We start from the raw sequence: 283,666 nt of genomic DNA, 5'->3' as shown, positions 1-283,666 counted from the left end.
ATAAAAAAAATTCTCGTTTTGAATATTAACACTCACCTGATAATCGCAATAACTCCACATAAGATGTTTACAATCAGTGTGTGTATAATAAAAGTTCAGGATCGATAGTAACTCGTCAGAGTCTTTCCAGAAGCGAGGAGATACGCAGTTTGGTATTTAATCAGTTGTGTGTAAGAGTGTGTGTAGTTCGAGTGTAATCAGGCTCTCACTTTGAGAGCTTCAGAGGCTCATTATCTTCTCCAGCACTGTGGCTTTTGGAGTGGACAGGGTGCTTCGATTTCTTGTCCTCAATCATTTTTTTGCCTTTGACTTTAAGGGCCTGTTCAGCTGAACTGATGTACATGTCCTCTTCGAGACCAGAAGGATTGCTGCTCTTTTAAACAGTGGCCCTCATTTCACGATGGGCTTCTAATGAGAAAATCTCCTGATTAAACTTGGAGGACGGCAGACATGGAACAGTGCAAAACTTCATGATTACCGCACTAGTTTGATGACACGAGAGGTTCGGTTCGGTTTCAAAATTAGCAAGAGATTCTGTTTGTTTAGCATTGCTGGGTCATGAAGAAAGCAGAATTTGGGAAAGTCATGGAAATTAAATGATCGAGATAAATAGTTCATTGGATTTGCCCACAAGCATTACTGATGATCAATTAGTGAGTTGATAGTTCATGAAAGTGTACTCACCCTCAGGCCTCTGAAGATGTAGATGGGTTTGTTTCTTAAATCAGAAAAGAACTGGAGATATGTAGAATTGCATCTCTTGTTCGGCAATGGATCCACTGCGGTGGATGGGTGCCATCAGAATGAGAGTCCAAACAGCTGATAATATATGGAGTTTATAATCCATAATAGTGCTTCCACTGATGAAAAAGTCCAGTTCTCACATCACAATATGCACACATATTTGTATAGAACTGTTTTGGACTGTCTGTCTTGTATATGGTGCTGGCTTTGTGCATATTTCATGACTCTGACAGTGGTAATATTATGGATAAAGGACTGTTGCTGGAAGCAATAGTTTAAGTTTTTTTAGTTTAGTTTAAGCTTTTTTAATAGTTTAATGCAGCTTTTTGCTTCATAAGACATTAATTGATGGACTGGAGTGATGTGGATTATTGTGATGTTTTTATCAGCTGTTTGTACACTCAATCTGACGGCACCCATTCACTGCAGAGGATCCGTTGGTGAGCAAGTGATGTGATTCTACATATCTATTTTGATGAAGAAATAAACTAATCTAACTTGAAATGGCCTGAGGCTGAGAAAATTTCAGTTCTGGGAAAACTATGTATTTATTTAGCAAAAAAATAAATAACTAATAAAAATAATAATCAGTTCTTATGATTAAGGTTAATTTTTATGATTATTTTATGTTGTTTTTGGGGGCTTTTTTAAAGTTTAAAACCAGTGTTGTTATCAAACCAAAACTATTATGCATGTTTTTCATTTATTAAAATAGACTTGAAATAAACTCTAAATATTAGCAGAAATACTTTCTTTGACAAATAATTGATACAGAAGTTGAAGCTGAAGTAAAACCTCAAAACTAATAGAAATCCTAAATTATATATGTTTATATTAATTAAATAGAATCTCTAAAACTGATAATTGTAATAAATACAACAAATACAATAAAGCCATTTTAAAAACTCAAGTACTGATAATATAGATTTTGTGAGGTTTTCTCTGTGTGTGTGTGTGTGTGTGTGTGTGTGTGTGTGTGTGTGTGTGTGTGTGAAAGAGAGAGAGAGAGAGAGAGAGATAGATTGGTGAGAATTACCCTTTTAACTTTACAGTATTGTCACACAGTAAGCACTTACACACTGCCAAGAGCGCAACATCTGGAAAGTACTGCATATTTGTATCATATTAGCATGCAAACATCTGATAAACACCTCAAGAGCCAATTCACGTACCATGTAGATCATGAATGCCACGAAAAAAAGCTGCTGAATGTTGTTCTCGCGTCCAAACGAGAACTTTTTGGCAAAGTATTTCAGATGTGCAGGCTAAAAAGTTACAAGAATGCAAATCCAACATGTACACAGCGTGCTTTCAGGATGGATTCATCCTTTCTGCGTTTGCCAGAGAAGATATTTTCATTGAATTATCAAAAACACCTAGAAATGGATGCTGGGCCCTTAGGGAACAACTGGTGAATGTAATATCGCTGCCTATTTACATGTTCACTGTTCCGTTACATGTAATGCATAATTTCTTTTCAGAAAAAAAAAAGAAATCGCATCTTCTTCTCTGTCCGTCTGCTGTCTCGGTTTCTGGCCTTGGTTTTTACAATAACATCTGCATTTCCCACCATGCTGTCCATTTAGATTATTTGTCCTCACTGGAATGTATTTAAAAATGCACCAAGCATAGTTGTAGTTTTAGCACTCGCCCGTATTATTCATTATCTCTTTTGAGATATTCATGAGTTTGATCTAATCGAGCACACGAGGCAGACGAGGACATGTTTGCTGATGTGTTGTGGTTTGCAGGTGGTCTCCTCCATCTAATCCATCTTTATCTCCTGCAGTAATTGCGTGTGTTTTGTCGTTTATGTCACTGGCTGTCAAAGAACTCACTGCTGTTTGGTTGCAGGAGGTTTTGAGCTTCATGAAGGGACTCCAAGGCTCATGTGTGACAAACTATTAGCATCCCATGTTGAGTCCTGCCATACAGCTGTAGGAAAGTCCTGTGGTTGCCAGATATTCACTTATATTTTATCTTACTATACTTTTAAGGTACACCCGCATCACTTGCAAAGCAAAGAAATCTTGTAGTCTATTTTACCGTTCATGGCTGTATAAATAAATTAGTGCTGTCAAATGAGAAATTGCAATTAATCATATATAAATTCTTTATTTGGATTTAAAAGATAAGCATATATCATGGCTTAATCCAAATTTGACAGAAAGATGTACAGCAGCAACCAATATCTCAGTCCATTTTGCACATTAAGGGTAAAGGTGGCACCTGCGCCTCCATATGTAGAGGATACCGATTACTGCTGATACAGAGCAATATCTCGTCAGTTTTTTGGCCTTGTTCTTATGTAGTCCACAGATCTGCAGGCCTCTTACACACAACTTGTGCACATGGCCTAAACTACCAAAAATGAGGGCAATAACTTTACAAGAGTAGCCAGAGTTATTAAAAACATTGTACCATGGTTGGTATTTCAACAGTTTTGAAGCATAGCAGGTGTCCATGTAGGCATCAAAAGAGCAACCGATTTCTATTATTGTAACAGCTTTGGTGTGTTCATTAATTACAATTATATCCGGTGTATTTGGTAAGTGATTTATGGCAGTTTCCAATGTAACGCACTGTTCATGTGGGAGGGGGAACCAGTCTGTCTTGATCTTTTCGTTACAGTGGATTGTGGTATGGCTGACATTGTCTCTGAGCTCCTTCGCTGAGAGTGCAACAATACGGTCGTGGCGCGCGATGTACAGTCCTTTATAGGCAGAGCAGCCGTTAAGGATGTGCGCGATCGTCTCTCTTTGCCGGCTGTGATGTTGCAGGCAGAACGGCTCATGTGCAGATGGAAACCAGGTTGCTAAGTTGGACTTTGTTGGTAGTACCTGAAGACGAGCTTTAATTGTGAATCTGTAGATGTCATCTTGTAGGGCTGTGTTTTTCAAAACTGTGTGTGATAGGTTCTGGTCAGCACAGGGCAGGCAGGCCAGTTGTCCTTGTAGGCGTAAGCCTGTCCAGTGTTGTATCATACGCAAGTGAAAGTGGTCGATTATTGTCCTTCTGATGTTTTGAGTATCAAGAAGTTGAATGTTGTCATCAGTTGTAATGGTTGCCTCTGCCATGATGGTTGGATCTGTGCAGATGTTCTCATTGGCTTCCACCGACTGTCCTGCTGTGTTCCTCCAGCGCAGTTGGATGTTTGCACGGTTACAGAGGTCATTCAGGTCCAGCCAGTCCGAGCGCACACCAAAGCCTGGTGTGTTGGTGTCCAATTTTCCACTGGGTTTTCTTCTGAACCCAAGGAAGCTGGCGTCATCTAATATACAAAGAGGGACCTTGCGTTTCCCTAGATGTAGTAAAAGTGAGGCTCGGGCAAGCTCACGCACGGCTGCGTCATCATTATTTAGCATCCTTAACAGGTTGCTTATTCTGGCGGCAGTATACACCCACTCTATGTGAGGGACGCCCAGCCCTCCCTCTCTGGACCTGTGGAACAGCACGTCTCTTGTCGAGTGTGTATTTAGTCCTATCCAGCGTCTTACCAAGCTTACAGTCTTATTATTCAGCTCGTTTAAGATGCATTTAGGAATATGTATGTTTGCGAAGAGATGCTGTATTTTGGAAAGGGCAATCTCTCTTATGGCCTGTAGCTTCATTGCAACAGGGAGGGGGGATGAGTCCACCATGTCCAGTCTTGTGCAGTATTCACTGCTAAGTTCGTGTATTTGCTCTTCCCATTCACCCGCGATGTTAAACCGGTGTCCGAGATAGCAGTAAGTGTCATGGCGCGCATACACTTTAATTTCATTGCCCATGATGGAAAAGGAGGGTGGCTTGTCTTTCTTGGCTTGATACCACCTGTTACCTCCACTGCGTCTCTCGTAAAACACAGCACACTTGGTGTTTTTCACCTCTAGTCCGGACCACCGCATGAATTTATCAGTATGAGAGAGCATGGTTTTAATCACTTTCTCATCCCTGGATGACACCTGAACATCGTCTGCATAGGCCTGGACAGGGTTTGGCGATCTGATATGCGAGGAGGAGCAGAGGCACAGCCATTTGAGCCACTGGTTAAGGGCTAGGATAAAGTTTACTGCGCTCCATGGGCAGCCTGTCTTGATGCCAGTTCTTAATTGAATTGGTCTAGTCAGTTGGTCTCCACAGATCACCTGGATAAAGGAGTTTCTGTAGATATCCTTAATTATGTTGATATACGGTGTAGGTATGTTAATTTCATCTAAAGATTTAATCATAACGCTGTGTGGCAATGAGCCGAATGCATCACGGAAGTCTAGAAAAACTGCATAAAACTTGGTGGATTCATGCTTAAAATCATTGATTGCTGTTTTCAGGCAGAAAACATGCTCGTTCATGCCTTGACGATTGATATAAGCTTTATACATGTTTTCTTAAATATATACATGTGTGTGTATTTATATATAACAAATATACACAGTACACACACATATATTTTATGTAAACAAAACTTTTATTTTGGATGCGATTAATCGTTTGACAGCGTTAATATGAATGACTTAATTCATATTAATTCATATAGTTAATTCATAATGATTAACTACTATAATGTTAATATACCAACCCAATTGACAGGGTTATTTTAGTAAACTCAAACCATCAAAAAGGTTTCTGTCACCTGAAATAAAGTAAATTTTAAATGAAATTTAAAAAAAAAAAAACTCTAAGCAACATTTCTCCTTTTAAGTTTGTTTAATTTGATGCACTAAAAATAAGTCAAACTAAAAAGAAAAACATGACAATAGCATGACAAAACACAATAATTGAAAATGTCCAAATTAATGTTATATATGTTTACTATACTGGTATTTACTATTAATCCTGAAAAAAAAATGTATGAGTTTCCAAAAACTCACTGTTTCAGAATTGATAATAAGAAATGTTTCTTGAGCAGCAAATCAGCAAATTAGAATGATTTCTGAAGGTTTGTGTGATACTTTCTATTATTTACAATACTGTACATGACAATGAACAGAAGAAAAAAAAACTTTTCATTGTGACAATGAAATATAACCAGAATCCTATTTTTTTAAGCACAAATATATAAACTTAAATAAATGTCCATGCTTGAAATATTGAATAAATTTTTTGAAAGCAGAGTGATGTTATTAATTTTTGATCTGATAGGAGCCATATGGATGAGTGGCCAGCTGTGTCCCGGAATTCCTTTGGAGCATAAGGTGGCTGATGAAATTAATCACACACATTGATTTGACCTTGCAAACACACACACACACACACACACACACGCACGCACAGAGTGCTGTCATTAGGAAGAATGATGGAGATGAAGTGAGATGAGATATGAAGAGATGCCGGTGTGTGTGTGTGTGTGTGTGTGTGAGCACAGATCTGCTTCTGTTTGACTTTCTGCCTGTTTGTTTGTGAGTCTCTAAAGATTTAAAAGTTACTTTTGAAGTGTGTGTGTGAGAGAGAGTGTGTGCAGTGTTCTTCATTCTCTCTCTCTCTCATTTTCTTTAAGAGAGTCTTTAAGCTTCTCAGAAAATGTTTTTGGCTTTTGGCAGAAAAACAGAGAGAAATCAAACAAAAGCCTGCTGAAGAGGAAGGTGAGGGGTATTTAGGAGAAGAACAAAGCAGCGATGGCTCGTGTGAAGGGCTGTTTTATCAAGGAGATAAATCCAGCCCTGAGCTCTCAAACAGCTCAATAGCTTCATATCCACGGCTGGATGGGCGTCCTGCTTCTTGTTCCTCTTCAAGGCATTTTTTGTTCAGGCAGGTGACAGGTCAGTTTTAGTATGCACACCTCAGTCTCTTTGTCTTTGTCTCGACAGCAAGCTTTTACTTTAATTCTTGCAGCTTTTTTAGTGCAGAGCAGGTCTGTATCTATATAATGATGTAGTCCTGCGCTTCTCATGTGCTTTTACTTCATATCCTAGTTCTTACGTCAGTGTTATTTTAGTATCCTTCAGATATATATACTTTTTAATTGTATTGATTTATTTGTTTGTTTTAATCATGTTATTGTTAAAATATGTAACATATTTATTAAATAAAATAATAACTAATATATTTTATATCAAATTAATATAAACTAATATTCATGGTCCTTCAATGTTGATGATTTAATGCTTTTGGCAGCTACAGCAATAATTAGTCTCACATATAACACTGAATATATATTTAATAAACATAAAACAACTTTTAAGATTTTCGAAAGTTATAGCCAAGCTCAAAATATGAATATATATTTATGATTCTACACAATTTCTGTTAATAATCAAAAGAAGCAAGTTATGCTGGGATAACATGAAACTGTTTCCAACTGTGAGTTTTTCATTTGAATTTTTATGAACTTTTATGAATGGTTGCTTTGATTGGATGCATGATCTTTGACCTCAAAAACAAAAGATACATAAAGTGTTTTTCTTCTCTACGAGGTTGATATGAATATCAATTTTGCTGTCCTAACTATGTATGATTATATAATCAGTCTCCTTTTATTATTAGCATTTTGCATTGTTTTTCCCTGTTGTCCGTGACTCAGAACAGACCTGTGGTTCACCGCTATGTTACTCTGTGATGTTTGCATCCTCATTTTCTCATAGACTGACATAGCACTGGGATGTTTTTTTTTTTTCATTACCCAATTAATGTGTGTGTGTGTGTGTGTGTGTGTGTGCGCATGCGCATGTGTTTGTGAATGTACAGAGGACTATATGCTGTCCTGGTTATGTCGAATTGTGTGTGCATGTTCTCTCAATAGCTCTTTGTAAATTGTGAATGAAGCAATAGATCACAGTTGTGTTTTCCAGGACAGCGAGAAGAAAGTGCATTGCTTTGCCGTCCTCGTTCTCTCTCCTGCAAGTCACAATTTTCCCTTTCTTTTTCCTTCTTTTCTTTTTTTTTTTTACTTTGCTGTGTAATATTTGCTTTTGTTCTTTCTCTCCGCCTTTCTCTTGCCCCCTCAATCTATCTCCTCCTCTGATTAACGGAGTGGCAGGCGGAAAGAGAACTGGAGCATGAACTGACTTCAGATCAGCTCCAGCTCAGCTTTACTGAGCACACGGATGCTTGGACTGACTGAAGATAAATAGAGATCAGTATAATAAGTGTAAAAAATAAGTAAAAACACTACATCATATAAGGATAAAGACAGACAAAGGTGTGTCATTTAGACGTGAACGAAGCTTTCCAAAGTTTACTTACATCATTCTTAAGTGAATTCATCTTGGGATACAGATTGTACCCTTGTGCTATCAAAATCAGTGGAGCGTCACAGAGAGATTGATGTTACATTAAAGATTGATGTAAATTAAACCTGATAATGCAGACAACATGTCAGCGGGAAGCAAAGCAAACTGATGACAGATCAGTGGACATATTGTGACGCATGAAGACATGATCAGGGTGAAGCTTTTAGATCCAGTGACCTTAAAATGAATTTGGACAATAAAGTCACACTCAAAATGTCTGTTGTTATGTTAAATATAAAATATCAATGTCAGCCTACAAATTATATGAGTTCTCACAACATCAAGAAAGATAAATGTAACAATAAAGATCTTAAAGTAAAAAAAAAATGCTTCTTGGATGCCATACTGAATTGAACGCTTATGAAATCGAGGCTATGATTGAATAGACTTTTGGTTTTTACAATGGCACGCACTGTATAAAAGTGCCACATCGTGCAATTTCAAAACCGAGTTTCGGTCAGCTGAAAGTTTTTCCGGAAAGATGTTTCATTATTTGAACAATCGGCGTGTTATTAAATAAACCATCATATAAATTACTGGACGCATTGTACTTTTATCCCTCACAGACTGAACATTAAATATGACACTATTGTGACTAAGAACTATAGCAAGTCCACACCACAACTATAATGATAAAGACACAGAAGAACATAATCACTGGATTCCGTTTCACAACAGTTTTTGTCCGGCTGATGAAGGATAAAACATTTAAGGCACGTGTCATATAAAACTTAGATCTGATATTCAGGCTATTTCTTCAGAATAAGTACCATGTCCACATGAACTGATATTTTAATGAAATTCAGATGTTTTGAAATGTCAGGTCACAAGCATATACCTAGTGCTCTACGCCAGTATGAATGGGTATAGTTGGACATACCTGTGTCCAACTTTATATAACAAGCTGTGCAATAATATTAGTAATATTTTGTGACAAAAAAAAAATCTGACTATTGAGACTTGCTGTTAAGTAGCCTAGCTTTAGCTTTAGCTACGCTTTTTGTATTAGGCTACTTTTGAAGCCACTTTGCTCTTCCAAAGTGAGGAAGGGTAGACAGGGTGAAGCCAATCATTATACTCATTAACCAGACTTACAACTGCACAAACCCAAACTCACCCACACACAGCACTCTTGCACAGACACGGGTGTGAATACTTTCACATGCCGTACGAATTAAACTAAAACACACAGACGGTGACAAGCACCGCCGGTCTCGCGAGGGTTTCCTGCAGTTTGACATCAAAGAAAGAAAGGCCCCTCTCTCTCTCTTTCTCTGTCCCAGAGAAACCAGACGCCCGCTTACATAACTCGATTCTCCTAACGAGCTGAGCGCGCTCAATCAGTCCGTGTACCCACGCACACACCCGACCGAAAGGCGCAGCCAGCCAGGTTTCCGTGCACGCGGTAAACGCCTCCTTTATTCCCAGCGGTGGTGTCGTGGGTGTAAAAGAAATAATCATTCAAACACCTCGCATTGGGCTGATTTGAGTAGGCATGGCTGTTATCTGTTGTTGTTGAACCGTGTGGATGTGTTGAATAAAAAAAAAAAAAAACGTCTGATTTAGCGCGCGCGCCGGTTGGCATTGCTGGCTCGCGGAGATAAAGGCGCACGCGCGCCAGCAAAAATCACTACATTTCTGTGCTGTATCTGTATTAGAAAACAGAAGAAAAAAAGATGTGCAACTTGTACCTATATGTAAATACTGCTCTGTTGTTGGTGTTCTCATTCTGAAAAAAAAAGTGCAAAGGAAAGCGTATTTTTTGCATATCTATCTATCTATCTATCTATCTATCTATCTATCTATCTATCTATCTATCTATCTATCTATCTATCTATCTATCTGTCTTGCTGTCTGTCTGTCTGTTCCCTATCTATCTATCTATCTATCTATCTATCTATCTATCTATCTATCTATCTATCTATCTATCTATCTATCTATCTATCTATCCAACTTCCATTCATCCACCCATCTCTACCCATTCATTCATCTATCATTTTAAGATTCTATTGTTCATTGCTCTATCTGTCTGTCTGTCTATCTATTATTTGTCTTTAAATTTTAAACACAAAATGCAAATGTATGCATGTCCAATTTGTAATTATGACAATCCATAATACAGAGTATTGCTTTTTCATCCTGAGTGCAAAGGTTTGATGTAGGCCTATTTCTAATGCTGTGGACAGATGAACTCAAGCCTCACAGGGGTAAATTTATTTCAGTGTATCCATGATATGGTTTAATTGAGTAATAGTTAATGATTTGCTGGAACCTTTTTCCCCAAGCTGCAAGGAAACTCACAAGGTGAAAGCAGGGCTGTGTTAAGCTTGGATAATCTTCCCTGACTGTGTGAGTTTGAGTGTGTGTGTGTGTGTCTGTGGCATAGGAGATATAGGCAGCCGAATCAGGTGATAGCGTCCTCAGGGTTGTCTTGGGACCCCGCCCCATCACGCTGCTGTCAGACATGCACTCTCTGCACTGGTTGTGCCCTTAAATGAATCGTGACCTAGCGGGTAACTTTTCTTTGGAGTAGCTCCCTGTGCTATACTTCTCCGCCCTCTCTCATTTCAGCTGCTATCCATCTGCACCATAGAAATAGGACAAGCTCAATGAAAAAAAAATGTCTCTTTATTAACTGCTAGAAGCCAGGAAAAGGTCGGGTTAATCAAATCCAGTGGTGTAGGTTTCATCTGAACACTGGGAAGAATGCATTTCCTCTTAAAAATCATTTGAAACCATAGGAAGTAAACATTGTATTTTTTTGAAAATAGGATTTTAACTATAGCCTTCACTGGCAAGTTGTTATGAACTCTTCATGAACCATAGCTGTTTTACACAGGCCTGACTCCAGCTCTAAGCAAGGTCTTTGGACTCTCAGGGTAGGACAGACAGTTTGGAGAAGTGAACCGTGAAGTGCTTTCTTTTCTGAAGTGCAAGCTTTTGATTAAGTTGCTTCATGAATAGTATATCTAGTGTTGTTTAAAAGTATTTGTAGTCTCAGTTCTAAACTATGTTGAGCTGGTCCTAGCTTCAGGCAGTATGCCCACGAACCACCTACAGTCCTTCACCATCCACCTTCACCACCGTCTGATGCATATCGCAAACAAAACTGGATGTTTTTTTTTTTTCTCGACCTCATAAACTCTAATCTGATTGGCTGACTTCTGCGAGAACAAGCACAAGTCCATCTTGAAACGAAGTCTACACGGTGTCATGCAAGATACACAAGTGTTTTTGAGAAAAAGAAATAAGAACTGAACTGAACTGAATATTGCTTAATTTTTGAATTGTAATTGGTGTATTTTCTGTACTGTACTTAGTCTCTAGACATTTTCTGCTTGTGTTTTTGTACAATCTGAGATTGCAATAGGCTATTATTTATTTTTCCCACACAAGTCTATTATTGACATATTAATTTGTTTTAGATAAACCCACCCTGTAACTGTGACTGATCACTTTGTATATCACTTACATTCTTCATCCTGTCTAATTGAATGATTTATGGCTAGAAAAAGCTGCAAAGTGTGATGTAAAGCACTGGGGGCAGGGCTTTAGCTCCCAGCGTGCACTTCTGTTTGGGTAGAATATTGGAACAAAAAAAAAATCATGTTTTATTACCCTAAGTTTAGTTAGACTGTAAATGTGTTGTATTTTAATTTAGTCTCAATGCATTGCATAAAGCTATTTATAGGCTATGTTTTAATTAAGTTAGACCCAGCATCCTGTAATTAGGCTATAGGTCATAAATGACTTTCTTGTTGATTTTCACATCTTGAGTTCACTGCTTCTTACAATGTTTTTTTTTTAGTATTATTTAAAAGATATGATAAAAATACGTTTTATTCGTTGTGAATTAATTTTAGTACAGGTTGTTTTATTCGATATAATTTATTTAAATAAAAAGATTCGTGATGGTTGTGAAAACTGACTTTAAACTGGTTATCCTGTCGCTCGGTACCAAGCAATCAGTGAGAAAACGCTCCAAGGCCTTTTAATTCAAACCCGTTATTTGTGGCAGGACGCCCTCACGTGCACCTGCTGCGCGCTCTCAGTACAAGTTTAGACGCACGCGGAGGCTCCCAGAGCGTGTGAACGGGGCAGCTGTAAACAGCGGTGGCGCGCGCTCACCGATTTTTTGGTCCACAACGAGGAGAGCGCAAGAGACCGGCGGCGCGGAGCTGGTCGAGGGCGACGTCTCTCCAGCTGTCGTGTAACTGGACTTGTCCGAGAACTGGACCGGAAACTCCGTTCACGTGTAGCTGGCGGGAACAGCGCTGAGGGACTCGCTTTGAGGCGGGAAAACACGGAATTCTCAGAAATTCTAAGTTGGATTCTTTAATTTAACAACAGTCTTGCTCCTTCAACGCGAAGACCGTTGTAGTAAACAAAAAGAAGCGTTTTAACGACACACACCGGAGTCACATAAGGTTTGGCACTCCTAAAAGGCGGGAATTAAACCGACACGGGAGCACATCATCCGATATCACGCATCGGTTTCCGTCACCACCGAGTGAATTAATAAATAAATAAAGTCTGACTGACTGGACATACCGGAGAGCTGACGTGTCTCACGTTTGACAGCTTTTTTTTTTTGGAAGCGTCTCAGTTTACCTCAGCTCAAACGTCACTGTAAATAAACTGAACGGCAAGAGGAAGAATAATTGGGTGAGGAGGAGGAAGAGGGGTGAACCCACGCCAATGTGATCCCTCAGTCATCAATGGGAAATACCGGAGTGCACGCGACTGGGGCGAGATGCTCGGAGAAGCTCGAGGTGCGTCGCCGCGCTTTCACCGTGAATGAGTTTTAAAAGAGCGCGCGAGGAGGGAGAAAGAGCACTGTGAAGTTGAACATATTCGTCAAACGCGAGAAGAAGAACCAGTTGGAAAATTTATCCATGTGGCACATGCATGAGAAAACAAAACGCGTCACCGAGCTTCCCAATGCTTGGTGAGAATGTTGACATGTTTAATTGTTGACGAAGGGGAAGATGACAGAGGCTTCGTGAGAAAGATTCCGAGCGTGTTTTTGTGAGAGAGGGTGAAGTTCATTCGACATGCCCGAGAATGTCTCCCTCATCAGGAACCGGACGGAAGTCGCGCAGGGTCGCGCTTGGGGTAGCGGAGCGGGCGCGCGGCCAGCATGGGTCGTCATGGTGCTGGCGGGTGTGCTGATCTTCACGAGCGTGGTGGACGTGCTCGGTAACGTGCTGGTGATCATCTCGGTGCTCAGAAATAGAAAACTGAGAAACGCGGGTAAGTAAGCGAGTGAGCGCGCGCGTTTAGTCCACATTCATTAACGGAGAGATGAGGGGATTCTCACACATTACCCGTTCTTGCATTCAAAACAGCTTAACGCATTCCAAAGTTACACTACAGTGCAAAACGATTAAGAAAAAAGAACGCAAGAACGCGTCTTTTGTGAATGGCCCTTAAGAGTGGATGATAATCATTCACTGGCTCATGACAAGGAGTTATTAGGATAATACTCGTATGACTCATTTACAGTTTCAGAGGGTCATTATGATACTGCCATCATCTGTCGTGTGTTCCCGTGCCACACGGAGAAATTCAAGAATAAACCTAGTGCTTCATTCACACGTTAACCAGCCATTCACGTGCGCTGTATGCCTGAGCATGAATGACAGTACAAATCTCATACAAAAAGATGGGAGTTTTGTCTAAAATCATTTTGAGATAGATGTTCATCATCTGTTCTGCAGTCATACAGCATATGAAGCACCGCATCTGATTATTGAAATAATTTCAGTAGATTTAAATGATTCTATTTAACCTAATTTGCCTTTTAGAATTGTTTCTTAAACTTATACTAATGCATTGTCTGTTATTTAATTATTTTTGTATTTTAGTTTTGAATGTCAGTTATAGAATTAGCCTAGATTAACCTGCTAATTAGTCGTTTCCATATGCCTAATGATTCATTTTGCCAAGTAAAACAAGCTTCTGTTAAGACACTGAACATTATTTTTACACATTTGTTTATTCATTCATTTGTTTGTCATTCATTCCTCATTAATTCATTCCTTGTTTAGTTTGTTTATTCATGTTTATGCTAATTATCACCAAACAAAATCTGAAACTATATGTTTAATGGACACGAGACGGTTTGACGTTACATAACACACAGATATCAAAGACGGTCAGAGCCTGAGAATCACACTGTGCACTCAAGGCTGTCTGACAGTGATACTTTAACGGATATTTGAAGACCATGTGAATGTGAGCCAGAGAGTGGCAGTGTGCTTGTGAAGGTGACAAATGTATGTTTGGATACTTCCTTTTAAAATTCAGAGATAAATCAAAATCCTTTGGCGTGAATCAATTATTTATACACACATATGTGTGTACTGGAGAATGAGTGCAGGGGTGTGAACTGCATGTCTGAAACAGCAATAGCTCAGATTTACCACCAGCATCTATCACTTATGTGCTGGCTGTGTTGGAGTAAGTGTGAGAGAAAATGCAAAGCAATTTCAATTAATTCCACTCAGAAAAAGCATTTTATTGGAGTACCTCATTCATTAATATGAAGTACCATATGGTTTCAAATTATGGATCTTCATTTGCATTTTTTTCATTATTATCTGGCAATGCTTTCCAGTTTCAAATAGATGTCTAAGATGTCTGATGTTTTTCTATTGTGAAGTGTTCGGGACAAAACACAGGCATGCAAATCTTTTGAAAACATGTTCCTACTCTGCAAGAATGATTATTTTTTTAAATCACAAAAGGAGATGTGAGAGAAAATGAATGGATAAGCAAAGAACAGTGTCAGAAAGAAAAACAGCACAATGAAACTACCAGGGTTGTTTTAAAATATTCTTATGTTCTCTTCATAATTTGCATGATCTGACCTCAGAATGCCAGAGTTCTTTTCCACTTTGATGTCTTAAGGACCGGTGGGAGTTTAAAATGCAATTTTTAAGATTTCAGCTTTTCACTGCTTACCAGAGCGCAGAAAAACCTGCAAATGGGAACAGAAAAAAAGACGACGAGAAAGAGAGAGTAGGTAAACACAGATTTGAACTGCAATATCTCCAAACAGACAGTTCGTCAAACCATTCGACAGCGCTGTGTTATTAGGTCAGAGTTTGATATGTCGGCTGTGTTCTGTAATAGTCATCAGTAATATGGAGTGTGTGAGAACAGACAAAGCGCGAGCGAGCAGCAAAGGAAGAGAGAGCTTTTCTATGCATGTCATTGTGTCTTTGGAGATTTTTGACATTTTCTTATCTTGAAATGTGCAGGTGGCATCATCCCATCACTGTCTTAACAAAGCTACGGTAACCACGGCAATGTACCCGTTTACCAGCACAGCCCTGCACTCCAGCTTTCAAATAAAACATGTTGTCTACAAAGGGATGAAGAGAGAGACCGAAATGACAGAAATGTTGCTGTCATTCCTACTCCTTTTCACTCTTATTCTTCATCTCTATCTTGCTTTCAATCCAGTCCTTCGCTCTTAAAGTTGTGTCTGTGGTTCTGGTATTTATTGAGACGGTTAGATTTGGTCCTTGACCTCATGTTATGGGCTTTTGCTTGGGTTTGGTAGAGGCGGTGCAGGACTTAGGGGGCTAGAACATCATCATAGAGCAACACAAAATACTCAAAAATTTAAATATACTTTGAGGTTCATATATAGTACAAATATGCAACATGTCTAACCTATAGTCAATAGTATATATATATATATATATATATATATATATATATATATATATATATATATATATATATATATATATATATATATATATATATATATATAAGGTTATTTTTAATCACATAATTTAGTCGAATATTTATATAATATAGAATCATCATCTGACATTAAATGAGGCGTGAACATTTCATGAATTTATCATTATCTTTTTATACATGTGGTGTAGGCTAAAGGCTTAATGGAGCTGTTCAAAGTGCCATGTGATAACAAACCAATTGGTGCAGATGCGATCAATAAGTGTCCTAAGTGAAATAGAAGTTAATGCTGTTTGATTATGACCTTGGAGGTCACGGCTGGCCTGGTTAGCCCTTGCGTGTACATGTGGCTAATCATGTCTGACTGTCATCAGTCAAATCAAACAAATTTAAATAGGCAAAAGCAGGGCCCCCTACAAGGTAGGGCCCATGGGCTGCAGCCCAGTGGTAAGTCCTGCTATGGGTAGAGGTGTATTTGTGTACCACAAGGTGACATTGAGTGTCTGATTAGCATTGAGTGATGAGCTTGCTGGTGATCTGTATAGATACTCAAAGGGCATGTGATAAATGTTGTGTGTCTGTCACCCTTGACTGCATCCTTCACTTTGACCTGTTATGATTAGGGAAACACTAATATTGGAGTACCTTTTTGTGCTTTTCGTTCTTCTACATGCTCGACTTTGTGCTGTGTCCAGTTGAACCGCAGGAGCAGGTAGTATTGATTAATACATCAGATGTGTTTAGTTTTTCCTAAAGGTTCAATTTGCTGTGCAGTGCCAGACTGAATGAAATCCTGTTGGGTCTGGCGAAACTGTATGCAAATGAGATGACTAAACCACGCCCATACTTCTGTCCGGCAGCGTTCCATCACGCCCTTGCAGTTGTTCCCTAGAGTAAAGGAAAGTGATGTGTTTAAGACATTTTTTTTCTCTTAAAATTGAGGGTCATATCCCTGGAGAGCAATAAAGCATCTTTTCAGATGATTGATGACTATGTTCCCCGATGCATTGAACTTTGATGAGTGAAGCATTACAGGGATGGTTTAAATGGAAACCTTTTTTCTTTAGAGGAACACAAAAGAAGATATTTTTGATATTTTTTGTCGATACAATAACAGTAAACACTTGTCAAAAATCATTTGGCAAGTCTTTTTCTTTGAGCAATTGTTAGGACTGTTCTGTTTGCTTAACAGAAGCTTTTGCGTGACACACCAAACAACAACAACGAAATAGCTGCGACAAAAGCTGAACATGGTATTTCCAGAGACAAAAATGGTCTTTGGTGGTGGCTGACGAACACAGTCATCTATACATACAGTACCCTTGTGCAATGTGTGCCCAATACTGACAATAAATCCAAAATAAATGCAAAGAAACAGTTTGTCATATCCAATTAGCATGCAGTCTTATTCTTTTATGTCTTACAGTGTAAGTATTTTTACTTATTTCAACATGATTGATTGATTTGGGGCACACTAATTCTAATTTCAAAAACAATTTAGGATGATAAGTATGCGATTTGGGATGCAATGATAAACTCTGCTCCAGAAAAAGCCCTAATATGGACAAATACATCCAGCTATCTGTAGCTAAGTCTCACATAGGCAGACCTTCAGACTGACAGCAGAAGGTCTGGAAAACTTGCTTTGAATGGCCAAAGCCCACCCAAGAGGCCATATGACTGACAGGTAAATCAACCAATCATATTTCGTTTTGTGCCGCATCATGTTTAGGGTCGTGGAAAAGTCCCCACAATAACAATAACCGGTGGATAAAATTCTTGGACGTATTTTAAAAAGTATATTCCGTGAACTTTACATATTTCACATACTTTTGAAAATCCACCATTTAGTTGATCCTGATAAGCGCTCGTCATCAAAGTAGTAAAAACAACACCTCGTTCTTCCATGAGGTGGTTTGGCGTCATGGCATTATTGTTTCCAGGAAAATGTTAAAAAGTGCTACACACGTCTCCCAGAAATTCTGTAGAATTCAGCCAATCAGATGATGACTTTGAGTGTTTACATTTTTGTGTGCCATATGCATCAGATGTTCAGCTGTGGGCGTGAATAAAATATCTGCATAAAATATTTTTAGCTGAATAAAATAAAGATAAAGAGGATAATGATAAAGATGTTTTGAATGATGAAACATGAAGGCAATAAACATGTTTTTTAAACATTGCAATTGTTTATTGCAATGATTCATCTGTGCTCAAGCCATCTTGGGTATTTTACTAGGAATATGCTATATGCATAATGCAGTGCTAATCAACATTACTTGTATTACAGTATAGAATTCTATAAAATTCTAGATTTTCTGTCACATTCTATAATAATTAGTCGCATTGGACCACAGAAGGATGTTATTTTAAACACTAGACTGAGTTCATTTTGGGGCAAAAAAAGTTTTGATACTATGTTAAGCTAACTAGCCCTTATTCACCTGTTGCCAGAATGTGATTTATGTTTTATGATTCACTTGAAAAGCTTCTTTTTTAAGAAGGGCATCTCATACAAAGACAAAGAAGGTGAAGTGAGAAGTTTGATCAAAGTAATGAGGTAATAAAACAGTGTGACTAGAAAGGCGTTCTCTCAGCAGTCATCAACATGCACTGCATACTGCCATCACAAGTACAGCAGTCCTCTACATCACCAAGTAATCACATTAAATGATCAAATAAAACTTTGGCGGGACAAAGATTCATTTTGGCAGCTGCCAAAATATTTTGAATTGGGCTAAAACAGTGCTAAGACGATACAGTCAATGGCCAACTGCAACGTACGGTTATCTTAGTCATAAGGTGGTAATAGTCTAAATTCATTATTCAAAAAGAGTAACTAAATCTAGAAGTGTGGATATACATAACATTACTAAAGACGCACTTGCTGACCATTTTTAATATTAGTCATGTTAATCACTGTCTTCATTCCAGACAGCCTTGTCATTATGAAAATAGACATGTATTGAAACGTGCAGATGAAATTATGTAACATCAAAACAACTTTTTTTGGTTTTGTGTGTCCTCTTGACTTTGTCATTTGCTCGCTTTCACCACTTTCCCTTCTCATCTCACGCACTGGTTTGCTAAGTTGAATAGCCAATCAAAGAAATCTTTCTCACCGACTGCATGACGCCAATTCATCGTTATCAACTGGCCAAAAATGCCACCAACACGGTCCAACTAGTGCCGATGGCACAGAACACACCCTAAAACTGAGCTGACAGATGCTCAACGACGGCCTGGCATTTTCTACCGGCTGACAGTCGAATTGGCATGTCGCAACCTCTTGTCACTTTTTGCTGTACACACTTGCACACAACCTAGCAATCTTGTAAAATCTGCAGTTAGAGGTGGCCTTTTTGTCATTTGGGTGAAAAAGCAAGAGGTCAGAGTTTAAAGCAGTAAAAGTGATTGGTGCGTCTGAAAACATAGAGGTCGAAGTGTAAAAGTTGGGAATGGAACACAGGCTGCAGAGGTCAGTCAAACGCAGCATTAGTGTCAATGGAGACCGGCCGCATCAGCGACATGCAGTGAAACGCGATCCGTAGCTGACAAAGAAAAATGAAGCATTTTCTACGTGAACGTGTGTGTGTGGCCATTTTATACAAAGCCATTTGATCATCCAACAAAACCGCTCCTTTATACACACACCCACTAAAATTTTCTCAGATACAGGGTTATTGGTGCCAAGAGAGATTACAAAGTCCCCGAGGACATTGCTTGCATAGCTGCTACGAGGAAGCACTTTAGGCCCACGTTCATTTATCTCATGCACACACAGTTATAGGCAAAAGAGAGATGCATACCATGGTAGAACCCTTCATTTGTGTTTTTACCCTATGAAATAGTGATCGTGTTAGTGAAGTCCTTGTTAGTTTGGGGTCATTAGAGATTTAATTAGCATTCATGTTGACTAAGCACTACCTTCCGTTGCCATCATTAATGGTTGTGTGTGTGAGCATTCTCTGTTATGCTGTTTTTTAATTAAAGCTTTGTGTGTGCTTATGTGTATAAGAGAGACACCCGGAAGAAAGGTGGCTCAAAAGACCGAATGGAGTTCTCATGTGTGTCTCTTTTAAATATCCCCTTCTTCTTAAAATGTTCTGCATGATGGATGGAAAAAAATAGCTGTTACTTGGCAAATCTGACTACAGTTTGAGACATTGTTGAGCTCTTTTCTGAAACGAGATGAGATGGTCATTTGCTCAAGAGGAAAAACCTCATTTTTAATCTCAGTGGTGCCTAGTAGAAACAGCTGAAGCATTAATGAGACCCATTGGTGTAGTTTGACATTTAGGCTATTTGTGAGCCAGACCATGATACTGGGTTTCTAGATTTCATATTGTACATTTGTGAGACCTGTTTAAAAAATGAACTCTTGTGCAACAGTTGTGCTTTTATTTAGCTGACTGTACCTTCAACACCCTTTGGACCATATAACGCAATTATAATTAATTTGAATACAGTGCCTTCTTTACTCCATTTAACCTATTTTCCATGTTCGCTGTTTGACATTTAGAGTTTTATAGCTTCTGTGACTTGAATAGTTAAAGGAATACTCCACACAAAAATGAAAAGTCTCTCATCGATTACTTACCCTCATTCTATCCCTGTTGTATATGACTTTCTTTTCTTCTATGAAACAAAAAGATTTTTAGAAAAATAACACTGGCCTGCATCATACTTGCTGTATGAAATCCAATACTTGTTTCTTACCAATTTTGGGGTGTGAATCCCCACAAAAATGAGCCTGTTTTGCTCGAGCATGTCACACTTTCTCACAAAATATGATGTGCTTTTTTATAGATTTTTTGCTTTCGTCAAGGTGAAGAAATCTATTGCGCCCTAATCAGCAAAAAAAGACATGATCACTGTCTTCATATGAGCGACAGGGTAACATTCGTAGCCTATTTTTCACATGTATAAATGAATCTGAAGACTTTTTCCAATCCTTGTAAATTACTGTAGATTTTGAATTCTTCTTTTCGTCATTAAAACTTTTATGTGCTTATATGTATGAGAGATGGATTATTGTAAAATATTATAAAGCTTGTGACATTGATATCATAGGAGCTTCTGCTGTAAAAGCTTTAGCTGCATGCTGGGTTTTTTCATTTTGTTCTGCTCCTGCAATGTAAAACACTCCACAGACAGGTCACCCAATTTAATTTAACAAAATCCCATAAATTTTTCCACTGGAATACACTTGGAATCTCTTGTTTCTCTTACCAATTCACTTGCATTTTACTCTATGTTTCATGGGGTGATTTAAAACATTGTCTGTCACTTCTGATCCCTATTAGGATCCTTTACTGGGAATATTTCTGAAGTTGTGAAATGCAACAGATAGATATTTTTTGTTTGTCAAGTCACGGAAAACATTTTACTGTACGTTTCATTCATGCATTCAGTATAAAGCTTTTATCCAAAGCGACTTTGGATAGTCCTAAATTAATCTGGAAGCATCTGTGAATCTGGCACACTATTCATCTCCTGAACACTTATTCCTCACATCTCAGAACGAGAGTTTAGACCAGATTTCTCTCTCAGAAAGCCTTTCGACGTTTCAATTAAAACATTTAAAATCCAACTGCTGTTTTCCTCTTGCCTCTTAATCTTCTTGTGAGAAAGGACGAACGTGAGGGAAGACGAATTGAGTTGAAATAAGTGAGAGGAAAAGAAATGGATTAGAAATCAGATACGGTGAGAGATATTGACACAGAGCGAGAGAAAGATAGCAGACATTGATGGATCCAAATGAGAAAGACAAAATGGAGAAGAAGGGGGGAATTAGATAAGAGGAAATGGGCGGCTGTGAAAGTTGACAGCAATTTGCGGTGACCCTAAATCATTCAATTTCTGGAGACATGAGCAACAGTGATCATGCAGTGCATTGTGGGCGTGTCCTGTGTTGCAACAGTTTACATTTAGGCAAATGTGCATCAATGGAATTTAAAGAGTGTCAGAAAGCGCCATTCCAAGAATGCTTGATTCATGCATTGATAGTCATTCATCTTGTTCATTTTATAATGCATCGCTGCAGTATCTATACCGATGTATTAGAGGAAGAGGAATGGCTAGTGACCTGCTGACCTCTAGCAATAAAATCAGTATGAGATATGAAATAGAATATTAACCTAAAATGATCACTTTTTTATATAGACTCTTTTTCCCAGATGCATTCGATCGATATTCATTGAATGCATGTATCCATTAAAAAACCTATCTGAGTCCTGTAACGCATTGGTTTAGGAGCACAGGTGTGTGTTCAGTACTGTGTTGAACTTCTTATGAACTCCATCTGTGGTAAAAATGCTAAAACAACCTGATCTGAGGAGAAAACCTCAACTCCCAGCCACCGGCGGCGCCAGGGGGGGTCTTGGGGGGTCTCAAGACCCTGCCAAAAAATGCCTTGACCCCCCATTTGACCCCCCAGCCTCTTCCTGATTAAAAAATATATATATTCGGGATAAAGATCCAAAAATGTTTCTCTTCAAACTACGCAGAACAATAATAAAAAATATTTCGACATTTATTCATACACTGAACCGAGAACCGTTTCTGTCGGACGCGTCCGATTCGAGAACCGATGAGCTGATAACTGCGCATGCGTGATTCAGCGTGAAGCAGACTGACACAGAGCGCATCTGAACCGAACTGATTCTTTTGGTGATTGATTCTGAACTGATTCTTTGCTAATGTTATAAGCGCGGGTAAACCAAAGGCTTGAATGAAGGGCAATCATCGCCAATGACGGCATTACATCGAGCGCAAAAGAACCGGTGAACCATTTTTTTTTTCAGCTGGTTTATTTGATCGAATTGTCCGAAAGAACCGGTTCACTTGAGCACACTGCTCCTTTGCCCCTTAAGTGCCCTTTTGTCAAAGCAAAATTTCCTCAATTTTTTTTTGTAATAACATAAACTTTTGTGAATGCCTGCCCACGCCCAATCATAATATTAGTACAATTTATTAATAATAATTTAGCCGTAAATAAAATTACCAACATGATGACAGTTCACCTGACTACGACCTCATCCAACCGGGAAGATTCCTCATGCTGCACGCGCATTTTTTAATTGCTAGAGGATATTTTCAACATCGTGGCAGCTGGTAAGTGGTGTTTCATTCTCAGCGAAGTGATTTTGGTGTTTATTTACTTATTATTATTTTACAAGAACGATGTGATGTGAGAACATGCAGATACGTTGTTTATATTGCTGTGTGTAGCCTGTAGTGTAGAAGTAACACTAGCGTGCTGTTTGAGGGAGAAAAGTTTCACAGGCATCGAGGGGTCTGGTCTTTTTTATGTTATTTGAATAAACTTTTATTATATTACAGTACTTATTTATTTTTAACACGTAAAAATAATTATCACAACACTGGTAAGGTTTATTCAGATTTTCTCATTCTCTGAATTATCATTATAAAAATAAAAACAATTCAGAAATGAATTAAAATATAATTATATTTTAAATGTGATGCAAATATTTTTTCTACAAAAGCAACAGTGTTTACAACAGCAAGACCACTTTAGCCTGTAAACTCAATAATATCTATCTGGAAATAAATGTAAAAATATCAATGTCAATAAAAATGCATAATATACCTGACATGAAAGTGCAGTGTGAAGGATATGAATAACAAATGTAGCCTGTCATTTGATACATTGCAAAGGTGTTTTTGTTGTTTAGTAGCAGAAATATGCAGTTATTAGCCATGTCCACTGTATTTTTTGTTGGTTTTCATGAGACCCCCCTTGAAAAGACCAGGGCCCCCCCATTGCCCCCCCAATCAAAATTGTCTGGAGCCGCCACTGCTCCCAGCAAACCAGCACACAACACATGCATGCGAGAGACTGACTGAAAAACCAATGCAACATGCACAAACAAGCACTGCAGAGGAGAACTCTGTCACACACACCGCACTTAATCTAATGGATATGAACTTTGTGTGAACCTCACAGTCAAAATACTACAGCACCTGAGCCAGTCCTACACATTACACACACACACTCCCACACTCCCAGACACGCAATATATCGACTACAGTTCAGGTGCTGTTATCAAGTTTCCTTTCTGGCGTTTGTGTTTTCTACTCTACGAACCTTGGTAAACGTATAAAATACATTCATTTTATTTTCTAGTGGAAAGTAACTCACCAGTGTCATGATTTCATGGAAAAAAAATTTAAATCTGAAGAAACTCTTGAGAGTCTGTTTTTCACATGTACTTAACAAGAAAGATACATTTTTATTTGTTGTTCAAAAAACTGTGTCCTAACCTGTGTCCTAATGTGATAAAGTGTCAGAAATGATCATTTCTGTATTAAACGGTTTCCTCTCATTGGTTTAAAATCTTGCTCCACACAGTTGTGTCTTAAAGATCATGTTGGTTCATTCATTCATTCATTCATTTCTGACTGGCTTTGCTGCATTACATTTTGATAACGCTAAACAGGAAAATACTTATAAATTATTCGCCATTACGTTTTCTTGCAAAATATTTGAGAACCGACAAAGTTAGGAATAATAAAGTACTAACAACTAAAAATATAATGATATAAATTTTTTAATAATTATATTACATTTAAAGTGGTAATATGTGTACAGCAACAATACAGCTGGTGTCGGGTAGATTTAGACTTTTATTCAACAAGGATGTAATACTTGTGTCAAATGTGACAGTGAAGACATTAACATAGTTACAAATTTTTATATTCAACACTGATAATAATAATGAGAAATGTTCCTTAAGGTGCAAATCAGCTTATTAGAATGATTCCTGAAGGATCTTATGACACTGGAGTAGTGATGCTGAAAATTTAGCTTTGATCACAGAAATAAATGCTTTAAAAACATATTAAAATAGAAATTTTATTTTAATCATGTTTTACAATAGAACTGTTTTTACTGTATTTTTGATCAAATAAATGCAGTCCTGGTTAGCATAAGAGAGGGGGAAAAACATAAACAGTAGCAGAACACGAAAGCAAGCACCCGTTCATAATTTTGGGGGATTTATGGCCTGACATAAACAATTGTGCTCACAAATATCCTATTGCATTACCATGAAGTAATCATATTGTTGAAAATGAAAAATAAATAACAACATTTCAAAATCCACCAAGTCAAAAACACGATATATAAAAATAAATTCAACAGTAAATGTTTCTGAGTATCACTAAATAATACAAGTGGTTCTATTAATATTACATATGCTATTAGGATGGTGTAAATCACGTTTTAGTGCAAGTTTAAGAGCAACAAAAACAGATTTTCCTAACAATAGAAAGGAATATAAAAACATCAAAGCACTGAAACTGGATCAGTTTTGAAGACAATGTTTGATTTTCTGTTATGAACAGAGGTGGGAATATCTGTAATCACCAAGAACACACTATCAACCACATACTCTAGCAAGAGCATAGAAACCACCCAGAATATTCTAGCAACCAACTAGCAAACACCTAGCACATAAAACTATTTAAGTAAAAAAAAAAAAAAAAGACTTTACTCTCATTGGGATTCAGGAATTACTTTGCAGCCCAGTGTCTATTACAGTATAAAACATAAATTAAATTACAGATACAGGTGTTTAAAGCTATGACCTTTTGGGGAAAAAAAATATTTTCACTAATCTTGCAATAGATTAAGTTTACTAGAAAAGTTCAAATACCAAAAAGAATTGTATATGAACTTGGTATGCACCACAAGAAAAAAAGAAAATTAAACATCCCCTGCACATTTGGCCAAATGTCATTACAGTACTGTAGCAGTTTCTTGGTTTCCTGGCACAAGACTATATCTTTAGGCAATCATTTCTAAGTTCTGCAAAAGTGCAGTACATGGTTACAAAAAAGGTTGAAAAATCACACGTTTTTGAGGATGTACAACATGTGCTACACTTTACTTTACAAAAACTGCGATATGTTAAGATTCTTATCTAAATCTGCTGCTATTAGATGCCATGATCTGCATCTTCTTATTGATTTCATGGTACCGTTTCGTCGGATGGCAAAAAAGTCCTTTATCCATGATGAAAGTAGAGCGGGTGGTAAGAGAATCATATCACCAAACAATTACAATCAGACTTATCCGGATGGGATTAGGTTTCTCAGAAGACTTCTAGTTAGCTGAGAAGCAGTCATTTTACCCAACGGATGTAAAAACAATTTGTTTTCTGAACTGGGCCTCGCTCTGTGTTTCTGACTCACAAAGAAGTAGTAGCATGAGCATGCAACCATCATGCACAGTTTACTAAAAGACTTGTTTTCTTGCCATTATTTTGCTGAAAAGTAGCATATGAAATACTGCTTAAATGACAACATTTATATTTTATTCTGGGGTGGCACAGCATTTTCATGGGATCCGCCCCTGAAGAAGTGTAGTTCCCTGATTACATCTTACTGTTGTCATCATTTCTAATTTACAGTTTTTTATATAACATAATGGTTGATCTTTTTTTTTTTAGATTGAATAATTATGTCATCATGATCTGAATGTAATAAAACAATTCATTTTAATGTCATAACTAAGGCCTTGTATTTGAATTCTGTCTGTGTGTGCTTTAGGAAATGCGTTTGTAGTGAGCCTGGCTTTCGCCGATCTCCTGGTGGTTTGCTATCCCTACCCTCTGGTCTTGCACGCCATGCTGCACGCGGGCTGGTTGCCGGGCGAGATGGAGTGTAAGGTCAGCGGCTTCCTGATGGGAGCGAGCGTCATCGGCTCCATCTTCAACATCACTGCCATCGCCATCAACCGCTACTGTTTCATCTGCCAGGCCAACACCTACGAGAAAATCTACGGCCGCACCGGAACCCTGGTGCTACTGATGTTAGTCTGGGTGCTTACCGCCATTGCTATTCTCCCGAATCTGGCGTTGGGGTCATTGACGTACGACCCTCGCGTTTACTCATGCACCTTTAGTCAGACAACAAGTGCAGGCTACACCATCGCCGTGGTGACTGTGCACTTCCTGCTTCCTATAGCGGTAGTTACATTCTGCTATCTGAGGATTTGGGTGCTGGTGCTCCGCGTGAGGAGGCGGGTCAAAACCGACGTCAGGCCACGCCTCCGTCCAAGTGAACTGCGTCACTTCTTGACCATGTTCGTCGTCTTTGTGCTGTTCGCCGTCTGCTGGGCGCCGCTGAATCTGATTGGCTTGGCTGTAGCGGTGGACCCACCCCGCGTAGGGCCCTTGGTCCCTGATTGGCTATTTGTGGTGAGTTATTTCATGGCATATTTTAACTCCTGCCTGAACGCCGTAGTGTACGGACTGCTCAATCAGAACTTCCGCAGAGAATATCGAAGAATACTTCTGTCACTTTGTAAGCCACGCCTCTTCCTGCAGGAGACGTCAAAGGGCGGGACTGAGCGCAGCAACAAACATTCACCTGGCAACAACAATAACGATGATCAGCCCAAAGCGAACACAATATAACTTACCAACAATACATTCAATTTGTCACAGATATCAAACAGAGAATGCTGCAAAACGGTTTTAAATCGCAATCACAAATGTTTTGAAAATACCATTTTTATGTCTCACTTTAGATACCACACTCTGCCAAAAAACAAAACAAAAAAACAATACCTCATTTGCTGGAAACTTGCAATTATAATAATCCTCAGTATTAAGAAAATTAATTACATCTCACACAAGTGTTACAATCACATTCAATGAATGCATGCTAATGATTGAGAACAGTGCAATAAGTCATTACCAGACAAAAGGTGCAAACTCGAGGAAGACAAAGACTGCAGAACATTGTGATCTTCTTCCAATCACACGCCCCTAGAAAATAACTTATTTTTCCTCACTGTTAGCTGGAGGCTGTTTCCTCCAACCACCCATAAATTCTCACCAAACAGATCTCTCAGACATTTCACAAGTGCTTCCCTAATGATATAACAGAATTAAAAAAAATGCTACCCAAATGCTCACACATTTGTGACCTCTCAGCATCTTGACATATGTTTTCTCAGTGCTCCAATAGCGTTAACACTTTTGGCGCTGCAAGTAAACAAGAGCCTCCCCTTGTGCTATGCAACCAATTAATTTAAAACTCAATGGAGAAAGTGTAAAACTAGGGCTCCCTTTGGTTTGCAGCAGAGGTTATCCAAACGTTCCCCAAAACACTGCAGCAACATTCTTGTAAAACTCCCCTATTGCTATGCAAACTCAACTTGAGCAACTCCCACAGCTGCTTTCATGCAAACACTGTGGAAATCTTCCGGTAACCTTCCCACAACATTCCTCTAGGTCTGCGGATGTCGTCCTGTGGGAATATGCCAAAATGCTGCAAGAACACGTTCTTATATTCTCCATAGATTAAAAAAACAAAACATCACACGCTCCCTATGTCTGTGCACCAGCAGAACGCATCTGCACATACTGCACGTTATGGCATACTTACATTAAAACTTTTACTCAACTGAGCAAAGTTTAGCATTGAATCCATTAACAGGGTTCAAATAATCAAGAACAAAAAATAATAATGATGAGCATAGGGCTTCTTATTTATGTGACACAAATATACTATTTGTCAACGTCTTAAATATAAAATAGTAATATAACAAAAGTTAAAATAATCTTTATTAATATACCTACTTTAATATACCAGCATGTCATTCTGTGTCAACTGACATTTAAACATACACACTTCTTCAAGGTGCCAGTCAATCAAACACCAACTGTAAAGAAGGACCTAATTCTTAATCAAATACATTAACCTTTATTATTTTTATCAAATTATTATTTTTTTTATTTAAACAGACATCTTTGATAGTAGTTAAATTGTTGTGTTGCGTTCATTCAGCCCCCAACATTTATATAGCCATCTGCTGAAATTACCCATTTCAACCGGTAAGTGGCATTGTCAGTTGGCAGGTTTCAGTAAAACGTCATTTATTGCAGAGTTGGATGAGGTAATAATGAAACTTGTGTCTAACAATTTACAGATTTGTAATGTTTTTTTCTTCTCAAGTAATTTATTTTTACCTTTGCCCATCTCAGATATCTTTTAAGTAGCCTATTTTGTCATTATTATGGCAAGGATATTGCTAAAATATATTTTTTTTTTACTTCAAGGATCCTGCTACAGATGTATAGTATTCATTGTATTCAGAATTTAAACTGTGTGTAAATTGTTTGTATGTACAGTATGTGAACTGTTAAAGCCTCAAAAATTTAATAACTAGAATCTGCCAAAAAAAAGAAAAATTGACGGGTGAATTCACTTAACAGTGACTCGGAACATTTCAACAAAAAATCCCTCGCTATAAGCACCCGTAATTCAGTTTAACCACACGTCTAACACTCATGATCAGGAATTGCATTGTGGAAATTTCATTCAGCACTAATTTTGTGGATGTTTTTGCATCATGAAAACAATGCAGACAGTTTGCAAATAAACAAGTCATAGACATCGGATGAAAAGTCACATTAATCAGTGTATCTTCCAGTTCAGGTAATTTAAGCCTCAAATTTTAGGTACTTAAAATTATGAACACCAGTAGCAGTAACATTTTAGTGATTTATTGTGAAGAGTTTTTGACTAATTTTCAAAGGGGCTTCTGATCGCAGTGAGAAATAATGCTAAATGAAAGGCATCAATGCACTTATTGAAATTTTAAGTATACTACACTCTTTTAAATATTGTACTTTATAATCTGTTGAACCATGGTGCACTTTGACAGTCTGTAAAATGATTTTCATTTCACCTGGTTAAAAATAGATTGATAAATTTTGCATCCCAGTAAATTTAGAAAAATGTTCGTGAAACCCAAACACCATATGGTATGGAAGCCCGTTTCTGCCAGTGAATAAAAAAATAAAACAAAGTAATTGCGACTTTTTATGTACTTTTTATATATTCTCAGAATTCAAGTTTATATCTTGCAATTCTGACTTTATTATATAATTGCGAGTTATAAAGTCAGAATTGTGAGATATAAACTCACGATGGCAAGTTATAAAGTCAGAATTGACAGATATCAACTTGAAATTCTGACTCGCAATTCTGAGAAACAAAGTTAGAATTGTGGCATATAAACTTGCAATTCTGAGTTTTTTCTTACAATAGCAAGTTAATATCTCACAATTCTAATTTATTTTTCTCGCAATGGCGAGGTCATATCTTGAATTTCTGACTTTTTCTTTCTCAGAATTCTGAGTTCTAAAGTCCGAATTGCAAGTTATCTCGCTATTCCAAGACAAAATTCAGAATTGCTAGTTTATATCTCGCAATTCTGACATTATAACTCGCAATTTTGACTTCATAACTCGCAATTGCGAGTTTATATCACACAAGTCAATTCTAAGAAAAAAAGTCAGTATTGTGAGATAAAAAAAAGTCACAGCAATTTTTTTTTTTTTAGTTGAGTAAATGGGCTTCCATAATATAGTCCCAAGAGTGCTCAGGGTGTTAAAAAAAAAAAAAGTTTACCTGACTGCATTTCAAGTTCTTAGTAACAATGATCTATTTTAGCTGTGAGTTCATATCAGACAACGTGAGATGAGGGTTTCGACATCTTAACCTATTATGAACACAATAGGCTACAGTCGCCCTTGAGGGTGATTCGAAAGCACAATGAAGATGTCACGAGAAAGAGAGCGGCGTATTTATTCCGTTTACAGTTCCAGTGTTATCTTAGTAATGGAGTTTGTCGCAGAATGACTCGTGTCTATGCATTTAAAACACATCGCGCCATCAGTCACCGATATCTTAGTATTCCAACCGAGTGCCCAAACGCTCGCATATCGTACTGTTTATATGGGTATTCCTTCTTTTGATTCTGAGTATTTTATATCAGTTTCTCTCATGGGTAACCTGATCTTAGTATTTATGATGAGAGTAGACTAATCTTAGTAACTTCAATGAGTATCGCGCACTTCTTACTGCGGCGAGATCACATGCTCATTTCTTAGTACCTTTGATGACTATGTTGATGAATAATCTCTGTATTTATGACAAATGCTCGTTAAGTAATCTCTTTGTCTTGGCCAACCTGATGAGTGCTGGCATCTTTGTATCTGCAGTTAGTATTGTTGTCTTGGAATTAAAAAATCGAAGAAAGCTTTTATCCAGCACCTGTAAAGCGATATTCGCATTGGTGGAATAATTATGATGTGCTTTGCTCAGAAGGAATAAATATATTTATTATTGTATGTATTTGTTATTTTTATGAATTATTTTAAATCGTTTTGGTTGTTATTGCTACCTTCTGTACTTTGATACCATTTCCCAGTCTGTAAGAATCCATTTTGATCTACGGTTATTCACTGTAATTGTACTGTACTTTGCAAATTTCATTTTTCTATGGTACAGAGACTGAGTACTCATCTTTGTTTCCAAGTACTAAACAGTCTTAACTGAGTTTACTTAAATGGTTTATGCAAAATGATTATCTCATTTATTTCCAATTTTATTTAAATGTGAATCCCCAGAAGAAGAAGAAAACACTGTGCAGATTGTTACCCCTCTGGATAAGGAACTAAATTAAGTTGAGGTCAATAAATGAATAAACCCTTGAAGTAATCTCAACCAACAGGTACATCTTATCAATGTGTCTTAGTACTTGAGTAGGTTCTCTCATTTTAGTAATTCTGCTGTATTGGTGAATATGAACTGATGTATGACGTTTGTAAAACTAAACTTAGTAAATCCAAGCATTAATCGGGTCAAACTGTTGAAGCCCCAAACACTTGTGATATTTCATACTGCAAAATGAATGTGCATGAACGTTGATTGTTTTATTTGAATCTTTTGAATTTGTGCTCTTAAGGAACAAGACAGCGGTTACTTTTGGACAAAAAGAGTGATCAATTGCTAAGGACAGATGGACAGATGGGAAAAAAGGCCCAAGAGGCTTTAAAAATAATGTGACATGGTCTACAATGATTCCACGATGGCCGGTGGTGTAAGATTTTACATGTTAATAAAATTTTTATTTTTAAGAAGTGTCTAGTTTGTGTTTCTTCTGACTCTTTGCACCGCTGAAGGACTCACATGAGGTGAAGGAGTAAACACACCATCACATCAGATTTTCACATTTTTCTATTTCTTTGTCAGATTCTATACTTATTTGCTTGTTAAGCCAAACATCAGTGTAACTTAAGAGCTTGTGATTTAAACACCTAAAAGCCCGTTCACGCCAAGAACGATAAAGATAATGACACACCAACATCGTCCACAAGAACATTCTGTTTATTATAAGAACATGCTCCAATTACATCATTTGCCGCTTTAAATGTTCAAGCTCTTTAAAGCGGCATGGAATTTAGAACTATATTTTTATCGTTATGATTATAGCCCTTGGCGTGAACCCTAGATTAAACATTGGTGCATGACTTGTCCCAGGCCATTTGCACTTCAGAGAGATACCTAAAATAGTGTGGTTTGTTGAGGAGAGGTGTGCTATTACTTTTCACAGTAATCAGATTTTCATTATAAATGGACAAAAAAAGTCACCAAGGTTAAGGACGGCCATGAATATCAAAGAAACTTTAGGAAAATTTTGAGAAACTTACTTTAAAACTATTAAAATAGTTTACAAAGCTAAAATCTGATAATTATGCAATTTATAAAAATGGTAGCTACAAGCTAAAGTGGCTAAATAAGTTTTTTTATTTAAAGGGACAGTATATTTTTAAATATAACTATCGTATGATAGCTATAATTTATACAGGGACTCGAATTGGTGAATCATCATTTTAATCTTTTAATTCATATGAACAGTCAATATGAACCGGATTTCCCAAAATATATACATACTGTATAGTACTGTTTCAGAACGAACTTATTTGATAGAATGATTCAAAATACTACATATAAATCTAGATATCTGTTTAAAAGAATCTGTTTGCTGAAATTAATCAAGTATACCGACACTACAACTACGAAAGATGACCGCTGAGGAGAACTCATTTCTTCGTCTACTTTGGCAGTATATGTATTCAGACCAGCATGGCCTATTAAAAAACTACTGAAACTATTGTTTAGCTAGCTAATTTTTGGCCGTGAGTTTATGAGCACCCGGAACACTGTATAAACAAGAACTAGCAAAACCCTGACATTCAGTCACCACATCAAGGTGGAGCTGCAAATATGATTGGCCTCCTGCTGGCTGCATATTAACTATCCGAAGTTTCTTCCAAATTCAATCCATTTTCTATGTGGGAGAGAAAAGCGCATTCAATCACAGGGAGGCAGAGGGAGAAACAGAGGCGGGATGTGATAACCGAGGTGTACTGACAGACGGACAGATTTTGATTCGGAAATAAAGCTCTTGATTTTCCTCACTCTGATTTAAATGCAAATGAAATCTGTCAACAGTTGATATCTTCCAATTGAGAACCGCGCATGTTTGTGTGCTTATGCATGAAAGAGTGAATGTGACTGAGAGGGACTCGCTGCAATTATATGAAAAATGAATCTCAGATCTATAAAACGAACGGATAAAGCTCTTTATTTCCCTCTGAGCTTTCCTGTAGGTCACCTTCAGAAGTTTTAAACTGTGTGAACTTTCCTGAGTCAGACTGACTTCCTCAAAGCAGACGCTGACAGGAAGTGATTCTGTTAATCTCAAATAGTTACTTTGAAATTATAGCTCATACTTAGGGTTAGGGATTTAAACAAACCTCTAATCCGAAGTATTAAACTTTGGTGTGTAACTCATTTCCCATCATTTGTGCTAGCTACTGACATGAATGATAGCCTCCTACAAATTGTGTGGCTTGTCATGGAGAGGTGTGCTGTTAAGTGCAATTTATGGCTGGCAGATGTATTTAAAAAACCCAATTTTTCAAAGACGTGTATATTATGGAGGTCTATGTTTTTTATTTTTTTATTTTTTGACATAATAAGCAAGCACAGAAGCATGCTAACCCAGCTAAGTTAACAGAACATTCTCAGAACTTTGGCTAAGCATTGTGTTTTTTGTACCTTAACTGCAAAAACATATTTCAATACACCTTATACACATTAAATGTTATTACATGTTTCATAACGTTCAGAGAAAGTAACTTTCCCTTAACTTGCAAAATAATTAAATGGAACATTGCCTTAACATTCATATAACCAAGAAAACACATTTCCATTATGTGTGCAAAATGCTAAAATGGAATGTTCCCTTAACATTCATATATATCCAAGAAACACATTCAGTGAACATTAGCAAAAATATTTTTCTTATCTGGTAAAATACTCCAAGCACGTATGTAAAGAAAAATGTAGAAATGCAAATAATCTTAACATACTCTGATGAGCTGATTAACTGAAATGTCATGAGATTAATCAGCTCTACCCACAGTATAATTTACAATAATGAACATTTGGGTACAACTTTATTTTACAGTCCTGTTCCTCATGTACATACTATGTACTTAATATGGTAATTACAATAACTATGTAATAACTAGATACTAACCCTGAACCTACCCCTAAACCTAACCCTACCCCATGTAGTTACCCTGTATTACCAGAACTTTCTTAGATAAATGCACCGTAAGTACACTATAAGTACATGTAAGTACACGTACTGTAAAATAAAGTGCAACCAACATTTGCACAAACAGTAAAACGTATGCACGTGTAATCTTGGAAGTTGCCTGATCACATTAAAACATATATTTTTTATCCACAACACCACTACCATTTTTGTGTCTGCAGTGTTTAGCAATTTCCCCGACCTGTAGATTCTTGATTTAAGTGTTATCTTCTGTAATCATAATTTCAGCTCCAGCTCTTTGCATGTGGCCATTTGTTGTATGTCAGGCGAATGAGTTATGAGTGTTTGTCTCTCTCTCTCTCTGTGCCACACAGAACTTCAGCTCTTACTGCAGACCATTATGAGGGTGAAAAATGACAGTCTTCCAGACTTCTATCTGTTTAACGCATTGTCTCCTGCCCTAGGTCTCGTCTCAGACTCCTTGCACGTATGTGTGTGTGTCTTCTTATAGGACCAATCCACGGTGACCTCTGTGTCATCATCAGCAGTCACGCGGTTATTATGGGCTGTCTGCTGCCTGTGCTGTGAATGATGATGCCTTTGCTGTGAAAGCAAAAATGTCTCCTTCGGTCATATATTCTGATGTAACATTTCAGCAGGGTCATCCTTGCCCTCATCTAACAATTTGGCAATGTTTGCAAGTGGGCCTATGTTTTACTGGCTCTAGTGTCGTCTCCTAACCAGATGTGATAGAGCGATAAAACTCTTTCACGTAAATTTAATTTTGTCCTAAACAGTCGTGACAAATGGCATTTTGACATCTGTTTTTTTTTTTCAATCTTTGAATCTCTTTGGTCAGCAATACTGTTCCACATAAATAAACTTCAAATGTCATCTGGAGTCTGACTGATCCAATTTATGAGTTTACCCCAATGATCTCTGCTGTTCTTTGGTGAGTAACAAAAGTGTTATTTTAAACATTGAATGCATCTGATCAGGCATAGGTCCATAAATTATGATGGTTTTGTGTGTTATGGTTAGTGTTGAAGATGGTGACTACCAGTGACTGGTTTTGAGTGAATCACTTGTTTATTAACTGATGCACTCAAAATGTGCTTCATGAATTAAAAAAAGTTCAAGCAAGTGTTTGTAAATTAGTGATTGAATCATGCACCAATTTGTTTAAAAAATCTGACTCAATAATTTAGATACTTAAAAATGTTCTAATGATGTAACAGTATGGAAGTTCACACTAAAGCTGTAACAATGATGTCATAGAAGAACAATAGCGTTCGAATCACTTGCAGAACGATTCTTATAATGAAAAGTACTTTATTGATATCTCTGGTCATCTATACGTCCATGGAACCTTTCCATTGGACAAAAGGATTTTTAAAGTGAAAAGAGTTCTTTAAATTATTAAAATGAAATAATTGAATTAAAGTGAAAAGTTCTACATCACTCGTCAACGTAGTCCATAGTTAGTTACAATAAAAATTGATCTTGGCTTTATCTTACTCTAATGGTTCTTCAATTGCATTGCTTCTAAGAACCTATTTTTTTGGAACCTTTATTTTTAAGAGTGCAGCTGATTAATGAAAAACACTAACAGCCAATCAGAATCAAGCTAAATTCAAAGAGCTCCTGCTTTTAAAGTGACAGACCACAACACAACACTCATATTACGCAGAGAACAATATCATCCATTGATATGGATTCTGATATACAATAGTTGTTATTTTATTTATCTGGGTTTGTTGCTATTTTTTGTTAGTGGAACTATAGACACATATTTTATATATGGGAAGTATGGGAAGATACACAAACCTTGCATATCTTTTGAATTTCTCAATGTCTCTGTCTATTGTACAATCTGTATGGATGGCAAGTTAAAAACCTAATTTATGTTTTAAGATTTTTCATTATTTCCCACTGTGCAACTCTGCAAATGCCCCGCCCATTCTCTAATGAGTTTTCTCGAGGTAACAAACCTCCTGTGAAATTCCGAGAAATTGTTGAACATGCACTTTATCGACAAAACACCTCAGGAAAAAAGCCGAATATTGCTTTCAAGTAGGAAAATGCATAAAACATCAGGCGTTCTCCTGTTGTTGCTCTTCAAAGCTTTGAAGGATTCACACCGGCTTCAGGTTTGAATGGAAGCTCAGGTGAAGTGATTAGCTGAACACACAATGGCTGGGATCTCAAAGGGCTCGATGCGCTCTACTCGATTCACCGCCAAAGTCCCTGCAACAGCGCTACGGTGGCTGCTGGGATTTTATCCTCTCATTGACTTTTGACTTAAGAGCTGGGATTTTAGCCTCCTGGTAAACTAACATTTAATAATCAATGACAAAACAATCACATTCTCATGCACACACATGCACGTGCAACCTCGTGTTGTTGTTTTTTTTCAGTAGAGTCCCTATGCATTAGTCACTGTCAACAAACGTTTAAGAACTCAACACAGTATGTTCTAATCTAGTCCTTGAATGTAGTAAAGACAAACAGATTTGGAAAGCGTAAACAAATTTACCTTGCTGTCCACAAAGGAGGATCTCGAACGTAAGATTCAACTCAAGCTTCCCTCCAGATTACTTAATTAAAGATAGTTAAGATTAAAAATGAAGGCGGTATTTCGGGATGCCGGAGGAATTGTCACAGGAGTGAGGTAAGAGCGCGCTTATGCATTTGTGTTTTGATTGACACATGCTAAATTAACAGGCTTCTCATGAGCTTTCGTTCTGAACTCCATTATGATTTATTACAGATAGGGGGAGAGTTAATTATATGCAAAACTAGCTGCCATGAAGCTAGAGGGTTCTAGTGAATGGAAGTTTAAGGGGCAGTTTAGAAAACTTTTTTGGCGAAAATTTCTTTGGCGATTAATTTTTTCTTTTGTGTGTGTGTGTGTGTGTGTGTGTGTTTTGTTAATGATAATTAAATGATATCTTGTTGAGTGTGTTTTTGAGCTGGTACTTTGATTGGTATAGGCGCTACTTGTATAAATAAATATGACACTATAACCGCCAATAGGTGGCAACAAGTCGTTGTCTTAATAAGTGGTTAACTGAGTCATTCATTCAAATGATTTGTTCAGAAAAGCTGATTTATTTAGAAATGAAGCAAGTGACCATCTTTATCAATGGATCATTGAATCATTGACTTAAATGATTCATTTAAAAAAAGATTAATTCAGCTATGCTACAAAAGTTTTTAAAAAAAATGACAATTCTACTGTTCCCTAAAATAAAACTTCTTTTTCGTTGTTTAAAATCAATAAAACATTTGTAATACAACATTTGCTCATGTCCTCATATCGTGAAAATGACAATCTTGCATGTGTGAAATTGCTTAACTATATCTTATCATATAAATATAAAAACAAAAACCCATACATGGATATTTTATAGATATTAGAGGAACATTATAATTATATTCTATAAGACTTCACTGAATGCTCTTGGACTCTCAACAAGTATTTTTGTCATACATATTCGATAATGTCAGCTGGCACATTGTTAAAACTGTAATTACGATATTATTATAGACAATAGATATATCACACACCTAATGCAAATTTGCAAGGATATCAAAGTAACATTTTTTTGCAAATAAAATCATTTTCATTATTGTAATCTACAAAAATACAAATTTGTGGAAATGGTCGGTGACGTCATGCAAAATTGTTTCTATCACCAGCATTATGCAGCAGCTTTAGTCGTTTTTGAATATTTGCGTAAAAAAAAAAAAACCTTTCCGTCATTAATAGTTGCTGTGTGAACTTACCCTAAATATCAGCTGATATCTTCAGTTTTCTGATTCACCCTGTACAGCACCAGTTCTTGATTAATAGTTGGGCAGTGATTTCATTGGGAACATCTTCCTGAAAGGGCATAGGATGTGCTCTCGCGGTGTGGTGTGATTACAAACAGATTCTGATAGTGGAAAAATCTCGGACATGTCTGATTAAATCAGTGATTGTGATCAGCCTTAAATTTAACCAAGGCTTTGACCTCTGTGACAGATGCCATTGTTGGCACGAAATGGCACAGCCGTGATCAAAGCTCTAATGAAAAAGTGGTCAGAAGAAAGTCATATTAGAAGTTCTTCCCTAAGTTGCAGTAACTTTGAGGAACGTGATGACATTGCAGCTCTTAAGTTCAGCTCCCTGCAGGCAGCCTTTGGGAAAACCTGGCACTTCACCTAAATAACACCGGTTTGTTTGAGAAGAACAGATAGTGTTTTATTATAGAATGCGCATACAAGCATATGCATGTGATAGAAATAGAGCGACTTTGAATGTGCATGCATATCACTCTCCTTCTTTCTCTGCGTTCGTCTTGTCCTTTGAGACACCAGTTATAGAAATACTGTTACATAAATAAATACTGGACTCATACAGAGCCACAACAACAAGGATGTTAGCACTTTCAAATATCACATCTTGCAGTCATTTTTGTTTATTTAGGTTGTAAAGAATATAATATTTTAGTATATTAAAGCATATTTTAAATAGTATGCATTAAATATGCAACACTGCATGGTTTAAACAAATAATGAGTAAAGAAAGAAAAAGATATAACAAAATTATGGGACTATTGGAGGTTAAGATGCAATAATCTTTATTATATGCAGTGTTGTTGTATACAGTAATGCACAATTTGGCAGATGTTATAGATTTTCCAGAAATATGCACATTATAGATACTGCTTACTGCTCAAGTTAGTCGTAGTATGGATGTATTGGATGTAATTAAAATTCATTTTAACATGCTGATGGTTACAAATCAATGCAAACAGTGTCTGCATCTGTGACAGTTTTGTGTTCCAAATCTTGTATAGGCCTGGTATACTACAAACTCTAAGGCACTTTCCCAAACTTTCCCATCATGCACAAAATACAAAAGTGCATGGATGAACAGTAAGTTCCAGAAGTCTGAAACTACAGGTGAAAATGTGTAAAGTTTGTAAAAAGAGCATTTTTGTAAAAAGAGTCAAATGGTCAGTGTCACTTATTTCCTTTTTGCATTTAAGTAGTGAAATGGAAATAGTTTTAAAGTATCATTTGATATCATGTCTTTTTTTCAAATCCAGAAAATTTGAAATAACTAAATAAATAATAAAAGGTCAGCAGCTGTGGATATATAGAGAACAACCTGTACATTTTATCGTTTAAAACTGCAATTTACAAAACAATACAACAAAAAAGCCATGCTGACAACCACAGTACAAATCAAAGTTCATCACAAGTAGCTTTTCCACAGACTGAAGTACTAGAAGTGTCATGGTGACACACATGACAATAAAATAATGCAATGAACATGAATTAAACAGCATAAGTTGTAACACAGAAAAATACCCTAATATACATATATGGATAACAAAAACTATTAAAAAAAAAACACAACTCTGGAAATGTCAGTTTAAAGTGCTGTAAATTCTAAGATGACTTGTTACTTGTTTTATGGTAAGTGTGCATTAAATCTAAGGTTGGATCTATTACACTTTTCCCTGTATAGTGAGAGAAATTACTGTTGACCAAGTAACAATCAAATGAGACAGCTTTTAATGTGGCATCATTATTTTGGAGCCCCTTGCCAATGTGTTTTGATATTCAGAATTTAATGCTCTTAGTTCACTACAGAGAGCATGATGGGATGTTGGCAGGAAGAGAAAAAGCAGTGCTCGAAATGGCCAAGGCCATGAGAGATTATAGACGGAGAGAGACTTTATATGTGTGTGTGTGTGTGTGTGTTTGGATGTGTTGGGGGTATCATCACAAAAGTGGTCTGAGGTCTTTTTAATGAAAGTTATGTAATAGGTCTTTTGGTATGACTCATCCTTATACACACACACACTCTTAAGGAGTGAATGTGCTTTTTTTTTCTCAAACCAGTTTACACATTCACGGCATTTGAAAAAATCACACATGGCACAATTACACACTGATAACAATGATGCTTCCCAAACAGGATTTTATACACTGAGATTTCCCTCCATCTAAGCGATGGGTCAGTGTGTAGGGAGGTTTCTGGGGCACGGGTTTTGTCATCGTGGTAACAGTGGTTGTTACCAGGGTTCCTTTGAAAGCTTAGTGGGTTTGTGGGACCATGGGTGAGAAAATGGGTCAGTGGTGTCAAAATTGAAAAACCACTGCAAACATAATGAATTAAATATGAAATAAGTAAATAAATAAATAAATAGCATAATCTGTCATTTAAATATTTCGATTTTTTAATTAATCACTGAATTAATAGGAGATCATATGCATTTTTATGTAATGCAATGTTATCAAAAAGCTTATATATATATATATATATATATATATAGTGTTGGGGGGGGGGGTGAATGAATAAAAATGTAAAAGTACAAATATTCAATGTAGTTTCTCAATTAATGTGAGGTTATACGGACTGCACCATAAATATAAAGTGAATAAAGCTTTAAATGTACATGTCACTTTATGTGTATAAATATTTATGTGATGCAACATGATCAATTGTCAACAAAAAGTAGGCCAGAAAATTTATTGTGTTAGAAAATTTGTTAAAATTAGGTATGCCAATGTGGACAAAAAATAAATAAATAAATAAAATAAATAATATACCTATAGTTCACCAAAACATTTTTTAGCTGATTCCTGACTCATTTTCTGTGTTTCTGTCATAGGTGATGATTCTCGAGCTAGGCATGAATGTGTGGATAATGATACTGGGATAGATGCACCACTTGAGTTCCCATTAATGTGCCTCGGCATGAATAAATGGTCTAATTTACTGTGGTTAAGTAAAGATGAACTCTGATAAATCACCACATGACGAATCAGTGACAAAAACCTGCGTCTTTTTTTAGATGCTCACAATATTGTGGTTTGTGTATTAAATGCTGAGGCTCATTTGAGCGCTATCTAGTACTGCCAGATTTCAACAGGACCAGTCACTGAAATAACGAGTTGGACCGAGTTTTGGTGACCGTTCTGCTCGCTGGTGTCCTGGTGGAGGAGGTCATGACTTGATCTTTTATTATAAACTGTTTATGTCATGAGGAGGGCGCACTGTACAGGAAGGTGCAGATGGATGTAGAAAATATGATAACTAGAGTTCAATTTTGAGCAGGTTGAAAGCATCATCATCATTGGGCGTTTGTATGGTGATTTCTGTGCTATTCTATACGTCTGTAGGAGTGTTTTACTGATGTCGATAGTAGACAAAAAAGCATCTCCACAGCACAGGGAGACATTAGGTACCACACAGATTAATAATGTAGTAAAGAGATTCACTGGTTTATTCATAGTTACAGGAAGGAAGGGTATGTGTACAAAAGTAAAGGTTCATCTATTACTTTTAGTGTTGATTCCTTTTTAAAACATTTATGTTTAGAAGATTCAATGCAAGTTCTTGCTGTTGATTTGCACACAGAAAATGATTTATCCTTCAGTTTACAAAGAGCAATATGCTATTTACAGTTATGCTCTTGGAATGGAAGTTAACAGAGCAACAAATATTAAACAGTCAACAAGATTGATGTGTTAAAAGAAATTAGGTCTAATATTTTGATTTAGCAAGCATGCATTAAATTGATCAAAAATGAAAGTAAAGACCTTTACATTGAGTTAAGTTTTAATTTCGAACTTTTGATTGATGCAAAAAAAGAAAAACTTCCAGATCTGTTGTTTTGTGTTTTTACAGTTTATTAACCTCCAAATACCTTTTGCAGTCTGAAATCTGCAACGTTGGTATTGTGTGTGTGTGTGTGTGTGTCAGGCACTTCTCTAATTGGTTAGCAGTAGTGATGATTTAAACGGCTCCATCTGTTTGAATGCTGTAATGTGTGAGTGTGCAGGTGCACAAGGGTCATGCGAGGGCAGACACACACTTAACAGGGTAACGACAGTGGATTTGTGCAAATTGACTTTTTTTCATCTAGGTGAGATTACACTCTTTACACCAAAATGTCCAAAACCTCATATCTAGAAACCGGAAAAATCACAGACCCTTGCTAAATTCGGATCTGTACGCTACCGTGCAGTACTATTAAAATTTATGCCATTTTACAATATGGTAAAAATTCTTACAATGTAATCAGTGCTGTGAGTAATGCATTACTAAGTAATTAATTACTGTTGTTTTCATTAACTTTTTACCTTAAAAAAAAATGTAAAGTAAGGGATTACGCTTAATGTCTCTGAAATTTAATTACAGTTACTTCTGATGTAATTGCATTCAATATTGTGTAGACTAGAACAATTCTATATAAATAGTGTTTTTTTTTTTACATCAACATTTGGTATGGTAAAATGCTTGTAATTAATGTTACTTTTTACCTAAGGGAAATACAAATATTATGCAAAATCCACTTTTGCATGCTGTTTGGACAAAATTGTGTGTTTGCAGTGTGTGTACACAACCACCATATAATGATAAAAATTCACCACCTCCTTTTTAAATCCCAAGAAATCATAAGCAGTGTCTCCCAACTACCTGACTTTGTGCTAATGTGATGTCACATTAGCCACATGCCTGCCCACAAATGTTGACAGATACTGCCGTTTTAATTAGGGTTGGGTACCAAAACCCGGTACCTATGGAACCGGTGTGCACCGAACCGAATCAGAACAGATTTTGGTGCCTTTTAAATGCCTGAGCGATCGATTTAAATATTTGTGGTTCTCCGAAATGTAAACAAGAGGCATGGGTGTCGCTTAACACATATGAACACATACTTTAATTACACTTAATTTAATTATACATGAACTACTGGGCAAAAATCTTAGGCACGTTAGTATTTTCACCCCAAAGACAGTTATTTATATATTTTGCTGTAGTGTGTCAGTAGAAAATATCAGTTAACATACCAAACATCCAAACAGCCGGTGCTCCACAAGTAGATCTGATCTCACCATCATTGAATCTGTCTGTGATTACATGAAGAAACAGATGAAACTGAGACAAACTAAATCTACTAATATTAAAACCATGTGGGTCATTCTTGAATAGCTTATTCTGCAGTGGTCCCATTGATTTGGAAGCATGTTTCTTCTCCCAACATTTAGACTGATTTATTTTAGTTTGTTCATGGTGTTTAAATCTCTGTTTGCCATTTGTTGTTCATATAGGAATTTACTTTAACAATGTATTTAATAATTTACTTACAACAGAAATCTTAAAAACATGTGCTTGCTCGTGTTGATCAGTAGGCCGATCCCTAAACACATTTTAAAACTAAATTTATTTTATTATATATCGCATTTTTATCTACTACATTTCAAATTTTTGGGGCAAATAAAAAAAAAAAATAATACAGAGATTAAGAATATTTATATTCCAGTTCATGTGTGCATAAAAAAAAAGAAAAAAAAAAAAAAGATATTTGAATGATTGAGCAAAAGATTAGGAATGGCACAGAATAATCATGATACATTTTATTATGGCACAACAGATACATTTTGGCAAAGTCATTAAAGGACACATGTTATGTCAAATAAGAATATTATAAAACTGCTTCATTGTGGGCTCATTTGGAGCATAGCCTAGCTCAGGTAATCATTACGAAAATCACTAACCCTGACACAATCTATAAAGTATAAAAGTATTTAGCATATTATGAATAGTAGTAAAAACAGCAATAAACTAAAGAGATCAGATGTGCTAAAACACTAGTCACATTTAAATCTAGACTCAAAACGCATCTGTTTAGCTGTGCATTTGTTGAATGAGCACTGTGCAATGTCCGAACTGATTGCACTATATTTTCACTGTTTTATTATTATTCATTTTTTTTTTAATGTAAAATCATTTTCTAACTGTTTTAATCATTTTAAAAGTTTTAAAATTGCTTGTTTTATTTTTGTTATTATTTTTCTTCATGATTATTTTACTTTCTTTTATGTAAAGCACTTTGAATTACCATTGTGTACGAAATGTGCTATATAAATAAACTACCTTGCCTTGACTTGCCTAAGCATAACGTCATAATGTCTCAAACATACCTTTTTGAAAATCGTTTATGTTTCAGTGACAACGTACTAATATTTTTTCTGAGTCGCTTTAACGCGAAACAGGAAACTCATGAATATTATTGTGTGCTCCGCCCAGCGTCAGCGAAAATCTCAGAGTAACCGAATAATTCAGAACACCGGGCGGGACGATGATTCACTCACGCCGCACGCGCATTTTTTAAATGCCAGATGATATTTTCAAAACTGCGGCAGCTGGTAAGTGGTTTTTCATTCTCAGCGAAGTGATTTTGATGTTTATTTACTTATTATTATTTTACAAGTGATGTGATGTGATGTGAGAACATGCAGATATGTTGTCGCTGTGTGTAGCCTGTAGTGTAGAAGTAACACTAGCGTGCTGAGGGAGAAAAGTTTCACAGGCATCGAGAGGTCTCGTCTTTTTTATTTTTTTTTGACTGGACTTTTATTATATTACACTACTTATTTATTTTTTAACACGTAGAGTGCCTTAAACATAATTATCACAACGCTGGTAAGGCTTATTCAGATTTTTTCATTCTCTGAGTTATCATTATAAAAATAAAAACAATTCAGAAATCAATTAAAATATAATTATATTTTAAATGTGAAACAATTTTTTTTTATAATAGAAACAGTGTTTACAACAGCAAGACCACTTTGTGGTCAAATGTAAAAAATATCAATGTCAGTTAAAAATGCATAATATACCTGACATCAAAGTGCAGTGAGAAGGATATTAATAAAAATGTAGCCTGTCATTTGTTTACATTGCAAAAGTGTTACATTTTATTCAACTACAACAGTAATAATAATATTAATCACTATATTCCAGTATATATATTTTTGTTACGTTTTGTATTAATATTTAAGGTGGACTTATTGATTAGGTGCAAAAGTAGTAGTGATGGTTAAAATAATAAATTAATGCTGAAATAGTAAATTGAGCCTTGTTCCTAGATGGACAGAGAGTGGAAAGTAATAGATCAGATGAGGAGATGGCGATAGAGGAAGAAAAAGAGGGAAATCTAGAGGCACAAGTGCCAGAAATATAGCAGGGAACAGCAAGCCATGAGACAGAGGCTGGTGAGAAAGAGGAAAATGTAGAGGCACAAGCGTTTTCTATAGTTTTTACTATAACCACTGTTCTTAATTATTCTGTAGAACAGAGGAGAAAAAGCCATCAGGTTGGGACAATTTAAGACATTTCAGTTTCTAATCCCAGAGCTATTATTATTTTAAACTTAAAATTGTCTTCTCTATTGTTTCTTTTTCAAAACTGCATCAAAGCATTTGCTGCTGTATCAATACATAATCATCCATATCGATACACAAATCAGCAAGGAATGCATCACAATATATTGCTGTATTGATATTTTGAGCACCTGCCCCTCCAAAGGTCTCTGCACGGCCCTGTTCAGAGGGAGTGTACGCCACGTTAAAAAAGTTAACCGTTTAATTGATTATGTTTTTATTACCTTCCTTATTACCGTGCACACATTTTCAATGGAGGGACTGAGAGCTCTCAGACTAAATCTAAAATATCTTAAACCGTGTTCTGAAGATGAACGGAGGTCTTACGAGTCATTAATGACATAATTGCAATTTTTGGGTGAACCAACCATTTAAAGTTTGAGCAGATTGTTTGCAAACTGCAATGGATTAATTAATTAAAAACAAAGTAGTTGATATGCTGTGTTGTTTTTGTTGTTTAGTAGCAGTAATATGCAGTTATTAACCGTGTCCACTGTATTTTTTTTTGGTTTTCATGAGACCCCCCTTGAAATGACCAGGACCCCCATTGCCCCCCCAATCAAAATTGTCTGGAGCCGCTACTGATTAAATCTGTAACAGATACGAAGAGAGAAAGTGTTTGGCATTGCAAGAATGGTCAGATAAGTAGAGGACACTGTCTGTATGTGCAAAATAAATTATGATTTAGAGCATCTTTACGAATTAATATGATCCAAATGTCATTATGCGAAGGACGGGGAAACTGCTAATAACTTTTCAAGGCTTTGCACCACAATAATCAGAAAATAATTGTGTCCACAACAGGGACCGTCTGCTATGATAAAGCTCCTGGTGAGTGTGTGCGAGTATCTCTTCCGAGCTAGTGGTCTGTGTTTATATCCCACCCTCCTGTAGTTCCCCTGTTCTGTGCTTAATTAAATATGTTTAATATTTTAGTTCAAAAGGTTCCGGTCATTTGAAATATATTGATATTAATGTTGCTGAAGACGGTAATTACTTCAGCAGACGTGTGCCGTGCGCATGTGTGTTTGTGTATGACTTTGAAGTGGACTGTTTTAATTAATTAGCTTAATTATATTTCAAAGCTTCTAATGAAGTACGGCAGATTAACATACACAATAAATCCATCAGTGGAAGCAGTGACAGCTCCTCACACGCGCGCGCGCACAGTGATATTAAAGCTGGACGTCCTCTCTCGTCTCTCTGTTACGACCTCCTGCATGCGCTCTGTGTAATTAGCTTTTATCTGAAAGGACACCAAGGCTTCTTCAGTCACCCGTCACTGCCGATACTGTCGTGAAGCTCTTCTGAACATCTGCACGCCCCTCGAGACGCCCGGACGTCAGTGAGCTCCCCAGATACTACGCACGCATTTTCATTGCTCTAGATGGCGGTGGCCTGTCCTTCATACTTGGGTTTATTTATCATCCTAAAAATATCCAAATTAAAAGTACAATAGAAGTAACTTGCTGTTGGACAACACAAAATGAAGCAAAATTATGGGAAGATTTTAAGATTTGTTTAGTGTTTTAATGCCATGTTAATTTATTAAGAAAGCTGTTACTGTTGTTATATAGAACTATAGTGATTTGAACATCACCCTCTTTAGTTTGAGAACTGGCAATCAGACAGTTGTTTTTGCCTGGAAAATAATAAAATTGACTAAAAATTGGACATCACAGAGACATGGATGTGGGTGTTTTTCTTGGGTCAGTTAGCTGCTGCCTCGTAACAATGCAGAAAACCAGAGCATAATACTGGGACCACTCAGAACACTTTAGGTACTAATCAGAGCATTGTAGTAACCACCCAGAACCTAGAACACTCTAGAAACCAACATCTTGTAACCACCAATAACGCTTCCATAGTAGTCACCTTTATTTATATAGCGCTTTAAACAAAATACATTGCGTCAAAGCAACTGAACAACATTCATTAGGAAAACAGTGTGTCAATGATGCAAAATGATAGTTAAAGTCAGTTCATCATTGAATTCAGTTATGCCATCTCTGTTCAGTTAAATAGTGTGTGTGCATTTATTTGCAATCAAGTCAACGATATCGCTGTAGATGAAGTGACCCCAACTAAGCAAGTCAGAGGCGATAGCGGCAAGGAACCGAAACTCCATCGGTGACAGAAAACCTTTGGAGAAACAATAGAGGGCAATAGAGGTCCTTTCTAGGTGCTGATCCACCATCTGGTCTGGATACGTACTGGATCCGGGTGACTGCAGTGACCCTCTGATCTGGACACAGACTGGATCTGGTGGCCACGGTGACCTCGGAACAAGAGAGAAACTGACAAATATTAGATTTTTAAGACATAAGTGTTCATTGAATCAATTGTAAAATCGATTTTCCATGTCAAAAAAAAAAAAAGAAGTTTCCTTTTTCAACATCAAATAACGGACAAACGTAAAGAGAGCGCTGGAAATGCACAAGTCAGCAATATTTTTTATTTATTGGCATGAAGTTATGTGCAGAATAACAAACAGCAACAGGAGTGCAACATCCTTGAAAAAATATATATGCAGAGGGGACAGCTGCCATAGCAAAAGAAAAACATCACTGCAGGCTTCAACCCGGCTGCATTTATATGATTTAGTCAATTCAATAATCTCCAAGATTAATTTAAATAATGATTCAATCCATTGCAAACAACTGTTCAAAAAATGAAACTTTAAATGGACTTAAAAGTCCAAGCTGGTCGCTGTCTGCTTGCAATGTTCCTTTTCCTAACTCAGAATCTCCTGTAACTAGATGCGCGAATGAGGTGAATTCGCGTCTACCGTGCCGCGAGAGCTCCAGGCACGCTTAAACGCGTCTTTAGATTGACTTAACATTGAAATCATTTGCGCGTAAAATTGCTGGTATTTTCTGTCTAGCTTTCACAATGCATAGGCTACTGCACTTTCGGAATTCTTTATTTTCTTTTTCGCCTTTTTTGTGAGTTTTGTTACATCTATATATTTTTTAATTGTTTAATTCTTTTAAAATTAATAGTGTACATATTTGGTTAAAATCGATTCCATAGTTTCATTTTCGAAACTTTTTTTTGGTTGGTCCGATCAATTGTGCAATCGATTTTTGACTAAAAATTACAGCACTAATATTAACCACCTAGAACATCTTAGCAACTGCTTAGTAATCTCTAGCTGCCAAAGTCCCTTAAAGACAAGTCATTTCACTCGGTGGCCATCTTTGAAATGCCTTTAGGGCATGCAAAGTGCACTTCCTATCTCTTTTAATGGGAAAACATTAACAAGATTACGATTAGATTTCATATTTGAAATCACCAATGAAATCTAATGACAACTGCCTCATAAATGCTGTTCCTTATTGCTCCATTTGCATTAAAAAGATGATTTTTCAGGCTAGATCAACCACTGTCCATGAGCAGTCCTAGTGTTGTCACGGTACCAAAATTTCAGTAATCGGTACCGATAATTTTCATTTTTTTAGTACCAAAATACCAGGTCTTTTGACAACACTAGTCCTAAGTGCACGTTTTTAGAATGATGGCTGTTTCTATAGCAACTGGGATTTCTAACAGCAGCTGCAGTGACACACTGACTTTCCCAATTAGTGATTGGCTCTTTTATTCAGAGGGCGGGGCTTCTTTCAATAGAGCAGCCATGTCGTGCGATGCATTTTTTCTCATTCAAGACTATATGAGTGACACATCTTGGGTATTCTATAGCCTCGTTAGCCGCTAATAATCACCCAGAACCACCCACAACACTGTAGCAACAATCTGAAAATCCCTAGTGACCACATAAAGTGGCCTGGCTTTCAGCTAAGTATGATGACACATACTCAGAATTCGTACTCTGCATTTAACCCATCCAAAGTGCACACACACACAGCAGTGAACACACACCTGGAGCAGCCATTTATGCTGCGGTGCCCGGGGAGCAGTTGGGGGTTTGGTCCCTTGCTCAAGGGCATCTAAGTCATGGTATTGCCAGCCCGAGGCTTGAACCCACAACCCTAGGGTTAGGAGTCAAACTCTACTTCAAAACACCATTGGAGCCACTTAGTAGCCACTCATAATTCCATAGCAAACACATTAGTAAACCCCAGAACAACTTAGCAACCACCTGGTAACTAATCAGAACACCGTAGTAACCACCCAGAACATCCAAGCAGGTGATGTGTCATTATAAGCAATGGACTAAAAAAGAAACCTACAGAAACAGTGTAAAAGTAGCAAAATTCAAAATGAACATTAGCTTGAAAACCACATAAATATCTGAAAAGCACTGAGAGGATTTCCTGAGACAGACAGTGTTGCTATAAATTGCAGCCTGCTTGGTAAACAGCTAAACTAGCTAGCATCTGTACTCAGTCATGAATTTTTCAAAATACACTTCAACATGTGAAGCTATTAATTGCCATTAAGTACCAACTGACATGCTAAACACAAGCTGCTCCATGAATATTTTAGGAGAGTGTGGAGTATCTAGAGAACTATAATGACGTGATCTGGAACGAGCTGATACGACTTTAGACTTAGCAGGTGATGTATGAAGGAGCACATTGTGGAGAACAGGCTTAGCATACTTACTGAGCACTATTTTGTTGGATATTTGTTTTGGATGTGTGTTATACACGCAGAGCGGTACAGATACAGTGGACTTTCATTGATTGGTCCTAGCAGCGCAGCACTGAGGACTCCTGGGAGATAAGGACGGTTGTAGATGAGTGTAGCTTGTTGTTTTGTTCCGACAACGACTCTCCACTGAATGCTAACAACAGGCCCCGCGACAGAAGATGAAACCCAAACACTCTTTCAGCCGAGACTGACTATAACACAAATCACTGCACGGTTACTCCTGGAACTCATCGACGAACAAATAACAAGAACACCAAAAAAGAAGCGGTCTGATGTCAAGGGAGTTGTTTTTTTATCTATCAGTCGTGTGAAAGTGAGAGAAACAGAGCAAGATGGATAAACAGTCATACTGACAAACAGAAATCAGTAGATTTAAGTGTACAATAATATAATGTTAGGTTTTGTTAATCTTGGCAGGACCGAAAAGTTCCCTTCAAGGAAAACATGTAAAGGATTTTTACGTAGTCAAATATGATTATTTCTTGCCTATACAAAATTTGTCACAATCGTGTTAGTGTCTTATCCAGTGTGTTGGTATGCAGTTGCTACGTTAAACTGGTTGGTTGCTTACTGGCACAGGTTAAAGCTTATAGCTTCAAGTCTCAATGCAGATTGTCATCTGTATGTAAAAAAATTCAAATTTGCAAAGGAAAACATTTCCGTTTCTAGTGCAATCATTGTTGTGTAAACGTACTATACGATTCAGGTGTTTTGAACAAATCCCTAACCCTAAGTCTGGACAATAAAAGCAATGCTATTGTTACCAAATGGCAGTAATTGGCTTAATTTAAGAACAAAGTCAATGGGAAGTTCCCATCTAGAAGTGCACATTACCCATAATACGCTCATCTTTCCAGAGCGAGTGACTCATTAGAGGTGTGTTTGCTAATGAGGACACTCGACGAGCTCTCCGCACCGAATGACGTCAGGACTGCGACCCACATGCTGACCTGCTCATGTCAACCTGTGCATGAGTGCATGAGAACCAAAGGATGAGTAAATGAGTTGGGCTGTGTAACAGACTCCTCAGCTTAAAGGACTTAAACAGGGAGAATGGCTTAACAATTGAAAAGTGTTTCACACACGTTTGTGTGTTTATTAGTAAAGAAGTGTACAATCTGCACACCAGCCGATCTGAAGGTCACAGGCTCGTGTAGTGATGTATTAAATTCGCAGCTGACTGTACTCAGTTTTTCATGTTTGTTACAATTGCTTAGACACAAACTATTTTTCTATGTAATGCTAAAACAAGAAAGAATAGTTAAATCGAAATAAACATCTGTAATAATTTACTCACTCTCATGTCCTTCAAATGTTCAAATGCATTTTTAAATATATTTGAAAATTTAAAAAAAAATGGCCAAAAATATATTTGCTAAAATATGCAAATATTTACATTTAAAGAAAAACTTTGTGAAAATTAATTATCACTAATTGTATTTATGTTTGTATAAAATCTAGGCTACTGTAAAATTGGAAATGTTTTTCTTGTCCTTGAAATAGGTTTTAAAATATACTTTCTGAGGTTTAAACGAAATATATATATTCTCAATTTCTAGAATATATTTAATTGAAATGTACCGATTTCAACATATATTTAAAATATATTTTGGAGCTGTCTGGGACTGTATACATACAATGAAAACAGTCCACATGACTCCTTGCACTATATTCCAAGTGCAAAGGCAGAGGGGGAGATTTTCAGCAAATAAACACCTTGAATATTTCCTGAAGGGAAACGGAAAAGAGCAGAAGATAAGGATTTGAGCAAGAACAGAGCTCCCTAGGTACTTTATTGATTACTTCATGCAATAAAATGTTAAAACATTTTCTCACAAAGAGGTCAGTCCTCTCATGATTGAAATGGCACATGGATTGCTTGAGGAAAGAAAAAACCTGTTGCAAATGCAATATTGCCCAGTAAAGAATATATAAAAGACCTTTTCCATTAACTTATCAGTTTTTTTCTTCAACCATATAGAGCCATATTTTTTGCATGCATATAGTTCAACAAAATATTGATCTGTTGTCTAGTAAACCTGTTCATAAACATTGGTGGTTCAATAAAATTATAAAATAAAAAACACTCCCAGCCGGTCACATCCTCAATTTAGTATATTTAACAATGAAATCGATATCCAATGACAAAAATAAATAAATAAAATTTATAATACAGGAACTTCACAAATAATACAAATCATTCTCAAAAAGTAGTGTTATTTGTCTGATTTTGTCTTTTTTTTTTGTGTAATACAGAATAAATTATTATATGTGTGTGTGTGTGTGTGTATGAAAGAAATTATTACTTTGATTCAGCAAGAAGACATTTGACATTTGTAATTGTATAATTTCTATTAATTTAAACATTTTAAAATAATGCTTTCTATTCATCAATCAATCTTAAAAAGATTTTTTTTTAAATATCAGCACAACTGTTGTCAATAATAATAAAAATGTTTCTTGAGCAGCAAATCAGCATATTAAAAAGATTTCTGAAGGATCATGTGACACTGAAGACTGGAGGAATGATGCTGTAAATCCAGCTTTGATCACAGGAATAAATTAGTTTAAAATAGATGTTTTGACACTTTTGAATAGCAGTGGATGTTAAACAAAAAATGTAATAAATTATTATGTGCAATTTAACTACCAGAATTATGTTAGCAATGTCTTGTTTTTATATTTTGGGCCTGAAATCTAAATATCTGAAATGATAAAAAGGCTTTTTATGCACACCAAACAGCATTGAAACTGAGCCCCACACACACTAGTATGGTTCCCAGCTGTGCCATGTGTCTGTCTCTAGCTATTACACCATACACACATCTGTCACTGCAGGCCACCAGTCCTTTCTCATTGGAGGATTTTGACAAGGTCTGCCACATGCCTTTACCACTGTCCATCACTCCAGAGTGTGATGGTGCAATAGCACACCCCAAAAATGAAAACTCTGTCATCATATTTTTCTTCAGTGGAACATGGAAAGCAAATTCATGAATGTTCTTGTCCATTTAATGAAAGTGAAAAAAAAATTCTAAGCTGCAAAATTATGCAAAAACTATCATAAAAGTTTTGTGAAAGACTCACATGCTTTATGTATGAAAGCTTGTTTCCACCAATGGATAGAAAAATTAAAGGTAATAGAAACGTATCACACAATTCTGACTTTTCTCCCAGTTCTAAGTTTTTATTTGATTATTCCAACTTTTTTGTCTCAATGAAGAAAAAACTGAGAAAAAGTCAAAATTGACAGTCACAATTCCGCATTTATATCTCTCAATTAATTTTTTTTTTAATTGTAAGATAAGAAGTCACAATTATCATTTCTCTTTTCATTTTCTTTGGCAGAAAAAAATTAATTGTAAACTCAAAATTGCGAGAAAAGGTCAAAGTTATGAGTTTATATCTCACAATTATTCATTTATAGCTTTCAAAAAAGGTCTGAATTGCAAAATAAAAAGGTCACAAATTCTTTTATTAATTTATTCAAGATGTGCTATAGTCTGTTCCTCTCACCAAACTAAAGTTATCTGAGTATCCACTCGAAATGAACCAAATTTGGATCTTACATAGCTTTATTTCAAGTCACTGAGAAACAAACATATCAAAGTTTTGTAACAAAGCTCGATACATTTATGAAACTTTTTTTTTTTTTTTTTTTTTTTTATATATTTCCAGAACATTCACTTCTTATGTCCTGCAGAAGTAAGACAGTCATTTGGAACGATGTGAATGTGAATAAACATTGACAGACTTGGCTGAGTAAACCATTTTTCCCAAAGTAAACGCCCTGCTTTCATTCTGCCACGTTCCAGCAGGATCTTTAACTTTTGGCTCTGGAAGGAAACCAGGCGTCTTTATCTTCAACTGGAAGATAGAATTTATGTGTTAGAAAAAAAAAAAAAAGAGCGAGAGAGAGAGAACCAGAGGATAGCTGAAGTCAAAGAGGTCAATCATTCAACTGTCTGAGACTGTAGCTCCAGCTGGCGTTTGTGTCTCACTTTCTCACACACACACACACACACGGTGTCACTAGGGTTCAGTAAGCCAAGACTGATAAAGACATATCATCCAAACAAATATTACATCTCTGGCTGGCTGGCTGTCCTGTCCACCAGTGCACACACAACAACAAACAACTGCTAAACACTGATGACAGTTTACGTAAAATACATTTGCAATAATGTCTCCAAATTGGAAGTAACAATCTTCTTTGCCAGCGTAACCGTACTGAATGAAAAATAGAAACACCAGCGTCATGCGGCTTCAGCAGGTTCATGCATTTGATGCACTGCTTTACTGCAGATAAACAACATTACGCAAGAATAATGATGGACAAAACCTAGAATGGCTCTGAAGAATTAACGTTTTTTGTAATACAAACTATGTTTATTTACTGCTGTGAGGTCCGCTAAACGGAAAATCAATACATGAAACGAAAGCAATTCTCTAGTTGCCGTTTTAAAGGCAGATGTGCAGCTTAGTGCGGTTCCTGAATCTGTAGATCAGGCAATCCTCTCTGACCACGCGCAGTGTTATGCAGTCCATGCTGGCACGGTTCCTAATTGGCTGCGGATTTACCTGATGAACTGAGAAATTTCACAGCATGTTGGTAGCTGCTTGAAGAATGAGACGTTGAGGTGTTTCCTGAGGCAGCGTTCGGTCTGTGCTGAACCTCTTTTATGTGACTGTTGGTGGTACAACAGAGACTGAGCTTATCAAATATTTATTCTTGTGGATCAAGTTAAGTGATAAATGTATCTAATGTTTTAGTCAGTTTACTTAGTAAACAGCTGTACTTTTTATTTTATTTCATGCACAAAAGCCCAGGTTAGTTTATGATGGATGGATTTAGGATGGATGGATGGATGGATGAATCCATCAGAAATTATCAAGACTAATGTGAATAATAATGTATAAGAATGGGACTGAATTGTCTCAATTGACAATTATCTAAAGTGGACACTCTCCTTTGATTGAATTCTCCTTATATGTTGGATGTGATGCCAACAGTACTTGACCCACCAGCTGTTATTTTACCATAATGTTTTCAAAAAAGCTTTAAATCCATAATGAAGTTTCATCATGCAGCGTGATGAGAAATGTAGCTTTAGTTAATGTATTCGACAAAGGTCAAAGTAATTCAAGGGGAAGCGTTGTGAAAAAAAAAACAATAATAAATTAGAACTTTTCCAAAACCAATCTATTAATTCTTTGAAATACACTTATAATTCCACAATCTGACCCTGACTCATTAAAAACTAAAAAGAAAAAACCATAGCCCGTCCTTTTCATAAGGTTCACATATGCTTTAATTACCAGCTGGCAGGAGTGCTAAAGCTCTTCTCAACCCTAAACGTTACGCTTAATGCAGAAGTTAATACTCGCACCAGGGGCAGAAGAGCACATCACACCAAATTTACTGGATTTCAAACTCCAAAAACACTCATTAGCTCTTCGTCCCTGTACGACCTCGGTCTCTAAATTTTTTGGATGCAATATGGAGATACTTTCCCACAAGGTGTTCAAATCATCCATGTTTTCCTAAAACCAGAAGAAATCATAGGGTGAGGCAGAATTTCATTTTCAGCTCAAGACTGCAAAAAGCCTCATAGATCACCCGAGGACAGCAGAATTTTTGAACACAGTGAATTTAGGTGAAAAGTAAAAGTCTAAGAGAGAAATTTCAAAAGCAGAAAAGATCTTTAGTTAAATGTTCTTAGTAAAATGTCTCATACCTGGAGGGACTCGTTTTGAGCAACGTAAACATAAGTGTCTTTAAAAGACATGATTTGAAGTTTAATGTAATGGTTGGATGGATGATGGATGGATGCAACATTGGATGGAAATATGGATCATCTGAGGACACCAGAATTATTGAACACAGTGAATTGAAGAGAAAAGTAAAAGTCACAAAGGAATATTTCACAAATACTTTAAATGCAGAAATTATTCTCTCTCTTTTTTTTTTTTTAAAGACTCTATCTATAGGGATTCTTTCAGAGCAGTGTAATAGTAACATCGTTTAGAAGTGTCTTTAGAAGACATGATTAGAAGTTTAATGTGTTTTGGTTGCTCCTTGCATTTTAACATGCATGCATTGTGTACTGTCAGCAACTTCTCTTGGTAATAAACATGATCCATGTGATTTTAAAGACACTTTGTTAAGAAAAGCATCAGCTAGAAACAAATTATCATGTAAAATTGAAACGCATGACCTTGACTTAAAGATTTAGTTCTTTCAAATTTTACTCCCTAGAGGCAGCATTTCTAAGCATTTTAAATACAACCTCCTAAAACAAACGATTTGTATCTTTAAAAGTTAAATTGCATGATTTGCACAACACAATGCAACTTACAAAGCAAATAGTATACTTAGTGTATATTAAACAATACAACTGCATAACATCCACAAGACAATGCATGGATGGATAGTGCTTGGGACTGATTTGAACAAATTTGGAAAAAAACAGCCACTTTTGACAAACTGCATGACTTCAGTCAACTTTGATTAGCCCCAAGCATCACGATTTATAAGAACGGTGCAGATACAAGCGCTATCAGAGAAATCTATAAGCAAGCTCATCCGTTTTGGACCTGTTAGTGACAACAAAACCGATATGTTATGAGATTTGAATCCCAGATGCACTGCACATTTTGGTCACGTGAAAAGGCACGCTTAATCCACTGAATAACATTAAATGACTCACGTTTGCGAAACAATTCCTGTTGTTCACACTATTTAGCAAGCCGGCGATCTTGAATGCTTTATTCAGTGGATCATTGAATTTGTGGATATTTTTAAAAAATGTAATTGTTTGCTCAGATTAAGCTTGTTTTTCTCTGTTTCTGGCAACAATCTTGACATAAAGCTGAGGCTAACAGCAATGTCCCCTGTAGCTTTCATTTTAGATAGGATACTGTCAGTTTTGAGCTTATATTTCAGGTTTGTCATCACTTTGTGACAAGCGAATCTCTGCATAATGTTTTATTAGCCTCAGTGGTCTGGAATTGTTGTTCACAAATCAAAATCCAGTCTTGTAATTTAATACGTGACTCAAATTCCGAAGTCTTTCTATCATCGTCTCAGATTTGACTTGCAAAACAAGCACTTGATGCCTGATAGGACGACACTTTACTCATCCCTGCAGGGCAATTCACGCATTTTTCCCTCAATGTTTCTGCATTCGGATTTACAGAATGGTAAACAATAGTATTTTGTTACCTCTGCACAAATGTATAAAGATTATGAATTGCAGTGATTTTTGTGCGAGGATGTGGAACAATGACACATGGTCTGCTCCGGGAGCCACAGATGACCTGTCAGTCATCACAGACGGGCTCTGTGTGCATTTAGACAGACTTGACTCTTCCCATCCATTACTCTGAACGTTTAGCCAAGCCTGGATCAGCTCATCCATTACTGATCACTGCAGGTAGACACATCCGTCTCACTCCATCTTCTGTAGACACCCACGCTCTGGTTCACAAACCACAAAGCCATGCATTCCATTGTGCGCATACACACAGGACTGTAGCAGTCATTATCATATATACGTTCTACTGCTTTTTGCAAGATCTTTATATCAGTGCATACATAAAAGGACCAAAAAATTGTATGGCATGGACATTTTTTTGGATGTATACCATCATTTCTCGCATGCAAAAAGTTGGTACTTTTTCATTGGATACTTTTGCATGCACACTTTCTAGTAAAAAAAAAAAAAAAAAAGGTATATGAATGCTAATGTTTCCAGCTGTTTAATAGTCATGAGATCCCACAGCTTTAGAGTAATTAGTCACACTGCGTTTACATGCTCAAACATAATAACGCCAGTGTGAAATCATTCATCTTAATGCACGTTACCAATCTATTCTGATATACTTTGTTCTAGTACAGAACACCAATCCAATCCAGTTCTGTTGGTTAAAGTCAAGTGCTGCCATACTATATTCTCATTTTCTGCTTCACCTGAAAATATGGGAGCTCTAATAACATATACACTTCCTTTTTTAAAATAATAATAATAAACTAATACTTTTATTCAGCAAGGGTGCATTCAATTCCAAAAAGATTCTAAAGATTATTTTGAACTTTCAATTTAAAATCCTTTATCAGTTTCAACAAAAATAGTAAGTAGAATGATCAGAAATGTTTCTTGAGCAGCAAATCATATTAGAATGATTTCTGAAGGATCATGTGACACTGAAGACTGTAGCAATGATGCTGAAAATTCAGCTTTGCATCACTTGAATAAATAACATTTTAAGATCTAGAAAACAGTTATTTTAAATTGTAGCAATATTTCACAATATTACTGTTTTTACTGTATTTTTAATCAAATAAAGGCATCACTTCTTTCCAAAACATTTCAGTGGTTTAGAAGCAAAAGTAAACTGTTTACAATGCATAGCCACAATGGCTTGCAATTGCAGTTGACTTGAAGCATGTTCACGGGGACGAGCGCTCGTGCAATGCTTTAGTCGAGCGTGCATGTGTTCCAGTACTTAAAGACGAACGCATACGTGCCAAAGACCCCCAGACGTGTCTGATCGACAACAGAAACTCTAAATATACTTTCTCGTAGGCTGGGCCTATAAATACACATCACGTTGAGAGCCTTCCCTCTGAATTATGCACGCTTTTAAAGTGAGTCCTACTGCTCTCATTTGAATGATAGATGTTAAATTTCGTGCACGTCGAAAATAGATTTCCGAAACGGAGCCGGTGGATGGAGGAGGGTGCGCTCCTTCAGAAATCATTTCCAAAAGTGCGGGCGAGTCCTTTCTTACTCTCTCCATCTCGCTCGTGCTGTGATCTGCGCTATATTTAGCTCGCAGAAGTCTATTTTTGTCCTCACGTGCCAGACAGACTCCCCTCACGCACTCGGTGCTCTCGTGCAAATTCTCCCCCGTTCTTTCTTCCTCCCTCCCTCCATCAACGCCTCGCTCTCTCCCTTTATTTTACAGCTTCTAATTTGCTCCATCTCTCACTGATCCGAGCGTTTTACCTCTCGCTTTTCATATTCTATCAGCCTCTCTCTCTCTCTCTCTCTCTCTCTCTCTCTCTCTCTCTCTCTCTCTCTCTCTCTCTCTCTCTCTCTCTCTCTCTGTCGCGTGCCAGTTGTCAGGTGTCCAGCTTTCAACAGAGAGAAGCAAACATGAGGAGAATATAAACAAGACCCGACTAATGAGCCAAAACCAGAGAGAGAGAGAGTGTGTGTAAGAAAAGGCTGTCTGGTGTCACTTTGGAGCTTTTTCAGATCTATTTAATTAATCAGAAATAGGCGGACACGTGCAGACCTTAGGCGACTGGACAGATCCGTATTTCTATTTAAAGTAATCTTAATTAAACGTGACAATCGGCAGGCATGTTTCAGTTCTGACACCGATGACCGTTATGATATAGACAACGAGCAATTATTATGACATTTAATTTAATGCAGCTGCCGTTCATTCTTGCTGAATAGCCTATTGCAGGTTTCATTGTTAAATTGACCCTATTTGCATTCTTAACGCACGCTTCGATCTTACTGTGAAGGATTCATCAGTGCACGTTAGTTCAAAGACTAAAACATATCGTCTTCATAATCTTGCATCAAAATCTAATCACTTCCTCTGGCAATGAAACAAATTTCCTTTCGGTTGACATCACCAAAACCTCTTAATTTTTTTCTAGCAGGCTCTATTCTGGCCATAATTCACTATCCAATCAATTCCTGATGTTTAAAATCTAACGGCCTTGATTTATCCTCAGTGGTAACTTGGAAGCACAGCAGCTCAGATAATGTTTTTGTACAGAAGAACTTCTATAAAGGCTTTAACAATATAAGTGGATGAAAACAGGGTAGCATAAATGTGGAAGAGTTCAGAATAAAATAAGGTCGATATCTTTTGGTGCTAGAGAAAATTGACTCATCCCTCAATTTGTAAATGGCCAAAAATAGCTTTTATGGTAACAGACTAACAGTTTGCCCTGCACTTGAATTTTAAATGTTAAAATCACACTGTTGAGAAAGGATAGCCACAACACATTAAATTACACACTAAACTGTTATTTGGTTAGCACTAGTTTTTAAATATATATTTTATTTTAATTGTACATTTTTAGTTACTTTGTTGTAAATTTTTAGTAGTCTGTATAGTTTTTATTTTATTTTAATTTAAATTTCATTAAAAATTTTATTTCAAGTAAATCTAATCTTTTTAATTTTGTATCTATTTATTTTAAATCCAGTTAACTTTAAGTAACTTTTTTTTATGGTTTTAGTTTTATAACCCTACTTACTAACATTGCTTTCAAAATTAAAAACAATTCTTTCACTCAGGAACACATAAAGAAAAAATAATTTTAGTTTGGGATACATGGTACATTATAAAATTTGAAACCTTCACAACCCATAAGCAATTATACTGGGAAATTGAATGCTGATAAACATTTTTAAGTAACACCAGTTAACTTTAGAAGCCCAGAAAATAATAAAAATAAAGTTAAACACTAAATAATAGAAAGAAAAAAAAATAGTAACAGTTAGCTTTAGCACCCCCAAAACTACTAAAATAAAGTTAAACTCTAAAAACAAAACAAAAAAATGAGTCTAAGTGTCTTAAATGACAAGAAATTACAGATACGGTTGAAACAGCTTGTTTTGAACCCTGAATAGTTCTGAAAAATACAGATTTGCAGAGTGGATTTTTACTTAACAGCTTAATAGCCTGTAATACATTGAACGTTCAAAGTTTGTCATTAAATAAAAGACTCATTATTCCCCCTGAATACCGCAGCAGTCAAAAAAAGCACAAAGAAAAAAAATTAATATCACAAGCCTCAGGAGAAACGATTGGTTTATTAATAATACCGCTAGTCAGCGAGAATGTACATTCTTTACAGTGTGCAATATTTCTCTGGCGCTCTCCTGCAGTTTTAAATGCTGACGGCCTGTCATGCTATACGCTCCACCGACCTGATGGAGTCCAAGCCTTTCCATCTAGAACAGGGTGGAGTCATGGGAAGTCCATGAGGCCGGACGGAGGAAATATTTCCAATGCACACCATCACTCACTCACACATGCACACAATCCTCACTACAGCCGCGCACCTGTGCCTGTGGAATTAAAAACAAATTGAGCTATAAAATAACACCTCGAGCCTTATAAGACAAGCTCTCAATTTCAGCAAAAAAAAAAAAAAAAAAGTGTCTTTGCCATTACAGTATTTAAAATGACACTGTGGCCTTTAAATATGGAACTGTGCCTTGATTGGTCCTTCGTTTGTGGGCGTGGTCTTCAGGGCGGTGAGGTAGTGGGTGTGGTCCAGTTCCTGTCATCATGGAGACAGGTCTGTCCTTGGTCGACCTGATGAATGATCTCCTCCAGCGTCACGTAGCTCCCGGTCAGGAAGCCGATGAAGGCGATGGAGAGGTCTTTGAGGAGCAGGAGAGGAGGAGGTTGACTGGGAAACGCCACCAGCTCCACCAGCGGCGGGAAGATGAGCGCCAGCGCCGAGCTGCTAACCGCACCGACCAGTGAGATCACCAGATCTAACCGCGGTATCAAGACTGCTTTCATGCCTGAGATGAAGAAAAGAAGGAAGAGAGAAATTTTTGCAGGAAAACATGAAAAAATATTTTAGTTTTTTAGATCAAAAACTTAAATTAAATGTTGCCTTGGAAAAATTTTTTAATAAGTACTAAAATTACTCAAATATAATTGTAATAATACAATTACAATTAAGGGGTTTTGGGTTTGCTAGAATGTGTGTTGGCAGTGTAGTAGGCCAAATTTGTGGAGGACTTCGCGATATTGAAACCATTCAAACCATGAAGACGAGCCAATGGTTATTAGACAAACAACGTGAAAACTTTGCGCAAGACATATGGCGATGAAAAAATTTCAACAGTGAAAGTAAAAACTGATGGCGCTTTCGGCAACAACGCATAATAGTTGTGGCTAAAAAGGATACAGCTAAAACTGGAAGCTTACAATAAATTTAAATTTAAATGTTTTATTAACATCTACACCAGCTCCAACCCTAAACCTACCCCTTACAAAAATCCAAAAATAGAGTGTGACAAAAATATTACGCTATATTGATGTGCGCATACCTAGTAGTTTTCGCTGTATCCCTTCTGGCCTTAACCGCGCAATATTCTCTCAGAGAAGAGATGAGCTACGAATCTACTTCATATGCTGATAACGGTATATAACGGTTTTAATTTAATCCCTGAATATTTCTCTTGTGGCCTGAACAGGATAAAAATGAGAAGAAACATATTTCGTGTTACAGGTTGTTTTTGAAAGTCGGTGCTTAAAATAAAAGTACTCGACATACAAAGTCAATGAAAAGATGCAAATTCCTGGCAGGCTACGTGATTGCTGCGCACACGCAATATATAGTACATCTCCATGCAAGTTAAACAATTTAAACTCCAGCAGAAAATCTGCATGATGCATTGTTGTGCGAACCAATCAGCGAATAGCTTATTGACACATCCAGGTTGACATGTCCAGTTGTATCAGAAAATGAAGGAGCGCATTACGCAAATTTTATTCAAACCAGTGACTCCAAAAACATCCCGCTAGTAATCTAGAATGATAACGCTATACGAATAGTTGATTCGCTTTTGGTGCGTACACACCATTACAATGCAGTTGCCAACATTTTGGTCAATTTTGCTTGTTTGCACTATAAGGCATGTTGCATATCAAAGTTTTATATTCATGGTCAACACTAATTATAATAAAGAAAAAAAAAGATGCAGATAAAGACATGTATTTTCTGCGCAGTTTGTGCAAAAAGCAAGCCACTTCACAATTTAACAGGCTGTAGTTTTGATCTGCAGTGTGTGTGTTTAACTCTTGATTGGTTTTGTGGTTTGTGGACGGGTGTATGCAGAGGATCATGGCTGAAGGCCTAAATCAAAAATCAATATTCATCTTTCTGCTGATGTGGAAGACAAAACCCCTTCTATTTTCGCTGAATACACAGGCACAACAACATATATCCACATACACACACAGCTTTTAGTGGAATGATTGCAAACATTCCCTGCAGCCTTTTATAAAAAGCACACACACACACACACACATATGTTTAATTCATGAGACTCAAGTGTGAAGTGTCACACACCTGCTCTCAAAGCTACATCTTCTCCCAGTCTCTTTCTCTCTCCTTCTCTCTGTTGCAGAAGAAACCAATAACATGTAACACACACTGGGTTCTCGCTTTCACTCATGCATTCTGAACACTATCTCACAAACATGCATGAACGCTTCACTTTCTCCTCTCTGTGTGCTACTGCCACCCTCAGGATAAATGTTTGACAGTTTGGTACATGATATGAGAGATAAACCAACACCAACACATGGAACCATGTTCAAAATAGAAATCTAAAAATGAACAAACAAGAATGCAAATAACCAAATATGAATAATAATTAAGAAATGTGATGTTTTATGGGTACTGATGACGCAAGCATAACTATTGCTACTTCATACAGCGACAATATGAAATAGTTTTTGTTTAAGAGACAATCTAAGTCAGCATTATAGAGTTTAAAGATAAATATAAAATACTTAAATATGAATACAATTTATTTAATATTTTAATATTATTTTATATATTTATTATTTTATATTAATTTATTATGAATTAATTTTACACTTTAAACTATCCATACATTCTATCAGTATTAGAAATAATAATAATAATAATAATAATATCAAAATATATATTCAACCTTGTTAACTAAAACCGAAATAAAATATTTGTAAAAAAAATAATAAAAAGTATTTTTATTTATATTTCAGTAATTTTTTTGTTAAATTATTCTTATTTTATTTTTTTAGTTTGTTATAGTATTAAAATAAAACAAGATAATAATAATAATAATAATATTAAAAATAGTAAATAAATCAATAAAAAAATGCACAAAAGAATTGCTAAGGAAAATGCAAAAATAAAACCAAATTCAAAATATTAATACAAAGACTATAATAACAACAATGAAAACCACATAATTCATAGCTTGCTCATTGAACTGATTGAATCGGCAATCTTTGGGTTACCGCTGAGCCTTAACCACTGAACTTCCTAAACAAACACCTCAAAGCCAGAGCTTCTTGAAGAATGTCTCAGAACAAAGGGCCTTAGCATGCAGGAGCATGATAAGCCCTATCACGGAGCTCTGCAACAGGCCTCAGCGGAGAGCTCCATGATGGGCCTGTCTCCGTAGGCAGGCAGGTAATAATTCACAGAGCCTCAGGAAGACGGAGATAAATGAGAAGACACTGAATGAGTCCCTCAACTCTGCCCCAGCTCTCACACACACCATAAAAGACATACACGGCCACAAACACTCTATATAAAACACAGCACACACACACACACACGTATACCCATACACGCAACACGCCCACCAATCTATCACAGCACTCAGAGGGGTGACGGCCTTGGGCCAGGGAAAGAGGGAGGAAGCACATCAGGCAGAAAGAACACAGAGAGAGATAAAAGACAGCATGAACAGGTGACAGAATGAGAACTTCATCTTTTTATCTACCAACACGGGCCACAGACCTGCAACCTTCAGAGCTCATTACCACCGATCAACAGCACTTCCACGGGCCTCTTCTAGAACTTCCTCAGAAGAGCTGCATACAACATATAATGCTCCAGCAGACCTACATGATGCATGTAATATTTAAAGATAAATGTTAAATAATTAAATTAGTAGTTTTTGTATTTATTTATTTTACTTTATTTTACAATTTCAAACTCTGTATTCAAATATTATATATAATTATTAGAATCATCTCTCTAAAAAATATATTTAAAGAAACACACACCTTTTGACCTATGAAATTTTTTGAAGATAAAAAAAAATAATAATAATTCCATATTTCAATTATATATATATACACATGAAGCATGAAGGAATTCAAAATTGCATTTATTCTCATGACTTTTCCCAGCCTTTTAAAAATATATTTGACTTTTGTTTCAATTTCTAATTTAAACAATTTCTGTGTTTTCAGAATTGGGGAACCCTGATATTTTCCTTCATTATAAATAATAATACATTTCCCTGGTTTTATTGTACACAACTCACCAGCAGATTTTATTGTGCATGTTTTTCATAATCTTTCATCAGAATGTAATGACATTCTCTGCCTCTGTAATGACTTTTCTACTGTGTGGGCAGAGACAATGATATTAACCAATAATATCTTGGCCAATAAACCAATCACTCCATGGTATTAAATCGAGTTCCACTCAACACTATTTCCCACCAACTATCGTTTTACTCAGAAATGAATCATTCTGCGGTTTAGCGATGAATGAACATGAATATGTTTCTAACCCTACCAAGCTCTTTTCTTTTAATAATGGTGTCCATGTTTCATTCATGTCGCCATGCTGCAACTTGAAACTTTGAAGAGAGAGACGGAGAAGCCAGTGACCGTGAGCTCAGGACAAAAGAGAGAAAGAAAATCATGAAAGAAATCTTATAAGTGGAGAAAGTGATATGTTCAAGGAGACCAGAGAGATGGAGAGAACAAAAGACCAACAAATGAATAGAGAGCAGGGCCACTGGGGAGGAAAAGAAGCAAGAACGATTGTATCTACATAGAATGATAGATCGCTACAACATCAATTGCTGGAATGGTAGATTGCTAGAAAGATAGTTTGCTAAAAAAAAAAAAATAGCGACAATGATAAATAGCAAAAACAATACATGGAACAATAGGTGGTTAGAACAAGAAGAAGAATGATAGTTACTATTAATAACAGCTAAAACAATAGCTTTAATAATAGACTAATAGCTGATATGATGTCTCAAACTAAAGCTAGAACAATGGATTGAATGATAAATTAGCTACAATGACTGAAACGATAGACTGTTAGACTGATAGTGAGCTCAAAGAATAATTTGAACCGTAGGAAAGTTAGATTGCTAGAGCGATGGAATGAAAGATAGCCAGAGTGATAAAATAAACGATGGTTGGACAGAATGGATGGATGAAGGAATAAAAGATGGACATAATGGATGAGTGGATGGATGAAGGAATGTAAAATGGATGAATAGATGGATAAAGGAATAAAAGATGGATAGAATGGATGAGTGGATGGATGGATGAAGGAATGAACAAAGGATGGATGAAGGAATAAAAGATGGATAGAATGGATGAGTGGATGGATGGGTGAAGGAATGAACAAAGGATGGATGAAGGAATAAAGGATGGACAGAATGGACGAGTAGATGGATTGATGGATGGATTAATGAACGAAGGTATAAACAATGGATGGATGGATGGATAGAATGAATGAGTGGATGGATGGAAAAAAGGAATGAACATTGGATGGACATGGATGGACAAAATGAAAAATGGATGATTGATTGAATAAACAATGGCTGGATAGATGGATGGATGGATGGATGAATGAATGAACTGGCAGAATAAATGATGGATGGATGAAGGAGTGAATGACTGATGAATAGATGGACAGAATTAACAATGGATGGATGGATCAATAAATGAACAATGGATAGATGGATGGAACAAATGATGAATGATAGACTGACAGAATGAACAACGGATGAAGAGATGTGAACAGATGGAGAGAATGGAATGGAGAATAGATGGACTGAACGGTGGATGGATAATGAATGAACAATGGATGGATGGACAGACTGATAGAATGAATGGTAGATGGATGTATAGATAACAATGAATGATGAACAGATGGATGAAATGAAAATGAAGGAATGCCAGATGAATGGATGAAGGAATGATAATTGAATGGAATAATAAACAGATCAACAGACAGAACAATGAATAGCTAGAATGATTACTTGGATGGATGGATAAATAATGAAAATGAAAACTGAAATATAAAAATTGAAAATATTAATAAATACTATAATTGTATAGAAGTAACATTAAAATAGCGCTGATAGGTAGATCCTGTTTTAACAGTTTGCGTCTCAGTCTCGCTCCATTTTTAAAACAAAAACACACTCACTTTTTCATTCACTCTCCGGCGTGTGCACACCATTCCTGCAACATTCTCTCTTCCTCATTCTCTTTCTTCATATCAAACGCCCTTTCACTCGTACCTGCATGACTGACGGTGTTAAACAAATATTTATTTTCATAATTTAGGTCTCTGGGTGGTTCACGCTTCAGTGGCCGACTCAATTTTTCCAAAGATAAAAAACATATATCAAACTAATCCAAGAGCCTTCAGGTTTACAATGGTTCACAGCATCCATCCGTCATTTTGGGAGGAGAACAAACCTCCACTATCTCTCCTCTCATCACCAATGAATACTGGAGGCAGGATTAGGATGAGGAGAAGATAGGAATAGGGAGAAAATGAGGGAAGAAAGGAACAGAACGTCTGGATGGATGGGTGGGTGGAAGAAGTGCAAAGAAAACAGCAAGAAAACAAAGAGTACGATGAAGAAGGAGCATACCAAGATGAACCACCTACATACTAAACTAATGGTGCAAATCAATTATTAAATGGAATTTATTGAATAAAATACCAGCATGCTTGCAATACAACTTTCCACTTCTTTTGATTCACCAGTTTTTGTTTTCACTGATATTAAGACAGTGCATTCTGGGATTGCTTTCAGTTTAAAAGACATGACTATGATGCTTTAAAATGCTGTTTATCGAGGCGGTTCAGAGTGTTTTGGATGAGAGCATGTGCATGTGTGTGTGTGTGTGTGTGTGTGTGTGCGTTCACTCACAGGTGAGGCAGACGAGCATCGCTCGCAGGCTGAGATCAGCCGCCCGTCTCCATCTCTTCCTGACAAACTCGCACACGGGCGGAACCAGAATCTCCGCCGGCACGAAAAACTGCACCGCAAAACTCACAAACACACCAAACGAGTACAAGACCTTCACCAACTGATTAGACCTGCAACACACACACACATACACACACACACGAATGCTGCAGAGAAGCGGGGAACAGATCCAGTCAGAAAGCCCAGAATGTGCAATTAAGGGTTGAAAAACGTCAATGATGCAATGCAGGATTTCAACACGACTTCAAAGGAAACTCAACGCACAGAGTTTGTTGAAAAATCATTAACTCGCACTATGCTGATTTCAACACTAGAGATGGGAAAAATAAGAGCTAGATTACAACTCCATAAAAAAAATATTTTGTAACTTAATGATAGCAAGTAATAAAATAATGACACTGATGTTCAAAAGTTAGGAGTGCATAAAATGTTTTATTGTTTATCAAGAAGTCTCTTATGCTCACTAAGGTTGAATATATTTGATAAAAAATGAATGAAAACTAATATCATAAATCATTATTAATTTTAAATAACTTTCTATTTGAATATATTATTAAAATGTAGTTTTATTTCTGAGATCAAAGCTGTACTCCAGTCTTCAGTGTCACATGATCTTCAGAAATCATTCTAATTTGATAATAATCAGAAATGTTTCTTGAGCAGCAAATCATCAATGTTTAAAACAGTTTTTCTGTCTCATATTTTTGTGGAAACTGATTCTTTTGATGAATACAAAGTTTTTAAGAACTAAATTTATTTTACTTTTTTTTTTTTACATTACAAAAGTCTTTATTGTCTGAGCTCAAACTCAGACTTCAAACTTTCATTAATTCCAATGAAATAATATATGTAAAATGGCATAAAGATTTAAAGAAATACACAATAAATGTTTATTAATGCAAGATGAAAAATAATATTAAATACAACGAGCTTACAGCATGATCAGTAAAGTCTGATTCATGAACAAATGACTCTTATGAGCGGATTCTTTTCAATGAATTGATTCAAAAAAGCATTTTGTTCCATTGTTTTTATTCCTGTTTAAACACGTTTTGGACTACTTGACCCGTCCTACAGTTTTCCAAATTCATTTTTAAATATAAAATACTGCAGTCTCACAGTACAATGTCATTAAAAATCTACTTGCATAATAATAATAATAATAAAAAAACAGTTTCAGATGCATGTCACACTGCCGTCACTGCAGGATCTGTCAACAAACCAGATGTTGAATCAGATATCAGCTCTGGTGGCAGATTGTCCTCGGCTGACGGATGCGAATGAGATAAAAGTCTCCATGAAAGTGAGTTGGAAATGGCAGACTTTAGTTAAAGCTGAACTTGAAAGCAACTGGTTTTGATTTCTCCCTAATTTGATCTGTGAGCTGCAATCAATCACTCGAGATGTTTCTGACAGTGAATGCAGAGGAAGCTTCAAGGAGCCAGGAGTTTAATATTAGTTCTCCACTATAGCAGAGTGCTGCGATAACTAAACTCAACTGATTTAACACTCAGATGTGATGGATGGGACTTTTTACATTTTTAGTTTTCAGCTTTTGGAGAGAGTCGTGTTGGAACATGATGCAGGCCGGAATAGAACCCAATTTCCCCACATGAGCACTAAAGTTCAATGTGCATCAACTGATTTACATTACTTTATTATACTTTCATTCAGCAAGGATGCATTAAAGTAAATCGACCATAAATGCTTTTATAATTCAAATGTGGACTAAATGCATTTTTTTTTGAACTTTCAGAGAAATTCCCATCACCTCTCTAATGACCGACAGACTTTTTAAGTGCACATGTGGCATATTTACCAGGAATCATGTGGAAGGTTAAGCGTGATGCGTCCTTTGATGTTGTCTCTGAAGCGGAGGTATCCCAGCGTCGCCAGGGTCACGTAAAGGACGATGATGACGCCCATGCCGATGTTGAGGGCTTGAGGGAATCACTTCGGTTCCCTCATTTGATTCTCCAATGGAAGAACCTACACAAAGCAAGCGAGAGAGAATAAAACAGAAGACTTAATAGAATCCGGTGAAGCCTTGCTTAAGGCGTCACATGCACATGTCCAAAAAGTAGTGTGCAAGATGATACAGGCTTTCAAGAAGACTTCCTTTGATCAAATTCAGAAACAAATCATGTGTCCTGTAGCTCAAACAGCTGAGACTGAGGCTCGCAACAGCAAGGTCATACGTTCAGTTCCCAGGGAATGCATGAATCAGGGAAACTGCAGGTATCAGAACTTTAGTTTAATGCACTTTAATAACCTTTTCAAGAGCTTTTGGGGAAAAAAAAATTCTAATGATGAAAGAAAAAATCCATTATTGTCTATCCCTGCCTTTTTTTGCAGCAGAGGAAAAAATATAGAAAGATTGATTATGGGGAAAGTTTATTATTTATATATTAGAAATGCATATATTAGAAATATTATTGTTGTTATTTAAATATATAAAAAAAAAATAGAATGGATTAAATCATCTGCCATTTATATTAATGTCATTGTAAATAATAATAATAATAATAATAATAAGTAAATAAAATGAAAATCCAATACTGCATTGCAACTAGCTCGGTTTAAAAAATAAATAAAGATTAAAAAAAGCAAGAAGCACATTGTTCAAGAGTTTGGGTTTGGAAAATCGATTATGCTCACCAAGACTTCAAATTAGTCTATTATAATTATACCTAATTGTTTCAATACCAAAGGAAAAACTGCGAAAAAAAAAAAAAAGACATACATATGCAACGTCTAATCGAAATCACATAAACAAAAGCTGAATCATCATCTCACCACTCCAATTCCCTCAAAGGCAAATATAGCTGTTCCAAAGAAGAAGGGAAACTTCCTCCACGTCTGGGATCACTCACATCCTACACACAGCCAGAGACGGTAAAGGCATGATATAGTTTCACATCAGGATTATAATTGCAGTCTTTCTTTGAAGCATAGAGGATGAAAGACACACACACGCATGCACGCACGCACGTAACAGGAACAATGCATGTAAAGATCCAGTGTCAGCCGCCCACAGCCCTGTCAATCAGATGCATACAGAAAATTGCCTCCAATATGAATTGGTGGCTTCTTGCAATTTGTGAGCGTCTGCATGCATAGGCTTGTATCAGTCGTGTTTCTAGGCTGAACGATGAGGATTCTTTTACACACACACAGTGTTTTCAGCATCACAGAGCAACGGTTCACAGTAAATGCTGCTCAATACAAACTCATCTCTGCATCGGTTTGAGCTGCTTATAACACTCATTTGTGAATGCAACATGCGTCCATCATCTTTCCAATTTTGTGGAACGCTTACAATCCAGCTTCTCATCACAACTGAAGCTCACTGCAGCTTTAAGGGATCCATGAGGGTTATGCCAAAATAAAAGCATTTGAAAATGAAGAAATTGAGACTGCAATAATTAACTGTCATATTAGTATTGTATTTTGCAGTTGGACTCTAAAGTAAAAGTTGATTATTTTTGAAAATACTTGTTTTTTATTTTTTTTTATTTTAGAGCGAAATTACATTAGTAATATTTTTATTTTAATAGTTTTGTTTAATAATAATTAGTAGTAGGAGTAGTAGTACTTTTATATTATTTCTGTTAAATGGTTGATTATTTGACAATAATTAAAAATAAAATATAAATATTTGTATTGCTTGTTTAGTCAGTAGTAGTAATAAAGTTACTAAAAATTAAATTATTATTATTACATCATTATTATTTTATTGAACATTTCTTAAATAATTGATTTATTGATTTTAAAATACTTGTAATGGTTTTGTTTAGTAATAATTATTATTATTATTATTTTATTTGGTTATTAGCCTGATTTATAATTTTACAGTTAAATATTAATTTTATTAATTGATTTATTATTTTTTAAATAATTGTAATAATAATAATTATTATTATTTAGTACAGAATTTTATAAAATACTTGATTTTACAGTAAAATAATACAATAAAAATATTAAAATGTATTCATAATAGTAGTAATAGGAGTAGTATTAATTATTATTATTATTATTATTACTGTCATTTTTATTTTATAGTCATATTGCTATATAATAACAGCAGACCTGGAGTTTTATAAAATATTTATTTTAATATTTTAAAATCGTAATCACAATTTTAATCTGAAAAAACAAATAAAATTTGCTCGTATCGCACAGCTCTCACACACGCACACTTACGTTGAGTATATATGTGAAGATGAGGACGAGACTGACGGCCATACAGAGGTTGGCGATGGCGGAGAGGGCGGCCATGTTCCGCAGGTCTCTGATGAAGGTCAGAACGATGATGAAGGGAAGGAGGAAGGCCATTTAGAGCCACAGGTCCAGCCCCGCAGCAACAGAAGGAGCTGAGGGGGAGACGGCGCCCCCCTCTGAGCTGTTGGAGAATAACAGCACAGACTCCACAGAGCTGTTCAGATGAGCTCCCTCCATCACCTAACACATACACACACAGACGTCTTCATTCTTGAAATGTGTCTTTCTATTAATTTTCATCGGCTCCAGCTCCGTCACATAATCAACATCAGGTCATCTAAGAAGAAAATGAACTTACGGAGCTCTACTCTTACACATACCTGTTTAATGTTCTCAGCCAGGAACACAAAATAAACACTACAGAAGCCCAGCTGGGTCAAAACCAGGAAGGATTTCACCAAGTGCCTGGAAAAGATAGTGAAAATTTGAGTGAAAATTAAACCTGTTAAACACAGTTTTCTTTAATGAAATAAAGATGAAATAAGATACAATTATAAATTCAATAATTAATACTGAAATTCCATCATACGTTACTCAAACCTATGCTGTTTGAAACCCATTTAAAAAAAAAAAAAAAAGAATGAAAAGAGAACATTTGAAGATCAAGGTCTTTTTCATGAATTAGGATTTTTTTTTTAAGATGGCAAAACACCAAAAAGTGCCAATAAAGTGAGGTGATTTCAGGTTTTTTTAAACAAAAAAATCTTATGGGTTTGTAAGCACATGAGGAGGAGTCATTGACGACAGAATAAATAGCTTTATTTGCTATAATAATAATAATAAATCTTAATTTTTTTTTTTTTATATGTTTGAATTTTATTATTTTTTGTATATTTTTTATAACTTTTTTATATGAAGTATTAATAAAGTACAATCATGTACTTATAGAATAGAATTAAATTTTTGGTATTCAGTATATTATCATTCAAAACAGTAAATGATGAGAGAATTTTCTGCTATATAAAATGTTATTTATTTATTTTCATTTTAAAATTCAATTTAACATTATTTAAATATAACAATAATAATAATAGTTATTATGATTATCATTATTATTAAAATTGTTTTAAGTACTAGTAGTAGAATCTTCATCAGGGGTTTATGTTTCAGTATGCATGATATTATCTTTGGACAGAGATAAAAACGAGGCAGCATCTTTTTAAGATTCTGTGTGTGGGACATCAGATCTCTGCGGGCAGCGTCCTGTGTCTCCACTCTCTGATCAATATATTCATTCCAGCACAGACATTTGCCCTCTTGCCTTCCCTCTCTCTCTCTCTGAGGGGGGGCTATGTCATGCCAATGAACTGCACGATGGGATAGCTCACCTCCCAAAATGAGCACCTCTCCTCAGGCACTGGGAGGAACTCATCTCCATGGCAACTGCAACCATGTCGCTGTAACCGAGGGGGGAACGCTTCAACCTGTGAGGACGGAGAAACAGACACAGAAACACTGGCACATATTCTTCAAGAACAAAGCAGCGCAAAAAAAAAAAAAACTAACAAAAAAAAAAAACAGCTTTTTGTATAAATTCTAGAAGAAGAAAGAGTCAAAACACTTTAAAAAAAATAAAAGAAGAAGGACAAGAAAGTTCATCACTTATGACATCATATTGTGTGTGTTTGGAGACAAAACTGACCCCTAATGCTAAATCTGACAAGAACTCTCTTTGGTGATGTATCAGATTAAATATGTGACCCTGGACCACAAAACCTGTCTTAAGTGTACATTTTTCAAATAAGTTTTCCATGGATGTGTGGTGTTTTTAGGATCAGACAATATTTAGCCTATTTGAAAATCTGGAATCTGAGGGAGCAAAAAAATCTAAATATTGAGAAAATCACCTTTAAAGTTGTCCAAATGAATTCTTAGCCATGCATATTACTAATCAAAAATTACGTTCTGATATATTTACAGAAGGAAATTTACTAAATATCTTCATGGAACATGATCTTCACTTAATATCCTAATTATTTTTGGCATTAAAGAAAAATCAATAATTTTGACCCATATAATGTTTTTTTGACCATTGCCAAAAATATACCCCAGTGACTTAAGACTGGTGTTGGTGGTCCAGGGTCACACATTAGCTTTTCATCCACTCGTGTCTCAGACTTATTACTACTGTACATCTAGTAATAAAAACACAACAGGATAACAGACAAAACTAACCCCCCCCCCCCCCCCCCCCCCAAATACTATTTTCACACAAAGGAGGTGTGAATGTTTAAGGCTTTCGTTATTTATAATAACCCTGATGCAATAATCCCCAAACAGCCAAATATCATCTGATTTATTGGCCTAGTCGATATATTGATCTCTCTAGTCCATAATATATCCTCACTGCCATAACTTGGCAGGTGTGTGACAGCGCACTGATGAGCTTCACTCAAACACTGAAGTCAGAGCCCAGGGACAGGCGTTTGATCACGCACAGACAGAGATCCAGACCGCGGGAACGTCTACACGCTAGAAACCGCTGCGCTCACAATACACAAGATGCACGCTTCAAATCTTTGAGCTGACTGCAACAAAACATTTGACTATCATTTTACCAACAATCTAAGACACTGATGTTCATTTGAACAGATATTGTGTGATGCTTAATGTAAAGGCTTGGATGAACACCTGCTTTATGTCACTTTAGCATTTGGGGGTTATTTTTGTCTATTATCCTGCTAAAGTGGAGAACGACAGGAAGCAGAGAGAAGAATGGGACTGAAGCAAGACTGGATCACAAGTGGACAAAAAGATAATATTTAAATCAATAAAATAGAATTAGAACCATAAAAAAACAATAATAAAATGAAAAAATAAATAAAACATTTATAAAACAATAAAAACTTGCATGCCAAGCATGACACATTTAACTAACATAACTGTGATGATTGAAATATTAAATAATAAGGGGTCTTCAATTATCATAAATATACACTGAATCTGACTGTTAGCCATGGTTTGTTTTGGACGCTCTCAACGCAAAAGCCTACTGGCGCTCGTGATTCTTTAGCTCCGCCCACACGTCACGCCTCCAGCCTGTTGTGTTTTTCCAGGAAAAATCGGTACAGACTATCTTTCTCTTATGAATATAATAAAACTAAAGACTTTTTGGAGTTATGAAGGATGCAGTACTACTCTATAGGTACTCAAGATTAACAGGATATTGAGTGAAAACGAGCATTTAACCCCCCCCCCCCCCCCTTTAAGTTAACTGAGACTTGTTAGAGCACTTGTGTATCATTGCTCTTTTGTGTGTTTTGATTGCTTCTATTGTCCTGATTTTAAGTCACTTTGGATAAAAGTGTCTGCTAAATGACTGAATGTAAAGGTTTTAAGTGTCTTCTAGAGCAATAAAGCCTTATCGTTCTCTCTCAGCGTGAACTTTGCTTACTGTATGAGGTCTTTAAGACTGCAATAACGTTTGTGGACTGACACGTTTACAAACCAACAGCAGTTTAGACTGTAAACCCGTCTGACCTGTTTAAAACTCACATCTGAACCTGTCCAGCCATTAAGAGTCAGTATCCGGCGATCAGGACACGATGGGGAAAACAAACCAATCTAATTACAGGAGCAATAAAGCTGTAACTGTATTTTGTGGGAACAACAAATACATTTATTACTCCCCTCAAGCATTTTCAGGTTTTTAGAGTCTGGGAGACAGATTCATGATCTGCTTTTACTAACAGTCTGAAAACCTGGACATAAATCTAGAAGTGTGTTCCTATTTAGAGTCAGTTTTGGATTTTGAGAAAAAGAAAAGGTAGGGTCTGTTTGATCTAGACTGGGTTTATCACTCATACGTTTTCACAGAGGAAGATGAGATGTTAAATACCACTATCCCAGCATTCTTCACTGCTAGAGGAAGCGCAAGCAACCCTGTGCCGATGTTCCCCTTTAAGAGATGCAGCAGGGTTTGAGTAAACCTGAGGAACAGGGAAAACAGACGTTTTGTCCACATTAACGTTGTTATTTCAAGCAGAGAGATGTCAGAAATGGAGGAGGTCACAACATGATGCTGGTTATGTATACACACTTTTTTTTTTGTTACGGATGAAATTGTTGTTTGCAAACAAACGCCTATAAACTACAAAAGAAACCCTCACGTGATGCCTTGTGTCAGGTGCTCCGAGTCTTCATCTACGTCTACATCTTCCTCCTCCGCACCTCCTGCTTCCTCCATCAGAGAGGTCATCACCTCCATGTCTGCGCCGGGTCATATCTGAAATAAAATCACAGGCTTAAAGGTATTAGATCTAATGCAATAATAAATGCATGGCCTAATCAACGGATCTAGTTCATGAATAAAAAAATAAAAACAGGTCTGCTTAAAAAACAGCAACCTGATGCTTTATTCAGTTCGTTAAGAAACACCTGAGCAGCTCAAAACCATCTGTCTGCTCTGCCTCATGTGGACGTGTGTTTTCAGACCAAGTAAAGTAAAGTATCTAGTGATAAAACAGGTCAACCACAAAAAGCTGCCCTAAAAAAAAAAACAAAGTGTAAAAAAAAAAAAAAATATTTTATAGAATATAAATAGATTTAGGTGTTCATTTTACATTTAATTTCAATTTCTATATATGCATAAAATATCATGCATTCAAAAAAATGCATAGTAAATACATAAATATGCAAAATAATAATATTAATAACAATACATCTTATTAAAACAAAACTAGGATACTACACACTGAAATATTAATTTGATTTTTAAATAAAATAATTGTGTTAAATTTGGTTTTGTTGTTTATTAAAATAGTTTCAAATACACTTTAATCTACTGTATAGAATACAATTACATGGCAGTCCTGTGGTGCTGTTTTGTTAGGGTAGAGATATATGCATGAACTAATGAAGTGTGATCTGTGGTGCAAAACATACATCATTACCTTGTTGTTCAGGTGCTGGCATCATGTGCTGCTCATCTGGAAGAGGTTTATTCAAACCCACTGAAGCTGATTGTGTTGCGGGTCTGTTGAGTGCTCTGATGAGTTGACACACGGGGAATCAGCAGTAGATAACATACACAATGACACACACTCGTTCCAATCAAAACACATGACAGCCCAAAACTACATAACATTTGACTGTGGTTGCACACTAATGTGACATTTAAAACTAACTTTTCTTTGTAATTACATTAAACAATGAAATGTCAAAGCAGCTTCTAATTGTTATGCAGTAAAAAGCATATAAATAATATGCATATTCTGTTGCAAATACTATGCATGCAACTACGTTTGGACACACCTAGTAAAGTTACCAAATGTACTATTAAACCCAAATTTATGGGAATAATATATTATTTTACATTATATTATACATTATAAATGACACATCTTTAATAATCATCATCATAATAGTAAAATCTATGTAATAGTTACACAAACAATACACAAAATAATATAAAATAAAGGTGTTTATTAAAATGGTTACAATATATATTTAAAGATGTGCTTTTTTATTTTATATATAAACACATATACATGTGTTTGTGCATAATAGTACATATAATGCATAAAATACTACTATAATTGTTATGCAAAAATACTAAATATATAATAGACATTTTTTAACTAGAATGAAAAATGCATTAAAAGTTTATATACTTAAATTGTTTTAATACAATGTGTTTACTAAAAATGGGCGTACAATATACAATAGAAATATATTTAAAATGTTAAATAAATAATGCGATTACCAAAAACCCATCTTTAAGATATATAAATTGCATCATTATATATAACAAATACACAAAAAATGGTTAACAATAACTTTACAGTTTAAAAATAAATCAATATAAAGAGGTTAACGTTGATTATGTAGTGCATTATAAGCTGTATAGAGTGATGGGTTCAGTAGTGGAAGTCTTTACCGAAGGAGCGCAGAAATCACAGCCGATCTTCTGTTGCTCTCTCCGGCTTCGAGTGCGACCATCACCGGCCCTGAGCTGGATCCGACATCCGCACCGAACAACCCGCGCGATCAGATGACTCAAGCCTAAACTGAAGGCATGCCATTGGAATGGAGCCCCCTTGTCAATGAAATTGAGTCCCGCTGGAGATTTGTAGTGGATCACAGAGGATGAGATTCACCCAGTGCACATCATCACAGGCTCTCACACAAAAACCATGCGCTCCACGTCACCGGCGTCAGGACGGAGCAGCTCCTTAAAGGGGCCGCGACACTAATACAGCAGCTGTGCATTGGCCTTTATAGTAATGACTCTGCAACCAGTTGCATTAACTGTTTAGACTTGTTTTAAAAAGTTAGACTTTTTTTTTTCTTCAAGACTGATCACAACTTTTTAATTCAGTTATGAAAAGGTAGTATTGGTCTTATTTGTATTGAAAAAAAAGTAAGATCATTTGGCAACTGCTATTGGTCAAACTAGTTCTTAAGACAAAGTCTTAACATGGTGGCTAAGTTTACACAACTGCCCCCAGGAGTAAAGTTTGACTGGTTACCTTTAGCAGTTACTACACCAGAATTATTTTCCTGACATTTTCCCCCAACATAAAGATTTCAGATACAGAATATTTCACTATTTGCCATACATTTTGCTTTTTGCAAGTAGCCGATTATTTTATTTTTATTTGTTACCCATCTCCTTAAAAAGTTCTCCCCTGAGAACTGTGTTAGCATTCAAAAAACAAAATGGTAAATATCAAAACAATAATCATGTACGCCAGTGATATTTAAATTGTTGTGTGATTTTGTATTATGCATTTAAGCAGTAATATATAACTTATTATTTAAAGTAATACAAATATTTTATTTTATATGAGCACATTTCAAAGTGCCTTTTTCTTCAAAACAATATTTTTGAAATGCTAATAAATTTGAAAAGTTCTTCTTCTGCAAGCAGAAAAAGTGTAGTTTGTCTTATGTAGCCAGAGAGCCCTTAAATTGACATGGTAATGCAAAGAAAAGTATTTAAAAAATAAACATTTGCAAAAAATTTGTGTGAAGTGGGAGTAATATGAAGTGGGAATAAAAGCTATGGTTCAATGCTCTAATGAAAGAATGCAAAGTTTTACGGGAGTTGTATTACTTTTGTAAAAGAGTGTGAAAAGTTTTGCAAGAAAATGTAGAATGGGAGGCGAGAAAATATTTACAAGAAAACACGAAAAAAAATTGTCAGCAAAAGCAAAGTTTCCAAGAGAATTTTCCAAAAGTGTCAGATGTGAAAAAAACTTGAAATATCTAAACACAGAGTCTTATTAAAACCATACTTAAAGCAGTCAGCATGGCTTCCTATATCTTTATTAACACTTCAAACGCTGTTACGTCATTAAAAGTTAAGGCACATTTTCAGATCCAAGTCCTGCTGGAATACATTTTAAAATAAGAGCATGTTTTCTGCCGGGATTGTATATCACAGATGTATTATAAAAACATGCACCCCATGGTGCATCTGCTCACACACACACACACACACACTTCAACCACAAACATCAGCAACTGCTTGTTAAGAGGCATTCGGTAGAGCATTCAGAAAAATACATTCTGGGTAACATTCTCTTCAGTCATTAATCCCAGCAGTGTTCATTTGTGAAACTGTGTGTGTGTGTGTATAAGCTTGCATGCTACAGACATATGCAATACTACAGTCACTTCTCATTTGTACTGAGCACAGAGGCATCAGATCTGGCCCACTTCCTGGGTCAGTCCAAGTCTGCTGTGTCTCAGGTGCTTTGGCATGAAACTAGAACCCTGTGAATGCACTTGGAGCCAACATGGCTGCCACAGACACGAATGCTGGTGGCTGGGAGAGGCGCGCTGTCAGAAGCCCAAACGGAAGACTCCTTCTTTAACACACTCCAAAAATGGCACTGAAACCCATTCCTTTATCAATCCATCCATCCCTATGATTGTGTGTAGTTCATACATTGGGAAGGAACGAGGGTAAATGAAAGAGAAAGACGAGGACCAGGGAGATTTGGCTGTTTGGAGTCTCTTTACTCGATGGCTCCGGGTCTCGTGGCCACGTAGACGAAGAGGACGATGAGTAGCACGAGCACGACGAGCGTCGGGAGAACGACCGTCGTCACCTGCTCCCGTGCCTCCTGCATGGCCTGCTTGCGCTCCTTTTTGTCCTTCCAAGACTCCTTCTTGGGCTTGCCCTTCAACTGCCGCATGGCTCAGTGTGTTTCCACACAGCGGGTCACCGGCGATCCCAGATGAAAAACCAAAATGCACGGTCCTGTGAAAACACAAGCAATTTAAGAATTATTATTATTATTATTTTAACTGAAGCACATAAATAAACATTAGTAAAGTTGTATCAATGTACTTATAAAGTATTTAATGGCTAAGTAGCAAAAAAATTTATTTTTAGATGCTTTTTGTGGTCGTCATATTTTTAAGAGAGACAGAATAGTTAATGAGAAAAAAAATAGGGTAAAATTTGATTAGATTCCAATTATATTTTTTTTGTAATAATGTGTGCTGATGAATTCTGCACAACACTACCAGGAATGTATATAAAAAAAGAATTAACATATACTTTTAATAATTATCATATTTATGTATTATTAATAACTGATAAACATTTTTTGATGACTTTTATCTGTTGAATGCTGCTGCACTGTAACAAATAAATTTTTAAATACATCATATTAATTATACATCCATAATAATTAGTAAAATAACTTAATTTTATCCAATAACTGGATTGTGAAGTCAGCAGAAAAGTTGTTTCAGAGGCACAGCAAGTTAATATTTTGTTAAGGAGGATACCAGGTGTGTATATTAAGAATATTAAAACTCTACTAATAAATTATCATATGAGCATATTATTAATAAATTATATATTTTTTTCTATTACATGACCTGAAGTGTGAACGAATCAGTTTTAAAGTATGTTATGTAAACTGTGTATGTATAATAATAGAAACATGTTTCACATTGAGTACAACATGTCGCACTTTAGAATACTGTCCCCACAAAATAATATGAAATATTGCTCCATATCTGTGGCTTCACACCTTTAGTAAGTTTTTTTCCCACCCGTAGTCATGGCAACTGAGCAAAGGCCAGCAGTAAGAAATCTGAATGTGGAAATGCAGCAGCGCACACACATACAGAACGAAGCAGAACAGCAGCCTCGGACACAATTCCCACCCAGACAAACAGGAACTGGGTGTTGTATCCGGAATCTTAAGATTTTGTGCATATCCCATAATGAACTACTCACTTGGGGGGGGGGGGGGGGGTGACCCTATACACAGTTCAATTAAACACTTTTATGAACAAAACCAGATCTGCTGATATGTCATTTCTTACTTCAGAGTGTTTTCATATCTCCAAAGTAAATCTGTTCACTTTACTAGAAGTCCATCAGTGACTAAAGTACTGATGTCTAGACATAAATATAAACGCTAATACATATATAATACAATTTAGGAACAATTTAATATGTACAAATGAGATGTAAACTCTGATATGAAATGCTCAAATAAATAAAAATAAAATATAAATAGTTCATTATTGTTCAAAATCTACTCACAAAATATCTGCAGATTCTTGAACTCATACAGAGTTTCATTTCTGATTCCTGGACTCAATAATCTTCAGGCCAGTTTGTTTGACTAATTCAATGAAAAGAACGAATTCAAATTAGTTGATTTGCTCACAAACTATAAAGTGATTTAATTCAGAAACCTCTATGACTAAAATGTTTTATTAATTCACAATGACACACACGTATGTTCGATCTTTGACCTGGCTGATATACTGTACACTGGTCCTAATTTGAAACATTACCATATAAGTCGATTTGTTGGTGGACAACTTGTTAATAATATATTGGATTACCTTAACTCAGTCTATAACACAACTACACAACATCCCAAACGCACCAAGCACTACACGAACATGATATGTCATACTGTATATTCATGTTGATTCATAATGAATCAGTTGTACATGGTGGGTGTGATATATTGTGTTGAATTTCTCTACATGAAAACAAAAGTTACAGTCCTCAGTACGTCTGCTCAGAACACACTAATACAGGCTTTGAGAACAGAAAAGTCCCAGTCTAGCTCTCAGATCAGGATAATACAGTACAGAACATACTCGAAATCCAGCGCGAGACAGCGGCAGCCGCACACTTTCTCTTCTGCATCGAAGTTGCGACGCGCCAGTGTTTACAATCAAATGAGTTGCTGCCGACCACAAATCAACGACCTGTTGCATGCAAACGACTTGAAAACTATCCGGCTGCACTTCATACACATGGCTCGCCCTGTTGCTTGCGCTCGCGCTAAATATGGAATGCGTCTTGTGCGCTCGCGCCGCGCGCGTGGGGACACTTCCACGCACTTTTCGCTTACCGCTTCAGTCTGCGCTCCGCTACACCCGCCGGAGGGCTTTCGTGCACTGTTTTTCTAATCTTCCGCAGTCGCTGTCTCGGTTCCCGGAGGTTTTGAGTGAGTGAGCGGGTGCTCGTGCGAGATTACGTGGCAGCGCTGGAGCCTCGAGCGCAGGAGGGCCGAGGAGGAGGCGTGAGCGCGCGTGCTCTCTCCCTGTCTGCGGGGGCACGAGACGAGGTAAAATATGAAAAAAAACGAAACATTTGTAGTGGCAGTGACTCCATACCGCCGATAGAAGGAGACACAGAGACGACAGACCACAGTGTTCCAGCGCTCTGTTCTTTTGATTTTTTTTTTTTACAGTTCTGTTACACATAGGCTTAAATAAGTGCTGCAATTTTATTTTTTATTTTTTTTTACGTGACATATAGCAGATTTGTGCCTTGAGAAATAACAGCTCTAACAGCACTAGCCTCTGTAAACCACAAATAACAAACAGAGGAGTTGTAAGCCAAAGTACAAGCGCTGGCTTTTTACGTGTTCTGGTTGGCTGACATATCACTGGTGGGCGGAGTTTAGGAGGAGACGGTAACTGTTCAGTTCCTGGACACAAAAACTAAAATTTTGAGTAATGAATTCATGAATTCCCTTCACAATATATTTTAAAACCCATAATGTAATTAATAATATTAATAATATTTATATGCTAATATTTAATAATAATTTATTACAATTATACATTATATACACACACACAAGCATTTTTTTTGGGGGGGGGGGGGGGGTATTGGATCAACTTTATTAAGCAAAATGTACATGTCACAGAAGCATATGGTGATAATAAATAAAAATAAAATAAAAAATAATTATATTATATCGCAATTGCTATATTATTGTCTTTTCAGTCTCAAATAGCTTTATTGACATGACGAAAAAAGATATACCAATAAAAAAAAAGATACACCGTAAAAACAATTAATATAAATACAATAACGTAATGTACAGACAAGTAGAGGTTGTCCCTTTCTTCCAGCAAGACCTCACCTCCCTTGCAGTCATATTTGTACTTTCTGGAGTTTCATTTTGTAGGTGTAAGAGTTTGACCTTATTTTATTGCAACAGAATAACTTTGTTGCGGGCTGCAGGGAACAAACATGTTTAACATGAGTAATTTGTGAGTAATTAGGGCACGTGGTCATAAAGTGCAGGTCTGTTTCCAATTTATTTTATGAGGTCAGTCTTTCTACACACACAGTGTTTTTGCTAGTGCACTTTTTAGTTTCAAGCAATGAAATACATGTTCTGAATATGCTTGATATGTACTTGCATACAAACACACCTACAGTAGTGTAGATAACTGAATCTTTTCAAGCCGATTACATGCATGATCTATGAGTTTGTGATGCGCTTCTCCATGGATGCTGTTATCAGGTGGTCAGCGCACGTACGTGTCTTGTGGGTTTGTAACTGCCGGCGACGTGTCCCAGCTCTTTCTTGAACTCCCAGCGCTGTATTACGGAGGCCCAGGGCTCCAGTTTAGGGTCAAAAAAGCAAACATGAGTCTAAAAACAGAGAACAGCCTTCAGGTCAGAAATAAAAACACAAAGAAAGACCACAGATGTCATTGAGAACAAGCTGAATGAATCTGAATATCAAATAAAAGCATCTGCTAAATGACTAAATGTAAAAATAGACACTTTCGTCAAACATATATCTATATCTATATTATAAACTAGAATTTTATGGGGAAAACATTTATATATATATATATATATATATATATATATATATATATATATATATATATATATATATATATAAAAATTGAAAGATTTTATTGGATAAAAATACAGTAAAATTTCCAGCATCATTACTCCAGTCTTCATTGTCACATGATCCTTCAGAACTCATTCTAATATACTGATTTTCTGAACGTTAAAAACAGTTGTGTTGCTTAATATTTTTGTGGAAACCAAGACAAATCTTTAGTAACAAATTTTGATTCATTTAACGCATCCTTGCTGAATAAGTGTATAAAATCCCTTAAAATATATTTATTTAGAAAAATTGTCAAATGTATCAAATAAATAAGTATTTTAAATTCCATTTTTTAAAAAAAAGCATTTGAACATGTATTTTCTTAAGTTAAAATTCTTCTGTACAATTAATAATTTCATTTTTAGGAGCCTTTTTAATGGATTTCGAACGAGTACAGTATAAAGTATGTTCATGATTTGTATTCTCATGTGCTACCTGAGCTGGAGTGGACCGTGTGGCGTCTTTTCCCGTACTGTTCAAGCTCTCTGTACGTCTGTCTGTCTGGCCATTAAAGCTCTCAGATTTAGAGCAGAGCCCTCTGTGGTCCTCATCCATGCTCTCTGTGATCTGAGGAACAGAGAAGTGGGATGGAAACGAAGGAATCAAATCAAAGGCGAAAATAAGAGGCATCCTCTGGAGAGCTTGCATGATTTCAACACTGTGATCAGAGAAGGAGGAGGCAACCTAAAATCTGACACGGTTTCCAGCATCAATTTCACAATGTTGGAACAAGAGACACGATCATTGGAAACACAACAGGATTTAGACTCAGTTTAAAAGCGACGATTAAAATTCTGTCATCGTCTCTATTATTATTCCTCATGTATAAACGGACGCTGTTGGGGTTTGTTTACCTGCTGTGACTCCAGACAAACTTCCCTGAGTCTCACTTCTGCCTCATCCCTCTCGTCCTGGAGCCGTTTCAAACTCTCTTCCAGCTGCTGCACACACATAACACCAGCATTCAGCATAATCCCCCTGATTATTCATTTACATAATGCCAATTCTCCAGCACTTTCTACTGGTCTTGCAGTATTGATGCCCTGAAGGGCCTAACAGACAGGAAGATGAAGGGAACTCTAGCTTGCTGATACTGCAAGATACAGAGGAAGGAAAAAAAAGAGATATGGAAAGAGAATCCCAAAGCACACAAACTAAGAAAGAAATGGACATGGACAGAAAAGGAAGTTCCTGATGTAATTGCACATGAACTATTAGGGCTGAGGTCAACATTTAGGACAGCTCCACAGAGTAAAGGTGAACAAGAGAGCACTGACCCGACATTTCTCCTGTAGCGTGTGATTGAGATCTCTTTCGGCCTGTAGCTCCCCCTGCTGACTGGAGGACAGACACTGCAGCTCAGACTGGAGAGAAAGCATCTCTGAACGCAGCTGCAGCAAAGACTGAGACTGAAACACACACAGAACACACTCGGAGATATCATCTTCAGATTTAGTCTTTGGTTTTAGTTCTAATATTTTTATCATCAGTCCTTCTAAGGGTGAATTTAGAAAAAAAAAATAATTAAGCTGCTCAAGCAGTGATTGTGTACTAATTGTTCTGCCTTCAACAATACTTTTCAAGACTATTATGGTTAAACTTCAAATCAAGTTGGATGAGCAATATTCCTTTTATTATTTATTTATTAACTTTTTAATACCATGCCAGCATTAAGGCTATTTTCATGGGAATCTCTGAATAAATTATACAAAGTATACAATTAACTAAAGCTTTTAAAAGACATTTCAGATGTACACTAGACAAAAATTCTCAAATACAAAAATTCTAAAATATTTTTTTAAATAAATCTGTTCCTGTTATTATGCATAAGACTTAAATGTATTTTATTTTGCAAGGAATATGTATATTTAATAATATGTAATTTGTAATAATAATTACATAATATAACATAAAGACTATAAAGATTGGAAAAGCACTCTAAACATAGCTAAGTAAATTTCAATTTAAATTCACTGATGTGCTCAACATAATACACTATTAAATACATTATTAAAAAGTATTACCTCATATACAGCATATACAACACTTTTTTATAGAAATAATGAAATTATTTTTATTTTTCCATTGCTTTAACGAGCAAATAACATGTACTGCAGCTCATTTACAAATGATATTGCAAACTTTTCTACTAGTTAATTTGCATGGATAATCCACAAGGGGGCCGAAGACATGCAGTAAAAAGTTTTTTTGGGAGAAGATTAGTTATGTAAATTATGTTGAGGCCTTAGAAAGTCATGTATGAAATAGCATACATAAATCTATATTGGGTTAAGAAAGAGTAGTCTGTTGGAGTAGTCTATCAGCTATTAGATCTTGAAAATTTCTGATTTAGCATAACCTTTAAAGAGGCCACTTTCACTTTTTTGTATATAAACAGGTTTAAGTGTGTACCTGTTCATAACTCCTTCTCTTATATTCATCCTTCGCTTCTTCAAGACTTTTAATTTCTGTTTCCAAATCCTGTTAGGAAGGCAAAGACGATGTAAAAACTCATTCTGGGATGTTATTACCACAGTGAGAGAGCCTGTATCCAGTAAAATGACACACTTTGATTCGCAGAGAGTGATTCAGTGGTGTTCTGTTGCCCAGATACTGATTCAGTTGAGACTTCAGGTGAGATATAAGCTTCTCCAGCTCAGACACCTTCTCTCCAAGCTCCTGATTGGCTCGTGAGAGGTCACCTGACTTTGACGATGCATCATTCAGCGCCTTCTTCAGCTATATAGAAAACGGGAATCAAAAGTAGAACTGAATCAAATTCAAATGTATTTATAAAGCACTTAGATATACTTGTAAATGCTGTACATTAAAATCTATCTAGCAGGACATACCTAATTAATTTATAAAATGACCAAAATGCATAATTTGTTTAACATTACCCTCTGTGCTGACATTCTCCCAGAGTCTTTTTCCCTTTTGAGCAAGCTCTTGTGTGAATTTACAAGTTCTGTCAATCGGCGAATCTCTGCCCTCGCCTCTTTAAGCTCCGCCTCCCTGCTGGTGCAGTCATGTATGATGTAAACTTGAGAAAACATGGAGGACATAAACCATCAAATCCCATTCCCTCACCTCTCGCTGAGGGCGTTTAATTTGTCTTGTGCATTGTGGTTTTCCTGTAAGGCCTGCTCTAAACTCTGGGATAGTTTCCTGTTGTCCAGTTGAGTTTCATCAAGTGCTTTTTGCAAAGCTTCAACCTTCAAAAATGTGAGCATGTGAACAGTTAATCTCCTTGATCTCATCTTTTGTCTATTTGGTCATCAGAGTGTTTGTGTGCAATAAACCTTTTCGTTGTTCCTTGCGTCGAGATTCTCTACTTCAGCTTCAAGCCTCTGAATCTCTTTCATAGCCTGCAGTCTGAAAAACACACAACACACAGGAATGCAGATGACTGCAAACAATCACTGACTTATACAAAGAACAAGTTTACAGTTATGCACTTATGATGGAAGTCTATGGGGCAAGACGTTCTCCAGAAACGAGCAAATATTTAAGCACTCTCATAATTGTTATTTGAGCTGTGTAGTGTCTATTTATTTCCTATAAACAAATTTTAGCTTCACAGGATGTTAACTAATGGACTGGAGTGGTGTGGAGCTCTTGTGGATTATTGTGATGTTTTTATCAGCTGTTTGGACTCTCATTCAGACGGCACCCATTCACTGCAGAGAGAGCATCCATTGGTGAACAAGTGATGTAATGCTAAATTTCTCCAGATCTGTTATGATGAAACTGTATCTTGGATGAACTCGAATTTTCAGCAAATGTACATTTTTGGGCTGACTGTGTATACAGCACTTCTGCAATGGGATTGGGAACTAATGCTACATCCATCCCACAAGTCAAAGAGATCTACCAGTGCAACCTAAAAAATGAGTACCCCTTTAAGTTGCAATGACCCTTTTCCTCTAATCAGAAGTGTGTCCTCTTAGTCTCGCACACACACCTCTCTCTCCTGAGTGTGTGTAGTTCCTGTGCTCTTTCTCTCAGCTCTGCATGCAGGGTTTGCGTGTTCTGCTGCAGACGAGCGTGGGACGACAGGACCTTCTCCAGAGTTTGAGCTACTTCATTCTGTTATGCACAAAAACATCAAAACTTTTGAACGTTTGTTAATTCAGCTCTTAGGTTTCAGTTGTCTTTCGTTGAACCCCTCACCGTGTCTCTGTGCTGTTGCTGTAGTGTGAAGAGTTGCTCTTTTAATGTCTGATTTTCCCTCTGCGCCTGAGAACGAGGCAGAAAGAGCGTGAAATATTCAGTAGTTGACTTGTTGAAGGGGGTCATTATTTATATTCATATTTATTCTTTAAGTCCTTAAAGTTTAACTGAAATGTGATGCACATATCCTCCGTTCTGCTTTTATTTCTTTGTTGTGACTCGGCAGGCTAAAATTCTAAACAGAATGGATGTTAAATATTGTCATATGTTTTGCTTTCTAATGCTTAGAATCTAAGGATGCAAGTTATAATGGTACAATGTCAGTTAATGCCAGATATTATCGATATTACAAATAATTTAATAACACAGTTAAATGTAACTTCTAAATAAATATTCATTTTCATGCTGTACATTATAATGCTGTGATGATTAACATGCACATGTAGCATATAAAACGACTGATTTGAGTTTTTTGTGTTTTGTTAATTGAATCTAATTTAAAGTCATATCAAGAGAATAATTATGGGCTTGTCAGGTATCAGCCATAACTGTAATAAAGGCTTGGGCAATACAGAAAACTTGTGATTTCCAAATGAAGCCTTTTTGTTGCTTAGTATATTTATAATTTAGTTCATTTATAAAAGGCTGTACTTTTGGACTGGGGCAGAAATGCAGCAAACTATTTGATCTCAGAAGAAGTCTGTCTATCTGCTTCCTCAGGATATGAGCCTTTTAATCAATAAACAGTCTGAGGATTCTTAGCAGCTTTTATCAGTTGCTTTTCTGCATTCATGCAGTTCAGTTTGAAACACCTGAGTGGCACAGAGCTTGTTGTGTGTGTTTACCTGTGTATAACTGTTCTGCAGTGCAGTGTTGCTCTGACAGTGTCCAGTACATTCTGCTTTCAATGTCTTCAGGTCAGCGGCCATCTGCTGCACTCGCGCCTGTGTAAACACACACACACACGCACAGCCTGTTTATTTGAAGCCTGGTGTGTGTTTCAGACATACACTGTGTGTGTGTTTATCATATGACTGTTCAAGCATCGTTTTATGTCACACTGTGCAAAATGTGTGCAATAAATCCATACACACACAAAACGTATGCGTCTGTGTGAAACAGACCTGCAACTTGCCCTTCTCGTAGGCCAGTTGGTTCTTGCTGTCTGTCAAGTCCCAGAGCATCTGTTCCACCTGACGATGAGTTACCTGAGAGAGAGAGAGAGAGACTAACAAGCGCTCTTTCCTTTGACGTGCATCTGACTCTGTGATCTTCTGATCTCAAACCTGCTGATGCTCCAAGGCTGCCAGGCTCTCCATCAGCTCCTTGTTCTCCTCCTTCTGTTTCTGCAGGGCTGAGTTCACCACGGTCAACTCCACCTGTCAATCACAGGGAAGAAGAGGATGTTTATGGTAACTGTTGTAGTGGATTCGATGTAGCCTGTGAAATGAGCTCCATTTTATATCCAGCAAATGCAGGAGAAGAAATTAAATTCATTGAAAAATTCTGACCTCCTGAAGGCACTAGAGAAAGATAGGAAGTGACCTCACATTTGGTCAGCAGTACAGTACCTTGATCTCCGATAGCTGTGTTTCCAGACTGTTCTTCTCCTTTTCCAGTGAAATGACTGCAGAGTTCATCTGAGATTTGGAAATAAAGAGTTCATTAAAGCAATAGGCCACAGATGGTTGAAGGGAGAGTTCACCTAAAAGTGTTTTTGTCACCATTTACTCACTCTCCTGCCATAATCAAACAGTTGATGCTCCTCATTGACTTCCATAGTATTGCTTTACCTACTTTGGAAGTCAATGGGGACCAGCAAATTTTCGGTTCTTTAAAAACATCTTCTTCTGTGTTCAACATAAGAAAGAAACGTATACAGCTTTGGTGAGTAAAAGATGACAACATTTATCATTTTAGTGTGAACTATTTCTTTAAGAGCTGTTAAAGTGCACAACCATTTGATGCTGTATTGCTTTGCTAAAATGGCAGCTTTTGATAAAAAAAAGAAATTATGAATAAAAATAATACATTAACATAATGAATTAGTAATATTAATTATTACAATACATTATTTAATGTGTGTGTGTGTGTGTGTGTGTGTGTGTGTGTGTGAATAATGTATAATAAATTGAATATTGTATTATCATTTTAATAACATTTTAATACTATAATTGTATTATCAAATTAATCATGCTAATATTTATAATACACTGTATAATATGCATATGTATATTAATTATATAATTATGTATGTCAGTTTAATTATAAAAATTATTAATATGAATTTATTAAAAAACAATTCTTATAAATATGTTTATATTATATCTTATAAATACATATCATATTAATAAAACATTATATATATGTATATTAAATATAAAATTCTGTATAATTTAATATAATTTTGTATTATTATTACATTTGTTATTGTCACTGTAATTATTACAATTAATAATTATATTACTTTTTTAAAACAATATTTTAATATTATAAGAATGCTAGCAATTATAATACATTATATAATATATATATATATATATATATATTATATATATATATATATATATATATATATATATTATATTATTATTTTTTTATATATATATAATTACATGTATAATATAATATAATATAATATTTTTACTACTACTACTACTAATAATAATAATAATAAAAATAAAAAAAAAGTTGAAATGCGATTCATCCGGTCAGAATTTCTGTTTATCTGTTTTTAGTCCTTTTCTTTGAACTCATAAAAGCACTTTGAGCTGACCTCAGTCTTTATCTGATCATGTGTCACGGCGCAGCTGAGCTCCCCCTGAAGCCTCTGAATGGTGCGTTCCAGCAGCTGCTGATGATTGACAGCTGTCTCCTGGGCAACGGTGGAACTCTGCTGCAGTTTGGCATGATCCGCTTTCAGAGCCTCCCTTTGAGAGAAATTAAGAGAGCTGACCATCACAAACATTACAATCCTGATCTCATTCACAGTACCTGATGACAGAACTGTGATTTACACTCATATTTTCTTTATGTTGTCTACTTTTGGTTTTCAAGGATCATGCAACACGTTGCCATCAGCCTAAATCTAAAAAAGTGAATTTGAGTCAAAGATGAATTTGAGTCAAAATACGGTGCGTTTGGTGTCAGCAACAAAAGACACAGGAAGTGTTTGTCTTTTTCCAGCTGTGGGTCGTGATCCCCCGCTATGAATGACTTCTAGAAGTGAACGTGTGTGTGTATCTCACAGCTCTTTCTGCAGGGAGAGTTTCTCTGATATGGTGCCCTGTAGTTCAGCCTGGATGTTCCTTCTGGCTGTGTCTAAAAGCAGATCCTGCTCCTGAAGGTGTTTAGACACACGATCTCGCTCCGCCTGAACAAACAACACATTCCCAGCAAAACTGTCTCTATCATTATTTTCTGAATCACTTGTTTAATTAGTGCTAATTTGCTCTGCTACTGTTTAACTTTTACTATTATTCTTATTTTCTTTCTTATGACACCTTGCCAATTCCAACAATTGTTTTCTCGCTATCAAATGATATTAAAACTGAAACCTAATAGAAATACCTTAATTTTGCAGTGCTGTTCTGTCTGTAGTCGGGTGTTTTCCAGTGTTAATGAATGAAGTGCGGTGCTCAGCTCTGAACACTGAACCTCTAACTCTTCATTCAACACCTGAGAGAAAGAAAGAGGTGAACTTCTTACAATAAACCTCATTCATAACAAGCACACACATTTTTACATCAGAAGAGCAAAGTTTATGATGCTTTTTGGCTAAACAAATCTGGATTGGATAGACGGATACATATGAGCCAGAAGAATAACGGTCTGAATTTCACACATACGTATTACTTGAATGGTTATAGAACAAATGAATGATATAGATTACTATACAGTAGTACTTTTATATGCTTTTGGAACCTGACGGTTACAATTACCATCCTTTCATCCCTCCTTGAGTTTCACAGATGATAAAGTCATATGGGTTTGCATATGAAAGGAATTTATTTTCTTCTTTTTTTGGGGCGATTTATTCTTTTATTAATATTGCAGTTTTTATTTATTCATTTATTTGAGAATATTGTAAAACCCAATTTTTTTAATAATTAAAAAGCATTTTTTACAAATTATAAAAATGTAAATATTTGCAACAGAAAATAAACAAAAAAATAATAATAAACAGAACAATCTAAGCCATTTCAGTTGATTCTGTTTTATTTAATAACTGATAATATTGCAAAAAAATATTTTTATACAACAATATTGTATAATATACAATAAATAATTAAAATATGTTATGTAAATTTTTTGCAACACAGAAAGAAAGCAAAAACTAAAAACAGTGCTGAAAAGTTTCTCTTCCAGTGAAGTATCTTCCATGTTTTATTATTCAAAACACTACAAACTGAAAGAACATATGCTGTTTTAATTGTCTTTCTTTGAATTTGTCAACAAAACATTTTTCATAATTTGTCAGAAAAAACTAAAATCTTAGAGAAACTGCAGGATATTAATGTTTTTTTTTTCCTTTCACATACATTTTTCAAAAGCTACAATTTAATTCCTTTTATTGCATTCATTTAATTCCTCTCTCTTGTCCCCTCTTGTATTAGAATATATATTATAATATTTTCAAGACAATTAGATTATAGTGGGGTAAGCACCACTTTCAAACAGAGATGTGACCAAACAAAATTAGGATCCATTGCTCTAATACAAATTTGTACAATGGCAGTATTTTGGGTTTGTTGAGCTAATATAATTATATAATGCTAAATAGATGATGAGGGAGTGTGTGTATATGTGTGTGTGTGTGTGTGTGTGTTTGGTCCTAGTAAACCCTACAATACGGGAACAAAATGTCCCCACAAAGATGGCAATATCTGAAATCCTTGTCCTTCTGTAAGGGGTAGGTTTAGGTTTAGGGTTGGTGTATGATGATAGAAAATGCAGTTTGGACATTATATAAACCATTTCGTCGATGCAATGTGAGTGTGTGTATGTGTACCTGGACTTGATCTGCAGCTGCTCTGAGGTCTCGTCCGTCTCTGATGAGTCTGCTGTTCTCCTGCTGCTGTTTCTGCAGAGCCGTCTTCACACTCTAAACACACACAAACATCATGAGACGTCTCATTCCCGCTGTCAGTGTCCCCCTCACATGTTCTCGTACCTTCATCTCTTTGTTCAGCTGTGAAATCAGAGTCTCTTTCACTCCTGAGAGGAAACAAAACACTTTCATTTCACTACCAACAGACGTGCTGTATCATAGACATAGTTTAAAATGTCCCATAATTCAGTGTTTCTGACCGGATTGTTCTCGAAGCTCACAACACTCTCTTTCCAGGCCCAGAATTTGCTCCTCCCTCTTCTTTAGCTCTGCTCTGTTTGCCTGTCCATCAGTACGTAAGGAGTGACAGTCTGCTTGAAGAACCTCCACCTGACAAGACACCAGCAAACAGTGGGCAGAAAGCCTAAATTAGCCATTTTTTTTGAATGTCTTGATTTGTTTTGGCCCGGATTATCATCCATCAGGTGAAGGTCTGATCATTTAGAAGCAGCCTCTTCTGAACAAGACACATGATTTACCTCTCGTCTCTCCCTCTCCACCACTCTCTCCATCTCCTCCACTCTCCGCAGCAGTGCATTGTGGGATTGCTCAGCCTCCAAGAGTGCTGTGGTCTCCTGCGCTTTCTGCGAATAGTTTCAGAGGTCAAGAACTATCAATTGATATAGAAATAGCTGTTTTACTTATGACATTATAAAGATTCACTGTTTTAACTGGGAAAAACATTAAAATACACTTGATTTGAAAATTGTTTTTATCATAAAACATTTCTGTTAATTAAAGTAAAAAAAAAATCTGAAAGTGAAATTAGGCTGTTTAAGTGAAAATAAAAAAACTTACCTTACCTTTTAGTTCTAAAATGACTAACTGAAATAAAATTAAAATAAAAACTAATATTAAAATATTTAGGGAAAAAAATGGCAAATGCACATAACAGAATATCAAAAAGTTAATGTAAAAATAAAATATAAATGAATTTAAAAATAATTAATTACTAAATAATTAATAAATTAATTAAGAATTAATTAGTAAAACTATAATAGCATAGACATGACACTAAAAACACTGCTTAAAATGTAATGTTTTACATTTTAATTTAAAAATATAAATAAATACTAGTTACCATTTCACCTGAAAACTGAATGGGTTCATTTATAAATTTTTACACGCAAACATTTCATGCAGTCTCTTAATTAACATGAGCCCATAAGGTGTTTTACTTGAGCAGAGGTGGTGTTCTCCAGCGCCTCCCTGAGTCTGAGCACCTCCCGCTCCGCCTCCTGTCTCTGCTCACAGGCCTGCTGCAGCTCATCCCGTAACTGCAGCACCTCCCGCCGTGAAGAGCGCTGCTCCTCCTCGTGCTGCTCCTGCAGTGTGGTTAACCTCTCCTGCAGATGCACTACACACAGAGAGAAACTGCTCCCACAGATGCTCGCTGACAAAATGAGTCTAAAACACACAAGTTTGCTTAGTCATCCTTATGGGGACATTGCATAGACTTTTCATTGTTTTTATATACAGCTAGTTATTAACTATACTATAACTATTCTAATATACACACACACATAAAAAAATACTAAAAAAAGGATTATACTCTTTTTACATTATAAAAGTAGGTTTTGGAATGTTTTGAATGGTACAATTGTTACTAAAGGTATTTATTGTGATGTAAAATACATTTCTGAAATGTTTAATAAACCTTTATAATAAAGTTTAATAAACCTTCAAAGCTAAATAAGTAACAGCAAAACGTTTTACAAAGATAAAAAAAAATAACAGGGATGTTATATTTGTACCACAATACTTATCAGCATATATATATATATATATATATATATATATATATATATATATAACATTTGGATTTTTTTTTTATTATTGGACATTGTATTGTGCATCCTCTATTGTCATCTAATGCTCTTCTAAAGTCATTTAATTTAATAACACTGTTAAATGTAATGTATTGCACATCTCAAATATCCTTTTATCATACTGCTGTGATGCATAATTCACATTTAGATTCACATGCACCACTGAAAACGGACCCATGTTGGATGGATTGAGCTGTCTGTCCGTCTCCAGACGGAAGGTGGTGAGTTTCAGAGTGTGCAAAACACTTTCTAATCTGCACACACGAGCGACCAGCGTTTCACACTGTCTCCACAGCAAACCCTCTCCTGCGGCACTCAGGGCCCGGTGGATGTTCACAGGACTGATGGGACGCTTAGAGGAGCTCCCGTCCGAAGAGGTGACGAGCAGCTGATCTGCAGACGCTCCCACAGAGCCCAGACTCCTCACTAACTCCTCCGTCTGCTGCTCCGCTGTCTGAAGACGCTGCTGTAAGACGGAGAGAGACTCCGGAGCCGTGGCCCCTGCACTCAAGGGACAGATCACTAACCTGGACATTACTGAGAAGGAGAAAGACAAGAGAGAGAGACTTGAGAGAGAGATAGAGAGAAGGGGGAGGGAGGGAGGTAGGGTGGGAAAGAGAGAGACAGACAGACAGGGAATAGACAGACAGACGGACAGATAGGAAACAGATAGATAGATAGATAGATAGATAGATAGATAGATAGATAGATAGATAGATAGAAAACAAAGTATTCTTAAACCTTTATTTTGGCTTAATCGTAATTGAATAACATTTACATGTTTTTGGCCAGGTAAAAGACCTGCAATATATTTATATATATTTATTTACATGGAAATTTAAATCAGTGCATCGGACAGAAACTCACCGGTAACGTTACTTGACGTCGGTGAATCTCATTGACACCACCTTTGCATTTCCGTCACACGCTGAGGATGAGGCTTGAGACTTGTTTGTATTAACTGAATAGAGAGTCGATTTCATTTGTTTTTATCTGTTGTTGTTGCTTACGAGTGAGCCCAGCACTTCCGGCTTAGATGGTTACCGTGGAGACCGTTCCCTCTCGTGCGCTGTTCTAAACTCCCGCCACAGCGAAAGAAAACGAAACTAGAGCGGAAAAATGAAGCGGGGCGTAGTGGCCCGGATGTTCTATCTGATTGGTCAGGTATGAGACGAGACAAATTAACAGTTTAATTTAAATTCTTCACTGTGTGTTTTAGTAGCTTTTCAACGTCTCAAAATCATTATTCTGGTGTAAATATTTATTCATACTACTGCTGAGAGAATAGCTATGCCACGTGGGTTTTGCTACTTTTCACAGTCGTTTTATTAATGACCTTACAATGCAAAGCGCAATTTATATCCAGGGTCAGACAGTTCTCGGATCCCATCAGAAATATCTTAATTTGTGTTCCGAAGAGGATCCAAGGTCTTACGGGTTTGAAACGAGTAACTTAAGTAATTAATGACAAAATTAGAATGTATGGGTGAACTATCCCTTTAATAAAAATCAGTCGTTTTTGATGAAAGGATACGTTTTTTAGTATATAATTTTACATAGATTGATGCTCCAGATATCGGTGTACATTAGAAATTATTTATCAGATAAAACAAAAGTTTTAGCACACAAGTTTGTTCTAAGGAACGTAAAACGTCTTAATATTTGAGCACAGCTACGATTGTTGAGCCATCAAGCGCCCCCTTGAGGAAGCAAAATTTTAATATGTTATTAATGCGCAGTAAATGGTGCCTTCCGATAATATTCTGTTTCCTTTTACAAGACATAGTATTGTTTTGACAAAAGACGCCCAAACGCTTTTGAGAACTGAAATTGTTATTTTTATTTGAAGCCTTCTTAGAATGTTATGAAACAAAACATTTGCCATTATATTTGTCATTGAGACCATTAAGGTATTTATTGCAATATAAAATTGTACCAATATATATTTCAATTAAGTTTTACATTTAAGAAATAAAAAAGATGAATCTCTGTAATAATGTCATATTTCACCCCAAATTAAAACGAATATATAGTTAGAATATTTTGCATATAAAAATGCCTATTCTTAAAAACATTATTTTGATCGTGTCATTTTTAAATACACAGATTTAACACTTAATGTATCCATGATCATTTACTAAACCTAAAAAAAAAAAAAAAAAAAACAATTATTCTTTATTATAATGAACATTAATTATATATACCTTTAATGTTGGGGTGGAATATGACTTTTCTTCGTGAGATTCATGCAAAATGACTATCAGTATTGGCATTTGAGAAACGCTGTATGAGGCAAAGAACCACACCAAAGCCTCATCAAACCGTTCCATCATGATCTAGAGGGAAGAAAAATATCTCATCGCTTTTGAATCACCACTTCAAATTATTAACTCTATTAAAAAACAGATCCCAAGTAAGTTCTGTATCTTATGGATGAATTAAAATTTACCCTGAACAACAGCAGATAACAGAGAAAAAAATAAAAGATGATGCTCATAGAAACGACTTTGATTCAAGTTTTAAATTCATTTGCAGTGTGTTGAAACAGGATTTCCCAGTGCAGCAGCAACCGAGTCGGAATGAAGCAGCAGCAGCAGCCCTTTGTTTTGAAGATTATTCCTCATTTGAGTTATGAGATCTTCTCGTAGAACAGGAGGTAGGCTTGGGAACTCTGCACTTTGGCCTCTGGAACCGGATGAACACTGCTGTCGCTGATGTGAAACCATGATCCTTTACTGGCCTCGGCGTGACCTGCTACGAGATGACGGTTAGAAATAGATAATAATCAAAATGTCATTTTATAATGCAATTTGGATTATGCACAGACAAACTGATTTTTTGGGCCTCTGATATTAATGCATGTTCACATGAATCCATAAAGGTAATCGAAAAAACTCCAGTTCAACAGCACAGATACTCACAGCCAGCATCGAGTCCATTTTCTATATAACTGCGTGTATAGGGTCGTGATTTGACGTAGGCTGTATAATGTCCAGACCGCATGGTGCCGCTGTGTTCCACTATACCATAAAGACTATACAGCACTCGCATCTCGCCCTCCTTCACTCCCTAAAAACACAAACACACATCTGGGTAACTGCTGATCTGCCAGTTTGAACCAGTTTTGAGTAAGTTTACTGAACTCAGAACACAAGGAGTGATGTAAGGATGGAGAGAAGTGTTGTGAAAACCAACAATCATTTGCTCACCTTGCAGTTTACTGAGCAGAATGGAGCCAGATCCAGGATCTGAGGGAACTGCACATGTCTGTTCACCTTACAAACACTGTATCCAACCTACAGGCAAAGAAATGACTAAATAAAGGCTCTTATTCGAGTTTATGGTGTTAGATGAGTTTCTGAACAAGGTGTTTTACCTGCTGGAATCTCTTCAGGTGGAGCGTGAGCACTGCTGGAGGATCAGAGATCAGCATCTGCTTCAGAGCATCTCTGTAAACAGCTTTCTTACCTGACAACAACAACAAAATCTGTCTAGACCATCTGCTTTCACAGATGAGGTTTCTGAAGTGTTGTGTTAAATCACTAAAAAACAGCTCATTTCAGGAGATCCCAAAAAAAAAAAAAAAAAAAAGCACAGCAGCAAATAGGGAGAAAAAGATGCACAATGATTTTTTTGTCAATTTCAAATATGAAATTGGTCAGGCATGAATTAATCCCTATGCAATAAACGCTAATGTGCTCCAGAGAATACTGTACGATATTTTAATAAATTATACATTATATATAATAAATATAAATAAACATATTAACATTTATACCACAAAATATTAAAATTTGCATTATAATTTAAACTAAAATCTCAAGGGTTTGAGCATTTGAAGTGGAAGAATAAATATTTGTATTGTAACTTTTTTTGTCATAATATTTTTTTTTCTTATTCAAGAGATTAAACCAAAAACCCATTAAAAGTTCATATTTCCATTAATAACCAAATCTTTGTTGTTTTTGTCTGGATGTCGCAGCAGTGAATATATGTAGAAATCATAATATTACAAATTCACAATATATAAGGCATGCTGAAACAAAAAAGTAATATCTTATTTTCACTCGCATGTCATGCAACTATCATCCAATATCATTAACAATACCAATATTATTAAATTGGAGAAATTCTAAGTAACTCAATATGTTTCAAGTAAATATTTTATGTCTAGTTTATTAATCTGAGTCTAGTTTATGGTTGATATGATAAAAGTTGAGCAGAGTACCGTCTGTGGCTTTATGTCCAGCCTGGCGTTTAGTGCAGGTGACACACATCAGTCTGTTGTTCTCTGTGAGATGTTCCACCTCAGTGAACTGATACAGACAGGACTCCAGCGAACACTCCTGCTTCTCTGGCGCCGTCCTGCTGGCCAGGGACTGAAAGGCCAGTTTAGGGTCTTGATTTACTACTGTGTATTCCTTCACATCGTCTGAGGCCTCATCTCCATTCTCCATCTCACTTTCTGTTTTTAGTGACAGAGTATTCATTTCTTCTGTTAACTGATCCTCTTCTGCACAAAGCCGGTCAGCAGCATCATCTTCCTCAATTGCATTCACATCCCCGGGTTTTTCTCCCTCTACAGACACATCTTCAGAGGCCTGGTCTTCAGGTAAGGCGTTGAAGCGGTTGTTGACAGAGGTAGCATGTTCTTGCTCGGATTCCTGGTCATCTTCATCCTCGTTTTGTGAGAGAGCAGGAGGTTTCTCAGGGCTCAAATTCTCCTGGTTGTTTTCGCCTGGTTCTTCATCAGCGCTGCCATTTACTGATAGACTTTGATTGGAGGCATCTGGTAGATTAGTGCTGCTAGCCGTGCTCTGATTGGTCAGAGCGTCCAAAATGACTTTACTGCCCAGTTTCTGCTGACGTCTCTGAGTCTATGCACATAAAAGAAAAAAAAATACATCGGTTTCGCAAATGGTCTGGATTCTACTTTATAGCATATAATTTACGAATGTACTCAAAATTCTCAAAAAAAAAAAAAACGCTAAAATGTGAAATTGTGCATTAACCGGTCAAATAAATTACTAATAAATGGTTAAATTAAACTTTTATTTACATTTTATTTAAAATGTATGTTGTATATTGTGTTTGTGTGTGTGTGTGTCTTCACCTTGGCTTGTTTCTTGGCCTGTTTCTTTGCTTTCTTCTGCTGGTACTTGCTTCCTGTTCCTGTAGGCATGTCTTCATTCCCATTGGCCAGAGATGCTGTGTTTTCTCGGTCTCCATCATCACTGACGCTGCTGCGATACTGCGTGACTTTCTTCTGGTTCTTCTTCCTGTGGGCCTGGAGGAAACACTCAAATCAGATCACTTCCCCAGAATATTCACATCAGGGGTAAAGCAGCTATTGAAGCTCACCTCATCAGCTACAGGAAGAGAAAGATCCAGAAACATCTCTGTCACCAGGGACACAGTTCTGCACTCTTTACACATCACTGTGCTGCTCATCTGTCCACCAAACACTCGGTCCACAAAGTTCTTGGGCGTACCGTTTTTCTCGTACTCTGGTGAAAATGATGCAAGAGAAAGTTACAGATATCATTTTACTTATAGTTTGTGTTTAATCATGCTTTAAGCATTACATTAAAACATATAAATTTAAATTTGGTAATCTGACAATGACTTGTACCTTTAAGAACCTTCTTCATCTGCTCAGCCTCTAAGCTTTTGCCAGAGTTTTTCAAAGCCTCCAGAATTCCAGAATTAACTCTCTGGAAAATACAGGGAATAAACAAACAGCAGAAGGACTCGGTTACACTAACATTTCTCCAACATTCTTTACTACCACAGGAATGGACAGAAAACAAGCAGACATGAGTCCACTGCTAAGATGATGAACATTTCGTCTGGTGGTCTATGTTCATTTCCTGTAGAGGTTCGTACCTTCAGTTCTTCTCCCCTCATGCCATCCAGAAGGTACCGCAGAAGCTCCTGACTGTCCTGCTGCTGAAAGCCTTTAAAGCGTGGAGCTCTGTCAACAGATAACATTTAATGAATACTGTAAAATATTATTGCAATTGCAAATGTTTCCATTTTAATGTATTCTAAAATGTAATTTTGTCTTCTGATGGAAATCTGAATTTTCAGCATCATTAAACATAATTTTAATATGCTGATTTGAGATCATTTTCAGAATTATTTGGTGAATGGAAAACTCAAAACAGTAGAATTCGTTTTAATTATTTCTGGAGGCTTTCTGTCATTTTATCTATTGTAAAATTCAATCAAACTAGCAACCAAAAGACTAAACATATGCAATAAAATCTTTTAAGGACAGAACTTTTCTTCTTATATGAGGCTTCTGTGCTGGGAACACTTTTTTTGGATACCTACTTTTTACATACTTGTGTGAAGAGATCATTAGGGGTCACAACATTTTTTTTGGACCCCTGAACTTCTTTCATAAACTGACACATAGCCAGCGTGAGCGACCCGGGTCTTTCCAGCTGGATCTGAAGAGGTTCCTGAAATTATAATGATAATGTGAAAACATCGTTACATGAAGCTTTATGCCAGAAGAAAATCATGTGTCTCAGCATCAGTACCAGCTCAGAAGACAGTGCAGGTGTGATGGTGAAGCAGCTCTTCTCATCCCTGATCTGGTTCAGCAGTTCTCGCAAAAACTGCGTCTGTAATAAATTCTGAGAGGAAGACGAGAACATCAGGGTTTGCAGAACTTACATGTTTTCTCACGTGAAGCACCTCAAACTCTGACTCTGTACCTGAATGACTGAATTGAAGAAGCATGTGTTGCCCAGATTACTGAGACCCCTGACGCTCACGACACCAGAGCTTCCTGCAGCTGCTGCTTTCTGTCTTTTGGGACTGTCATCATGTTTTGAGCTGCTCTTCTGCTTCTGCTTCTCCTCGCCCTCTTTCTCTTCATCCAGCGTTTGCTCTGCAGGATTTATCTCCAAGATCTCTTCCTTCTTACTTTCTGTGGAGTATGAATGCAAATGTATGCTTTTGTTAAAGGAAAGACACTCCAGGCAAAAACATGCTACTATTTCATGCACTGGTCAATTTTGAGAGTGGATATTTTGCTTCTACAACATTATATAAGTGTGAATGGCCCTAAAAGCTCTAAAACACCTACTTCTGTTGGAGTTCCTCTTGCCAGGATCTGTGAGCACTTGTTTTCTTATGTGTGTTATCAGCTGCGCCAGCTGCCCCGTGCTGGAGTACTGAACTTCATCATCACAGATGTAACACCTGCAGCACATCGGAGCAGAAGGTAAGAGGTCTAAACATACAGATCCGGTCACATTTCAGTGTGGAGGTGGATGTGTGTCACTCACCAGACGCTCCAGACGTCCAGACTGAGCACTAAACAGTGTGGCTCAGAGCGAGGCGTCTCGTAGTGCTTGATTGCATGCTGATTTCCTGATCTTCCGCAGCCCTGATGAGGATCACAACATTGTTTATATGCAGTTGGCCTAAAGCAATGTGTCATAAGTCACCTCAGCACTTACTCTGTGGCCGCATTTCAGGCACATCCACACAGCTGGGCTTTCTCTGTCAGGATCATCCTCTGAGATCTGCTGCTCAACAGGTTTGTTCGGCTCACAGTCTTGACACGAGCTCCACTGCTCATCCAGACCGGCTTTCTTCAGCAAGTTGTGCTCTGTTCCTTTACGGATGTGAGTGCAGGACACCCCTAACAAAGCATTAAGAGAAGCATTTGATTAAAATCACTGTCAGGATCTCATTGTTCAGGGCAGCTGTCAAACATGTACAGTAAGTTACCTGCTGAATCAGTGCTGCTGTCTGCTCGAAGACTTCTATCTTTCCCCTTCTTTTTACCCATTTTGGTCTATTGAAGAGCACCTGAATGGGGTTAAAACATGACATGTATATAAACATCACATACAGAAATAATAATACGATATAACGTTAATAGATTTATCATATCAAATAAAGGCTAATGATTGACTTTTGTGATGAGGTTGTTTATGACTCAGATATGAACGTTCTCCGATACAAAATACTTTGAGAAATGTAATAAAGTGTCATCAATCAAAAGATTAAGTGATAAATATAATTAATACTGGACTTTTAATCCACTGAAAATACAAATTAACTGCAGCAGCTGTTATTTTCAGAAGACAAACATGGCGAAGACATTTTAAGTCTACTTACAAAGTTACCAAATGCATTTAAAACTATGTAAACGGAATTTCATCCATTCAAGTTCCCTAAATAAATAATTGGTAGCGAAACGAACTCGAACTACATTAAAAAATCTGTGTCGTAAAGCATGTTTACCGGCTGCTCTGAGTATTTCCGGTTGACGCTCAATACAATGTAATTTCAAAATAAGAGTCCGACTAAAACGTAAAGTCATATGACACACATTTGTATCTTTTATTAACGGTCTTTTTGTCAAAGGCTGAATGTTGATTAGACTGGATTTACACTCAGAAAATATTTCAAACTCACTATTTGTGGATATTTTTGATATTCTTCTTTTAGGGATATTTTGTTGCTCTGTGGCCTGCATACGTAAGCATTATGATTATTATAATATTTGTATTCAGTAATAGAGGTCGGGATCGTTGCGTCACGTCGCAATGCATTGTGGGAATCGCGGTACAGAAGTAGATGTACTAGTAGGCATTAGGTAACGTTGGTCATTTGGTCATTAATTTTGATTATTTTTTGGAAAATGGTTCAGTATTGCTGTATTGTGAACTGCTGTAATCGGTTTCATGATCGACAGGGCAAACGCCTCGTGAATCATATTAGTTTTCAACATTTTCCTACTTGGAAAAAAAACACAAGGTGTCTGAAATCACCAGGAGGCGTCAGATGGCTTGGGTCGCCACTGTACGGAGGGAAACCATCACCTTCGATAATATTATAATACATAGTTATGGTGAGACATGTTGTGTATGGTCTCTCTCTCTCTCTCACATACACACACACAAACTCAGACACAAACACATTACGTTTTCTCTAGTTTTTGGCCAGTAAGGGAGTCAGTTTAGTGTCTGTATTTTTTGTTTAAACATTTTCTTTTGACCCAATCCTGAACTTAATTTGCTTTTTGATATTTTTGTGCTGACTGTATTTAACAAATTTGAACAACTTGTTTAAAAAAAAAAAAAACTGGAACTAACTTCAAAATAGGAAGTTAAGCGTCTTGTTTTGGTGAATGGTGGGTTGTGTCTGAGGTGAATGTTCGTCAATATTTTACCGGATTACAGAACTACCGGAGGAAAACAGTGGATTTTTGCAAGTATGATAGGTGAGTAATTACTCCTGAAGTGTAACAAACCCGCATAGACAAGCTTCATAGCTCGCAGAATCTGATAAGTGTGTGTGTGTGTGTGTCACCACTGATGCTTGGTTAATGTTAACATTTCCTTAGTGAAAAAGATTGTTTTCTCCACGTTTAATTTGCAGATCCATTTATGATCTGCAGGTGAGCCTCCAGTGACTTTTTAAAAAGTGAAAGTGGCATTTTTAAATTGATCGGAGGTGTAAGCGCTCACTCCACAGACCCGGTAGGATAAATTATCAGGGAAACTGAGGCTTGGTAAACTTTCATGTGTTCATAGGGATCGATTCCGCCTACAACCTCTTTTTTTTAAGTAGCGTTGTTTGGCTTCATTATTAAGTTTGTCCGTATAGGTATAGGCAACTTTTTTTGTCACGTTCTATAACTTTTTCTGGCTATTATCTTATTACAAACCTGCTTTGCGATGCCTCTAAAATGGCCGCCGTTACCCACAATGCACCATTCCATGACGTCTACGCCCGAGCTCTATACTATCAAATTATGAATACAAAAATAATAATAATAAATTAATTTAACAAATTAAGCTTTGTTCATGGTTTTTTTTTTTTTTTATTCGTTATATGCTTTTAAATTGTTTCACAGTTTCACACAAAGCAGACTTTTGGGCGATTCATCACATCATGACCTAAAGCTGAATTGTTCAAAAATCTAAAAGGAAAGCGAAAGTATATAAAACTATGAACCAAAAGGTGCGTTCTATGAAATGCTGGATCTTCTGTTCTCCTTCCAATCTCAAAAAAAAAAAAATATATATATATAATTTTATACATATGTATATATATATATATATATATATATATATATATATATATATATATATATTTTTTTTTTTTTAAATTTTATATATATATATATATATATATATATATATATATATATATATATATATATATAAAATTGTATATATTAAAAAATTATCAAGTTTATCAAATAATTTAAAAATACTGATATATATATATATATTAGTATTTTTTAATTATTTGATGAAAACTATATATATTGGCTTGATTTTTTAATTCTGCTTGCTAAAGTGGAATCTTCTGCATGCTCTGCAAGTGGAGTCCATTATGTTCCCTTCCTTTTTCTGGCAAGACAATAATATATATATATATATTATTGTGTTGCCAGAAAAAGGAAGGGAACATAATGGACTCCACTTGCAGAGCATGCAGAAGATTCCACTTTAGCAAGCAGAATTAAAAAATAAAAATAGGAAAAAAGGAATATAAACTTCGGCCATCTGTCCATTTTAAAAGATAATTTAGATATACTGTCATATATAAAATACAATCAGAATCAGAATGAGCTTTATTGGCAAGTATGTTTTATTTTTGTACTTAAATGTACTTTATTGGCAAGTACACTCACAAGGAATTTGACTTGATGACAGGAGCTTCCATTGCAGAAGAAAGTACAGACATAGTGCAAACATACATTATAGTGCAGACATGCATACTGTAGGAATTACACAGTATAGATTAAATATAACACCATAAGAAAAAAAGAAAAATTAAATAATGCAATATAATACATGAATAGGAATACAGAGAAAAAAGCTGTTTTATTGAATGTAGAGATATGTTATTTACAAGTGTATATTTTATGTAATTTACAAGTTAAATTTTTAGATTTCAAAATGTAAATGTGACTGTTATAAAGGACAATGTTTAGTTATGAAAGTTTTACTTGTCTTAATTAAAACACAGGCAAAAATAATAGGTAAATAATATAATATTATAGATTTCCTGACTTCTTTTTGGTAGTCAGGCTCTTGATGCTCTCTCATTTAAAACATGTCACCTTACACTAAATGTACCCTGAAAGTATTATGTAAACTGAATGTATTATACTTAAATTAAACTCTTTCTCCCATAATTGAAGTTGTCTATAGTATACAATACAATAGTATACAATACATATCATATATATATATATATATATATATATATATATATATATATATATATATATATATATTCAATTACCAAGTCTATGGCTTGGTAATTGAAATGCGTTTTAGGGTGCTTTCACACTTGGTTCACTTGCCTGGTCCAAACCAGAGTTCGGTTGCTCCCCGCTTCCCCTGCCCCTGCTGGACTGTGTTCATATTATAATATTTGAGTCCGAACCGCGGTTAGCTTACGTCATCAAGCCAGCAGCTGTTTACCCCCGTTGCTTGGTAACGACAGCGCAGGAGAAGGCGGCAAATGCACAACATTACTCTCTCTGCACTTTTATGTATTACGTTTTTGAACTGTTCGTTTTGTTTATAAAGCTTCGGTACATAACGGCACTTGCGTCTGTCTTACTGAAAATGCTCTAAAGAACATTGAAGGCGAACAGAAATGAGATGTACAGCTCTCTGCTTGCAGCACGTCAGTCACACTCATCCGGAAAGTGAGTGAAACACACACACAAACACACATTTTCATCAAATAATATGTTATTAATAGCGGTTCACTTCCGCGATTTAGGATTACGTTCACATAAGTAGCGAACCGTACCAGAGTTCACATGAAGCATACCCCAGACCACCGTTTTTAAGCGGACTCGGGTACGGTTTACGGGTGCGCATCCGAGTACGGAAGACAGCGTTCTCATCATCCAAATGAACCGAACTCTGACATCAATCGAATCCGGGTGCGTACCAAAAGTGCTAGTGTGAAAGCACTCTTACTTTTGTCACTTAAAGGGTTAGTTCACACCAAAATTTTAATTCAAAAGAACAGACCAACAAAGTCTTGAGTCTTGAGTCTCCTGATTGTGTGACTATGTGTCTCTTTATCAGTTCCTTATTCACCATCAGCTGATTCACAGGAAACGGAACTGATGTCTAAATACTACTGATAGTCCTATAGTAAAACACAGACAGTCACATATGAGACATTACTGCGGTCACATCACATCAGCAGATCCATTTCAGAATAAAAATGAAAAACTGATCATAGAATAATATCAGTAAATGATCAACAACTCTTTTCACACATAGACACTTATTCATATATTCATAATAAGTAATATTCATATATTTATAAATCAGTCACATCGCAGAATTAAACTCTTATTAAACAAAGTTTAAGGTACAGAGACTGAAGTGGAGCTGAAATATTATCTTATATTTTCAATACACACTTATGAGGTCTGTAACTAAACTTGATCCAATACAAAGCTTTAAATAAATACTCACGATTCATACTTTAGTTTCTCCAGTTTACAATGTGGATCATCTTTCAGATCCAAGAGAGACTTCACATCAGATTTTGATAGTATATTCCAAGACAGGTTCAGTTCTCTCAGGTGTGAGGGGTTTGATCTCAGAGCCGAAGTCAGAGCAGGACAACCTTCACCTGTTAGATTACAATTTCTTAACCTGTAGACAACAATGACATGATGTGAATTGTAGTTCAGGTGTCTGTAGTTTGTTATTAACTCTGGTCTCAGAGCAGGAGAGGAGATATAACAACATATAACACATTGCTAAATGCTGCTGCTGATAGAATGAGATTTATATGCATGTTGATGCTCAGTGGTGCTGTTTGAAACGGTCATGTGCTTCCAGAAACTGAACAGACACACAAAGCTGAATGTAAGATACTATTCAATAGTGATATAAGAGGGATAATTATTATTTTTTTGCTGTAACTTCTACTTAAAAATGCACCACTGTTTCGTTTCCATAACCTTCAAATTGCAAATTGAAAATACATAAATGGAAACCCGTCAATTGTGCAAAAACTCCCATAGATATATCGCAAAAATATATGTAAAAAGTCATATATTTATTCTTCAATGTACTATAACCTCCTAGAAACAATTCATACTGTAAGTGGCTGCTCTCCAGTATAAGGGGCATTCCCTTTCATCAAAGGGTTAGTTCACCCAAAAATGAAAATTAGCCCATAAATGACTCAACTTGAAGTCATCCTAGGCGTATATGAATTTCTAATCCAGTCAGAATTATTTTTAAAAAAATGTTTTTGATCTTTCAAGCTGTTTGATGCAACTAAGCGGCTGTTGCACTACATCAGTTCATGAGAAGTCAATAAAAGTTCATAATAAAAAGCACAATCAATTAAAAAATTGGCTTCCTGAACAAAGGCCTCCTATAGCGTAATCGATGCATTTTTGTAAGAAAAATATCCATATTAAAAACGTAATAATCACTTTGATCTAGCTTGCAGAAAATCCTTTACGTGTTAAGGTATTCAGAACAGAGCAACAATAAAAAATCAGAAAAAGCATTTTACAAAAAGCCTATATATGACATTATAATGTATGTTTTATTTTTTAATTGTAAGGAATTATGAAATAAAATGCAAATTATAATCAGGCATGTTTTAGGCTTTTCCTTATTTTTATATTTTAGATATCCATCAATTATGGTAATGAAAGAAATGACTCGCCATCCCCTTATTGGATGTCAGATGTACGTCAGAGAGGCTTAGGAAGTAACTGAAGCTCCAGTAAATCACTGGTGGCTCAAACCGGAGCAGCAGGTCATGTGATAGGGTGGAGATGTCATAAGTGCATATGTGCTGAGATTTATTGTTAACTGAACATTTATTTTGTAATGCTAATTTTAGTCCTAAAATTGACATTAAAGGACATATTTACTTAGGACAATATGAATGTCAGAGTGATGATCTTACCACAGTATCTCTATTTTACACTGAGGATTTGCCAGTAAAGCAGCAAGAAGCCTCAAATCAAACTTTCCTAGTTTATTTCCAGACAGGTCCAGTTCTCTCAGGTGTTCAGGGTTTGATCTCAGAGCTGAAATCAGAGCAGCACAACCTACATCTGTGAAACCACAATAACCCAACCTGTAAAGAAAAAGGACACACTCTTCACTCTTTTTTTTATCAGATCAGATCAGCAATTAATCCATTATTAAAAAGAAAGTAAAACTTAAAGCACAAATCAAAGTTTAATGAAACAAGTCACTGAAAGGAGAGAATAAAGCACAAACTAGACATTTGAATTTCCTTTAGTTATTTGAGCACCGCATATTTGAACATTTTTCCTGATGGTTCAATCTAAGATAGAACATCTCCACCATTCTTAATCTCATTAAAAATCTTGTTGAATTATTGACACACTGTTTTCCTAATGAATGTTGTTCAGTTGCTTTGACGCAATGTATTTTGTTTAATGCACTATATAAATAAAGGTGACGACTTGAATCAATGAAAATCAGAAAATAATGATCAGAAAAGTAAACCTCCTTATATCGACCTTCATGTGACTCACAGCTGATGAGTCAGAGGACTCTTTCTCAGCTGAGTCAGCACTTACAGTAGTTGTTTCTCATATCTGACATTCATTCTCTTTGTTGCTGATATTTTGAAAATCATTTCCTCTACACCAAAATATTTCCACTTTTCTCTTTTTTAATTTTCAGTATTTCAAAATCTAATTTCTTAAAACTCATTATTGTTACACTGCACTGAAAAACAGCATTCACTATTTTTATCTTTAAGAACACAACTGCACTGTTCTCACTTCTGATTGTGTTGAGCTTGAGTCCATTTAAAGTCAAGAGATTGAAATGCTGATTGTGAATACTACTTGCATTACAAAACAGTATGTTATAACATTCTCTGTATATGATTATATATTTCTAAAAATATTCAGATGCTGCCTTATTGAGATCTTTCTTGTCGCTATGCCAGAAGTCCTGCCCAATACCTGCTTCTAATAAACCAAACCATATTGATCCTGCTGATGAGTAAAGGTGTCAGTGAAGGTCCAGGAAGGGGGTCATGGTTTTGAGAGTTGAAACAAAGTGAGCTGCACATGGTTGCTGTGCAGCCCATCTGATCAATGTGATATTACCACATCCAATTCAATTGTAGGCCTATTACATACTCATTTAACATTTTATTCCCAGTAATTAATAGACTTTAGACATTGTATTTCCATTTTTTTTTTATATCCTTAAATTTTCTTTACAATGAATGCGTCTCTAAACTAATATGTGATGTAAAAAAGAAAAATGGAATAGGGAAAAGGCAGATTCTCATCCAATCAGCGGCAAGGTTTGCTATTGTGCTTATGATTTACTACTTTTCTGTTTTTGGATTTCTGATTTGCTTTGCACTTCACATATACTTCATATTGTGTTACTGTGTGATCTTACCACAGTTTTTCGAGTTTACAGCAGTAATTCACCAGTACAGTTGAAAGACACTTCAAGCCTGAATCTCTTATTTTATTCTCAGACAGATCCAGTTGTCTCAGGTGTTCAGGGTTTGATCTTAAAGCTGAAGCCAGAGCAGCACAACCTTCATCTGTGATGCAACATTCAACCAACCTGTAAAGAACAACGATGCACTCTTCATTCTCTCAGATCAGATTAGTTTAGCACTGATTCCATTATTTAAGGGATGGTATAAACTTAAAGCTCAAATCAGTGTTTGTGAATCATTGGACTAACATCTACACACACTCAGTGAAATGCAGTGAAACTGAATCATGTGCGATTACCTACATCTGTCCTTCTTCATGTCAAGTCCAATGTGTTACCCAGGTGATGCGTTGCTCTTGTTTGAGCCTTGTAAAGTGGTGCTCAAAGTTAATTTAATTTCAACACCTTGTTTTATTCATGAATAAATGAAAGTTTTAAAGGGTATTAGTTGAATGAACTGTTTAATTACTCACTCATAAAAACAATATAACTGACACCATGTCACCTTGATGCTTGCAATTATGTCTTGTAGGCTCTTTAATAAGACAAATGATCTTAATATGGATAGTGTTATTAAGACCTAATAAAATGTCCATTGTAAAATGAATACTTGTGGTTATTACTTTTTAGTCTTTTGACATTTCTTTCCCATTAAACACTGTATTTCCATTTTTATAAATATTTTCTCAATTTTTCTTTTAAAATAAATGCCTCTCTGAGCTAATATGCAAAGGAAAAAGTGAGAAGAAGGGGTTCAGGAAAAGACAGATTCGTACTCAGATTGGTTCTCTGCCTGTACACAGATAATATGTTTTAATGTTTTGCTATTGAAAAGAAAAACTGTTTTACTGTGTAGACAGAAGTCCATTGTGTATAAGAAACAAAGTTGGTAACAATTTTTTGACTTTCAGTATTATCTTAATTGTAAGATGTCTTACCCAATCAGTGGCAAGTATTCCATTTGCCAACAATTCCTTTTCAGGAGTAATTTTGTTTTTGCCATAGTGCCTATGATTTACTGCTTTTTGTTCTTACATTGTGTTATATAGTATATGATCTTACCACAGCTTTTCCACTTTGCAATGAGGATTCGCCAACACAGCAGAGATAAGTTTCATGCTTGAATCTACTAGTTTATTCCCAGACAGATCCAGTTGTCTCAGGTGCTCAGGGTTTGATCTCAGAGCTGAAGCCAGAGCAGCACAATCTTCATCTGTGAGACCACAATCATTCAACCTGTAGAGAACAATGACACACTGTTCTTTCAGATCAGATCAGATTAAACACATTATTAAAGGGGTCATATGACGTTGCTAAAAAGATGAACATTATTTTGTTTATTTGGTGTAATTGTCACATGTGTACTACAGCAAGTAGCGAGGAACAAGGAGACAAAGCGTACACTCAAACATTAGTCTGTTTTTAAACCAAAAATCCAGAAGATGACACTTGATGAGACGGGAACACAGGATCAGAGGTGGGTAGAGTACCCAAAAACTTTACTCAAGTAAAAGTAAAAGTAATTCTAGAAATATTTACTCAAGTAAAAGTACTAGTCTTGAATAGTTACTTGAGTAAGAGTAAAAGAGTATCAGATAAAAAATCTACTCAAGTACTTAGTTACTAGTTACTTTGGGTCATATATACAGAGCCTATTTTTTATTTAGATATATAGATAAAATGTATGTAATGTATGTGTGTGTGTGTAAAAATGTATATATTTCATCAGCCTTTACTCCAATTTATGTAATTTATTATAAAACCCTGTCTGTTTACTTAAGTAACAGATATAGTTGTCATGCCATAACATATTTTTAATACGACTGACTTTATATTAAATGTGAATTTAACAATGAAAGTTAATGTGATATAAATATTGCTACTAATCTTTCATTGTTCAGAAAGGGAGCAAATATAATTTACATTATTAAAGAACATTTTCACTGACAGTCTACATTTCAATCACTCTCAGAAACTGCCATTAAAATCACTGAAACTGTTAACACTGTGAAATCAAAATCTTAATTATAGATTCGTACACACATCTGCACTTTGTTGTTTCTGACGAGAGAATTCGCCAGAAAGAGGTATCCAGTCAGTGAGCGAGTGAAGGAAGAACCGGCATTTCAGCGATGACTCATCGGAACACCTCTGATTGGCCATTGCATTCAAAAGCTCAACAGAACAGTGTGTGATTGGTTATAATGCGCAGAGCTTTAAAAACGCGTCTGTCTCTGGCTCAGCGCCAGCAAGCGATCACAGATCTGAATCACACAAACCAGTGTGATTGTATTAAAATTAATAAAATCTTAATCGGCTATTTTTTTGTCTTTTAGAAGCTGCATTCAGCTTGGTTCCCTATTGTAGTCACACGTAGAAACAAACTAATGTCACAGTGGTATCGTGTACTGTAATCGAATGCAGCCCAAGTTATTACCTGTTAAACAGTAGACAGCACACGCGGTGTTCATCTAATAAGGATCTCCATCGCAAGCAAATAATAGCCTTTGCAGATTTGCTTTCAATTCAGTGCAGTCCCATAGCCCCGTTTTCAACGCTGCTGATGTTCTTAAACGTTACAACTCTGAGTGAACCGCTTCAGACGCTCAGCGCGTGCGGCAGGGAACTGAACAAATCATTCAAACTGATTCATGAACCAATTCACTCGTTTGCCAATTGGTTTGATCAAGCCTTTGAACAGAATTGACTCAAAAGAATGAATCATTCGCGAATGGGCATCGCTCATTGCCCAGAGAAAAGTAGACGGCGCGTTTGGAATAAACTGAAGCATTTATAACATTTATTGCATTAAGATAAAGTAACGAGAGGAGAGTCGCCCACAGTAACGAAGTAAAAGTACAGATTTTTCCCCAAAAATTTACTCAAGTAAGAGTACCTATAAAGTACCCATCTTTAAATATACTCCGAAAAGTATTAGTTACCCCGAAAAATTACTCAAGTAAATGTAACTCGTTACTACCCACCTCTGCACAGGATACAATTGGGTTGATGTTCAATCTCTGACAAAGACATATAGCACATGCTGTGCTCGAAATGCCATACTGTCATACTGCTCTTACTACTTCTACAGTATCCAGTATGCATGCTGTGCATAGTGTGCAAATGTTCTGTATGCATCAAATACCCGGGTGACTTACTATATTTACCAGAATCTCAAGTACACTGAAATCAGTAGAGAAGCTGTGTTCTAAATGGCATACTACCACACAACTCCTACTATATTACAGTATGTTGCGTGTATACTGTGAATAGTAAGAGAATGTTTTGTATGCATGGAATGCCCGGATTACCTGCTACATTTGGTGAAATTTTATATATCTGAAGACACTACATGGGATACTGTTTCCCAGAACACAACACTATTTATGTAATGTTTCATCTTCAAACACGTGAGTGAAATGGAGGCGGGGAATAGTAATTATAAATGTAATACTTTTATACATACGTTACTGTAAACTACAAACTATCGCTGTGTTTCTAAAAACAATTCCTCCTCTAATTTCTGAAACTTATAAATTTTTACAAAGGTCAGATCCTGAAAAAGTGAGATGTGCAGTGCATTGTGATTGGCCGAATGCCTCTAGCGCATTATGGAAATGTTACACCCCTTAACATACTGTTACATATCGCGCTGCATAAACATAAAACCATGTCTGCATTTGTGATCGGAGAAACAACAAACAACAAGCACTTCTCTACACTGCTCTGAACTCCCGAAGCACCACCAGACTGAAACTTACGGCGTCTCCACAACATGGCGCCAGCAGTAACAGCGAGAATAAAAAATACATCTAATTGTTTGGTTTGTTTGTCTTTTTATTTTCTGTTTACTTTCTTTTGTTACTTGTTTTATGTTTATGTTCGAAATAAAGCATTCATTCATTCATTCATCTTCTTTCTTTGTGTGAACATTTGGGTGGCTTTATACAAATCTTCCCACATCGTGACGTAGACATGTGGGGGCATGTTAGAATTAGCCGTTTTAGCCAGGCGTGGATGACTTAACTTTTATAAAGAGTTTCTATTTGGACATTAAACTTTAGTTTTTGCAACTTTACAGATCTTCTTTATGCACCAAAAGCTTGTAACACTCCTCAGAGAAAGGACATTTTAGAACCCTTTAAATAGAGTGTACAAACTTAAAGCACAAATCAATGTTTTAAGAATCATTGAACTGAGGTCTAATATCTCACAGAGCACAAAACATGATCATAAAACTTTTACACTACCAGTCAAAAAATTTTCAACAGTAAGCTTTTTAATGTTTTTTAAAGAATTCTCTTCTGCTCACTAAGCCTGCATTAATTTGATCCAAAGTAAAGCAAAAGGAGTCATATTGTGAAATATTTGTACTATTTAAAATAACTGCTTTCTATTTGAATATATTTTAAAATGTAATTTATTTCCTGTGATCAAAGCTGAATTTTCAGCATCATTACTCTAGTCTTCAGTGTCATATGATCCATCAGAAATAATTTGCTCATTCATAATTCATTTTAATACACAGATGTTAAAAGTTGAATACTTTAAGAATTTATAGAAATGTATACTTCTATTTAGCAAGTATGCATCAAATTGATCAAAACTGATGATAAAGACATTTATAATGTTACGAAACAATTATATTTCAGATAAATGGAGCTACATTTTCTATTCGTCAAAGAAACCTAAAAAAAATATACTCAGCTGTTTTCAACATAATAATGTTTTTGAGCAGCAAATCAGAATATTAGAATGATTTCTGAAGGATCATGTTACACTGTAAACCCTAATGTTGACTTTACTTAAACAATCAAGTAAGGTTGACTAAACATAACTTAAAATTTTGCATTTTGGTCCTGTCACTTAAAAATATGAGTTAATTTAACTAATTTACCTTCAAAATGCATAAACTTAAGATTTCAAGTGTTGTGAACTCAAAATCATGAGTAATCCTTTGAAAAAAAAAAAAATCACTCTGTTCTTCCTTTAATGTGATTGGCCATGGAAGGAATTCTGCCTAGTAACAAGAGAACAAAAGCACTGATTGGTGGATTACAAAATTTGTCCTTTTGGTCTGTTTGGTCAATTGGTTGCTGACACCACATTTCAAGAGGAAGTTTTTCTTCGTGCTCTATGTTCGGTGAGTAAAATTCTGTAGATATAAAGTTATTTTGTGTGATTTCTACTAGTGAAATATGTTAATTTAAATCCTTGTGGTACGTGATTTTGAGATGGTATGATTATTTAAAATGACAACTTAAGTATTTGATGAAGTGGCCCAATCGTTTTCCTTTGAGAGAAAGAACATGGCAGCTAACGTTACTGTTTAACTCGTTAGACCATGTGGGTTAGTTCTTCCCGGGCAAACTTGGTCAGTGTCATTATTAATTAACAATATCTTCAGTATAATGTTCTCTATTTATGATTGAGAAGTCGATTTTCTTCATATTTTGACATGTAAAGTATGTATTGTAGGTTCATTTTGTGTTATAAGAACATTGCAGAGTTGAATTAGGCTAACGTTAGTGATGTTTCACAGATGGTGAAATTACCATCTTCACACTGGTCACCAGTAAATTACCTACAAAGTGATTTACTTATTTAACAGCCATATCTATCTGATTGTCACTTTTTAGAGCCAGAGACCTTTATTTGCATGTTTAGGTTTATTTTGGATAACATTGTAAGATTACCATCTTAATTATAATATAATTTTCTTTGTTTTTTTTACTTTATTAAACTTAATATTTTCAACTTTTTTTGTTACAGATGACATGAGATAAGAAGATGTGGAAATGTAAGTATTGTATTTTTAACTCCACAAAAAAAAGAAATAATTACTTAAAAAGAAAAAAAAATAATGTGGTTCTACAACAATTTGAGCATGAGTAAAAAAAAAAGTTTTTTTTGTGGTATATTCCTTTAACATGATAAAGCGGCATTATTTCGTAGCCTCTTCATTATTACCTAATCATTTCTTGGCCTGTAAAGCATTTCTGTGTAAAAGCTTATGTGATTATGTGACCTAGCCTTGTTTCCCCCCAGGTTTGCATGGAGTTCATCAGAATTACGGACAAAAATCTAAATTCTATGAAAACCTGGACAGACACAGTTCACGGTTTATGGACCTTTTTAAAACCAGAAGGTCGACTCCTGGTCAGAACTTGAAGTTTTTACTGCAAATAGAGGTCAGTAATTATTTGTCTTATTTAACATAACTTAAATGTACTGTATAGTTCACCCAAAAATGGAAATTGTCAGCATTTACTCACCTGCAAGTTGTTCCAAACCTGTATAAATTTCTTTACTCTGCTGAACACGATATTTTAAAGGAATGTTTGTAACCAAACTATTTTGGGGCACCATTGACTTCCTTAGTATTTCTTTTTAGTATGTACATGTCAGTGGTGCCCCAAAGCTGCTTGGCTGTAAACATTGTTCAATATATCTTTCTTTGTGTTCAGCTGAGCAAAGGAATGTATACAGGTTTGGAACAACTTTAGGGTGAGTAAATGATAACAGAATTTTCTATTACCCTTTTATCTACTCTTTTCAAAGTATTTCATTTTGTCAATATATAATTTATTTATTTTAATTTAATTTAATTTAATTTATTTTACATTTAATCTGATTACTATTTAAAGTAATCTGTTATGTATGAATTTCATGTTTTCATCTAAAGTCAGACAAGCCAACTGAGGTCTGAACCCTTGTTCTTCGAGGATTGCCTGTCATGCTGGGAGATGCAGACTCCTCTTTCTTCATGTTAAGTAAGTAGATCTGTTTTAAAAATGGATAGTTCACCCAAAAATGATTACCCCATGGTTAACTGACCCTCAAGCCATCCAATAAGAGTTATAATAAAATTTCTCCTGGCTCTTCCAAGCTTTATAATGGGAGTGAATGGGGGATGAGATTTTGAAGTTCAGAAAAGTCCATCCAACCATAATCAAACTGCTCCACACGGCTCCACGGGGTTAATAAAGCCAATGTGAATCCATGTGTTTGTGAAAGAAAAATATACATATTTAAAACTTCCATATTCAACTTACGAAATGTAACACCTCTCGCAGGGCCACTGGAAGCTGGATATTTTACTTTAAAAAGTTTTAAATATGAATATTTTTCTTAAGTCCATTGAGTCAATTCAGAAGGCCTTTAACAAACTCATATTGAAAGGCCTGAGTGTAAGTACATTTTTATTTTTGGGTGAAGTATTCCTTTAATATACAAATGTAGCCAACTTTTTTTTGTACAAGTCTTCAAAATAATGAACGTAATTTATAATGCACACTTTAAAAAGTGTAAACCAAATTCTTTGCAGGAAGCATCTACAGTTAGAGTTAGCGATTTGTTTTGTTTTTTAACAAACTTGATTTGATGATAAACCTTGAATTGATGATAAACCTTTGGTTCCTGATCACAATACTATATTTATACCTGTTTTTTCACTAGGTGTCTGATCATCACAACACTATCCTTGATGTGCCAGTGGGAATCTTATTCGAGGACACTGATCTTCAGCCCCCTAACTCCTTGCATTTGACTTCTTCCTATGGAACAATTCTTGATGGCCAAGTGGTGTTGGAAAAATGTAGGACCTCCACAGGGCATCTGTCTTCTCTTTGGTTTGATTTATGCACTAGACCTGAATTACCCAAAATCACTCGCCAACACATTTGATTTCATCCAGCGTATACTAATGACAATGGGATAGAATGCTCTCGAGTCTAGAGTTCAGACTCTAGCAAACCAGCTTTTTGCTAAAGAAACGTCTCTGTGATACTTTAATACCACCCTTTGTATTGGGATTTTTCCACCAATCGATTTACTCCATTTATCCATTTATGAAGAATAAAAAGTATGTTTAAATATTTACATACACAGAGTTCTACAATTGATGGGCAGTATTTAATTTGGGATATTGTTATTATTGTTACACATTTCTGTAGTGTGGTTGTGACCTGGTAATATTTTAATTACAGTATAGTTTGTACTGTAATATTGTGACATTTGGGCCAAAGAAATTTTCAGTATGCATTATTTTAGTTTGCCGTGTTTGCAACTGTAGTAAGACTGTAGTTATGTTTAGCCTACATGTTCAGAATATTAACAATTGTGAGGCATAAAAAGTGTAAGTGCAAAGAGTCGTACAATTGATGTAAGTGCGCTAGTTAATGTTGAACATTTTTACTGTTGTTACCAACTTTGCAGTGTGGTTGTGACCCAGTAATATTTCAACTACAGTTTGTACTGTAATACTGTGAAACTTTGGTGAAAGATACTGTTGAGTATGTTTTATTTTGGTTTGCCTTGTTTGCTCAAAGCTTAAACGGTCAAAATTAATTATTTACATTGACATAATTGTGATACTTTATTGATGTATATATGTGCATAGAGTTGTACTATTGATGTACTACACTAGTTAATTTTGTTACCACCTTTACATTGTGGATGTGACCCATTTCCATTACGGTATGGGTTTACTGTATTTTCATTAATATTGTGACATTTTGTCAATAAAAGGTCAAAGATTAAATATGCTGTTAATTGTTTTACTTCAGTGTGCAGTCAAAAATAATAACATAATTTTCAGTTAAATTTCCATGTTGAGTTAACTTAAATATATAAGTACACTTGAAATTAATACCAAGTTAAGTGAACATAATCGTTTAAGTACATTAAATAAGCACCAAGTTTGGTGAACTTAGCGATTTAAGTTCATTCTACAAAACCGCCAAGTTAAATGAACTTAAATATGTACGTTTTGGTAGACCCCATTACTCAATTAAATTGAGGCAACGAGTTTACTCAATCAATTTAGTTCAGTCAACTTATTAGGGTTTTCAGTGTACTGAAGTAATGATGCAAAAAAAATTGTCATTGCTTTGAAATCACAGCAATAAAGTGATGGAGAAGTGATGAGTGTGATTTTGCACCGTTAAAACAATATTTTAAAAAGAGTCACTGCTGAAAGATAAATGTGATTAAAAATGAGAATTAATCTAGTACATTCTTCCGACTGTGTTGAACTCGAGCCTGTTTAAGATCAAGAGACTGAAATGTTGATTGTTTGTGAAAGTGTGTTACATTATCTGCTTTTCCACAGTCGGGCTAGTGCTAGCCAGTTTTTTATACGTGCCAGACAGGGCTCACATGATGTCACTTCCTGTTTGTTGCTACCATGTGTTTTAGTTTGAGCCACGTCAAGTTACTTCTTTATCTTCTATTTTTTTATCTTAAAATAATTTTTACACAACATCATTTTAATTTCTATAAGGTGTGAATATATCCCCTATAATATTCTACAACAAACACAAAGCGCTTTATCAATAGTTTTATTTTGATTTCCAGAGTCCACTATTAGCTTATAGCCCATTAGCATCGCCAGCATGGCTGCCGCTAATCTTGCATACATTGCTAATGCTCTATTAACACACATTACCATTGTTTTACTCACTGTTACTTGCTTTGAACAGCAGATGTGTGTCTATATTTGAATGCAGGTGAAATATTTAAAATTCATGACATAGTCCAATAGATTTACACAACATCCTGTTATTGTGGGAACATTTGCATGCCCCTAAACATGATGTGGAATAAAACGAAACCTGATTGTCTGCTTTATATGTCAATCACATGGCCTTTTGAGTGTTCTTTGACCATTAAAGCATCCAAGGTTCCCATACCTTCTGTTGTCAGTCTGAATTTACAGCTCAATGAGCTGAACTCACAGCAGCAGAAAGAGGCTGAACACTTACAAATATTTTACATTGTGTTCAATGTCTGAGAGTCTTGATCTTACCACAGTATCTCCAGTTTACACAAAGGATTCTGAATTACAACAGACAGTGGCATGACTCCTGAATCTCTTAGTTTATTCCCAGTCAGATCCAATTGTCTCAGGTGTTCAGGGTTTGATCTCAGAGCTGAAGCCAGAGCAGCACAACCTTCACCTGTTATACCACACTTACTCAACCTGTAGAGAACAAATGACACACTCTTCACTCTCTCAGATCAGATCAGTTTAACAGTAAATCCATTATTTAAAATAAAGTATAAACCGAAATAAGCACAAATCCATGTTTGATAAATCATTGGACTGAGATCTAAAATGCCATGGAGCACAAAACATCATCATAAAAAAATCTTTATAATTAATTTCTGTGTCTGAGATGGAAGTGGAGCTCCGCACTCACTGGCACATACACACACACACACACACACACACACACATTTGTTTCTGTGAATTGTGGGGACTTTCCATAGACTTTGATTACTTTTATACTTTTCTGACAAACCAATATTTTTTATCCCTTAACCAAACCTTAAACCCACTTCTTACAAAAAACCTGTTTGCATTGTTACAATTTCAGATAAACGAGAAGGGAACGAGATGCTGCGATGACATCATTGCTTTGGGAACACCTCCGGTGTGATGAATGTCTGAAGCCCTTTTACCATCACGCCAATTTATTGGCCAATAGCACTTAGCACCGCCCCGAGCATACGTACCTATGATCATGAATGTGTGCTGCACACTATTTCATCAGATTTTACACTATGACGAAGGAAGCGCTATCAAAGGTACGGAACAGCCAGCATTGCAGCATCTCGTTTCCTATTCAGGGAACCAAGGTTATATATGTAACCGAGATGTTCCCTTTCATAGGTTCACTTCAAAGCTGCAATGACGTCATCACTTTGGGAATGATATACCATAATGCCAGACATACCCAAGATAGCTGTAAGACCAAGGAAAGAGTCTGCTCAAGCGGAAGAGACCCGGGAGCCCAGAGCCATCCTCACATTCAGACAAGTAGAACTTGATGAAAGTGCTAGTAGAGGACTAACCTGCCACAGCACAGACATTTTCCATCAAAAGCTATTTAAAGAGAACCTGAGAAGAAGCCATTGCTCTCATAAAACGAGCATGCACCTTAGAGGCGGAGTCACACCACGTGCCTCATAGGCTATCTGACCCCGCATAGCAAGGGAGAAAGTCTCCAACCACTTGCTGAAAGCAAACAGTGTCGAAGCAGCCTTAGGATATTGAGAATGAGAAGTTGTCGTCATAGCACAAAGCCCCTCCCTCGATATCACGGTCTCCGCCATGTTGGAATCAGAATCAGAATGAGCTTTATTGCCAGGTATGTTTACACATACGAGGAATTTGTTTTCGTGACAGAAGCTCCGCAGTACAACAGAATGACAGCGACAGCGAATGATACCGGCGGCGAAACAGGATTGTTTAAATGTGTTGTTAAGAGGAGGTTCTCGCAATTCTGCACTGTTTTACCATGCCTGGAAGTTACTGCTGCGTTAAAAACTGCTGCAGTACCTCACACGATACATATGCAAAACATAGGAACAGTGGAATACAGTTTTTTTTAGGTTACACCAAGCGCAAAACAGCGGTATTTGGAGAAGCTCTCAAGCGGCACAGAGACCTGGACCATTTACCTCCATGCACACATATGGACATTGGGAATTATATTGTTTTTGGTTTAAGTTACTACACAATGCAGGAGTTTAAAAGCCACAAGTCTTTGGAAAGTTACGAGGCTTTCTGCTGTGGCTGGGTCCATCTACAGCAGGTGAAGAAAACAGTGTGTTTTTTTTTGTTGGGGGCTGCAAAGTGGACAAACCAGTTCTGGGTTAGCTAGGGTAGTTTAAATGTGTGATTGCGAGATGTAAATGTCCGGGTTAGATTAAAGCCATGAACAGCGTGAATGCAAAGTGACTTACATTGTAAACAATATAATTCCCAATGTCCATATGTGTGCACTGAGGTAAATTGTTCAGGTCTCTGTGCCGCTGCAGGGAGCTGCCTGAGAGCTTCTCCAAACACCGCTGTTTTGCGCTTGGTGTGAGCTTGTTCCTGTAAGGTCCCCTTTCTTTCGCCTTATGTTTTTGCTTTGCTTTACTTTCTTCCTTTTCTTTCGCGTATTCGTAGATCCGTCTCGATCTGTTCCGCCGACAAAATAAATGCGCAAAAATGAAAGCGCTCTGAAATGTTTAGTCGCGCCTCTGTGAAGTTCTGAAGGCATTGCCCCTGGCAACAGATAGCGTATCCTGCCATCAGGGCCGACCGGCTCAGACCCCACCCAAATCAACCCAAATCGGCACGTGACTCCTCAATCTCAATACTAGGCCTAGGTAGCAGTAAGACTTAACCAACCTTGGGGAAAAGTCCATACAAGAGAAGCTGACAGAGCCTGCAGATCCTCGTTCGTCTAATAGAGAATAGACAATTTCAAAGTTATCTGAAAGACTTAAACAGCTCAAATGGATGGCCTGCCAGGCCTTCCAACCAAAATAAGTCCAAAAAAGGATCTGTGCTGGGTGGAAAGGCCTAAGCTGTCTTGTCCCTGTATAAATGGGAAACCAAAGGGTGACATCCCTCTAAAACACTTCTATGGGTAATGCTCAGCAGATATGGCAGCCACATAAACCTGTGGCAGGTCCCTACAGGGTAATGGACTGGGTCCATATTGGGTCCAATTAAGGGCATACAGCACCATGTACGAGTGGGCCAAAACGGTACAACCAAAAACAGATGTTCACTCTGAACAACCTTACTCTGAACAGAATCGTTTGGAGCAAACAGGTCAATGGGAAGGCATAAGACTGGTCCTGGGCCATTCTTGGTTAGAGCGTTCACACCCAGACGCGACGGAGGAGACAAGGAAACCAGAGCAGGCAATGCGCATGCTAAAAGCAAACAATCCACTTCCACTCGGCCAAACCTCTGCCTTATGAGACTCACCCACCTGAGGGTGCAATCTCCATTCTCCAGCCTTCAGACTCGGCCTCAAGAGTAAGTCCACTCCTGAGGTGACCCCGGGACATGAATGGCTCTGATCGACAGGAACCTAGTCTATGTCCAAAGAAGAACATGTCTCACCAACCTGACAGGGGGCAAGAGCGTAATCCTCTCTGACCAATGTATGAGACCACAGCCATGTTGTCAGTCCTTGACCTAATGTGACAGCCACTCAATTCGCATTCAAGGCCAGTTCAATGGAATAATAAAGTATTGGCAAGCTTTATTAAAAAAACAAACCTGAGGAACATGCTGTGTCACTTGGATATCTCCATGCAGAAGTACGCATTCTTAGACTGATGGTCACAAACCAATCTCTGGTTCAGATAGAGACAGGATGAACATCTGTGTCAGCTTCTTGACATTGCTTATTCCAAGCACAAGGTTAGGTGACACAAATCCAGTGAACCCAAATAAGCTGGATGGTGTAACCATACGACAGCCTAATCCTCCCTCATGAGGCCCCGAGACACCTGAGTTGCAGGAAAAACCTCTGAAACAGGAATGGATACTAAATCAGGCATGCCAGCACCGACCACAGATTGGGGACTTGGATGTCAACATAGGCCCTGCGCCAATGGCTTTAGGGCTATCCTCTCCATCTTCAAAGCTAAAGTGCGGAGAATAGCTGATACAGGCAACAAACACATTTATACACAGTTCCAGCTCAATGCAACAGTGGAGCTGAAAAGAACAGAGTAATTAATCATGCAAACCACTGCATGGTAGCATGAAGCACCCAATATCTCTAGTGCACAATAACGTATGCTGTAGTACATAATGTGGCCATTCATGTGAAGTGAGTGTTGGTAGCAAAAGCGCTGCATCAATCACATGAAGTAGGCTGACCATTGTGAGCATTGATAACTTGCCATAAAATATATTCTTACACGTAAACTCTTTCACAAAGTAGCTCAGCTCAGTGCAACTCAGTTGGGATAAGAAGAATAATGATTAGGCCAGTTATTCAAATAGTGTTGGTAGCCTGAAGTGCCAAAAACCATGTTGCATGACAAATGTGTGTTGCAAAACCCCACAGATCCAGCTCATAGCACAGAGTCCATTATTTGTTCCAGCTCAAACATCAGTGGAGCTGAAGAATTATTATTAGCTGGACAGTCTAGTGTTGGTAGCATGAAGTGCCAAAAAACTCTTAGAGTCTGCGCCTAGAAGCAGTACATGAAATAAGAGCTGGAAGTGTCAGTGCAGCACAGAAGTAGAGAGAGAGAGATAGGAAAACCCATCTGCTTAACTCTCCAACCTGAGCCATTATAACATTACTATTACAACGGCATGCCACTTAATGTTTCAGCTCAATACAGCAGCAGAGCTGAAAGAAATATTATATTACTCCGGCAGACCAATGCTCAGTAGCATGAAGCGCCAAGACCATGGTGCACAACAATATATCTGCTGCAGGGACTCCTCAGAGTCTGTGTCTAAAAACAGTACACAAACAAGACTTGGAAGTGTAAGCGCCAAATCAAATGAACGTGTCTGCATCAGTGCAGCGCAGCTGATAACAGAGAGAGAAAAACCCACCAGCTCACTGTTATAGCTTGCTATAACAATACTCCGAAACACGTAAGCTCTTCCATTTTTTTCAGCTCGATGCAGCAGCAGAGCTGAAGGAAGTATTCAGGCAACTATTATAAGTAGTACAAAGCGCCAAAATAATAGTGCACAACAACATCTGTGCAGGACTCCTCAGAGTCTGCATCTAAAAACAGTAAATGAACAAGAGTTGGAAGCATAAGCGCCAAATCAAATGAACTTGTCTGCATTAGTACAGCACAGCACTTAACAGAGAGAGAGGAAAACCCGCCAGTTCACTGTTATAGCTTGCTATAAGAATGCAATTCCAAAATGTGCGTACTGAGAAACGCTTGCAGTCCTACATCACCAGACTATTTGGCTAATCTTCTCAGTACTTTACACCACAGAGGAAATGCAAAAATCAACAGGTGTGGGGGGGAGGGGGGTTCCTGTGAAAAAAGTTCCTGGTACAAATGTTCCAGGTAATTTAGGTGGAAACGCAGCTATAAATGATCTTACCGCAGTATCTCCAGTTTACAGTCAGGATTCTGTATTACACCAGACAGCAGCATGACTCCTGAATCTCCTAGTTTATTCCCAGACAGATCCAGTTCTCTCAGGTGTTCAGGGTTTGATTTCAGAACTGAAGTCAGAGCAGCACAGCCTTCACCTGTGAGACCACAATCATTCAACCTGTAGAGAACAATGACACACTATTCACTTACTCAAAACAGATCAGTTTCCATTATTTAAGAAAAAGTACAAACATAAAGCACAAATCATGTTTAATGGATCATTGAATTGATGTCTAAAATGTCACAAAGCATAACATTTAAAAAAAAAAATAATTTTTCTTTGTTGCACAATAAAGTGTCATGATCCCTGCCTGTGTTCAACTCTTATTTTGAATTATTTTTCTGTTTCCTATTAGCTATCTTGTGTTTGGAATCTCCCATTTATCACCTGGATGTAATTTTGTTTTGTTTTAATAAAGATGTCATTGCATTGTTCTGGACAGCCTCATAACAGTCAGTTGTTGTTGTGGTTGTTTTAAACAAACTACAATTAAATATATTATAACTCCTCATTTATTTGTATTTTTAACAACTTATAAACATAGGCATTTTATTCATAGGTAACTTCTTCTTCTTACAGTGTTACTGATTATAAAACACTTCATAATACTAACCGCATTTTCTTAATGTTTAAACTGTGAAGTGATTGTTCTCACTGATACTTACTTAACTGATCTGGATTCTTTAATCACAGGCAGCAGCTTATGAAAAACTTTCAGTTTTTTGTTTACACTAGCAAATTTATTAATATCAAACTCATCCAGCTTATTTTCTGATGTCAACAACACAAAAACTACAGCTGACCACTGAGATGAAGAAAGTTTGAGTTTCTTTATTTTTCCAGAGTTCAGATACTGTTGTATCTCCTTCACTAGTGAATGATCACCCAGTTCATTCAGACAGTGGAACAGATTGATGGACTTCTCTGGACAGTCAATAGTCCTGATCTTCTTCTTGATGTACTCAATTGTTTCCTCTTTGCTGTCAGAGCTGCTTCTTGTCTGTTTCATTAGTCTTTGTAGGAGAATCTGATGAGACTCCAGTGACAGACCCAGAAGGAACCGCAGGAAAATATCTAAATATCCATTTTTACTCTGCAGAGCCTCATTCACTGCACTCTGATGCAACTCGGATAATGAAACAATTTTTGAGGAATTGTGTTGAAACCAGTCCTTAACTTTAGATCGCAAACTCAGTTTGGTGATTTGGTCAAACAAATTTATGTTGTTGTTTTTACAGGAGAGGTGAACATATAGAGCTGCTAGATGTTCCTGAATGCTCAGATGAACAAAGCAGAAGATTTTCCCCTGATACAAGCCAAACTCCTCTCTGAAGATCTGAGTGCACAATCCTGAGTACACGGATGCTTCTGTCTCATCAATGCCACACTCTCTCAGGTCTTCCTCATAGAAGATCAGGTTGCTTTTCACAAGCTGCTGATAAGCCACTTTCCCCAGTTTGAGGATCATGTCTTCATCTGTCACATTCTTCTCATAGTCCTTTTCATGTTTGATGTTGGTCTGAAGGATCAGGAAGTGTGTGTACATCTGAGTGAGAGTCTTGGGAATCTCTCCACTCTCTGCTTGACTCAACATCTTCTCCAGAACAGCGGCTGAGATCCAGCAGAAGACTGGGATGTGGCACATGATGAAGAGACTCCTTGAAGACTTCAGGTGTGAGATGATCCTATCGGCCAGACTCTGATCTCTGATTCTCTTCCTGAAGTATTCCTCCTTCTGTGGATCATTGAAGCCTCGTACCTCTGTCACTCGATGGACACACTCAGAGGGGATGAGATCAGCTGCTGCTGGTCTGGAGGTGATCCAGATGAGAGCAGAGGGAAGCAGATTCCCCTCAATGAGGTTCTTCAGCAGCACGTCCACTGATGCTGATTCACTTACATCACACAACCTCACATCGCTCTGAAAATCCAGACACAGACGACACTCGTCCAGACCATCAAAGATGAACAACACTTTATTTTTGTTACTGGATATTTTAATTTCTTTTGTTTCAGGGAAAAATGTAAGAAGAAGATCCGAAAGACTGAGTGTTCTGTCCTTCATCAGATTGAGCTCTCTGAAAGGAAGTGGAAATATGAGCTGGACGTCCTGATTCTCTCTTCCTTCAGCCCAGTCCAGGATGAACTTCTGCACAGAGACTGTTTTTCCAATATCAGCGACTCCTTTTGTCAGAACAGTTCTGATGGGTTTGTCTTGTCCAGGTAAAGGTCTAAAGATGTCACTGCATTTGATCGCTGTGTCCTCTGTTGCTGCTCTCCTGGATTGTGTCTCAATCTGTCGCACCTCAGGTTCATTACTGATCTCTCCACTCTCACTCTCTGTGATGTACAGCTCTGTGTAGATCTCATTCAGGAGTGTTGGGTTTCCCTGCTTTGCTGGTCCCTCATAGAGACACTCAAATTTCTTCATCAGAATTGATTTAAACATGTTGAGGACTTCATGGCTATAAAATTTAAATGCCACATTTTTGTATAAGTTGCTAAGCAAAATGTATTTTTGTATTCCGTATTATAATCAAATTATATATTTTATACAGAAATGTTATACCTGAGAACAGACTGTGTATCTCTACTTGTAAAATTTATTTGATGACCCACAGATTGATCACTCTTAATAGACATACAGCTGGGCTCTGATTCTGAACTCTTCTGATCAACTGAACTATAACAGAGACAGATTAAAGTTAATAATTTGAATTAATATCTTCCAAAAATTAAATATTCATAATTAAAAAACTTTAAAGAGCACGTCATGATAACTTCAATTACACTATACAAAATATGTAAATGGAAGTAAACTGACTGCTTTCACAGATGTGTGTGAGCAACACTATGTTCAAATATAAGATAAAGGTTAAAAATAACTATACACAATTTAGCCTACAACATATACCACGTTTACTGATATCGTTCTGATAATAAAAAGACCATGTATACTCTATACATGTATATATATATATATATATATATATATATATATATATATATATATATATATATATATATTTATACCTGAGATCAGTCTGAGTGCTTTCACTCTTAAAATCTATAACATTATCTATAGACCATTCACTCTTCATAGACACACAGCTGGGCTCTGCCTCTGATCTTTTCTGATTTAATGAACTATAACAGAAAGAGATTAAAGTCAATGATTTGAATTACTGTATTTATTTATTTTTTACACTGTTCACACAGACAAAAAAAGATGTGTGTATATAGGCTAGTGTGTGCAACACTGTATTTGTTAAAATATCAGATAAGGATTAATTATAAAAATTGTACAACAAGAATTTCTCATCTTGTAGAACATTTTACTGAATGTTGATACATTCTGAGAAAATAAAATGCAATACTATAATCATATTTTTAATGTTTTACCTGATAGCAGTCTGTGTATTGCTACTCTTAAAATCTATTACATTATCTATAGACCAGGCACTCCTCAAAGACACACAGCTGGGCTCTGCTTCTGATCTCTTCTGATGAACTGAACTGTGAGAGAAAAGGTAATCCTTTATGATGATAATTTTATTATAAGTTCTTTAAACTATTCATCAAACATCTTCCCATCTTCAATTATTTCATATAGTGTTTATTCAGAGTACCTGCATCCTGGAAAAAAATCTTCATCGCTGGATCTTTCTGTGTCTTCCATAATGGATCTGAACAGTTGAAACAGTATCTGATCTCACTGACTCTGGATGGAAATTACAAACAAACACAATAATTAATTCAGATTAACAGATCCTGACAATCGGAGAAACAGAAGTGTCACGTCTCAAGATCCTGTTTTTCTCGTTTACAGAAGTAATCTGTGACCGTCACATGCCTCGAGTCTCTACTTATCTTGATTAATTTTTAACTAATCGACTTGCTCCACGTTTTTTCTATAAGCAGCGACATGTAAATTCACGGCGTCGCTTTTATAAAGGTTTCTATTAAAAATATATTATTAGTAGTTTTATGGAAATAATATGACACTTTAAAGAGCGAAACAACAAAATGAGCTACTTTTACTTTTGATTTCTGATGCGGGTGGCGATGACGTCAAGACTGTGGCCGCATTTCAGGCACATCCACACAGCTAAAAAAAAAAAAAAAAAATACACACATCCACACAGCTAAAAAACAAAAACAAAAAAAGTTATGGTTTAATAACGTCTACTCCTACCACAACGCTAAACCCGCCCTTACAGTAATACAGATACATTAAATGTTGTTGTTCAGCATAAGACAAATAATGCAATATTGATGTGCGCATGCGCAGTAAACATGGTAGGAAAATCTGACGAGTAGGATACAAAGTCAGGACACCTTGCTCACACAGTCCTGACACAAGCTCCACTGCTCATCCAGACCGGCTTTCTTCAGTAAGCTATGCTCTGTTCCTTTGCGGATGTGAGTGCAGGAGAAACCCCTTACAAAGCAGCAGGAGAATTATGTGATTAAAATCACAGTCAGCATCTCATTGGTCAGGGCAGCTGATGGGCATTTCGGCTCTTTTTCATTAGCTCGTTTGACTCAGCTCACCGAAGAGCCGGCTCTTTTGGCTCACAAACGGCTCTTTAAAAAACAATAATGTTTTGACTATGATAGGTGTGAAAACAAATCTAATTCAATTATTAAATGAAATCATACTCACAATTTCTCACAATTTCTTTAAAAATGCATTGATTTGTTTTGAAAAAAGAATACTATTAAACATTTGCATTTAAATTACAACTTTTGAATGTACAGAAACAACAACATTACAAAACAAATACAATCTGAATCTGAACAACATAATAGAACCCATATTAAAGAGAAATAAATAACTGAAAGGATTAAACTGGTCCCTCTTTTTTTGGCATGTTATATAGTCAGCATGAACTATCTCACTAGTTATGTTTTGTATAACTAGCATGAACACACACACAATGCTGCTCATATTTTTATTTTATGAGATATTTGCATTCAGAAATGCAAGCTGCCTTACTTTCGAGGGGCTGATGATCATTAAAATGATTTCAAATGCTGCTGTGCTTCCGAATCATTTTCCTGCTTTTGTTTTGTTTTCAAAAGCTGTTGTGTTTTTCCTCTCCTTTCCTCTGAGTTTGACACTGTGTGTGTGGTGTGTGTGTGATGGCTCGGCCCCTCCCTCATGCCGTATAATTGGTTGACACCTCGTGTATGACTGACAGGAACAGAATGTGAGGCTGATCAGACAGTCGAAATATAATATTTTTTTTTGTTCTTTGAATTAGTCAATTATTTTAAATAAAATAAAATGCATCCATTGTTTCATTATTACATAATGATTTAATTTCTATAGGCTATATATTTTTTAAATAGAGTTGGCTCTTCAGATATGCGAGCCAGCTCCCGTCGTTCACCTACAAGAGCCGGCTCTTAGAGTCGGCTCATTCCATAGACAGTAAAAGAAATGGGCACAGCGACCCCATTGGAACCAGGCGGCAATGAAGTCGACCAGAAGTTGAAGTCGGCCGCGTGCCGCCATCTTGTAGCAGAACTTCACTTGCGTTAGCATTCCCATTGAATCCCATTCATTTTGGCGTCACTTTGACAGTGAATAACTTTACATCGGAGGCGTTTAAAGACTCCGTTTGTCCATTATTTATTTCTAAAGATACACGACAATGTATAAAGGGCTCCATTACCTTCTATGTTACATTATGGCCCCGTAGAAACAGTTTTTGTAAAAATAGGCATAACCATGCGACTCTCTGTCGCATTACCGTACAGACAGGAGGAGAAGCTCGCAGGCAATTAACCTGTTAAATGTCACCGTCCCGTATACGGGACACCTAAATTTACTTCAATATATTACAATTATATCCTAATCTAATCATGACAAACTATATATCGTTGGAAAGGTCTAAGAGTCCTAAATAGATATTTGACCATGTTTTGTTGTTAAAAATTAGGAAGGAACAGTAAAAGATTAATTTATAAAAAGAGTGCACCTCAAAACATATACATCATAACAGGAGTTCTAACCTTTGTCACAAAAAATCTACTCCGGTTCCTTTTTCCCTATCACATGTTTTAGTAATCATCATAAATTATATATCATTTGAAAGCTTATATACTCCAAATTCATCTTATGAAAACCATTTTGAAATCGGACACTGCATTACCATGGAAATCATACTTTAAAATCTTTTAGCGTGCTCCTCCCCCTCAGCGGGAGGGGTCATATTCCAAATATATTACGGTCTTTTAGAATCAAAACTTTTCATAATCTTGACAAAATACATATCGTTGGAAAGGTCTGAGTCTCAAGATTCCATATTTGGTGGTTATTTTGTCATAGACATAATATTGAGTGAGAAATTGATACATTTGTGACAAACAAATGCATCCAAAAAATTCAATGGAGTTTCAATGGCCCCCGGTGGCTTTTTGTGGTATAACGCCTAAACAAAATTGCATATGAACCTACATTTTTTTTATATCAACTTCAAATTTGGAACACAACTTATTTAGACATATGGCTTTAATTTTATAGAAATTTGGGATTAAAACATATTTTATAAAATATTTATTTTATATAAAATATAATAAAAATAAAATAATAAATGTATTTACAGTAAATTTAAACTTCTATAACTTTTTTATGCTTTCATTTTTTTAAATGATTTCACTTCTGCAATAATCTGCAGATTGTCTTCTTTAAAAAGAGACCAACCTTTGGTCTGTATTCAAAAGCGTTTATGAATTATAACAATTTAAGTGTGAATAGTGTACTTTCACGTGTATGTTAAAAAATGGTGGTGACAGTTAAAAGGTTAACTTAATATGGCGTACTGGCGTTACATTTTAAAATACTATACAAAATAATTAATCAGAATACTTACTCCTGCTCACTCATGCCAAAGAACTCCCCGCTCAAGCTCGCCGTCTCTGCAAGATTAACGATGGCAGTTTGCACGCACAGCTACTAGAAGCGGAAGTGCTAAAAAACGCTAAAAATGGGCTTCACTTTTCTCAATTGAGTTCCAATGGGGTCGCTGTGTCCATTTCTTTTACTGTCTATGATTGGAACTCAAATGAGACAAGTGAAGCCCATTTTTAGCAATTTTTAGCACTTCCGTTTCTGACGCGCAGACTCAATCTAAGCTTGATGACGTCAGCAACCTGTCTGACAGATGTAAATCTTCTAGTAGGTGTGCGTGCAAACTGCCATCGTTAATCTTGCAGAGACGGCGAGCTTGAGCGGGGAGTCCTTTGGCGTGAGTGAGCAGGAGTAAGTATTCTGATTAATTATTTTGTATAGTATTTTAAAATGTAACGCCAGTACGCCATATTAAGTTAATTGCCTGTGAGCTTCTCCTCCTGTCTGTACGGTAATTTCTCTACTGTGTGACAGAGAGTCGAGTGGTTATGACGCAATCGTTTTTTATTTTTACAAAAACTGTTTCTACGCGGCCATAATGTAACATAGCACACAGAGGCTAATCAAAATAACGGCACAAAATATGTAATGATGTGGATTTTTTAAATAACATGAATGTTTCATAGGTTTTCTACTACATATTTAGGCTATGTTATATTAAGCTATACAATTCTTAATAACCCAGGGATCCCTTTAAAGAAACAACACATTATGTATTTGCACACACAAACAATTTTTTTTTCTTGTAACAGGGTTACATATATTTTGTTAATTAAAATGTTTCACTTTATTGCTGCTTAATATCACTTGCTTATAGAGTGCAATAAGTGTTTTTACAACAATAAAAAAATAGTGTTGTCAGTCTCTCTCACACACACACAAAGAGACACACACACACACGTTTGTTTTTGTGAAAAGTGGGGACATCCCATAGGCGTAATGGTTTTTATACTGTACAAACTGTATATTCTATGGCCCTACACCAACCCTACACCTAAACCTAACCCTCACAGGAAACTTTGTGCATTTTTATTTTCTTAATAAAAAAAAACTCATTCTGAAAAAAAAATTGGGACATGGGTTATGTGTTATGTCCTCATAAGTCACCCTCTCCTTGTAATACCTGTGTCATACCCATGTCATTATACAGAGTTGTGTCCTGATATGACACAAAAACAAGAGCGCACACACAAACACACACACACACACAAAATAGTGTGATTTCTGTGTCTTCAGTCTCTGTTGATTTCGTGGCTGTCTCTGTAGTGACTCCTTATTTACTTTGAGAGCTCTACAATAAAACACACAGACAATCACATACGAGTATGAGATATTACTGCTGTTACATCATATCAGACCAATTTCAGAAAAGAAAGCCAGAGATAATAGGATATTCATATAACAGCAACAGATATGAATGAAAAACTGCTAACAGGTTAACAACAGTAAATTATCAACAACTCTCTCTTTATCACTTACGCACAGAGACACTGAAAGATGAAAACATTTAAGACAATAACATTACAGATTTCAACTCTTATTAAATTGCAGAGAGCTGAATTATTATCGTATATTTGCCAATTACACACATTTGAAATCGTTACTGAACTTAAACTTCAAAGACTATATATATAAAAATACGCACATAGTATAGTTCCTCCAGTTTATAATTTGGATCATCTTTCAGATCAGAGAGTAACTTCACTTCTGATCGTCCTAGTTTATTCTCAGTCAGATCAAGTACTCTAAGGTGTGAAGGGTTTGATCTGAGAATTGAAGCCAAAGCATCACAATCTTCTTCTATGACACCACAATCAATCAACCTGTAGAAAACAATCACACACTGTGAATTGTAGTTGAAGTGTTTGTAGTTTGTTATTGACTCTGTTCTCAGAGCTACAGAGGAGATACAAGCATTGCCACAAACTGCTCCTGAAAGAATGAGATTTATGCATATTGATGCTCAGTAATGCTTTTTGAAACTATCAGTTGCTTCAGGACTGAACAGACACAGAGTTGAATTTGAGATGTTGTTTCATAGTGATATAAGGACAGATCTGTCTGAAGAAACAGTCAACAGCCAAGAAACCGTTCCCCATAACAATAATTTAACTCTTATGACTAAACATAATTTTGTCATGTTTGGTCTCATATAGTGGCATATAAACTGATTAGAAATGTGACAAACTCAATGGAGACATTCAGTGTCTTACTGTACAGTGTAAGAACTATTGCCTACACATCCATTGAAGTCATGTTAGTAAGCTTTATTTCCTCTGGATCATCACAAATTTACATCCATGTTACAGATGTATACTGTATTTCACACCTTAAATTGATGACATGTTTTATGACATCTATGAGAACACAAAGTGGGCTCAGTTGATTTCAGAAAAAAAAAAAATTAATTAACCCTTAAAAGAGAAGAGCAGATGAAAGAGTATTACCAGAAGCAACTTAAGCTACTATAAATGGTTGGTGGGACAAAAATAGTAGCAGCAGCTCATGTGATGTAATGTTAGGGTGGCCATATGCATTGTTCATACAGAACACGTCCTGGCCAGGACTTTAATATTGCCTAAAATATCCAGGTTTTGGCTGTTTGCACTGTGCATTCATGAGAGCTACAGAGAGCAGAGCAGACGGCTCCTTATGCCTTCGAATCACTCTCGCAAATGCACAGCGACGCTTCAATTCAAATGAACGAACAATCACGTGCGCATATTTGCTTCATTTTCATCATTCCCTGTAGATCTCACCTTCTCACACACAGACCCAAGATTGGTCGGTTATGTAAAATACCTGCATGCTTTGGATGTTTTAGGCAATATTAAAATCCTGGCTGGGACATGTCACCGTATGAATGGTGCATATGGCCACCCTATGTAATGGAGATGAATGAAATTAAATTAACTGAGATTTAGTGAATTTAAAGAGCTTTTATTTACATGCTTCTTTCAGTCTTAACATATACATTAAAGAACATGTCTTACTGAGGACAAAGACGTGACTATCAAATAAATTATATTACCTCAGTACTTCCAGTTTAAAATCAGGATTTGCTAGTACATCAGAGAAAATCTTCACTGAATTTGCTATTCCATTCCCAGAAAGACTCAGTTCTCTCAGGTGTGAGGGGTTTGATCTTAGAGCTGAAGCCAGAGCAGTACAACCTTCATCTGTGACACCACAATGCCTCAACCTGTAGACGACAAAGACATACTTGAAGGGGTGGATTTACAATCCCCTCATTTTTTATTATGAAGCAAATAGGGAATCAAAATTTTCTTAAATCGGTTGCATCTATTCATGTTACAAGTAATGTCTGTATTCAGTCTCTATTTATTTGACATTTCAGTGTCAACTGTCTGTCAATTCTAAGAACATTACTTTTAGTTTTAGAACATTACTCCAGTAATGAACAAACAATGAACAACCTCAAGTGTGATACAAGGAAGACTTTATTAACTTCATGAAAACTTAAACTAGTCTAACATGCACACACACACACACACACACACACACACACACACTACATCTATATAGGGGGATGATGTCACACCTTCAGGATTTGAGTGAGCCAATGAGGAATGCTACCTTTCGGAGGGAAGTTTTACTCTTTGTTCCTAATGTTGTGTCTTGCACATGAAATTAGATGGGGGGGGGGGGGGGGGGGGGTTCAAGAGAATAATCTGTAAGATTCTTATAAAACTAATGTGTTGCTTATGTACCAACATATAATATACAACCTTGTTTAGATATTCAGAAGACGAAATCATAGATACTAAACATGGTAGGATTACATGTAAGATTACATAAATGATTGATTCTATCCTATGCATGCATAAAAATGGAAGCTTTAGCCTAAGTTCTGCCAGGAAGACTCAATCACTTCGTCACTAATTACCTTCATCATTATCCAATCACGTCTTTATACTCCTGTATAAAAGATCGTACTTACACATGTTTGAGTTCGCAGATGCCGACGCGACAACAACCTCCACCCTCCCCACCACCACCAGGATGATCCTGTCCTTACCTTCCAGGGGGGTCGGCTCCGCCCCTGCCTTCGTGTTCAGGCAGGAAATGCAGATTCGCTACACTCGGATTACGAACCATGGACGGGGCCTTCCGCCAAAGAAATTTATAATTGTGCTTGCTGAGCTGTCAATAAATGTATGCTTCGTACATCATTTTATCTACCGAGTCTTTCTGGTAGAACAGTCAAATTCAACAGACAATATACAAGAACAGCACTAATATACACAATGACCTCAATGATATGTGTGTTCATTCTTATGAACTAATTAGAGAAGAGTCCCTTTTTATGGGCGTTATGCGTCTGTTTTGGAGAGACTTGAGTTAAGAGCTGCTTTGCTGCATTCCTGGGAGCCATAAACTAGTATTATCAGATAGTGTGCCTTTGGTTGCTATGGAACCAGAGGCTTGTTCTGCCTTTTTTGAGGTGATAGTTGCATTTCGTGAGAAGGGTCCATAGACCCTTTGGTTAGCTGAGGGTGCATTAATTATTATTAGTTAAATATAACAAAAAGTTGTGTGCCTGATTGTTCCAGACACTACAGTAAGACACATAAAGACAACTGTGCCTACGGGTCATGAAGGTATATCATAACCTTTTTAATCCATTAACAAATATACTTACTTGACATTTGTCAATTTTAAGCTATTAAGTAATACGAAGTAATCGATGCTAAACCAAAGCACCACACAAGACAAAAACATTGGGTATTTTTTTATTAGTGTTATACAACATTAACCGTTAAAACAAAACCGCAACTAGCTGCACCTCAGTTTTTAAACGCAGGCTAGGCCTTCTGCATACATGCACCGAATGATTACAAAACAACAAAACAGCACCACTGCACAGAAGACTCCACCTCCTCCCGGCGATCAGGTGATGACGCTGACCCCAGACAGCGCGAGGAGATCCTTCAGCAGGATCAATGCACACAAAGCTCCGGGTCCTGACAACATCCATGTGTGTGTACTGAGAGACTGTGCAGCAGAACTCAATGAATTTTTCACAGACATTTTCAACATCTCACTGAGTCAGGCTGTTGTTCCCACATGTTTCAAAACTACCACCATCATTCCAGTTCCAAAGAAGCCATCTCCATTCTGCTTCAATGACTACCGTCCTGTGGCGCTTACTACCTTCCTCATGAAGTGCTTTGAACGGCTAGTCATGCACCACATCAAGTCTACCCTCACCCCCTCCCTGGACCACTTCCAGTTTGCATATCAGTCCAACCGGTCAACCTATGATGCCATCGCCACTGCTGTCCACGCAGCACTCACACATCTGGACAAAAGACTCATACGTCAGAATGCTGTTCATAGACTTCAGTTCAGCATTCAACACAATCATCACTCAATAGCTCATTTATAAACTGGTCCGGCTGGGGCTCAACACTTCGCTGTGCAATTGGCTGTTGGACTTTCTGACTCGAAGACCTCAGGTAGTTCGGCTCGGCAACAACACATCCAGCACCATCACACTGAACACTGGGGCCCCCCAAGGATGTGTGTTGAGCCCCCTCCTCTTCACTCTACTGACCCATGACTGCACACAGTCACACAACTCCAACCTCTTCATTAAGTTTGCGGATGACACGACTGTGGTGGGTCTCATTAGCTACAGAGATGAGACAAACTACAGGAGCGAGGTGAGCCACCTTGCAGGTTGGTGCAGTGACAACAATCTCTTTCTGAACGTGGAGAAAACGAAGGAGATTGTTGTTGACTTCAGGAAAGTGCACACTCAGCACGTTCCTCTGACCATCAACGGTGCGACTGTGGAGAGAGTGAGCAGCACCAATTTCCTGGGTGTGCACATCACAGAGGACCTCTCCTGGACTGAAAACACAGCAGCACTTGCCAAGAAATCACAACAGCATCTTTACTTCCTCCGCAAACTGAGGAGAGCCAGAGCCCCACCCCCCATCATGTACACCTTCTACAGAGGCACCATCAAGAACATCCTGACGAGCTGCATCACTGTGTGGTATGCCGTCTGCAACGCGTCCTGCCGAAAGACTCTGCAACGCATAGTGAGAGCAGCTGAGAAGATCATTGGTGTCTCTCTCCCCTCCCTCCAACACATTTACGGAACCTGTCTCACTCGTAAAGCCCTCTGCATCACAGGTGATCCCACACACCCTTCTTCAGGGAGGAGACTGAGTTGGCTCCAGGCCAGGACCAGCAGACTGAAGAACAGCTTCATCCACCAGGCTGTCAGGAAGCTGAACTCCCTTCCGAACTTGCCCCCCCTCCCCTCTTCTGTCCCAGGCACCCCTGAACTATGAACCCCCCCCCCAGCCCCCCCCCCCCCCCCCCCCCACACACACACTAATATACGATGACATGCACCAGTCACTTTGTGCAGCATTGGTCTGCTCACTACCTAATTCAGAATGGAACTGATGTCATTCCACTACCTCATCAGTCAGTTAAATAAAATAACTGCTCTTGAGCCCTTTGTCACTTTAATCAGACTAAATAAGCTTTTTTTTTTGCACTAAAAATCTTTATCTGCACTGTTGTTCACTTCATTGATTTGCACTCTATCTGCCATGTTCCTTGCACTGCTTTATTTAACTTTATTTAAAAGTGTATTATATCTTTTTTACACTCCCTTATTGTATAGTTGTATCTACATTTTATATTTTATCTAGATGTTTAGGCTCTACTGTTAATGTTATCTGTATGCACTGGGGGTCTGAGAATAACGCAATTTCGATTCTCTGTATGTATATACTGTACATGTGTAAGAATAGACAATAAAGCAGACTTGACTTGACTTGATATATACAGTATATAATACATAGAGTCTAGTCGTAGACTTCTTTAATCACTGGGCCTTCTTGCTTTGCTTACTCCACATTACTATGAAGGAAAGTATATTGCTGACTGACTGCGGTCCCAGACTTTTAGTTCATAAAGTGCACAGGATATATTAAAATTATTCGCAAGCTTCTGCAGGCACGTAAAATGATACTAAGTTGGGCTGTTGTGCCAGTGCCCTCCTTAACTTAACAGCACCTCACACATATTACAGTGTAAATCTGTGGTGAATAATGGAACTGCAGCATGCTCTACAGATTCATCTCAATAAATTAGAATGTCATGGAAAAGTTCATTTCAGTAATTCAACTCAAATGGTGAAACTCTTGTATTAAATAAATTCAATGCACATAGACTGAAGTAGTTTAAGTCTTTGGTTCTTTTAATTGTGATGATTTTGGCAAACATTTAACAAAAAAACATAAATTCACTAATCTCAACAAATTAGAATATAGTGACATGTCAATCAATTAATCAACTCAAAACACCTGCAAAGTTTTCCTGAGCCTTTAAATTGGTCTTTCAGTTTGTTTCACTAAGCTACACAATCATGGGGAACACTGCTTGATCTGACTAGAAGACAATCATTGGCACCCTTCAAAAGTAGGGTAATCCACAAACATTCATTGCCAAAGAAGCTGGCTGTTCACAGAGTCCTGTATCCAAGCATGTTAACAGAAAGTTGAGAGGAAGGAAAAACTGTGGAAGAAAAAGATGCACAACCAACTGTGAGAACCGCAGCCTTATGAGGATTGTCAAGCAAAATCAATTTCAAGAATTTGAGTGAACTTCACAAGGAATGAACTGAGACTGGGGTCAAGGCATCAAGAGCCTCCACACAGACGTGTATCTATCTTATTGTATTCCTCTTGTTAAGCCACTCCTGAACCACAGACGTGAGAGGCCTCTTACCTGGGCTAAGGAGAAGAAATGGACTGTTGCCAAGTGGTTCAAGATTCTTTTCAGATGAGAGCAAGTTATGTATTTCATTTGGAAACCAAGTTCCTAGAATATGGAGGAAGGATGGAGAAGTTCATAGCCCAAGTTGCTTGAAGTCCAGTGTTAAGTTCCCACAGTCTGTGATGATTTTGGGTGAAATGTCATCTGCTACTGTTGTTCCATTGTGTTTTTTGAAAACCAAAGTCACTGCACCCATTTACTAAGAAATTATGGAGCACTTCATACTTCCATCTGCTGACCAGCTATTTGAAGATCCTGATTTTACACTGCCAAAAGCACCAAAAGTTGGTTAAATGACCATGATTGTTGGTGTGCTTGACCGGACAGCAAACTCACCAGACCTGAACCTCATAGAGAATCTATGGGCTACTGTCAAGAGGAAAATGAGAAACACTGTCAAAGAAACCTGGGCTTCCATATCACCTCAGCAGTGCCACAAACTGATCACGCCATGCCACACTGAATTGAGGCAGTAATTAAAGCAAAAGGAGCCCATACCAAGTATTGAGTACATGTACAGTAAATTAACATAATTTCCAGAAGACCAACAATTCACTGATTTTTTTTATTTTTTTTTATTGGTCTTATGAAGTATTCTAATTTGTTGAGATAGTGAATTGGTGGGTTTGTGTTAAATGTGTCATCACAATTAAAAGAACCAAAGACAACTTCAGTCTGTGTGCATTGAATATATTTAATACATGAGGTTCACAATTTGAGTTGAAATGAACTTTTCCACAACATTCTAATTTAATGAGATGCACCTGTAATTGAGAGCTATCTGGACAGTTTTGAGACTACCCCGTTTATTTTTATCTTATCTCACTCCAGATCAGGACGATTTCAGTCAGATTCAGCTATATGTGTCTGCATCAGGTCAGTAACTAGCTAGAATGTCTCTACTTGGATGCTGGTGCCCCTCGTCTAGGGAACTCAAAACACACAACTAATAATCAGTTATATGCCACAGGGCAGCTCTATAGAGATAAGCATCCAATGTCCTAACTAGGCATAGTATCTTTAGTTTTTCCTAGTCTGACATCTGGAAGGGCATAGGTCAAAAGGCTTGCAAAACTACATTAGTGGGATCATTAGGAATATACCACTGTCTGGGGTGTAGAAAGAACCCAACCCATCCTGAACTTTGAAGAACTGAACTGAAGCCCTCATCAAGAGCATGATGGTCCTTAGAACCATCTGCCTCTGGGAGAACTTCGGCTGTCTGCCTCAACCTCCAGTTTCTGGAGAGTTCCAGTTTCCAATTTCAGGGGGGTTCATGTAGCAACACTGAGCCTTTCTATGCAGACATCTACCTCCTTAAAACCAGATGATTATTCCACCATTAAATTCTGCTGAATCAACTTCAGCCAAAAAACAACCAGTCAAGAAAAACATTGTTCAATAGGCCAGATTACTATTTCACCATTTAGTTCTTCCCTTGACAAGAAACGCCAACAGGAGAGGAGCTAAAAAATATCCAATAATGCAAGCCTGTACACTTCAGGACATTTTATGACCACAGCCAGCCCCCTCCAGAGCTGACTATCTATCCACAAAAAGCAGGAAACTGTCTATTCATGCAGAGTGCAAATCCCCAAAGATCAAATCCAATTTGAAGCTTGTGAGACATAAACATGCATCTCAACCAGATCACTTTATTTAACATTTATGTAAACACTAGCCACATTCACATGTTCCATGTATATGCACCTACTGATTCAATCATTTATAGCTCAATCAGCTGAACTCACAGCAGCAGAAAGAGACTGAACACTTCAAATGTACTTTACACTGTATTTCATGTGAAATGCCAAATATGATCTTACCACAGTTTCTCCAGGTTACAGTCAGGATCCTGTAGTACAGTAGATAGCAGTGTAACTCCTGTTACTTTTAGTTTATTAAATGACAGATTTAGTTCTCTCAGATGTGAGGGGTTTAATATCAAAGCTGAAGCCAGAGCAGAGAAACCTTCATCTGTGAGACCACAATTACTCAACCTGTAGAGAACAATGACAAACTCTTCACTCTCTCAGAACAGATACATTTGGCAGTGAATCCATTATTAAAGAGAAAGTACAAACTTAAAGCACAAATCTATTTGATTGATCATATAAAATCTAAAATAGAGCTATTTTTAAGCATTGTCTGCCTTATACAAAGTCTGTTTTAAGTTAAGCCACTACACAGAGTTTTACTGTTATTTAGATCTGTACTAAAATGGAAATTGGATTAGTGTTTTTTGTGTGTTCACAAAATTAGAACATGAGTCTGTTCAAAGTCAAGAGATTGAAATGTTGTTTGTGTGTATTTCAGTGTGACTCTCAGTCTTCAGTATCATGTTACTGAGGAGCAGCTCATGTGTTCAGTCATTTACAGCTCAATCAGCTGAACTCACAGCAGCTGAAAGAGACTTCAGATGAGTCACACATGATCTTACCACAGTTTCTCTAGTTTACAGTCACGATTCTGTAATGCATCAAACAGCCTCCTGACTGCCAAATTTCCTAGATTATTATTAGACAGATTTAGTCCTCTCAGGTGTTCAGGGTGTGATCTCAGAGCAAAAGCCAGATGAGAACAATCTTCATTTGTGACACCACAATTATACAACCTGTAGAGAACAATGACACACTCTTCACTTTCAGATCAAATGAGATTAGATGAGTTTAACGCTGCATCCACTGTTAAAGAAAAAGCACAAATTTTAAGCACAAATCAATGTTAAATGGATCACTGGACTGAGGTCAAATATGTCACAGAGCACAAAACATGATCATAATCTACAGTCTCATTCAGTCAGGATAAATTATATTTCAGATATATATGTCAGTATTTTCACTATTGAAATTAAAATTATTCACACAATTATTCAATTAATTTCACTAATTTAGACATGTACTTTATAGTGATGTGTAGTCATGAATGTGTGCTTTTACACACTAAATTAACATTTTAAAAAGAGTCATTGCAGAAAAATGTAGTGAACAAGAATGAATCCTGCATTTTCTTAATTTCTCAGTTCTGACTTGTTGAGGCTGTGTCTGTTTAAAATGAAGAAACTGAATGGTTGATTGTGCATTAAAGTGCACTGTTGGGAACGTTACTTTAAAAAAGGTAATTAATTATAGTTACTCACTACTTGTTCCAAAAAGTAACTGAGTTAGTAACTGAATTAGCTACTCTATAATAAAAGTAACTCGTTACCAGGGAACGTAACTATTTGCGTTACTGTTAAAAAAATTGCTATATGTCTAAGAATTCTTCAAAGAAATATTGATAACTTTCAATATTTATTGCACGTCAACAGACAGCAAGAGTTTTATCTTCCAAGTATTATCTTTGTAAGAAAAGTGTTTTTGGCCACTAGCTTTGTAGATGCGTGTGTCACATATTACATGTACACATTACATGCACGTTCTTGCCTTTGACCACAATGAATTTGAATTAGTGCTTCGCCACCTTGAAAATGCCAACTTTTTATCGGATTGCTCCTGACTCGCCATCTCTGCTGCTGCTGCGAATCTTGCGTGCGTGTGTGTTTGACGCCGCTGGCGTAAAAACAATGGCTCTGATTGGCTACCATGAAACACATGACTCTGCCTTAGCCAATCATAATCGCTTATCTCGTTATTAACCCACCTGCTCACTCGCTGTGTGAGCCAGGGGTGCGTTTGGATTACATAGTTTATTAAATCAATGCAAAGTAACGCACCCCATTTAACGTCCAGTAATGTTAACGGCGTTATAACGGCGGGAAAAGTAATTAGTTAGATTACCCCGTTAGCAAAAAAAATAACGTTGTTACCTAACGCCGTTCTTTTAAACGGCGTTATTCAAAACACTGTTAAAGTGTGTATTTCAGTGTGACTCTCAGTCCTGTAGTTTTACTTACAGCAGCAGAAAGAGGCTGAACACTTCAAATATACTTTTAGTTGGATATACAACATACAAATAAAGATGTTGTTTCATGTGTGAGAGCCATATGATCTTACTGCAGTTTCTCCAGTTTACAGTCAGTATTTTGCATTATATCAGACAGTAGCATGGCCCCTGTATCTCCTAGTTTATTTCCAGAGAGTTTAAGTTGTCTCAGGTGTTCAGGGTTTGATGTCAGAGCTGAAGCCAGAGCAGCAAATCCTAAATCTGTGAGACCACAGTAGCTCAACCTAAAGAGAACAATTACACACTCATCACTCTTTCAGATCAGGTCTTATTAGTTTAGCAGTGAATGCATTATAAAAGAGAAAGTACAAACTAAAAGCACAAATTAGTATGTTGGATGGATCACTGAACTGATATCTAAAATATCAGAGAGCACAAAATATGATCACAGAACATGATCTCATTCAGTGTCTAAAATATATTTTCTCAATGCACCATGTCTGTATTTTTGTAAAATGTTTCATGCTAAATCTGTTTTTATTAGTTTTACTATTAGCAGTATTATTTTTACTGTTATTTAGATTGTTACTAATATTAACTGATGTGGGTGTGTATCTCAGTCACTGCAGACACATCATGGTGAACACAGCATCTTCTTAATTTCTCATTTCTGACTGTTGAGGTTGAGTCTGTTTGAAAAAATAAAACTGAAATGTTGATTGTGTGAGAAAGTGTGTTTTTCAGTGTATTTCTCAGTCTTCAGTATCATGTTATTGAGGAGCAGCTCATGTGTTCAATCATTTATTGCTAAATCAACTGAACTCACAGCAGCTGAAAGAGACTGAACACTTAAAATTTACTTTACATCGTGTTTCATGTGTTTTTATTTACAGTACGAAGTAAATGGCTACCATCAACTCAGACTGCATTTAGCAGACGCTTTTATCCAAAGCAACTTACAGTGCATTCAGGCTAACATTTATTTTACCTAACATGTGTTCCCCTAGGAATCAAACCCACAGCCTTTTGCGCTGCAAACACTCTACCACGGAGTCACAGGAACATGTGTGAGGGTCACATATGATCTTACCACAGTTTCTCTAGTTTACAATCAGGATTCTGTAGTACATCAGACAGCAGGGTGACTCCTAAATCTCCTATATTATTATGAGACAGATTCAGTTCTCTCAGGTGTTCAGGGTTTGATCTCAGAGCTGAAGTCAGAAAAGCACAACCTTCATCTGTGAAACCACAATCTCTCAACCTGTAGAGAACAATGCACAAATCACTCTCTTAGTTCAGAACAGTTTAGACGTGAATTAATTCGTTTTTTTTTACAGACACTAGGACACATTTCTCAATACTTAGGTCACTTTTGCAAAACTTTTCACACAGTTCTCCTAACTAACTTTCAGCTTGGCAAAGCAGTTCATTTCACATTCAAAATGCACTACAACTACCAAAACACTTTCTTCAGGTCTCAAATCAACTCATTCTTCCAGAACACTAGCAAAGGTGGCAGCCGACAAACACAGCTTGTCACCCACAAAACAATGACCTAAAAAATACTAAAAACATGTAGCATTATACAATGTTTTCTTGTGTAAAACAAGGACACATCTCTGTTTATAATTCACTGCAATATATGTTACTGGAATGAATCAGAAATTATGCAGAATTTGTCAATATTCTATGTCGTTTATTTATTTTTATTTTTATGCACTGAGTAATTTCAAAATAGAAGAATTTGTATACACACCATCCACTGATAGTGATACAATAGTAATGCTAATCTACTAATTGTCCAATTGTTATTATAGCATTTAATTTTAAGATTTAAAATCTATTTCATTCAAATATTACTGTAGAAATGTAGCAAATTGCTGTCTTATTCAGTTTTGTAGTATGTTATTGTTTTGAACATAAGTTTAACAGTTTTGATAACAGTATGTAGACATGTGCAAATTGGCCTGTTTGTACAAAGAGTTTTGGCAGTTGCTGTGTCTGAGTGAGAATAGAATTGATGAAATTTCAGAGATGTAGTCGTTGAATGCATTTTGTGCCAAAGCAATGATAATCGATCCTCAGTTTAGCCCACATAAACTTCTGTTGTGCTCACTGTGTGAATAGTTTTGCAAAAGTGACCTAAGTATTGAGAAATGTGTCCTAGCGTCTGTAAAAAACTGTAATAAAGAAAACAAGAACAAACACAAATCAAGGTCTGATGGATCATTAGACAAATCTAAAATATCAGAGACTGTAAAACATGATTACAAAACATTGGAAACCCATTTCACTAGTTCACGCTTACATATAATTAGCTGAGGTATGGTATGCGTATTTGGCGTGCTGTCCGGGGAAGGGCTCCGAGCTCGGGAATGGCCCGAACCTAGAGTACCTAGAGTACCTAGAGTACCTAGAGTACCCCCCCCCCCTTCCCCGTCTATTTATAAAGTGAACTTGAAGTCAGGAGATGGGGTGGAGGAGGGATGCTGATAAACCGTCAATGGATAGAGGTAAGTCAGCGATATTTATACTATGGGATTGATTACTTGATTATGGTCCACCTGTGTTGATTAGGCTAAGTATCTGACGCGCTCCTCCCGAATCTTATTAATAAATTACATTTAGAGCAGCCCGATTCTGGATTAATTGAAAATCACAATTTTTTTGTATGAAATCTAGATCATGATTTCCCCATGATTCAGAATGAAAAACTAACATGTAATTTACTAGAGACTCTGAAAGAAAAGTTAATTGCTGCATGTTGTTAGGGAAACAGGTCAATTTAGCTGAAAGGGAATCATTAAAAATTTTAAAGGGAATTTGAACAGAATCACTGTTTCACGGCTGATCACTGAGGCGCCCTGCAATTCACTGAACAAGCCATTTAACATCAAATCTGCACTGGATATTAATATCCAAAGTATAATGAAAACACTATTAATTAGCACAGTAACAAGATCGGCAGTTTAAGACATTAACTTGTAAGCACAAAACACAAGATACTTCTCCTTTCAATATGAACAAGGCTTTATTAGATAAATCGAAGACATATAAACTAATCTAACACATACGCACACGCACTCACACATTCATACAAGTTGCAGGAAGATAGAAAGTTAGGGAAGAATGAGTTTTAGAGAACGAAAATGTGAAATCCCAAGTTTACCGCAATATGTGAAATTGCATTGACATAAACAGCCATCAATCACTTAATTAACCCTCGCATTGAGTTCCTCAGTGAGGTTAAAATTATATTAGATACACCAGTATAGATCAGTCTGGAGGTACTTTGCCTGTGTAAAGGGGTTCCCTTTGTTGTTGTTGAAAGGGGGTTTCCCGATGTCGCTGATTGGCTGGAAGTTCAGTAGTCGCTGAAGTGACGTCTTGGGAAGCCCGTGGTTGGGCGTCGGCTGAAGACGCGGAGTTGTGTGGCTGGTTGAAGTTGAACGGGCACTTGAGGTCAGACTCTGAGACACGGCGTTACAAAACTTAACTCAGAACCCAAAACTCTCAAACGGAAAAGAAAAGAAACTAAAGTAATAGAACAGAAGTAAAGTTTGACGAGACTGACGAGGTGGTGTTTCTTCTCATCGTGCCTCAGTAGTGTAGCCAGAAAAGAGACTCTGGGTGTGCATATGAAAATCTGGGTGTGCCACATTTATTGTCAGATTACTGTGCAAAATTCTGGGATAGTATTTATGTTGCACTGCTTCCGTCCAAACATTCCATCGTGTCAAAATGTAGTTAATTGTCAAATGTAATAATTTTCTTCCAAATACGATAATTTTTAACTTCTGGTACGATACTTGAATATTTCCAATCTGGCAACACTGTCTGTTGATGTTGGGCCCGGGGAGGGAGAAACATCCTCATCAGGTGGAACGTTAGGCCTTGTGTCCAGCTGTCCATCAAGCCAAGGTTTTTTTGCTAAAAAAAAAATTAAGAAAGGAGCTCTGCGACACATTGCTAGCTAGCAATGTGCAATCAAGAATTATCTGTTTATATCATAGACTGCTGGGGTCACAGTCAGCTGCTGTTTGCTGATTGGTTGGCAGTCCAAATGTCGCTAGATATATTTTAACAAAAATAATTTAAAATGTAAATTACATTTTAACATTTTTAGCATTATTGCACCATATATTTGATTCTTATTTCTGTGTCCCTGAGAGTATGAGTTAGAATCGTCAGTGGCATCACAGAACTGCCAGATTCAAACAGCTTTCGCGCGTTGGCTGGCACTTAGCCAGAGACGGACGCGCTCAGCGCTTGTCATATATCACAATTAATATGCAGTGTTTTCAACCACATAATGTTTATTTTAGGTTTCATACATTTAAATATACATAATCACTAGTAAAACAATACATTGGTAGTTTGTAAAATACATACTGATGTCTATGGAAGCAGCAAAAACTATCTAATCAAATGTAATTTGCAGACGTGTTTTATTCATATATCAGACACACATAGCAGAACAATAAAGTTTACTCTATTCTTCGTCCAGTTCAACAGCCACTTACTTTCATGTATTTCGGGAGAAACTGGGGAATTCAAGTGCTGTACGTTAAATCCGGCTGACAGGACTCTGAACTGCAGCGCTAATCTCGTTATAGATCAAGATAATTTATAAAGGTTTTTAAAAAGAAGAATCAGAATATGAGATAGTTGACATGGTAAGCAAGTTTGTGTATATATTTTAATAAAAAATGAAAAATTAAATAAAACGAAAAGACCCCTTAAAAGTTTGTAAACATTCCAACATCTCCGGGTGGGCGGGGCTTAGTTGGAGGCAAAAAGAGGCGCGGACGCAATGTTGACAAGCGTAAACTAGCACGTTTTAGGAGGGATTTATTAAACATGGATGCAGAAGAAGGTTCGGAACTGTCTGAATATGTACAGTCACTGACTCTGCAGGACCGTGAGAGATTTTTTTTTTTTTAAATGAACTCTCGCGGATGGAAGCAGGCTACCTGACCCGTATGCCATACGGCCATATGAATTACTTTTGGGTTGTATGGGGAATTTAGTCAACGCTTATTTTCTAACGTAACCTATCACTGGGCTAACTATGATTAGCAATGTGTATTATTTTAAGAGACCATTCAAAGGATGCTACACAGATCTATCGCTGTATGTTTGTTTAACATTTAAACTAGCTATTGCGCTGAAGGTTGGCGACTTTTCACCTATAAAACAGACACTTGCTGATTTACTAGATAAAACCAACACACCAGTTCAATTGCATAGATTGTTTTACCTGATATGAAGTGTGCACTGCAAACACGAGCATTATTTATGATCATCTCCGTCCAGTCTGTACGCCGTATTGCATTCAACCACAATTGTCTTCTTGATTTCTGTGAAGGAATGTCTGCCGGGATCCGGTAAAACTTTAGTTTTGAAACAAAAGTGCTGTTCCTTCTATTCTGGCAGCCAAAAACCCAACAAGAAGACATTTTAAAGTCAAAACCTCAAACTTTTAGCGCACCTGCTATGAGTTCTGACTTATGTTTTGCCCCCAGTTACAGCGGTGACGTCACAGTGACGTAGGCGATTAAGGGGTCTATACCGATACATCTGTTAGTGGCTGCGGTGGCTGTTAGTCAGCTGCTGTTTGCTGATTGGTTGGCAGTCCAAATGTCGCTAGATATATTTTAACAAAAATAATTTAAAATGTAAATTACATTTTAACATTTTTAGCATTATTGCACCATATATTTGATTCTTATTTCTGTGTCCCTGAGAGTATGAGTTAGAATCGTCAGTGGCATCACAGAACTGCCAGATTCAAACAGCTTTCGCGCGTTGGCTGGCACTTAGCCAGAGACGGACGCGCTCAGCGCTTGTCATATATCACAATTAATATGCAGTGTTTTCAACCACATAGTGTTTATTTTAGGTTTCATACATTTAAATATACATAATCACTAGTAAAACAATACATTGGTAGTTTGTAAAATACATACTGATGTCTATGGAAGCAGCAAAAACTATCTAATCAAATGTAATTTGCAGACGTGTTTTATTCATATATCAGACACACATAGCAGAACAATAAAGTTTACTCTATTCTTCGTCCAGTTCAACAGCCACTTACTTTCATGTATTTCGGGAGAAACTGGGGAATTCAAGTGCTGTACGTTAAATCCGGCTGACAGGACTCTGAACTGCAGCGCTAATCTCGTTATAGATCAAGATAATTTATAAAGGTTTTAGGCGATTAAGGGGTCTATACCGATACATCTGTTAGTGGCTGCGGTGTGTCACGTGACAATCATGACGCGTCGCCATGGAAACAAAGGGTCAATTTAAATATTTGTAATTTATGGGTGAAAGGGTTGATTTAAATATATATATATATATTTTCTAAGTAAACAACAATAGCCCAAGTTTAGTAAATATTTTGTATTGAGACTATAAAAAATAATTCTGTATCTATTTTTAGGTGTGCCAGCTGCCACTGTGGGTGGCACAGGCACACCCTGGCACACCCGTGGCTACGCCACTGTCGTGCCTAAGTAGCAGCAGGCGTGAAGGCCGACGCACACTGGAGCCGCGCTCAAAGAATGCTAAAAGTGATGACTAAAAGCATGGCTAATAGCAAAACTAAAAGCAGGCTAAAAGCAAACTAAAAGCAAACGCAAAAAGCAGGCATGACTAATAGCAGAAGCAGAGCTAAAAGCTAAAAGCAGGATTTGATGGTGTCCTAAGTATTTAAACTGGCCTGTTGGCCACACCTCAAATGTTGTCTTGACCAATCAGATATTTTCTTTTGCTCGGGGTATCATAAATCATATGTTATCTTATCAAGCTCGTGGTCCGAATTTTCCGGCTCTTGCAGGGTCTAATTTTGGACATGATTCCTATATCAAGAATATGATACATTTGACAAATAACTGATGTTCAGGACTGTTTCAAGCTAACAGATTCAAACATGTACATACTAAACATGAATATGTATCCTTAAAGGGTTAGTTCACCCAGATAGCAAATTTATGTAATTAATAACTTACCCTCATTTTGTTTCAAACCCGTAAAACCTCCGTTTATCTTTGGAACACAGTTTAAAATATTTTAGATTTAGTCCGAGAGCTCTCAGTCCCTCCATTGAAGCTGTGTGTACGGTATACTGTCCATGTCCAGAAAGGTAAGAAAAACATCATCAAAGTAATCCATGTGACATCAGAGGGTCGGTTCGAATTTTTTGAAGCATAAAAAATACATTTTGGTCCAAAAATAGCAAAATCTACGATTTTATTAAGCATTGTCTTCTCTTCCGTGTCTGTTGTGAGAGAGAGTTCAAATCAAAGCAGCTGGATATCCGGTTCGCGAACTAATCATTCAGTTCACCAAATCGAACTGAATCGTTTTAAACGGTTCGCATCTCTAATACGCATTAATCCACAAATGACTTAAGCTGTTAACTTTTTTAATGTAGCTGACAGTCCCTCTGAGTTCAAACAAACCAATATCCCGGAGTAATTAATGTACTCAAACAGTACACTGACTGAACTGCTGTGAAGAGAGAACTGAAGATGAACACTGAGCCGAGCCAGATAATGAACAAAACATTGACTTGTTCACGAGTCAAGAACCGTTTCTGTCAGATGCGTCCGATTCGTGAACCGAGGAGCTGATGATACTGCGCATGTGTGATTCAGTGTGAAGCAGACTGACACACAGAGCGTCTGAACTGAACTGATTCTTTTGGTGATTGATTCTGAACTGATTCTGTGTTATGAGCGCGGGTAAACCGAAGGCTTGAATCAAGGGCAAATGTACGTTGAGTGCAAAAGAACCGGGGAACCATTTTATTCAACCGGTTTATTGAATCGAACTGTCCGAAAGAACTAATGGTGATCCGACAACCGATGCAATCAGTTCTTCACTCGTGAACAACTCAGTCTATTGTTCATTATCTGGCTCGGCTCGGTGTTCATCTTCAGTTCTCTCTTCACCGCAGTTCAGTCAGTGTACTGTTTGAGTGCATGCATTACTCCGGGATATTGGTTTGTTTGAACTCAGAGGGAGTGTCAGCCACATTAAAAAAAGTTAACAGTTTAAGTCATTTGTGGATTAATGCGTATTAGAGATGCGAACCGTTTAAAATGAATCATGTTCATGTTTTTTTCTTTTTTTCTTGTCTTCGCCACCTGGCTACTGTTATAAAATGTTGGGAAATTCAAACAAAAAGTAAAAAGAAATCTATAAAATAAAAAATAAAGACTGCAAGTGACGTCACTAGCGGAAGTGCAAGTGTCTGAGAGTGCAAGTCTGCAGCCAGACCCTCTTGGGATTTTCTGCTATTTATAATACTTACTGCAAATAGTGGAAATATCTGCACCTCAGTATTGTAGCATATTATCGTAAGGATCATCAGCTGTAGTGCCCATGAACTTCAGTATAGGGCACTCCACTAAGGACCATTCCACCCATCAACCACCAGATGTCACTATATCATCACTTGGACACTAGCACCTCTATGGAAGCAGTTTAGTCCCAAATATAATTCACGCAAAAAACACGATTCACACGTGCGTAGACAATTTCACATGCATAAAACCTAATTCACGTACACACAAAAAAAATTAACGTGTGTGAAAAAAAATATGAATTCACAAAAAGCAATTCACATGCGCAAAATAAAATTATATATTTATAAAATACGTTTCACAAATGCAAAAAACTATTTGTAGATATACAACTGTGCACAAAAACCTTTGAATGTTTAAAATGTACGAGTGTCTGAATGTACGAATCGTCATTTACTACGAATCCACTCGGATTTGCGTGTGTGTGTTTTTGAGACTTTCCTGGCAGAGCTCTCTTCCCACGTGGGTCTGTCGTACTCTTTAGCCAATCAGATGCGAGCTTACCATTCAACCAATCATATCATAAGCCACTGAGTGCATTCAAGGAGCACGATTCTGCGCACTTTTTGCGCAATGTGGATTAATTAGAACGGAAATTAAGCCTTTACATCAGTAATCCAGCATGGCGAATAAAGAACTGGAACCACGGGTAAGAGTTTAGTTTATTTCATAAAAGTAGTGATTATGATGTTGCTTCTGTCAAGATGATTTATGACTTTGACCTTTGACCTTTTGACAGGTTGAACTTCCGGTGACCTTATGATGGATGGGCGGAAAAAATTAGTTCAAGAAAGTTGACAGAAAGTTTTACCCTATTGACCTAATTAGTTCTAAATCATGGTTTTGACAGCCAGTTTTTACGGTACATGAAAGACTCCCCACACATCGATCATGTGGTTTTGACAGAAGCGGTTTGAACTTTGTGTCAGTTAGGTTGTTTGAACTCTGTGCCAGCTAGCTTGTTTGAAGTTTGTGCCAGTTAGCTTGTTTGAACTTTATCACAGTTATACGGTTATGTGTGTGTGTGTGTGTGTGTGGTTATACGGCTTCTCCCCCCTCCCATTACATTCCTGAGCAGTCTATAAATGGGATCGGTGTGTTCTACGTTTATATATATATAAAATATCCTATAATATACATAATCTAAAAACAATTAAAGGTTGAAAAAACATTTCAGTTATATAATTTATATAATATACATAATTATCATGCTAAAGTTGAAAACATTTTAGTTATTTCATATATGTGACATTCATTTATTTCACATTTATATATAAATTAAATTAAAATTATATATATATATATATATATATATATATATATATATATATATTAGGGGTGTAACGGTTCACAAAATTCACGGTTCGGTTCGATACGATACACTGATGTCACCGTTCGGTTCGGTACGTTTTAGATACAGCAAAATGTAAAAACATCTCAACTTTTCAGAATGCCGCAAGCGCACCGCGGGTCATGTGACAAGAACTAACCAATCAACTTCATCCTTTCCCGTAACAACGTTGAAAACTCAGCCAAGATGAAGGAACAGCTGATCATAGTTGTATATGGATTGCAATTTTGAAATAAATTTAGTAGCAGAGCTACTGCAAGCGATTTTTAGAGCTGCAAATCCATTTATCCTTCGCTGAAATTTCCGCGTCTCATGGAGAGAGCACGTCATTGTTGCTTAGCAAAGACAGACACCTCATGAGCGCTTCTGCCCGAGCGCTTTGGAAAGGAGGAGAAAGACGCGCTTAGCGTTTCCCATGCGTTTTTAGTCACGATATGTGAACGGCCCCTAAGGCGCTCGCTCGCTCAGCACGCGCTGAAGGCTCGTTGCAAAATGTCTAATGCATTTAACAGACCAGAAATATAAGATCCTAAAATAACCAACAGGTCTGGTGTTTGGGTGCACTTTGGATTCCCTGTAAGCTATAATACCGGTGTCTAAATGCTGCAGGGATAGTTTGTTGCATGCATGCTTCTCCTTTTTTTCGTCTTTTCCCAGATACTGACACAATAAGGTGATGTCGGCGTAAATGAGTTGACATGTTTCACGTATTCCCGGTGGTGTTTTTTATTTTTTTGTATTCCCGCTGGTGTACCCTGTCATGTAGCAGATGCAACATACCGTTGTTTATTTATCCACCACTCTTGCCATCACCATTATAGCTTAAAGGGAATCCAAAGTGCACCCAAACACCAGACCTGTTGGTTACTGGAGGATCTTCTTTTTCTGGTCTGTTAAACGCATTGGCTATTTTGCAGCGAGCCTTCAGCGCGTACTGAGTGAGCGAGCGCCTGACTGAGTAGCCTAACATAAACATATAAGTTGGTGTTTTTTTCTTCTTCGGGAGTGTCAGGGGCGTTCGTTGCCTGTTACGTCGTTTGGGTTATTGGGCTACCTTGTTGAACGCATATCATTATATTTCTCTCTTTTTTTTTTTTTCAAATATAATTAATTAGTCCAACGAACCGTTCGGTATGCATAATGCGTACCGCGTACCGAACCGAAAGCGTCGTACCGAACGGTTCAATACGAATACGCGTATCGTTACACCCCTAATATATATATATATATACAGTCTTGTTCAAAATAATAGCAGTACAATGTGACTAACCAGAATAATCAAGGTTTTTCGTATATTTTTTTATTGCTACGTGGCAAACAAGTTACCAGTAGGTTCAGTAGATTCTCAGAAAACAAATGAGACCCAGCATTCATGATATGCACGCTCTTAAGGCTGTGCAATAGGGCAATTAGTTGAAAGGGGTGTGTTCAAAAAAATAGCAGTGTGGCATTCAATCACTGAGGTCATCAATTTTGTGAAGAAACAGGTGTGAATCAGGTGGCCCCTATTTAAGGATGAAGCCAACACTTGTTGAACATGCATTTGAAAGCTGAGGAAAATGGGTCGTTCAAGACATTGTTCAGAAGAACAGCGTACTTTGATTAAAAAGTTGATTAGAGAGGGGAAAACCTATAAAGAGGTGCAAAAAATGCTGTTCAGCTAAAATGATCTCCAATGCAAAAAAGGCTGTTCAGCTAAAATGATCTCCAATGCCTTAAAATGGAGAGCAAAACCAGAGAGACGTGGAAGAAAACGGAAGACAACCATCAAAATGGATAGAAGAATAACCAGAATGGCAAAGGCTCAGCCAATGATCACCTCCAGGATGATCAAAGACAGTCTGGAGTTACCTGTAAGTACTGTGACAGTTTGAAGACGTCTGTGTGAAGCTAATCTATTTTCAAGAATCCCCCGCAAAGTCCCTCTGTTAAAAAAAAAAGGCATGAGCAGAAGAGGTTACAATTTGCCAAAGAACACATCAACTGGCCTAAAGAGAAATGGAGGAACATTTTGTGGACTGATGAGAGTAAAATTAGCCGCATTTCCACTGTCGGGCCAGTGCGAGCCAGGGCTTAAAGCGGGCCGGGCGGGGCTCATAGCCCCGGGCCAGTAGCACCGAGGCCAGAGTAGCGGAGGGTTTCCATAGTGGAGCTTGAAGCACCGCTGCACGTCACTAAAACACGCCCTTTACACGCCTCTCAGAACAACGTCATGCAACCTCATTATTTCACTATCAAAGAGAAGTTATCAGAAAACTAAGAAATAAGTAACTGGAACATGTGCGATCACAAAACGAACATGATAAAAGCGGCAGTTTATTTGCATGCTTTGTTATATATTCAAATTCAAAAGCATCGATGTTTTAACTGTAGAATAAGTGATACATTGATAATATTGATTTAATTTAAAAATACTCAAAATTAATCACACATAAATACACTTATTTCTATTTTATTTATTTATTTTTAACGCTTATGAAAATAGCCTGCTTATTCAGTCAAGTCTGTTTCTGTTTATTTGTAGCCTATACATCACATTAATAATGAATCATAATATCTCTATTTTTATAAAGGCTCCCGAACAAAAACATTATTATATTTTTATGATAGGCTACGTGGAGCTAAACTCTCGAGACGAGGCTTGTGACAGATAGTATAAGTTACTAAATAAATACACGATTGTGATAGAGAATAAGAAGCTGACGTCTGATTTCTTCAAGCGGTCATATTTACCATGTTTAATGTTAATGCCCAGCGTGCATGGTCTTTTTCATCACTTATAAATATTTCTGCCTTACGTGATTATAATCCACATTGGATCAAGTTATTTCAAACACTCGCTGCTGACTGAAAGAGAGTTTTGAGCTCGACTTATTTAAAAAAGTGTTTAATTCTGGTGTTAAAGCTGTTATCTTTCTGAAATGATCCGCAGGGCAGACTCGCTATTTTTACAAAAGCTCCCGAACAAAAATCATTATTATATTTTGATGATATGCAACGTGGAGCTAAACTCACGAAACGAGATGACAGATAAAATGTTACTTAGTAAATACACAATTGTGATAGAGAATAAGAAGCTGACGTCTGAATTCTCCAAGTGGTTGCATTTACCATGTTTACTATGGTAATGTTAATGTTTAGCGTGCATAGTAGATAAGAAGCTGACGTCTGATTTCTTCAAGCGGTCATATTTACCATGTTTAATGTTAATGCCCAGCGTGCATAGTCTTTTACATCGCTTATAAATATTTCTGCCTTGTTTAGTGATTATAATCCACATTGGATCAAGTTATTTCAAACACTTGCTGCTGACTAAGAGTGATTTTTAAACTCAACTGATTTTAAAACGTCTTTAATGCTAAAGTTATATCGCTGTTATCTTTCTCAAATGATCCGCGCTGACGCTCTCTAGACACGGAGAAACTCCGCCTTTGTTCATAACTCCTCCTCTAGCCCCAGCTGGCCCGCTTTGGCCCAAGGATTTCGTCGGGCCGAAAAACCCTGGCCGTTGGCCCCGAGGAAGCCCCGGCGAGGCACGATCAAGCCCCGTAAGTGACAGTGGAAACGCGAGTGGCCCTGGCACGCACTAGCACGCCCGGTCCTAGCTCGATAGTGGAAACACGGCTATTGTTCTTTTTGGGTCCAAGGGCCACAGGCAGTTTGTGAGACGACCCCCAAACTCTGAATTCAAGCCACAGTACACAGTGAAGACAGTGAAGCATGGAGGTGCAAGCATCATGATATGGGCATGTTTCTCCTACTATGGTGTTGGGCCTATTTATCGCATACCAGGGATCATGGATCAGTTTGCATATGTTAAAATACTTGAAGAGGTCATGTTGCCCTATGCTGAAGAGGACATGCCCTTGAAATGGTTGTTTCAACAAGACAATGACCCAAAACACACTAGTAAACGGGCAAAGTCTTGGTTCCAAACCAACAAAATTAATGTTATGGAGTGGCCAGCCCAATCTCCAGACCTTAATCCAATTGAGAACTTGTGGGGTGATATCAAAAATGCTGTTTCTGAAGCAAAACCAAGAAATGTGAATGAATTGTGGAATGTTGTTAAAGAATCATGGAGTAAAATAACAGCTGAGAGGTGCCACAAGTTGGTTGACTCCATGCCACACAGATGTCAAGCAGTTTTAAAAAACTGTGGTCATACAACTAAATATTAGTTTAGTGATTCACAGGATTGCTAAATCCCAGAAAAAAAAATGTTTGTACAAAATAGTTTTGAGTTTGTACAGTCAAAGGTAGACACTGCTATTTTTTTGAACACACCCCTTTCAACTAATTGCCCAATTGCACAGCCTTAAGAGCGTGCATATCATGAATGCTGGGTCTTGTTTGTTTTCTGACAATCTACTGAACCTACTGGTAACTTGTTTGCCACGTAGCAATAAAAAATATACTAAAAACCTTGATTATTCTGGTTAGTCACATTGTACTGCTATTATTTTGAACAAGACTGTATATACATATAAAACATTCTATAATTTATATAATCTAAAAACAATTAAAGGTAGAAAAACACATTTTAGTTATTTCACATTCATATATAAAGCATTATATAATTTATATAATCTAAAACACAGTTTAGTTATTTCACATTTATATATAAAACATTCTATAATTTATATAATGTAAAGCAATTTAACTAAGGTTGAAAAAAACATTCTGTTCTTTTTAAAAAGGTTATAAATTAAACTGTGTAAAAAATATACTGAAACCGACTGTTTCAGATAAAACAAGATCCAGAAAAGAGCAGAAAAAGCAGAAAAGGGATGTTTTCACACACCTTTGACCCAGCGTCTGCGTTTGCACGCCACAGTGCACACTCGTCGGAATTTACTAACCAATCATAATATCTTCAAAGCCATTTTTTAATCAAAACCACCGTATCTCACGCGGGAGTACCATGTTTTTGACAGTTTTCTGACGGGTGCATCTATGAATTACTGTGGGTGAGCGGCTAGCATCTCTTTGTACCCCTCTCTCTCCCTCTCAGTCATTCATTCACATTATACATTCACAAACAATATAAAACAAAACATTTACAATAGTTTTGTTCATCACTAAAAATATACATTTTACCAGGATCGGGGGAAAAAAATATATAATTGAACAGAACAAAGAATATGGTCTAATTTTTTTACAGTCTACGAAGCCTTTAAAACCATATTACATTTCATTCCTGTAATTTTCTTCAAGTTTTTGCTGTCTTATTTTATCTGCTGGTAGAGATATATATATAAAAAAAAAACTATTCATTGATCAAAGCCGGTTATGCTATTTTTACAGTATATGGCGTCTTTAAACCATATTTCATATCATCCCCATAATTTTCTTCATGTTATGCAGATTATGCAGTCATCTGCTGATAGAGATATTTGAACACTATATTCATAAAGTATGTGTTATTTGACTTAATATCAACGCGTCTAATGTCCCAATCACACAATCACGACACTTTTATTTTGAAAATATGACGACATCCTGTGACGCGTGCTTAGCTGTCCCTGCTACAATGCTATGTATAGGATTTCAGAAAAAAACAAAAAACAATTCTGCTCCGTTAAATCGACGTTTTGCCATCGCGTTATCCGTTTGTCATCTATGAACACGACATCGCGGGGGTGTATGCGCTAGAGGTGTGCGATACCGCTAGATTTGGTATCGATCCGATACCAAGTAAATACAGGGCCAGTATCGCCGATACCGATACCAATACCAGGGGCGTAGCAAGCTTTTCAAAAGTGTGGGGGATGGATGTGGTTTGTTTATAAACAATAAAAAAAAAAAAAACCGCTGAATACAGTGACAGAGGGGTACAGAATGCAGGGCTTAAAGTTTGGCTGGAAAAAAAAAATGATCCTACATTAAAAAAAAAAAATTAGAAAAGGGGAGAAAAAAAAAACGCCCACACAGAGCTTTTTCTCTGGTGGTATAAATAATGTAACAATTTACTGTTTTTAAACATTAAAATAATATGAATTTTTCTTTCATAATTCTTCAACAGGTAGGCAAACAATGTCATCATTTCTCACTTTTTTCTCCTCAACAGGTAACGTTACAATCAAACACTCAGTAAGTATCCACAAAAGTATTCAGCTAATCAACAAACAATGCTCAAAATATCAAAATCAGTTGCACTGGCAATGAACCCATAAATACACTGCTTAACAATGCCAGTTTGTCCCCCCTCCTTGGCAATTCCCTGCCTTCTTCATCACAGTTATGTTATACATTGCATGCCACATAACGTTACATAACCGAATTTAGCTAGCTGCTGAACAATATCCCAATAATATAAATTAGCATTAGTCTAAAAGACGAAATATAATACCGAAAACACTCGACATGTCAACAAAAACCATAACAGAACATCTTCCCAAACTCTTCCCGCCTAGGTGCCCGCCTCCTCAGCACGAGCTGACCAATAACACCCCAAGAGAGGCGGGACTTAAGGCAGAACAGCCAATCAGCAGCCGGCCAGGCTCAAATCAGGTGTCATGAGAGGGAGGGGGGAGGAGGCAGCCGCGGCGAGCGCAGACACAGAGCGGCCAGAGAAACGGAGGAGCGACTGTAGTAAGGCGTTTGTGCAAAACTGCGGAAAAACTGCAGAAAACGTGTGGGTGTTGAACACTCTCACCGGGAAAAGTGTGGGTGTTAAAACACCCACATCCCCCACGGGTGCGACGCCCCTGACCAATACCAATACTTTTTAATAATTAAGGTGGATGCGTCTTCAACCTAAATCTAAATGAATTTTCATGACTTTTAATTGTTTTTGTGATTTGCATTTTGGGTTATTAATCAGTACTACAAAAGCTTTTGTTCAGAAACAACTTTTGGTTACTTCTGTTTTATTTAAATAAACAAAGTTACAAAATTATTACTTCACAAATATAAAAAAAAAAAATGTAAAAACAAATTCTCTTTTCAAGTAGCATGTTAATAAAAAAAATGTTTCTCCTCTTTAGTGCACTTCTTTTCAGGATTTTTTTTTCTAAAACAAAGTCACAAAGTTTTACTTCACAATGTAAAACAAATTCTCCTTGTACAAAATTCCTGAAGCCGACATCTTCCACTATGGAAAGAGGCTTCAGGTCCTTCACAATCATTTCTGATAGGCGCCTTGTAATATCCACTGCTCTTGGAGAATCAGCTATTGATAAAATAATAAATAATAAAAATAATTAAGTCTGGTGCACATTTATGTGTAGTTTAAATATAGAAACTAGGATCACTTTCACAGCTAACACAAAAAGGGTAGATCGGCCTGAAAATAGAGCCATACAACGCTCCTCTTTCTCTCCGCCTTTGACTGACTGCTGTTAGAAATGCGCGGCTGAGCGGTGCGCGCGCCTGACTGCTGGTGGTAGCCATAGACAGTAAAAGAAAGTAGCAAGAGGGTCAAAGTAGCGCTAGTGGTGAGTCACGTGACGGTACAAAACAGGAGAGGGGGAGGAGAGCAGTGTCGAGCACGAGCAGCACTCTTGAGAGCTTGCTCTGCTCTGTGGCAGCATTTTGACAAACACGGCCAGGTCGCAAAACGAGAGAAACTGAAACTTAAGTATCGATATTTTCCCGTTGGTATCGATCAATACCGATACCAACGTTGGTATCGATATTATCGATATTAGTATCGATCTGCCCACCTCTAGTATGCGCTCCCGGTTAGGAATGCACGGGTCTACCGGTCTTAGTGAAACGGCTTCCTCCGGTGGAATTCATACGCAAGGCATATTAATGATTATTGTATCAGCCCTAAACCCTTCCAACGCAGTAAACGGAAGTATAACTGATCTTTTTCAAAAAGCTTTTTAATTATTTATTTTAACCGTACACCTACAGTACCACCACACAATAAAATGCTGCATGGACGTACATTTTTTATTAAATTTAGTTTTTTAAGCGATCTATTTTAAACAATAAATAAAATATAAAATTATATATGATGGCATGTTACTAAACCGGAACATACATTTTAAACGTGTTTATCAAACTTATAAAACACATCGCAGTAACAGACATGTTACTAAACCAAAGCAAATCATTTATTATTCATTTTTTAATCATGTATTCAACCAATACTTATACAACATATACAAACACGTTTTAAACATATTATAAACAAAAACTAATAATAAACGCCGCCTTCTCAAAATTACAGACAAGTACAATCATGCTGATCACATATTATGGATATTCAGACTTTTAGCCATTAATACGTTTTAGGATAATGAAAAACACCAACGTCTGGGGGCTGCCAAAATATCTCCAGTCCCCCAAAACCCACTCAGACTCCAGGGGTTAAAGAATATGGAAATAAATAATTATATAATGACATCAGGCTCCTAAAGCAATTCATTAAACAAAAAAAGTATTCAACATTTAAGTTAATCAAACTTATAAAACACATCATACTCTTCTTTTTTTAAAAAGATAACTTATTTTAAATGTGATAGCATAGTATATACAATAAACATTTCTGATGATACATATAAAAAATTATCCCTTACATTTTTAGACCGGTGAGAGATGTCCAAACGTGAATGAAATATCCCCAAAATAAAATTTACAACTTAAAAAATAAAATAAAAATGATTAAATCATAAACAGAATCTCACAGGTCCTAGTCCTAGTATTCTCCTGTATGTGAGACCTGAGGGGCTGCTTCACACACACCCCGCCTAGGCGAGGGTGGAGTTCCAGACCGCATGATCTAAGTCAATGGTGTACATTATTTCAAAGCTAACATTAATGTAATGTTTGAATAATCAGTACCCCCACTACATCTGATGTCCGTTGATTCTTAATTCAACAAAATTATGATATATATTACCTAAAATATTTTATATTTTTATATAATATTATATAATAAAAAATTATTTATATCATATTATATCATATCATATATATGATTATATTATATTAGATGCATCATGCATTAATCACTTTAGATTCTTTAAAGTTCTTATTTTTAGAATCAGAATCAGAATCAGAAAGAGCTTTATTGCCAAGTATGTTTGCGCATACAAGGAATTTGTTTTAGTGACATAAGCTTCCAGTACACAGAGACACCAACACACAGACAAAAAAAAAAAAAAAAGGTAGTCAAATAAATAAGTGTATAAACAATTGTGCTATAAATGATAATGGAATAGGATTGAAAAAGATGCAGGGATGTACTAGGATGGAGGGGTAACAAATAAATATAAGGATGTTGCACTTTTGTTTGCATAAGCATAAGTGGGGAACATTTAACTGTTCATGAGGTAGATTGCATGGGGGAAGAAACTGTTTTTGTGCCTTGCTGTTCTGGTATTTGCGGCTCTGAGACGCCGGCCAGATGGCAAAAGTTCAAAAATGGGGTGACTTGGATGTGAGGGGTCCAGAGTGATTTTATGAGCCCTTTTCCTCACTCTGGATGTATACAGTTCTTGAAGGGTGGGCAGGGGAGCACCAATAATCCTTTCAGCAGTCCGAACAGTTCTCTGTAGTCTTCTGATGTCTGATTTTGTTGCTGAGCCAAACCAGACAGTTATAGAAGTACACAGTACAGACTCAATGACGGCTGAGTAGAACTGTTTCAGCAGCTCCTGTGGCAAGTTAAACTTCCTCAGCTGGCGAAGGAAATACAACCTTTGTTGGGCCTTTTTTACAATGGAGTCAATGTGATTGTCCCACTTCAGGTCCTGAGAGATGGTGGTTCCCAGGAATCTGAATGACTCCACTGCAGTCACAGGGCTGTTCATGATGGTGAGTGGGGAAAGTGCAGGTGGGTTTCTCCTGAAGTCCACGATCATCTCCACTGTTTTGAGGGTGTTCAGCTCCAGGTTGTTAAGACTGCACCAGACAGCCAGCTGCTCAACCTCTTGTCTGTAAGCAGACTCATCACCGTCCTGAATGAGGCCGATGACTGTAGTGTCATCTGCAAACTTCAGGAGCTTGACAGAGGGGTCTTTAGAGGTGCAGTCGTTGGTGTAAAGAGAGAAGAGCAGAGGGGAGAGAACACATCCCTGAGGGGCACCAGTGTTGGTGGAGCAGCTGTTTGATGTGAATTTCCCCAGTCTCACTAACTGTTGCCTATCTGTCAGAAAGCTGGTGATCCACTGACAGATAGAGCTAGGAACAGAGAGCTGGGTCAGTTTGGTCTGGAGGGTTGTTGGGATGATGGTGTTGAAAGCCGAACTAAAGTCCACAAACAGGATCCTCACATAAGTCCCTGTTTTGTCCAGATGTTGCAGGATGAAGTGCAATCCTATGTTGATTGCATCATCCACGGACCTGTTTGCTCGGTAAGCAAACTGCAGGGGGTCCAGTAAGGGTCCAGTGATGTCCTTCAGATAACCCAGAACCAGTTTTTCAAACGACTTCATGACGACAGACGTTAGAGCCACAGGTCTGTAGTCGTTAAGTCCTGTTATCTTGGGTTTCTTTGGGATGGGGATGATGGTGGAGCGTTTGAAGCAGGAAGGTACTTCACACAACTCCAGGGATCTGTTGAAGATCTGTGAAAAGATGGGGGCCAGCTGGTCAGCACAGATTTTCAGACAGGCTGGTGTAACACCATCTGGGCCTGGTGCTTTTCTTCTTTTGTTCTTCTTGAAGACCTGGCGCACATCATCTTCACAGATTTGAAGAGCAGTAGGTGTGGAACGGGGGATTGAAGGAGGTGTTAATGGTTGTGCAGGGAGATGGTCAGAATGGGTGTTGGGGGTTTCAAATCTGCAATAAAACTCATTCAGGTCGTTAGCAAGCCGTTGATTAGCCTCAGTGCAAAGGGATGGTGTCTTGTAGTTTGTGATGGCCCTCAGTCCTCTCCAAACTGAAGTTGAGTCATTGGAAGAAAACTGGTCTTCCAACTTTTAGCGTAGTTCTTTTTAGCCGCTCTGATCTCTTTGTTCAGTGTGTTCCTGGCCTGATTGTACAAGACCCTGTCCCCATTTCTGTAGGCATCCTCTTTGGCCTGACGAAGATGTCTGAGTTTTACTGTAAACCATGGCTTATCATTGTTGAATGTTAAATAAGTCCTGGTAGGAATGCAAACATCCTCACAGAAACTAATATAGGATGTTACGGTCTCTGTGAGTTCGTCCAGATCGGTGGTAGCAGCTTCAAAAACACTCCAATCAGTGAGGTCAAAACAAGATTGTAAATCCTGCTCCGTTTCGCTGGTCCATCTCTTCACAGTCCTTACTACAGGTTTGGCAGATTTAAGTTTCTGTTTGTAGGATGGTATAAGATGAATCAGACAGTGATCAGAATTTCCCAAAGCTGCTCGTGGAACAGAGTGATATGCGTCCTTTATTGTAGTGTAGCAGTGATCCAATATATTACTGTCTCTGGTGGGACATGTAACATGCTGTCTGTATTTTGGCAGTTCACGGGAGAGATTGGCTTTATTAAAGTCCCCCAGAATTATTAAAACAGAGTCCGGGTGTTGTTGTTCTGTCTCTGTGATCTGATCAGCAAGTTTCTGTAAAGCTGAGCTCACGTTCGCTTGCGGATGGATGTAAACACTAACCAGAATGAACGAGTGAAACTCCCGCGGGGAATAGAACGGCTTGCAGTTTTAGCACCATCTTCAAAGTTTTCATACCATCTCTCTCTCTCTCTCTCTCTCTCTCTCTCTCTCTCTCTCTCCCTCCCACACACACACACTCTCTCTCTCTCTCTCTCTCTCTATCCCTCTCTCTCTCACACACACACACACACACACTCTCTCTCTCTCTCTCTCTCTCCATCTCTCTCCCTCTCTCTCTCTCTCTCTCTCACACACACACACACACACACACACACACACAATGAAACATGATGCCAAAGTCTTTCTGTATGTTTTAAAAATAAAAACTAAAAAATATTGATTTTGCTTTAAATCTATGCTGAGGAGCTCGTTTGTTTGTCACAGTATAGACTGTGAAGTTTAGATGAAGTTGTTTTATCTTTTAGAAGAAAGACCCTCGATCGTCTTCAACCATTAAAGATGGTTCAGCAAAGACCCACGCATCCTAGAGATGTAATTAATGTGCGTTGCTACGGTCGTAAACCTTTCACATATCTACGGTACTTTCAGACACAGAGCAGGAAAGACATTTGCAGGCCCTCTGTTTAGCCGTCCCAAAATACCTCCATTTAAAAGCAAAAATATTAAAATGACCGCCTGTACATCTAACAGGCTGTAGGTCTACTTTATATATTTTGTATTAAAAGTACTATGCATATTATATTTCTTATTTAAAACAATATATTTAACCGACAGTATCCCCCCGTGTGTTTTCCATCAGTTGTTTGCCCTTCAGCCTTATTACGTAGTGCTTTTCATTTAGCCTACTGTAAGATCCCTTTACAATTGTGTAGTGAAAGTTAACTTTTCTTAAAGTTTATAGCTGTATTTTACTGTATCCCCATCCTTCTATCCTGTAGATTGTATGCGTACTGTAAAACAACAAATATACATCTTGCTTAAAGTCAGTCAAATAATTACACCTACAATTTGAAACGTGTTTAAACACATTGTGTGTCACTAAAGCAAGGCACACCGTCTATCGTCTTATCCCTTTCTCTTTGGATATGTTTGACAGAAACATAATTTCTACATCAGAAATTTTTTAAATGTACGACTGAACTTTTCTCATTTTCAAATTATTTACCCGGCCTATAACACTCGGTGTAAATGTTCTTACCTAGAACAGAAAACATACGCTTTGAGTATTTTGTAGGCATCGTGTAATGTTAAATGGTTTACAAAAAAAAAAAAACTGTAATCACCAGCAGCTGTGATTTTCAAAATGAAAGAAATGTACGAGCTAAGGATGTTTCAACTATTATCATCATTTCCCTTTGACCCGGATAAAGCGGTAATTAATTTTATATGCGAGTGAAACAATATACAGTTCTCATACTATTTGTGTAAATAGCTGTGCTAAAACATTTATGACTATTTTAGCGCAGGCCAGCAGATCATGTCAAGAGTGTTTCACATCTAAGAATCACGATGTTTTGTAAATGACATTTTTCTTACACCTCGAGATTTAGCCGTATCAAGATTTTGGACAGCCTTTCGTGTATTCGAGCGACCAAATCACTAAGAAAGAGAGTATAGTGAGAAAACTAACATTTACAACGCATATAGAATTCAGAATACAATTGTTAAAGTATTATTATTATTTTTTTGTTAAATGTTGATTTGTAAATGATATTTTTATTACTCCGTTAGATTTAGAAATTCACATTTTTATTTTTAGACTCCTGTAAGTCCATGCTAACTCTCGCGTGGGAAAGAGTTAATGTAAGTGCATTCTATTCATTTAAGAAAAATTATTAAACATTTGACCTAACTTTTTTATTATTTTGACAAAACACGACACGACGACATTAAACAATGTTATCAGTTCCTACGGCCATCTTTTTCGATTCAAGTAAAGCAACATCTCTAGTGTACGTGTGTATGTGCTAAACATCTTTGCTTCGACGGTTTCAATACGGCGGTAATAAATACAGTCGAATGGGTGTGCAAAAGTATTGTTGAACGATGTATTATACGCAAAAAACAGTAGTGCGATGATATTTTTTGTAGAAATAGTTTACTGTGCTTGTACATTAACAACTTTAGACAGTTTATGGTGTAATAGCTTTAACCATGTGCAGTTTCTTAGCGCAATGCGATGAGAAAGTGTGTGGTTTACAGTTCGCTGCGGCGTGATGAGATCTAGCGTCCATTAAACACGGCGTAGTCAAGCAATCTCGCAATTTTAGGGCGAAAGCGTTAGAACAAACATTTGTCTATGCGGTGTTAGGCTATATTGAACTCACGGTCATTATAAAGTTTTGTATGTTTATTTTCATTTCAACATATTAATGAACGCTGTTACAGATTTTGTCTTCGTAACATGGAATACAATAGTTTGTTAAAAGATAACGCTATGGGCTGTTTGAGTAACACCGTCGTCTCCGATGCTCAAAGTTTTCACCGCTTACAGGCACCCCACTAACCTAAACCTGTAACTCTATCATAATTATTTAAAATAACTATAAACTTCATGCGTGACGCCTATGTAACTGACTAAAACTAATATGTATGCTAAACAAAACATTTGCGGTGGTGAAAAAATGAAGTGAATTAATAGATGTCAGAAACTGCTCGCCCCGCGGTTTTCTTAAAGAAGAGCGGGTTGTTTAGACGCGACAAAGTGCAGTTCCAGTCGTAGCGCGGTTTCCGGATCAGACCTTAAGCACGATGAATGACTAAAACAGTAAAAATCATCCGGCCTCTCACTTGAACAACTTATCAACAGCGGTTTATTTATTGAAATACTGTACAAAGACAATAATGTATACAGTGGTAGAAAAAAAAAGCTATTTACAGAGTTGCATTAAAACTTTCACAATAGTTTAGAAGAGTGGATTTCACTATTAGGTAACTGTTATTCTGATACACATTTCCTGTATAAAAGACTATATCTATAACCTTTTCAGGTGAATGTAGTGCAATCTTATGGATCTTAAACGTAATCACGTTACAACAAGGTGACATAGTCCCTCTAGCAAATCCGTCAAAAGTGGACAAAGCAGAAAACTCTCAGCGCACGGTAGATAATAATGCTTACGACCAAAGGGGAGTACTCATAGGCCTAATCTTTAATGTCAAGCGGCAAATGCTGAAACAATGTGAATGTGGTCATCGGCTAAATGAACAAGAGCTCTAGATGTAGGGGCGATATTGTTATGCTGTAAAATTCCTATGAAAAGGCAGTGTATGTTTGACCGCAGTCAGAGAAAACTCTTCATCAGAAAACTGCGAAACAACGTGTCAACAGATCGGTCGACTATCTCTGGTAAAAATAAATAAATAAATAAAATTATGCATGTTTACGAGTCACACGTTGACAATTTTTGTCTTATGTGACCATTACAGCTAAAATCATTGAATTATGAAATGCAAAAGTGTGTACGGCATTTTTCTATAACCATTACAAAAGTGAGAACGTCGTAGTTCTCAAATGTGTTTGTATTACAACGGTAGCCCATCTAACAAATCAGGAGAAGTGGAGAAGCAAAGATGTTTAGCACATACACACGTACACTAGAGATGTTGCTTTATTTGAATCGAAAAAGATGGCCGTAGGAACTGATAACATTGTTTAATGTCGTCGTGTCATGTTTTGTCAAAATAATAAAAAAGTTAGGTCAAATGTTTAATAATTTTTCTTAAATGAATAGAATGCACTTACATTAACTCTTTCCCACGCGAGAGTTAGCATGGACTTACAGGAGTCTAAAAATAAAAATGTGAATTGTGTCATCGGCTATCCGAACACGATGACTAAATCTAACGGAGTAATAAAAATATCATTTACAAATCAACATTTAACAAAAAAATAATAATAATACTTTAACAATTGTATTCTGAATTCTATATGCGTTGTAAATGTTAGTTTTCTCACTATACTCTCTTTCTTAGTGATTTGGTCGCTCGAATACACGAAAGGCCGTCCAAAATCTTGATACGGCTAAATCTCGAGGTGTAAGAAAAATGTCATTTACAAAACATCGTGATTCTTAGATGTGAAACACTCTTGACATGATCTGCTGGCCTGCGCTAAAATAGTCATAAATGTTTTAGCACAGCTATTTACACAAATAGTATGAGAACTGTATATTGTTTCACTCGCATATAAAATTAATTACCGCTTTATCCGGGTCAAAGGGAAATGATGATAATAGTTGAAACATCCTTAGCTCGTACATTTCTTTCATTTTGAAAATCACAGCTGCTGGTGATTACAGTTTTTTTTTTTTTAGTAAACCATTTAACATTACACGATGCCTACAAAATACTCAAAGCGTATGTTTTCTGTTCTAGGTAAGAACATTTACACCGAGTGTTATAGGCCGGGTAAATAATTTGAAAATGAGAAAAGTTCAGTCGTACATTTAAAAAATTTCTGATGTAGAAATTATGTTTCTGTCAAACATATCCAAAGAGAAAGGGATAAGACGATAGACGGTGTGCCTTGCTTTAGTGACACACAATGTGTTTAAACATGTTTCAAATTGTAGGTGTAATTATTTGACTGACTTTAAGCAAGATGTATATTTGTTGTTTTACAGTACGCATACAATCTACAGGATAGAAGGATGGGGATACAGTAAAATACAGCTATAAACTTTAAGAAAAGTTAACTTTCATTACACAATTGTAAAGGGATCTTACAGTAGGCTAAATGAAAAGCACTACGTAATAAGGCTGAAGGGCAAACAACTGATGGAAAACACACGTTGGGGGGATACTGTCGGTTAAATATATTGTTTTAAATAAGAAATATAATATGGATAGTACTTTTAATACAAAATATATAAAATAGAACTACAGCCTGTTAGATGTACAGGCGGTCATTTTAATATTTTTGCTTTTAAATGGAGGTATTTTGGGACGGCTAAACAGAGGGCCTGCAAATGTCTTTCCTGCTCTGTGTCTGAAAGTACCGTAGATAATGAACTATCACCGGTCTAAAAATGTAAGGGATAATTTTTTATATGTATCATCAGAAATGTTTATTGTATATACTATGCTATATATAATCACATTTAAAATAAGTTATCTTTTTTAAAAAAGAAGAGTATGGTGTGTTTTATAAGTTTGATTAACTTTTTTTTTGTTTAATGAATTGCTTTAGGAGCCTGATGTCATTATTTAATTATTTATTTCCATATTCTTTAACCCCTGGAGTCTGAGTGGGTTTTGGGGGACTGGAGATATTTTGGCAGCCCCCAGACGTTGGTGTTTTTCATTATCCTAAAACGTATTAATGGCTAAAAGTCTGAATATCCATAATATGTGATCAGCATGATTGTACATGTCTGTAATTTTGAGAAGGCGGCGTTTATGATTAGTTTTTGTTTATAATATGTTTAAAACGTGTTTGTATATGTTGTATAAGTATTGGTTGAATACATGATTAAAAAATGAATAATAAATGATTTGCTTTGGTTTAGTAACATGTCTGTTACTGCGATGTGTTTTATAAGTTTGATAAACACGTTTAAAATGTATGTTCCGGTTTAGTAACATGCCGTCATATATAATTTTATATTTTATTTATTGTTTAAAATAGATCGCTTAAAAACTAAATTTAATTAAAAATGTATGTCCATGCAGCATTTTATTGTGTGGTGGTACTGTAGGTGTACGGGTAAAATAAATAATTAAAAAGCTTTTTGAAAAAGATCAGTTATACTTCCGTTTACTGCGTTGGAAGGGTTTAGGGCTGATACAATAATCATTAATATGCCTTGCGTATGAATTCCACCGGAGTAAGCCGTTTCATTAAGACCGGTAGACCCGTGCATTCCTAACCGGGAGCGCATACACCCCCGCGATGTCGTGTTCATAGATGACAAACGGATAACGCGATGGCAAAACGTCGATTTAACGGAGCAGAATTGTTTTTTGTTTTTTTCTGAAATCCTATACATAGCATTGTAGCAGGGAAAGCTAAGCACGCGTCACAGGATGTCGTCATATTTTCAAAATAAAATTATTTTTTCATACAAAATTATGTGATTGGGACATTAGACGCGTTGATATTACGTCAAATAACACATACTTTATGAATATAGTGTTCAAATATCTCTATCAGCAGATGACTGCATAATCTGCATAACATGAAGAAAATTACGGGGATGATATGAAATATGGTTTAAAGACGCCATATACTGTAAAAATAGCATAACCGGCTTTGATCAATTAATAGTTTTTTTTTTTTTTTATATCTCTACCAGCAGATAAAATAAGACAGCAAAAACTTGAAGAAAATTACAGGAATGAAATGTAATATGGTTTTAAAGGCTTCGTAGACTATAAAAAAATTAGACCATATTCTTTGTTCTGTTCAATTATATATTTTTTTCCCCCGATCCTGGTAAAATGTATATTTTTAGTGATGAACAAAACTATTGTAAATGTTTTGTTTTATATTGTTTGTGAATGTATAATGTGAATGAATGACTGAGAGGGAGAGAGAGGGATACAAAGAGATGCTAGACGCTCGCCCACCGTAATTCATAGATGCACCCGTCAGAAAACTGTCAAAAACATGGTACTCCCGCGTGAGATACGGTGGTTTTGATTAAAAAATGGCTTTGAAGATATTATGATTGGTTAGTAAATTCCGACGAGTGTGCACAGTGGCATGCAAACGCAGACGCTGGGTCAAAGGTGTGTGAAAACATCCCTTTTCTGCTTTTTCTGCTCTTTTCTGGATCTTGTTTTATCTGAAACAGTCGGTTTCAGTATATTTTTTACACAGTTTAATTTATAACCTTTTTTTAAAAGAACAGAATGTTTTTTTCAACCTTAGTTAAATTGCTTTACATTATATAAATTATAGAATGTTTTATATATAAATGTGAAATAACTAAACTGTGTTTTAGATTATATAAATTATATAATGCTTTATATATGAATGTGAAATAACTAAAATGTGTTTTTCAACCTTTAATTATTTTTAGATTATATAAATTATAGAATGTTTTATATGTATTGTCACGGGAGGAGCACAAGACAGACACAGTGGGCGTGGCGTCAGGCCTCGGAGAGGCTTTTATTAACAAATCAAATAAAACAAGGGGATAAAAGGTGGCCAAAAGGGAAGAGTGTCCAAAATAACAGGGAATCTGGTGTCCTCGTCGTGCTGCAGGGTTCGTGTGGGTCGGGCAGTGTTCATGGAGGAAGGGTCCAGGTAAGGGGCGGAGTCCGGTGGCCGCACACGCTCCCCTCTTCGGTCCGGGGCGCGAGGGGCGGCGGCTTCCTCTAGCGGCCGCATCACTCTCGTTGGCCGCGGCGCTGGCAGGGGATGGACGGCCCGGCATCCTGGCCCGTCGGCTGTGTAAACGGGTGCGGTTCTCTTCCGGATCGCGGGTCCGGCAGCTCACGTCTCTTGTGGCGCGGGAGTCCCTCAACGCACCCTTCCTGGACCCACGAGGACACCAGTGTGCATGCACGGGGAAGAGACCGGTCTCCCGAGGAGAGGGTGTGCCCCATCACACGCCGCCAGCCCTGACTCGTCCAGCGCCCCTCCTCTCACACACCCACTCCAGTCGGGAGCCTGGTGAAGGGCGGCGATTTAGGACGGGGTGCCGGTGACAATCAGGGAGGAGGCAGCTGACTCGTCACATTCCCCCTCCCAAGCGACATCCCCGTCATCAGGGCGCCGCCCACACGGGAGTGCTACCATCCTCAACCAGGCTCCTTACGGTCGGAGTGGGCGGGGATTCCTCTCCGGGCGGTCCTCCCTCTCGCAGCGCACCGGAACAGGGACAGAGAAACCAGGTTTTAGTGACAGCCTCAACCAACCACAGGGTAAAATGACCATAACAGAAAAGTCACTTACCCTTTTTGTGGCTGGGAGGCTGTCCCTAGTTTTCCTCCGTCCCAGTCCGGGTTCTTACGAACGTTTGCAAGCGAGAGGGAGTGACGTCACCAGATGTTTCCCAACTGCGGTGTCTAGGCTCCGCCTTGCCCACATTCTCCACCAGTGTCGCGGGAGGAGCACAAGACAGACACAGTGGGCGTGGCGTCAGGCCTCGGAGAGGCTTTTATTAACAAATCAAATAAAACAAGGGGATAAAAGGTGGCCAAAAGGGAAGAGTGTCCAAAATAACAGGGAATCTGGTGTCCTCGTCGTGCTGCAGGGTTTGTGTGGGTCGGGCAGTGTTCATGGAGGAAGGGTCCAGGTAAGGGGCGGAGTCCGGTGGCCGCACGCGCTCCCCTCTTCGGTCCGGGGCGCGAGGGGCGGCGGCTTCCTCTAGCGGCCGCATCACTCTCGTTGGCCGCGGCGCTGGCAGGGGATGGACGGCCCGGCATCCTGGCCCGTCGGCCGTGTAAACGGGTGCGGTTCTCTTCCGGATCGCGGGTCCGGCAGCTCACGTCTCTTGTGGCGCGGGAGTCCCTCAACGCACCCTTCCTGGACCCACGAGGACACCAGTGTGCATGCACAGGGAAGAGACCGGTCTCCCGAGGAGAGGCGCGTTGGGCTTTTAAACAGCGGCGGTGATGAGGCTCCATTCCCTTCAGGTGTGCCCCATCACATGCCGCCAGCCCTGACTCGTCCAGCGCCCCTCCTCTCACACACCCACTCCAGTCGGGAGCCTGGTGAAGGGCGGCGATTTAGGACGGGGTGCCGGTGACAATCAGGGAGGAGTATATATATATATATATATATATATATATATATATATATATATATATATATATATATACTCGTCACAGTATATATATATATATATATATATATATATATATATATATATATATATATATATATATATATATATATATTTAATTTTAATTTAATTTATATATAAATGTGAAATAACTGAATGTCACATATATGAAATAACTAAAATGTTTTTTTAACTTTAGCATGATAATTATGTATATTATATAAATGATATAAATTATATAACTGAAATGTTTTTTTGTCACAGTGTGTCTGGTCTGTGTATCACTGGGTGTCCACTAGAGGTCTCACTTCCCCTTATCGTCACTGTTCATTGTTTTCAGCTGTTTCCACTTTCATCGTTTGTACATGTCTTTAAATACCTGGGTTGTTTCTGTCCTTGTTACGGAGTCCTTGTTTAATGTCTATGCATTTTATATGTCCGTCAACTCTTGCTCTTGTCTTGTCTTGTCTTGCCTTGCCTTGCTCTGTGTCCACGTCTTGTTTATGTTTTGTTTTGGATATTCTGGTTTTGACCCTGCCTGGACTGTTTACCCCTTTGGATTTGCCCTATAATAAACTGCTTACCTGCAGTTGGATCTCTCCTTGTTTTCGGTGTCGCCTCACGTAACAGAAGGACTCCGTCCGCAACGAGATCCAGCGGTATGCCGATTCACGCTTCTTCGTCAGCCATCGAGTGGCAGAGAGGCGGTCGCTTTGAGGGGACCCGCCTGGTCGTGTTTCGCGGGACCTGGAGAGGTCGTCGAGGAGGAGGTGGGCGAGAGGAAGCACAGCACAAGATGGCCGCCGACCCAGCGCCACTGCGGTGCATAACCACCAACCCCGCACCACGAGGCCAGATGGAAGCCAGCCTCACCCCACAGGGCAAGATGGCTGCCAGCTCAGCACCAACGCCCGAGATGGCCGCTGACACCCTTCTCGACTACTTCGAGATGCTATCAAGGATCCTAGAAGTTCCCAAGACGGTTCACGTCATGGCTGCTGAGCCAGCGCCTCAGCACAGGATGGCCGCCAACCCAGCGCCACAGCACAAGATGGCTGCTGAGCCAGCGCCTCAGCACAAGATGGCCGTCAACCCAGCGCCACAGCATAAGATGGCTGCTGAGCCAGCGCCTCAGCACAAGATGGCCGTCAACCCAGCGCCTCAGCACAAGATGGCCGCCAACCCAGCGCCTCAGCACAAGATGGCCGCCAACCCAGCGCCTCAGCACAAAATGACCGCCAGCCCAGCGCCACAGCACAAGTTGGCTGCCAGCCCAACGCCACAGCACAAGATGGCCGCCAGCCCAGTGCCACAGCTCAAGATGGCCTCCAGCTTAGAGCCACAGCACAAGATGGCCACCAACCCAGCGCCACAGCACAAGATGGCCGACTCAACGCCTGAGTCGCCAGTACAGGTGCCACCGACTCGCCGTCATAAAGTACGGAGGACGAGGAGACGGGCGTCTACCATTCCTCAAAGCCTGGAGAACGTTCCCGACCGGGCTGCTGCTGTCCAGGAGGACGTTCCCGAGCGGGCCACTGCCGTCCAGGAGGACGTTCTCGAGCGGGCCGCTGCCGTCCAGGGGGACGTTCCCGAGCGGGCCGCTGCCGTCCAGGAGGACGTTCCCGAGCAGGCCGCTGCCGTCCAGGAGGACGTTTCCGAGCGGACCGCTGCCGTCCCCGAGGCGGTGCCCGAAGTGGTACCCGATGCTGTTCCAGAGACCGAGGTGGTGCCCGATGCCGAGGCGGTGCCCGATGCTGTTCCTGTGATTGAGGCAATGCCTGATGCTGTTCCGGAGAACGAGGTGGTGCCCGATGCCGAGGCGGTGCCCGATGCTATTCCGGAGGTCGAGGCGAGGCCCGATGCTGTTCCGGAGGTCGAGGCGAGGCCCGATGCTGTTCCGGAGGCCGAGGCGATGCCCGATGCTGTTCCGAAGGCCGAAGTGGTGCTCGATGCCGAGGCAGTGCCCAATGCTGTTCCGGAGGTCGAGGCGGTGCTCGATGCTGTTCTGGAGGTCGAGGTGGTGCCCGATGCCGAGGCGGTGCCCGAGGTCGTCCCCGATGCGGTGCCCGATGCTGTTCTGGAGGCCGAGGCGGTGACCGATGCTGTTCCAGAGGCCGAGGCGGTGCCTGATGTCGAGGCGGTTCCGGAGGCCGAAGCGGTGCCCGAGGCCGTTCCCGATGCAGTGCCCGAGACCGCTCCCGAGGCCGTTACCGAGGCGGTGCCTGAGGCCATTCCCGATGCAGTGTCCGAGGTCGCTCCCGATGCCTTGACCGAGGCGGTGCCCGAGACCATTCCAGAGACAGTGCCCGAAGCCAAGGCACCTCAGGTCTTCAATAATAACTTAGGACGTGGAAAATAAAAAGGAAATAATAACTTATTGAGTGTAAATGTTAATTCAAAATAGTAAATGGATGCCACCTTATTGGGACAATAAAACACCTACCCTAATCCTTCCCAATACTTTATTTTCAACTTTTAGATTTTTTCATTTTCATTGAAAATAAATGCATTTCTGATGTAATTTAAAATGGGAGAAATAAGTAAACCATTAGGCAGATTCAAACCAGGGTCGATCATGACAAAATGCATATCACACAGGTTTTACCATCTGTGACACTGAAGCTGACAATAACCGATTGTCTTAATCTTTAATAGGTGAATCACACGGTGGTGTGCAGTGTTAGTGTATTATCCTCTACAAACAAGGTTCGCTCGCTATCCTCAATCCTGGTTGTTAAAAAGCATCATGGAATTGTTAATTATTCAAATGCACGCTTAAAGATATGATTTGAATTCATTTTTTTTTTTTTTGGTTGATGCACACGTAGAAGGTAGGGGCACACTGCGGGGGGCAATCAGTTTTGAGAGGTGGTAAGTGCCCCCATGGCCCCTCTCTGTCTACGCCAGTGTCAGACAGTCTCTCAAAATTTCATCAGACACTTAAAATTTATCTTGTTTCCATTTTCTCTCTGCCTGCCTCTATTTTCTGTATTAAAACTCTAGTTTCAATGTTTAGCCAAGGCTGATTTCTCAATTTTGGAGATAGATCTGCTATGCTGCTGCTGCTGCGGCAGAGCAAGTACAGAGACTTGCTACTGCCAATACATCCACAACATGCTGCTGTGAGCATGGAAGAAATATTGCTGCTGCAAGTATAACATACATGTAATAAACCCACAAAGCAGGAGACATAGAGGGAACAATAAATGCCCAAACAAGAACAAAACACCCCAACAAGCAGATCTATCACAAAGACATATGTACTGCTGCTGCTCCAAAGAGCAATGTGAATCGCATGTTTTACTATCTATGTGTGCCTGGGCTACTACGCCGACCGGCTTAGTTAGTGGCCTGTGGCTATGTGAGCCTTGGCTACCACACCGACTGTCTTAACTCTAATTAGACGAACACAATGTGCAATGTTTAATTAACAAAATGGATATATGTTGCAATCCGACAGATTAGACCCCAGCACCCACCTATGTATATATCAGAATTTCGTAATTTGATAACTGCTGTTACTTTGTCCAATTCATCTGAAAATGTTAACTTCTTTTTGCTGGTATCAGAAAAAAAATGCAAATGAACAAGCCAGTGTGTTTGCCACCCTCAAAGGGTTAAAGCCAAAGGACTGAAAATTTTATTGTTTTTAAAAGTGTGTATTTCAGTGTGACTCAGTCCTTCTGTAAACCATGTTATTGAGGAGCAGCTCATGTATTCAGTCAATTACAGCTCAATCAGCTATACCATTCAAAAAATACTTTACCACAAATTTCATTTGTGAGACTCAAATATGATCTTACCACAATATATCCAGTTTACAGTCAGGATTCTTTAGTACAGCAGACAGCAGAATTATTCCTGAATCATCCAGTTTATTCCCACATAGTTTCAGTCCTTTTATGTGAGAGGGGTTTAATCTCAAAGCTGAAGCCAGAACAGCACAACCTTCATGTGTGAGACCACAATCACTCAACCTGCAGAGAACAATGAAAAACTCTTCAGTCCATCAGATCAGATAAGTTTAGCAGTGAAACCATGATTAAAGAGAAAATATGAACTTAAAAGCACAAATCAATATTTGATGGATCATAAGATTAAGATCTGAAATGCCAGAGAATGAAACAGAACATTGATAAAGGTCTCAAAATAACTGAGACGGGGGCATGTTTACCATGGGGTAGCATCTCCTCTTTTTTCAAATTTCCTATAATATCATTTTAGTTTTATTTAATTTTATTAATGGTTTTGTTAGTTTTAGTTTATTTTATTTATTTTTTTGTGAGCACATTTCTATTTAGTTTTTATATATTTTAGTCTCAGTTTTAGTAATTATAGTTGGCAGAGGTTCTGGAACACTTCTAATGCAGACCAAATCAAGACATTTTATTTTAGTGAAGTTGAATGTTTGCACAGTTTATTTAACTCTTTTGCAAACCTCTTAATAATGAAAATAAAATAATTATTTACAATTGAACAAAAACCCAAAATGTTCAACTTATTTGTAAAGGTTTTCAGAGTTACTAGAAAGCTGCAGGCAGCTGAGCTTTTATCAGAGTTGGAGCTAAATTATGTAGGACAATGACCCCCTACAGTGCTGGATTTGAGGAAACCTATTCTTTGTAATCGTTATTGAAACTCTGTAAACTTTTTGCCCATCTGTGTTTTCAATGCATTAATTTAAAGGATCTCTTGCACAGACGAGCCACCGGTGCGCACTACTGTATGTCCCGTCCCTCCCTTTATGAATGTACACAATAAAAAGAAACAATCTAAAATGCTTTGAAACCTCATACTACTCAAAACTCAATTTGATTTGGTGATTTACATGATGTTTGCACTTCACTTTGATGAGCCGCTCCAGCATGCATGCACTTCAGATGAGCAACACACACAATCTCAGTTCTAAAGCTACACAGGACACAGCAAGCAGTGAAATCCCTGTGCAGCTGCTGCTGTCTCTCATTTTGGATGCATTTTGCAAAGTCAAAGTGATGCTTGTATCACAGACTTGAGGCTGACATTGTGACATTGATAAAATGACTATTCACTACAGTCAGCTCATCCAAAAATTGTAAAAGTGTACGTTATTATTATTGCCCATTTCATATTTTGTAGTTATTTCCCATTTCATTTCCCCCTTCTTGTTTTTTAAATGCAAAAACAAATTCTCTGTGATTAGGCACTTAGCTTTCAGTCTAAGTACATGAAAGCTATTTACAGGTATTTCCCTAAACAACCACATCACAGATTTTCTGGCACAGAATTATAGCTAATTAAATCATGAACACGATTATTTATTTTTGTTAATTGTTATTTTATTTTAGTTATTTTTTCAGTTACTGTTGTTAGTATAGTTTAAACTCATCATTTATTTAGAAATTTTAATTTTATTTCAGTTTATGAAAATGTTTTTTGACCAATAGTTTTAGTCTTAGTTTGAGGTTTTGTTTACATCGGTGGTTTAATTGTTGCCACTTGTAAGGTTTCTGGGGTCTGGCTAGCACCTCCCAGTCTGCCTCATTGGCTCCGTCAGACCATCAGACTCAGCTATGTGAATCAGTTCGCCCAGTGCCCTCCGAAGTTCAGGGTCGTCCACTTTACTTCAGTGAGGGTGGCAGATACCCCTGTCTTGCATGCAGAGATCACAGTCCTACCTGGGAAAGATGCAATAGAGCTGGTCCCTCCAGCCGATATGAAGACAGGGTTGTACAGCCCTTACTTCACTGTACCGAAAAAAGGTGGTTGGGTAAGATCAATTTTGGATCTGCACATCTTGAACCGGGCCCTTCACAAGCAGTGTTGGGAAAGTTCACTTTCTACATGAACTAGTTCAAAGTTCAATTCACAAATTTTAAAATGAACTAGTTCAGTTCATAGTTCAAACTACAACATTTTTAACTAAGTTCACTAAGTGCCAAAAATGAACTAGCTCATAGTTCTTTTTTTCCATATGTTGCTATTATTTTTCAAAATTATTGCAACAGCCCATATAGAATCACAGACAGCAATTATTTTATCAGTTTTAACAATGAAGCTATGCGTCAGATTTCATCTTCATATCCAACAGGGTTTACATTAGAATTGAGGGGACAGCATTTCCCCATTGTTGCTTTAATGCTTTGTCTCCCATTCTCATTGACCTTGTCATAAACATCATAAAAATTTTTTAAATGATCATACGCCTTCTTGCTACATGCTGCTGTGGCCTCCATGCTTTTTTTTTATTGTATTTTTTTTGATGACGCGTCACGCATACGGCGGAGCGACACTGGTGGCTGGTGTTGCCAGATTGGGTGTTTTTCCGCTACATATTAAGACCCGTTTACGGTGTGTTTTAGCCGGGTTTTCGCCTGGAAGGCTCTATACAAATCTGGCAACCTATTGAACGAAGTTAACCTGAGAGAGCGTGCCGTTCACAGACACCAGAATGAACGAGTTGACAGTAACTTTCATCAGGCAGTAATACAGCACGTTCAGTTCACGTTCGCCCAAAATATGAATGAGTTCATGAACTATCGTTCAATGAACGCGTTCAGGCACAACACTGTTCACAAGCTTCCATTAAAAATGCTCATGCAGAACTGCATCTTCAGATGCTTCTGTCCCCAAGAGCCCAAGAGTTTGCAGCGATCGACCTGGAGGGCTCTGTATGGAGTTGGATTCGGTTGAACAAACAGCATGACTTATGCACAAACGTGCTCAGTCGGTGTTGAACTGCTTGAATACGTTCAAGAGCAGGATGGCCGTCCCACTGAAATAGTTTCAGAGGCTCCTGTGGCATATGGCAGCTACAGCGGCAGTCAGTCTGCTTCATATGAGACTGCTTCAACACTGGAGCCATGGCCAAGTCCTGAGGTGTGCATGGCAACGCGGCACTCACCGGGTCTGAGTCAGACCAGCCTGCTGCCAAATCTTCACCCTGTGGTCAGACCTGGCTTTTCTCTGGGCAGGAGTGTGCCTAGAACAGATTTCCATGCATGCTGTGGTTCACACAGATGCCTCCTCCACTGGCTGGGGGGGCATGTTCAAAAGGCTTGCAGTATTGGTGGTTTGGACTGGCCCCCAACTGCAGTGGCAACTCAATTGCTTAGAATTGCTGGCAGTACGCCTGGTTTGCGCCATCTCAGGAGGCGCTTACAAGTCAAGCATGTAATGGTCCGCACAATCAACATCTGAGGTTGCTTTGTGCCATTCACATGCCAGACTTGCACAACCGGGCAGCCGACGAACTGTCACAAGCTGCGCTCCACGGAGAATGGATACTCCATCCCCAGAAAGTCTAGCTGATTTGGAGACATTTCAGAGTCTCTTAGGTAGACCTGTTTGCCTCTCTAGAGACTTCTTACTGTCAGTTGTTCCTTGGCATGGAAGCACTGGCTCATAGCTGGCAGCTGGGCCTCAGCAAGTATGTGTTTCCCACAGTAAGTCTTCTAGCAAAGACACTGTGCAAGATCAGGGAGGACAAGGAATAAGTCCTGCTCTTGGTGCCTTACCGACCCACTCGGACTTGGTTCCTGAAAATCTGCTCCTCCTAAAAGCCCCTCCTTGGTGGATTCCTCTGAGGAAGGATCTACTGACTTAGAGTTGGCACATCTGGAAAGGTGGTGAAGGAGTGGATGCCGAGTTGCTATATCCTTCATACTGATATTAATTATATTATTAAATGATTTCTTGTTTGACTATTAATCAAGTTATGGCAAGAGGGAAATTTGCAACCTCATGTGCGCTTATGAGATATTAAATAATCCGGTTCTACCCTGTATTTCTTTTCCTCAAGATTAATGTCCACATATTATGTGTGTGTATCCAACCGTAATGATATGACACTCGCCATTGCTAGAAAGCCTTGAATTTTAGATAAGTTCTCTGTGTATGTGTGTTAGTATCTGTCTGTACAGGGAGAAGCTCAGACAGTCCCAGGACAAATGATCAACTGCCAGTGTCCAGCATATTAGAAATACGTCTTTGGAGAGTTTATCTAGGTTTTGGAACCAATCAGAATTTTGTTAACTTATGTATTGACGCAATTAGTATCCTCTGTCAGGGTATAACTGTGGTTGATTTTGAGTTGTACGGGGGCGGCCTACGAACTCCGTCGAGAGTTTTGAAGCTGACTTCTGCTGATGAAATTGCAAACTATTTTCTTCAAGTAAAATTATTATTATTAATTGAACTCATCTCTGACTCCTGGTCTTCATTGCCAAATATCTGGTCCTTGGGTTTTAACTGTAAATTCCCCTACAGTGGCACATCTGGAAACTTCATGTCTGGTCCCTGGATGGGATGCAGAAGTTCTAGGTGACCTACCCCAAGAGGTAGTTGACACCATCACTTCAGTGAGAGCACCATCTACGAGACATAATTACACCTAAAAGTGGAACCTGTTCGATGAATGGTGCTCTTCTCACCAAGAAGACCCCTGGAAATGCCCAATTAGAGTCATGCTGTCCTTCCTGCAGCAGGGGTTGGAACAAAGGCTGTCTCCCTCCACCCTTAAAGTCTATATGGCTGCGATTGCTGCTAACCATGACCCCATAGAAGGGAAGTCGTTGGGGAAGCATGATCTGATGATCAGGTTCCTTAGGGGGATAAGAAGGCTAAATCCTCCACGGCCCCCCTCTGTATCCTCTTGGGACCCGTCTCTAGAGCCTTTGCAGACAGTCGATCTAAAGTTTCTATCAATGAAAACTCTGTTCCTGCTTGCATTGTCCTCCATCAAGAGTCCCAGATAATCCTGAGCCCCCAGCCTGACTATGTGCCCAATGTTACCACTACTACCCTCAGGAATCAGGTGGTGAGCCTACAAGCACTGCCCGCAGAGGAGGCAGACCCAGCCCTAGCTTTACTTTGTCCTGCCCGAGCATTGAGATGCTACATAGACAGGACCTCAGACCAGCTCTTTGTCAGTCACGGGGGCCGGCGAAGGAGAATGCCATCTCTAAGCGTAGGATAGCCCATTGGATAGTGGATGCCATCACCCTGGCTTATCAGGCACAGGTTGTGCCCTGCCTGTTCAGGTTGTGAGCTAACTCTACAAGAGATGTTGTATCCTCCAGGGTAATGGTTCGTAGTGCCTCGCTGGCAGATATTTGAGGAGCTGAGGGCTGGGTGAGCCCCAACACATTTGCTAGATTATATAGCTTTCGTGTGTAGCCTGTATCCTCCTGTGTTCTCACCTCAAATGGGTAGAAGCATTGAGAGGCCCCAGTTAGTGTCAGCTACTGTCACTTTGGTAGGGATCCCAGTTTGTTGGTCATCCAATGTGTCATCGAGATTGACTGACTGAAAGGGAACATCTCGGTTATGTATGTTACCCTAGTTCCCTGAAGGAGGGAATAGAGACGTCACGTCCTGTCGCTATGGCTTCTGTACCACCGCTGAATGGCAGGGTCACCGGTTCGACCTCTCAGCGAAAATCTAAATATGTGCTGCACCAACTGCCTTCTTATACTCACACTGTAATCAGCAGCAGCTGGATACCAATGTGCTTTGGCTCATTTACTTTACACTTGAGGTGGATTGATCTCTCAAATGGAGATCCCAATTCATCAGTCATCCAAAGTGACGTCTCCATTCCCTCCTTCAGGGAACAAGGGTTACTTACATATGTAACAGAGACATTCTCTATGTTATATTGTGAATAAAATATTGGCTCATGTAAATTGAAAGTATTTTAGTTTTCATTTTATTCAAATTTATGCAAAATCATTTCCAGAATTCAGGTTGTAATTAATTAAACTATTCCAATTCCAACACAGCTAAGTTTCACTGTTTTGTAGATCTGTACTAATATGTACTAATTTGGGTGTTTGTATCTATGATTATATACAATTAAAAAGAGTCACTACAGAAAGGTGAATGTGATCAACAGTAAGTATGAATCCAACATGTTCTTGATTTCTCTGTTCTGACTGTGTTGAGCCGAGTCTGTTTAAAAGCAAAGGAGTGAAATGTTGATTGTGTGTGAAAGTGTAGCTCATTGTGCTCTCAGTCATGCAGTTTCATGTTACCGAGGAGCAGCTCATATGTTCAGTCATTTACAACTCAATCAGCTGAAGTCACAGCAGAAGAAAGAGGCTGAACACCTCAAATATTATGTGTGAAAGTCATATATGACCTTACCACAATTCCTCCACTTTACATTCAGGATTCTGTAGTACAGTAGAGAGCAGCATGAATCCTGAATCTCTTAGTCTATTTCCAGACAGATCCAGTCCTCTCAGTTGTGAAGGGTTTAATCTCAGTGCTAAAGCCAGAGCAGCACAACCTTCATCTGTGAGACCACAGTCACTTAACCTGTAGAAATCAGACTTTTTAAACAAAATTAACTGAATACAAAAAGCAAGAGAAAATAACAATAAGCAACAACTTGAAATTCCAATGCAATAATTCATACCATTAGAAAATTAAACTTGTTTAACTTATTTATATTAGAAGAGTTCAAATGCAAAAGCCTCTAAGTGCCATCTAAAATTTCATCTGAAATTAGCATTTTTATCAGGCTTCTATATTTATGTTTATTTATTTCAGTGTAATGGCATAGAAAATGACCTACACATTGCCATTAAAGTAAAATTACTCAAACTAAGCATAGAAGCTTGATAAAAATGCTAATAATAGATAAAAATGGATAAATATCAGAAAACACTTAGTCGAGTTTGCATATGAACTCTTTATTTGCAGTATGTAAAATAAACATAACTTAGTGAGCAAGTATATAAGACATCAGTGTTCCAAACCTGTCCTTGTGGTATGCCTTTAATTATGATTTATAATTTGAGTAATCTGGACCATTTTCACAGTAAATTGATGTCATTCATTAGTTTGAATTATGTCATTCATCAGACATATTTCATCTTTCGTGCTTTTAATCAGTAAGGTTCTGAACAGCAATTATAATTTACACCTTGGGTATCACCTTTTGTCAACCTTTAACTGCGGAGAGCCAGCTGTCAAAAATGGAAATTTACAGAGTCTAGGCTGAAACAAGGGGACTTTTGAGAAGTGGCAACAACTCTTTTATAGATTAAAGATAGAGATGCAGAAATGGTTTTTGCCTACTGAACAGGTAAGATATGTCAGCCCTTCAACTGCTCAGGGGTGCGTTTCCCAAAAGCATAGTTGCTAACCTGTTAGCAACTTAGTTGGTTGGCAATGGTAAATTGTATTGCAACCAACAAAGTTGCTAACTTAGTTAGAAACTATGCTTTTGGGAAACGCACCCCAAGTCAATTTAATGGTATGAACCAATTAAAAAAAAATCAAGAGCAATAAAAATGTATCTTCACATTTACAAATATGAACAGCCCACCCCAGATTATTTTATTCTATGCATAAATCATGAAAAAAAATTAAAAACACTGCCTAAATTCTAATAGTGTGGGCTCAGATCACCCCTGCCCAAACCTATATCTGGCCAAATACTTACTGAACTGATCTGGATTCTTTAATCGCAGGCAACAGCTTCTTAAAAATTTGCTGTTTTTCAGTATCATTTTTTTCTCCAACAAATTCATTTATATCAAACTCATCCAGCTTCTTCTCTGATGTCAACAACACAAAAACTACAGCTGTCCACTGAGATGAAGAAAGTTTGGCTTTTCTTATTCTTCCGGATTTCAGATAACGCTGAATTTCCTCCACTAGTGAATGATCACCCAGTTCATTCAGACAGTGGAACAGATTGATTGATTTCTCTGGACCCTTAATGATCCTGATCTTCTTCTTAATGTACTTAACTGTTTTCTTATTTCTGCCAGTTTCTGCCTCATTGCTTTCAGAGCTTCTTCTTGTCAATTTCATTAGTAGGAGAATCTGATGAGACTTCACTGAGAGACCCAGAAAGAACCGAAGGAAAATGTCCAGGTGTCCATTTTCACTCTGTAGAGCCTCATCCACAGCTCTCTGATGCAACTCAGACAATGAAACATGCTTTGATGAATGAAGTTGAAACCAGTCCTTAAATGTATACCACAAACTCTGTTTAATGATTTGGTCAAACGCATTTATGTTGTCGTTTATGCAGGAGAGGTGCACATATAGAGCTGCTAGATATTCCTGAATGCTCAGATGAACAAAGCAGAAGACTTTCCCCTGAAACAAGCCAAGCTCCTCTCTGAAGATCTGAGTGCACAATCCTGAGTAAACTGATGCTTCTGTCACATCAATGCCACACTCTCTAAGGTCTTCCTCATAGAAGATCACATTGCCTTTTACAAGCTGCTGAAAAGCCACTTTCCCCAGTTTGAGGAACATGTCTTTAACCGTCACGTTATTCTCATAGTCCTTGTCATGTTTGATGTTGGTCTGAAGCATCAGGAAGTGTGTGTACATTTGAGTGAGAGTCTTGGGAATCTCTCCACTCTCTGCTTGACTCAACATCTTCTCCAGAACAGTGGCTGAGATCCAGCAGAAGACTGGGATGTGGCACATGATGTAGAGACTCCTTGATGACTTCAGGTGTGAGATGATCCTATCAGCCAGACTCTGATCTCTGATTCTCTTCCTGAAGTATTCCTCCTTCTGTGGATCACTGAAGCCTCGTACCTCTGTCACTCGATGGACACACTCAGAGGGGATGAGATCAGCTGCTGCTGGTCTGGAGGTGATCCAGATGAGAGCAGAGGGAAGCAGATTCCCCACAATGAGGTTCATCAGCAGCATGTCCACTGATGTCTTTTTGGCTGAATCCTGTAAGGTCTCATTGCTGTTAAAGATTAAGTGAAGACGGCACTCATCCAGACCATCCAAGATGATCAATACTTTATATTCATCACTGGATATTTCTATTTCTTTTGTTTCAGGAAAAAATACATGTAGAAGATCTGAAAGACTGAGTGTTCTGTCCTTCATCAGATTGAGTTCTCTGAAAGGAAGTGGAAATATGAGCTGGACGTCCTGATTCTCTTGTCCTTCAGCCCAGTCCAGGATGAACTTTTGCACAGAGACAGTTTTTCCAATGCCAGCGACACCTTTTGTCAGCACAGTTCTGATGGGTTTGTCATGTCCAGGTAAAGGTCTAAAGATGTCACTGCATTTGATCAGTGTGTCCTCTGTTACTGCTCTCCTGGATTGTGTCTCAATCTGCGTCACCTAGGGGTGGGCAATATGGCAAAAAATATCAGATCACAAATTTTCTTCAGGAAAATCACAATTCACGATTTTATCCAGATTCCTTGTTATGTTGGTTTTACTATTTTGCAAGTTGTCCACTAATCAGGCACTGTTTGACAGACTTTTTAGTGTGTGTGTGCTTCAGGTGTACACAAATAAAATATTTAACTGGCAAAGCTTTAATCCACATGCAATTAATGTAGTTTTGTGATTGCGAATAATTGCAGTGTCCCCAGAGTGTGAACATACAGTATGTCTCATTGTACAGTATATATGAGACAGAGCTGCCGTAACTGTCTGCAACTAATAGAATGTGTGCTGAAGCACAATACTATGATAGTTCTACAAAAGCAGATTATGGAGACATTTTAATAATTAAAAATTAAGACATTAAATCATGATATTGCATGCCCCAAGTCTCACCTCATGCTCATTACTGATCTCTCCACTCTCACTCTCTGTGATGTAGAGCTCTGTGTAGATATCATTCAGGAGTGTTGGGTTTCCCTGCTTTGCTGTTCCTTCATACAGACACTGAAACTTCTTTATCAGATTTGATCTAAATGCGTTTAGGACATCATGGCTTTAAAATAAAAATACCACAATTTTAGATAATTTTATAAAAATGATGTCTTTTAAAAAAAAATCACATTATATCTTCAAATAATATCTTCAGAAATGTTTTACCTGAGATCAGTCTGTCTGTCTCCACTCTCAAAATCTAATGGCTGATCCACAGACGAATCCCTCCTCATAGACATACAGCTGGGCTCTTGTTCTGATCGCCTCTGATGAACTGAACTATTACAGACAGAGATCACATATAATGATTTTAATTACTGTATTTAAAGAAATTATTAATTTATTATTATAAAGACTTTAAGTGCACTTTCTGATTTTTATTTACACTATATCATTACAAAAATTGTAAGTTAAAATTGTACCTATAAAATGGGTAGATAGAAGAAGTATTTATCATGTTTTAAAATACTATTGACACTATACTTAAAACATAAAATGCCATATATAATCATATTTTATAATAAACCTAAGCTCAATCTGTGTATCTCCACTCTTAAAATGTACTATATGATCCATAGACTCTTCACTCCTTATAGACACACAGCTGGGCTCTGGTCCTGGTCTCCTATGATGAACAGAACAAAGAAAAATGTAAGTTAGGAAATCACATGTAACGATTTGTATTGTGAAAAGCGCTATACAAATAAATGTGAATTGAATTGAAGACATTGCTCACTGCTCTTGAGTGAATAACTTTTTCTTTTTAATTGTAAGGATTTCTTTGCATTTAATGTACACATGAGGACTACCCAGACTTATTTTACATTTGATTAATTTAATCAGTTGCTGTAGTATTTCTGTTCCTCAACACTACATGAAAAACTTAAAGCATAATTTTATTTTGAAACTTTATTCTGTTGTATTAATTTGTGCTATTGCTTGTAATTTATTCATATTTGTATATAACAGACGGTTTTTTTTATCTTTTTTAGCTAAAATAAAAAGTGTGAAATCAAGCATCCTCTCATGGTGTATGAGCTACTGCACACCAAAATTACACCATAGCTGTAATGGGGCTGACAAGTCATGAGACTTGCAGATTCATGTGCAAGCTTTTATTAAACAGAGACATTGTCGTAAAAGCCATGGGTCAAAAAGGAGCAAACAGGTACGGTATGGCCAAGACACAAGAATAATCCAAGGGGAAGCAAGGGTCTCCAAACAGCAAACAATATCCATAGGGCTAAGCAAGAGAGTAAATCCAGAGCAAAGGGTCAAAACACAAGTATCAGGGCAAAGCAAGAAAAAGACAACTAAGAAAACAGAAACAAGACTATGAAAACTAGAAACCGAGACAAGACTAAGAAAACAAACACAGAATGCTTGGTATCGCAGCTATTGCTAGGGAAGAGATATGTGCAGAACAATACTTGGCAGTTTGAAAGTGATCTTGAAGTGAGGCTTATATAGTGAATGTGTGATGGGTTACAGCTGTGTGCAATCAGTGCATTCAGCTGTGCTTGTATGATCAGTACCTTCAGCTGAATGTGTGTAATTATTGCAATGGATGATGGAAATTGTAGTCCGGGGTGACATGCAACAGTTAAGCTGTGTTTAGACTGCACAATTTTAGCCCAGTTTTTGTGCTCGCCAACAGGTTTTGAGAAATTGCCGGCAAATGCCCGAAATCACAGGCAAATCGGTGCTTTTTCACACGTGTGGCAATCATGCAATGTGAATGAGCAAAGACGCGATCTGAGAAAATCGCTGACAAGTCACCGATGCCCATGAGATATTTGGCATGCTAAATATCTGGACCTGTCGGCGATTCAAAATCATGCTGTCTGAAAAGTGTTCTGACTGAAAACTACATCAGCGATGACCAACAGTCAATGAGAGAGCAAGATACAGAGCAGCGGGGATTTTGGGGAGGAGTTATATACCACAATATCAGCAAGCATTAAATAAGAACACACAATTCTTGTTTTCTCGCGTCTCCCCAACCTTTTCCTCCTCCATAATCTTCCTTTCTTTTTCTTGTTTTCACTGCAAATCAGCACACAGGCAATTCTTACTGCAAGTTTCTTGCGGGCTACCATTTTTTATAATAATCCCAGTCTCACTAGAGAACTCCAGTCTTGCACATGTGATCTCGCGTGTGTTTGGTTGTGAAATGTAGTTTGCATGCAAGACAGAGTTGTCGGTGATTCTTCCTATTGTAAAGTCATGCAGCGTGAAACATTCTGTCGCCGAACTCAGCTTTAGTGTGGCGCAAGAGTCCATGTAGTGAGCGGGTGACCTTTGGTGGTGAGTGAATGGAAGTTCCATGACCGGATCATGACAATGGCATCATCTAGTTGTACGCTTTGAAATTTCTGTAAGTATCTTCAGTATCTTCTTAATCTTATGCTTCCACAAAAAGTCATACCTCAGATCAGTCTGCGTATTTTCACTCTTAAAATGTACTATGTGAGTCACAGACTCATCACTCTTCATAGACGCACAGCGTGGATCTTGTTCTGATCTCCTATGATGAACTGAACTATAACAGACAGAGAATACATTTTATGCTTTTAATTACTGTATTTTAAATAAATAATTAATTATTATAAAGACTTTTGTCACGTTTGTGAACTTTCTGTTTCCTTTTTTGGTCACCTTCCTCCTAGTTTTGGTTAATTGATTCTTCCCACCTGTTTCCAGTTCCCTCATCACCTCCTGATTGTTTAAATACCCGTTCTGTTGGGTTCTCCCTCGTCCGTGATTGTTGATGTGTTTGTTTTGATGTTTGCATGTCTGAATGTAAAAGTTAGTAACCTTACCTAAATGTAATCTTGTATTTTGTCTCTATTCCTTCGTCATCAGTAAACCCCTTATTTATTCGAGATCTTCCTCTTGCACTTTATTTTACGTTCAGCACTACCTTAGTTTGTAACAACTTTAAGTGCACTTGATTTTTATTTACACTATCATTACAAAAATGTTGAATTTTAATTGTACCTATACATATGAAGGTACAGTACAAGAAGAATTTCTCATGTTTAAAAATACTATTGACAATATTCTTAAGACATAAAATGCCATATACTGTAACTTTTTTTTTTTAAATGTTTTACCTAAGCTCAATCTGCATATCTCCACTCTTAAAATGTACTATGTGATCCATAGAATCTTCACTCCTTAAGGACACACAACTGGGCTCTGCTCCTGATCTCCTTTGATGAACAGATCAAAGAAAAAATAAAGTTAAGAAATCACATATGTATAAATACAGTATGTTGTGACAGCAGCCTAATATACTTGCTGTAGCCTGTGTCATTATTCTTAAACAACAAAAGTTAAACAGAAAATTGCTAAAGGAGGTAGAGCTTTTTCACATTTGGCTCCCAAACTCTGCAACAGTCTTCCTGATAATGTTATCAAGAATGACGTTACCTATTAAATGCAGCAGGCTCTTTTGCCACTCAGTCCAGCTGAGGGTTGTGTTCCACTGGGAAAGTGATGTCAGTACATACTATAAAACTAAGTGTTCTAATGTCTCTCTGTGTGAGCAACAATATTAAAATATAAAATGAGGATAAAAGCACCAAATTTATGTTTTCTTGAAAGGTTATACCTGAGATGGGGCTGTGTATCTCTACTCTTAAAATGTACTATATGATCCATGGACTCATCACTCCTTAAAGACACACAGCTGGGTTCTGGTTCTGATCTCCTATGATGAAAAGAACAACAAAGAGAGTTTAAGTTATTGCAACAAAAATGTTATTAAACACACATTTATTTATCCTTAAGAATATTTCAAAGAGCACCAAATGTTTTTAATTTACACTATGTTGATACAAAAACTGTAACACTATAGTAACACTATAACTATAGTATAGGGACCAATTCTCACTATTAACTAGTTGCTTGTAAGTATGCCTATTATTAAGATATTAGCTGTTTATTACCCCTTGTAAAGCATGTATTCTGAATAACCATATTCTACATCCCTAATCCTACCCAATACATAAAATTAACAACTACCTTACTAACTGATTACTAATCAAGGCAAAAGTCATAGTTAATGGTTTGTTAATAGCGAGAATTGAACTTTAAAATAAAGTGCGACTAGCCTGTAAATAGAGGGTATGCATTTAAAAAGAAATCTGAGGTACATTTTTTATAGACTGCCAAAAGCTACAGAAAAGAGAAGCAAATGGATCCCTGCAATTCAAAGAAACAAATGGATTAGCAGTTATCATTTTATATTAATATTTTATAATTAAGCTGTAAAATCATCTATATATTTTATTGTTATATATTTTATTGACAGCTCATAAATTAAATATTTACCATCTTATATTCTGTATAACTGGATGCTTTTAAATAAACACTGACAGAAACTATTTTTTGGGGACTGGATGATATAACGATAGATATGACATTGGTTTAAGTGATCAACCGGATTTAAACCGGTCCAAACTATTTTGCCCTTGCAGAAATGTGCTTTATGTATTTCCCCCGGGGTCAAAATCAGGCACATATAAATGTCAAGAAACATGATTCCTGGCTGCATATCAATATCCATGGACCACTGGATCTTTGGTAAGTTGTAAGGAACACTATACTGAGTCCAACAAAATTTAGTTTAATGTTTGTTTTACTTGCGTTTTGGCAGCTTCTTTATTAAATGCAGCAGGCTCTTTTGTCACTCAGTCCAGCTGAGGGGTGTGTTCGGGTGGAAAAGTGATGTCAATACATACTATAAAACTAAGTGTTCTAATGTCTCTCTGTGTGAGCAACAATATTAAAATATAAAATGTGGTTAAAAACACGAATCGCGAGCAATCTCATATACCTGAGATGGGGCTGTGTATCTCTACTCTTAAAATGTACTATATGATCCATAGACTCATCACTCCTTATAGACACACAGCTGGGCTCTGGTTCTGATCTCCTATGATGAAAAGAGAGATAAAATTATTGCATCAAAAAAGTTATTGTAATCAACAAACACACACACATACACACAAACACACATTCATTTATCCTTATAAACACTTTAAAGAGCACTTAAATTTTTTTATTGATACAAAAGCTGTAAATTAAACAAAGCACTCTCATGGATGTGTCTCTCTCTGTGTGCAACAATGTTCACATTTAAAATAAAGCTAAAACACACATGAATACATTAAAAAATAAACCTATTTTTAAACCCCAAACGACAAAATGAGAAATCGAGCCAAAACTTGTTTTCCATTTGTTAAACTGATTTAGTACATCTCGTTCGTGAATGAAATGACTGAACTGGTACAGACATTGGAATCTTGCAAAATGCAAAGTGCAGTTATAGGTACTGTGCACATACGCTTGTTTTCATATTTAGCATACAGAACATAACTCCACGTTTAATCCCCGATTTATGAATGTGATAATATACGAACTGTGGTCCAGGGTCACATATGTTATTATATCATTTTATATTATTTTTTTCTTTTATCTGCATTTTACCTCTGCTCTAGCTTGTTTCCTTCTAATAAACCTGGAACTGCATAATATTGTTGGCTGTGTCAAATTGCTTGTTTTAATCCTAGATCCTTCAATGGCCTGCTGCACCCAGCAGAGTTGGAGTGAACCTTCTGTCAGACAGCATCTCCCAAGATTCTATAAACTATATGAGTAGTAAGTAAAATCTCAAAAATATACTACTGTATCATAAGTTTGGGTGGGTATGATCTTTTATGTTTTTAAAAGTCTCTTATGCCCAACACAGCTTAATGTATGAAATGAATACAATTTAAAATTCCTTTTTTCTTTGTGAATATCTGTTAAAATTTAATTTATTGCTGTGATCAAAGATAAATTTTCAGCATTATTACTCCAGTCTTCAGTGTCACATGATCCTTCAGAAATCATTCTATGTTGATTTGCTGCTCAGAAAACAGGTCTGGAGCACTGAGCCGAGGGGCGGGACATTTAGACTCACACTAGAGATGGTTTAGTCAATCACAACACACTGGGATTTTTAGGTTTATACAAAATAAAGTGTTTATTGACTGAAAAATACTTTTATATATTTGTAATACTATGTGTATGCCATTTTAATGTATTTTCACATTTTAAAATCAATAATTGTTATTTTTGTGGCAAAACTGTGTCTTCCTTTATACACTACACACAATTAACATAGTAATATTAAAATGATATTTTCTGTGTTAAAAAATGCATCATTCTACTACTCTTATTGCAATTACAGTTTTTTTACTGTGATAAAAATTACAGTCAGCATACTGTGGAATATATTACATATATCATACACACACACACACACACACACACACACGTAAAAAAACGTGATTTAATATAGTATTAATTCAAAATACCTGCATCCTGAAAAATCTTCATCTCTGAATGTTTCTGTATCATCCATGATGAACACTTGAAACAGAATCTGATCTCCAACACAAACTATAAACTACAAACTATAGTCCAAATCCATGTTACACAGTCGACATATGACTTTCTGCGCAGGGTAAAGCAAGGAAAACTAGTTGTAGCCTATGTGGTATACAGCCGCATAAAAGTTTGCGCACTGCAAACACGTATGGAAGCACAAAAAGCCCGTGCGGACTCTGGACCGCATACAAACTGTAAACTAAATTCAGCAGAATGTATCCGAGCGAGTCGAACAGGATTTTAAGACGCGGCGTTCACTCCAAGACGAAACAAGTTCAGTTGGTTGAGAAAAAAAAAAAAAAAAAAACCAAATGGCTACGTTCTTTAAAGACTATAAATGCGGAAGTCAGTAAAGCGTCTTGTAACATAAGCACTCACCTTTATCAACATTTAATTAGGCTGCAGTGCATACAGATTCACAATATGTAGCCTACCAACTTTTCTATTAAGTATACACAACAATTCATTATAAAGAATCATATGAAGCACTTTGATAATCCGTAATGTAATTAATGGAATGCTTCTGTTCTGGCTTTTAAAATGGCGAAAAATCAACTACGAACATTTACTTTTGTTTTGTTTGTTTCAGTTTTGCCTTAAGCGATGACATGACGTGATGTCACGCTCGTGCACGTTTAATTTGTCCGTCTTCCCTCACTAACTGAATACTATGGAAGTATACAGACATTCACCTCGTACAATGTCAAACGATACATAGGGCAAAATACTATAAACGTTTACAGTAATCATATATGAAACACTAAATAGGCCTATTTTATACCGTTGATTGAGATTTGAGGTGAAGTGCAATATTTAAAACATATGAATGTGTGTGCGCGCGCTTAGGTCTACAATATTAAACAAAAATAAGACACATCAGCAAATGGATTTATAAAACTGTGGGATTAAATTGATAAAATATATCTATATATATTTAATAATACTCTCTGATTATCCCAGGTCAACCCAGCTAACTATGGATGAAAACTAATGACAATTTTTTTGAGAGCAGAGCCCAAAGCTCGTGACCATTGAACCTCTGTTTATAAACGGGAACTCTGTCGCTTTGATCCCACCTGCCACCCCAGAATTATCACATTCTAAAATATAAACGTAAGTAGTGTTTCATGTGCTACTTTTTAGCCAAGGCGATGGCATTTCTGCCACTTTGTTTTTGTTACCGTTTCTTCAGGATCTGTGCTGTTATTATTTTATAAATAAATAAAACCCTGTTATAAATAAAATATTGATTAATTTGTCTTTTTGACTGTCTATCAGTAAATAAACACTAGGCTATATAATAATATAATAATCCAAGCCCACAATAAAAAAATATTTATAGCCTAGTTTGTTCATTTTTTATCCAATTTTGAGTTTGCTGGTATAATAATTGCTTTTCCTAGGCAAACTTGACATTTTGGTCTAATATATAGATAAAGATATAGATAAAGAAGATTGCTCAAAAAGGACATAATGACATAAAGTAAAAGTAAATATCATTTTGAATCCTAAACAAGTAACACTACAGTTCGATAGTCTAATCTGAAGGGTTAACTCAAAAGGCATAAATCATACAACAAGGTCATTTTTGAAGATTGTCACTCTCTGCTGTTCAGATGCATCATGCCCCCCATGTATCTACGGGCGACGACTGCTATGTCTGTTTAAATGCTGTTTGTGTGACTTCCACAAAAGAAGCATGTATACAATTAACAAAAGAGCTTTTTCTTCCTCTTACACCCTGTGTCACTCGCCCTGTCTTAGAGCAGCGCAGAGCCACAACCCATGATTTTAATTGCCGCGCGAGAGTGCGAGAGTAACACGGTGTCACTCTCCCTGTTCAGATGCATCATGTCCCCCATGTTACTACGGTTGACGATTGCTATATGTGTTTAAATGCTGTTTGTGCGAGTAAAAATTCATAATAGAAGCATGTGTCCAAATTCAACAAAAGAGCTTTCTCTTCTTCTTGCACCCAACATTGTGTCACTTGCCCTGTCTCAGAGCAGCGCAGAGCCACTACCCTTAATAATAATGGCCTCTTGAGGGCGCAAGAGTGCCACACCATACAATAGCCACCGTGAACCGCCCTCCTGCCAGTGCTTGGAGCCTCGCGAGGGAGGGGCCCTAGTCAAAACCAGCCATCAGTGGTCGTAGAGCTAACGCGTCCACTGTGTCATTTCATGGATGCTAGGAGGACTATCCCGGGCATTTCACCGTGGATATTGGGAATAATTCACCACGGATATTCTCTCCAGTTCAAACGCAGACATCAGTCTGCTTGAGAGGGAGCAATAGAGCGAATAGAGGATAGAGGGGAATGCACATGTTGAATTATCTGGAAGATTGGCTGATTTTAGCCCACTCAAGAGATGTGCTAATCAGTCATGTGGAAACAATGCTTTGCCATTTGGATACGCTGACTGCGTGTGAATATGCAAAAGAGCGTGTTTTTACCGAGTCGGATTGCAACATATCTGGGAATATGTTTGGACTTGAGGGCAATGCGAGCCCATCTCTCTCTAGAGCAATTTCATCGACTCTGTGCTGTTTCAGACCGGGCAGGTCTTTTCACTGAGGGAATTTCATAGGCTTCTGGGACAGCCCGGATATGTTCAGCCCAGGAGTTGTTTTCTTGATGAACGCGTCTACTTCAGGCTGGGGAGCAGTGCGCCTGGGCGTACCTGCCTTAGGCCTGTGGTCGGAGTCACAGAGAAGGTGGCACATAAACCGTTTGGAATTGGAAGCAGTGTCCTTAGCCCTGCAAGCCTTTCGGTCGAAATTGGAGCGGCAACATGTACTGATTCAAACCGACAACACGTCTGTGGTGTCGTACATAAATTGCCATGGTAGTATGCACTCCAGAGCTCTGTTCAAACAGGCAGCGAGTCTCCTGTTGTGGGCGGACTGACACTTTCTCTCCATAAGAGCGGTGCACATCCCCAATATTCTGAACCATGGAGTGAACATGCTTTCGAGGAACGGGATTCCTCAAGGAGATGGAGGCTTCACCCAGGATCAGATCAAATGATTAGGGATCGATTCGGGAGGGCGGAAGTGGATTTGTTTGCCACGAGCAAGAACACACACTGTAAGACGTTCTTCTCGCTATCTCACTTCCCACTGCCGGGAGTGGCTCTGACAGCGAGTTGGCCGGAAGCCAGGCTGTACGCATTCCCTCCGGTGAAGATTCTGCCTATGGTGTTGTGCAAAATCAGGGAGGAGAGAGCGTCAGTTATACTCGTGGCCCCGAATTGGCCAAATCAGCGGACCTGAGAGAGTTAGTGATGGCTCCCCCATGGTGAATCCCCCTCATGAAGGACCTGCTTTCTCAGGCGAACGGCACGATATGGCACCCCAGCCCCGAGGTGTGGAACCTTCGTGTGTGGCCACTGCGGGGACCCTAATGAGTGGGACACTCTGCACTCATGAGTGCTGAACACACTTACGGAGACACGCACACCTTGTACCAGGTGCTGTTATGCTCTGAAGTGGGGAGTTTTCACAAAATGGTGCGAAGACATTTATATTGACCCGGGGACCTGTTCCGTGTCGGATGTTTTGCGCTTTCTACAGCACAGTATGGATAGCAGGAGTTTGCCATCCACGCTGAAGGTGTACTTTACTTTACTTTATACTTTATTGTCAGACTGTGTCTGCAATTTTTCTTGCATAACAGTATTTATGTTTACAACAACATTTAACATACATACGTATGTGACAGCTATTGCCGCTTTTCATTCCCCGGTTGATGGGCAAACAATCGGTAAGCACGCTCTGGTAATCAGTTTTCTCAGGGGAGCAAGGCCCTCCGTGCCGCCATGGGATTTAGCTCTAGTTTTGAGGGCTCTAGCTCTACCACTGTTCAAGCCCTTAGCTTCAATTGCGGTTAAGGAGCTTCCTTGAAGACTGCCTTGCTTCTTGCTCTTGCCTCGGCGAAGCGCATTGGAGACTTTCATGAGTTTTTGGTGAACGATATTGCATCTGTTTCGGACCTGGCGACTGTAATGTCACTCTCCAGTCGAAACTGGGTTACGTTCCGAAGTCACTTAATACAGCGTTTGGAGCACAGGTCCATGCCCGCCTTATCTGCTGAGCCGTCAGCCTTGCGTGACGCTGATGCTCAGAGCGCCGGGGCCCTGTTAGAGTTTTACGGATGTATATGGATTGCTCAGCCGCCTTTCGTCAGTCGTACCAGCTGTTCGTGTGCTTGGTGGATGTAATAAGGGATGTGCTGTTACTAAACAGAGACTTTCTCACTGGATTGTGGATGCTATCGAATGCTAACGAGTGCCAGGGGAAGGATTGTCCCCTCAACATCAGAGCTCATTCTGCGAGGACAATATAAATGCTTCCTCATGGGCCTGGTCTAGAGGTATGTCTATCCAGTATTTATGTTTTGCTGCTGGCTGGTCTTCCCAGAAAACCTTCGCCAGGTTTTACAAGCTGGATGTACCCTCTGTAGCATCACATGTATTTTCGGTGAGTTAAGTTTTATTCATGTGTTGTAAACTGTTAACCAGCTATAAAGTAGTTACCATGGCTGCTAACTCTGTGTTATGGTTTATATGGTTTATGCTGTTGTCACCGCAAACGGCATCGACTCTGTGTTTAACTCTCATGCTTGAGTGCTTTTTGCATTGTTCCTGCCCTGTTTAGTGCAGCCTTCGATTTATTGTTTGAAGATATGCATATTTTGTTAGGGTCGGAGCAGATGTCTCATTGGTCTAGTTCCGCCTATCAGATGCGAGCATTCTTAGCGACACTGCCATTGGCTAGAACTGTCTTGCTTATGTGTGGGGGTGATTGATTACTATTGTAACCTTGGTTCCCTGAGAGGCGGGAACGAGACATTACGTTAGCCGCCGTGGTCGCTGTTTGATCAGCTGTGCTAGCATTCAGTCGTGATTCTGACATAATTTTCTCGCCCATGCATTTTATACTGCCCACTGACCTGTCAATATTTGCATGCTTCGCGTCAATTGGCCAGCTGTCCCCAGCTGGCGTTAGCCCATAAGATTTCAGCGAAAGTGGAGAAGGGAGGAGTTCCCATATACGTCTTAGCTGACGTAATGTCTCGTTCCCGCCTCTCAGGGAACCGAGGTTATGATAGTAACCGGAGACGTTTTCACTTGATGCATGAACAAAACTTAATGAAACAATAAATCAAAGTTATAAAGTTTAATAAAGTTTTGTTACTTGTGATATGAAACAAAGTGTCAGATTTAAGATTCTGCCAATTCTATCACTAAAGTTAAAAAGTAAATACTGTTTGTTTTGCTGTTAAATGTAACTTGAAAGATAATTTTAGTGCCCCAGTACAAGCAGCAGTGCAGAACTCATATGATTCGATCATCGCTTCCTCTTTACATCTAAGATAGTTACCACAGCAAATAAACATGAACCATCATTAGAAGTGTTGAGAGAAACAGAATCACATCTCATGTTATCGCTCAATCAGTTTCAAGTCATCAAATAATGTCCCCGAAAAGCCAGTGAGTAGAAATTGCGTATAAACTCTAAACTTGTTACTTAACTAGAAAAAATTTAAAAATGGTAATTTTTCCAAATATATACACTAGATGACATTAATTATATTTTTGACTTAACCTGTTCTTCAATATGTAATGTAATGTAATTTTGAATAAATTAGTCTTAAATAACAAGTAATGATATCCACTGTTTTTAAAATATATGAAATACTTTGGGTTTATTGATAAAACTTATGTAATTGTTATGTTATGCATTTTAAATGCATTAGGTTTATTACATAATAATAAATATACATGTTTCTTATGGATTTAAAACAAATTGGATTTATTGGTATTATAATATAAATCTTATGACTTGTTTCATTCACATAAGATTGGCAAATTTGTGCAGAGGCTGAGACTGACATCTGGAATTTACAATTTGACTAGTCAAAATTCCTTTATAGATATAAAAAATGTGTATGCAAATGCACTTTTGTTGAGTCTCACCTTAAACATTTTATTAAACTAATTTTATTAAGTAAGTAATTTAAAGTAACCAATCCTAGCTTGGAAACTGTTGTCATCCGCAATTTTGTCAAAGAGTTGTTTGATAAAGGTTCTGCGTCTTTGGGTGATTTTAAACAGTTTTTTACAGAAGTAATTCAAATGTATGGAAATAAAAATGTAGCTTGAGAATGTGTAGAAGCGGCAGGCTATACAGAGAGGACAAAAATAGGCTTTTGTCAGGTTTTATATCGTGATGTTGAGACTTGTGTGCTGTGGATTAGATTGTGTTGGCCTTTATTTACAACCGAACACATGTATAAGCCTCATGTCAGCCGTTGTAACATTTGAAATGTTAAACGAATTGGAGTGTCTACACTACATAGTCAACACTGCAAAACAACATACATTTTGTGTCAATTCCAGTGGAGCAGAGGTTGAAGTGTGTGTTTTTTTTAGGCGTGACCCGAGTTCCAAACTGCCTTTTGCAGATTGTTTTTTCATAATTGTAATTTACACTGAATACATTATTATTTCGTACAATTTTATAATGTACTATGAGCCGTCTGAGAATCGGTTCACCAAACAATTACTTGATGAATCTCAAACATATCCAGATGGGATTAAATGTATCAGAGGACCTCTGAGTTACCTCAAAATAATTATCTGATTCACGAAACAAATGTAAAAACAATGCGTTTTAACTCAAAAAGATCCAAATAATACTAATATTAGAAAACTGAAAAAATAAATAATGCAATTTAATACAGGAATATGAAGAGTAAAATAACTGTTTTAATGTATTTACAAATATTTTATTTACAAGTGTATATTTTATGTAATTTACAAATTTACAATTTTCAGATGCTGTGTAAATGTGTCTGTTATAATAGACAATGTATAGTTGAAAGGTTTACTTGTTTTAATTAAAACATATATGTATATATATGGTATATATTATATACCAAAAAGAAACAAATATTTAAAATGCTAGTTTTTCACCTATATATATATATATATATATATATATATATATATATATATAGGTGTAAAACTAGCATTTTAAATATATTGTTTATTTTTGGTATTCAGGCTCTGGATGCTCTCTAATTTAAAACTTGTCATAAAAGTGTGATCCTCAGTGTCTTGAGTCTCTTGATTGTAGAACTGTGTGTCTCTGTAAGAGCTCCTTATTCACCATCAGCTGATCCTGAGAAAACTGGACTGAAGTCTAAATACTGAGAGTCCTACAATAAAACGCACAGACATTATGATACATTATTGCTATGACATCACATCAGCAGACCCATTTCAGAAAAAAATTACAAAACGATCATAGATTAACAACAGTAAATGATCAACAACTCTCTCTTTTCACACAAAGGCACTCTATAAGAGATTAAAATATTAATGTATTTATAAATCAGTCACATCGCAGAATTAAACTCTTATTAAACACAGTTTAAGGTACAGAAGCTAAATTGGAACTGAATTATCATCTTATAGTCTCGTCACACATATGAGGTCTTTAACTAAATTTGATCCAATAAAAAGCTTTAAATAAATACTCACGAATTATACTTTAGATTCTCCAGTTTACAATGTGGATCAACCTTCAGATCCAAGAGAGACTTCACATTAGTTTTTGATAGTATATTCCAAGACAGATCCAGATATTTCAGGTGCTCAGGGTTTGATCTCAGAGCTGAAGCCAGAGCAGCACAACCTTCAGCTTTTAGACCACAGTCTCTCAACCTGTAGATAACGACAACATAATGTGAATTGACTGCTGTTTTAATTGACTCTGACCTCAATGCAGGAGAGGAGATATAAAAACATATATTGCATTGGCTACATACTGCTACTGCAGGTTAGAGAGTTTGACTCCTAACCCTAGGGTTGTGGCTTCGAGTCTTAGGCCAGAAATACCATGACTTAGGTGCCCTTGAACGAGGCACTGAACCCCCAACTGTTCCCTGGGAGCCGCAGCATAAATGGCTGCCCACTGCTCCAGGTGTGTGTTCATAGACATAGGGCTATCAAATGTGTAAATAGCATCGCAATAAGTACACATGACAAAGCCAGCACTTTGGTCATCATCTTTCATTATTTCGGCAAATGTCTCCCATACTTTGCTCTTTCTATTTGTGTATTTGCGGATTTTCACTCCCCAGTCTTCACCTTTTCTCTTGCTGGTGTTACTGTTTAACTGGTTACCGTGTTATCTGGTGACCAAATTCCTGGTTCAGGTCTCCGCTGCAGATGTAATGGAACAACCGCAACAGATTCCGCGATTCTGAAAGCACAAACTGATGTGATATTATTAAGTGTCTAATAAACGCAGACTTGCTCATTGCATGTTTCTGATATTCTTGTAAAGATTACAAGTTATTGGTATGATCACCCGTAGCGGCTGCAGTAAGTAGGATACACAAAAAATAAAAACAAAGTAAGTCTGTGTTGCCGCGGGTTTCAAACACACGTTAAAGGTACAGGTTGTAGGACCTGCCACTAGAGGGTGCACTACCAAAACAATAACAATCGCGTGGTTTGATTACGCTAAGAAGGAGCATGGAATGATGGGATTTGTTGTCTTCTACCCAAAATGATCAAATTAATGAATTACTGTTTAGTCAAATGATATGAAAACGATTACCACTTGTTCAACAAATATATACACTTGTGTACATTCAAACACAATAATTGGGCATACATAGTAAACGTGAGTTCAGTGGTCTGAGAGAGTAGATTACATACAAAGTCAATGCAAAGACATGATCAGACTATGGATCAGACGCGTCCTTGCGTGGGTCTAGAGACGCGATGCCCCCGCGTTCCACATTTGTCCACGACACTGTTGTCATGTGGTTTCTACGTCATTAAAGGCGGTAACAAAGGGTAACTAATGTCATTGACATGCGACTGCACTGCCCCGTGTCACTGTTTAGAATGGGAATTTTCTCATGATTTACAAGTAGTTTAAAACATTAGAGATATTGTAAGTAATCAGCTGGACAAAATATATAACACTAGCCTAGTGTTTTTTGGATATTTTACTGCAAATATCTTACAAATTGTACCTTTAAAAGATGGTGCGCCGCGAAACGACACAAACCACCAAGCTACCGATCTACTCCGAATCAGCTCCAGATCTCTGGATTCAACACAGGACCTTCGGCATCACTGCTTAATCAAGGAAATGTGGCCATGTTAACTTGTGACTGTGTTTACCTATTATGAAAATAAACCATAGCAGAACCCTGACTACATTTTATGGTTAATGATGTTAAAGAACATTTCATGATGTCTCAGACAACTGTAAATTTGTGGCTACTGTGGTTTACTTATAAACGCTATCGTTAACTCATATTTACCAAAGTAAAAACATGGTACATTTTCTTTATAGACTGCTGATGTCTCATTACATGAATGTAACTTAACGTTGTTTCCATGTTGCCGTTATTTTCTCGTAGCATTACTTGGAAACGTGACTTGATTTGAATGAAGTGTAAACGTATAAGATTGCGCTGAAATGCTGCATATAAATATTACATTATAAACCTGTTAACTTGTTATCTGCGTTCACTAGCTAGTATTTTATTTGATTATACAAGTTTTTGAAATATTAACTGTATAACTAAATATTAATTATGAAATATAAACAGTATTTTCTGTTTGCAAATATATTCACAAGCAGAAAATACAGTTTATATTTTATAATTTTTAAGTAATTGGCTAGTGAAAGCAAGTCTCAAGGTACAAAGTATTACATTTATATACTGATTTTTTTATTAGAGAATAAAGCTAATATTTCAAATACTTGTATAATCAAGTAAAATAACAGTCGCTAAAGAAAATGTACCATGTTTTTACTTTGGTAAATATGAGTTAACGTTAGCGTTTATAATTAAACCACAGTAGCCACAAATTTACAGTTGTCTGAGAAGTCTTGAAATGTTCTTCAACATCATAAACCATAAAATGTAGTCAGGGTTCTGCTACAGTATGGTTTGTTTTCATGATAGGTAAACACATTCACAAGTTAACATGGTCACATTTCCTTGATTAAGCAGCTGCACGATGTGACACCAAGAGTCCTGTCTGGAATCCAGAGATCTGGTGTAGATCGGTAGCTCGGTTGTTCGGTAGCCGCTATGGGTGATCATACCAATAACTTGTAATCTTTACAAGAATATTAGAATCATGCAATGAGGAAGTCTGCATTTATTAGACACTTAATATCACATCAGTTTGTGCTTTCAGAATCGCGGAATCTGCTGAGGTCGTTCCATCACATCTGCAGCGGAGACCTGAACCAGGAAGTTGGTCAACAGATAACACGGTAAGGCCGGACATACACTGTGCGATTTTCATCCAATTATGAGCCGAATTCTGACTTGTGCGACTCTTTTTCGGGTTGGGACGATTTTCAGCATTTTTGTGCATCATTTGTCATGCAGTGTTCGTGCAGTGTACAAGGGAAAACGAGAGGCGATCTCGTGAGGTATCGCACTATTAAAGCATGGCTACGAGCCGATTTTCCGCGTTTCACTCACTGCGCAGGCGCGAAAACATAACGAAACCATGGTGACACGACGTGTAGTGTGGACTGAAGTGATGGAGGGATAACTTGTGGAGTTATGGCAAAGAAAAATAAAAATAAATGAGGGAAGAAAACCCCTGCTTAACTCCAGTTCGCGTTGCAAAATGGATAAACCATATTGGCCACGTCTTCCGAGCCACCTGCGCGTGTAGTTTTTTTTTTTTTTTTTTTACGTTTCAGCACACAGAATTCTGCATATCACCAAAGCAGTGCGTTTATCCCGGGAAAGCATGTTTATTCTGAAACAGCCAAAAACATCTGGGTTCTGAAGGATCCTACGTGTTGATTCCCCATGTATAAAGTGGGCAGTCAAATAGCAACTCGACGATCGGACCGTACAGTGAGTGTACAAAAATCGTGAGTTTTGGCTTTACATCGCATGCGATCTACTCGTACAGTGTGAGTTGGTACCTTGCCGAAATAGCACAGAAATCGCACAGTGTATGCCCGCCTTAACCGGTTAATAACACCGCCTCCATCTCTACATTGTGCGTCATATTCGCACCAGTAATTCATCCAATAAAGTGTAGGCCTTTGTATTTAAAAATTGTGTCTAGTACTATATACATTTAAAGGTTTAACTGCAAAGGATTTTATTGTTGTGACATTTGTGACACCTTTTTCACATTTTACCTTCTAAATGTGGTTGTATGTGATGTGTGTTAATGTGTGCTCAACTATGTTTGTGTGTGCATGTTAGTGAGGCATGTGTATGTGTGTTGAAGAGTACTGTATGTGGTGAAGAGAATGGAATTTTTGATGAAAACGGCTTTATCTGTCAAAACTTTCCGATCACAAGCACACACACTTATTTATTTATTTATTTCAGGTTTATTTAACAGGAACAATACACACTTATAATACATAATTAAATGTACAGTGTGCCAGAATTAGCCCAAAGGCTATTTTACACCTGCTGTCCCTGGACAGATCTCAAAATGTCACACCTAAAAAAAAAAAAAATTAAACAGAAAAATGTAAATATTACATACATGTTAGAGCCAGCCAACCTCACCAGCATAGCACAAAAAACACAAACAAACAAACAGGCAGGACAGAGAAGACAGGATAGCAGCAAGATATAATTTTGACAGTCCTGATTACCTGTTAGCCACTTCTTTAAGTTAATTTTAAAAGAAGCGTACGTTTTAAATTTCCTAATGTGAATTGGAATAAGGTTCCATTCATGAACAGCCCTGACTGAGAAAGCTGTTTGACCAAGTGCACTCTTCCTAAACAGAACAATGCAGTCACCTCTTGCTGCACTCCTTGTAGATCTGCAAGCATTTGGTGCTGTTCTCACAAACTGGCGCAATACAGGAGGAGCCAGTCCATGCAAAAACACACAAGTTGTTGTTGTTATTGTTACTCGTTTATGAAATGTGTGTTTTATTAATGAAATTGATTAAAATGTTTGATTGTCTTACCTCTTCTCTTCGAAATTATTTGCAGTCATTGGCTGTTAACTTTTAAACTGGTGCCATACTTGTTATTGTTACACTTTTTCATGAAATTAGTTTTTTATTGATAAAATTGATTTAAACTGATGTTTTAATGTTATTCAAATAGTTCTAATGTACAGTGGGTACGGAAAGTATTCAGACCCCCTTAATTTTTTCACTTTTTGTTATATTGCAGCCATTTGCTAAAATCATTTAAGTTTTTTTTTTCTCATTAATATACACACAACACCTCATATTGACAGAAAAACACAGAATTGTTGACATTTTTGCACATTTATTAAAAAAGAAAAAAACATATATCACATGGTCCAAAGTATTGCTATTTAGTAGAAGCACCCTTTTGATCTAATACAGCCATTAGTCTTTTTGGGAAAAAGGTTCTGTCAGGTTGGATGGTAAACGTAGGTGGACAGCCATTTTCAGGTCTCTCCAGAGATGCTCAATTGGGTTTAAGTCAAGGCTCTGGCTGAGCCATTCAAGAACAGTCACGGAGTAATTGTGAAGCCACTCCTTTGTTATTTTAGCTATGTGCTTAGGGTCATTGTCTTGTTGGAAGGTGAACCTTTGGCCCAGTCTGAGGTCCTGAGCACTCTGGAGAAGGTTTTTGTCCAAGATATTCCTGTACTTGGCCGCATTCATTTTTCCCTCGATTGCAACCAGTCGTCCTGTCCCTGCAGCTGAAAAACACCCCCACAGCATGATGCTGCCACCACCATGCTTCACTGTTGAGACTGTATTGTCAAGTCAAGTCAAGTCTGCTTAATTGTCAATTCTTCCACATGTACAGTACATACAAACAGAGAATCAAAATTATATTAATCTCACACTCCCGGTGCATACAGATAACATTAATAGTAGAGCCTGAAAATCTAGATCAAATATAAAATATAAGAAACAACTATACAATAGGAAAAGGGAATGTAAAAAAGACAAAATTTAAAATAAAGTTAAATAAAGCAGCGCAAGGCACATGGCAGATAGAGTGCAAATCAGTGAAGTGAACAAACGGTGCAGATAAAAGATTTTTAGTGCAAAAAAGAAGCTTATTCAGTCTGATAAATTGACAAAGGGCTCAATAGCAGTTATTTTATTTAACTGACTGATGAGGTAGTAGAATGTTGTCAGTTCCAAGGTGAATGAGGTAGTGAGCAGACCAATGCTGCACAAAGTGACTGGTGCATGCCATCGTATATTAGTGGGGGGAGGGTGGAAGGACCTGGGGATGTGGGATCCCGGTGGGGGGGGGGGGGTTTCATAGTTCAGTGGTGCCTGGGACAGAAGAGGGATGGGGGGCAAGTTCGGGAACGAGTTCAGCTTCCTGACAGCCTGATGAATGAAGCTGTCCTTCAGTCTGCTGGTCCTGGCCTGGCTGGTCCTCTCACTATGTGTTGCAGAGTCTTTCAGCAGGATGCGTTGCAGGCGCCACACCACACAGTGATGCAGCTCAACAGGATGCTCTCGATGGTGCCTCTGTAGAAGGTTTACATGATGGGGGCGGGGCTCTGGCTCTTCTCAGTTTTCGGAGGAAGTAAAGACGCTGCTGTGATTTCTTGGCAGGTGCTGCTGTGTTTTCAGTCCAGGAGAGGTCCTCTGTGATGTGCACACCAAGAAACTTGGTGCTGCTGACTCTCTCAACAGTCGCAACATTGATGGTCAGAGGAACATGCTGAGTGTGTGCTCTCCTGAAGCCAACAACAATCTCCTTTGACTTCTCCACGTTCAGAGAGAGATTGTGGTCACTGCACCATTCGGCCAGGCGGCTCACCTCGCTCCTGTAGTTTGTCTCATCTTTGTTGCCAATGAGAACCACCACAATCATGTGCACTGGAGAACCACTCCAGTGCAGTGGTGCTGTTTTGTTGCTCAAAGCGAGCGAAGAAGGTGTTCAGCTTGTTCAGCAGAGAGATGTTGCTATCACAGGTCCGTGGTGGGGGCTTAAAGGGTTAGTTCGCCCAAAAATTTAAATTATGTCATTAATAACTCACCCTTATGCTGTTCCAAACATGTAAGGCCTCCTTTTATCTTCGGAACACAGTTTAAGATATTTTAGATTTAGTCCGAGAGCTCTCAGTCCCTCCATTGAAGCTGTGTGTACGGTATACTGTCCATGTCCAGAAAGGTAAGAAAAACATCATAAAAGTAGTCCATGTGACATCAGAGGGTCCGTTGGAATTTTTTGAGGCATCGAAAATACATTTTGGTCCAAAAATAGCAAAAACGACGACTTTATTCAGCATTGTCTTCTCTTCCGTGTCTGTTGTGAGAGATAGTTCAAATCAAAGCAGCTGGATATCCAGTTCACGAACGAATCATTCAGTTCACCAAATCGAACTGAATCGTTTTAAACGGTTCGCTTCTCTAATACGCATTAATCCACAAATGACTTAAGATGTTAACTTTTTTTTTATGTGTCTGACACTTCCTCTGAGTTCAAACAAACCAATATCCCGGAGTAATTCATGTACTCAAACAGTACACTGACTGAACTGCTGTGAAGAGAGAACTGAAGATGAACACAGAGCCGAGCCAGATAACGAACAATAGACTGACTCGTTCACGAGTGAAGAACCGGTTGCATCGGTGTTCGGATCACCAGTAGTTCTTTCGGACAGTTCGAATCAATAAACCGGTTGAAGAAAACGGTTCACCAGTTCTTTTGCGCTCGACGTAATGGCGTCATTGGCGATGATTGCCCTTGATTCAAGCCTTCGGTTTACCCGCACCCATAACACTAGCACAGAATCAGTTCAGAATCAATCACCAAAAGAATCAGTTCAGTTCAGACGCTCTGTGTGTCGGTCTGCTTCACGCTGAATCACACATGCGCCGTATCATCAGCTCCTCGGTTCACGAATCGGACGCGTCTGACAGAAACGGTTCTGACTCGTGAACGATTCAATGTTTTGTTCGTTATCTGGCTAGGCTCGGTGTTCATCTTCTGTTCTCTCTTCACAGCAGTTCAGTCAGTGTACTGTTTGAGTACATGAATTACTCCGGGATATTGGTTTGTTTGAACTCAGAGGAAGTGTCAGCCACATTAAAAAAGTTAACAGCTTAAGTCATTTGTGGATTAATGCGTATTAGAGATGCGAACCGTTTAAAACGATTCAGTTCGATTTGGTGAACTGAATGATTTGTTTGCGAACCGGAAATCCAGCTGCTTTGATTTGAACTCTCTCTCACACAGACACGGAAGAGAAGACAATGCTGAATAAAGTCGTTGTTTTTGCTATTTTTGGACCAAAATGTATTTTCGATGCTTCAAAAAATTCCAACGGACCCTCTGATGTCACATGGACTACTTTGATGATGTTTTTCTTACCTTTCTGGACATGGACAGTATACCGTACACACAGCTTCAATGGAGGGACTGAGAGCTCTAGGACTAAATCTAAAATATCTTAAACTGTGTTCCGAAGATAAAAGGTCTTACATGTTTGGAACAGCATAAGGGTGAGTTATTAATGACATAATTTTCATTTTTGGGCGAACTAACCCTTTAATGTCCGTAATGATCCTTGTGATCCGCTTGATCCTATTCCATCTCATCTCCTTCAAGCCATTTCTCCTGCAGTTGTACCTGCACTCACTCACATCATCAACACATCCCTCCACACTGGTGTTTTTCCCTCATCATTTAGACAGGCACGTATAACTCCATTACTTAAGAAACCCCAACATCAACCCATCTCTTTTAGAGAACTACAGACCAGTTTCCCTTCTTCCTTTCATTGCAAAAACACTTGAACTGGCTGTGTTCAAACAAGTCTCTACATTTCTCATACACAACAACATCCTTGACAGCAACCAATCTGGCTTCAGAAGTGGACATTCAACTGAAACTGCCTTGCTCTCAGTTGTTGAAGCTCTAAGACTGGCAAGAGCGGAATCCAAATCTTCAGTACTTATCCTGCTTGATCTGTCCGCTGCTTTTGACACGGTTAACCACCAGATCCTCCTATCAACCCTACTGGCAAAAGGCATCTCAGGAACCACACTTCAATGGTTTGAGTCTTACCTATCAGATAGGTCCTTCAAAGTATCTTGGAGAGGTGAGGTGTCCAAGTCACAACATCTAACTACTGGGGTGCCTCAGGGCTCAGTTCTTGGACCACTTCTCTTCTCTGTCTCCATGGCAGCATCAGGTTCTGTCATTCAGAAACATGGCTTTTCATACCACTGCTATGCTGATGACACTCAACTCTACCTCTAATTCCATCCTGATGATCCGACGGTAGCTATTCGTATCTCAGCTTGTCTAACAGACATTTCTTCCTGGATGATGAACCATCACCTTCAACTCAACCTTGCCAAGACAGAACTGCTTGTGATTCCAGCAAACCCATCGTTTCATCAAAATTTTACCATCAAGTTAGGCACATCAACCATGACTCCTTCAAAAACAGCTAGAAGCCTTGGAGTTATGATTGATGATCAGCTGACTTTCTCAGACCACATTGCTAAAACTGTCCGATCCTGCAGATTTGCTTTATTCAACATCAAGAAGATCAAGCTCTTTCTTTCGGAACATGCTGCACAACTCCTTGTTCAAGCTCTTTTTCTGTCCAGACAGGACTATTGCAATGCCCTCTTGGCAGGTCTTCCAGCCAATTCTATCAAACCTTTACAATTAATTCAGAACGCGGCAGCAAGATAAATTTTTAATGAGCCAAAAAGAATATGTCACACCTCTGTTTATCAATTTGCACTGGTTTCCAATAGCTGCTCGTATAAAATTCAAGGCATTGATGTTTGCCTACAAAACTACCACTGGCTCTGCACCCATTTACCTAAATTTGTTACTTTAGACTTACTTTGTGCCCTCTTAGAAGCTTGCGTTCTGCAAATGAACGTCGCTTGATTGTGCCATCCCAAAGAAGCACAAAGTCACTTTTACAGACTTTTAAATTAAATGTTCCCTCCTGGTGGAATGATCTCCCCAACTCAATCCGGACAGCTGAGTCCTTAGCCATCTTCAAGATCATCTTCTTTATTTGACCCTCTAACTTTAACACTCATTATTCTAATTCTATTCTTTAAAAAAAAATCTAACCTCCGCGCTTACGCCTCTTCTGCTTCCTCTCACACCACTTGTGGCACCTCCGCTGTGGGCGAGATGCAGTAGTGGGGGTCGGTGGTGGTGTAGGCCTCCGTAGCAGACCGAGATCCCACAGGTGTTCCGCGTGCGCGGAATTTAACTGTAAAAATGCGGTTCTGCCAACATCGAGCAGAAACTCGCGACTGTATGAGCGCTTACAGACAGGTAGATGCGATGAAGACGTACAAAAACACTGCGACTCACAAGACAAGAGTTGACTTTCTACAACTTTCTCCCATCTCCCGACTGCATCACTGGAGCTCAGCCACAGTGATCTTTGGGTTCTTCTTTACCTCTCTCACCAAGGCTCTTCTTTCCCGATAGCTCAGTTTGGCCAGATGGCCAGCTCTAGGAAGGGTTCTGGTCATCCCAAACGTCTTCCATGTAGGGATTGTGGAGGCCACTGTGCTCTTAGGAACCTTAAGGGCAGCAGAATTTTTTTTTTTGTAACCTTGGCCAGATCTGTGCCTTGCCACAATTCCGTCTCTGAGCTCTTCAGGCAATTCATTTGACCTCATGATTCTCATTTGCTCTGACATGCACTGTGAGCTGTAAGGTCTTCTATAGACAGGTGTGTGGCTTTCCTAATCAAGTCCAATCAGTATAATCAAACACAGCTGGACTCAAATGAAGGTGTAGAACCATCTCAAGGATGATCAGAAGAAATGGACAGCACCTGAGTTAAATATATGAGTGTAACAGCAAAGGGTCTGAATACTTAGGACCAAATCTGCAAAAATGTCAACAATTCTGTGTTTTTCTGCCAATATGTGGTGCTGTGTGTACATTAATGAGGAAAAAAATTAACTTTAATGATTTTAGGAAATGGCTGCAATATAACAGAGTGAAAAATTTAAGGGGGTCTGAATACTTTCCGTATCTACTGTAATTTAATAGCAATATTACACTGTTACATTATAAAATTAAATATAATTAAATGTTTAACAGAAAAGTCTCTATTTCAAGTGTCATTATTTGCATCATTAGAGTCAAACCAGAAGACAGAGAAAGCATTTTGTTACATCAAAATTTTATAAAAATGTAACAACAATCAACAGGAATGCTTAAACAGAACTTGATTAATATGATCCAATTTCTTCCTCTTGGTTCTCCAGCAATCTCAAACTCACTCTCTCTTTGTGTGTGTGTGTGTGTGTGTGTGTGTCTGTGTGTGTGTGGGTGTGTGTGTGTATGGAAGTAAAATAATGACAAATGTCTTTGAAACAAAAAAGCATGCTGAATAGCACTAACTGAAAAATAATGCATTGCATTAACAGTACTTGCATTTTAATGCCTTGTATTTCCAAGGATTGCATTTTTAGGTCCTGAAATTTAACATAGTTGTTCGTTTAAGCTGTGAATATTTCAATTAAAAATATTTCACACACCTTTTCATAATTAAAAAATCAATAATTCATATTCACGTTCCAGAATTCACTTCCAAAATATTCAATCGGTTTAAAAATACGATGTATAATATTCGACAGGCAAATTTCGGTCCATTTTATTTCACTTTCCAAATTCGCTTCCACAAATTCAGTGGTTAAAATTCGGCAGATAATTCGCCCTTTCACATCCGGGAGCTGCAGGAATAGCAGTACAGCAACAGGTGGATTAAATAATACTGTTACAAAAACTGATCTGCATAATTGGAGCAAGCGCTAAGCAGAAGTTTTGATTATCGGGGCATGTGGGAAAGCTGATTGTGTGAATGTGAATGTTTATTTCAACATCTTTGCCTTTACCATAGACAAAGGCTGTTACCCGTAGCCTATTAAACAGCATTCTCTACCATAAAGGAGATTATAATGGGATTTTACCCAACGCTGAAGTACAGAACTAACATTACATCTAAGGAAGACATATATTGCTTTTGCTTGTTTAGTTTCCGTAACTTTGTGTCATGGCTTGTGCTTCGCTGTGCTGTAATACTGGGGATCCCCTCACGTCACACTGCAGGATTCTCCAATGACGAGTAACTCTTCTCAATCAAATAATACTATGATATAAGACCTCAGATCTCAGATTACACTTTATTGATGATTATGCAAACGGTTACCCCTCAGAAATCTGTTAAAGAAAAGAAAACTGGCTCAGCGCACTAACAGCGATTACATTTACATTTATTCACTTAGCAGACGCTTTTATCCAAGTCACTTAATAAGAAAAACTCCGTGTTAAACTTTAACGTTAAAAAATTAACGTCTTTTATTGCCTCAATATATTAAATTCGGCATCTAATTAATACAATATATTACTGTATATTATGTACATTTCATCAGATGAGCACAGAAATAAGCCCCACAAACCAAAAAGTTTCACCAAATAATTTTTTTTTTTTCGTAAAAAGAAAACCAAGCGGCGTAGTTTTATGTTTGATATTTGCTGATATTTATGTTTGATATCTTACTGGCGCCGATACAGGATGGCTGCCTCCGTGACGAGCTCTGCATATGTTTTTGTGTTTTTGTTAGTTTGTCCTGTCTTTAGTTATATTCCTGCCATCAGTTTCACCAGGGAAGAACTGCTGAACATTCGGCAGAACGCACCACAAGATGTTTTTCCGGATTTCAATTATTCAGACGTTTTAGTGAACATTGTTATCGGAGGAGCAGCGGCGCTGATCAAATGCTTCAGGACGCGCAGACGGGGGAAGCGAGCGGGAGCGCTCGTCAGACTCAGGAAGCGCGGATTTCGAACGCCGTTGCCTAGCATCCATCTGGCAAATCTCCGCTCTCTACCCAACAAAACGGACGAATTCCTTCTGCTTTCTCGGACAAATAAGGATTTCACACACTCTGCTGCTCTGTGTTTCACGGAAACCTGGCTGAATGACACCATACCGGACAGCGCGCTCCATCTGCCGGACTTTCAGCTGTTTAGACCGGATCGCGAATCAGAATCTACGGGGAAATCACGCGGCGGCGGGACATGCTTTTACATCAATGAACGGTGGTGTACAGATGTAACTGTGTTAAAGAAGATGTGCTGCTCAAATCTCGAAACACTCTTCATTAACTGCAAGCCGTTCTATTCGCCGCGGGAGTTTCACTCGTTCATTCTGGTCAGTGTTTACATCCCTCCGCAAGCGCATGTGAGCTCAGCTTTACAGAAACTCGCTGATCAGATCACAGACACAGAACAACAACACCCGGACTCTGTTTTAATCATTCTTGGGGACTTTAACAAAGCCAATCTCTCCCGTGAACTGCCAAAATACAGACAGCATGTTACTTGTCCCACAAGAGACAGTAATATATTGGATCACTGTTACACCACAATAAAGGATGCATTTCACTCTGTTCCACGAGCAGCTTTGGGACGTTCTGATCACCTTCTGGTTCATCTTATACCGTCCTACAGGCAGAAACTAAAATCAGCTAAACCTGTATCAAGAACTGTAAAAAGATGGACTAATGAAGCAGAGCAGGATTTACAATCTTGTTTTGACCTCACTGATTGGAGTGTTTTTGAAGCTGCTGCCACCGATCTGGATGAACTCACAGAGACCGTAACATCATATATCAGTTTCTGTGAGGATATGTGTATTCCTACAAAGACTCAACTAATTTACAACAATGACAAACCGTGGTTCACTGCAAAACTCAGACAGCTCCGTCAGGCCAAAGAAGATGCTTACGTGAAGGGGGACAATGTCTTGTATAAACAGGCTAAATACACACTGGGAAAGGAGATCAAAGTGGCAAAGAGGAATTATTCTGAAAAAATAAGGACTCAGTTCACTTCCAACGACTCCGCATCAGTGTGGAAAAGTCTAAAGAAGATCACCAACTACAAGACACCACCCCCCAGCACTGTAGAGAATCAACGACTGGCAGACGATCTGAACGAGTTTTACTGCAGGTTTGAAAGAACACCCATCACCTGCCCTGAACGCCTCCCCACACAACCATTCACACCCTTCACAACTCCTGCAACCAGCCCTGAATGCCTCTCCAAACAAACGTTCACACCATTAACAGCTCCTGCAACCCATCCTGAACACCTCTCCAATCAAGCACTCTCACCATTCTCACCTCCTGCATCCCCCCTCTCCCCCACACCTGCAATTCAGATCAGCGAGGATGCGGTGCGCCAGGTCTTCCGGAAGCAGAAAAGGAAAAAAGCACCAGGCCCAGATTGTGTTACACCAGCCTGTCTGAAATCCTGTGCTGACCAGCTGGCCCCCATCTTCACACAGATCTTCAACAGATCGCTGGAGCTGTGCGAAGTCCCTTCATGCTTCAAACGTTCCACCATCATCCCCATCCCTAAGAAACCCAAAATTTCAGGACTAAATGACTACAGGCCTGCGGCTCTAACGTCTGTAGTCATGAAGTCATTTGAAAAACTGGTGCTGGCCCAACTGAAGGACATCACTGGGCCCTTACTGTATCCTCTTCAGTTTGCCTACAGAGCAAACAGGTCTGTGGACGATGCAGTAAACATTGGACTGCATTATGTTCTGCAACACCTAGACAGACCGGGGACTTATGTGAGGATCCTGTTTGTGGACTTCAGCTCTGCCTTCAACACGATCATCCCAAACCTCCTCCTGCCCAAACTAAATCAGCTCTCCGTGCCCACCTCCGTCTGTCAGTGGATCAACAGCTTCCTGACAGACAGGCAGCAGCTAGTGAGGCTGGGAAAATACACATCCAGCACCCGTACAATCAGCACCGGAGCTCCCCAGGGCTGCGTTCTCTCCCCACTGCTCTTCTCCCTGTACACCAACGATTGCACATCTAAGGACCCCTCTGTCAAGCTCCTGAGGTTTGCAGACGACACCACACTCATCGGCCTCATTCAGGACGGTGACGAGTCTGCTTACAGACAGGAGGTAAAAGAGCTGGCTGTCTGGTGCAGTCTCAACAACCTGGAGCTTAACACGCTCAAAACAGTGGAGATGATCGTGGACGTCAGGAGAAACCCCCTTGCTCTCCCCCCACTCACCATCATAAACAGCACTGTGACTGCAGTGGAGTCATTCAGGTTCCTGGGCACCACTATCTCTCAGGACCTGAAGTGGGACATTCACATTGACTCCATCGTAAAAAAGGCCCAGCAGAGGTTGTACTTCCTTCGCCAGCTGAGGAAGTTTAACCTGCCACAGGAGCTGCTGAAACAGTTCTACTCCACCATCATTGAATCCATCCTCTGCACTTCAGTAACTGTCTGGTTCAGCTCAGCTTCTAAATCTGACCTCAGAAGACTACAGAGGGTAGTCCGGACTGCTGAGCGAATCATCAGTACAACCCTCCCATCTATTCAAGAACTGTACTTATCCAGAGTGAGAAAAAGGGCTGACAAAATCACTCTGGACCCCTCACATCCAGCACACTCCCTCTTTGAACTGTTGCCATCTGGTCGACGCTACAGAGCACTGAGCACTAGAACGACCAGACACAGGACCAGTTTCTTCCCTCAGGCAATCCATCTTATGAACAGCTGATAATAACTGCGAACACACTACACTTTATATTTATATACACATACACTTATTTATCTAACACACATACTTAGTATACACTTAAATTTTGCACATAATATACATGTACATACATAACTGCATTTTGTAAATATACCTGCCTACAATTGTCAATTTGTATATTGTCATTCACTATCTACTTATTTGTATTTTTTATTCTTTCATTATGTGTTTTATGTTCTGTCGCTGTCATTCTGTTGTACTGCGGAGCTTCTGTCACGAAAACAAATTCCTCGTATGTGTAAACATACCTGGCAATAAAGCTCATTCTGATTCTGATTCTGATTCTGTCTATTCGCCTAAGCTGCTTTAGGGACCATCTGCAAATTTACCTCAAAATGAAACATAGTACAATATTAAATTCAAATTAATCAGTTTACACTAAATTAATAATTAACTCAAACTGAAATAACTTATTTCTCTTTGTATGGACACTACACAAATATTGTTTAAGAAAAAAATTGTAAGTCAGTCTTGTATCTAGCAATGTACAACAACTGTTGGAACATGAAAAACCCTTTCCAGGGATCTTTAATATGTAAATAATTGTATACTGTAAATATATGAAGGGAGGTATAGGCAAAATCTCACCTGTAGATAATCACTATGAGAAACACAAGATTTAGAATTTGACAGTACGTTTTAAAATTTTAAAAATTTTAATTTTTTTATTAAAACACATTGGACCTTTTAACCCAGTCAGTGGAATTGTCTGATGGTCCCTTGGGTCCCTGCTCTCTCCATGAAGACGCCTAGTTTTTTTCTAGGTGCGTCCGCACCGCATCGAGTTAAAAACATCTAAACTTTTCAGAATACCGCAAGCGCACCACGGGTCATGTGGCAAGAACTAACCAGTCAGCTTTATCCTTTCCCATAACAAAGTTGAAAGCTCAGCCAAGATGAAGGAACAGCTGATCATAGCTGTATATGGATTGCCATTTTGAAATAAGTTTAGTAGCAGAGCTACTGCAAGCGATTTTTTTTGTGCTGCAAATCCATTTATCCTTTGCTGAAATTTCCGCGTCTTCATGGAGAGAGCACGTCATGGATGCTTAGCAACGGCAGATGCCTCAGGAGCGCAACTGCCCGAGCGCTTTGGAAAGAAGGAGAAAGCGGTGTGCCTAGCGTTTTCCATGCGTTTTTAAGCACGATATGTGAAAAGCCCCTTACTCGTCATTGGGGAATCCTGGAGTGTGACGTGAGGGGATGTAATGTTAGTTCTGTACTTCAGCGTTGGGTAAAATCCCATTATAATCTCCTTTATGGTAGAGAAATGCTGCTTAGGCTACGGGTAACAGCCTTTATACAGTCTATGGTAAAGGCAAAGATGTTGAAATAAACATTCACATTCACATTCACACAATCATCTTTTCCACATGCCCCGAATCCCCGATAATCAAAACTTCTGCTTAGCGCCTGCTCCATTTATGCAGATCAGTTTTTGTGACTGTATTACTTAATCCACCTGTTGCTTTAGTCTTCATCAGAAGCCGCTTGCACCACCTGCTGGTGAGCGACTGACAGGAGATGGAGATCATGCCTCTGTGCTCTACTGCTATTCCTGCAGCTCCCGGATGTGAAAGGGCGAATTATCTGCCGAATTTTAACCACTGAATTTGTGGAAGCGAATTTGGAAAGTGAAATAAAATGGACCGAAATTTGCCTGTCGAATATTATACATCGTATTTTTAAACCGATTGAATATTTTGGAAGTGAATTCTGGAACGTGAATATGAATTATTGATTTTTTAATTATGAAAAGGTGTCTGAAATATTTTTAATTGAAATATTCACAGCTTAAACGAACAACTATGTTAAATTTCAGGACCTAAAAATGCAATCCTTGGAAATACAAGGCATTAAAATGCAAGTACTGTTAATGCAATGCATATTCTTTTCAGTTAGTGCTATTCAGCATGCTTTTTTGTTTCAAAGACATTTGTCATTATTTTACTTCCATAGTGTGTGTGTGTGTGTGTGCATGCGTGTCTGCCTGTATTTCGTTTTTTTTTCATATTTCCCATTCATTTCCTATGGCGGTCATTTTTGACAGCAAACACCACAAGTGTGAATACGTTTTATGACTATTTAGCTACAAATCATCCACAATTTGTTGTGTGTTCAATGCTGCAAAAGGCATCAAGTTTCATACAATTCAGATTAAGTTAAAAATATTAAGAATGCCTTTTCAGCCTGCAACCTGAGGGTTACTAAACAACTTTTTTTTTTTAAGGTTTTGTGGGTCTTTTCTTTAATCACTGAAAATGTAGAAAGAAAAAGTGACAAACTTTAACTCACTCATTGACCACTTTCGTAATGAGTTCAAAACTAAACAGATTTAGACTCCTGTCTGCTCAGCTCTGAACCCCTTATTTATTCATCTCCTCTACCTGGAACATCAGAGAGGCTTAGGAAGAAAATAAAGCTCCTGTAAATGTTTGGTTAATCAAACAGGAGCAGCAGGTCATGTGATGTGATGGAGATCATTGGAATGAACTTCATTTTCAGTGTTAATTGTAATTTTGTTAAGATTGATTGTTTACTGAACATTTATTTTGCAAGCTAAAATTTACATTCAAAGACACATTTAGTGAGGACGATGTGAATATCAGAGAGATGATCTTACCCCAGTTTCTCTATTTTACAGTGAGGTTTCGCCAGTAATACAGCAAGAAGCTTCACATCAAAATTTCCTAGTTTATTTCCAGACAGATCCAGTTCTCTCAGGTGTTCAGGGTTTGATATCAGAGCTAAAGTCAGAGCAGCACAACCTTCATCTGTGACACCACAATAACTCAACCTGTAGAGATCAATGACACACTCTTCACTCCCTCAGATCAGATCAGTTTTGCAGCGAATCCATTATTATACAGAGGGTACAAACATAAAGCACAAATCAAAGTTTAATAAATAACTGGACTGAGATCTAAAATGACACAGACCACAATACATGATCATAAAAAACATCTCATGGTTAGGTATATAACCATGGTTCCTCAAGGGAACGAGGCGCTGCGTTGAAACTATGGGGAATGCCATTAGCATGAGCGACTCTGAATATCTGTAATCTGTCCAATGGAAGGCGTGATGTCACGGGCGGGGTGACATAAGTGACAAGGAAGCTATAAAAGCAAGTGCCGTGCAGCTGGCATCAGCTTCGAGGAGAGAAGCAAGTGTTATTAGGGTTGCTGGGAGTATGACTCTGAGACGCAGCGTCTCTGTCACGGTAGGAAATCCAGTGTTTCCTCCGTGTCATGTTTTGTGGTTGTTTTTGTACTTACGTTGTCTCCATGTGCTCGTTTAGTTGATTGTCATCACCTGGGTGTTGATTGTCTCGCTCCAGCTGATCCTCATCACACCTCAGCTACTTATACTCACCTCGCTCTCTCTCTGTTGTCAGATCCTCTCTCATGTCTCCGTGTCCTAGTTGGATTACCGTCTTCCGTGTTCGTGTGCTGGATTGGGTTCGTGTTGTCGTCCTCGTGTCAGTGTTCAGGTCTGTTCCTGGTTTCAACCATTGACCACCTTCACCTGCACCATCGACTTCACCATCCAGCTCTTCTCACGCCACCGTAGACCTTCCTTGCCATTGCCAACATTCTGGACTCTCTTTCTAATAAACATCATCTGACTGCCTGCAATTGCTTCCTCCTCTTTTACCTGTCGTTACAGTAGGATCTGACCATCATGGAAGCAGCAGGCGATCGCTCCCCATCTCATCTGGAGGAATTTCTGCAGAGAGCCGTGGGTCGTATGGATCGCCAAGACAAGGCGATAGATGAGATGGGTCGAGCATTCCAAGCAATGGTGACGAAGGTGTCCGAGCTCGCTCTCCAGACTCAACACCAACAACAACCGCCACCCGCTGCGCCTCCCACGCCACCCACACCGCCGATCGTCTCCGGGGGGATTTCCCAGCCCGAACCACGCCTCCCCATCCCTGAGAAATATGCGGGTGAGCCAGAGTTTTGTCGATCATTTCTATCTCATTGTTCTCTGCACTTCGCCCTGCAGCCCCGCACGTTCTACACCGAGGAAATGAAGGTGGCATTCGTCTTGTCACTACTGACGGGAAGGGCTGCCCTCTGGGGGACGGCGGTGTGGGAAAACCAAGACAGCTGCTGTGCCTCGTTCCACGCCCTTTCGGAGGAGATGAGACGGGTCTTCGACCGCTCCGTCGCCGGGAGGGAAGCGGCTAGACTTCTCACGGACCTACGTCAGGAGGACAGGTCCGTATCCGATTACTCGATTGAGTTCCGCACCCTGGCGGCGGAGTGTAAGTGGAACGAAGAGGCGCAGTGGGATCACTTCCTGCATGGGTTGGCTGACCGCATCCAACAGGAGATCCGCGCCGTCGAGCTCCCCACTTCTCTCAATAGCCTGATTGACCTCACCATCAGAGTTGACAACCGACTCGATCAAGCCGCCAGACGGAGGGGGAGAGCAGTTCTCGCGAACAGACCGGAGGCTCAGTGTCAGCGCTCAGAGGTTGCGGTCAGCCCACCGGGAGATCTTGAACCCATGCAGGTGGGGCGAGCTCGGCTCTCCCGGGAGGAGAGGATCAGGCGGAGATCCCTGGGACTATGTTTATACTGCGGCAGCCAAGAACATCACATCCAGCGCTGTCCGGTAAGAAGACCAAGCCCGATAGTAAAACTGAGGCTACTATCGGGTGGGATCTCTGCCAGGAAGACCTCATCTACATCGACACTCCTTCCGGTGAGTCTACGGTGGTCCACCCACGCACTCGATCATCACGCTTTGTTGGATTCTGGGGCCGAGGGTAGTTTCATGGACTTTAAGTTTGCCACTAAACTCAACATTCTTCTCACCTCCCTCAAACACCCCATTGCACCTTTTGCACTCAACGGACACAAACTGCCAGTCATCACACAGACCACTTTACCTGTTTCCCTCATCACGTCTGGCAACCATACGGAGGAGATTTCATTTTACATCACGGACTCACCTCAATCCCCCATTGTTCTCGGTCACACCTGGCTCCAGAAACACAACCCCAGGATCAATTGGCGCCTCGGATCTGTGATTAGCTGGAGCGAGGAATGTCATTTGTCTTGTCTTTTGTCTGCTGGTGTTAATGTTTCTGAGTCTGTGTTTCAGGGGGAAGCAGTGGATTTGGCTAGCGTGCCCGCGGAGTACCACGACCTGAAGGAGGTGTTCAGTAAGTCTCGTGCTGATTCTCTTCCTCCTCATCGTCCCTATGACTGTGCGATAGAGTTATTGCCAGGTACTTCTCCGCCTAAGGGCAAGTTATATTCTTTGTCTATTCCAGAGATGGCGGCCATGGAGAAATATATATCCAGTTCTCTAGCAACGGGGTTTATCCGCCCTTCCTCTTCTCCAGCGGGGGCGGGGTTCTTTTTTGTGGGAAAGAAGGACGGATCCTTGCGACCTTGCATTGACTACCGAGGGCTGAACAACATAACGGTAAAGAATACCTATCCTTTGCCGCTTATGTCTTCAGCTTTTGAGAGGTTGCAGGGAGCGTTCGTTTTCACTAAATTGGACTTACGTAATGCTTATCATTTGGTCCGCATCAGGGAGGGGGATGAGTGGAAGACTGCCTTTAACACCCCTAGAGGCCATTTTGAGTACTGCGTGATGCCGTTCGGGCTAACGAACTCGCCGGCAGTCTTCCAAGCACTCGTTAATGACGAGTTGCGAGACATGGTCGATCTGTTCATATATGTTTACCTGGATGACATATTGATTTTTTCTTCGTCTCTCCAGGAACACGTGCAACACGTACGACGAGTGCTTCTGCGGTTGCTAGAGAATGGATTGTTTGTCAAGGCGGAGAAATGCGTTTTTCATGCACAGTCTGTTTCTTTTCTAGGACACATCATTTCGACTGAGGGTGTTCGCATGGATCCTGAGAAGGTTAAGGCTGTGGTAAATTGGCCATCCCCAGAGTCTCGCAAGGCCCTGCAGAGATTTCTGGGGTTCGCCAATTTTTACCGGCGTTTCATTCGCAATTTCAGCCAACTAGCCGCTCCTCTGACCGCCTTGACCTCCCCTAGTTTGACGTTCAGGTGGTCAGACGCAGCTGAGGCTGCGTTTGCCGAACTGAAAAGCTGCTTTGTTTCAGCTCCCATTCTCGTCACCCCTGATCGCTCACGTCAATTCATAGTGGAGGTTGACGCGTCAGAGGTGGGGGTAGGAGCAGTGTTATCCCAACGCGCATCCTCAGACGGAAAGGTGCATCCATGCGCGTATTATTCTCACCGTTTATCTCCTGCAGAAGTTAATTATGACATTGGCAATCGAGAGTTGTTGGCAGTCAAACTTGCACTGGAAGAATGGCGTCACTGGCTTGAGGGGTCGGGTGTACCTTTCATTGTATGGACGGACCATAAGAATCTCGAATACATTAGAACCGCCAAAAGACTTAACTCCAGGCAGGCTCGGTGGGCATTGTTTTTCGGTCGTTTCGATTTTACACTTTCTTACCGGCCGGGTTCCAAAAACATCAAACCCGATGCTTTATCCCGTCTTTTTGAGCGTTCCGATCGTACTGCTACTCCCGAGCCCATTTTACCGGGGACCATCATTATCTCCGCGCTCAGATGGGAGGTCGAATCGAAGGTGTTGACTGCCTTAGAAGGGGTAACGCCCCCGGCTCGTTGCCCACCGAACCGGTTACGGTCAGACGTTCTCCAGTGGGGTCATTGTTCCAGTGTTGCTTGTCACCCAGGGGTTAGTAGAACTAGATTTCTAGTCAAGCAACGATTTTGGTGGCCTGGTATGGCTCGTGACGTCCACGATTTCGTCTTGGCTTGTTCAGTTTGCGCTATTGGTAAGACTTCCAATCGACCTCCAGATGGGTTACTCTTACCGCTGTCTGTCCCTTCGAGACCCTGGTCCCACATTTCGCTAGATTTTATTACCGCCCTCCTGCCCTCTAAAGGCAATACGGTGATTTTAACCGTAGTGGACCGGTTCTCGAAGGCGACTCATTTTATTCCCTTGCCCAAATTACCTTCAGCCAAGGAAACAGCGGTAGCTGTCATTGACCACGTCTTCCGTATACATGGCCTTCCGACAGACGTGGTTTCTGACAGGGGTCCCCAATTTGTGTCCAAATTTTGGCGAGAATTTTGTAAATTGTTAGGAGCGACTGTTAGTCTTTCTTCCGGGTTCCATCCCCAGAGCAATGGTCAAACCGAGCGAGCCAATCAGGATGTCGAGAGGGTTTTGCGATGTTTGGCTTCCAATAATCCTTCGTCCTGGTGTCAGCAACTCTCAGTTGTGGAGTACGCACACAATTCTTTGCCAGTGTCATCTACGGGCATGTCTCCATTTAAGTGTAGTTTAGGGTACCAACCACCTAATTTTGTCAGTACGGAATCCGAGGTTTCGGTCCCCTCCGCACACGCACTAGTCCAGAGGTGTCACCGCACCTGGACCAGAGCTCGCAGAGCTCTGCTCCAGGCTAGGTCGCGCACCAAGGCTAAGGCCGATCGCCACCGGTCGAAGCCTCCCCGTTACGTCGTCGGTCAAAGAGTGTGGCTTTCTACCCAGAATATTCCTATGCGTTCCGTTTCTAACAAACTTGCTCCCAAATTTATTGGCCCGTTTTCTATTACCAAGATTATTAATCCGGTAACCGTGCGTCTTAGCCTTCCTCCGGCGTACAGGAGGATTCATCCCGTGTTCCATGTGTCCAAAATTAAATCGGTGATTTCTTCCCGTCTTAATCCGCCTGCCCCGGTTCCCCCCCCGCCTCGTCTCGTTAATGGGGAAACCACCTATTCGGTTAATCGTATTCTGGACTCTAGACGGAGGGGACGCAGTTTTCAGTACTTGGTGGATTGGGAAGGTTACGGTCCGGAGGAGAGAAGCTGGGTTCCTGCTCGGGACATATTGGATCACCACCTTATAGATGATTAAAATCTACAGGTAAAGCAGGCTGGGAACGTCAGGTGACGTCCTAGGGGAGAGGGTACTGTCACGGTAGGAAATCCAGTGTTTCCTCCGTGTCATGTTTTGTGGTTGTTTTTGTACTTACGTTGTCTCCATGTGCTCGTTTAGTTGATTGTCATCACCTGGGTGAGGTGCTATTTAAAAAAAAAAGGAAAAATTATACTTGAAATAAAACTCCACACTTCTGTATAGGGCTGGGCGATCTCTCTATTTTTTGACTGATTTGCGGTATAAGGTAGTCTATATCTTGGTATTTTGGATTTGGATTAAACAAATAAAGTGAATGTAAGCATATAGGCATATATTAGGGTTAAAATCTCATTACATTGTAACATAACATTGCAATCTTATATATATATATATATATATATATATATATATATATATATATATATATATATATATATATATATTAAAGCAGAAGTTAAAATTAAAAATTATTAAAAAGCACAGACTGAGTAAAAAGGCTATTTTGATTACCCCATTACACTTTACAGTTAGTGCTATCATACAAATACACTTACTTATAGGTTTAAAATTCTACATGTCACATTTAATGTCCAACTATAAATATTTCAGCAAAATTTATACATTAGAATTATTGCGCTCCTGTTTCATTGAGATGTCATCTGTTTGGCGGGCATGCGTGGCTGTGCTCGACTAGTGGAGAATCGCTAAGCTCATGCACTTCTGACAACAAAATTGAAACATTTCCATTGGTTTTTTAGCATTTACAGATGGAGAATATACCTGTGCAATGTAAGTTATGCATTAAGGAAAACAGCACATCTCAAACACGTCTCTCAGTCTCTGTTAGCCTCACACGCAGCCTTTCTGTCAGAGCTTCTAACGGGGCGAGCGCGAGCCGCTTTGAACTGAAACTATAAACTATAGGCTACTAGGAAAGAAATAAAACCCCGAAATTATTTAAATGCAAAACAAACACCACAAGCAGCTATTGACTGACCACAAACAGGGAATCTGACTTATTTGCTTCATATTTCGATTCGTTAATGTCTTGCGGTCTTTAGTTTTTTTTTTCTTCTTTTCCTTGAAAAATAAAATTTTGGGCTAAAAGTGCATTGTAACGCAAACATTACTGAACATGTACCGAGTAAAATATTACTGAAAATTGATTAGTAATGCCTTACACTACTGTGTAACAGCAAAAAGTAATATGTTACGCTTTCATTTGTACCTACCACTGTTTTCTTTTCTCCTCTCCAGTATCGCATCAGACAGTGCACTATAGACCCACTGAGGAACAGTTCCACTCATTCTCTACTATAGGAGAGGAAGAATTTTATAAATATGTTGAATCATCTAAACCAACAACATGTATGTTAGACCCTATTCCATCTAAGCTCCTAAAAGAGGTGCTTCCAGAAGTCATAGATCCACTTCTGACTATTATTAATTCTTGATTGTCATTAGGATATGTCCCCAAAACCATCAAACTGGCTGTTATTAAGCCTCTCATTAAAAATAACACAACTAGACCCCAAAGAACTAGTTAATTATAGACCGATCTTAAATCTTCCTTTTCTGTCCAAGATACTAGAAAAGGTAGTATCCTCACAATTATATTCCTTCTTAGAGAAAAATGGTATCTGTGAGGATTCAAGTCAGGATTTAGACCGTATCATAGTACAGAGATTAATCATTTAGCAGATGCTTTTATTCAAAGCGACTTACAAATGAGAACAATAGGAGCAGTCAAGTCAACAAGAGAACAACAACAGTATACAAGTGCAATGACAAGTCTCAGTTAGTCTAGGACAGAACGCATAGCCAGGTGGTTTTTTTTTGTTGTTGTTGTTGTTTTTTAAATATGAAAGACAAGAAAAGGAAAAGTGCTAGTATTAGTTGGTTAAGTGCTGGCGAAAAAGATGAGTTTTTAGATGTTTCTTGAAAATGACTAAAGACTCAGCTGTACGAATTGAGATTGGGAGGTCATTCCACCAGCTGGGCACAGTCCAGGAAAAGCTCGAAAAATGAGAGTGATTTAGCACTTTTTTGGGATGGCACCACAAGGCGTTGTTCACTTGCAGAGTGCAAACATTTGCTCTCCTCAGAGATACAAATGACCTACTCTTATCATCTGATCGTGGTTGTATCACTCTATTAGTGCTATTGGATCTTAGTGCTGTGTTTGACACTATTGACCACAAAATTCTTTTGAAAAAGACTAGAACACTTTAGCATGGTTTAAATCGCACTTATATGACCGCCATCAATTCGTAGCAGTGAATGTAGAGGTATCATATCAGTCACAAGTTCAGTATGGAGTACCTCAAAGCTCAGTACTAGGGCCGCTACTCTTCACGCATTACATGTTACCCTTGAATCATGGTGTTAGCTTTCACTGTTATGCTGATGATACTCTGCTCTATATTTCTTCGTGGCACGGTGAAACACACCAATTTGAAAAGCGAGTAATTTCTTACTGCTAAATTCTGAAAAAACAGAGATGTTAATTATAGGACCTAAAAACTCTGCATGTAATAACCTAAAACACTGTCTAAGACTTGATGGCTGCTCTGTAAATTCTTCGTCATCAGTTAGGAACCTAGGTGTGCTATTTGATAGCAATTGTTCCTTAGAAAGCCACATTTCAAGAATTTGTAAAGCTGCATTTTTCCATCTCAAAAATATATCTAAATTACGGCCTATGCTCTCAATGTCAAATGCAGAAATGTTAATCCATGCATTTATGACCTCAAGGTTAGATTATTGTATTGCTTTATTGGGTGGTTGTTCTGTATGCTTAGTAAACAAACTCCAGCTAGTCCAAAATGCAGCAGCAAGAGTTCTTACTAGAACCAGAAAGTATGATTAGCCCAGTCCTGTCAACACTGCACTGGCTCCCTACAACCTATACAATCAAACATTGTATAGATTTTAAAATATTGCTTATTACTTATAAAGCCCTGGATGGTTTAGCACCTCAGTATTTGAATGAGCTCTTGTTACATTTTAATCCTCCACGTCCCCTGCGTTCTCAAAATTCAGGCAATTTGATAATACCTAGAATATCAAAATCAACTGCGGGCGGCAGATCCTTTTCCTATTTCGAGCCTAAACTCTGGAATAACCTACCTAACATTGTCCGGGAGGCAGACAAACTCTTGCCGTTTAAATCTAGATTAAAGACCCATCTCTTTAACCTGGCTTACACATAACACATTAATATGCTTTTAATATCCAAATCCGTTAAATTATTTTTAGTAAATGACACTGAATTCAATGATGAACTGCCTTTAACTGTCATTTTGCATTATTGACACACTGTTTTCCTGATGAATGTTGTTTGATGAAGTTGCTTTGATGCAATGTATTTTGTTTAAAGCGCTATATAAATAAAGGTGACTTGACTTGACCATACTGGAGGCCTCAGCACACCACAGAGGAAACGTGTCCCTAGACGCTGTCTCCCCACTGACTGGCCACCGAGGGGGACATGGTAGGCAGCAATGGCCGCCAAGTGAAATTTAAGGTGGAGTGGGTCAACCCTGCAGATAACCTGGCTAGTAGAAACTCCAGTACTGTACCAATTGGGCAGTTAGCTGGGTCAAGTTGGCGGTTTCCACCTCATGGCGTACAGTTTCATCATTAAGGGAGCTCTGGATTGGAGGACGGTCTCAACAACCGGTTGAGAGACCAGATGCTATGAGCTGTGCCCCCTCCGGGGCCACACCCACAGCACCTGTGAGAGTAGATATCTCCTGACTGGAATCTCCAATGGATTGCCATCGAAGAGCAAGATCAGATCTGAGAACCATACTCAGCCTGGCCAGAACGGGTGCTACTAATAGAAGATGGACCCCGTCCCGCGTACTCTCGCCAGAACTCCCGGGAGCAGAGCTATTGGGGAAAAAGTGTACAGACGAAGCCTTGGCCAAGTCTGTACCATAGCGCATGGGTACAAGTCTGTACCTTACTATGTACTCGATGGCGCCGCGCATGGCTGCTTCAGTGCTTGGCTCTCCAGTGTTTGTACTGTTTTTGTTCGTTTTTCCTGTTTTTTGTTTAACAAACACGATCAGTTTCACCAGGGATGAACTGCTGAACATTCGGCAGAACACGCCACAAGATCTTTTACCGGATTTAAATTATTCAGACGTTTTACTGAACGTTGTTATCGGAGGAGCGGCGGCGCTGATCAAACGCTTCAGGACGCGCAGACGGGGGAAGCGAGCGGGAGCGCTCGTCAGACTCAGGAAGCGCGGATTTCGAACGCCATTGCCTAACATCCATCTGCCAAATCTCTGCTCTCTACCCAACAAAACAGACGAACTCCTTCTGCTTTCTCGGACAAATAAGGATTTCTCACACTCTGCTGCTCTGTGTTTCACGGAAACCTGGCCGAATGACGCCATACCGGACAGCGCGCTCCATCTGCCGGGCTTTCAGCTGTTCAGAGCGGATCGCGAATCAGAATCAACTGGGAAATCGCACGGCGGCGGGACATGCTTTTACATCAATGAGCGGTAGTGTAGAGATGTAACTGTGTTAAAGAAGATGTGCTGTCCTGATTTAGAAATGCAGTTTGTGAACTGCAAGCCGTTCTATTCGCCGCGGGAGTTTCACTCATTCATTCTGGTTAGTGTTTACATCCATCCGCAAGCGCACGTGAGCTCAGCTTTCCAGAAACTCGCTGATCAGATCACAGAGACAGAACAACAACACCCGGACTCTGTTTTAATCATTCTTGGGGACTTTAATAAAGCCAATCTCTCCCGTGAACTGCCAAAATACAGACAGCATGTTACATGTCCCACCAGAGACAGTAATATATTGGATCACTGTTACACCACAATAAAGGATGCATATCACTCTGTTCCACGAGCAGCTTTGGGACATTCTGATCACTGTCTGGTTCATCTTATACCGACCTACAAGCAGAAACTTAAATCTGCTAAACCTGTAGTAAGGACTGTGAAGAGATGGACCAGCGAAACAGAGCAGGATTTACAATCTTGTTTTGACCTCACTGATTGGAGTGTTTTTGAAGCTGCTACCACCGATCTGGACGAACTCACAGAGTCTGTAACATCCTATATTAGTTTCTGTGAGGATGTATGCATTCCTACCAGGACTTATTTAACATTCAACAATGATAAGCCATGGTTTACAGTAAAACTCAGACATCTTCGTCAGGCCAAAGAGGATGCCTACAGAAATGGGGACAGGGTCTTGTACAATCAGGCCAGGAACACACTGAACAAAGAGATTAGAGCGGCTAAAAATACCTACGCTAAAAAGTTGGAAGACCAGTTTTCTTCCAACGACTCAACTTTAGTTTGGAGAGGACTGAGGGCCATCACAAACTACAAGACACCATCCCCTTGCACTGAGGCTAATCAACGGCTTGCTAACGACCTGAATGAGTTTTATTGTAGATTTGAAACCCCCAACACCCATTCTGACCATCTCCCTACACAACCATTAACACCTCCTGCAATCCCACCCTCCACACCTCCTGCTCTTCAAATCTGTGAAGATAATGTGCGCCAGGTCTTCAAGAAGAACAAAAGAAGAAAAGCACCAGGCCCAGATGGCGTTACACCAGCCTGTCTGAAAATCTGTGCTGACCAGCTGGCCCCCATCTTTTCACAGATCTTCAACAGATCCCTGGAGTTGTGTGAAGTGCCTTCCTGCTTCAAACGCTCCACCATAATCCCCATTCCAAAGAAACCCAAGATAACAGGACTTAATGACTACAGGCCTGTGGCTCTAACATCTGTCGTCATGAAGTCGTTTGAAAAACTGGTTCTGGGTTATCTGAAGGACATCACTGGACCCTTACTGGACCCCCTGCAGTTTGCTTACCGAGCAAACAGGTCCGTGGATGATGCAATCAACATAGGATTGCACTTCATCCTGCAACATCTGGACAAAACAGGGACTTATGTGAGGATCCTGTTTGTGGACTTTAGTTCAGCTTTCAACACCATCATCCCAACAACCCTCCAGACCAAACTGACCCAGCTCTCTGTTCCTAGCTCAATCTGTCAGTGGATCACCAGCTTTCTGACAGATAGGCAACAGTTAGTGAGACTGGGGAAATTAATGTCAAACAGCTGCACCACCAACACTGGCGCCCCTCAGGGATGTGTTCTCTCCCCTCTGCTCTTCTCCCTGTACACCAATGACTGCACCTCTCAAGACCCCTCTGTCAAGCTCCTGAAGTTTGCAGATGACACTACAGTCATCGGCCTCATCCAGGACGGTGATGAGTCTGCTTACAGACAAGAGGTTGAGCAGCTGGCTGTCTGGTGCAGTCTTAACAACCTGGAGCTGAACACGCTCAAAACAGTGGAGATGATTGTGGACTTTAGGAGAAACCCACCTGCACTTTGCCCACTCACCATCATGAACAGCTCTGTGACTACAGTGGAGTCATTCAGATTCCTGGGAACCACCATCTCTCAGGACCTGAAGTGGGACAATCACATTGACTCCATTGCAAAAAAAGGTTGTACTTCCTTCGCCAGCTGAGGAAGTTTAACTTGCCACAGGAGCTGCTGAAACAGTTCTACTCAGCCATCATTGAGTCTGTACTGTGTACTTCTATAACTGTCTGGTTTGGCTCAGCAACAAAATCAGACATCAGAAGACTACAGAGAACTGTTCGGACTGCTGAAAGGATTATTGGTGCTCCCCTGCCCACCCTTCAAGAACTGTATACATCCAGAGTGAGGAAAAGGGCTCATAAAATCACTCTGGATCCCTCACATCCAAGTCACTCCATTTTTGAACTTTTTCCATCTGGCCGGCGCCTCAGAGCCGCAAATACCAGAACAGTGAGGCACAAAAACAGTTTCTTCCCCCAGGCAATCTACCTCATGAACAGTTAAATGTTCCCCATTAAGCTTATGCTTATACAAACAAAAGTGCAATATCCTTATGTTTATTTGTTACCCCTCCATCCTAGTACATCCCTTCATCTTATTCAATCCTATTCCATTATCATTTATAGCATAATTGTTTATACACTTATCTATTTGCCTACTTTTTTTTTGTGTGTGTGTGTGTTGATGTCTCTGTGTACTGGAAGGTTATGTCACTAAAACAAATTCCTTGTATGCGCAAACATACTTGGCAATAAAGCTCTTTCCGATTCTGATTCTGATAGCGTCCAGTCCCAGGGGAGCCTGGCCAATTATTCTCCATATCTGCTTCACCACCTCAGGGTGAAACATCCATTCCCCGGCTTCAGCCCGTCTCAACGGGATGTCTGCTCCTACATTGAGATGTCCAGTAATATATACTGCTCTGAGTGAGAGGAGTTTGTCCTGGGACCACACAAGGATCTGATGTGTTGTCTGTGTGTGCACACAAACACATGGTGACCTATCATGTCTGGGATGTAGTGTTTTAATGCTCGATACACACCCAGCATCTCCAGACAATTGATATGACATGTCAGATGGAGACCACTCCACAGACCACGGGCAGGCTGGCCACTCATGACAGCACCCCAGCTGGTGAAGGACGCATCCGTCGCTAGTGTTACATGGTGACAAGGAGCTCCCAGCACCGGGCCCTAATTCAAGAACCAAGATTTCTTTCAAATATCTAAGGTATAAAGGCATCGTCGCATGACCTTGAAATTCCGAAGTGGATTCCACCTCGGGGAAAATCCCTTGGTCTTGAGCCACCTCTATAGGGGTCTCATGTACAGTAGGTAGACATCCAAAAGGCCCTTTTTACCACCGCATGTACCACCGCCGCGTCGTCTTTAAAGTGCATTTGCAGTTTTTGACTGCTGAGTGGCACTTTAACCACAAGTTATCAAACAAGCGCATCAAGGCACATTTTCGCACAATGACGTCAGTTTTGCCTTACTGATGTAATACATTTGTCCGCTTCAGTCAGGGAAAATGAAAGGAAAACACTATAGTTAAAATATAAAATATATTTAATATGTAATATTTACAGATGAAAGTTTGGTCATTATGAAGTTATGTGCATTTCTTAGAAAGAATTCAAGCAGGATAAATGTCAAGCCTGTGCCTCCTATATTTTCTCTAAACTACATGGTATTAAACCATATTTTAGATTTGATACATTTAAAAGGTGTGCAGTATTATTTATATTATATGAATTATGTGTTATATTATTCAAAATAAATCTTCATATGTTATGACTATACTTTAATTTATATTTTAAAATTACTTTAATAAAACAACATGCATTTTTGTTATTCGTTACCTGTCCTTTATTTTGACAGATAACTTCTTGGGAAAAAGACATTTGTCTGTAAACTTATTAAGAAATTGTTGCATGTTTAAACGTGAAGCACTGTATAATTTCGTTCACATTATTTATGCTCGATTATCCTAAAACAAGAAACGAATAAATTAAACCTGCACGATTTAGCTAAATCTTTGAAACACTAAAGAATGGACGGATTAATAAACCATCCTCACGATTAAACTCAAGTTTCTCATTATAATCAACAAAATACACACAATGTAAAAAAGAGCTTTATTAACTGACAACATAAGTGATTTTAAAGGGAGCCTTCTTTACTTGATTTTAGTGCTGGGCGATAGCAGGTAACCAGTTTTATTTGTTTCGATGTTAAATATGTCAAATGTATCTTAGAAATGTCTGGGAAGAGGGCAATTGGATTATTTTACATATTTACAGATGTTAGAAATCTAATATTTTTAATATAACAGTTATATAGCAGTAATATAAAAAAAATTTATATAACAGTAATATAACAGTTACAAATGGTATTTCTTACAATGAATAACAAAATTCCAGAACTACTAGTAATTGTCAGGTTTAAAGACACTATAATGACCAGGGCTGGATTTCCCGATAACGTTGCCTCTTAGCGTGCTACAAAAACTCTAATGGTATATCTTAAATGAAGATATACCTTTTCTACACGTGTTCCCCTGAACTATACCTTATTGTTGCTTAAAGGGATATTCACCCAAAAATGAAAATTATTAAAGTCATAATTTACTCCCCCTCAAGTAGTTTCAAACTAGTATGAATTTTTTTGATCTGCTGAAAACAAAGGAATATATTTGGAAGAATGTCAGTAATTAAACAGAATGTTAGTACCCCACCACCACCACCACATACTACTAGTAGAATAGAAAAAAATAGATATCTGTGTATGAAATATGACAAGCGTTGAGTGCATTTGTCTCTGGTTCAGTGCAAAAGCACATTTAAATTTAGCAGTGGATCTTTGTATTTATTCTTTACCATAATCCTAATTGAACACTGGGTATATATCAACAGTTTTTGTATATATCAACAGTGATACAGTATAGCTAAGAGTGATCCAGACCAACCTTCCTAACGAATGACTTACAGAAGTTATACTTAACTAAGAACGTTTCGGGGTCAATTTTCATTGATGATATTAATGTACTTTCTCGCTATAATATGCGCTCTCGACATTTGACAGAGAAATAACGCCATAGACAAAGACATTTTTCAAAACAAGTTTTAATATATTTATAAATTTATAACTGAGACAAGATGATAAAAATCTTAATCTTAAAAATCCTTAATGCTGTAAAAACCTTTATTTTTTTTTGTTAATACTAGCCCATCATGCATCTAACCTTACACTCGGTGTTAAGAGCTGTTCAGATTAAAACTGGCAGCTCCGCAGTGAGTCAGTGTCATGGACGGAGGACAGAGCAAGTGTAAATATATTTTCTAGTCTATATTTCCATCTCTGTATGCCGCTGGTTTAGGGTTTGTTTTTTTGTTCTTATATAACTTATTTGTAAATAGAGCAGTCACTGTCTGTGTCTACACCAGACGTGAGAGTTGTCGTGCGAAAAGTCTGTCTAAACATGATTACATCACACTATAGTGTCAAATCACTATAATGTCATTTCCTCATAAGTTCACTTATGGGGATTGTGTCCAGTGTATTGATCACTGGGTTCTGTTGTTCTAAAAGTGTGAAATAAAAAACCCACCAAATTGTCTGGACTCCGCCCCTCTGTGACTGCTGACTCCAGAAGCGATGATGCCATTTTTTCTTCAAGCGACCGAGACGGTAAATTGGATTGCTTTTATCGATAAAAGTACACTGTAAAATAATTTTTGCTGATTATTCTACCTAAAATATGATTGGTGGTAAACACATTTAGAAATTACTAACTGCGAGTGTTTTTGTCAGGTTTAGTGTTAAATTCGTGTTCATGAGGTGCTGAGATGTACGTTACAGAAGAGTGAAAGTTTCTCATGTCGTTTCGATTTCCTGAAAAAAAGGTGACTACGTGTAAAGTAACTTTTTGGAATGTGCTTACATATGTACTTTTTTTATGTTATAACGTTATATCCTTTACGCATCTTTCAGTTAGGGTTGTTGACGTCCTCTCGAATCTGTTCCCGCCAAGGCCTGGGTTTACTGGAGTTTGACGCTGAAGAATGAAGCTGCTCAGTTACATTCGGTAGGTTTTCTGCTCAAATTAGACAAATGTATTTGTTTTTGAAAGCACATAGTGTGGCATTTAGCTGTTTCCATGCTTTGAAATGGTAATAGTGGGACTGTTAATCATTACACGCTAACAAATTAGTTTTTTTGTGAGTCATAACACCATGTTGAAGTGTCTGTCTTGCCGCTGCAGATATGCATTCTTTCTGTAGACAGAGCTGCTGTAACGCGGAACATTTACCAGTCATTTGATTGATGTTATCTAAAGCAAAACTCTGAAATTACAGCACATTTAAAAACTTCTATTCGCTACTGTCTTGCGTTGCTTGTTCTCAGTGCTGAATATCATGTCTGTCATGTCATCATATCTGCGTCAAGACACAAACGCGCTATTATCACGTTTTTTTTTAAGACAATTACGTTTGTGCAAGTATCGTGAAAGTGAGTAAAAGGTACATTAAAGTGTAAAACCGTCAGTCTTTCAGTTTCCTTCAGTGCCCACTGCCATAGCGTGCATATACTTTATCAATTCATATGGCATGCTATTTAGGGTTAAATAATGTCCTAAATGTTTCCAGATATACAAAGTTAAGTTTTAATGAAGAAATATGTATGAATCTATTTATAGTTTCTTTTCACATTATAAATATTAAATTATTTGTAAGATAAATGTTAATTTGTTTTAATGTAGTACACTGTTCGTTTTAAGATGCTTTATTTCTCATTTTACTCATTAAAATTATACAAATGTATTTAATAATCAGATTAAATAAATATTTAAATTATTTCAGGCCTCTATGTGAATAGTGCACAATGTCTCATTTAATTGACCCTACAATAAAGGATGTAAAAAATGTATGTATGTTTACGATTTGACACCCGTATTATAGACAGTTCTCAGCATAATCATAATTAGGGAAAATCACAATTATTATACCACATTAAATATATAAATTGTGTTTTTTTTTGTTTGTTTGCTTGTTTTATATTTTTTTATATAATTGGTCCAGACTTCTGCAGTGTCAAGTGAAGGAAGCTCCTGTGAGTCGGATGACTGATGAGTGTTAATGGAAGCCCTACAAGAACGGAGCAGAATGCTGAAGATGACGGCAGAATTGTGAGTCTGTCTATATGTTATTCTATGTGCAGTTCAAATTGAAAAACGCACAAATGAATATGAACAATTAAAGTTTAACTGGGCAGGCACACAATATTAGCTTATGTTCACACTTGGAATTTACTAATTATTAATTTAAGATCTCAAACTGCAAAAAGATAAATGGTAAGTTGACCCAAACATGATAAATTGTCATAATTTCTCACTTTGTCATTTTAAACCTGCAAGACTTGCATTCATTTTCCAAATACAAATGAAGATATTTAAAATGAGTTAATTTCCTTCCACCGACAGTCTACACAACTACCACTTTGATACTTCAAGAAGTTCATAAAGAGATCATAAAACTGTTCCAAATGAATCGAGCGGTTTAGTCCAAATTTTATGATGAGACTCGATCACTGTACAATGAACAGAATTACTTTTTTTTACTTTTTTTTTTCACATTTAAAAATTGATTAGGGAACATAAATAGAAAATTTTGACTAAACCACATCATACGTATTCTCTTTATGGATTAGTTCTCTTTATTAAGTTTATGAAGTATTAAAGTGGTAGTTGCATGGACGTCATTCAAGGGACATGAATCTTATATTCTATTAAAATATCTACAGTTGTGTTTGAAAGATAACACAAGGCTGAGTAAACTGATTAAATGTATTTTTTTAACGAACCTTTAATAAAAGTCATATGTGTCACCCAAGATGCGTGCTAATGCCAGGTTGTGAACAAAGCCACTGTGTGACTACACAATCAACTTAGCAGAATGGTTCCTGAGAGAGATGTTGTCATGAAAATTAATATTATTATTATTATTTTTTTCAAGAAGCCAAGTTCCTGGCTTCTCCCAAGACCTTCAAGGACCCAACTTACCTCTAAATCAGCTGTAAAGGAAGAAAACAATTGTCTAAGGTGAGACTATAATTCAGAATAATAATATCTATATTCAAGCTGTATCTATATTTTGTTTATGCATTTTTTTTTTTTTTTTTTTTTGCTGATTTTGTCATATCTGCTATCTAGAATGGGACAGCAATATTGCATCAATTGGTCTCCTACTTCATTTGATTCCACCATCATCACAAGGCTGCAAGGGACCTGGAAAAACGTCATCCTGTCAAGCTGAAAAACATCTTCAAAAAGGTACATTTGGAGATTTCTGTCACTACCTATTGTCTGCCTCAAAATATTGCAAGATGGGTTGTATATGAAAAACTAATATAAATAAAATTAGTTGGAGAGCTGACCTTGACTGTTACTTTTGTCTTTTATCTGCAGGCACTAACAAGAACAGCTTGATTGGAGAGAAGGACCACACAGCCATACCTGCTCACTGATGGGAAAACGAGGAACATCATTCATGGATGCTGCACAACTCAAATCTACACGTCATATTTGTTCATGTCTAGGTAAATTTGATGATGTTGTGTTTTATTAAGTAATTTGTTTCTGTTCAACACTTAACGGATGTAACTAATTAACCTCTACACATCTGATATATGCTTTTAAAGTTGCCACTTTGCCCATTTGTTCAATAAATGTTGAAATGTATACATCTGTCTGAAGACTCTTGATTTTATGTCTAATCTTGTACATGAAGCATTTTTTTGTTTGCACTAAAAAGAGTACTTTATTAATTACAATTAAAACAACACCAGGGGTGTTAAATACCCCAGAGTGTAAAAATTTGGAATGTTAGACTTTACACTTGGAGTCTTACACTTTACATTTGGAGTGTAATTTTTTAATACTATAAGGTGCTATATTAACATTAAAAATTGAACACTATGAACAGTGTACTTTTAACACTAGACAGATTAGGACCATATATGATCTTTAGTAGTGTTAAAATCAACACTTTAAGTGTTGAATTGACACTCCGTTTTTTATTGTGTGGCATGCGTTTTTAATGGGTTATGTTACAGCCCTGCTTGTTTTTAATGTTTGTATTAAATATCTGTATTGACTGCATGATCACATCATTGTATTATTTACTGCCATGCGACCTACAAAAGTAAGGCTTGGCGAGCCAAGCAACGAGCATTGCTGCAGATTGCTTTTGGCAGATATGCTGTGCTTGTGCTCCCGCGGTCGTCTTCATTTCTTCGGGTGAAACATCTCTCTCACTCAGCAGCAGAGTCTGTGAGCAGCAACAACTTCTCCTCCGTGCTCAGAGCATTTAAAAATCACTCCGATCTGCTCGCACTGATACCAGAAACACGCTCCACTTTCACTCCGTGAATAAAGTATTTCAGTATGTTTGAAATGTTATGTTCATAACGTAGCCTATAAAAAAAAATACAAATAATAATAAAAATAACAGGAGAGTTTCAAAGTGGCTTAGGCTATTGTGTGTAAACTTGTTTCCCTATCACATGCCAAACTAATAACATTGTAAGCATTAAATCTTTAATTGCTGGGCTGAAACATGCCTGCACTCAGCAGCACTACTCTTTGTATTCATTATTTTCTCGCAGCCCATTTTATTATTTTCACAAGACCATAATGATAATAACAAATTATCAATTGATAATTAATCATTATTTTACGAAAATCATTGTTATTTGTGATCGTAGATGTTAGAGGAAGGCTTTAAGACCAGAGAGAGAGAGAACCAGTCTAGGTCTATTCTTAAACTTGAAGCTCATTATATTGAAGTACAAATCCAAACACCAGAAACGTTATGCATTGTATGAATAATGAAATGTTACGAAAAGTATGCATTTTATGTATTCACATGCTGTATGGTTGAAATTATATTTTAGTTCACAACTTTAAGTTCCACTGTTTGAAAAAACGTTTCATAAACCTTCAGTTCTTATGCTCTAAAATCCAATGCCATTTTGTTTCACAGTATTTTCACCTCCTAAATCACTAACCTTTAAAGTCATAGTTCTATAATGGTCAAATTTACTCAGTCCGATGGTATTTTTTAATGACATTTTATTATTTATTTGTTTATTTATTTATTTGTAGCCTACATAAATAGGTGAAGCAAAACAAATATTTGGATCATCCCTTATTTTTTCCCTTATTTTCTTAAAGAAAAACACTTATTTTCTACAAGAATTAACATGATAACATATTACTAATTCATATAGAAATAATTTAAGCAGTTAAAACCTATTTTTAAACTTGAATTTAAATACTATTAAAGGTCCCATGACATGGATTATTTTCTTTTCTTTAAATGCTTTTTAATGTTTCCTTAGGTGTACTTATATCGTTAGTATGATTTTTACATTGCAAATTTAGAAATAAAAAGCATTTTTATATCCTGATATTAGCCCTCTGGCTTGAATGCTCTGTTTGAAGGGGCATGTCTGCTGTGAGACTCCGAGTAAACGACAACTGTTGTGATTGGCTGACATCTTTGCATTCGAAATACGTATTACATGTGCAAACCCTCTCAAATATATATATATATATATACAGTCTTGTTCAAAATAATAGCAGTACAATGTGACTAACCAGAATAATCAAGGTTTTTCGTATATTTTTTTATTGTACGTGGCAAACAAGTTACCAGTAGGTTCAGTAGATTCTCAGAAAACAAATGAGACCCAGCATTCATGATATGCACGCTCTTAAGGCTGTGCAATTGGGCAATTAGTTGAATTAGTTGAAAGGGGTGTGTTCAAAAAAATAGCAGTGTGGCATTCAATCACTGAGGTCATCAATTTTGTGAAGAAACAGGTGTGAATCAGGTGGCCCCTATTTAAGGATGAAGCCAACACTTGTTGAACATGCATTTGAAAGCTGAGGAAAATGGGTCGTTCAAGACATTGTTCAGAAGAACAGCGTACTTTGATTAAAAAGTTGATTAGAGAGGGGAAAACCTATAAAGAGGTGCAAAAAATGATAGGCTGTTCAGCTAAAATGATCTCCAATGCCTTAAAATGGAGAGCAAAACCAGAGAGACGTGGAAGAAAACGGAAGACAACCATCAAAATGGATAGAAGAATAACCAGAATGGCAAAGGCTCAGCCAATGATCACCTCCAGGATGATCAAAGACAGTCTGGAGTTACCTGTAAGTACTGTGACAGTTAGAAGACGTCTGTGTGAAGCTAATCTATTTTCAAGAATCCCCCGCAAAGTCCCTCTGTTAAAAAAAAGGCATGTGCAGAAGAGGTTACAATTTGCCAAAGAACACATCAACTGGCCTAAAGAGAAATGGAGGAACATTTTGTGGACTGATGAGAGTAAAATTGTTCTTTTTGGGTCCAAGGGCCACAGGCAGTTTGTGAGACGACCCCCAAACTCTGAATTCAAGCCACAGTACACAGTGAAGACAGTGAAGCATGGAGGTGCAAGCATCATGATATGGGCATGTTTCTCCTACTATGGTGTTGGGCCTATTTATCGCATACCAGGGATCATGGATCAGTTTGCATATGTTAAAATACTTGAAGAGGTCATGTTGCCCTATGCTGAAGAGGACATGCATTTGAAATGGTTGTTTCAACAAGACAATGACCCAAAACACACTAGTAAACGGGCAAAGTCTTGGTTCCAAACCAACAAAATTAATGTTATGGAGTGGCCAGCCCAATCTCCAGACCTTAATCCAATTGAGAACTTGTGGGGTGATATCAAAAATGCTGTTTCTGAAGCAAAACCAAGAAATGTGAATGAATTGTGGAATGTTGTTAAAGAATCATGGAGTAAAATAACAGCTGAGAGGTGCCACAAGTTGGTTGACTCCATGCCACACAGATGTCAAGCAGTTTTAAAAAACTGTGGTCATACAACTAAATATTAGTTTAGTGATTCACAGGATTGCTAAATCCCAGAAAAAAAAATGTTTGTACAAAATAGTTTTGAGTTTGTACAGTCAAAGGTAGACACTGCTATTTTTTTGAACACACCCCTTTCAACTAATTGCCCAATTGCACAGGCTTAAGAGCGTGCATATCATGAATGCTGGGTCTTGTTTGTTTTCTGACAATCTACTGAACCTACTGGTAACTTGTTTGCCACGTAGCAATAAAAAATATACTAAAAACCTTGATTATTCTGGTTAGTCACATTGTACTGCTATTATTTTGAACAAGACTGTATATATATATACTGAGGACATTTGAGGGACAATGCAATGCAAATTTTCGTAATGCATCTTGTTTCCTTCTGGAGCATCAGTGAATGTTTGAATCTTTTTAAATAGTTGTGTTTGAGTCCCTCAAATGTCCTCAGTCTGAAAAGATGGATCTCAAAATCATAAAGTCACTGCTGGAAAGGGTTCAAATATGCAAAGATGCTGGAAAACTGAAGAATCTGCAGGACCTTAAAGATTTTTCTGAAGAACGCTGCTCAGTTTCACTGTTCAGAACAAACAAGGGACTCATGCACAACTATCACAAAACAGAAAGACAGTTGAGGATCATCAGGTAACAGAACACAGTATTAAGAACCAAGGGTTCCCAAACTTTTGAGGGGGTTATTTTAATAATTTCAGCAATTTTTTTGTCTTGTGGACTAAATGTTAATATCTTATGTACAATATCTTACTCAGGACAGTACTAAATAAAAAATAACATGCATTTAGTATGATCTCTCTTATTTTTTGAAAATTACTCATATTTTCACTGATTCTGCAAGGGGTGCCCAAACTTTCGAGCCCCACTGTATATATATACATATATAGGTGTTTGAATAAAAATATTTGGAAATTATTTATAAAAATTACCTAAAGTTAGCACCAGCAAGCTTGTTAGCTAGACAGTTAGCATCAGCTAACAATATTTAATTATTTTCAGTACGGTTATGAATAACCATTCATGTCTGTCTACTCCATACATGCCAACCCTCCCGATTTTTCCGGGAGACTCCCGAATTTCAAAGCTCCTCCCGAAAATCTCCCGGGCCGACCTTTCTCCCGAATTTCTCCCGATTTCCACCCGGACAACAATTTTGCTACACCATCCGTCAATGGGCGCTGTTTCAGACCGAACAGGGACTTAGCAACAGCCTCTGGTGGAACGGCAACGCCATTCTGGCGTTGTATTGCGCATGCGCGAATTTAACTGCTCCTTTGTGACGTTCTACTTTAATGGTCTACTACGGGAGAACAGTCGCTACAGCGTGAGAGATTAGGTAAATAAATGTTATGTTTTATGGCATATGACACTGTAATTTGCATCAGTTAATGATTGTCTGATCACAAACGATCTCATTAGGAATCCCGAGAACATCTATATAGGTAATAAAAATATATTTTATTTTACCATGATAGGTAAAAAAAAATAAAAAATAGGCTAATTAAAAATGATAGCTTGAATGCACTGTAAGTCGCTTTGGATAAAAGCATCTGCTTAAATGCATAAAAAAATAAATAAAATAAAAATCTACCAGAATTGGTAGGTCACATTTTCTGACACGAAATTCATTTAAGCATTCGTCTTCCTCCATGTAATCAAGGTTAAAAGGCAATTTTGCTTACATGGTAAATCTAAGTTTTTAGACTTATTTACATCATACAATATTAAAAACTCCTCTTCTGACAAAAGATTGTCATTTAATGCCAAAAGCAATCCTTCTCTTGCTTTTTTAAATGACATTTTTTTGTATCTCAATAAGTGAATTAATGCTGCGTTGCGCTGTCCTGTTTACCGTTGCTTAGTGATTTTTATGTTCTTGGCTACGGCGGTGTGACAGCAAACTTCCGGTCGCTGTAGCCGTTCCATTCGCAGCTGTTGCTTAAAGTCCCTAATAATAAAGGTTACACCTCGAAGTCAAGCGCGGCAAATTCAGAACAGAAAAAGAAGCAGAAGAAGAAGGGCAAAAGGAAGAAAGAAGAGACATGGCGAATAAAAAGAGAAAATATGCCTGCAATTTCCTAACTGAATGGATTGGGTTGGGTTTTAGTTTGCATAAATGGGGTTGGGTTATGATGGGTTATTGTTATTAAACATAATATGTATGTATAAATTATGTACAGATAAATGAATTATATTCTTCTTTACGATTTTTTATGTGTTTGATTATATATGACAATTTTTTTACATTAACAACTCTTGTATAAAATGGGACAGCAACCTTTATATCAAACATTTTTTAATTGTCCACAGCTGAGCAGTGTGAGAGGCGGATCTGCACCAGAGCACGCAAAGTGAATATGCTGCACAAAGTCATTTTCAGATGCAATGAAAAAAAAAATTGGATAGCCTAGATTAGCCCATGCAGGCTCTGCTCTGGAGTATATAATAATTATAATTACTGTTAACCCAGAGTAATACATTTTAACGGCTTAATTGCCTATTTTCATTTACTGCATGTTTTCTTTATTTTTTTTAAACACACTAAAAAAATTAATTAAGTTTGTGAGAGGAAAAAATATATTAGTCGTGTATACAGGTAGGTCGCATTTTAACGGATTAATCACCTATTTTCGTTTGCTGCATTTTTAACTGCATTTATTTTTTTGTTGATATTATATAATTCATGTATTAATTGCATTTTATTACATTTAGAAATAATAACAGCTGACCTAATAATGTTATAATGTACCAACAGAATATATTTAGTTCCCTTCACTTTAAAAAAAATCCTTTAAATTTAACAAATATATCAGAACAAAACAAGAATTAATATATAAAATATATAATTCTAATGGATAAATATAATTGCATTATATAATAATATAGGCTTAGCTATAAACAAACAAAAAATAAGAATAATTTAAAGCTAAACAAAGTAAGGTTGGGCTTTCTCTTTCTCTCACTTGGGATAAATCTGTTTCCATATTCGTGATGTTGCCTATTTGAAGCTTAACTATTAATCATGAGGTAAAATAGGCTTTGTAGTTCATGCGTGTTTAAGTATCAATGGAAAAAAATCTGAATTAACAATATGTGGAGTAAGTGCCGGCTGCTAACGCTGACTGTCTGGTGATCGACTGCTGTTTCCATTGAGTATGTGCACGAGGCACCAGCGCGATCAAACAGCAGAAAGAGAAAATACTACATTTTTGGTCACACATAAGGCATAATTCAAAAATGCAAAGTGTTAGTAGTTTGAAAAAATCAAGAATAATAACAGAGTTAATAATAATTTTAGCTAAATGCTGGACCGTTCTCATTTCGCTCTGCATATGGAACCTGAAGATTTTTTTAAAACCAAGAATGAACCGAAATGAAAATGAAATAAAAACATTTTGCTTTTTATTCGTATATATATATATATATATATATATCATATCTTATATCATAATATTATTGTTGATTTACTTCCTCCTTTTATCTCATTTTACAATTACATTCATTTCGCAATCCATCCCTTTGCGCCACCTGGTGGTAGTTACACGAATGATTTTAACACGCGACTGAATTACAGTGCCGCGGCGGTAATCCCCATTAAGGTTGTCCACCTACTGTTCAGCAGGCCAAAAGGTATCATGTTGGACGCAGCTGCCATCAGACTCAGCAATCTCTGAAACGGCTTTACAGTGAGTGACTGGCCTTCTCTGACTCTCTTGACTGACGTGAGGATCGACTCGATATGAGCAGGGGACAAACGTCCCTGCATTGTGGTATAATCTCATTCTACGCCTAGATAAGTGGACAGTACACTTTTCTTGGTGTTCAGTCTCGAACCCAATGCCCCCAATGTTGGCAAGAACGACATCTCAATGTCGAACCACCATCTGGTCTGACTGAGCTAAAATTAACAAACTTGTTAATATATCAATATAATGTTGATATAATTTAGTATGCGGATGCCCCACAGAAGCAGTGGAGCCAGAGCAGCATCCACATACTTCATAGATGTTCAGGGTGAGAGTGCACGGCCAAACAGAAGAACTCGATATTAGTATGCTTTCGCCCCCAAAAGCAAACTTCAGAAACTTCCTGTGTTGGAGAAGGATGGAGACATGGAAGTACACGTCTTTGATACCAATCTTGACAACTTGAACTTCAGCCACATAGATGAGTGGTTTAACTCACACAGATCTGTTTTATAGACCTCTGAAGGGGTAGTGAGCCTCTCAGCTCCGCAATTTCTGGGCAGGAGAAACTGAGAGCAGCGCTCACTGGAAGCCGCCCTGGAGCTCTGGCAGGGTTGGCAGGCCGTCTTCCCAAGGGCACTGGAGCGAGACGGTGACCGTGTAATGCGGCATTCCCCGCTTTACCCCAGTAGGGCCACCCTTTGAGAGGATCAGGACTTCTTGGCTGAGGACTTCTTAGCTTCATTGACTGCCCTAAGATCTATTTTTGGTTTAGAAGTCCCCAGCCCAGAGACTCTTGGTCCCAACGCAGAGGAGCATGAGAGGCGGTGCTCTGTTTTTGAGCCTCGCGGTATGAGGAGCTGGAAAGCAGAGGGGGCATCTCCTGCCCAGATGCCCCACGAAAGCGATGAGGGAGGAACTTTTGGAATGCCGCCACTTGCTTGCGTGTTTCCTGGTACCTGTCAATGTCCGAGTTGATGGCATCACTGAACAGGCCAGAAGGCTGAAGCGGTGCAGTCATTGAGGAAAACCCTGTCCTTCTCTTTTATATCAGACAGGATCAGCCATAAGTGCCACTCCGCAGCCACCATGGCTGCCATTGCCATTGCGTGGAGGGAGAGATCAGCGGTCTGACTTAATTCAGTGATGTTAGCAGACTTGATATCCTCTCCCTCATCCAGCTCTTTTAACAGGTCGGCTTGGTACGGCCATTGTGTGCAGACAGGCACCAGCCTGACCTTCTGCTGCATACCCTTAACCCACCAAAGCCGAAGTTGTTCTGAGTGGCTTGGAGGTCAACACCGGAGCCTTCAGAGACAATGCAGCCGCAGGGGACAGATAGCTCACAAGTGTCTGTTCCACCCGTGGCATCGCTCTGTAAAAGTGCTCTCCCAACCCCGCCACATTGGCATAATAATCTGATGCGGGAATGAAGAGGCGGGCTGAAAATAGCCGGTTTCACAATCTAGCAATCTCATCATGCAGATCGGGAAAGAAAGGTAGGCTCCAGCGTGGAGGTGGTTGCCATTCCCCCAAGAAGGCATTCATCAAGCTTGCTTTTCTGCAGCTCAGATTGTTTTTCGGTGGGCCAATCGAAGTTAAGCTTGGCCACCTCACGAGTAACCACCTGTAAGAGCTCCTCATACTAGGGCGATTGGGGTGGCGAATCCCCTTCGACACTCTCATTATATAGTGTGGGCAGGGAGGAACACACATTCTGAAACACGATCTGCTATCGCCCTTCAAATGTCTTGTCTTAGCCTTGCTCTTGACATAGTGGAGCTTATAAGGACAGACAACACCACATAAGACTCACAAGACAGACTGAAAACATGCACACATAGTGCTTGCTGAAAGATGACAAAGCTGATGCCAGCTGTGTGGCACATGCTTTTATAGCTTCCTGGTCGCTTACATCAACCCGCCCATGATGTCACACCCTTCCACTGGACAGATTGCACATGATATTCATAGTCGCTCACGCTAAAGGTGTTCCCCATAGCGTTTCGACGCAGCTCGAGTTCCTGAAGAGGCACCTAAAGTCTCTCAGGTGAGATTAGATTAGTTTAGCACTAAAACATGGCCCAAAACATGATCATAAAAGAACAAAAATCTCATTCTAGCATGATATTTTTTTGTCAAATGTCTGTCTCATGTGAAATCTGTTTTAATTAACGACACTGTTTAAAACAAGGGTGAACTGTACAGTTATTTTTATCTATAGCTATATGAATGTGCTTTGCTTGAGAGAGCAGAGTTCTTAAAAAAAAAACATTTGTCCACTTAATTATTTTATTATATCACGGTTCCCGCGGGGTCTTAAAAAGTCTTAAAAGCATTGAATTTATTAATTTGGAAATAATACCTTAAAAAGACTTTAAAAAGTCTTGAATTTTGATGTCTGGGTCTTAAAAATTGTGCTGTATGTAACTTCTATGTATTGTAATTTTCCTCAAAAGTTTCATTTGTCAACCACGATTATTTTGATTAAATGACGTAGTATAAATAAAGAGTGGCGGAACCAGTAATTGAGAACGCAACGCAGCCCCGGTTCACAGTCGAGCGGCAACCTCACGCTCTCTCTCGTGAAGCCAATAAGGAAGACAATTCATCGACTGGCCGCTTGAGGCTGGCTGCAGAAGAGAGTCAGTCCCATAGACTCCCCATGTTAAAATGTCAAACTTTACAGCAGAAAAAAAACGTTTACAGCCTGGTTAAAAAAATACGTCGACGCAAAATATGCGCATCGATTCGTCGACCTGTTCTTATTTCTCTAAAAAACGTTTGCAAAACGTTTACCTTATGTGCGCTGAATATACGCGATGGCCGGATCAACATTCTACGTTATATAACCAATCCAGGGTTTTTTCTGCATTGATCTTTTTTTTGGCGGCTGTCAAAGCCTTATTTGATCGGTGAGTGATGTAGAATAGAATGACTGCTTGCCTGACAGGGCGCGTACGAGAGAGAGCCCCGGCTGCGCGCGCACTCACAGTCTTCAAACAACACGAGCGCTTCTTGCTCTCTCTCTCCCTCATGCATATTAATCAAAATAATTAAACACGATAGAAAAAGGGCGAAACACCAAAGTTTCATGCGCGCTCGCGCACTCACAGTCTTCAAACTACTGGAGCGCTGTCTTGCTCTCTCTCTCTCTCTCCCTCGTGCATATTAACCAAAATCAATAGACACGATAGAAATTAGAAAAAGGGCGGAACGCTAGACATCAAGTTGTTGTTATTTTCAGCTGAAAGAATCACTTTTTTTCAGTAAGCTAGGCCCTATGTGTTCAGTAAGCTTGTTTCAGTAAGCTATGTGTTTTCAAGGCTTCAAGGTTTTATTGAATGCTATCTCTTATATATAAAGTGCAAAGTAATGCATTCTTAGTCAGTCTTTTATTTTGTAATTTTAAGAGCAATAAACATATATTGCAATGTTAAGGAATTCATGTTTTTTTCATTAAGATATGTAAATCAACATGTATAAATTGTTAGTTGTCAATTTAAAGAGCTTATTCAGTTACTTCTGGGGAAAGAGAACTTTATGGTTCCCCCAGTTATCGAGAGAGCCCACCGTTTTCCCACCACGCTACAAACGAATAAGCTGAAAGTTGGGCCAAGGCCAATCCTCGTGAAATTTCTTAGCCTCCAGGATAAACAATTAATATTACGCCTTTCGCGTGAGAAGAAGGAACTAAAGTACAAAGGCAACCGCGTCCACATCTTCCCTGATTTCAGTGTCGGCATTGCTCAAAAACGTCGTCAATTTGATGCTATCAAGAAGAAATTCCGAGAACTGAAGATGGAATATTCTCTCCAATATCCTGCCACACTGAGGATTACTGCAGCGGGCAAAGTAATCCTGTTTAAAAGTCCTGGAGATGCAGAGTCCTTTCTTCGGGATTTCGAGGCTCAATCTCAGAATGACTGATTGTTTCGTTTAACCCAGGAAAAATATTATTTGAGTTGACTCTGTTGCTGTTGTCATTTGTGGCATGAAAGGCTCACATTTATTGAAGTGAGTCATCTATCTCTCAGGCCGATTAGTTCAATTTTGTTATATTTTGTTATCATATCTTATTTTATTCTTTATGAGATCGGTCAATGTATTCATATATAGCCTACCATCAATGTCTGGAAGTCAGTTTGACTCAGATGATTGTTTGTGAAGGAAAAAGTTATCTAATATTATTTTTTTTTTCTCACCTCATGTAATTCAAGTAAAAAACTTAGCAGACTGCATCTGTATTCTGTTATGTTTTGGCCTATTTGGTCTATGATTGTACTCGCGTGCGCTAGAGCGCGTGCGTGTGTGTGTGAGTGTGTGTGTGTATGTTATGCGTGGTTATGTGTATGTTGCTCTTCCAACCCCACCCCAGTCAACCTGTTCTTTCATGCTCTGAATAGTTAACATGGGTAAAGGCTTATTTGTTATCCACCTGAACATAAGAAGTCTGTCACATAAAATTGATCTTTTAAGGGCCTGGCTTGTCTATAATAAACCTAATGTTATCACACTGTCTGAGACCTGGTTGAATAATAATATATTAGATGAGGAAATTAAACTGGATGGTTATGTTCTGTATAGAGCTGATAGGAGCACTCGTGGAGGAGGCGTAGCCACTTATGTCTCTTCAACTTTATTATCTGAGTTAATATCCCCTAAGGAAAATCCTGTATACTTTGAATGTCTTTTCGTTAAAATTAGTTTTCATGTAAACAAACAGTTGATTATAGGGAATATCTACAGACCCCCAAACTCCCCTTCAGAGTCAATACAGTGCATAGGTAATACTATTAAATCTGTGGGTAGCTCAAACGAGATGATTATTCTAGGCGATTTCAATATTAACTGGTTAGAACGGTCATCTATAAATGATAGGAATTATATTGAAAGTTTAAATCTGACCCAACTAATTAGTGAACCAACTCGGGTTGACCACAGATCCAAATCTTTGTTGGATTGGATTTTGGTCACCCACTCTAATAGAATTACTGATTCTGGTGTTCTTTCAGATTGCTTCAGTGATCATTCAATGGTTTTCTGTGTGTGGAAAATTAAATTACTTCGTTTACCACCCAAAGTGATCAGGGTAAGACAGAGCAAATATTTTAACACAGATGTTTTTATCCAAGATTTATTAGATATAAATTGGAATAGGTTTAATCTTATTCCATTTGTTGAGGATGCTTGGAATTTTCTTTATACGGAAGTTCTTAAAGTAATTGATAAACATGCTCCTTGGATATCAATAAAGGTTAAGGGCCGACACTTACCATGGATTGATGCAGACTTATTAAATCTTTTTAAACAAAGAGATAAGGCATGGGACAAGTACCGCCGGTCAAAGGACCCAGTAGATGGGGCAGTATATAAACAATTAAGAAATGCGTGTACGACAAAAACTAGAAATGCTAAATCAAATTATTACAAAAACTCCTTGTCTAATAGTTTAAATAATCCTAAGAAGTTCTGGAAAAGTCTTAATGCATTATTAAACAAGTCCACTAAAACCACTGCTACCAAAATTATAGTTAATGATGAGGTTATCAGTGATCCTTCCGCGGTTACCAATGCCTTCAACCAACATTTCTCCTCTATTTGTAGCTCACAATTTTCTTATTCTTCCTTCTCTAGTTTGGTAGATGAGCCTAACAGTTCCTTTTCATTTGCTACTATAAATCCTACTGACGTTCAACAGGCAATCTCCGAACTAAAGTTAGGTAATGGTACTGATCCTGACGGTCTGGAGATCAAGTTTATCAAGCTTGCGTCTCATGTATTGGCATTTCCCCTATCAGATTTATTTAATTTATCCTTATCCACTTCTGTGGTTCCATTAATGTGGAAATCTGCCAGAGTTACACCAATACATAAGGGTGGTGATGCACTTGATCTCAATAACTATAGACCTATCTCTATCATCAGTAGTATAGCAAAAGTGTTTGAAAAACTAGTATTCAAACAATTATTTAAATATATTAATGAATTCTCTATTTTGTCACCAAATCAATCTGGTTTCAGACCAAACTTTTCTACAACTACTGCTCTTCTAAAATTTACCAACGATGTTTCATCTTCTCTAGATAATAATATGTCAACCGGTGCAATATTCATAGATCTAACTAAGGCTTTTGATATGGTCGATCACTATTTGCTTCTTGACAAATTATATGCAATAGGCCTGTCTAGACACTCTCTTCTTTGGTTTAATTCTTATCTCCATTGTAGAAGTCAGCGTGTTTATGTTAATGGATGTGTATCGCAGTCCTTAATAATGGAGAAAGGTGTTCTTCAAGGCTCCTCATTAGGGCCTCTCTTATTTTCTTTGTTTATTAATGACCTTCCTCTAACTTGCTCAGACTGTTGTATTCATCTATATGCAGATGACACAGTGATTTATACATCCAATAAGTCTGTTTCTAAGATTCAATCCTCACTGCAAACTAACTTTAATACTATTCAACTTTGGTTCCAATTTAACCATCTCTTATTGAATAAAAAAAAGTCATATAGTATACTCTTCCCCACCAGATCAGCTACACAGAATCAAGTTAACAATTTGTCACTCAGATTTTTAGACGATACTCAACTATTACAAGTTGATGAACTTAAATATTTGGGCATATGGCTTGACTCACAACTCTCTTTTAGATGTCATATCAATTCTGTTGTAAAAAAGATTAATTGTAACTTGCGAATATTGTTTCGCTCTATTAACTGTTTTACTCAAAGGATTAGGTTACGAATTGTGTCGCAGTTAATATTTCCCATACTAGACTATGCGGATGTTGTCTATCAAAACACCTCAGAAACAAACTTGAAAGTATTGAATGTTATTTTCAATAATATATGTAGATTTGTGCTAAGATGCCCATTTACCACTCATCACTGTGAAATGTATGACTCACTGAAATTATTGTCACTAAAGGCCAGAAGACAGTATCACTGGTATCAGGTCATTTTTAAATGTGTGCATTATGATTATCCTTCTTACCTAAAGGAATACTTAATTCCCTATAGACCCAGCTATAGATTAAGACATACTGAATATTTCTTCTTTACTGTGCCCAATATTCTCAAGGAGAGTGGTAGACGTGCATTTAAATTTAAAGCCCCTTCAGAATGGAATAGTCTGCCAGGGTCTCTAAGATCAATTACTTCCCTGTGTTCCTTCAAAACATCTCTTTTTGTTTACCTGCAAGCAAATTGTTGCTGTAAATGTTTTCCTCATTTTTGACGTTTTTTTTTTTTTTTTTTTTTTTTTTTTTTTTCTTTATTATTTCTTTAAATGTGATTATGGGTTTAGGTGTGCGAATGTATACATATTTAAGATACATATGTCCTATCCTTGTACTGTCATTCCATATTTATATGTATGAGGGGCGGATGAGGTGGGATGAGGGAGAGCTTTTGTGTGTATGAATGTATATGTGCTGTATTATTTCTATGTTGTCTCGAGGACCCCCTTGAAAACGAGATGCTTCATCTCAAGGGGTTATCCTCAACAATAAAATTTCAAAAAAATGGGGAGATAATCGAAATCAAATCGATCTGGAAAAAATTAATCGTTAGATTAATCGGTGCATCGAAAAAATAATCGCTAGATTAATTGTTTAAAAAATAATCGTTTATCCCAGCCCTAATCCAAGCACATGAATGCTCTCAATTTATAAAAACAAATTCCATCGCCTACGTGTTTCAACCATATACTGTATGGTTTCAACCAACAAGTGCCACCTAGCTGCTAATGTTCCTGAAGCGGACTCTCCATGAAGACGCAGAAATTTCAGCAAAGGATAAATGGATTTGCAGCACTAAAAATCGCAGGCAGTAGCTCTGCTACTAAATTTATTTTTAAAATGGCAATCCATATACAGCTATGATCAGCTGTTCCTTCATCTTGGCCTAGCTTTCAACGTTGTTATGGGAAAGGATGAAGCTGATTGGTTAGTTCTTGTCACATGACCTGCGGTGCGCTTGCGGCTCTCGGAAAAGTTGAGATTTTTTAACTCGATGCGGTGCGTGGGCGTCGCGACCGCGTCGCTTCCATTATGAACGCGCATACTGCGCGCCTACATTGGAAATAACGAGCTTGAGCGCGCAAAAGACGCGATATGTGAACGGCCCCTTATAGCCAGCTTGCTGCTAGCGCTGCAGACCCTTCAGCTATGACCGCAACTAGAGTGGATCTGCACACAGCTTTTGGGTCCACGCCAACAATGAAAGCCAAGCTGTGTGGACTCTTAACACAATCGCTAAACACCAGTCCTACAATGGAAATGAGGGTATCTCAGAGCTTTTCAAATGCATGTTCCCTGACTCCGAAATCGCTAAAACGTTTACTTGCGGTCACGATAAAAGAGAAGTTGACGGAACTGACTGTCCTTGATAAAGAGATTGCTGCCCTGAGTGAAGAGCTAAGGAGTTGACTGTGTTTCTTAATTTAATGTATTGCTGAGTTCTAATTTTCGATGTTTATTGTTCAGGGGTCTCTCAGTTCCCCATATTCCCAGCATGGAATAAGTAGCTAGCTAATATTAAAAAACAACTTAACATTGTTCGGCAAACTGTCTTGTGGCCTACTGAAATGTTTTTATTTTTCACACCTGCTTGGCTTATCTTTTACCCATTCCACATTTGAAAAATAAATGAAAACAAGTTCAAGGATTTTGTTTTTCTTTGCTGGTAGGGACGTGAAATAGGTATTAAATTTTTATATAAATGGACTTAAAAAGGTCTTAAAAAGACTTGAATTTAACTTGAAGAAACCTGTAGGAACCCTGTATATGCAATAACCTAAATGCATTACATTAGAAACATTAGAAAGCATCTTTTTAAAAGTCAAATAGTTTCAAATTCAATTAATTTGGTTAATATTAATGATTTAAAAAAAACATGTTTTATCCTTGCTTTGAAGACTCTCAAATCAATTATTTGTTTCATGCTTAAATTTATATTTTAATTTAAACTACTACAAAGCTATGCAAACATTTGTCTTGCTTTACTTAAAACAAGAATAAAACATACACATTAAACACTTTATTTAAAGTATCAAATTACACTTCCAATATTCCAAAAAGATGCTTCAATTTTTCAGATTATAAAAACAGAACACCTGTCTAGTACAGAAGGTATTCAAAATGAAAAATGTACCTTTGAAAAAACTACAGGAGAGTGTCTGTGCTGCTGCACCATTATTACCATAATAGCACTGACCTTGTGATGAGTTGTGTCCAGTATGCTTGATTCACAATCTGAATATTAACACCTACATCCTATATATTATTATTTTTTTATTTAATTATTTGAGCACTGCATTTTTGGACATTTTTCCTGATGGCTCAATCTAAGCTAGACAATCTCCCCTTAACTCATTAAAAATGTTGTTGAATCTTCCTTGTCGCTATACTAAAAGTCCACCCCAATACCTGCTTCTAACCCAAAACAATATTGAACCTGCTGATGAGTAAAGGTGTCAGTGAAGGTGCAAAAAGGAAGTTATGGTTTTGAGAGTTGAAACAAAATGAGCTGTACATAGCTTAATTTTGTTTTATTTTTGCTACTCTGCTTATAATTTAGTGTTTTTGTTTTTGTGATTTGTTACATACACTTTTGTGTTGTGTTGTGTTGTATATACTGTGTGATCTTACCACAGTTTTTCCAGATTACAGCAGTAATTCCCCATTACAGTAGAAAGAAGCTTCAAGCATGCATCTCCTAGTTTATTCCCAGACAGATCCAGTTCTCTCAGGTGCTCAGGGTTTGATCTCAGAACTGAAGCCAGTGCAGCACAACCTACATCTGTGATGCAACAATTAACCAACCTGTAAAGAACAATGATACACTCTTCATTCTCTGAGATCAGATAATTTAAGTTTAGCACTGATTCCATTATTTAAGAAGGTATAATCCTCAAGTACAAGTCAATGTTTGATGAATCTTTGGACTAAGATCTACAAACTCACAGCGAAATGCAGGGAAATTGAATTATGTGCGATTTAATTGCATCTGTCCTTTTTTTTCAGGTCAAGTCAAATCTTTGTGACAAAAGTTGTCAGTTGTCAGAATATGAAACAATATTTTGACGTAGTATCCTTTAAGAGTTTAAGGTGATTTCCAATGACTGGCATGACCGCTGTTTAATGCATTGACTTAATGCCATTGATCTCTATGAAGTGAAACAGCTTCAGTGTTACCCAAGTGACACATTGTTCTACCAGAAAGACTCGGGAGATAGAGGAATGTACGAAGCATACATTTATTGACAGCTCAGCGAGCACAATTATAAAATTTCTTTGGCGGAAGGCCCCGTCCATGGTTCGTAATCCAAGGGTAGCGAATCTGCATTTCCTGCCTGAAGACGAAGGCAGGGGCGCAGCAGACCCCCCTGGAAGGTAAGGACAGGACCATCCTGGTGGTGGTGGGGAGGGTGGAGGTTGTTGTCGCGTTGGCATCTGCGAACTCAAACATGTGTAAGTACGAGCTTTTATACAGGAGTATAAAGACGTGATTGGATAATGATGAAGGTAATTAATGACGAAGTGATTGAGTCTTCCTGGCAGAACTTAGGCTAAAGCTTCCATTTCTACCAGAAAGACTCGGGAGATAGAGGAATGTACGAAGCATACATTTATTGACAGCTCAGCGAGCACAATTATAAAATTTCTTTGGCGGAAGGCCCCGTCCATGGTTCGTAATCCAAGGGTAGCGAATCTGCATTTCCTGCCTGAAGACGAAGGCAGGGGCGCAGCAGACCCCCAAAATTAGGTGGATTATGAGACCTCCAGACGGGGCCAGCCTTCCCCCCAAAAAAGTAGATGAAGTATACCCACCAGTTGTGAATCCTAAGGTTCCTGGAAGAAATAGAAAGAGAGTTAGCATGACCAGTATAAATGACGTTAGATTAAACTTCTTAAGTTTTTACAGAATAGCCGCAATAGGCCAGACACAGACAGCAACGATAGGCAGACACGGACAGGCCTCGATAGACCAACAGAAATAGCCACGATAGGCAGACACAGACAGGCCCCGATAGACCAACAGAAATAGCCACGATAGGCCTCACGCAGACAGCCACGGTAGGCAGACACAGACAGGCCCCGATAGACCAACAGAAATAGCCACGATAGGCCTCACGCAGACAGCCACGGTAGGCAGACACAGACAGGCCCCGATAGACCAACAGAAATAGCCACGATAGGCCTCACGCAGAAAGCCACGATAGGCAGACACAGACAGGCCCCGATAGACCAACAGAAATAGCCACGATAGGCCTCACGCAGACAGCCACGGTAGGCAGACACAGACAGGCCTCAATAGGCCAACAGAAATAGCCACGATAGGCCAGACGCAGACAGCCACGATAGGCAGACGCAGACAGGCCTCGATAGACCAACAGAAATAGCCACGATAGGCAGACACAGACAGCCACGATAGGCAGCACAAACAGGCCTCGATAGGCCGACACAGACAGGCCTCGATAGACCAACAGAAATAGCCACGATAGGCCGACACAGACAGGCCTCGATAGACCAACAGAAATAGCCACGATAGGCCGACACAGACAGGCCTCGATAGACCAACAGAAATAGCCACAATGGCCGACACGGACAGGCCTCGATAGACCGACATAAATAGCCACGATAGGCAGGCACAGACAGGCCTCAATAGACCAACAGAAATAGCCACGATAGGCCAGATGCAGACAGCCACGATAGGCAGACACGGACAGGCCCCGATAGGCCGAACATAAATAGCCACGATAGGCCAGACGCAGACAGCCACGATAGGCAGACACGGAAAGGCCCCAACTGGCCGAACATAAATATCCATGATAGGCCAGACGCAGACAGCCACGATAGGCAGACACAGACAGGCCCCGATAGACCAACATAAATAGCCATGATAGGCCACACACAGACAGCCACGATAGGCAGACACAGACAGGCCTCAATAGACCAACAGAAATAGCCACGATAGGCCAGACGCAGACAGCCATGATAGGCAGACGCAGACAGGCCTCGATAGACCATACAGAATAGCCATGATAGGCACACATAGACAGCCTCGATAGACCGTACAGAAAAAAAGCCATGATAGCCAGACACAGACAGGCCTCGATAGACCAAACATAAATAGCCACGATAGGCCAGACGCAGACAGCCACGATAGGCAGACGCAGACAGGCCTCGATAGACCGTACAGAAATAGCCATGATGGCCAGACACAGATAGGCCTCGATAGACCATACAGAAAAATAGCCATGATAGCCAGACACGGACAGGCCTCGATAGACCAACGGAAATAGCCACAATAGGCCAGACGCAGACAGCCACGATAGGCAGACACGGACAGGCCTCGATAGACCGTACAGAAATAGCCATGATAGCCAGACACGGATAGGCCTCGATAGACCATACAGAAATAGCCACGACAGGCCAGACGCAGACAGCCACGATAGGCAGATGCAAGACAGGCCTCGATAGACCATGATTAACCACGATAGGCAGACGCAGACAGGCCTCGATAGACCGTACAAAAATAGCCACGATAGGCCAGACACAGACAGCCACAATGGCAGACGCAGACAGGCCTCAATAGGCCGTACAGAAATAGCCACAATAGGCAGACACAGGACAGGCCTCGATAGACCGTACAGAAAAATAGCCATGATGGCTGGACACGGACAGGCCTCGATAGACCGTACAGAAATAGCCACGATAGGCCAGACACAGACAGCCACAATAGGCAGACACGGACAGGCCTCAAAAGACCGTACAGAAATAGCCATGATAGCCAGACACTGATAGGCCTCGATAGACCGTACAGAAATAGCCACGATAGGCGGACACAGACAGGCCTCGAAAGACTGTACAGAAATAGCCACAAAGGCCAGATATGTACAGGCCTTGATATACCATACAGATATAGTAACACCACCACCAGTAATTGCATGAATTTACCTGATTAGTTACAGGAGAGCTTGCTGAGCTTCAATAATGGTTTTGAATCAGGTCTGATGTATGATTCAAATGCTGAGGAAGACCATCTGCCCATGATCTTAACAGCTGATGTAGAGATCCCTCGTTCAGCTGCTGAAGTAGCTGCCCCAATTCTGAATGAATGGCCAGTAGAGAGAGGGGGATAGATTGCAGCTTTGAGAACAGTGGTTAAGTGAGTTCTAAAACAGGCCTTGGAAAGGGGTGCTCCGTTAGGTAAAATAGAGACTGGTGCGTTTTTTGAAAGTTCTAGGTCAGATTTTAAGAAATTTCACCATGCAGAGAAGGGACAGAATTTATTATTGATTTTAGAATTGTTAAGATGACACCAGAATCTTGCACATCGGTTTAGAGTGCTTGAGGAGAGTGTGAAGAATTTAGGTCCGAATCGTAGATCTGAAGGAAATGCCGCGAGCAGGATCAAATTGATTAGTTTGAAGTGAATTCCCCTGGAAGCATAACCCGTAGAAGGCAGATAAACACTGCCTCGAGAAGAATATTGAGGTACTTAGAAAGAAGGCCGTAGAAGATGGAAGTAATTAATTTTGCAATATGGGCAGGGTAATAGGCAGACATTTGTCTTTAATTTGTTGGAAGATTTAGCTAACCCCTTAAGTAGTAATAGAACTGAATAACCAAAAGGCTTGAAAATTAGGATTAGAAAATTTTAGCGTAGATTAGATGCTGGCAAGGAGTCTGCGAATAGAATTTTAAGATTGTGATTTTTTTTTTTTTTTTTTTAAGACGAGAAAGGAGCAACGGTCGAAATTAGAATAGGAACGCAAAAATTGGAAGGAAAAACATTAGAAAGCAGACCATGCAACGTGTAGGTTTGATTGTAGAGGGAGTGACGCCTTAGAAATGTGATTTCCAGCTGACGTAAGCACTTCGTTTAGTATTATGTCTGCTAACGGAGGGCAGACTGAAGAATCCGGGTTGGCTGAGGGCACAGCTGTCTGAAAGTCTAAAAGTGTAAAGTGAGGCCGCAACAGCCGAGTAAGAGTGAATGAACCAACACCAGTAGATGCGCGAAATAAACAAGCCTTGATTGTAGCTTAACCCCTTAACTGTCACTCCCCAATTTATTTTTTTATTTATTTTTATTTTTTTTATAAATAAGTTGACGTATCAAAAGTTAAGTTTAAAATCCGCATAAATCGAATTGACTTAAGCTTACTAGCACACATTGCTAATCTTGATGTAAACAATTAAACATTGTTTGTCTTAGTAATCTTATCGAATTCTGAACATTTCCACTCTGTAACGAATAATTTTTTCTGATTATGTCAGTTTGACAGCATGAGCAGAACCTCCTTAACACGCCCCTCCAGCCGTTAGTTTGCTATGAGTGATGGGGCTGTCATACTGCACTTTTCTCTCCATTGACTTCCATTCATACGCATGCGAATGCGTCGGACCGGAAGCGCAAGCTTATGCGAAAAATTTCGCATTTCGCTGCGTTCCAAAGTTCAAGTTTGGTGAACTCTGACCTGGGAATTTGCATAACATGAGGATGTGGACCAGTAGAAGAGCGATACATTGCTTCATGACCTCTCTGTACAAAAATTCAAAAAGGAAGGAAGTGCTATATAACTTTAGCTGTTGCGCAGCGTCCTATTTTATATAATACATTAAAAGATTTATAAAATAAAAAGAAAAGCTGCATGGTTTGTAGTGTCGACGGGAACAGATGATACATTGGAATGAGGACGTTTTATATATATATATATATATATATATATATATATATATATATATATATATATATATATATATATATATATATATATATATATATTTCTTTTTTTTTTTTTTCCCTTAGGGTGTATATATTTATAGAGAGATACAGAGTAACGTTACAATATAATAAGACGCTTTCGACGCCGTCGCAAAAGACACAGTACAAGCAAGCACATATTAATCCATCTTGTGATAATTGAGGGGAGACCGTTTTATCTTGCTCCCGCCCATATTCGCAGTGGCATCCGAAATAATTTCGCATGTTTAAACAGTGTTGCCAACTTAGCGACTTTGTCGCTAGATTTAGCGACTTTTTTCCAAAAAAGCGACTAGCGACAAAACTAGCGACTTTTTTTTTTTTTTTTTTTTTGACAGACCTTATTTAGTCTCTGAGACTCTCCGGTACTGCCGCACGAGCTTTCTCTCTCTCTCTCTCTCTCTCTCTCTCCCAGCGTGCACACACGCCTCTCTCTCTCTGCATCTGCTATGTTCAACGAGCAGAGAGGAGCAGCACTTTCAGTTAAAAAAAATATATATATTCTGTTGCTTCTAACTCTATTTTACATACAAGTATAGCCGAAATCACAGTACAATCATTATCTTAATCTTATGTGTATGTGATTTCATTAGACAAAGTCGTGAATAGGATTTTAGTGCAGAGATTAACATCTTTGAGAGCTGGTTATGTAGTCTTAATAGACGCGTTTCAGTCATTATAATATTAATTCCGTTGTCGGACAACAGAAACATTCAAATATAATAATAAAAAACTTTTATTGAGAATTTTGGCTGCTTTAAAATGCAGTACATGAGCAAATAAAGGGCAAGATAATATGACGCACTTACGTCATGAATATGCTAATTAGCATATGACGTCATCTAGCGACATTTAGCGACTTTTCAGGCAGGGTTTAGCTACTTTCCATTGAAAGAAGTTGGCAACACTGCGTTTAAAGTCTAGTGTGACCACGCCTTGAACGGAGACCAGGAGCGCAAACAAACCATGCCTGCTAATTAATATTCGGTTTAAACTGGAGATATGTCACTACTCTGGAATAAGGTCAGCAGCAACTCGTGTCACGTGGAGTTATATGCCTGCTGACTGAGCATTGAGCCAAATCTTACCTACGACTCAAAAGAAAGGGTCCATATACGCTTCAGCTTGGTAGATCCAGTGTTCATAATGCAGTCCAAGAGTAAGCCATGTGAAGATGAGGTAAGAGCAGCGGTTCCCTGCATCTGCAACCATAGAATCCCATTAGAGTATGAACTTTTCAGGAATAAAACGCAAATGAAAAAGAGTGAATAAACAAAGATTAAAGCATAGGATTAAAACAGCGAATCTCAAGTGTGCTAGACAGCATTTTTTTATTTTTTATATATATATAACAGAAATGCGAAAAATCTTTATCAGTATAAAAGATTGTAGCGTTTATGATGAGCCTTAAAGTGCTTCATTACGAAGTAGTTATTCAGAAAATTGCATGCACTATGATCAACATCTTAATTATGCTGTGCAAGTCTGCTAGATAAACAAGCACGAAACGCCCAGTGCTTTATTTGAACGTGTGAGTATAAATCCTTGCAGAGAATAAATTAATGCCCAGGCACCGCAAGTGCATAGAACAAGATGATACTTATAATGCTGTAGACTGGTGAAGTGATGGAGGCGAGATGCCGAAGAGACCGGCAGCCTTAATTCTGTCTGCTGGTCCGGAGAGACTTCATTCGTGCAGGTTCACGTGAGCGTACAGATGAATATTTGTTGATTGAGACCAAAGTCTTTTCAGGTGTTGAGACCCAAGCAGCACTGACGCGATCTCGGAAAGCACCGGCGTTGCAAAGACTTTTTTTTTTTTTTTTTTTTTTTTTGTGGGTTGCTATTTCTGTCCTTGGTTTGAGGTGACCAAAAATATATAGCCCCTAGAATGTGAATTCTACCGATTAATCCCTTTTGAACGCGATTGGGCTATTTTTTTATTTTTTTTTAAATAGTAGTAACTGGCGGTTTTGAGAAACCTGGCAACCCTGGCCTGGAAGCACGCGGAACTCCGCCAATGTTCACATCCTCTGCCGAAAAAAGCTTGTAAATCATCCAACACAAACGACTGCAGATAATCACCGCGACACGGAGCTAAGTCAACGATCCCGTGTGCATTTTAGAGGAACGTCGAACTCTAGATAGTTTGCGGGGCACGAACTTAATTACAGCAAGTAAATGAATAAAGCGACAGCTTGAGCAAAGACAATCGCGTCGGAATCTGCGGTTGTTGTCGCGTCGGCATCTGTTGTCGCGTCGGCATCTGCGAACTCAAACATGTGTAAGTACGATCTTTTATACAGGAGTATAAAGACGTGATTGGATAATGATGAAGGTAATTAGTGACGAAGTGATTGAGTCTTCCTGGCAGAACTTAGGCTAAAGCTTCCATTTCTCAGTTGTGGCTGTGTTGATCTAGAATCGGTTTAAAGTCAAGAGATTGAAATGTTGATTAAGTGTGTGAGGGGGTATTTTCATGTGACTCTCAGTTCTGCAGTATCATGTTATTGAGAAGTAGCTCATGATTAAGTCATTTACAGCTCAATCAGCCAAACTCACAGCTGAAAGAGACTGAACACTTGTCTGAGAGCAGGGGCGTAGATTACGCGGGGGACGTGGGGGACGTGTCCCCCCCACTTTTAATTTCATGGAAACTCGTCCCCCGCACTTTTTCGGTCAAGTTTGTTCTCATGGAGGTTTTCAAGAGCTGGTGTGAATAAATATAGATTTAAACTCAAAGAGACGGGATAGTCTGCATATGATTTGAGATTTAATTCGGACCCAGAATACAGCGAGATGAATATCACAGAGCGCAAAGACTCCTGCAGTGTGCGTTTCATTCATACTCGAAGCCGGAGGGCGCTCTCGCGCAGAAAGTCATTTCAGGAAGATCCTAATATGGGCAAAAGCGTCCAGCTATCGCTCTATGAAAACAGTTTTTTTAAACAGAAAAAAAAGCCCAGAAACTTTTGCAAACACAAATATATTAAATATACGATTGCAACAATATATGGTTTTTCAAGTAATCTCCAGCAGGTGATAAATAAAGTAGGCTATGACCAATTTAGTACCAATTGACATAGCTTTTATTACAGAATAGAAACTATGCTGCCTTATTAGGTGATAAAAAACAAATGTTTGTAGTATAAACAAATCATTATTTTTTGTTATTGTCCAGCAGTTATAGATTTCTAAGCCAATTAAAATCTAGAAATTAGAGAAAAAGTAAAGTTGCCTATAGTATCCACTACGTACAGTCAACAGTTTTTGAATAATAAGCTTGTTAATATTTTTTTAAATAAGTCTCTTCTGTTCACCAAGCCTGCATTTATTTGATCCAAAGTAAAGCAAAACAGAAAAATTGTGAAATATTTTTACTAACCTATTTAACTGTTTTCTATTTGGATATATTTAAAAATGTAATTTATTGAGATTTCAAAACTGATTTTTTTTTATCATTACTCCAGTCACACGATCCTTTAGAAATAATTCTGATATTCAGATTTGCTTCTCAAAAAAAAAAAAAATTATATTCTGATCAATAGAAAGTTCAGAAAAACAGCATTTATTTTGAAATAGAAATCTTTTGAAAAATTATTACTTTATCATTACTTTTGATCAATTCAAAGTGACGTGACATTCAGCCAAGTATGGTGACCCATACTCAGAATTCGTGCTCTGCATTTAACCCATCCAAAGTGCACACACAGCCGTGAACACACACCCGGAGCAGTGGTCATCATTTATGCAGCGGTGCCTGGGGAGCAGTGGTGTTGCTGGCCTGAGACTCAAACCCACAAAAGAGTCCTTGCTAAATATAAGTGTTCATTTCTTTAATTTATTTTCCAAAAAACAAAAATTATATTGACTCTAAGCTTTTGAATGGTATAGTGTATAATGTTGCAAAAGCTTTTTATTTCACATAAATGCTGATCTTTGGATCCTTATATTCATCAAAGAATACTGAAAAAAATCAGCATATTAGAATGATTTCTAAAGAATGTGACACTGAAGACTGGAGTAAAAATGCTGAAAATACAGCTTTGATCACAAGAATAAATTACATTTTAAAATATATTCAAATAGGGAAAAAAGTTATTTTAAATATAAAAATATTTCACAATATTACTGTTTTTGCTGTACTTTGGATCAAATAAATGCAGGCTTGGTGAGCAGAAGAGACTTCTTTAAAAACAAAATATCTTAAAGTTCAAAAACTGTTGATTTGTAGGCTATATAGATTACAGAAATGTTTATGTTTATGTATATTATATAATTTCTGTCCCCCTCACTTCTGAAAAGATGGCTACGCCCCTGTCTGAGAGTCAAAAATGATCTTACCGCAGTATTTCCAGTTTACAGTCAGGATTCTGTATCATACAAGACAGCAGCATGACTCCTGAATCTCCTAGTTCATTCCCAGTCAGATCCAGTTCTCTCAGATGTGAGGGATTTGATCTCAGAGCTGAAGCCAGAGCAGCACAACCTTCATCTGTTAGACCACAATCACTCAACCTGTAGAGAACAATAACACTCTTCACTCTCTTCACACAAATCATGTTTAATGGATCATTGGACTGAAGTCTAAAATGTCACAAAGCATAACATTTAGAAACATTAATAATATTTGTTTGTTGCACATTGTAGTGTCATGATCCCTGCATGTGTTTGACTTTTATTTTGAAGTGTTTTTCTTGTTTTTGGAATATCCTGTTTATTTCCGGTATGCATTTTTTTTAATAAATAAGTCATTGTGTACTAAAATGCCGACCAGTTATTTAATGTTCATACAGTTCTAGTATATGTGTAATGGTTAATCTCTGTTGTTATTTAGTCAGGCGTCAGTCACACGCCTATTGTTACCATAGACAGTAAAAGAAATGGACACAGAGACCCCATTGGAACTCAACTGAGACAATTGAAGCCCATTTTTAGCCTTTTTTAGCACTTCCGTTTCTGACGCGCAGACTCAAACGAAGCTTGACGACGTCAGCAACCTGTGTGACAGATGTAAATGTTCTAGTAGCTGTGCGTGAAAACTGCCATCGTTAATCTTGCAGAGACGGCGAGCTTGAGCAGGGAGTTCTTTGGCGTGAGTGAGCAGAAGTAAGTATTCTGATTAATTTTTTGTATAGTATTTTAAAATGTAACGCCAGTACGCCATATTAAGTTAATTGCCTGCGAGCTTCTCCTCCTGTCTGTACGGTAATGCGACAGAGAGTCGAGTGGTTATGACGCAATCGTTAGCCTATTTTTTACAAAAACTGTTTCTACGGGGCCATAATGTAACATAGAAGGTAATGGAGCCCTTTATACATTGTCGTGTATCTTTAAAAAATAAATAATAGACAAACAGAGTCTTTAAGCGCCTCAGATGTAAAGTTATTCGCTGTCAAAGTGACGCCAAAATGAATGGGAGTCAATGGGAATGCTAACGCAAGTGAAGTTCTGCTACAAGATGGCAGCACGCAGCCGACTTCAACTTCCGGTCGACTTCCTTGCCACCTGATTGTTATGACCCAGAAGTCTAAAAAGGACCTGGACGCTGACGCAGTTTCAGGGCAGATATGATCGCTATTATTATTACTAGCGTGAGACAATTCTAACGGTGATGATAATGCCAGTTCTCCTGCAATATTGAGTTATAGCATGTGTGCGTGCATCAAAGAGTAAGTTTGTTTCTTCATTATACTGTGTTTATATTTGATTGTGCATTAGTCTTTCAAGACGTGTTTACCGTGTCTGTCAAGCACATGTGTCTGTCAGCTAATCTCTAGCCAATCTTAGCATACGATCGCTGTTAGACGCACTTTCAGTGTTAATGTCATAGCAAATGCGGATATTGATTTGCATATTGATGTTTATCAGTGTGTATATTTACACTTTATTGTTGTTGTTGTTTCTCTTTCTAGAACCACACTTAATTAAATATTGTTTGAGTTTGCAATGAGTGGTCTATGAGTGGTGTGTGCATCTAGCTCCTCCTAAACGGACATCATCTAAGTTAATTGTTCTGATCGGACAAGTTTCAGTGGTTTCCACCGTTTATTAATTAGCCCCTAAGAGCGGAACAATGTTTTACACATTGCATCATTCTGGACAGTCTCATAACAGTCAGTTGTTGTTGTTGTTGTTTTTTTTTTTTTGCTGTTGTTTTAAACTAAAATTACAAATATTTAAACTCATTTATTTGCATCTTTAACAACTTATAAACTTTCAAAGGCAACTTCTTCTTCGTTAAGTGTTACTGGTTATAAAACACTTTATAACACTGACCACTAAACTCCAGACAACATGTGCAGCACTTAAGATTTATGAACTTTTTTCTTAATGTTTAAACAGTGAAGTGATGGTTCTCAATGATACTTACTGAACTGATCTGGATTCTTTAATCACAGGCAGCAGCTTCTGAAAAACTTTCAGTTTTTTGTTTAAACTAGCAAATTTATTAATATCAAACTCATCCAGCTTCTTCTCTGATGTCAACAACACAAAAACTACAGCTGACCACTGAGACAAAGAGAGTTTGGCTTTATTTACTGTTCCAGAGTTCAGGTACTGTTGTATTTCCTCCACTAGTGAATGATCACCCAGTTCATTCAGACATAAAGTAATTAGTTATAGTTACTCACTACTTGTTCCAAAAAGTAACTGCGTTAGTAACTGAATTACTCTATAATAAAAGTAACTCGTTACCAGGGAAAGTAACTATTTGCGTTACTGAAAAAAAAAAAAAGTTGCTACATGTCAGAGAATTTTTACTTTTTTTTTTTTTTTTTTTTTTGCAGTTTTCACAAGTTAGTTGAAATGAGTACAACAGACAGGTACATAACTTTATATATTTATTCAACGTCAACAGACAGCAAGAGTTTTATCCTGCACTTCAAGTATTATCTTTGTAAGAAAAGTGTTTTTGGCCACTAGCTTTGTAGATGCGTGTCACACATTACATGTACACATTACATGCACGTTCTTGCCTTTGACCACAATGAATTTGAAGTAGCGCTTATATCTTCACCTTGAAAATGCCAACCTTTCACAGAATTGCTCCTGAATTGCCATCTCGCCATCTCTGCTGCGTGCGAATCTCTGTGTGTAGCTGTTGCGTGTGTGTAAAATGTGTGTAAAAACACTGGCTCTGATTGGCTACCATGAAACACATGACTCTGCCTTAGCCAATCACAACCACTTATCTCGTCATTAACCCACCTGCTCACTCGCTGTGTGAGCCAGGGGTCCGTTCGGATTGCATAGTTCATTAAATCAAGTAACGCACCGCATTTAACGTTCAGTAACGTTAACGGCGTTGTACTAGGGAAGTCGTGGCCTAATGGTTAGAGAGTCGGACTTCCAATCAAAAGGTTGTGAGTTCGAGTCCTGGGCCGGCAGGAATTGTGGGTGGGGGGAGTGCATGTACAGTTCTCTCTCCACCTTCAATACCATGACTTAGGTGCCCTTGAGCAAGGCATCGAACCCCCAGCTGCTCCTCGGGCGCCGCAGCATAAATGGCTGCCCACTGCTCCGGGTGTGTGTTCATAGTGTGTGTGTGTGTTCACTGCTCTGTGTGTGTGCACTTCGGATGGGTTAAATGCAGAGCACAAATTCTGAGTATGGGTCACCATACTTGGCTGAATGTCACGTCACTTTCACTTAAGAGGGTGGGCATGTTGGAAAGTAATTAGTTAGATTACCGCGTTACTGAAAAAATAACGTCGTTACCTAACGCCATTCTTTTAAACGCCGTTATTCCAAACACTGGTCCTGATCTTCTTCTTGATGTACTCAATTGTTTCAGAGCTGCTTCTTGTCTGTTTCATAAGTCCTTGTAGCAGAATCTGATGAGACTCAACTGACAGACCCAGAAGGAACCGCAGGAGAAGATCCAGATGTCCATTTTTACTCTGTAGAGCCTCATCCAAAGCTCTTTGATGCAGCTCAGATAAAGAAACGTGTTCTGAGAAATTGTGTTGAAACCAGTACTTGACTTTAGATTGCCAACTCTGTTTGGTGATTTGCTCAAACACATTTATGTTGTTGTTTATGCAGGAGAGGTGCATATATAGAGCTGCTAGATGTTCCTGAATGCTCAGATGAACAAAGCAGAAGACTTTCCCCTGATACAAGCCAAACTCCTCTCTGAAGATCTGAGTGCACAATCCTGAGTACACTGATGCTTCTGTCACATCAATGCCACACTCTCTCAGGTCTTCCTCATAGAAGATCAGGTTGCTTTTCACAAGCTGCTGAAAAGCCAATTTCGCCAGATTGAGGATCATATCTTCATCTGTCATGTTCTTCTCATGTTTTATGTTGGTCTGAAGGATCAGGAAGTGTGTGTACATTTGAGTGAGAGTCTTGGGAATCTCTCCACTCTTTGCTTGACTCAACATCTTCTCCAGAACAGCGGCTGAGATACAGCAGAAGACTGGGATGTGACACAAGATGAAAAGACTCCTTGATGACTTCAGGTGTGAGATGATCCTATCGGCCAGACTCTGATCTCTGATTCTCTTCCTGAAGTATTCCTCCTTCTGTGGATCATTGAAGCCTCGTACCTCTGTCACTCGATAGAAACACTCAGAGGGGATGCGATCAGCTGCTGCTGGTCTGGAGGTGATCCAGATGAGAGCAGAGGGAAGCAGATTCCCCACAATGAGGTTCTTCAGCAGCACGTCCACTGATGCTGATTCACTTACATCACACAACCTCACATCGCTCTGAAAATCCAGAGACAGACGACACTCGTCCAGACCATCAAAGATGAACAACACATTATGTTTGTCACTGGATATTTTAATTTATTTTGTTTCAGGGAAAAAATTATGAAGAAGATCTGAAAGACTGAGTGTTTTGTCCTTCATCAGATTGAGTTCTCTGAAAGGAAGTGGAAATATGAGCTGGACGTCCTGATTCTCTTTTCCTTCAGCCCAGTCCAGGATGAACTTCTGCACAGAGACTGTTTTTCCAATGCCAGCGACTCCTTTTGTCAGCACAGTTCTGATGGGTTTGTCTTGTCCAGGTAAAGGTCTGCATTTGATCTGTGTGTCCTCTGTTGCTGCTCTCCTGGATTGTGTCTCAATCTGTCTCACCTCGTGTTCATTACTGATCTCTCCACTCTCACTCTCTGTGATGTACAGCTCTGTGTAGATCTCATTCAGGAGTGTTGGGTTTCCCTGGTTTGCTGGTTCCTCACAGAGACGCTCAAATTTCTTCATCAGAATTGATTTAAACATGTTGAGGACTTTATGGCTAGAAAATTTAAATGCCACATTATAGTATAAGTTACTAAGCAGAATGTCTTTTTGTATTCTGAATTATAATCAAATCATTTATTTTATACAGAAAAGTTATACCTGAGAACAGACTGTGTATCTATACTTGTAAAATTTATTTGATGACCCACAGATTGATCACTCTTAATAGACATACAGCTGGGCTCTGATTCTGAACTCTTCTGATGAACTGAACTATAACAGAGACAGATTAAATTAGATAATTTGAATTAATGTCTTCCAAAAATTAAACATTCATCATTAAAAAAAACTTTCAAGAGCACTTCATGATAACTTCATTTACACTATACAAAATATGTAAATGGAAGTAAACTGACTGCTTTCACAGATGTGTATGTGAGCAACATTATGTTAAACTAGATAGTAAAGTTTGTTTTCAAACTTTAAGTTGGCTGGCCAGAAAGTTAGAAAAATGTAGAAAGTTTGAAAAGCTTAAAAAGTTTAAAAAGATTTAAAAGTTTGAAAAGTTAAGAAGTTTAAAAAAGAAAGTGATTAACATATTACTAGCATTAAAAGCAAGTGACTACCATGTTGCTAGCATGATTTTAGCATGATTAGCATGTTGCTAGTATGTTTCTAGCATGATTAGCATGTGGCTAGCATATCACTAGCATTTTGCTAGCATGATTAGCATGTTACTAGCATGTTTCTAGCATGATTAGCATGTGGCTAGCATGTTGCTAGCATTTTTGTAGCATGATTAGCATGTTGTTAGGATGTCGCTAGCATTTTACTAGCATGATTAGCATGTTGCTAGCATTTTTCTAGCATGATTGGCATGTTGCTAGCATGTTTCTAGCATGATTAGCATTTGCTAGCATGTCGCTAGCATGTTGTTAGCATTTTTCTAGCATGATTAGCATGTTGCTAGCATGATTAGCATGTTGCTAGCATGTTTGTAGCATGATTAGCATGTTGTTAGCATTTTTGTAGCATGATTAGCATGTTGCTAGCATGTCGCTAGCATGTTTGTAGCATGATTAACATTTTTCTAACATGGTAAGCATGTTGCTAGCATGTTTCTAGCATGATTTGCATGTGGCAAGCATGTCTCTAGCATGATTTCCATGTTGCTAGCATTTTGTTAACATGATTAGCAAGTGACTAGCATGTCGTTATCATGTTTGTAGCATGATTAGCATGTTGCTAGTATGTCTCTAGCATGTTTTTAGGATGATTTAGGTATACAACTAGCATGTAGCTAGCATGATTAACATGCGACTAGCATGTGGCTAGCATGACTAGCAAGTGACTAGCATGTCATTAGCATGATTAACAAGTGACTAACATGTTTCTATGCTATTCCAGGTAAAACCAGTTGATTCAGTTAGAAACCAGCTAAGACCAGCGTGACAGTGGCCAAAACTACTTTAAAACCATGTTAAAAGCATGTTTCTGACATGATTATCAAGTTACTAACATGTTGTTAACATGTTTCTATGATAATCTAGCTAAAACCAGTTGATTCAGTAAAGAAAACCAGCTAAAACCAGCTAAGACCAGCTAAAGCCAGCTTGACAATGACCAAAACCACTTTAAACCATGTTAGAAGTATGTTTCTAGTCTGATTAGCAAGTTACTAGCATGTTATTAACATGTTTCTATGATAATCTAGTTAAAACAGTTGATTCAGTAAAGAAAACCACCTAAAACCAGCTAAGACCAGCTAAAGCCAGCTTAACAGTGACAAAACCACTTTATACCATGTTAGAAGTATGTTTCTAGTCTGATTAGCAAGTTACTAACATGTTATTAACATGTTTCTATGATAATCTAGTTAAAACCAGTTGATTCAGTAAAGAAAACCACCTAAAACCAGCTAAGACCAGCTAAGACCAGCTAAGGCCAGCGTGACAGTGGCCAAAACCACTTTAAAACTTGTTAGAAGTATGTTTCTAGTCTGATTAGCAAGTAACTAGCATGTTGTTTTCATTTTTCTATACTAAACCACCTAAAACCAGCTAAGGCCAGCGTGACAGTGGCCGAAACCACTTTAAAACCATGTTACAGGCATGTTTCTAGTCTGATTAGTGAGTAACTAGCATGTTGTTAGCATATTTCTATGCGAATCTGGCCAAAACCAGCTCAAAACAGTGGATTCAGTAAAAACCAGCTAAAACCCAGCTAAGACCAGCGTGAGAGTGGTCAAAACCACTTAAAAATCAGTTTGGGAGACTAGCCAAAACAACTGATCAGCTTAGGCTGGTTTTAGCTGTATTCTCAGTAGAGAGTTTTTAAGGTTTGCTATGGTAGTAGACAGCTTAAATATATTAAAAGCCTTATTTTTCAAAAGTTTGTACCCCCTCAATGAAAGTCTATGGGATTTAAGGTGGTTTTGGTAGTCTGGTTTACGAAAAACATAACCCGGATCAGTTAAAAAAAGATATAGCAACCCGAGTCAGACCAGTTTGAAGGTCTGACCCGAGTTTGGTGGTTCTAGCTTGAAAGCTCTAGGAGGAGATAGTGTTTAAAATTTGGATCAGAAGATTAATAATAACTAGAATTAAAAGTTAGTGAACTAACTTTGATGTTGGCTTGGCCATCTTGGCCATGGAGCAAAAGAGCCACAGTACTTGTGTGCCCAACATTCTTGAGTTGCCCCGCTGCAAAATAAATACAAATAATAATGCCATAAAAAAATACACCTGCAACAGTCTTTTTCCATGCTCCCTTGCTGTTTTCTTTTTTTAATAAAAAGCCTGGGCTATGATAACAGCTATGACAGGGTTGTCTAGCTGGATGTGAAATAAGTCATGCCTATTTTTCTCGTGTATGTATTTCACAGTCCTGCCACCGTCGCGTTGTGGGCAACGACACACAAGATAACTCAAACAATGCATTTTAAATCAAGAAGATCATAAGGGGTCCAAGCACAATGGTTTGTATAGATGATGCAGTTGTTACACACTGGACATGTATCTTTTCAAGTAAATTATGAGTCCTTTTGTGAGTACTATTATATGCACAACATGAAAATAGATCATTATCATAGTGTCCCTTCTTCACTTTTTCAGTAATGTGTGATAACGTGATACAAATATTGGCAATACTATTAAAATATGTTCAAATTTAATGATATCTAGGAGATGATGTTCAAGTCTTTGAACAGATGAGGTGTGCTATATCTTTTCTAACTTATTGGACTTATGGTTTTCATAAAAATAAATATTAAAAATCATAAAAATCCCATAGACTTTAATTGACATGATGTTCAGATGAGCCAAGCTCCAAATCCCATTAGACTCAATCAAACTTTGCTTCTATGAACTATTTCTAATCAATTTAAACTCATTCAAACTCATGTAATATTTCAAATTTATTTATGTGCATAAATAAAACATTTATAAATATTCATTATAATTTTTTATAAACTTCAATAAGGCCCAATATTGTAATAATGCAAAAACTATAATCTCCTAAATACCATTCAGTTTGACTCTATTTTCACGTTGTGCATATAATAGTACTCACAGAAGGAATCATAATTTACTTGAAAATCGGATATTTATGTATTCACTTGTATGAACTGATTTGTCTCAGAATATATCTTGAAGTATTTAGTATTTATCCTTTGGCGCCATCGTGTGGACAACATACTGAAAGCAGCTGGTAAATAAATGCAGTCTCTTTTAATATTCAATCTAGCATCAATATCTATATTTGATTTATTTCTCAACAGTTTATGTTCACGTGGCTGTTTTCGTTTATATTCGCCAAGCTATTATGAATTTTGAAATAATCGTGTACTTGATTTGTCCGAAGCCAGAATCTTTGTCCTCTGAAGCTGGAGAGATGTATTCATAAGCTGTATTGCGTTGATATTTCATTTTGCACACTTACACAGCTCAAAAACACCTGAATTCTGCTCTTGTTGTGTTCTAATGGGTGGATTGTGTGAGGCATAATTTATTAATGAGATCTGACCCGATAATAATAACATTTATTGGTTTAGCTTGTCAGTGTGAATGAAATTAATTTATTTGTCCGATCTCGCCCCGAAACCCGGCTGTCATGTGACTTTTTTTCCCTTCACAATGTCAAATATTGCATTTTGCACACATACACGGCTCAAAAACCCCTGGATTTTGCTCTTGTTGTGTTCTAAAGGGTGGATTGTGTGCATTCGGTGTATATATTTTATTTTAAGAAGCTCTTAAAAAAATATATAAATGACTTTACCACAGGGAACTACACTAACTTTTTCCACTAGTGGCACTTGTGCTACTAATTTTTTCAGTTACTGGCACAAAACATAATTTGGTCGCCCAAATTATTTATAGTAATTACTGGATAATAATGAACAATAATGAAACTGTATTGCATACAGATGTGCTTTTTGTTTTACTTGCCATCTTTTAAACCACATGCCTTGTTCTATTTCTCACAGTACACACAGTGCATTGCTCTGTCTTGTAGCTGGGGTTAGAGGGGCCGCGGTGCAGGTTGTACAGTCGACCCTTTTTAAAATTGTTTAATTTGTACTGTGGTGTGAAAAGGTTGCATTAGCAGTTAAAGAAAGAAACACTTAAGCAAAACATGGTCAGGTCCCTAATTATTATTTTTTTAAATCAATTTCACTGGTAGCCTACAGTATGAAGAATTTTTGGGTATAATATTTCAAAGATCACTATTTTGCCATACTCACTTACATAAATGAACTAGTGGCCTGCACCCACTAGTAAAACAATTCTATCTGATTTTTGGATTGACTTTGGATAAATTCTTGTACTACAAGGTAATTCAGTCAAGAGCAGTGAGTGATTTACTTTCATTTTCATACATTGAAGACACTGACAGCAGTGCTAGTAAATTAGGCGCGGTCCCTTTAAGAGACAAACGCATCCATTATGATGATACACATCCGATTTTTTTTTGCAACTCTTTACTTTCACTTAAGACATAACCACATACTTTTTCGAACACACTTTCCAACATGGGTATTTCGACATATTTTGTATGTATTTGTTGCCGGTACAAAAGCAAGAAGACTTTGAGACGCGTCTCTGCTTGCTCCCTGAACACCAGAACACCGCTCCTGAATTGAGCTCTTTCGCTTTTCGCTCTTTTTTCTGTTTATTTAAACTGCGATTTGAATTTGTTCGTTCAGGTCCAGGAGGAAGTGAACGTCCTGAACGACAGCTCGGTTCATTGTTGCTGTCCCTCTCCGCGAGACGCACGGCTCTCTCTCGTGCACACGCGAGTCATCAGCTGCTCAGTTCAGTTTCCCGCAGCGCTGGGCTGAAGCCAACTTGATGTGTTGAATGCTCGGAGCACGTTATAAAACGTATTCTTAAAATACACATTTCTGTTTTAATAAATGGTCATATTAAATCATAGCATAACACATAAGTAGGTACAAAAATAATCAGTGATGCATGCGACCCTTTTGGTCTCAGTGTAGCTCCCTGCTTTACCATGTTATGCAACGCTGAGCAATCGCTGCGACATTCAGCCTGACAGAGAAATCTCACAAGCACATATAAACACTCATTTTCATGTGTATAATATATTCTTCTAATTGTTTTGTGCCGTTTCGCTGCAGTGTTTTAATGTGAAAGGCTGTAAATGTGTACTTCAAGTGTTCAGAGAAATACATTGCGAGCTCACTGTGACGTTCAGCCTGATGATTCAGTTAGAAACCAGCTAAGACCAGCGTGACAGTGGCCAAAACTACTTTAAAACCATATAATATATTATTCTAATTGTTTTGTGCCGTTTCGCTGCAGTGTTTTAATGTGAAAGGCTGTAAATGTGTACTTCAAGTGTTCAGAGAAATACATCGCGAGCTCACTGTGACGTTCAGCCTGATGATTCAGTTAGAAACCAGCTAAGACCAGCGTGACAGTGGCCAAAACTACTTTAAAACCATATAATATATTATTCTAATTGTTTTGTGCCGTTTCGCTGCAGTGTTTTAATGTGAAAGGCTGTAAATGTGTACTTCAAGTGTTCAGAGAAATACATCGCGAGCTCGCTGTGACGTTCAGCCTGACAGAGAAAATCTCACAAGCACATATAAACACTCATTTTCATGTGTATAATATATTCTTCTAATTGTTTTGTGCCGTTTCGCTGCAGTGTTTTAATGTGAAAGGCTGTAAATTCTCTGTGGACTTCAAGTGTTCAGAGAAATACATCGCCAGCTCGCGAGCAGTTGGCTGCCGCGAATATATCATGTTATTACTTTAAACAGTTCAGAAACATCTCAATTTAGCTCTTGGTGTGTTCTAACGTGTGGATTGCGTGCAATCGCGTTTTTAAAATGTCTTAAATAAGAATGAATTCGCTTCGGCTCCGTGTAGACAGCCTGTGCTGAGCAGCAGCGATTCTTCTCTCGTCTGACTGCTCTCCTCCCCTAAATCTCATTGCAACTGTAGGGGCGCGATTTTTCTCAGACAATGGAAGTCTATGGGTAATGACTTTTTACATTTAAAAATTAATAAAAAAAAAACTTTAAGTCTGATCAGTCTGAAAAGATATAGCAACCAGCACCGCTCTATCCCGCAGGTGTCTGCCGAGTTTGGGGCTTGTGGCTTTAAAGCCCTAGGAGGAGTAGCGTTTGACATTGCTCAGAAAAATAATACGAAAAAAAATAAAAAAAAGAAGTTTAAATAGCATAACAGTATGTTGGCTTGTTGCCAAGCCAACATAAATAGCATAACAGTATGTTGGCTTGTTGCCAAGCCAACATAACTAGAGTTAAAAGTTAGTTAACTAACTTTGATGTTGGCTTGGCCATCTTGGCCATGGGGCAAAAGAGCCACAGTACTTGTGTGCCCAACATTCTTGAGTTGCCCCGCTGCAAAAAAAAAAAAAATAATACCATAAAAAATACACCTGCAACAGTCTTTTTCCATGGTCCCTTGCGGTTTTCTATTTTTAATAAAAAGCCTAGGCTATGATAACAGCTACGACAGGGTTGTCTAGCAGAATGCGAAATAAGTCATGCAAAAACCATAATCTCCTAAATACCATTCAATGTAATCTTATTTTAATAGTACTGACAACATATTTTAAGTTATCACACATTACTGAAAAATTAAAGAAGGGACACTATATATAGTATACTTTGGCGAGTCAAGAGCTAAACAAAAAGTCCTGTTTCATTACAAAATACTGTAACTTTTATAAACTTTATACTATCACCACAAAATTTTAATTAATATTTATTATAAAATAAATATTTCATAAAATTGAAACTTAAATATATTATTTCTATAGGCTATACAAAACAGAAAAGAAAAAAGACTAAATAATAAGGCTGAATAAGCTGATCTATAGCATGTTAAATGGTGGTTGCCTGTCTATGAATGGTACACCCCTCTAAGCTCACAGAAGTGGTTTGACCCAAGTCCTCAGCAGCCAATGACATTGACCTCTTCAAACTGATTTTTAACGTGTACTTCACGTGTATTTCACGTGTATTTAACACGTGAAATACACGTTAAATACCCGCAGATTTTTCACGTGTAAACAACACGTATTTAACGCATTAAACAATATTGGATATAATATCGGAGTAATATAGTATTTTAAGAAGCTATTAAAAAAATATATAAATGACTTTACCATGTTGTGCAGCGCCGATAAATAAATAATATTAAATACGTGTTGTCTACGCATGAAATACACGTATTTAACGTGTTGTTGACGCGTTAAAATTCACGTGTATTTGACCCTCTTGGCCTTCCATACACATTAGACGTGAAAAAAGGACATCGTGTTGTTTTGCTATGGATTACTTTATCACAGAATATTTGTTCGGGAGCACTTGTTTAGTTTAAAAGTAAACATGTCAAGCTTTCTATAGATATATCTCTCATGTCTCTTCGTTGAGTATTCATGGAGTTACAGTTCATTTTAATGACGTGTTTGTAAATGAAGATCAGCGCAGACCAAGGCTGCAGACAGCACACCTTGTGTGTTATCTTTATTTTATAAGTGCCCAAAGTTTTGTTGTTATTATATTTGTATCCAAAAAAAGTAGACCCTTTACAGAGACACGTTAAAATTCACGTGTATTTGACCCTCTTGGCCTTCCATACACATTAGACTTGAAAAAAGGACATTGCGTTGTTTTGATATGGATTACTTTATCACAGAATATTTGTTCGGCAGCATTTGTTTGGTTTAAAAGTAGACATGTCAAGCTTTCTATAGATATATCTCTCATGTTTCTTCGTTGAGTATTCATGGAGTTACAGTTCATTTTAATGACGTGTTTGTAAATGAAGATCAGCGCAGACCAAGGCTGCACCTTGTTTGTTATCTTTATTTTATAAGTGCACAAAGTTTTGTTGTTATTATGTTTGTATCCAAAAAAAGTAGACCCTTTACAGATTCGATTGATGTATTGCTCTTATCTGTATGATTAAAACTGAAAGTGTAATTTAAGTAAATTTCGGGGTTATCAGGAGAAAATGAAGTGGAAAGTGTAGAGTTAGAACATCAGGGAAAACACAGAGAGACAGGGTCTTTGGATCCATGTAGGGGTGAGCCTGACGGCTTATCGCCCCCAGACAAGAACCCCCTGGATAAACGTGGTCCGAACAGGACCAGGGTGCAACGCTGTGATAAGCAAGGAAGCACGGTAAGGCAAAACACCAAAGGAAGGACAGCGAGAAGGAAAGATATAGAGAGAAATGGAGTGAATAAGCCTTGGGAAGACAGTGGCAACCGTGCCAGGAATGCCCCACTAGCACCACATGGCTAAACCTCTTAAAAAATTTACACATAGAAATTTGGCCAATGTGGGTTATCAAAAGCGCATGCGTGTAGCTGTAGCTCAATTGGTAGAGCATTGCATTAGCAGCACAAAGTTGTGGGCTCGATTCCCGAGGAGCACATGTTAGGTACAAAATGTTAGCCTCAATGCACCGTAAGTCGCTTTGGATAAAACCCTCTACTAAATTCATAAATTTAAATGTGTAGCACCAGTGTTCATTACAGCAAAATGCTGAAACATTAAAGAAAGACGTACCACAAACTAAAAAGAAGAGTCTAGTTCCAGCGACTCTTGATGGCTCACCATGAAATGTGCTTCAGGCACTGGAAGTAGCATGGCGAACAGTCAAAATATATCAATCCGATGGCAATCTGGCTCTTTTGTTACTAGTTTCTTAGCTTGGGCAACTGCTTCACAAGATACTGGATAATCTATTTTCTTCTCGGTCTCAATAATCCAAATCCAAACGCGGCTGTCATGTGGACTTCAAATGTTCAGAAAAATACATTGCGAGCTCGCGGACATTTGGCTGCCGCGAATATATCATGTTATTACTTTAAACAGTTCAGAAACATCTGAATTTAGCTCTTGGTGTGTTCTAACGTGTGGATTGCGTGCAATCGCCGTTTTTAAAGGTCATAAATAAGAATAAATTCGCTTGTTGTGAGCTCCGTGTAGACAATGACTGAGCTGATCAGCCGTGATTCTTCTTTCTGACTGCTCTCTGCCCAGAAATAAATTATTAATAAGCCCTAACCCCTGTACTAATCAGATATGTTGGTTTAGCTTGTCAGTTTGAAGGAAACTGTATTATTTACTTGTATTTTTAACTGGTTTAAAAGTGAAACGAAACCCGACTCCTCCCCTAAATCTAATTGCAACTGTAGGGGCGCAATTTTTCTCAGACAATGTAAGTCTATGGGTAATAAATTTTTACATTTAAAAATTAATTTAAAAAAAACTTTAAGTCTGATCACTCTGAAAAGATATAGCAACCAGCACCGCTCTATCCCGCAGGTGTCTGCCGAGTTTGGGGCTTGTGGCTTTAAAGCCCTAGGAGGAGTAGCGTTTGACATTGCTCAGAAAAATAATAATAAAAATAAAAATAAGAAGTTTAAATAGCATAACAGTATGTTGGCTTGTTGCCAAGCCAACATAACTAGAATTAAAAGTTAGTGAACTAACTTTGATGTTGGCTTGGCCATCTTGGCCATGGAGCAAAAGAGCCACAGTACTTGTGTGCCCAACATTCTTGAGTTGCCCCGCTGCAAAATAAATAAAAATAATAATGCCATAAAAAAATACACCTGTAACAGTCTTTTTCCATGCTCCCTTGCTGTTTTCTTTTTTTAATAAAAAGCCTGGGCTATGATAACAGCTATGACAGGGTTGTCTAGCTGGATGTGAAATAAGTCATGCCTATTTTTCTCGTGTATGTATTTCACAGTCCTGCCACTGTCGCGTTGTGGGCAACAACACACAAGATAACTGAAACAATGCATTTTAAATCAAGGAGATCATAAGGGGTCCAAGCACAATGGTTTGTATAGATGATGGAGTTACACAATGGACATGTATCTTTTCAAGCAAATTATGAGTCCTTTTGTGAGTACTATTATATGCACAACATGAAAATAGATCATTATCATAGTGTCCCTTCTTCACTTTTTCAGTAATGTGTGATAACGTGATAAAAATATTGGCAATACTATTAAAATATGTTCAAATTTAATGATATCTAGGAGATGATGTTCAAGTCTTTGAACAGATGAGGTGTGCTATATCTTTTCTAACTTATTGGACTTACGGTTTTCATAAAAATAAATATTAAAAATCATAAAAATCCCAGACTTTAATTGACATGATGTTCAGATGAGCCAAGCTCCAAATCCCATTAGACTCAATCAAACTTTGCTTCTATGAACTATTTCTAATCAATTTAAACTCATTCAAACTCATGTAATATTTCAAATTTATTTATGTGCATAAATAAAACATTTATAAATATTCATTATAATTTTTTATAAACTTCAATAAGGCCCAATATAGTAATAATGCAAAAACTATAATCTCCTAAATACCATTCAGTTTGACTCTATTTTCACGTTGTGCATATAATAGTACTCACAGAAGGAATCATAATTTACTTGAAAATAGGATATTTATGTATTCACTTGTATGAACTGATTTGTCTCTGAATATATCTTGAAGTATTTAGTATTTATCCTGTGGCGCCATCGTGTGGACAACATACTGAAAGCAGCTGGTAAATGCAGTCTCTTTTAATATTCAATCCAGCATCAATACCTATTTTCGACTTATTTCTCAACAGTTTATGTTCACGTGGCTGTTTTCGTTTATATTCGCCAAGCTATTATGAATTTTGAAATAATCGTGTACTTGATTTGTCCGAAGCCAGAATCACTGTCCTCTGAAGCTGGAGAGATGTATTCATAAGCTGTATTGCGCTGATATTTCATTTTGCACACTTACACAGCTCAAAAACACCTGAATTCTGCTCTTGTTGTGTTCTAATGGGTGGATTGTGTGAGGCATAATTTATTAATGAGATCTGACCCGATAATAATAACATATATTGGTTTAGCTTGTCAGTGTGAATGAAATTAATTTATTTGTCCGATCTCGCCCCGAAACCCGGCTGTCATGTGACTTTTTTTCCCTTCACAATGTCAAATATTGCATTTTGCACACATACACGGCTCAAAAACCCCTGGATTTTGCTCTTGTTGTGTTCTAAAGGGTGGATTGTGTGCATTCGGTGTATATATTTTATTTTAAGAAGCTCTTAAAAATATATATAAATTACTTTACCACAGGGAACTACACTAACTTTTTCCACTAGTGGCACTTGTACTACTAACTTTTTCAGTTACTGGCACAAAACATAATTTGGTCGCCCAAATTATTTATAGTAATTACTGGATAATAATGAAACTGTATTGCATACAGATGTGCTTTTTGTTTTACTTGCCATCTTTTAAACCACATGCCTTGTTCTATTTCTTACAGTACACAGTGCATTGGTCCGTCTTGTAGCTGGGGTTAGAGGGGCCCCGGTGCAGGTTGTACAGTGGACCCTGTTTAAAATTGTTTAATTTGTACTGTATGTTCATTCTATTTATTTATTTGTGCTATTTACATAATGTTTACATTTTTTTAAGTTTGTTTTTGTTAATTTAAAATAGCACTGCATAGTCTTCACTGTAAGATAAAATACACAATCAAACCAAAATGTATTCAGACACCTTCAACATTTCTCACATAATCACAGTTTATTTGCTGAAGTTTAGAAACTGGTAATAAAATATTACAATAACTCAGAACAAATTCATCTTGATAATTTTGGATAACTTTGATTAAAAGATATGTAATGGAATCAACCAAAACTTCAGACAGCTGTCAGTATGACAATATTTACACAACTATCAATACTTTGTTGAACAGTTACCAAGCAAGAAATGCTTAATTTGGTTCAGTCTGTGGTGTGAAAAGGTTGCATTAACAATTAAAGAAAGAAACACTTAAGCAAAACATGGGCAGGTCCTTAATTATTATTTTTTTAAATCAATTTCACTGGTAGCCTACAGTATGAAGAATTTGTGGGTATAATATTTCACAGATCACTATTTTGCCATACTCACTTACATAAATGAACTAGTGGCCTGCACCCACTAGTAAAACAATTCTATCTGATTTTTGGATTGACTTTGGATAAATTCTTGTACTACAAGGTAATTCAGTCAAGAGCAGTGAGTGATTTACTTTCATTTTCATACATTGAAGACACTGACAGCAGTGCTAGTAAATTAGGCGCGGTCCCTTTAAGAGACAAACGCATCCATTATGATGATACACATCCGTTTTTTTTTTGCAACTCTTTACTTTCACTTAAGACATAACCACATACTTTTTCGAACACACTTTCCAACATGGGTATTTCGACATATTTTGTATGTATTTGTTGCCGGTACAAAAGCAAGAAGACTTTGAGACGCGTCTCTGCTTGCTCCCTGAACACCAGAACACCGCGCTGCTGAATTGAGCTCTTTCGCTTTTCGCTCTTTTTTTCTGTTTATTTAAACTGCGATTTGTATTTGTTCGTTCAGGTCCAGGAGGAAGTGAACGTCCTGAACGAGAGCTCGGTTCAGTGTTGCTGTCCCTGTCCGCGAGACGCACGGCTCTCTCTCGTGCACACGCGAGTCATCAGCTGCTCAGTTCAGCTTTCCCGCAGCACTGGGCTGAAGCCAACTTGATGTGTTGAACGCTCGGAGCACGTTATAAAACGTATTCTTAAAATACACATTTCTGTTTTAATAAATGCTCATATTAAATAATAGCATAACACATAAGTAGGTATAAAAATAATCAGTGATGCATAATATGCGACCATTTTTGTTGCAGTGTAGCTCCCTGCTTTACCATGTCATGCAACGCTGAGCAATCGCTGCAACGTTCAGTCTGACAGAGAACATCTCACAAGCACATATAAAGACTCATTTTCATGTGTATTATATATTATTCTAATTGTTTTGTGCCGTTTCGCTGCAGTGTTTTAATGTTAAACGCTGTAATTTCTCTGTGGACTTCAAGTGTTCAGAGAAATACATCGCTAGCTCGCGGGCAGTTGCTGCCGCGAATATATCATGTTAATACTTTAAACAGTTCAGAAACATCTGAATTTAGCTCTTGGTGTGCTCTAACGTGTGGATTGCGTGCAATCGCCGTTTTAAAAGGTCTTAAATAAGAATAAATTCACTCGTTTTGAGCTCCGTGGAGACAATGCCTCCAGCAGCTGACCAGCCGTGATTCTTCTCTCGTCTGACTGGTCTCTGCCCAGAAATAAATTATTAATGAGCCCTGACCCCTGTAATAATCACATATGTTGGTTTAGCGTGTCAGTTTGAGGGAAATTTTATTTATTTACTAGTATTTTTAACCGATTTAAAAGTGAAAGTAAACAAAACTCCGGGTATTGCAACCAGTAGGGGCGCGATTTTTCTCAGACAATGGAAGTCTATGGGAATTGATATTTAAAAATTAATAAAAAAAAAAACTATAAGTCTGATCACTCTGAAAAGATAGAGCAACAAGCACCCCTCTATCCCGCAGGTGTCTGCCGAGTTTTGGGCTTGTAGCTTTAAAGCCCTAGGAGGAGTAGCGTTTAGTCTCAGAAAAATAATAATAAGAAGAAGAAAAAGAAGAAGTTTAAATAGCATAACAGTATGTTGGCTTGTTGCCAAGCCAACATAACTAGAATTAAAAGTTAGTGAACTAACTTTGATGTTGGCTTGGCCATCTTTGCCATGGGGCAAAAGAGCCACAGTAATTGTGTGCCCAACAATCTTGAGTTGCCCCGCTGCAAAAAAATAAAATAATAATACCATAAAATACCAATGTGTCCCTGAGCAAGACACTTAACCTCTAGTTGCTCCAGAGGCGTGTGACCTCTGACATATATAACAATTGTAAGTCGCTTTGGATAAAAGCGTCAGCTAAATGAATAAATGTAAATGTAATGTAAATAAAAAAATACACCTGCAACAGTCTTTTTCCATGGTCCCTTGCTGTTTTCTTTTTTAATAAAAAGCCTAGGCTATGATAACAGCTACGACAGAGTTGTCTAGCTGAATGCGAAATAAGTCATGCAAAAACCATAATCTCCTAAATACCATTCAATTTAATCTTATTTTAATAGTACTGACAACATATTTTAAGTTATCACACATTACTGAAAAATTAAAGAAGGGACACTATATATAGTATACTTCGGCGTGTCAAGAGCTAAACAAAAAGTCCTGTTTCATTACAAAATACTGTAACTTTTATAAACTTTATACTATCACCACAAAATGTTT

General features: G+C 38.0%; 5 protein-coding genes, 2 long non-coding RNA genes and 2 pseudogenes across 12 annotated transcripts; 2 read left to right on the top strand and 7 right to left on the bottom strand.

Moving 5' to 3' along the window:
* Nucleotides 1-12,062: 12,062 nt before the first annotated feature.
* Nucleotides 12,063-31,624, top strand: mtnr1ba (melatonin receptor type 1Ba). The gene is made up of 2 exons (XM_052575468.1): nucleotides 12,063-13,205; nucleotides 26,244-31,624. The coding sequence occupies exons 1-2, from the start codon at nucleotides 13,007-13,009 to the stop codon at nucleotides 27,110-27,112; spliced, it is 1,068 nt and encodes a 355-aa protein (XP_052431428.1). The 5' UTR covers nucleotides 12,063-13,006; the 3' UTR covers nucleotides 27,113-31,624.
* Nucleotides 31,625-60,796: 29,172 nt separating this feature from the next.
* LOC127972995 (proton-coupled amino acid transporter 4-like) lies at nucleotides 60,797-78,219 on the bottom strand (annotated as a pseudogene).
* Nucleotides 78,220-79,289: 1,070 nt separating this feature from the next.
* On the bottom strand, nucleotides 79,290-83,031 carry LOC127972996 (uncharacterized). The gene is made up of 2 exons (XR_008157241.1): nucleotides 82,412-83,031; nucleotides 79,290-80,277 (listed from the first exon to the last, which is right to left on the bottom strand). It is a non-coding gene; the product is annotated as an uncharacterized LOC127972996 (long non-coding RNA).
* Nucleotides 83,032-83,593: 562 nt separating this feature from the next.
* Nucleotides 83,594-96,432, bottom strand: ccdc150 (coiled-coil domain containing 150). Of its 2 annotated transcripts, none has more exons than XM_052575539.1 (25): nucleotides 96,188-96,432; nucleotides 95,495-95,857; nucleotides 94,670-94,848; nucleotides 93,971-94,075; nucleotides 93,692-93,821; nucleotides 93,555-93,598; nucleotides 93,393-93,485; nucleotides 91,952-92,059; nucleotides 91,630-91,754; nucleotides 91,158-91,311; nucleotides 89,953-90,021; nucleotides 89,668-89,760; nucleotides 89,506-89,589; nucleotides 89,227-89,325; nucleotides 88,382-88,447; nucleotides 88,173-88,297; nucleotides 87,511-87,583; nucleotides 87,299-87,423; nucleotides 87,109-87,226; nucleotides 86,777-86,947; nucleotides 86,621-86,689; nucleotides 85,486-85,617; nucleotides 85,063-85,149; nucleotides 84,644-84,775; nucleotides 83,594-83,952 (listed from the first exon to the last, which is right to left on the bottom strand). In XM_052575539.1, the coding sequence occupies exons 2-25, from the start codon at nucleotides 95,853-95,855 to the stop codon at nucleotides 83,818-83,820; spliced, it is 2,877 nt and encodes a 958-aa protein (XP_052431499.1). In that variant the 5' UTR covers nucleotides 95,856-95,857; nucleotides 96,188-96,432; the 3' UTR covers nucleotides 83,594-83,817. The 2 variants fall into 2 exon arrangements, with proteins under 2 accessions (XP_052431499.1, XP_052431500.1); XM_052575540.1 differs by having other exon boundaries at nucleotides 87,109-87,223.
* Nucleotides 96,433-97,826: 1,394 nt separating this feature from the next.
* Nucleotides 97,827-103,651, bottom strand: LOC127973133 (ubiquitin carboxyl-terminal hydrolase 16-like). Of its 3 annotated transcripts, none has more exons than XM_052577214.1 (17): nucleotides 103,589-103,651; nucleotides 103,070-103,150; nucleotides 102,796-102,980; nucleotides 102,622-102,722; nucleotides 102,420-102,535; nucleotides 102,046-102,260; nucleotides 101,869-101,964; nucleotides 101,657-101,787; nucleotides 101,207-101,294; nucleotides 100,953-101,034; nucleotides 100,682-100,827; nucleotides 100,434-100,607; nucleotides 99,549-100,197; nucleotides 98,697-98,788; nucleotides 98,530-98,616; nucleotides 98,242-98,389; nucleotides 97,827-98,074 (listed from the first exon to the last, which is right to left on the bottom strand). In XM_052577214.1, exons 2-17 carry the CDS (start codon nucleotides 103,128-103,130, stop codon nucleotides 97,950-97,952), a joined length of 2,496 nt encoding a protein of 831 aa, XP_052433174.1. In that variant the 5' UTR covers nucleotides 103,131-103,150; nucleotides 103,589-103,651; the 3' UTR covers nucleotides 97,827-97,949. The 3 variants fall into 3 exon arrangements, with proteins under 3 accessions (XP_052433174.1, XP_052433173.1, XP_052433175.1); XM_052577213.1 differs by having other exon boundaries at nucleotides 103,463-103,601; XM_052577215.1 differs by having other exon boundaries at nucleotides 97,827-98,071; nucleotides 103,463-103,601.
* Nucleotides 103,652-106,710: 3,059 nt separating this feature from the next.
* LOC127972939 (NACHT, LRR and PYD domains-containing protein 12) lies at nucleotides 106,711-129,851 on the bottom strand. Of its 3 annotated transcripts, none has more exons than XM_052576949.1 (12): nucleotides 129,382-129,851; nucleotides 129,155-129,268; nucleotides 128,786-128,899; nucleotides 128,322-128,435; nucleotides 126,418-128,217; nucleotides 125,696-125,869; nucleotides 120,620-120,793; nucleotides 111,874-112,047; nucleotides 110,764-110,937; nucleotides 109,274-109,447; nucleotides 107,812-107,994; nucleotides 106,711-107,476 (listed from the first exon to the last, which is right to left on the bottom strand). In XM_052576949.1, exons 1-12 carry the CDS (start codon nucleotides 129,429-129,431, stop codon nucleotides 107,458-107,460), a joined length of 3,264 nt encoding a protein of 1,087 aa, XP_052432909.1. In that variant the 5' UTR covers nucleotides 129,432-129,851; the 3' UTR covers nucleotides 106,711-107,457. The 3 variants fall into 3 exon arrangements, with proteins under 3 accessions (XP_052432909.1, XP_052432910.1, XP_052432911.1); XM_052576950.1 differs by having other exon boundaries at nucleotides 107,821-107,994; XM_052576951.1 differs by having other exon boundaries at nucleotides 120,620-120,770; nucleotides 125,847-125,869.
* LOC127972989 (uncharacterized) lies at nucleotides 115,676-119,368 on the top strand. Its single transcript, XR_008157234.1, has 5 exons — nucleotides 115,676-115,954; nucleotides 116,584-116,611; nucleotides 116,860-117,002; nucleotides 117,497-117,584; nucleotides 118,270-119,368. It is a non-coding gene; the product is annotated as an uncharacterized LOC127972989 (long non-coding RNA).
* A 4,093-nt stretch (nucleotides 129,852-133,944) lies between the features above and the next one.
* On the bottom strand, nucleotides 133,945-194,403 carry LOC127973021 (NACHT, LRR and PYD domains-containing protein 3). The gene is made up of 14 exons (XM_052577057.1): nucleotides 194,357-194,403; nucleotides 191,605-191,703; nucleotides 188,154-188,267; nucleotides 187,890-188,049; nucleotides 185,782-187,445; nucleotides 184,476-184,649; nucleotides 178,154-178,327; nucleotides 145,471-145,644; nucleotides 144,491-144,664; nucleotides 142,936-143,109; nucleotides 142,322-142,495; nucleotides 135,788-135,873; nucleotides 134,317-134,414; nucleotides 133,945-133,962 (listed from the first exon to the last, which is right to left on the bottom strand). The coding sequence occupies exons 1-14, from the start codon at nucleotides 194,401-194,403 to the stop codon at nucleotides 133,945-133,947; spliced, it is 3,330 nt and encodes a 1,109-aa protein (XP_052433017.1).
* Nucleotides 194,404-197,000: 2,597 nt separating this feature from the next.
* Nucleotides 197,001-269,333, bottom strand: LOC127973020 (NACHT, LRR and PYD domains-containing protein 3-like; annotated as a pseudogene).
* Between the last annotated feature and the right edge of the window lie 14,333 nt (nucleotides 269,334-283,666).

This window comes from Carassius gibelio, chromosome B15 (assembly GCF_023724105.1).
Source record: "Carassius gibelio isolate Cgi1373 ecotype wild population from Czech Republic chromosome B15, carGib1.2-hapl.c, whole genome shotgun sequence".
NCBI lineage: Eukaryota > Metazoa > Chordata > Actinopteri > Cypriniformes > Cyprinidae > Carassius > Carassius gibelio.
The sequence above is the reverse complement of the archived record's forward strand: the minus strand, read 5'-3'. Positions and strand labels throughout refer to the sequence as shown.

What these genes read in the sequence shown, in the direction of transcription:
- LOC127972939 (XM_052576949.1), bottom strand. Translation starts at nt 129,431, where the DNA reads ATGGAAGACACAGAAAGATCCAGCGATGAAGATTTTTTTCCAGGATGC. An exon ending in AATACACAGACTGCTATCAG is followed by an intron (nt 128,900 to 129,154) that starts GTAAAACATTAA and finishes TTTCTGTTATAG; the next exon opens with TTCATTAAATCAGAAAAGAT. An exon ending in TGTAAACTGGAGATACTGTG is followed by an intron (nt 112,048 to 120,619) that starts GTAAGATCAAGA and finishes TGTTCTCTACAG; the next exon opens with GTTGAATGATTGTGGTCTCA.
- LOC127973133 (XM_052577214.1), bottom strand. Translation starts at nt 103,130, where the DNA reads ATGGGTAAAAAGAAGGGGAAAGATAGAAGTCTTCGAGCAGACAGCAGC. An exon ending in GCCTGAAATGCGGCCACAGA is followed by an intron (nt 102,723 to 102,795) that starts GTAAGTGCTGAG and finishes GATCCTCATCAG; the next exon opens with GGCTGCGGAAGATCAGGAAA. An exon ending in AAATGGACTCGATGCTGGCT is followed by an intron (nt 98,075 to 98,241) that starts GTGAGTATCTGT and finishes GTCATCTCGTAG; the next exon opens with CAGGTCACGCCGAGGCCAGT.
- LOC127973021 (XM_052577057.1), bottom strand. Translation starts at nt 194,403, where the DNA reads ATGGATGATACAGAAACATTCAGAGATGAAGATTTTTCAGGATGCAG. An exon ending in GAAGATTTTTCAGGATGCAG is followed by an intron (nt 191,704 to 194,356) that starts GTATTTTGAATT and finishes TTTTCATCATAG; the next exon opens with GAGATCAGAACCAGAACCCA. An exon ending in GACAGACAGACTGATCTCAG is followed by an intron (nt 188,050 to 188,153) that starts GTAAAACATTTC and finishes TTTATTTTAAAG; the next exon opens with CCATGATGTCCTAAACGCAT.
- ccdc150 (XM_052575539.1), bottom strand. Translation starts at nt 95,855, where the DNA reads ATGTCCAGGTTAGTGATCTGTCCCTTGAGTGCAGGGGCCACGGCTCCG. An exon ending in ACGAGAAGGGCAAGTTGCAG is followed by an intron (nt 89,326 to 89,505) that starts GTCTGTTTCACA and finishes GTGTTTACACAG; the next exon opens with GCGCGAGTGCAGCAGATGGC. An exon ending in TTAAACGCCCTCAGCGAGAG is followed by an intron (nt 87,227 to 87,298) that starts GTGAGGGAATGG and finishes TGACTGCACCAG; the next exon opens with CAGGGAGGCGGAGCTTAAAG.
- mtnr1ba (XM_052575468.1), top strand. Translation starts at nt 13,007, where the DNA reads ATGCCCGAGAATGTCTCCCTCATCAGGAACCGGACGGAAGTCGCGCAG. An exon ending in TAGAAAACTGAGAAACGCGG is followed by an intron (nt 13,206 to 26,243) that starts GTAAGTAAGCGA and finishes TGTGTGCTTTAG; the next exon opens with GAAATGCGTTTGTAGTGAGC.